Source organism: Vipera berus (assembly GCF_964194415.1).
Source record: "Vipera berus genome assembly, chromosome: 2".
NCBI lineage: Eukaryota > Metazoa > Chordata > Lepidosauria > Squamata > Viperidae > Vipera > Vipera berus.
In genome coordinates this window covers 113595750-113870018 of record NC_138203.1, presented here as the reverse complement: position 1 = coordinate 113870018, position 274269 = coordinate 113595750, and the positions used below count along the sequence as shown (strand labels likewise).

Here is a 274269-nt window from a genome sequence, read left to right as displayed (position 1 = left end):
TCCTTGTAAAATGTGATACTTTCATAGTATGCACAGCTTAGTTTAGAAATTAAAAGCTGACTTACTTCATAACTGCACTCACATCCTGAGCTTGAAAATTGAGAGGTAAAGGCTATGGATGTTGGGGATAATTTAGAATACATGTTCTGGTATAATATATGACTTGTATTGCTTTTACTGTTCATATAAATAATCTAGTTTGTTTGAATTCAAGAACAAAAAGGATTCTTATTAAATAATGTTTTGGATAACTTTTGATTGAAAAGCTACTAACAATTTTGTATATATACATATAGATGTGTGTGTATCTTCTTCCAAACATTTTCCCATAGGTGCATGGTTAGTTTTTCAGAACATTGAACATCATTTCAGTATTCTGTCACGACGCAGAACATGACTATTGCTAACCAGTTTCTTGCTCAAGCCTGATGTTGATTAGTTCATGTTCAGCTCAACACCAACCTTGCAGGAGAAGTTTCCTGGGCCATAAATTAGGAGAAGCAGAACATCACTGCACTCTCTTTAACATTGTAATACATTATAAATATATAAATTATATTCATACCCTAGCACAGAAATTAACAGAATAACAGAATTGGAAGGGACTTTGGAGGTCTACTAGTCCAACCCCCTATACTATTCCAGACAAATGTCTGTCCAATCTCTTCTTAAAAACCTCCAGTGATGGAGCACTCAGAAATTTTGAATGCAAGCTGTTCTCCGTATCAGGGAATTTCCCTTAAAGCTAGGTTGGATTTCTCCTTGATTTGTTTCCATCTGTCCTACCTTCAGGTGCTATGGGTTGATTCCCTCTACTCTGTGCCAACCCCTGAAATATTGGAAGACTGCTGTCATCTCACCCCTAGTCATTCTCTCCATTAGATTAAAAAAGAACCAGTTCCTGCAATCATTCATCATATGTCTTAGCCTCCAGCCCCCACTAATCATCTTGTTGCTCTTCTCTGCAATCTTTCTAGAATCGCAACATTTTTTTTTTGTATTATGGTGACCAAAACTGGATGCAGTATTCCAAGTGTGGTCTTACCAATGCAGTACAGTATAAAGCAGTATTAATATTTCACATGATCTTGATTCTATCCCTCTGTTGATACAGCTAGGTATTGCATTGGATTTTTTGGTAGCTGCACACAGCTGGCTCATATTTAACTCCTAGATCCCTCTAACAGTTACTGCTGTTGAACCAGCAACCTCCTATTCTATACCTGTACATTTGTAAAGTGTAAAGCCTTACTTTTCTCACCACTGAATTGCATTTTGTTGGATAGGGCCCATTCTTCAAGTTTGTCAAGATCCTTTTGAGTTGGATATTCCTTCCAACTTGGTGTTATCTGCAAATTTGAGTTCACCTTGTATCCCCTCTTCTAGATCATTTATGAAGATTCTAAAGAGTATTCAGCCTAAGACAAAACCTTGGGCTGCATACTTCCCTCCATGTACTCTAGAATGATGTAGTTCCATTGGGAAGCACACATTGAGTGCAGTTGGTTAGCTAAGTTATGAATCTATCTGGTGGTAATGCTGTCTAGCCCACATTTTTTCTGTCTTTCCAAGAAGTAGGTTGTGATCTTCACCTATTGTCAGAACCCACTTCAACCCACATGTTAAGAAAGCAGGACTCTTGGAGACAAGATTTTCCAAACAGGAACTTTTACTAAGAAATAGGAGATAGCAGGCATAATAGACAGGATCTGAGGAATCCCCTCACAGATCAATATTTTTAAAGTGCCTCCAAGCAAACCCCACCCCACGGTTTATTCGGTCAGTTCCAGATCAGCCAAGCTCCAGGTGGTAAGCCCATCATGGGAGAGGAGAGATAAGAATCCGTTCGCAGCAGAATCATTTCCACCTCCTCATACTTCATCCGGAGAAGCAGACCAGATTTCGGAGAGTTTCATTCCTCCCTTTTCCACCCCCTTTCCTAGCTGCCCGTAAGATAAGAGGGAAGAGTTTCATTCCTCCCTTTTCCACCCCCTTTCCTAGCTGCCCGTAAGATAAGAGGGAATGTCTAGTGAGAAAGCAACTGGTTATATTGTGATGGATACCAGGCAGGCTGGTATGTATATATATATATATATATATATATATATATATATATATATATATATATATATATATATATATATATATATATATATATATATATATATACACACATACACACACACACACACACACACACACACACACACACACATATATATATATATATATATATATATATATATATATATATATATATATATATATATATATATATATATATATATATATGTTTTCTGAGGTTTTCGCGGGTGTTCGTATGTGGATCTTTGGTTATTCGGGTTTTCCCCCGCGTAGAACTAAAGGTGTAGGGGCGACGTTTCGACGGAATCGGAATCCCATCCGTCATCATCAGGCTGGTGGCTTCTGCTTCCTTCTTCTGGAAGAAGCATGTGGCTGTTTGTTCCTCTTTTTTAAACTGCCAGAGGGGGTGTGTTCTGTGGGTGGAGGTGTGCTCTGATTGGGTGGGGGAGTAAGTGTGTTTTGATTAGGTGGGAGTGTGTTTTGAATGGTGGGTGTGTTCTGATTGGGTGGGGGTGTGTTTTGAATGGATGGGCTGGTCTCAGCTGCCAGCCTTAGACCTGAGCTGGTGAGTTGTGCTGCTTTTGTTCGGCTTCGTGTTTGTGGTGGTGCCATGTTTTTATAGTGGGTGTCAGTTTGCTTATTGTGTGGTTTGGAGGGGTTTAAAGTGGCTGATGTTGCAGCTGTAGTTAGGTTTCTGTTTTGTGGTTGTGCCTCGTTATCATTGTGGGTTCGGATTTGCTTTTTGAATGGTTGTGTGGTGGTGATGTCATGTGGTGTTGTCATGACTTTGGGTCTATCATTCTTGGTGGTTGGGACTCGTCTGTCAATCAAGGCGGGTTTCCAAATGGTTGGTAGGCGAGAGGTATCATCTCGTTTGTTTATGCTGTGGGGGCGTTTTTCTATCTCAATGGCTTCTCTGATTATTCTGCTGTTAAAATGTTCAATTTTGGCGATAGTTTTGGTTTTTTTTAAAATCAATTTCATGTCCCGTGGCTTCAAAGTGTTGGACCAGGGATGAAGTTTTTTCTCCTTTTCTGAGTGAGTTTTTGTGCTCTTCAATGCGTGCACTTATTCTTCTGTTGGTCTGTCCGATGTATGTGGTGGGGCAGGTGGTGCATGGGATTTCGTATACTCCTTGGTTTTCTAAGCTAATTATGTCCTTGGGGTTTCTTAGGATGGTGGATATTTTTCTGTCTGTGTAGAATGCTGTTTTGATGTTGTGTTTTTGGAGGACCTTGCTGATTCTGTCTGTGGTCTCTTTTAAGTATGGGAGGAGGGCTTTGCCATTTTCTTGTTCTCTGTCTTGGGTTTTTGTGGGTGTCTCTCTTCGGATTAAGTTGGTAATCGTGTTTCTTTGGAATCCATTGGCTGTTAGTACATTAGTGAGAGTGTGTAGTTCGGTTTTTTGGTGTTGTTCGTCAGCTAGGTGTTTTGTTCTGGAGATGAGTGTCTTGGCTATGGAGTTGATCTGTGCTGGGTGGTGGTGTGAGAGTGCGTTCAGATAGCGGTTTGTGTGTGTTTTTTTATGGTAGATAGTGTGTCCTAGGGAGCCGTTGGATTTCTTGTAGACTAAGACATCAAGGAAGGGAAGTTGATTGTTAGCTTCTGTTTCCATGGTGAATTGTATTTTGGGGTGTAGGCTGTTGAGGTGTGTGAGGAAGTCATCCAGTTTTTCTTTGCCGTGTGGCCAGATTACGAAGGTGTCATCTACGTATCTGAGCCAGAGTTTGGGTTTGTGGTTGGATTTTTCTAGAGTGAGGGTTTCAAAGTGTTCCATGTAGAGGTTTGCGATGACAGGTGAAAGGGGTGATCCCATGGGTGCTCCTTCCATTTGTTTGTATCTTTGTCCATTGTAGATGAAGTATGTGTTAGATAGGCAGTGGTTGGTCAGATCTAGGATGTGTTTTGGGGGGTTGTATTTATTTAGGATAGCTGTCAAGGCTTCTTTGATTGGCACTTGGGTGAAGAGGGATACGACATCGAAGCTCACAAGTAGGTCACAGGGCTGTAAGTTTAGTTTATTTATGATCTCTATGAATTGGAATGAATCTTGTACGTGTGAGGAGATGGAATTTGCGTAAGGCTGTAGTTGTTTGGCAAGAAATTTGGCTAGATTTTGTAGAGGTGAGCCTATGGAGCTGACTATGGGTCTGAGTGGGGTTCCTTCTTTGTGTATCTTGGGCAGACCATAGAGCTTAGGACATCTGGATGATTTTTCTCTGGGAATGATTGTTTTCTGGATCTCTTCACTGATGGGGGTGGCTTTTATTTTGGATTTTGTGGTTTTTTCCAGGTAGGTGGTGGGATCTGTCTTGAGGAGTTTGTATGTGGAGTCTCGGAGTAGGTTGGATAATTTGGTATGGTAGTCAGATGAGTTCATTACCACCGTGGCGTTGCCTTTGTCTGCTGGCAGAATGATTATGCTGGTGTCATTTTTTAGGTTAAGTAGTGCTGTCTGTTCCTCTTTGGGTAAGTTGCTTTTGGGTGGTTTGCTGGTGCAGAGGATGTTGGTCACTTCGAGTCTGATTTTGTTGGCGTCATCAGGGTTAATTTTGGTCAGGCTGGATTCGACTCCGCATATAATGGTTTCCGTGGGAATGTGTTTGGGAGCGACTGCAAAATTAAATCCTTTAGACAGGACGTTGGTTTCGGCTTTGGTGAGAATCCTATCTGAGATGTTGTGCACAGTTTGTTTCATGTGTTGCTGTGAGAGAGGAGGGGTTTGTTTCTGGCATTCCTTTAGTCTTCGGAGTTTATTGGTGTGTGTGTCTGTTTTGTAGGCAGTCTCTGTTTCAGCTCTCCAGACAGCGATTTGTTTGAATTTGTCCCAAAGTGTGGGGTGGATCTTGTTGCTGAGTTTGAGGTGAAGTGTGAGGAGGTCTCTGTTGATTCGGTCCAGGAGGAATCTTTTTGTGTGGAGTTCATTTCTGATTAGGGCCAGTTCAGTTCTTATCAGAATGCGTTTGATGGCTGCAGAGTTGGAGTGGAATTTCAATTGGAAGGATGTGGGGATTAAATTTTGATCTCGGCAGTTGCGTAGGAATGTGAGGTCACACAGAATGGAAGCTCTTCGTACTTCGAGTTTTTCATAGGTCCTAGTTAGCTGGTGGATTTCCTCCCCGTAGAGGTAAGATATTTGTTTTCTGAGGTTTTCGCGGGTGTTCGTATGTGGATCTTTGGTTATTCGGGTTTTTCCCCGCGTAGAACTAAAGGTGTAGGGGCGACGTTTCGACGGAATCCCATCCGTCATCATCAGGCTGGTGGCTTCTGCTTCCTTCTTCTAGGAGAAGCATGTGGCTGCTTCCTTCTTCTGGGAGAAGCATGTGAAATTTAGCCCAGAATTGATATATATATATATATACGTAGATGACACCAAGATACAAGTATAATGGTAAATCATAACATGGTTTGTTTTGTTGAGTCTGTTCTGTGCATTTAGCAATTGTGATTCACAATATATGTGAATCTACTTGCTAGCTGTGTGCACATGATTTTTTTAGCTAAACTTTAACTTTTGATTAACTAAATAAAACACTGGTTTTATTTCTTGTTGCACATTATTGTTTATTTATGGCAGGCTTTCATATTCAGTTTGAAAACGGACAATATAGACACTATAAACAGACACACACATTCTGGTGAGAGAGAAGTTTCCTGAGGATGGCCTCCAGCATGAGTCCAAAAATTCAGAAAACAAACCTCTGGTCCTGGTGAATGACCAAGATTGGATCCTGCAACATTATCCTGGAACACTATATTTGCCTCCATTTGTGACAGATACTACAGGCAAACTTAATAATTTAATTTATTCCAACTAATTGATTATAATATAATGTATATTTATCAGAAGTACAACATAGGTAGTTCTCAACTTACAGCTACAATAGGGACTGGTACTTCAGTCACTACGGCAGTTGCTAAGTGAGTCACATCCAATTTTACATTTTTTTTTTTACTCAGGTTAAGCAAATTATCATGATCATTATGGCTAAAACGTATGTAGAACAGTTGCAAGAATTGGGTATGTGTGGTGGCTCAGTGGGTTAGGACGCTGAGCTTGTCGATCGGAAGGTCGGCAGTTTGGCGGGTCGAATCCCGAGTGCCGCATAACAGAGTGAGCGCCTGTTACTCGCCCCAGCTTCTGCCAACCTAGCAGTTCGAAAGCACGTCAAAATGCAAGTAGAAAAATAGGGACCACTACGGTGGGAAGGTAACAGCGTTCCGTGCGCCTTTGGCATCTAGTCATGCCGGCCACATGACCACGGAGACATCCTCGGACAAGCGCTGGCTCTTTGGCTTTGAAACGGAGATGAGCACCGGCCCCTAGAGTCGGAAACGACTAGCACGCATGTGCGGGGGAACCTTTACCTTTTACCTTTTTAGTTTAATGAAAAGAGGGACGCGGTGGCTCAGTGGGTTAGGACGCTGAGCTTGTCGATCGGAAGGTCGGCAGTTTGGCGGTTCAAATCCCGAGTGCCGCGTAACAGAGTGAGCACCTGTTACTCGTCCCAGCTTCTGCCAACCTAGCAGTTCGAAAGCACGTAAAAATGCAAGTAGAAAAATAGGGACCACTACGGTGGGAAGGTAACAGCGTTCCGTGCGCCTTTGGCGTCTAGTCATGCCAGCCACATGACCACGGAGACGTCCTCGGACAAACGCTGGCTCTTCGGCTTTGAAACGGAGATGAGCACCGGCCCCTAGAGTCGGAAACGACTAGCACGCATGTGCGGGGGAACCTTTACCTTTACCTTTTAGTTTAATGAAAAGAAGGACTAGGGGTGACATAATAGCAGTGTTGCAATATTTAACTAGCTACCACAAAGGAGAGGGGGTCAACCTATTTTCCAAAGGACCTGAACAAGAAGCAATAGATGGAAACTAATCAAGGAGAAAATCAACCTAGAATTAAGGGGGAATTTTCTAATAATGATAACAGTTAACCAGTGAAACCAGTGGGTGCTCCAACACTGGAGGTTTTTAAGAAGAATTTCAACAATCATTTGTCTGAAATGATATAGGGTTTCCTGCTTGGGCTAGATGACCTCCAAGGTCCCTTCCAACTCTGTTATTCTTTTATTAAGTGAATTACATGGTTAAGCAAATATGGATTCCTCCATTAATTTTGCTTGTCCAAAACTGGTTGGGAAAGTCACAGATGGTAATCACATGACCCCAGGACTCTGCAATTGTCATTAATACCTCCCATTTGGCAAGCATCTTAATTTTAATCATGTAATTGTGGGGACGCTTCTACAGTTTAAGTATGAGGACTATTGAGGACTTTTTTCTGGACCACTGCAACTTTGAATGGTCAGTAAAAATGTCAAGGATTACCTATAAAACAAAACAATAATTAATACATAAATTTTGATATTCGATGAAATCAAGCTATTATAAGATAAAATTATCTTCCTTTAATGACATCATGGAGGATGTGTTGATTGTCAAACCTACAAAACTACTTTGGTTACAGCCATCTTTCTTCATTTTTTCAGCTTGCCACAGCTATGGAGAAGGGAAGATGCATTCTTCTAGTTCAGTCATAACAATAATTTTCTTGTGGGAACCAAGGTCAAATCACTCAAGTGTTTGGCGGGCCAGGATTACTTTTAGAGAGCCCGCCAAAGATGTTAATTGGAGAATGTGATTTATTACATATTTAGTGAGTGGCGAATTTAACTTTTACTTTGTAATCTTTTTTTTTGGGGGGGGGGAACTACCAGTCTTGGTTTTACCTTTGTTCATGCTGATATTATGTAGCCATTAAAATTGTTCTTTGAGGAAAGCAATTGCCTCAGAGTTCTTATTTCTACTGGTCTCATCTATCAGAATCATGACATTAAACCAAGACTGCAAAATTCAATTATCCAAAGGGTCCTGAGCCCTGGTCACCTACCCAAACCTCGGGAGGATGACAAAGACTCAGGGGAGATGCAGAGATGGAAAAAAAGAGAGGAATCACTCCCGAGCCTGGGAGCAGCTGCAGTTAGGCTGCTACTTTCGTGGAAAGTATAATTGTAATCACTGGAGTGGGGAACCATGAAGTCCCAGGGGAGAAGCTGACTCAGAAGGAGGAAGCCATCATCCTAGGGGAAAACCTGTGGTCTGATGCTGCACTACTGCTTAAGAGCACCCTGAGCTTGAATTCCTATTGATTTCATCACAGAGTCTCCTTTCACCTGTACTGATGAAGACTAAGTGGCCCGCAGCCTGGGATGAATCGGGTGAGTGAAAGTACCTGACGGCTGTCCACAGGCACTCGGATGCCTGAGGGAGCAGTTTGATCGATTGGACATGGGTGAAGGGAGACATGCCACCCGCTAGATATTCGCTGGCAGGAGAGAAGACAAATAAGTGCAGGATCCACAGCCACTCCAGTGAAGTCCTAGCTCTGTGGTGATCAAGCAGGCCCCCTCCCCACTCCCAAAGCCTGACCTGATGTCGAGCCCAGTGCACTGGCAAAGCCCCAACTACCACTGATGCCAGGCCAGTCTGGATTGGCCCCAATGACAGGTTAGTCCTGAATATTAAAGACGATCTGTAAGTCCCATGTGATGCAGGCATCCCCTTACCCCAGGTTGGTGCCGTTGGTCTCCTAGCCCTGATTGTTACTGCCACCCTACAAGCCCAGATCAGCACTGTAGGTCTCCTAGCTCCAATTGTTACCAACGCCCAGCAAGCCCAGAGCGTTATCAGTGCTATGTTCGCCCCGATTGCCATAGGCATCCTACCAATCCAGATCATCACCAGCACCCAGCAGGTCCCAATCCCTATCGACATTGTGCCAACCCTGACTGGCATTGGCAACCTGCCAGCCTAAGACCACCACTACCTGGGTTCCAGAGAGGGAGATTTCAGCTGCCTCAACCACAATTCCCTGGGTTCATGCAAGCCCTGTGGGATTGCTGCCCAGCTGAACTGCCTCCTCTTAAGCCCACCTTCAATGGAGACCCCGAGAAAGTGACTATCTTCCTAAATCAGATGTGGTCTCATGTTAATCGTTATGAACCGGCTTATTTGGATGAAGCAGAGATGATTAATGCAGTGGCTACCAACTTGGAGGGGGAGACTGTAGAGTGGGTAGCTGGCTTATGGGAGGAGCAAGCGCCCGAGCTATGGGACCTTGACCTGTTCACACATAGACTGAGGGCCATATTCAAGGATGAATCCCAAGTGGTACAAGTGGAAAAATACCTACACGATGTAAAGCAACAAAGGGGCTGGCCAGCCAGAGAATATGTGAGAGAATTTTGCAGGTTGCCAGAGAAGATCAGTTAATGGCCCGAGCAATCATTGATCCACTATTTCAAAGCAGGGTTGGATCGCAACCTATTCCAGACGTGCATCTGCAGAGGCAATCCTTATCAACTTGATGATTGGTACTGCTTAGCTACAAACGTGGGTATTGAGCTGACACGGTACCACAAGCCTGCTGCTTCAGGGTCTCAACCAAAGCAAGACCCTGTGAAGTGTCAACCATTGCAATGACCACCACCTGCCACAAAACATGGGTCTGTCCGAGCATCCACTGGATCCCAGATCAAGTGCTACAGATGTGGACAACCTGGGCATCGAGCTGCAGAGTGCCCAGTTCCTCTCCCTGCACCAAAAAGTGCAAACGCTGCTCCGGTGAAGCCAAAGAGACAACCTCAGCTGACACGTGAGAAGTTGAATTGGGGCAGGTTGTACAAGTCAAAAGGAGCCAGCTGAAAGCCTACCTGTGCCAGATCCCTATGACAGCGATGACGGAGGAGAAGACAACCCGATGGTGAATCAGCCTGTCCAGTCTTTTGCCTTTTCTGCTAGAATAGTGGTGTTTAAATCAGGGATTCAGATGGACTTGAACATTTTAGTCAATTCATGATGCACCCAATGCCTAATCAACCTCCCTACTGTACTAAAATTGCACATTAGAGCCTAAGATATTCCAAAAGAGCCAAGATTATGATGATCAAGCAAAATAACTTTATGGTAGGGTGCTTGCGGTATCTCAAATGGAGCGAGCGCTGCCAACAATGTTCTATTCTAAAATACTGAGCCGGCTCTTCCTGCTTGTCCCTGACACAACCACTCATGCTCCTCCACAGCAGCCTCTGGAGGAGGAGGAGAAGGCACTAGGGATGCCAGCCTCCCCAGATCCCCTACCCGAGCTGAGAGGAGGCACTGGCCTCTCAGGGAAAGCCATCAGAGCCCTGGGGATTCTTTAAAGATTCACCGTCCCAGGCACCAACCAACTGCAAAACTGGACGGAACCGAACGAGGAAAGGCTCTTTCCAGTAAGAGAAAGTGGCCCCGAATCTCCAGAAGATGCCCAGGGTTTGAAAAAGAGCAAGGGCAAACATGTGAACTGATTTCATAGGAGGAGAGTTGGAAACACTAGCGCACATGTTGCTGAAGTACCTCGTAAAGAGACGCAGCAGCTTGTTCACCTTCTCAAAGAGAAGCCGCATCTCCGCTTCTGCCCCCTGAGCAGTGAATTACATGTTAACATAATTGCAAACTGGCTCAAACCTTTTAAATTGCTAGACCTCAAGGGGCATGCACCTTGTTGCCTTGGGAGTGACGTTGACTTGCCCAAATCTGGATCCGAAGGAGCGCTCCTTGTCTGGAGATGGGGCGAAGTGACTTTCTCTTCTGCTCCCGCCTAAGTTCCAGCCTTTGGGAATTACTTGATTACAGTATTGCAAAAAGCAGTCCTTCACCCCCCCCCATCCCAAATTATGTGATTGTCTAAAATTATGGCCAAAGGGTTAATGACTCCCTCAGACAGTTGAGGTAAATGATGTTCTTTGCGAATAAAATACCAACACAGAAATATACAACATGCTTAAAAATAAAAATGCAAAAAGTACATGTTAATTTAGGAGCCTGCTTTAAATAATTAAGTACAAAATATAACAAAAACAATATAGTTATGATCAAGCTGGAATTTGAAACCAATACTGTATCATTAAAATAATTTAACAATGGGGCACTCCATATCAAAGCAGAAATCTTCCTTTTTGAAGCATTAATATCAAACCTGAACTTTTTACTTTTCCATATTATTATAAACTAGCCATTTCTATAACAGAAATCAATCTAGTCAGTAAAACCCAAAATTCCCTCCCCCTTTTTTAATACGTAGATTTTATTATAGGCATCCAAATAAGCCTAAGGGTTAATTACTGACTCTAAATTCTCTTTATCTGCAGGATTTCTCCCTTCTTTAGGGGATCTGACTGTCAAGCCTACAAAACTACTTTGGTTACAGCCATCTTTCTTCATTTTTTGGCTTGCCACAGCTATGGGGGGGAGGGAAGATGCATTCTTCTAGTTCAATCATAACAATAACTTTCTTGTGGGAACCAAGGTCAAATTGCTCAAGTGTTTGGCAGGCTAGAATTACTGTTAGAGAGCCCGCCAAAGGTGTTAATTGGTGTTAATCTCATCTATTGGAATCATGACATTGATCTTGTTCTCTAGTGATTTGAGTAAAAACCAGCCAGTCTCCACAGGATAAATCTTTGATTGTCATTTCAGATTATAAAGCTGGAGTTTGTTTTTTATTATTATTAAAGTTCTGCAAAAGATAAAATATAAAGGAAAAAGGGAATTAAAAAGGAAAAACAGGCAATAGTAAGGTGCAAAAAAAGGAAAAAATAGAAAAAAGGTAACTTCCAACTTTCTTAAAAACAGTTACTCGTATAACATACATTAACTTTTGATATAAAATTCAATATTGCATAGTATTTCTATAAACATAAGCAATACTAATCATCAAGTCCCCAAATTAATGTAGCATTTCTTTCAGGTCTAGCAAAAACTCCAAACGATTTCCACATAGAAATAAAGTTTAGACAAAGTTTTTTCTTTAATCAAGGTGACATCTCACCATTTTGGCCAGTTCTAAGACTTACTGTTCCTAATAACTCTTAACCTAAAATATGGAAGTTGTTATGCAGCTGCTAGCAGAAGGGGTTAAAGTGGGGAAATTCTCAAACTTTTTAACTATATTTTTATCTCAGCATGTTGTGCAAACTCAGCCCACATTTTGCCAAAGGAAATGCCAGGAAATGTGGGAGAAACATTATTTTCTGGCATTTTATAGTCGGCTGTTTAGCACATACCTTCCACCCTGCATTGGTGATGGCACTGACTGCATGAGGATGTCTTTCTATTGCTTATGCACAGTGCCAGGCTTTCTTAGGCCAGGAGGGATGTGTCTGTTGGGAGTTAACATTAGCCCCATTCAGAAAGTACAAACTCCTCTGCTTCAGGCAATGCCAGCTATGCTGAGCCTGAGTCACAAAAGGCCTCCTTGAGATCAGGCAAGCAGAATAGAGGACTTTGGAATCCTGGTGGGAGGAGGAGTGCTAGAACAGCCCCTTGCCCCTTTTCAAACTGGAAAAATGAATGAAAAGCAGCCCCCTCTCAAGGAACTTGTCTGGCCACCAGCCATGTGCTCAGCTGAGTCTTCTGCCATTGGGCCCATCAACAGAAGAGACCTACTGGTCAGATTAAAGCTTGCTTCAGCCAAATATCTTCACCCTACAGATGTACAGCCTGTGATGTTGGATTGATTGAAAAAAACCTCAAGCAAGCTGGCCATGAAACCAACAGCTTTTCCTGCCTCCAATAGCTGATACTCAAAGAGCATAAACCAGTTCTATTTAGTTACCTTGTATTTATTTCAAATTCATTAGGTCATATTTTTAATTTTCAAAGCTGCCTAGAACAGGGGTCCCCAACCTCTGGTCCGTGGACCAGTACCGAGCCACAGCATGCCAGCAACTAGTCTGCACAAACAAGCAAAGCCCCATGGGATGCAGGCAACACACAAAATCACACACTCTCCGGTCCATGGAAAACCTTTTTTCCATGTAACCGGTCCCTGGTGCCCAAAAGGTTGGGGACCTCTGGCCTAGAACGTATTTTTAAAAGGCCACAAGATAAAATTGTAGTGGGATGTAATACATTTTTATTATAACAGTTCTCAATTAGCATCAATACATGGATGCAAACCAGTGTCTTTCCCTCAATCTAGTAGCTACACAAGGATTGTTAAACTACCTGGTGTTACTTTATTCTTGGAATATATTACCAGAGAAATAGTGGAGTTGAGATCATTCATGAGAAATATTGTTTTTGCTCTGTTCAGAATTAGGGCCTGCAGTTCAAAGTATGGGAAGAAAGGCTATTTTTGAACAAAATGTAAAAACATTGGTTAACCCCTCTGGAAGTGTACCTTGTTGGATAATTTTCTCTTTCATGAGAGCACCGCACTGTTGTGGTTAGTTGTTGTGGTTTCCTGCTTTGAGCAGGAGTTGCACTACCATGTTTCCCCAAAAATAAGACCTATCCCGAAAATAAGCCCTAGCTTGATTTTTACATGTATGCCCAATATATGCCCTACTCCAGATATAAGCCCTAATTTTTGGGTGAGGTGCATATGTAAAAATTAAACTATGGTGCGGGTGGAGGGGTGGAGCTGCCCATGTGCCCTGCACCCATTTACCTTAGGACTGCTGCAGCCAGGCCTCCCAAGCCCCGATGTCAAGTTTCCGACAGATAAGCTCTTCAAAGGACTCTGAGGCATTGTTTACCTTAAAAGTCTTTTATTAGAACCCTATAACTTCGGCAATGCTTGCTGGAAGCTGAATTCCCCTCCCCTTAGCACAATAATATTAAACACAATTCTCCTCCTTTCATTGGTGTCATTAATCACATTCTACAATTAGGGACGCAGTGGCTCAGTGGGTTAGGACGCGGAGCCTGTCGATCGGAAGGTCGGCAGTTTGGCGGGTCGAATCCCGAGTGCCGCGTAACAGAGTGAGCGCCTGTTACTCGTCCCAGCTTCTGCCAACCTAGCAGTTCGAAAGCACGTAAAAATGCAAGTAGAAAAATAGGGACCACTATGGTAGGAAGGTAACAGTGTTCCGTGCGCCTTTGGCGTCTAGTCATGCCGGCCACATGACCACGGAGGTGTCCTTGGACAAGCGCTGGCTCTTCGGCTTTGAAACAGAGATGAAAATGACTAGCACGCACGTGCGGGGGAACCTTTACCTTTACCTTTACAATTAGTTTGAATGGTCAGTTTTCCCTTCTGTTAGACAACCCACCAAATTCTTATCTTCTCTTATTTCAAAACAGCCTTGAGAGACATTCTTCCTCCTCCCCCCAGCATCAACTGATTCTAGCTCTAAAAGTAACACACAAGTATAAATATGAAATAGCTGCTTCTTCATCTTTTGTCAAAGCAAGAACATCTGATGTTAGCAGCGTTGACATCCGCCCCCCCCTTACAAAAAGGACAGATTCTGTAATGTAAACAAAAACACAAATTAGGACCTGGCTTTTGGTTTGCTGGGGTGTTTCTCATAAAACTTTTTGATAAGTCTGTCACCTTTCACATCGCTAGATTTCACCCAAATGGCTTCAGACAATGGGTATCCCTTCCATTGTACTAGATACTGCAATTTTCCCTTAAAAATTCTAGAGTCAAGAATACGTTTCACTTCATAATGGGTCTGACCTGCTACTACGAGGGGTCTGGGTGCCTTCTTAGGGTGAGGTCTTAAAGTGGAGGCCCAAAAAGTTTTCAGTAAGCTACAATGGAAAACCAGGTGAATTTTTCCCAAAAGTCTGGGGATTTTTAATTCTACTGTGACTGGGTTGATGATTGTCACAACTGGGAAAGGCCCCAAGAATTTTGGTCCTAATTTCTTGTTGGGTAGTTTATTTGGTTGACAAATAAACCTTTTCCACAACTTGGAATGTCCTTTGGGGAGCTCTTTTTTATCAGCCTGCTTTTTGTAGGTCTCAAAAGTCCTTTTTAAGGCCATCTTTGTGTTTTTCCAAACTTCTTCCCAACCCCTCACCCATTGATCAAGTGTCTAGGAAGCAGAGGGAAACTGAGGGTATTGCGGTATGGGGTTTAATTCTTTTCCTGTGGCTACCTGGAAAGGAGTGTAGCCAGTGCTGCTGTGTCATTGTAAGCCACCTCTGCGAAAGGGAGGAGGTTGGTCCAGTTTGTTTGTTGGTAAGAAATGTAGTGTCAATGCTGCAAACATTGACATATTTTTGCACTGACAATATAAGAGACAGCCTGTTACTTTAATTGCTTCTCTTTGGGGGAAAAATTCAGCCAGATGTTTTGAGAATATAACAAAAGCCCGCATACAGAATGGGAAGTGAAACTTCATATGTAAAACTAACTGGATAATGTGATTTGATGTGTAGATAAGGGTTGGGATTGTGTGTGTTACGATGGGTTTGGGGGGAGGAGATTTCAGATTCTGGCATCCCTCCATGAGTGCTGATCTTTCATTTCATTATTAAGACTTTTTAGATAAACAATGCCTGCCTTTTGTTTGAACTGTCTCATTTATCGGAACCATGACACGTAGCATCTAAGATATTATTCCACCATTGTGTTGGCGGATTCTACAGCTCTATTAATAGCCAGGTGAAAAGCAATTGATAGGCCTTGAGATGATCCAATTAATTTAAGAAAATTCCTCCAAAATTTTGCTGTGAACTACACCCCCCTGTCTGAAATTATTCACTTAGGGGTGCCATGAAGCCGGTAGATATCTTTTAGGAACAACTTAGTCAGGTGTTGTGCCAATGGGAGTCCTTTGCAGGTGATAAAATGAGACTGTTTTTAAAAGATGACAGTATTTCCTCTACTGTCAGGTAGGTCTACTATAAAGTCCATAGCTATTTCTTCCCATGGTTGAGAAGGGTTGGCCACCGTTTGCAGTAACCCAGTGGTTTTCCCTGGGATTCTTTTCATGGTGGCACATACAGTACAGCTCTTGACATAGTTTTCCACATCTTGTTTTAGTCCCGGCCACTAAAATTGCCAGCAAATGAGATGTAGAGTTTTTAGATATCCAAAGTGTACAGCCTGTTTGACATCATGGCTGTGTTTGAGAGCATTAAGATGGAGAGCTTCAGGCAAGTACAATTTACCCCCCTTGTAAGCCAGACCATCCCTGCATGTTAGGGACGTCTGATTGTCTTTGAACCATTGATTGGTGAGGAGTTCTCGTTTTATTTTCTTTACCCTAGGATCATCAGGATTAGGGGTTCTGTGAGGTGTGAGTTGGGGAGCAGTTTGTGGACTGGAGATAATTGCCTCATTAACTTCTTCGCATTCGCTTTTGTACTGGGGTAATCTCGATAGTGCATCAGCTAGGAAGTTTTTTCTTCCTGGTATGTACTTTAGAGTAAAATTAAAAGGGTTAAAGTACTGTGCCCATCGCACTTGCTTTGGGAACAATTTGCGGGGAGTTTTTAGTGCCTCTAAATTTTTGTGATCTGTCCATACTTCAAAAGGCACCTTGCTCCCTTCTAGATAGTGTTGCCAGTTTAATAGCCCCCACCTAATTGCGAAGGCCTTCTCCCAGACTGTCCATCTTCTCTTGCTTTCAGTGAATTTCTTAGACGTATAGGCACAAGGTTGCAGGACCCCTCTTTTATTCTTTTGCAGTAATACAGCTCCGACTGCCATGTCGCTGACGTCAGCTTGAATTACTAAGAGCTCCCCTGGGCAGGGGTGCAATGGTTCAAGCCATTCAATTATAGCTTTTACTTTGGCTGGGTCCATTTCAATGCCCTCATTGGAAATTCTATAGCCAAGATATCGGGTTTGATGAAATTCACATTTTGACAATTTAACATAAACTTGGCATTTAATAGTTTCTTTAACACTTCTCTGACCAGTCTTATGTGGTCAGTTATGTTCGTACTGTATATTAGGATGTCATCAAGATACACCAGAACCCCTTTGTATAAATGTTCATGTAGGACCTCATTAATCAACTGCATAAATATGTCTGGGGGCCCCTGCAGTCCAAATGGGATGACTTTGAACTGGTAGCTTCCCAAGGGGCAGTTGAAGGCCGTTTTCCACTCATCCCCTTCCTCCTTTATTTTCATCCGGTAATATGCTTCTCTCAGGTCTAATTTAGTGAAGACACTCCCCTTCACCAGGTGGGTTAGTAGGTTTTTCAGGAGGGGGAGAGGGTATTTATTTTCCACCATCACAGCGTTAACACCCTTATAGTCCACACAGAGACAAAGAGACTTTTTTTCTTTGAACAACGCAGGGGCTCCCATGATAGATTTGGCCCATTTGATGAATCCCCTCACTAGGTTTGTATCCCACATATCGCTGCATCTCCTCCATTTCAAGAGGGGACATAGCATACATTCTTGGTTGTGGAAGTTTGGCCCCTGGCAACAGTTCAATGGAACAATCATTGGGCCAGTGATGAGGCAAGGTATCGCATTCTTTCTCACTAAATGCCTCCGCTAGGTCCCGGTACTCACTGGGGATGAGTGGCTCCCCTGGTGGCCGTGAGGCAGCCATGTGAGCTTGCTCATTGGGTGGTCTAAAATCCCCTGTAACATCTGTGGAATTAATGGGGGATCAGGCCCTATGTCACATAGTTCTCATTCCTTTCTCCCACCAGATAAATGCCTTCCATTTGTCTAGCCAGGCTAATCCTAGGATCACAGTCTCAGTCATTTTTGGAGGCACCAGGAAGCGAATAAACTCCCAGTGCTCACCTATTTCTAGGTGTAAGGGCTCCATTAATTGTGTGAGTAAAGTCCCTCCCATTAGGAAACCATCAGCTTGCTCAAACCTCACAGGTTTGGAGAGTAAAAATTTGAAATAAATTAAAATAAATTAAAGAATAGAGTTAGAGTTGTAAACATAATTAAAATCCCTGTCAGTCTAGGTCAGCCAGGTGGAAAAGGAGTGTTTTGAGGCCGCGGCGAAAGGACTGGAGATCTTGGGTCATCCCAAGCTCAGGGGGGAGCTGGTTCCACAGGGCTGGCGCTCCCACAGAGAAGGCTCTTCCCCTGGGGGTCGCAAGCCGACATTGTCTAGCCGACGGTACCCTGAGGAGGCCTTCTCTGTGTGAGCGTACTGGGCGATGGGAATTCGTTCCTGGTAGCAGATGGTCCTGCAAATATCCCGGGCCTAAGCCATGTAGGGCTTTAAAGGTAAGAACCAGCACCTTAAATCTCACCCGGAGGGCAACCAGTAGCCAATGCAGCTCACGTAGGAGGGGTGTAATATGGGAGTATCGGGGTGCTCTCATCACTACCCGTGCAGCTGCACTCTGCACCAGTTGAAGCCTCCGGGTGGTCTTCAAGGGCAGCCCCATTTAGAGAGCATTACAGTAGTCTATACGGGAGGTAACGAGTGTGTGGGTGACTGTACGTAGGGCATCTCGGTCCAGAAAGGGGCGCAACTGGTGTACCAGGCAAATTTGGGCAAATGCCCCCCCTAGCCACAACTCCAATATGATCTTCAAAACTGAGTCGTGAATCCAGGAGGACGCCCAGGTTGCGTGCTCTATCAACGGGAGGTAATATCTCTCCTCCTATAATCAAAGATGGAACCTCTTGGACTAAACGAGATGCCGGTACGTAAAGCCACTCAGTTTTGGCCGGTTTGAGTTGGAGCCTGCTCTTTCCCATCCAAATCTGTACCGCTTCCAGGCAACGGGACATCACATCAAGGGCATCACTGGGTTGGTTTGGGGTGGAGATGAACAACTGGGTATCATCCGCATATTGGTGATACCTCACCCCAAAACCACGAATGATTTCACCCAGCGGCTTCATATAGATGTTGAACAGGAGGGGCGAGAGCACCGATCCCTGAGGCACCCCACAACTAAGGGCCCTTGGGGTTGATCTCTGCCCCCCTGCCAACACCGTCTGCAAACGGCCCGAGAGGTAGGATGAGAACCATCGTAGAACGGTGCCTCCTACTCCCAACCCCTCAAGACGACGCAGTAAGATACCATGGTCGATGGTATCAAAAGCCGCTGAGAGATCTAATAAGACCAGGATAGAGGAGTAACCCCAATCTCGGGCCCGCCAGAGATCATTCACCAGTGCGACCAATGTCGTCTCCGTGCTATATCCGGGCCTGAAACCCGATTGGTACGGATCCAGATACTCAGTTTCCTCCAGGACCAAAGGGAGCTGCCGTGCCACCACGCTCTCAACGACTTTCGCAAGAATGCGAAGGTTGGAGACAGGACGAAAGTTGTTTAAAATAGCTGGATCCAATGCAGGTTTCTTAAGGAGGTGCCTTACTACCGCCTCTTTCTACCCCCTGGGCCCGTTATGCCCAGTCTCAGGGCACATGATAGGCTAATGATGCATTGGGAGCAGCCAGTATCAACTAGTACTTTCAAGTGTACTTGTGCCTCTCATTTAGGGATTATGAGTTTAGCAGGCAATGAAAAAGGTGGGACGTGTTGACTCACCATCGGGTCATTCTCCCCTTCATCATGGCTGTCAAAGTCGGGTAGAGTGGGGCGGGTCCCTCAGTGGTTGCTTGGCACTCGGGGGTGGTGACCAGCCTCCATGGAGTTGTCATCCTCCAACTAACTGTTGCTCTCCAGGCTTCTGCATCACCCCAAGCTGTTGCAAGGCCTCTATTAGCTGATTTAGGCCCAGAGGTTGTCGCCCCTCCTTCTGCATGGGTTGCCATACTCGCCATTGCTGTGGGGGTCCTAGGTTCTCTTCCTCTGTGGGACTGGAGGCCCTAGCAGGGAATTCCAGGTGTTGGAGGGCTGTTAGCTCTGCGAAAGGGGGGTTGGGGACCTCTCTCAGCAGGAGCTGTTCTGCGCTCCTCACTTCTAGCTCTTCAAACCTTTCTGCTAGATAGCCAATTGATTGGCTATGGGCTGCAGACAGATATTTCCACTTACCTGAGATGGCCTGGCAGCTCCCCATCGGTCTGGGGAATGCGATGTGCAGGAGTCGTCTCTTTGTTGTTGCTCCACCTCCTCTGCCTTTGAAGCCCTTGAGGATGGCAAGGCCACTTCAGGGCATCTGGAGTCTCTGCTGGGCTTAATCCACTCTGACGACCAGACTAATTCTCCTGGTTGTTTGGGTCTAGCTCCCAGCTGGGAGGATTGCTGAATCTCTTTTCCTACTGGCTTCTTTGCTGGCCCTCCCCCTCCCTGGGGTGGCTGCTGGTGCCGGGGCAATTTACCCTCCTCCATGATGGGATCTTCCCCAACTCTTTGTCAGCCTGTCTCCCAAACCTGTAGACAGTGACGGGAGGTCGGGATCTCCTAGTTAGTTTGTAAAGTTGGTGGATTCCAGCTTGATGTCAAGTTTTCCAACAGATAAGCTCTTCAAAGGACTCTGAGGCATTGTTTACCTTAAAAGTCTTTTATTAGAACCCTATAACTTCGGCAATGCTTGCTGGAAGCTGGAAGCTGAATTCCCCTCCCCTTAGCACAATAATATTAAACACTCTTGGTTTCAATATACCCAATTGAAAGCTAGGTGGAAGCTGGATCAGAAGGTTGGCATCACAACTACAGATGAAAACTTAGTAAAACAAATTAGAGATTTAAATTGTGCGCATATAAAGAGGATATATAATGTTTTAATTGAATTGGATTCAGAATTGGATAAGGAAAGAGAAGAATTGAGCAGTTAGAGGATAAGAGGGGGACACTGATAGGGGATAAAGAAGGGATAGAAAAGATAGCGATTGAGTTTTTTACAGAATTATATCAGGAAGAAAAGGTTCCTGAGGAGAGGATTAGACAATACCTGACAGAGTCAGACCTTCCTAAGTTATTTCCTAATGAGAAAGAGGCCTTAGATCAGGAGATAACAATAGCAGAAATTGAAAAAGCGGTCAGACAACAGAAATGTCAAAAAAAACCAGGCACTGATGGAATTCCTGCAGAATTGTATAAGGTATTAGTGGAAGCGTTGGGAAAACATATGAAAGATCTATTTAATGAAATTTTGGATGAGGCTATAGTCCTGCAAACTTGGTTGGAGGCAAATATTAGTTTGATTCCTAAGGATGACTTCCCTTCGAAGCATATTAAAAATTATAGGCCAATATCCCTTCTTAATTCAGACTATAAAATATTTGCAACAATAATTGCAGATAGATTAAAAATTTACTTAAACCAATTCATACATACAGACCAGAATGGGTTCCTTCCCACTAGACAAATAAAAGATAATCTCAGAATTATATTAAATGCTCTGGAGTATTATGAAAGCCGACCAGATAAACAATTAGCTTTAATATTTATCGATGCTCTAAAAGCATTTGATAGGGTTAATTGGGATTTCCTGATGTGTCAGTTGGAACATATGGAGTTTGGGGCTAAATTCTGTAATATGATTAAAGCAATCTATACTAAGCAGGAAGCGAGATTGTTGATAAATGGGAATTTAACTGACAAATTTGATATCTGTAAGGGCACTAGGCAGGGTTGTCCACTCTCCCCACTTTTATTTATCCTAACCTTAGAACCCCTATTGAGAATAATAAGGAAAGATGAAGAGATTACTGGGCTTCAGATAAGAGACCAAATTTATAAACTGCAGGTGTTTACAGATGATAGGGTTTTGGAAAACCCTCTGGAATCCAGCACGGCATTACTAAAAAGGATTGAGGAATTTGGAAATGTGGCTGGTCTACAAGTAAATAAAGATAAGACAAATATATTTATGAAAAATCTTTCAAATAGAAGTAAACAGATGTTAGAGGACACTACAGGGTTTAAAATCGTGAAGAAGGTGAAATATTTAGGAATCTGGTTGATGGGAAGATGTTCAGGTATTAGGGAGGATAATTATTCTAAATTACTGATACAAACAAAAATGGACCTGGGAAAATGGGGTAGGATACAGTTGTCATTATTAGGAAGGGTAGCCACGGTGAAATCTTATGTTTTGCTGAAATGGAATTTTCTTTTTCAGACAGCACCAGTTAAACTTTCGCTGAAATTTTTAAAAGAGTTAGCGGGGGTAGTTTCTAGATTCGTATGGCAGGGGAAACGGCCCAGGATTGGGAAAAAAATGATGCAAGAAATTAAGGAAAGAGGGGGTCTTGGCCTACCGAACTGGGAACTTTACTATCAGGCTGCCCTCTTAGTTTGGGGCAAGGAATGGATAAGTTTAAGGAATAATCGATTGTTGAGTTTGGAAGGATTTGATTTGCTGCAGGGATGGCATGCAGCTCTTTGGCGGGAAGGTACTCCTCCAAGCAAACAGTTTACTCGCCACTACATAAGGGATATACTGATTCAGAATTGGGATAAGACAAGGGCTAAGTACTATGCGCAAATTCCGTGTTGGTTATCAACTTTGGAAGCCTTGACCCATCCGACCCTACTCAAGAAGGGAAGAAGACCAACTTACAAAGAACTTTTAGATAGCAGGGGAGAACTCAAAACACGACAAGATCTGGCTCAGCAAGGGTTTCAATTGGAGTGGTGGGCCTACCTGCAGATCCAGTCAAGGTATAAGAAGGATAAGGAAGGAAGGGGTATTTATCTGAATCTGCAGGAATTAGATAAGATTCTGCTGGGTCCGGAGAAAGGGATGATATCTAAGTGCTATAAATTGTTGCTAACTAGGGTAGTAGGGGAGGAGGTGGTAAAAGATGCGATGATTGCCTGGGGGAAGAATTTTGGTTATGCACTTCCACTTGAGAAATGGGAAGAGATATGAGGCTGGTGGTTTCCACGTCACTTATGGTGGACATGCCCGGAAGTGGTTAGATATTGGATGAGGATCCAAAAATGGATAGAGGAAATCACAGGGTGTTTAGTTGATCTTAAACCAGAGACGTATCTGCTTGGCTCCAGGCCTGGAAATATTAAGAAGGAAATATGGTATTTGGTTTTACATATCTTAACGGCGGCAAGGATGGGGTATGCTCAATTTTGGAAGGCAAATCATACCCTGCCGGATGAAGTTATAATTAGGAGAATACTTGATTGTGCAGAAGCAGACACATTGACCAAGAAGTTGAAGGATAAAGAAGAGACACCAGCATTTCTATCATGGAATAAATGGTATATTTGGATGGATAAAAGATTAAAGAAATGAGGGTGGCTTGGAGGTTGGTCAAAAATGAAGTGATATAGTCTTTGTTAATGAATAAGCTTTGGAGTTGAATAGTTATAAGAGACTTAATGAGTGGAATATAATTGTTAGTTTAGAAGTAGATATAATGTGAAATTTTTGAAATGGTTTTCAATTTTTTCAATTTCTTCATTTTTTGTATATTGTAAATGTTTTTTTTGGTCTTTGTTGGTGTATGGTGTGTTTTTAACACAAAATGTAAATAAAGATTCATTTTTTAAAAAAACAATTCCTCACAAACTCTAGTGTTTAGGATACACATCTTATATATGGATTCTTACCATATTATTATTATTATTAATAACACAATATAATGTTCTTATTTTAGTATTTATACTTCTAAATTTTGCATGACCAAAATTTTCTTTATCTCAAGTCATTACAGTGTCTTATGTTCAGAATATATGTCTTATCTATTTGAGTATATTCTATTTTAAATCCCATGTGTAAATTACAACCCATTCCTTTTCAGTCTTATTCTAGCTTTCTTTCTTTGCCAAATCATCTTCCGTGTCTTTGCTTTTAAATCTTCAAACAGATCTCCTTGTATTGTTGTGGCTATTGTTTGGCGTTGAAAAGGCTATCCAACTGCCATTTTTTCCCCAATTTTGTTTATTTGTGTTTCAAGCAAACATTAGGTCAATAGCGGTTTACATCACATTACGAGGAGGAAATAAGGTTGTCCCATTACATATAAGAAAGCAACCACAAAGAAAGGAAAAATCATTGCATATAACAAGTAATAAGATTCAATTAATAACTCTTTTTGACATCCAATTGTACCATTGACTCCAAGACAAATAGTAATCTGTGTCCCCTTAACATCATAGTAAGCTGATCTTACTATGTACAAAGTCGGATAGATCACAGCTTCCATGGGTGAAGTCCAAGGTGGCACTTTATTATAATATTTCCTAATTCTGGCCCAGGTCTCAATCAAAACTCCACATAAATAGTGTTTAGTAAAGTATTCTGGGGGTCTACCTCTTTCCCACCATAGGTGGGCATGCCACCCCTGCTGGAAATCGTGGCCTTCAATTACCAACAAACGTTTACGTGCCAATATGACCCATTCACGAATCCATACCAGGATCACTGAATTATAATAGTTTTGCCAATTTGGAACCCCAAATCCACCTTGTTCTTTTGGTTTCTGCAGCATTTTTAATCTAATTCGGGGTTTCTTGCCCTGCCAAATAAATCTACTGGTACTCCTATCCAAATTCCTAAAAAATGTTTTATCTAATCTAACCGGGGCCGTCTCAAAAAGGAATACCAATCTAGGCAAGACCTGGGTTTTGATCAAAGCTATCCGACCCATTAGCGAAAGTTGTAGCTTACCCCATTTCTCTAAGTCTTTCTCCAATTGTCTGACCAATTTTAAATGATTATCCACCTTTATTGAGGAACATCTGTCGGACAGCCATATACCCAAATATTTAATTTTGCCATCTTTTTGATCGGACTAGTAAATCTAGCAGGTTGTCTCCTTGATTTTCCCTCTCGACATGGTTGTCCCAAGGTGTTTATCTTCTCTTTCATCTGTTTTTCTTTCTGATCCTCAGGTTGCTTCAGATTTATAGAGAAAGTCCTTTCTTTTTTCTCTTTTATCAATTTCTGTATCTTCCATTATCTGTATTTGTTGAGTAGTTAAATCTTCTGTCATAATATTTGATTGTTCAACTTTTTCTGTAGAATTCTGTATAGATAATTCTATAGTTGTAGTCATAATTTCAGTTTGCAGACTGCTTTCTTGTTTTTTCCTGCCGTTTCTTATTTCATCACCAGCTGTGAGAAGAGTTTGAACAATCGCTTTTAACATGCAAAGAGTTTGCTCCTGATCTTCCTCTATAGAAAAAGTCCGTTCCTGTTCTTCTTCCATTGTGGTATAAACTAAAAGCTTACAGTCAGAAAATCCACTAAGTGAGAAGCAGAGCTGAATTTCTTGAAGCTGGTGTTTCAAGGTTGTTTGTATCTTATCTATTTTCTAAGCTGTCAAGAAGTCTCTCTTAAACAATAACAGGATGCAGTTTCAGGTTATACCACATGATGTCACCCCATAGTTGTTTTGATCTTTTCAGTTTTTTCTTCTATTTTAAAAGAAAAAAAACCCAGATCTTCAATAAAAATAAAGTATAAAAATCAGGAAAAAAATAAAGAGTAGAAAATTAAAAATCTTATAATCCACCAGTTTTAGGAAGTAAAGTTCCAATTAGGATCACAGTATTTTTCCAATGTTTTAAACTCCCCTTGGTAGTCAGTCACCACTGTTTATGGAGGGAGGGCTAAAATCTCCCTTCCCTCACTACTGGGGGGAAAGTACTTTAGCAGCTTATGCAGGTAAGTAAGTAATTAGGATGTAAGAGAGATAGATCTCACCCAGTCTCTTCCATGCTGCTTTACAGTTGCCAGATGGTAGGTTTGACTTCGGCTGTCTGCAGCCTTGTGACGGACCATAGAGCCTTGGTGGAGCAGTGGGCTAATGCCTCCTTAAGTAACACCAGCTGCCTGCAATTAGTGCAGGTTCGCATCCCACCAGGCTCAAGGTTGACTCAGCCTTCCATCCTTCCGAGGTAGGTAAAATGAGGACCCAGATTGTTGGGGGCAATTAAGCTGACTTTGTAATAATGCCGCTTAGGGGGTGTGTGAAAGCTCTAATAAGCAGGCATATACATAGAATGAAGGCTACTGCTAAGCTTGTAAGCCGCCCTGAGTCTTCGGAGAAGGGCGGGATATAAATGGAATTAAAATAAAATAAATAAATAAATATCTCTATGCTCGGCCTTTTGTCCGCCGGTTTGGAGGGAATTGCCAGCTCTAGTGGGAGAGTTGCTGCTCTCCCGCAATCCAGCGAGAGCCCCTCCTTGCTGGTCATCTCCACGGGGCAACCTTTGACCCTTTTTAGGGTCTCCCAGCAATGTGAAACTGGATGGGGAAGACGAGATTCATCTTCTGCATGTCCATGGCAGCCACATGACAAACCAGAAGTCTAGTCTTCTTCTTCCTAGAATATATTCAACATTTGATATCACATTCCTTTCTCTCTTACTCGTTTTTCTAACCATTGATAAAAACTATACCATGTTCTAAAACAGGGCTTTTCAACCAATGGCACGGGTACCACCTGTGGTACATTGGCACCTGGGAGGTGGTACACGATCATCCTAGAAAAGTGATAGCGGGAGAGGGGAATGAGCTGAACTGGTGGCAGCACCGTACAAGCCTGAGCGAGAGATGGCTTGAGCTGCAGGGCTGTCAGGGCTCAGCGGAAGTGCCAGGATCAGCACCAGGCTCCAGCTGGAGCTCAGCACTGATCCTGGCCCTTCTGATCCCAGAAGAATCACCAATCAGCTGGAATGTTGCAGCATCTCAAGGGTCTTGTGATTTACATTAAGATGCTTGCCAACTGATTCATATTTATGACAGTCACAGTGAATTGTTGAGAGCAATGATCACGAGAGACAGCAGGCTCGGTTCGTGAAGCGTTTATTCGAGAAAATACCAGACAGCTGACAGCGGGAAGGAATCCCCCTTTTATACAGAACCTGTCAAACTTTCACCCAATCCTGCTGGAGTGTTCTCCCACCGCCGTTGCAGCGACCAATCGGCTGCCAGTAGGTTTTGACAGCTCGGAGCCGTCGGTCGCCGTGCATACGTGATTCGGCCGGTAGCTTTGACAGCTGTCAGCTGTCAGCTGGCCGCCGCGCATGCGTGATTGGCTGGCGGCGGCCTTTGACAGCTGTCAGCTGTCAACTGGCTGCTGCGGGTGCCTGAGTCTGTCAGTATTTACCTCACAAGTTATAATACACTTGAACTTTAACTTGTGATAACATAACACAACAAAATTTGCTAACCAATAACAATATATATAACACCTCTTTCTCCCCCCCCCTTTTTGACAGGAAAGTTTATAGTATATGTGGGCTAGATGGAGTTTTTTCCTTTTGGTTTGTTCCCGGCCCATTTGTAGTCTGCAAGGTAGGCGGGGCCCCTCCTGGTCCTACTGGAGTGGTGGGGGGGTGCCCCCAGACCTGTTCCCCCTTTGCCCCAACAGAGGAGGGTGGTGGCAGTGGTGAATCTGTAGCCCCCCGTTCCCCAAATGTTGGGGAGCTTGGTGGGGAAACAATAGGGTTGTGGTCGTTTGATCCTTGTGTTGAAGTGGGGGGCATTTCGTGCCTTAGTGGTCCGTTGGAATCTGGAATGGGAGATGGGTCATGGGGGTGGTGGTTTTGGATGCCCCTGTTTTGGAGCTGGTCCACATGTCTTCTGATGTGGTTTCCTCCCCCTAAGTTCACGATATAAGATATACGTCTGGTTTGCTCCAGGATGACTCCCTGGACCCATTTGTTCCCTCCCCCATAGTTCTTTGCCCAGACGAGCTGACCGGTGACAAATGTTCTTGGGGGGATGGGTTCCTCCGCTTCGGCGGCTGCCCTGTCCAGGTGCAGTCTATCCAATTTGGTCACTAGCTGGCGGCCCCAATGCAGTTCGGCAGGAGACTTCCCTGTGGTTGTGCAGGGTGTGGAATGATGGGCCAGGAGAAACTGGGCCAGATGGCGGTGCCAGTCCCCTGTGATGATCTTGCGGAGCATGTCTTTAGTGGCCTTTACCATGACCTCTGCAAGTCCGTTTGAAGATGGATGGAAGAGGGCCGACGTGATGTGTCTAATAGAGTTGTCCCTGGTGAAAATCTGGAAATCATGAGAGATAAATTGTGGGCCGTTGTTGGAGACCAGGACATCCGGGAGACCATGCGTTGCAAAAATTCCTCTTAACCCCTATATGGTGGCAGCTGAAGTCATGCTGGTGACTGGGATGACCTCTAGCCATTTAGAGAAACTGTCTACAACTATGAGGAATACCTGTCCCTGAAAGGGCCCAGCATAATCTATGTGAACCCTGGACCAGGGGTTCTGAGTCACCTCCCACTTGTGTACCACGGCCTGAGGTTGGGAGGGTCTGGTTTGTTGGCATAAGTAGCACCCAGCCACGTGTGCTTCTATGTCTTTGTCTAGGCCGGGCCACCAGACGTAGCTCCGGGCCAACGCCTTCATTTTAACAATGCCTGGGTGACCATCGTGTAATGTGTGTAAGGCCCTTGTTCTGTGTTTGGCTTGGACTATTACCCTGCTGCCCCATAATATGCAGCCTAAGTGGGAGGATAATTCGTGTCGCCTTGCGAAGTAAGCTTGGAATTCTGTGCCTGGGCTGATGGCCTGCCACCCTGATGTGACCCATGCTAATACTCTACTGAGGGTTTTGTCATTGCTTGTTGCTGCAGCAATATCTTTTGCTGACAGGGGCACTCTGGTAGTTCCTGGATAGCTAGGATATGACCTGCTGGGGATGGGTCCGAATCAGTGCTGGGCATGGGCAGTCTGCTTAGCCCATCTGCGTGGCACATTTGTTTCCCTGGTTTATAAGACCAGCTTAAATGAGTAGGCTGATAAGAATGTGGTCCACCTCAGTATCCTGGGAGACAGAATTCAAGGTGTCTGCTTGTCCCAAGTGAAAAGACCTAGCAGGGGCTTGTGGTCGGTAAAAATTGTGAATGGGCGGCCGTACAGGTAATCATGGAATTTTTTCACGCTGGCTACGATTGCTAGTGCTTCTTTATCGATTTGTGCATAGTTGCGTTCTGCCTTTGAGAAAGTTCTGGAATAATAAGCGACAGGTGATTGTGCCCCGTCCTTTTGCAGGTGGCTCAGCTCCAATCCCGTATGGGGAGGCATCACAAGCTACGCACATGGGCTTGTTTTCTTTATAATGGGTGATTGTGGAGTTGTTGGAGAGTAATTGTTTAAGTTGCCTGAAGCTATTCTCGTGGACTGTAGTCCACTGCCATGGGGCTCCTTTGTCCAGCAATCTGTGTAGTGGCTCAGTGATGGTTGCTTTTTGGGGGAGGAAGGCATGATAAAAATTTAGGAGCCCTAGGAAGGCTTGAAGTTCTGTTTTGTTTTTGGGTGCTGGAGCAGCTTTGATGGCCAGAATTTTTGAATCGGTGGGGTGGATTCCCCGAGCGTCTATTCTGTATCCTAAGAATTCGGTGGAAGACACTATGGAGCATTTTTCCTGTTTCAGCTTAAGACCTGCAGTGCGGAATCTGCCTAGCACCTCCTGCAGTCTTTCAGCTAAAACATCCTCGGTTTCCCCTGCGATCAATACGTCGTCGAAATAGGAGCAAACCCCAGGAATTCCCTTAAGTGTTTTCTCCATGACTTCCTGGAATATGCCAGGAGCCACCGAAATGCCAAATTGCAGGCGGGTTACTTTGAAAGCCCCATGGTGAGTTACAATTGTTTGGGCATCCACCATTTCCTTGGTGACCGGGAGCTGTAAGAACGCATGCGCCAAATCAAGCTTGGCAAAGATAGTGCCTGACCTGATTTCGGAGATGACGTCCTTAACAGCGGGGACCGGGTAAGCATGGGGGTTCAATGCGCAGTTAAGGGTTGCCTTGTAGTCAGCGTAGACCCTCACCTGTCCGTTAGGCTTAATTGGGGTGACTATGGGGGTTTCCCAGGTTCCCCTGTCCGCGGGTTCCAACACCCCCAGTTTTACCAGCCAGTCCAGTTCGTTCTCAATTTTACCCTTGAGGGTGAAGGGGACTCTTCTGGCTTTGATCCTGACTGGTAAGACCTCAGGTTTTAGTTTTAGTTCTATTGGGGGGCCAGTGTATTTGCCTAAAGAACCGTCAAACACATCTGCAAATTGCTTGCAGACAGCTTCGAGGGCTCGGGGTTGTGTAAGGTTTGTGCCTTCTAATCGAATTCCTAGGGCTTCAAACCAATCGAGGCCAATGAGACTGGCCCGTCTTCCTTCGGTGACCTGGGCAGTGAGTTCCGCTCGGAACTTTTTAAATTCTACCCTAAGATTAGTTTGTCCCCTTAGTTTTATAGGTGCCCCTTGAAAATCGGCGAGCAGGATTCGGGAGGGTTGTAGGGGAATTTGTCGTTTGCTGTGGCTACAAATTCCCTGGAGGGTGTCCCATGAGACAATGGAGACTGAAGACCCCGAGTCCACCTCCATTTCGCAGGGGACCCCTTACAACCTGACCCAAATTTTCACCTTTGGCCTTAGGTGGTGGATGGCTTTGGAACCCTGGTCCAAGTGGACTGTTAGGACTGAGGGCTGGGGGAACCCCTTGGGCTGGGGGGCGGGTTTGTCCTACCTGGCGGGGATACCTCTAACTCATGGAGGTTCTCCCTGTACTGGCTGCGACAAAGGGCGTGGATGTGCCCGGTCTTTCCGCACCCATGGCACTTGGCATTTCTGAATCGGCAGGTGGCTCTGGCATGGGTTCCGCTGCAGCTGGCACACCTTGACCTTGCGCTGGGGGGATTGAGGTTTTTGTTGGCGGCCCCTGGTTTATCTGGTCTTCTGTCTCCGTCGCAGCGTGTTTGGGGCTTGCTGAAGCTTTGGAGGATGGTGTCAACTCCAGTCTCGTCCTCAGGTTCCCCATTGTCATGTTCTTTTATGCTGTCTTGGTGGACCGATCCGTTGGGGCCGTGGCCAGGTGAAGACGAGTCTTCCCAGTGACTGTCCTCATATGCCATGATCTCTAGGGTGACTTCGGCGAGGTCCATTGTCGGCTTTGCAACTATCTTCCGCTGCAAATGTTCATTCCGCAGCCCCGCTATTATTTGGTCGCAGATCCGGTCCTCGAGGTCGGGGAACTGACATTGACAGTTGGCGTGGCATACCCCCGCGATGAAAGCAGTAGCCATCTCTCCCGGCTGCTGACATTGGCGGGCGAAGTTTAAACGCCAGTATAGCTCTGACCGCCTGGGCATGAAATGTTTGCTGAGGCGCTCGGTCAGTTCTGCGTATGGTACGGTGGCGACCGGGTCCGGGCTGCAGAGTCCAACAGCGATGTCGTAGACCGCTGGCCCACTGAGACACAGCAATGCCGCAGCCTTAAGGCGGTCTTCGGTGATTTTATTCACTAGGAGGTAGCCTTCAACCTGCCCCCAGTGTGACTCCCAGCCTTCCAGGTGCCTGATATCGAATTCCCGAATGTGACCGAAATTAGGCATGCTGTCTGGGTCCGCGGTTCTGCTTCGAGAGAAGTCCGGTGAAGGATTCCTTTTCCCCAGCCAGTGACTTCAGCGAGTGACTACCAGCGGCTGGTGGAATCGGTTCTCCTTTCTCGGCTCGTGACTTCAGCTCAGTGACTTAGCTCCAAAGCAGTCGGATCCCACCTTCATTGCCAGATGAATTGTTGAGAGAGCAATGATCACAAGAGACAGCAGGCTCGGTTCGTGAAGCGTTTATTCGGGAAAATACCGGACAGCTGACAGCGGGAAGGAATCCCCCTTTTATACAGAACCTGTCAAACTTTCGCCCAATCCTGGTGGTGTGTTCTCCCACCGCCGTTGCAGCGACCAATCGGCTGCCGGCAGGTTTTGACAGCTTGGAGCCGTCGGTCGCCGTGCATGCGTGATTCGGCCAGTAGCTTTGACAGCTGTCAGCTGTCAGCCAGCCGCCGCGCATGCGCGATTGGCTGGCGGCGGCCTTTGACAGCTGTCAGCTGTCAACCAGCCACCGCGGGTGCCTGAGTCTGTCAGTATTTACCTCACGAGTTATAATACACTTGAACTTTAACTTGTGATAACATAACACAACAAAATGTGCTAACCAATAACAATATATATAACACACAGTGTCCCAGGGTCATGTGAAGTGACCAAAACCTGCTGCAGCCACCCAGCAGAAGGGGGAAAAATAAAAACCAAACACCCCCCACCCCACCCCCACTGCCAATCCTGAACAGAAATGCTCACAACAATGAAAACCTTGGACAGGAGGAAGAGCGCCACCGGGCAGGCAGGCAAGCGTCTTGCTCGGCTGTGGCTTGGGGGGCACTTTTTTCAATGCCATTGTAACTTCAAACAGTCACTAAGCAAACTGTTGTAAGTTGAAGACTACCTGTACTTCATCACTTTTCCCCCTTTTTTTGTCATCAAGTTTTTGACACCTTGCTAGGCGACTAAAAGTGGTACAATGGGTGAAAAGGTTGAAAAGCCCTGTTCTAAAATACACTGAGTCTTCTTTCTCTTTTATCTTTAAAGTCAGTCTATCCATCTCTGCACACACTAAAATTTTCTTAATTTTTTCTTCTTCAGTTGGTAAATTTTCATTTTTACAATATTGGACAAATACAATTCTTGCTGCAGTTATGTGTATGTGTTTGTATATATATATATATATATATATATATATATATATATATATATATATATATATGTCAAATGTTAACTATTTAGATTACCTTGCTAGGCCCCAAACATGGGGCAAATCTTTATTTCCTGTTTTCAGCCTTATCTCAAAGGCCATCGAACAGGCTGTAGTCACACCGGACAGTTCATATATTTGTGTAAATTACTAACAAAGAATTACGGGAGACTAAGATGCATTTCTGACTGACTGATGAAGACTAAAGAGTCAGAAATGCATCTTAGTCTCCCTTAATTCTTTGTTAGTAATTTACACAAATTATATATATATATATATATATATATATATATATATATATATATATGTGTGTGTGTGTGTGTGTGTGTGTGTGTGTGTGTGTGTGTAGATCTTTGGTCATTCGGGTTTTTCCCCATGTAGAATTGAAGGCATAAGAGCAACGTTTCGACGAAATCTCATCCGTCATCCTCAGGCTAGTGGCTTCAGCTTCGTTCTTCCCAGAAGGATGACGGATGAGATTTCGTAGAAACGTTGCTCTTCATCATCTTCAGGCTGGTGTCTTCGGCTTTGTGCTTGTGCAAGCAAAGCGTGATCGGAGCTGCTGTCTCTCTATAAATATTGGTGTGGTGTGGTGTGGTGCTGGCTTTGTTGCTTTAAGGGGGTTGGTTGGCTGTGTTGTTACATCCTGATTGGATGATGGAGTTGTTGTTTGCAGCTTAGTCGGCTGTTTTGTAACATCCTGTGTGGCTGAGGTGTCTTAGTCTTTTGTGTTGTAACGACTTGGGTAATGGGCTGTGTGATGACATCCTGAGCTTTAGTGTAGTGATATCCTGAGTTCTGTGCTGCAACATCCTGGGTGGTTGGCTGTGTTGTGACATCCCAAGCTTTAGTATTGTAACCTCCTGAGTTCTGTGATGTAATGTCCTGAGCAGAAGGCTGTGGTGTAACATCTCAGGCTCTGGTTTGGCTCCAAGTTTGTGGTCTGGCTTTGTGTTCATGGTGTGTGTCAGTTTGCTTTGTGTGGGGGTTGGGAGGGTGTGCAGCAGCTGGAGATGCCGCCATGGTTTGGCTTCTGGATGGTGGTTGCATTTCGTCTATGGGGTGGGTTTGGGTTTGAGTCTGGTGAGGATGTTTGGTGGTGGCGTCCTGTGTTGTTGTGGGTCTGGTGTCGGTTTTTGTGGCTGGGACTCATTTGTTGACTAGGGCTAGTTTCCAGATGTCTGGTAGGCGGGAGGTATCGTCATGTTTATTCATGTTGTGGGGATGTTTCTCTATTTCAATGGCTTCCATAATTATTCTCTTATTGAGAGACAGATACAAAAGGCTGCTTAATGAAAATGTAAGCTGATACAATAAATTAAAAATGAACAGAAATCAGCCAAGAAATAAAATAAGAGCTAAGCCTTCCAACTTGCAAATATGTACTAAGATCTGCCACTTTTTTTGTTTCACTGAGTTCTCCCCACCTTGTGTCACCTCCCTTTTTTCTTTCACAGGATGTGCTGCCTTTTTCCATGACCCCATCCCCACCATGACAGCTCTCTTAGACCATGACAGTTCTAAGAGAGTGTCTTCATTCCTCACTTGCTTTTTCTCGAGTGAATTGTCTTGAAGTGGTTGAAACTGGCCTCACCAGCAAAAAATGGTGGCATTTGAAATGGGGCTTCAAGCTCCAAGCAGAGCTCTTTTTTCTGATTGCTAAGTGAGAATATCTGTTGCAATACTGGAGAATATAAGTAACACAGGGTTAAATTGTTGGGTTCTTGATACTTTCTGAGCTGGAGGTTTTGTTTGCTGATATTTCATTAACGGATATGGTATTGCCCAGCACAGCAGCGCCTGCATTTTCTGTGTTGCATGAGAAAAGAAATGAAGAGGTGATGTAAAGAAATCATGAAGAGATAGAAAAAAAAACCCACGAAGAGACACAAAGTAAACTTGAGAAAGTAAGTCAAGAAATCCTGGATATAAAGGCAAAATTTGAAGCTCAAAATCAAATAATAATTAAAAATGAACAAAGAATTTAGAAAGTGGAAGAAAAATCAGAGGACATTGATAAATTGATAAATGAAAAATTAGAACAAGTAAACCAAGACTTAGAGGGGGCAGTTAAGATCCTAGAAATGGAAAAAGTGGAACACTATTTGAGATTTCAAAATATACCTGAGGATAGAGAAGAGAAGATAGCAGTGGTGATTATTGATATCCTGGTAGAGGCTTTAAAGGCAAATATTTTCCAGTAAATATAAATGGCCTAAACTCCCCATCAAAAAGAAATAAAGTTTTCAGGAAATTACAGAAATTGAATATAGATATAATTTTTAATAAACTTTATTAAATTTATTATTTAAAACATTGGACACGGTACAAACGGACTGACATACCTTCTTGTCTACAATATTCATATATATATATGTACACATAAAATACACTTAAGATACAAATCAATTAAATATAATACAATACTTAGAACAATCAACCAATCTATAAGTTCTAATAGAGACCTTCCTTTTGTTCCCGCCAAAGATAAAATTTATTCCAAATTTTGTAGTAACCTGATTGGTCTTTATTTTTAATTTCCAAAGTTAATTTATCCATTTCTGCGCATTCCCAAATTTTCCTTATTACCTCGTTTTCTACTGGGATTTCACTCCTTTTCCAATTCTGGGCAAATGACATTCTTGCTGCTGTAATAATGTGAATCATCAAATACAACTCGTCTTTAGGGTATTTCTCTTTTGTTATGCCCAATAGGAAAAATTCTGGACTGAACTCAACTTCTTGTCTTAATATTTCTTTTAGCCATGCCCAAATCATTTGCCAAAATCTTTGTGACTTGCTACAGGACCACCACATATGAAAGTATGTACCTAATTCTTCGGAGCATTTCCAACATTTGGGAGATACTGTCTTATACATTTTGGCTAAACGTACTGGAGGAAGATGCCATCGGTAGAACATTTTGAATAGGTTTTCTTTGTAAGATGAAGCCAATGTTATTCTTTTATTTCTGTCCCAGAGCGTTTGCCATGTATCAAGGTCAATGCCATGTCCCAGATTTTTAGCCCAAGTCAACATAGGGTCCTTCACTTGTTCCTCGAACAACTTGTATCCCAGAAGCAGATTATATAATTTCTTTATCTGTTTATTATCTGGGCCCAATAATATTTTGTCCAAGGCCGTTTCCTGGGTATTTATCCCCCATTCTTTTTTATCCTTCCCGAATCTTGATTGAATCTGTAAATAGGCCCACCAATCTAGTTTTATTCCTTGTAAATCTAATTCATTTCTAGATTTCAATTCCCCCTCATCATTCATGATATCCTTATATGACATTATGTTGCCCAAATCAAATAGATTTGGATAAACAATCGCTTCGAGAGTGGATAGCCAGACTGGTACTTTAGTATAATTGTGAGTTCTAATTTTGTTCCAAATGTTAAATAGTGCTTGCCTAATCCTATGTTTTTGAAAGTGTGAAAATAATCCTTGTTTCTCAGTCCATAAAAAGGCGTGGCAACCAAATTGTAAATCATGACCTTCTAAAGTCAGTAATCTTCTATTTTTCAAAATTATCCATTCTCTAATCCAATTTAACACCGCGGCATGGTAATATAACTCCCAGTCTGGCAATCCGAAACCCCCGTTTTCCTTTGTATCCTGCAAGTATTTCATTTTGATTCTTGGTTTTTTCCCTTGCCAAACAAAATTTAGTGATAGTTTGTTCAGATTTTGGAAGAATTTGGAGTCAAGTTGTATTGGAATATTTTGGAACAAGATTTTGGGCAGGACATTCATCTTGATAACCGCAATCCTCCCCAATATTGAAAGGTTCAGCTTTCCCCATCTTTCCAAATCACCTTTTATTTGTTTCACTATTTTATCATAGTTATCTTCTTTAAGTGAGGTGCATCTAGCCGTGATATTGATTCCTAGGTATTTTATTTTTTTGACTATTTCTATGTCCATAATTCCAGCCAATTTTTCTTTTTGCTTATTAGTCATATTTTTAACAATCATCTTAGTCTTATGTCTATTTATTCTCAATCCAGCAGCTTCACCATATTTAATTAATTCTTCCAGTAATTTTGGTCCCGTGTGGTATGGGTCCTCCATGATAAAGACCAGGTCATCCGCAAATGCTTGGAGTTTAAAGGTTTCCTTTTTAATAGCTAATCCTTTTATCTGTGAATCATTTCTAATTGTTCTCGTTAGGACTTCTAGTGTCCACATGAACAGCAGTGGAGATAAAGGGCAACCTTGCCGTGTTCCCTTTTTTATTTGAAATTTCCTAGATGTTTCCCCATTAATAATTACTTTTGCTTCCTGGTTAGTATAGATTGCCCTAATTATGTTTATAAATTTTTCACCCATATCCATAAAATTAAGTTGTTGATATAAAAATGACCATTTTACATTATCAAAAGCCTTCTGGGCATCTAGAAATAGTAACGCCATCTGTTGTCCGCTATGTAGTTCGTAATACTCTAACGTATCCAGTATTACTCTAATATTATGTTTAGTTTGCCTCTTAGCAAGGAAGCCATTCTGGTCTACATGTATAAAGTCATTCAGGAATCTTTTAAGTCGTTCAGCTATGATTGTTGTGAATATCTTATAATCCGAATTGAGTAGCGATATAGGTCTATAATTTTGAATTGATGTATGATCAGTATTGTCTTTTGGGATAAGAACTATATTTGCCTCAGACCAAGATTTAGGCATTCTTGCATCTTCTAATACCGCATTGAACACCTCCAGTAGGGGTTGTGCTAAAATATTTTGTTGTTCCTTATAAATTTCTATCGGGAGACCGTCAGGACCCGGTGCTTTATTGTTTTTTTGTTCATTAATGGCCTTTATCACCTTGGACAACCTAATTTCTTCGTTCAGCATGTTTCTGATTTCCTCTGTTACCTTAGGTAATTTAGCTTTTTGGAAACATTCCTCCACTTTCTCCACATTTACCTGACTATCTTCTTTGTATAGTTGCTCATAAAATTCCTGGGCTATAGTTTTTTTCCTCCTCTTCCTGATAGTGTATTCTCCCTTTGTCATCACATAGTTTACTAATCCAACTTTTCTCCTTTTGTTTTTTCAATTTATATGCGAGCCATCGGCCCGGTTTGTTTGCATTTTCAAAAATGTTTTGTTTTATGCCTCTCATTTGTTGTGCTAGTTTCTCTTTATCTAGAATATTAAGCTTATGTTTAATCAAATCCATTGATTGTCTGATATTCCTTTTTTGTGGATCTTGTTGGAGTATTGTTTCTAAACTTTTATATTCCCCTTCTAACCTTTCCCGTTGTTGTTTTTTCCCCTTGTTCTTATTTATCATATATGCCATTGCTACCCCTCTCATTATTGCCTTGGCTGTGTCCCAGTTATTTTGTACAGAGGTGTCTTCAACTTTATTTTCCTTGAAGAAGAGATCTAATTCTCTCTCCATCTTTGATTTGAAATCATCTTCTTTTAAGATTGATCTTTGTAAGGTCCATTTAGATATTTTTTTTGAACCTTTCCAGCTAAATTTCATGGGGTTATGGTCTGCCCAAGTACCTGTCTCAATACACACCTCTTCAACTTCGGAGTTGATTTCTTTTGTCATCCATATCATATCAATTCTAGACCATGAATTATGCCGATTAGAGTAATATGTATATTGTCTTGCCTTGTGGTTTCTCTCCCTCCAAACATCCTGAATATTTAAGTCTCTAGCCAAATTAAAAAAAGATCTCGGTAATGTTCTTCTTTTCTTTTTCCTAATCATCTTGCCCATATAGTCCAAATTCATATCTAAAATAGCATTAAAGTCTCCTAGCAAGCAGATCTCATCATGATCTATGCTACATATCTTATTATGTAGTGTTTTGAAGAACTGTTCTTGATTGCGATTTGGGGCAACCTCAACTATCAATATTCTACCCTCTTTGTCATTATAAATTTGTTTGGCTGCCAATTTCTGATTTACATATAGTGCCACCCCTCTCTTTTTCTTTTGTCGGTCTAATGAAACGAATAAGTTCCCTAATTTTGGTTGGGCTAGCAAATGTTTTTGTTGTTCTTTTATATGGACTTCCTGGATTGCAACGATATCTAGTTGTTGGCTAATGAGCTTATTAAAAAAATTCCGCCTTTTCACTGGCGAGTTTAATCCGTTGATGTTTAAAGACAAAATTCTACACTCATCTCCCTTTGTTTTACTTATTTCTAGGTTTTGTAGATCTCGTAATCCGGGGCACTCTCGCATCCTTATCTCTGGCTCCATGTGACTCTGTGGACTCTCCAGGTTTATTCCTTCTATCCTCTACTCCTAAAGCTTTCCCTTCCATAACTATCCATCTTGTGTCTCTTTCTCTTACCTCCCTTCCGTCTTGATCTTCTACTTCTACTTCATCCTGGTTATTAAAGTGGAGTTTATAAAAATCTTCTGCCTTCTCTATCGAATCCAATCTGTACCTTCTATCCTGCCATGTAACTAAAATACCTTCTGGAGTTAGCCATCTAAAGTTCACATTGTCACTAATCAATTTCGATGTTAAAAATTGATAGCCGCGTCTCAAATCCCTCATCCTTCTAGGTATCTGTTTAAGAATAGTTATTTGTTGTCCTCGAAATTCTAATGGCTCCTCTCTTGATCTATGCAGAAGTTCATCCCGGATCGATTTTTTAACCAGTCTGCAAGAAACACATATAAAAGAATAGCATCATAAATTATTGGAATACCGCAAAATTGGGAAACTCTATCACACATCAGCATATCAGAAAAAAGAGGGGTCACTGTATATATTAAAGAGACAATAGATTCTAAAGTGGTATATTCAGATAAAGAAGGAAGAATTTTAACGGTAGAAATATATTTGCACCAAAAGCAAACACTGCTAGTGGCAATTTATGCACCAAACAACAATCAAGAAGAATTTTATAAAAACCTACACAGAAAAATAATAGAAATGGAGTACTAAAATATTTGCTTAGTAAGAGATTTTAAAAAGGGACATGGTGGCTCAGTGGGTTAGGATGCTGAGCTTGTCGATCAGATGGTCAGCAGTTTGGCGGGTCGAATCCCGAGTGCTGCGTAACAGAGTGAGTGCCTGTTACTTGTCCCAGCTTCTGCCAACATAGAAGTTCGAAAGCACATAAAAATGCAAGTAGAAAAATAGGGACCACTATGGTGGGAAGGTAATAGCGTTCCGTCCGCCTTTGGCATCTAGTCATGCCAGCCACATGACCACGGAGACGTCCTCGGACAAGCAGTGGCTCTTCGGCTTTGAAACGGAGATGAGCACTGGCCCCTAGAGTTGGAAACGACTAGCACACATGTGCAGGGAAACCTTTACCTTTACCTTTTTAAGAGATTTTAACGCAATAGTAGATGGAAAAATTGACTATAAAAGCAATAAAACAGGAAAAACTGGAAGAAGATTGCCCAGGTCATTTTTTGATATGGTAGAGGAAATTGGAATCCAAGATGTCTGGAGGGAGATCAACTCAGAAAAACTACAATACAGCAGATATGAGAATGAACATACAGGATATTGAGATAGAAATAGGTACATAGGCAGACCATAACCCGCTGAAAGTGACTTGGAAAGGAATACCAAAAAAATCAAGATAGACTTTAAATCAATCTATATTAAAAGAAAGAGAATTCATAGAGCTAGCGAAAAAAGAAATGGATTTTTTTCCCAAGAAAAAAGCAGATACAACATTACAAAATGTATGGGATACAGCTAAAGCATACTTTAGAGGCATAGCTATAACCTATATGGCAAAGAAAAACAAACAGAGAAGACAGCAATATGTATTACTAAAAGAAAAAATTGCAAAGTTAGAATCAGAACTGCAAAAAAAATCCACAAAAAAGACTTTGAAAAGAGAAATGGACACATAAAACATAAATTAAAAGTGGCAGAACAGATAAAAAGAGCAAAACAGAACTTTTTTTAAAAAATGCCAATAAATCAGGAAGATGGTTAGCTTATAAACTTAAAAAACAGAAAAAGAAAACGATACATAACTTACTAGATGGGAAAGGCCATTTACAATTTTAAAATGAAGAAATAAAAAAGATAATCAAAAAATACTACAAGGAACTGTACGATAAAGAGGAAACCTCAAGAGAGAGAATTTTTAAATATCTGGAAGAAAATAATTTTTTAAAAATCGCAGAGACGTTTAAAACTATGTGAGAAGAAAGGGTTACAATGATGGAAATATCAGAGGCCATAAAAAGACAAAAAAATGGGAAAACACTGGGTCCAGACGAGCTTCCAGCAGAGTTATATAAAAATCTTCACTAAGTGAACCACTGAAAGATGTTTGTAATGGACTTTTATTAGAAGCTAAACTCCCATCTACATGGATAGAAGCAAATATTACTCTAATAACAAAAGAAGACTTTGATTTGACCCAGATTAAGAACTACAGACCGATTTCACTGCTCAATGTGGATTATAAAATTTTTACATCAATAATGGCTGAGAGACTGAAAAAATACTTAGTCAAATTTATACATCCAGATCAAAATGACTTTTTACCAAAGAGACAAATTAAAAACAACTTAAGAGTGATAATAGACGTATTAGAATATTATGAGCTACACCCAGGGAAACAATTGGCACTAATATTCTTAGACACCCAAAAGGCATTTGACAATGTTTCCTGGCAATTTATGGCTCAGCAACTACAAGTAATGGACTTTGGACAGAACTTTATAAATATGATAAAAACAATATATAATAAACAGACAGCCAAAATGATTGTGAATGGAGATTGTATTGAGAGCTTTGAGATAAGAAAAGGCACAAGGCAAGGATGCCCACTATCCCCTCTGTTATTCATCTTCACCTTGGAAGTTTTAAGTAGAAATATTAGACAAGATACAGAAATTAAAGGGCGGGAGTTGAAGTATATAAACTACAAGCATTTGCTGACGATCTAATATTTATTTTGGAAGAACCTCTGGAGATGATCCCTAAACTGTGGGGGAAAATAGAACAGCATGGAGAAATGGTGGGATTAAAAATAAATAGAGAAAAAACTAAGGTAATAGTTAAGAAACTTAAAAGGTAAAGGTTCCCCCACATATGCGTGCTAGTCGTTTTCAACTCTAGGGGCCAGTGCTCATCTCTGTTTCAAAGCCGAAGAGCCAGCGCTTGTCCGAGGATGTCTCTGTGTTCATGTGGCCAGCATGACTAGACGCCAAAGGTGCATGGAACGCTGTTATCTTCCCACCGTAGTGATCCCTATTTTCTACTTGCATTTTTACATGCTTTCGAACTGCTAGGTTGGCAGAAGCTGGGACAAGTAGCACGTAACAAGCTGTTACGTATTTGACCCGCCAAACTGCCAACCTTCTGATCGACAACCTCAGCGTCTTAACCCAATGAGCCACCGCGTCCCTTAAGAAACTTACAGATAAGAAAAAAAAAAGAATATCAGAAACAATAGAGGTACAGATAGTGAAAAGGTCAAATACCTGGATATATACTTATCGGCCAAATGGTCAACAATAAAAAAGACAACTATATGAGGTCATTGAAACAAATAAAATTAGACTTGGAAAAGTGGAAGAATTTGCAATTGTCAATACTAGGAAGAATTGCTACAGTCAAAATGAATATATTGCCAAAGATTTTATTCCAATAAAACTTGAGAAAAAATTCTTCCAAGATTTAAATTCATTAATTTTGAAGTTTGTTTGGCAAGGAAAGAAAGCTAGAATTAAGATGAAAATGTTACAAGATGCTAAGGAAAATGGAGGTTTGGGGCTACCTGAGTGGGCTTTGTATTATCAACCATCCGTATTAACATGGGTGAAAAAATGGATAACTCTTAGAAATAAAAGTTTGTTATATTTGGAGGGATATGACTTAGTTTCTTGTGGTATGGGAAAAATAAAATTCATAAGTATTCCCAAAATCACTATATAAGAAATGCTTTATTAACAGTATGGGAAAAAATTAAAACTAAAATATATGTAAAAATTCCAGGGTGGTTATCAACGATGGAAGCTGTTCTACATCCAAATTTGGTAGACTAAAAATTTGGACATATAGAGATATTCTAAATACTGATGGGAATTTAAAATTGAAACAAGAATTGGAAAATCAGGGTATCAACCTGTCATGGTGGGCACATTTAAAGATGCAAAATAGATATGAAAAAGACGTGAAACTGTATGGGTTTTATAAAGAACAAACTGTGATTCCTCTGAGATACTGTACAAGATAACCTTTATTGTCACTTTTTTCTGTGAACACATTGGCACACATATTTGAAAAATGCTATCATGTTCTCACTGAGACTTCTCTTTCAAGGTTAAATTTTCTTAATTTGTTTAATTTCTCTGCATAGGACTTGGTTTCTAGCTTCTGATCATTCTTGTTCCCTTTCTTTGCACCCTTTCAGTTTGAATCCTTAAAATGCAGGACTCAAAACTGGGCAGTCCGATCAGAGAAAAGCAGAAATTGAAATTATCCTTTTGTTGATGCCACCAAAAATTGTGAAGGGAATTTATTATGCTTAATGTGGATGTTAGTAATATTGATATTAGTAGTGATACTTTGTAATCAACTTTGTTCATGTGAAGCAGCTTTGTAGGTGCTTTATATTGGGAAATTAGTTATAGAAAAGCAAATGTTTCATGCTTCAGGTACAAATGATTGCTTACATGAAAAGAGCATGGTAAGGGGAGGGGGGGAAAGGAGTTATGGTGGAACCTGGGTTGTTGTGTATGAGTCATCATCTAGGAATTATTTTTCTGTACCTTTTGGTTCCTAGCACCAAAACCAGATCTCTTTGTTCTGGAAAGGTATAAAAGGTGGAAGACATCTTTCCTGGTTGTTGCCTTCACCTCTCTACCAGCCACAAAGAGAGATGTGGCCACCCAACTCTATTTTGATAAAAATAAAAATTGTTTGCTTGCTGAAACCTGTGGAAAATAACTGGAAGTAGTGAGGAAGTTTAAAAATAAAAATATATATGCTTTTAGTATTATCATGTAATCATATTTTATATTTTATAATAATCATTTTATAATCAATTGCTTGAGTAGATGCTTTGAGAATATGGGGAAAAATACAGGCCTCAAGTGGAGGGAGGGGGAGAACAAGAGTTACTATGGGGCCCAAATGTGAGTCACTATCTAGGAATTGTTTTTAAGTACATTCTGGTGCCTGGTACCCCTGGCAGGTGTAGAAGATGGAAACAGGATAGTAGGGGAGGCATCTTATTAGTATAATGTAAGCAAACAGGGGCAGAGATAATGTATTCTGTTTAGGCGCTTCTGATAGATTGTAACCTCCAAAGCCTAAGCCAATGGGGCCATAGGGGAGGGAATGGGGTGTCATGATAGGATGTATAATAATATGTGTGTTATGTATCCAGTGCAGGCATCTGCATAGCAACAGCCACTAGGGGGCGTTGACCTGGACGGTTTTGGTGGGAACCTTAGTTTTGGCAGGAAACCTAGGGCCAACCCCATTGGCTGGTCACCCACCTGGCTAGGTATTTAAGGAGGCCAGGTAACCCTCGTTCCTCAGTACGCTACCACCCCAATAAAGAGCTGAACATGTACTCCGGCTGGCGTCTCTTCCTTGCGTCAGACCCACTACATTACAGTGGCGACGAGGATGGGATACTGCCGACAGAAGAGCTGAAGTCACTGGGGGAACGCACCGCACGCTGAAGGAAAGAGGAATCTTTTCCTTTTCCCCCAACACGACTGCCAGCCACCACAACCGGCCACCGCGAGACACCGGCTCAGGCCGCTGTGCAAGCAATGGAACCACATGCCACAAGACCGACGGGATGATGGCATGAGCCAGGCAATCCCGCGAGATCAACATCCGCCACCTGGAGAAATGGGCCCAGTACCTGTCGCACGCCGAGCTGTACATGAGATTTAACCAAATCTCGGAAAACGGCTCAAAAGCGGCAGCTCTGCTCTGCATAAGCAGACCCGCACTCCTCGAGGTCGCCGCCAACCTGTTCGCCCCGGAGGCCATTGATACCATCTCGTACTGGGACCTCGTCGCAAAGCTGAACGCCAATTTCCGGCCCCGCAGGTCCAAACTGGCTGCAAGATCCCAGTTCGAGAAGAGGGACCAGTGTCCCGACGAGTCCGGGGCCGAGTTCATCACTGCTTTGCGAGAAGCCGCCGTCGCCTGCAAGTTTTCAAACTTGGAGGAGCGGCTACGAGACAGGCTGGTTTGCGGCCTACGGGACACGAGGCTGCAGGAGCGCCTATTCAAAAAGGAGGAGATTTCACTCCAAGAAGCCCAGGATGCCATCCTGGCCCACGAAGCAGCATGTGGGGCCATCCAGGCGGTCCAGGAGTCCAAATCCAGCAGCCAGGTGGCCAGCATCCACCAGCAGGTCGCCTCAGCCGAGGAGGACGGACAGAGCATCGACCTCCGGCGGAAATCGACCCCCAACCATCGAGGCGGACGCCCGGACAAGCCCAGGCCAATTAGCAACAACAATCTGCAGAAATGTACAGGCTGTGGCGGAAACCACGTGCACAGCCTCTGCAAGTTCCAGGTGGCCACGTGTCGGGCCTGCAAAAAAACAGGCCACATAGCCGCAGTCTGTTGTAGCTGCTGCCCCCGAGAAGAGATCCACGAGCTGCGCCCGGAGGAATCGCCATTCGAAGGTACTGGGGCCCTGACCAAATTAAGAATTGGCTATGTTGAGAGCCGGCAGGCCATCCACCACACGGGTAGCCACCGGCTGCTCAAACCAAAAATTAGACTAACAATCCGCTTGCAAGGCATTCCTTGCAGCATGGAGCTTGACTCCAGATCAGCGGTCTCCGTCATTTCGGACGAGACCCTTAACTATATCAACGGCCAGAGCAAGTAGTGGATTAAATTACGGCCTTCAAATTTAGCCCTGACCGATTTCCAAAACTCGCCGGTCAAGGTAAAGGGGGAGGCCACCCTTTCTGTGGGGTTTAAGAGTCGCGAAGAGCACCTGGAGGTTGTAGTGGTAGAAGGCTGGAGAGCCAGCCTAGTTGGCCTAGACTGGTTTGAGGCCCTGGGAATCACTGTCTCCTGGATCCACCAGATCCAGGGAGAATCCATCGAGGCCGTCTGCAAAGAGTTCGCAGACATCTTCGATGGGATGCTGGGTAGGTACACAGGGCCCATCTCCTTCAAGCTAAACCTGAACGTTCACCCTGTTAGGGTCAGGCCGCGGTGAGTGCCCTTCGCGCTCAAGCACAAGATTGAGTGCGAACTGGACAAGCTGGTGGGCCAGGGAATCTTAGAACCCATAGATGGGGGGGAGTGGGAGACCCCGATAGTCACCCCGCTCAAATCCAATGGGGAGGTAAGGATCTGCGCCGACTACAAGTGTTCAGTGAACCACGCCCTAAACCCGCACGCTTACCCGGTCCCCACAGTCAGCCACGTTCTCGCTTCTCTCCAAGGCGGCGCCATCTTTGCAAGGCTCGATCTTGCGCAGGCGTACCAGCAACTCACGGTCACCCGGGCAACGGCGGACGCTCAGACGATAGTGACGCACAGGGGAGCGTTCAGGGTAAACAGGCTGCAGTTTGGAATCAGCGTAGCTCCTGGCATTTTTCAGGAGATCATGGAAAAGACGCTCAGGGGCATTCCAGGGGTTTGCCCTTATTTTGATGACGTCCTGATCGCAGGAGCATCAGCTGAAGAACTGGCAGGTAGGCTGAGGGAGGTACTAACCAGGCTGCGCACTGCTGGACTCAAACTGAAGAGGGAGAAGTGCAGCATTGGTGTCCAATCCACTGAATTTCTGGGATTCAGGGTAGATGCCAAGGGAATCCACCCCACAGAGTCCAAGGTGAGGGCAATCAAACTGGCACCTACACCCAAGAACAAGGCAGAGTTACAGGCATTCCTGGGCCTGCTTAACTTCTATCATACATTCCTTCCTCACAAGGCAGCCATTGCAGAACCACTTCACAGGTTACTGGACAAGAAGGCAGCATGGGTCTGGACTTCCGTCCACGACCAAAGTTTCAGAGCCTTAAAGGCACTACTGTCGGATAAGTCCACAGTAACCCATTTCATTGAAACCAAGCCCATATGAATCACGTGCGATGTATCCCCTTATGGTGTGGGCGCAGTACTAAGTCACCTCGAGCCCAATGGGGCTCAAATCCCTATAGCCTACTATTCCAGGACGCTGTCTGGAGCAGAGAGGAACTACGCCCAAATAGATAGGGAAGCCCTGGCAATCGTGGCAGGAATCAAGAAGTTCCACGATTATCTGTATGGCAGGGAGTTCACTGTCTACACAGACCACAAACCCCTGCTAGGCCTGTTCACAACAGACAAGCAGACCCCCCAAATACTGTCCCCCAGAATGCTCCGGTGGTCCATCTGCCTTGCAGCTTACAATTGCAAGCTGGTGCACAAGCCAGGGAAGGAGATGGGCCACGCAGACAGCCTAAGTAGGCTACCCATTGACACCACTGAACCAGACCTGGCACCAGCAACACAGATCCTAGTTCTGCAGGAACTACCAGAATGCCCAGTACATGCCAAGGACATTGCAAGCAGCACAGCCACCGACAACATCATTTATTTATTTATTTATTTATTTATTTATTTATTTATTTATTTATTTATTTATTTATGGGACTTATATCCCGCCCTATCTCCCAAAGGACTCAGGGCGGCTAACAACAATAACATATAATAAGTACAGAAATTAAGATAAAATTAAAATTAAAGTCCTCTGTGCAATAAATTAAAATTAAAAATTAAAAATAAATTAAAAATTGTAAACATAATTAAAATGCCTGTCAGTCCAGGTCAGCCAGGTGGAAAAGGAGTGTTTTGAGGCCGCGACGAAAGGACTGGAGATCTTGGGCCATCCGAAGCTCAGGGGGGAGCTGATTCCATAGGACTGGCGCTCCCACAGAGAAGGCCCTTCCCCTGGGGTTCACCAGCCGACATTGTCTAGCCGATGGTACCCTGAGGAGGCCTTCTCTGTGTGAGCGTACTGGGCGATGGGAATTTGTTCCCAGTAGCAGATGGTCCTGCAAGTATCCCGGACCTAAGCCATGTAGGGCTTTAAAGGTAAGTACCAGCACCTTAAATCTCACCTGGAGGGCAACCGGTAACCAATGCAGCTCATGGAGCAGAGGTGTTATATGGGAGTATCGGGGAGCTCCCATCACTACCCGTGCAGCCGCATTCTGCACCAACTGAAGCCTCCGGGTGGTTTTCAAGGGCAGCCCCATGTAGAGCGCATTGCAGTAGTCTATACGGGAGGTAACGAGTGCGTGGGTGACTGTACGTAGGGCATCTCGGTCCAGAAAGGGGCGCAATTGGTGTACCAGGCGAATCTGGGCAAATGCCCCCCTAGCTACGACTCCAATATGATCTTCAAAACTGAGTCGTGAATCTAGGAGGACGCCCAGATTGCGTGCTCTATCAACGGGAGGTAACATCTCTCCTCCTATAATCAAAGATGGAACCTCTTGGACTAAACGAGATGTCGGTACGTAAAGCCACTCAGTCTTGGCCGGGTTGAGCCGAAGCCTGTTCTTTCCCATCCAAATCTGTACAGCTTCCAGGCAACGGGACATCACATCGAGGGCATCACTGGGTTGGTTCAGGGTGGAGATGAAAAGCTGGGTATCATCAGCATATTGATGATACTTCACCCAGAAGCCACGGATGATCTCTCCCAGCGGCTTCATATAGATGTTGAACAGGAGGGGCGAGAGCACCAACCCCTGAGGCCCTCCACAACTAAGGGGCCTAGGGCTTGACCTCTGCCCCCCTGCTAACACCGTCTGCGAACGGCCCGAGAGGTAGGAGGAGAACCACCGCAGAACGGTGCCTCCCACTTCCAACCCCTCAAGACGACGCAGTAAGATACCGTGGTCGATGGTATCAAAAGCCGCTGAGAGATCTAATAGGACCAGGACAGAGGAATAACCTCTATCTCGGGCCCGCCAGAGATCATTCACCAGCGCAACCAATGCCGTCTCCGTGCTATACCCGGGTCTGAAACCCGATTGGTATGGATCCAGATACTCAGCTTCCTCCAGAATCAAAGGGAGCTGCCGTGCCACCACGCTCTCAATGACCTTCGCAAGAAAGGAGACAGGACGAAAGTTGTTTAAAATAGCTGGATCCAATGCAGGTTTCTTAAGGAGGGGCCTTACCACCGCCTCTTTCAAGGCGGCAGGGAAGTACCCTTCACTCAGTGAGGCATTGATAACTGCTAGGAGCCAGCCTCGTGTAACCTCCCGAGATGCATAGACCAGCCAGGAGGGACACGGGTCCAACAAACACATGGCGGCACTTAATTTCCCCATGATCTTGTCCACTTCATCCGGAGTCACAGGATCAAACTCTTCCCAAATGTTCTCGGCCAAATTCATCATTTTCCTCTCATCAGATACTGCCCAGTCAGAGTCCAGACCAGCCCGAATCTGAGCAATTTTGTCCACCAGATATTTACTAAATTCCTCGGCCCGTCCTCGTAAGGGGTCCTCTCCTGTCCCTTGATTTAAAAGGGAGCAGACCACTCTAAATAGGGCGGCCAGGCGGTTATCTGCGGACGCAATGAGGGTGGTGAAGTAAGCGCGCTTTGCCACCTCCATTGCCACAAGATAAGATCTAGAAAAGGATCTTAACTGTGTTCGGTCAGACTCGGACCGACTGGTTCTCCAAAGGCTCTCTAGGCCCCTTCTCCGGCGTTTCATCTCCTGCAGGTCCTTGGAGAACCAAGGAGTGAGTCGGGACCTGCGCCGGGTCAGAGGCCGCAAAGGGACAACGCGGTCGAGAGCCTCCGAAGTAGCCTGTTGCCAGGCATTAACTAAGGACTCGACCGGGTTGTGGGAAAGCATGAGCATGAGCAGGGTACACTCATGGGTTTGCACGGGGTGGCAGGACAAGTCTCTGGGGCCTGAGTTCCAGGCCTATTTCACCAGGCGACACGAGCTCTCCACGCACCAGGGTTGTCTCCTTTGGGGAAGCAGGGTCATCATCCCCACCGCAGTCAGGGGCAGGGTATTGGAATCCTTACATGAGGGACATCCGGGGTGGTTAGGATGAAGGCACTGGCCAGAAGCTACCTCTGGTGGCCAGGGCTAGACAAGGATATTGAGGAACGGGTCAAGGCCTGTTACACATGCCAGAGATCTAGGCCAGAAATGCCTCACGCCCCAGTACACAGGTGGGAAGCCACACACACACACCCTGGTCCCGCATTCACATCGACTATGCAGGGCCGTTCCAGGGCCAACTGTTCTTAGTCATAGTGGACAGCCACTCTAAGTGGCTGGAGGTAGTCCCTGTCCCCAACATGACCTCAGCAAGGACAATCCAGGTGCTCAGAGCCCTCTTTGCCACACACGGCCTCCCCGACGTAATTGTGTCTGATAATGGGCCTCAGTTTACCGCTAATGATTTCCAGGCGTTCTTGAAGGCGAACTGGATTAGACACGCCACCTCCGTGCCCTTCCACCCATCGACTAACGGGCAAGCTGAACGGATGGTAAGGACGACCAAGGACGCACTCCGGCGCATCATCAGCGGGGACTGGCACCACAGACTGGCGAAATTTCTGCTTGCCCAACACACTACACCATGCGTTGCCACCGGAAAGAGCCCAGCAGAACTACGATGGGGACGGCGCCTAATCACCAAGCTTGACCGTTTGCACCCCGACCGAGTGGCAGCAGAGACGGATAGGCCCTCATCATCAGCATCATCACACAGGGTTCTCAATGTGGGGGACCTGGTTTGGGCTAGGAACTACGGGGCAGGGCATCCATGGATTCTGGGGACTGTGGTTGAAAAAACTGGGCCTCTCTCTTACATCGTGGGGGTGGAGGGGGATTGACACATAAGGCGACACATCGACCAGCTCAGAGGAAGGGTCCCTGAGTACACCACCCACGGCCAACAGGATAGCCACATTCAAAGGCAGGTCAGTCCAACCGGAAAGGACTCAGAACCAGAACTAGAGGAGGATGGCCTCCTGCAACCAACACTGCTCAACCCAGCACAAAGGTATCACGAGCCCGCTGAACAAGTCCAGGGCCAAGCCACACCCAGACGGTCCACCAGGCCCCACAGGGCACTGGCATACTTAGCGGACTATGTGTGCAAGTGACCACCCAACAGCTGCATATGTATTAGCACACTTTGTATATAGTTATGTATATAGTTGTCATGTGGTTCTTCTCTAAGGGGGGAGGGGTGTTATGTATCCAGTGCAGGCATCTGCATAGCAACAGCCACTAGGGGACGTTGACCTGGACAGTTTTGGCGGGAACCTTAGTTTTGGCGGGAAACCTAGGGCCAACCCCATTGGCTGGTCACCCACCTGGCTAGGTATTTAAGGAGGCCAGGTAACCCTCGTTCCTCAGTACGCTACCCCCCCAATAAAGAGCTGAACACGTACTCCGGCTGGCGTCTCTTCCTTGCGTCGGACCCACTACATTACAATGTGATTTTGGAATTTGGGGTGTAGTTCAGTGTTTGGCTACATTGTTTGCCTTCCTGAATCCACCACGCTTTGCAAACCGTTACTTTTTAGACTTTGTTGTGAAGTCTAATAAACTTCTTTTCTATTTGTAACACAAACAGAGTGAATTTCAATTTGTGACTATTTTTGTGTCTAATAATTTTTGGTGCCGAAACCCGGGACTCAACAGGAGTTCATTCAGGACTCCCTAACTTGGTGGACGATGTGGAAGGCATGCCCTGTCGAGTTCGACAGTCCAGCTTCGAACTCCGGGAGTGGTGAGTGCTGAGTGAACCCTAGAGCCCCAAGAACCTGTGGAACTTACAAATAGAACAGAAGTGTGAAGGGGAACAGGAACAGAGATTGCCGGCCTCAGGCCTCAGGCAATACCGGGTAACTTCGTGCACGGACCTAGGTGAGTAAGATCTGGGGTGGCCAGATGAAAACCATCTAGGCGGTTGGGAGAGGGCTGGGTAGGACTGCTTGAATCTGAGATCTGTGAGAGGAGTGCATTAGATGTCCCGAGTACCACTGGGGGTAGCAAGACGGAGTGGGAGCTGACCCTTCTGTAAGAGGGGAAGCAGGAGCTTGGTGAAGCGAATGTTGGTCTCATTAGATTGGTAAGGATAAGATAACAGTACGGTAAACCAGTATAGGCAATTCTCGGAGTGTTCCCAGAAAAGAAATGTGTGAAGAAAATTAGGAAAAAATCCCAAACTAAATGTAGATAAAGAGAATCCTTTGGGACTCTTATTAATGGGTTGACTGTGTGTGTTGGGGGCCTCACAGGCAGGGAAAGATCAGTCATGGGCAATAAGGCCAGTAAGGGGATAAGGTGTCCCCTGGAAAGTCCCTTAGGGCAAGGTTAGCAAAGGTACCATGATTCAATATTGTTATTTTGAGTGGCCAAGAAATCCTATTGCTCAAAATATGGAAATATGGAAGTTTTAAAAATTGGCTATGTCAAGCATCAAACATATATATTAATAAAAGAAGTTTTTATGCCTGTTAGATTCCAGGCAATGAATAGTTCATTTTTGTTAGAGGAGTGTGGAGGTTGTGTATGTGTGTCTATCTGTGTTGTGTCTAATAAAAATAAACAAAAAGGCCTTATTTAAAAATGTATGGTTTGCCTGGAGAAAGTATGAAATGAAATTTTTGTATGTGAAATTGTTTATGCAGGCAGTTGGAATGGAAGTGAATGAGTTAATTTGCTGATATGTAAATGTGAGTGTGTTAGCCCTCAAACCCACCTACCACCCCCACCCTGTCCCAGGCTGTGAAAGGAACAGTAAACTGCAGATTTTATGGTTGTAAAAGCCATGGACGATGTGTGAGAGAATTTATGGAAAATGCATGTAAAGGAGAGCAAACTATTTTTTTTAGTGGTGAGATTTTTGTAAAGTTTCTTTTACTCCCCCCCCACCCCTGCTGTGTTACTTTAAGAGTGAGAAAGAGACAGCCAGAAGAGGGGGGGGCTGGTCGTTTTAACCATTTTTTTTCTCTGCTTAGAATTCCAGTCTGAGGAAGGGGGTTGGATGTGAAATTTAATGCCCACTCTTGCAGTTTCAGCTTGCAATTCTTTTACTCGAAAGAGGAGAGATTAATTTTTGGACAATCTTTTTTGGAAATTGAATTTTAGACAGACATATATATTCATCAAGCAAAAGAAATTACTTTGAATTGTTTTGCTTAGATTTGTAAGTTTTAACCTACTTGATGGAAATTTGTTTCCATCTGATTGGAATAGGATTAAATTGGAATTTGACTATCTTTATATTAAAAGCAATATTAAAGTTTGATATAGGACTATTTCAGTAACTCAGAAAATCTTATTAAGCTTATTTATTTATTTATTTATTTTTGTAGAGTTGCTTTTTGTTGTTTTTATTTTTATGTTTTTATGTCTGTGTGCAGGACACACTGATAGAAAATAATACCTAAGAGAAATTGAACAGTGTAAAAAGGACATTGAAAATTTTCCCTTTGATAAACATCCAAATATAGGGAGGTGCCAAATGGGGTAGATGGGAACAATGCCCCAAGGATAAGCTTTGTCCAAGAGCCGTTAAAGGCATCTGAAGTAAGGACATTAAAAAAAAAGAAATGAAAAATCTAATTGAGAACCCGCTGGGGGCTGCTGAACAGTTGGATAATTTATTAGGACCAAACATTTATACCTGGGATGAACTGATGGCTATTTTAAATTCTTTATTTTCGGCTGAAGAAAGACAATTAATTAGAACTGCAGCAGCAGCAATTTGGACTAGGGAACACCCAAATGGGGGGGGGGGGGGTAGTGGCAGATGTAAAGCTTCCTCTTGCCAGACCAAACTGGGATAACAATGATTTGGCTGGAAGACAAAATATGGAAGATATGAGAAATCTTATAATTAGAGGAATGAAAGAAGCAATACCAAAGGCTCAAAATATGACCAAGGCATTGCAGATACAACAAGAGAAGGACGAATCCCCAGCTGCCTTTTTGCAAAGACTAAAAGATGGTATCGTAAATATACAGGGATGGATCCAGATGATGCTGCCAATGCACCACTGGTCAGAGTTCAATTTGTTACTAAATCCTGGCCTGATATAAATAAGAAGCTACAGAAATTGGATGATTGGACAGCCAAACCAATCAATGATTTATTGAAAGAGGCTCAGAAAGTGTATGTTCAGAGGGATACAGAGAAAGTAAGGCAGAAAAGTAAGATGATGGTAGCAACAGGTACAGCAAGTGATGAAGCAGGAAAAACCTCCTAGAAGAGAGTTTGGGAACAAGCAGAGTTCCTTTGAGACAAGATATAGGAGGGGTGAAAGGAACCAGTATGTTAATGGGAGTAGAGGAAGGGGATTTGGAGGATTTCAGGGTGGATACCAGAATAGGGAGATTGTGCTTTGGATGTGGAATGAAGGGCCACTTTAAAAAGGATTGCCCTAAACGTGAAAGAGAGCAGCAAATTTACTCAGTGTGGGAAGGAGAGGATAGTTTTTACTAGGGGTGTCAGGGGCAGTTTATTTTTAGGTCCCACAACGAGCCCTTGATAAATTTAGAAGTGGGACCCGAGAAGGAAGAGGTAGTGTTTTTTAATTGATACTGGGGCAGCACGCACTTCAGTGTCAACTTTAATACCTACCATGAAGATTAGTCAGAATCAAATTAGAGTGTCCGGAGTGAAAGGAGAAGGATTTTATGTAAAAGAATTGGAGGAAATTCAAATTGGGCAAGAAAAAGGAGAAAATATAAGGGCAAAATTATTGCATATACAGGTGTGAATTTGCTAGGTAGAGATGTGTTAGGAAAATTGGAACTTACAATTACATTTAAGGAAGAAACGAAACCTCTTTTTGTACTAACAGAAGAAGATGAAAAGAGGATAAACCCAAAGGTGTGGGTTGGGGAAGGAAACAGGGGAGGTTTGCAAATTGAACCCCTAAAAATAGAATTAACAAGTCCAGATGAAGTAGTAAGACAGAAACAATATGCTTTGTTAATGGAGGGTCGGAAAGGTCTTCAGTCTGTAATTGATGGTTTAGTGAAAGATGGGTTATTAGAACCTACCATGTCACCTTTTAATACACCTATACTTCCTGTAAAGAAATCAGATGGAACATACAGGATGGTACAAGATCTTAGGCTTTTGAACAGAATTGTGAGGACTAGACACCCTGTAGTCCCAAACCCATACACTTTGATGGGACACATTCCACCTGAACATCAGTGGTTCAGTGTGGTAGATTTAAAAGATGCATTCTGGGCTTGCCCCTTAGCAGAGGAATCACGTCCATTATTTGCTTTTGAATGGGAGAATCCCTTTACAGGAAGGAAACAACAATACCAATGGACTGTGCTTCCTCGGGGATTTACGGAATCTCCAAACCTGTTTGGACAAGTGTTGGAACAGGTATTGGAACAATTCCAGGTCCCTGGAGAAACATACATGATACAGTATGTAGATGATTTATTAATCTCAGGAAAGAAACAACATCAAGTAAAAGAGGCAACTGATAAATTGCTAGAATTTTTAGGAGAAAAGGGGTTGAGAGTTTCTAAGAAGAAACTACAATATGTTGAAAGAGAGGTGAAGTATTTGGGACATTTGATAAGTGAAGGCAGTAGAAAAATAACACTGGTTAGAATTGAAGGGGTGGTTAAACAGCTTCTTCCTAAAGATAAAAAGGAGAAAATTCCTAGGTTTGGTAGGCTATTGTAGGTTATGGATTGACAACTATGCTAGTCTGACTAAACCTTTATATTTATTTTTATTGCTAAATTGTTTGAATCTGAACCATGGGATTTGGAGTGAGAGACTCAGGAAAAAGAAGATTTTAAGCAAATTAAAGAAGCTTTGACCCAAGCTCCTGTGCTGAGCCTTCCCAATTTAGACAAATCTTTTCATTTGTTTGTAAATGCAGAAGAAGGAATAGCTTATGGGGTTTTGACTCAAACCTGGGTGGGTCAACGCAAACCTGTAACATTTCTGTCAAAAATTATGGATCCTGTAGTAAGAGGATGGCCAGTCTGTGTACAGGCTATAGCAGCAATGGCCCTCTTAGTACAGGAAAGCAGAAAATGAACTTTGGGGGGGCTCTCATTGTAAGCACACCTCACCAAGTAAGAACAATTCTCCAGCAAAAAGCAGGTCGCTGGTTGACTGATTCGAGAATTTTAAAATATGAGGCAATTTTAATGGGAAAAAAATGATTTGGTTTTAATAACGGATCATAATGTGAATCCGGCTCAATTTTTAGTGAATAAATCACAAACAAATGAAGAGAATTTGGAGCATTTTTGTTCTGAAGTAATTGAGATGCAAACAAAAATAAGACCTGACCTGGAGGAATGTCCCTTGGAAAAAGGGAATCCCTGTTTATAGATGGGTCGTCCCGAGTAGAGGCATGGATTAGGAAAAATGGCTATGATATTGTGAATGGACACACCAAGGAATTATTGGAGGCTGGTGGCCTACCTACTAATTGGTCAGCACAAATGTGCGAATTATATGCCCTAAACCAGGCATTGAAATTGTTGCAAGGTAAAATAGGAAATGTATATACAGACTCTAGATATGCCTTTGGTGTAGTCCATACTTTTGGAAAAATATGGAGAGATCGGGGAATGATCAATAGTAAAGGGAAAGAGTTGGCTTATGTAAAGTTGATAGTGGAAGTAGAAAAGACAGAAGTTAGGCCAGAGTGGCAGAAGAAAAGGATAAAGGAATGGATAATAGAAGGAAGAAACAAGAAAGTTGTTTTTAAGTTCAGTTACGGGCCAGGTGGAAAGAAGATCAGAAAACTGGTTTTACAATGACTGATGAAAATCTGATAAAGCAAATTAGAAATCAGGGTCCAGCACATATTAAACGGATATATCTTGCATTGATAGAAATTGACTCAGAAACAGAACTTGTTAAAGATTGTATGATTAAATGGGCCCAAAATATCCAAGAAGTTATTACAATGGACACGTGGGAAAGGATTTGGGTGAGGAACGTAAAATTTACACAAGCTCAAAATTTAAGAGAGAACTTTTATAAAATGTTTTATAGATGGCATTTAGATCCTAAAAAGCTTGCAAGTATGTATCCGAATTATCAGCCTAAATGCTGGAGGTGCGGTGACGAAGATGCAACATATTTTCACACATGGTGGACTTGTAAAAAGGTCAAGGCTTTCTGGATAAAAATTTGGTGGAATATGCAGAAGATTTTTAAGCAAAGGATAAAGTTTTGTCCGCAACTTTTTTTGTTGGGAATAGTTACAGATGCTACAGTTGTGGACACTAAGTTGATACTGAATTTAATTACGGCAGCAAGACTCTTAATAGGTCAGTATTGGAAGAAGGAGGAACTGCCGACTATAGAAGAATGGACTTTAAAGGTTTCTGACCTGGCAGAGATGGCAAAGATATCGGCTTATTTGAAAGATCACTCGCAAGAACGTTATATTATGGAGTGGAGAAAATGGATTGAGTATATCCAGAACAAATATGGGACTAAAAAGTTTCATGTAGCATTTGAATAAGTCTTCCTTTTTTTTCTCTTTTTTTCTCTTTTTTTTATATTTTATATTAATAGTGTTTGTAGTTATCCTATATGAGCTAGAGAGTGATAGATTTTAGAGTTTATGGTTGTTAGCATATGGATGTTTATGATTGTTCTTTTTGTTTTTTATACCTTGTACTTTGCTCTGGGAAGTGGGGGGGGAGGGGGAGGGGAGGGGGGGAGGGGTAGGGAGGGAGGGATAGGGGAGGGGTAGGGGGGACTGTTAAAGATAAAATGTATGATAAAACTTTTCAATAAAAAAAAAGAAAGAAAGTTGTTTTTAAGTTGGTTTGAACAGACTTGTGAATTGCATGCATTACATGTGAATTGTATGCCTTAACACAAGCCTTAGAATGTTGAAGGAACAAGAATGTAATATGGAAAGGGAGAAACATGGGTAGTAGAAGAAAGTGAGAGGTGGATGTTGCAAGATGGAAGATGGATGTTGAAAAGAAAGAAAAAGAAAGGGGAAAAAAACAATAGTTAGGGCACAGAAGCAGCCACTGAAAGGGGGTTGCAAGGGATGAGTGATACTTTTTAAAAAAACAGGATGGTTGTATTTATACTCTAGTTAAATAAATCTGTGATAAATGTATGATATGTAAACAAGTAAATAAAAAACTCTATAATATCTAGTGGTGAGGCTATTTCAATGCGTTCAAGTTGAATTTAAATTATCTCAAGTGGGGAAAATTCCACAATTTGAAACTAATGACATGTTTATAAAGGATTAGATACTGGGGCTGTTTTCTGCTTTGTCTTTTCTCAGGAAACAAGGATTGCTAGCCCAGACACCTCCATTGGAGTTTGCTGTCCACAAGTTTCAGCCTAGTGATTGGGTCCTGATAAAAAGCTGGCATGAAGAAAAACTTACTCCAGCCTGGGATGGTCCCTACCAAGTGCTCCTAACAACTGAAACAGCAGTTTGAAAGAAAAAAAAGGGTGGAGCCAAAAGAGTGGAAAATAATTCCTGGAGAAGATCCGCTGTGAATAAAAATTACCAAAACCTGATGTGATCATTGTGGGATGAATAGCTTGGATTTTGTTTGTGGTTTTTCTCATTGCAGGAGCAGCAGCTTTCTGGCTTTTTCGATCTGAGTGGTGGCCTATGCTGTACCATCCAAAGGATTCCAGAGGAAGCTGTGGACCTCTGCATTCTACAAACCCTTACATAATATGTCGGTTCTGTGATTGCAACTGTATCACTGAATGCTGTTGTTGTTATCAGTACTGTGATTGTGGACCAGTCTGTCCCTATGAAGAACCTTGTGACATAGTAATAGTGGAAGATTTGTTACAAATGTGTAAAGGTCCGACACCAAAAGAGCCTTTTTATCCCACATACCCAATTGAAATTTAGACAGCGGAAACACAACCTGACCTAAATTCAGTTATTTTGGGAGATAGTGATATTCAAATTCCACTGGAGGATATAGAATGGATAGATTTAAGGTGTATACAGGCTAATCAAACATATATTGGGACAATTAAGGTAAGCGATGAGGTTTTGTACCAAGTTACATTGAATACTACTGATATCACATTTCAAGTTGATGCTAATGCTGCTAAACATATTAGCATGTTGACAATAAATAAATAAATATCAAGACCTTTGGGGTTTCAAAAATGGAAACATGTGCCCAGGATGGACGACAAATAGTTGGTACTCTCCCTGGACCCAAGATGAAAGGGAGAGTGACTAATAAAACTTTACATGGAAGGAAAGAATCAATTGCTATAAAACATCAAGTAGATAAAGAACATTGGGAGGATTTTTGGAGTCCCTTTAATTTTTTTTAATAATCTATTTCTAGATCTTAAGAGATCAGGGTAACACCGGGATTGCATTTTTATTACTAATTATAGTTACAGGAGTAATTTGTTGTTGCTGTTTGCAGTGTTTTAGTGGATTATTTCAGTATGCAAAGAATATGTTCTTTTAAGAGGACAGCAATATATCAAAATAGGTTAGCATTAGATTATATGCTGGCAAAAGAAGGAGGTGTGTGTGGAAAATTTAACCTAACTGTTGTTTGCAAATAAATGATAACGGAAACGTTATAGAAGAAATTACTAATAAAATGTGAAAATTAGCACATGTCCCTGTACAAACCTGGACTGGAATATTGGATGATAATGGCTTTTTAGGGGAAATTTTTAGAAATTGGAAGCAAGCTTTGTTTATGCTTGTAATAATCATTATGGGATTAATGTTTTTACCTTGTCTTATCCCTCTCATTAAGAATATTGTTCAGAGTACTGTGGAAGGAATAATACAAATTAATCAGAAGGAATCATTAGGGAGAAAAATGTACAACCTTACACAAATCAATGAAGAAACTAATTTTGTAAAATATGAAAGGAAATTAGAAATACAAAGAAATTTGGAAAGATTTTAATGTTTTATTTTTAAAGAATAGGTAAAAAGAAAAAGGGTGGATTTGTGGAAAATAACTGGAAGTAGTGAGGAAGTTTAAAAATAAAAATATATATGCTTTTAGTATTATCATGTAATCATATTTTATATTTTATAATAATCATTTTATAATCAATTGCTTGAGTAGATGCTTTGAGAATATGGGGAAAAATACAGGCCTCAAGTGGAGGGAGGGGGAGAACAAGAGTTACTATGGGGCCCAAATGTGAGTCACTATCTAGGAATTGTTTTTAAGTACCTTCTGGTGCCTGGTACCCCTGGCAGGTGTAGAAGATGGAAACAGGATAGTAGGGGAGGCATCTTATTAGTATAATGTAAGCAAACAGGGGCAGAGATAATGTATTCTGTTTAGGCACTTCTGATAGATTGTAACCTCCAAAGCCTAAGCCAATGGGGCCATGGTGGAGGGAATGGGGTGTCGCGATAGGATGTATAATAATATGTGATTTTGGAATTTGGGGTGTGGTTCAATGCTTGGCTACATTGTTTGCCTTCCTGAATCCACCACGCTTTGCAAACCGTTACTTTTTAGACTTTGTTGTGAAGTCTAATAAACTTTTCTATTTGTAACACAAAAAGAGTGAATTTCAATTTGTGACTATTTTTGTGTCTAACAAACCTCCGCTCAGGAGTTTCTTTTGGCTCTTTTAAATTCCTGAGAGTTTCTTTTGGCTCTTTTAAATTCCTGAGTAATGCTGGGGCAAGTGATACTAAGTGTAAAACCTTACAATTGCATTTGCTTTTTTGGCAACTTACATTATGCTGGTGATTCATAATCCAAGTTGACCCTTAGCAACTCAAACATTGTTTTTAAGGTGCTTACTGATAAATCACTTTATGTTTTCTTTTAGAACTTTGTGTAATTCCTTGGATCTCTACTCCCCCCCTTTTAAAAAAAATAGGAGCAAAAGTTGTGTTCCATCTGATACTTCATACGTCTCTTGAATTTCTGAATTTCTTTAATATCTGGGATCTTTCCCCTTTTTTGCTGCTAAGGAATCTAGCCTAATATTGCCCTGAGTTGATTGATATTTAAGATGACTTCATTAAGTTTTAATTTCTCTTAAAATTAAGACCATCATTACATACAGTCAAGATCCTGCTATTTCTACATCCTTGTAGATGTAGAATGAATGTTGCCTACTCATTAGTATCAAATCAAAGGGAGCTGATTGTTTTGTATATTCTTTCACCCTTAAAAACAAAATTATAAGCAGGACAAATTTGGAATTTCCAAAGGGACTGTAGTGGTAGAGTTTGTCTTCTAATGATGGTCATGATTGTAAATTACATAGTAAAATTCCATTCCTATGCTTATAGCATCATTCTGACTGGACTTTGGACTATATATGCTGCATGACCTTGATTTACCAGGTTTGGTTAGACAGTGTTTGCTTTTGTGCTTCATGTTAAATCATAATGTTTAATACATAAGACTTCTGCAATTTGGGGATTATATGAGGCATGGAAAAGAGACATTGATACATTCTAGGAATCTGTTTATAGGACCTTAAATTTTTTTGGAAAAATTAAAGGCTATAAATGTCAAGATGGGGTAGGGATAGCGATCCCCACGGTGATTGGGAATGGCAGCAGATGGATGAGCAGAGGGCCATATCGTAATCTGGGATCACGCCCCCGCTATTTTCGAGCTGTGGCACACTCCGACCCTCTGGCTCGCACCTGCTCTCCCGGGGAAGGGGGAGGGCAGACACCTGAGCTCAGGCTGATCTATTTAAATGCCAGGTCTGTTGTGAATAAAGCTCCCCTCATCCATGATTTGATCGAGGAGGAAGATGCAGACCTGGTGTGCATCACGGAAACTTGGTTGGGCCCGGAGGGGTCCCTCTGATTGATTTATGCCCTCCAGGTTTCCGTGTGCTGCATCAACCTCAGACTCAGGATAGGGGAGGTGGCGTGGCAGTCGTTATTAGAGAGACCCTCCGTCCACGTGAGGCCACTGCCCCTCAGATAGACAGATGTGAGTCCCTCCTCTTAAGGTGGGGTCCTGGTGGTCAGTTGGGCCTGCTGCTTGCATACCTCTCTCCAAGCTGCGTAGCAATGGCTCTGCCCAGGCTACTTGACGCCCTCTTGGGATTGGTGGTTGAATTTCCCAGACCTATGGTTCTGGGAGATTTTAATCTGCCTTCCCTGGGCGGTGCTTTGGAAGTGGCCCAAGAGTTCATGGCTTCCATGATGGCCATGGACCTGACCCAAATTATTCAGGACCCGACTCACGAGGGGGGAAACATGCCTGATCTTATTTTTATCTCTGGGCAGTGGCTTAATGGTCTGGGGGGGTTACTCCAACATCTCAACCCCTTTCATGGACAGACCATTATCTCCTGCGGTTGGGCCTCCGTCACATCACCCCCCGCTGTCAGGAGGCGGAACCGACCAGATGGTTCCACCCCAGACGCCTGATGGACCCAGATAAGTTCCAGATGGTGCTTGGATTGATTCCTACCTCCCGGTCGAGTGCTTCGTTAATGCCTGGCAACAGGCTGCTTCGGAGGCTCTCGACCGCGTTGTGTCTTTGCGGCCTCTGACCCGGCGCAGGTCCCGGCTCGCTCCTTGGTTCTCCAAGGACCTGCGGGAGATGAAACGCCGGAGAAGGGGCCTAGAGAGCATTTGGAGAACCAGTTAGTCCGAGTCTGACCGAACACAGTTAAGATCCTTTTCTAGATCTTATCTTGTGGCAATGGAGGTGGCAAAGCGCACTTACTTCACCACACTCATTGCGTCCGCAGATAACCGCCTGGCCGCTCTAATTAGAGTGGTCCGCTCCCTTTTAAATCAAGGGACAGGAGAGGACCCCTTACGAGGACGGGCCGAGGAATTTAGTAAATATCTGGTGGACAAAATTGCTCAGATTCGGACTGGTCTGGACTCTGACTGGGCAGTATCTGACGAGAGGAAAACGATGAGTTTGGCCGAGAACATTTGGGAAGAGTTTGATCCTGTGACTCTGGATGAAGTGGACAGGATCATGGGGAAATTAAGTGCCGCCACGTGTTTGTTGGACCCGTGTCCCTCCTGGCTAGTCTATGCCTCCCGAGGTTACACGAGGCTGGCTCCTAGCAGTTATCAATGCCTCACTGAGTGAAGGGTACTTCCCTGCTGCCTTGAAAGAGGCGGTGGTAAGGCCCCTCCTTAAGAAACCTGCATTGGATCCAGCTATTTTAAATAACTTTCGTCCTGTCTCCAACCTTCGCTTTCTTGCGAAGGTCGTTGAGAGCGTGGTGGCACGGCAGCTCCCTTTGATTCTGGAGGAAACTGAGTATCTGGATCCGTACCAATCGGGTTTCAGGCCCGGGTATAGCACAGAGACGGCATTGGTCGCGCTGGTGAATGATCTCTGGCGGGCCCGAGATAGAGGTTATTCCTCTGTCCTGGTCCTATTAGATCTCTCAGCGGCTTTTGATACCATCGACCACGGTATCTTACTGCGTCGTCTTGAGGGGTTGGGAGTGGGAGGCACCGTTCTGCGGTGGTTCTCCTCCTACCTCTCGGGCCGTTCGCAGACGGTGTTAGCAGGGGGGCAGAGGTCAAGCCCTAGGCCCCTTAGTTGTGGAGTGCCTCAGGGGTCGGTGCTCTCGCCCCTCCTGTTCAACATCTATATGAAGCCACTGGGAGAGATCATCCGTGGCTTCGGGGTGAAGTATCATCAATATGCTGATGATACCCAGTGATCTCCACCCCGAACCAACCCAGTGATGCCCTCGATGTGATGTCCCGTTGCCTGGAAGCGGTACAGATTTGGATGGGAAAGAACAGGCTCCGGCTCAACCCGGCCAAGACTGAGTGGCTTTACGTACCGGCATCTCGTTTAGTCCAAGAGGTTCCATCTTTGGTTATAGGAGGAGAGATGTTACCTCCCGTTGATAGAGCACGCAATCTAGACGTCCTCCTGGATTCACAACTCAGTTTTGAAGATCATATTGGAGTCGTGGCTAGGGGGGCATTTGCCCAGATTCGCCTGGTACGCTAGTTGCGCCCCTTTCTGGACCAAGATGCCCTACGTACAGTCACCCACGCACTCGTTACCTCCCATATAGATTACTGCAATGCTCTCTACATGGGGCTGCCCTTAAAGACCACCCGGAGGCTTCAGCTGGAGCAGAGTGCGGCTACACGGGTAGTGATGGGAGCACCCCGATACTCCTATATTACACCCCTCCTACGTGAGCTGCATTGGCTACCGGTTGCCCTCCGGGTGAGATTTAAGGTGCTGGTTCTTACCTTTAAAGCCCTACATGGCTTAGGCCCGGGATACTTGCAGGACCATCTGCTGCCGGGAACGAATTCCCATCGCCCAGTACGCTCACACAGAGAAGGCCTCCTCAGGGTACCGTCGGCTAGACAATGTCGGCTGGCGACCCCCAGGGGGCGGGCCTTCTCTGTGGGAGCGCCAGCCCTGTGGAACCAGCTCCCTCATGAGCTTCGGATGGCCCCAGATCTCCAGTCCTTTCGCCACGGCCTCAAAACACTCCTTTTCCAACTGGCTGACCTGGACTGACAGGGATTTTAATTATGTTTTTAATTTTTAACTATTTTTTAATTTATTTTAATTTTAATTTATTGTACAGAGGCCTAATTTTAATTTTATCTTAACTTCTGTATTTATTGTATGTTATTGTTGTTAGCCGCCCTGAGTCCTTCGGGAGATAGGGCGGCATATAAGTCCCAAAAATAAATAAATAAATAAATAAATAAATAAATAAATAAATAAATAATAAATAAATAAATAAAAAATAAATAAATAATCAGATGCTGTTTATTTAGCTGAACAAAGATCTTGTTGAGACTTACTTGAATGCAGCCTTAATAGTAATGTTAGATGCTGGAAATGAAAAATTACCAGGCATTGATTTCATATATCTTCTCTGCCGATGCAGTTATATCTCAAGTCTCGAGAGAAGACAAAATAAGATTATTTTGTTTAATTATTGTGCACATAAGCACGTTTCATTTGGGAGCTCAGGGAACCTTATTTTCCCCCACAACAACAGTTCTATGAGGTAGACCTAGTCATCCAATTAACTTTTGTGGTTGATGGTGGACTGGATTTCAAACTGAAATGCGGCTGAGCGTTTGTGACTCAGGCTGTTGTGCAAACACAAAGTTCCAACGGAGGTAGGAGCCCAGAAATACAGATGGAAATCCAAGTCCACTTCACCACAGCTGCAGCTCTCTTGTTTTGAAAGCTAGGAGAGGTGGGGTACTTTCTATCCGTGACGGAGATTTTTGGGGTTGCATTTGGTTGAGGAAATCGAGCGTGCAAGGCAAGGCTCTCTTTGGTTAAAAAAAAAAACTGGCGTGGAAGACTAGACCAGGACTCTCACGAAGCCCTAAGGCTGTTTCCGTAGGCGGCTGTTCGAGCGCAGGCAAGCGCCAGTCAAAGAGCATTGGTCGAACCGGCCCTTGGAAAGACAACGAACTGCCGCCGCCGCCACTTCCTCCTCCTCTTGTTTCCCCACTTTCTGCAGGTTTGGCTAGCGCTAGTTCGTCCCCCGAAGGAGAAACGATCCAAGACGCCTCATTGGGGGGTTGTTTAGCAGCTGACTGGGAAGGAGGGTGGGGAGAAAACGAGAGAACCCGGGAAAGGAAGCCCAGAAGGCGGATAGGATGGCGCAGGAAGAGGAGACTTACTATGGCAAGCACGGTAAGCCCTAATTGAGCGCCGCCTTTTGTTCCCTGCCCTCTTCTACTATGAAGGAGGGACAGCAGCAGGTGGTCTTGGCCGGGTACGGATCGGGGAAGCGGCTTCCGCGCGTTTGCGGGGTGGGGAGACGCGGCGCTGCTCCCCGGTGGGCCAGATCCCTGGCTTAGCCACCAGTCGCCTCCGATCGTGACGATTGCTTGGACTGACGCAGTCACTGGTTTTGCTTCGCAGCCATGGCGCAGCATTTCCTCAGATCTGTCTTGGCTCCCAAGGCGGGTTCGGAAGATACTGCAAAGAATATCTGTGGTGGAAAAACACGTCTGCTTTTTGCTTGACTTTAACCACTAGGAAGAGCAATAGAATTGAACAACCAAGCAGGGTTATGATCAACGCCAGTTCGCATTCAATTCCGGGTTTAATGTCCGAGTTTACAATGCCTGAGACTGCTAAAATTGGAGTGGATCGTTTGTGGTTCAGCAAGTTGTAAGAATCCAGGCAATCTGTTGGTATATTACACAAACAAACTTACAATAACTGCCCAGAGTCACTGTGGAGTTTGGGCTTTATAAATTTAAGTTATTGGTTATTAAAGCTAAAGTAGTTCTCTTATTTGGGCATATGCAGCATTTTGTGTTCTGCCTACTTCAAAGGCTCTGGGTGATTTGTAACAATCCTGATACATCAACATATAATGCCACAGTCAGTATAATACGTAGTCAAATTCCCAATGCAATAAAACCAACTTTCACAAAATGGTCCAGTAAAAAAACTCATCCCCACCAAGTGCTCCCTGGAATAGGATGTCTTCTGCCTCATGAATGCCTACCTTGAGAAAAACTCCATAAGGATGTGTGATTATAGTTGTTAGATTTTAACTACGAATGATTTTTTTCTGATTGTTGTGATAATCAAGTCTGTCTCAGAAGGGGGAGAAAAAAAAAGATAAATCAGGATTATGTGGTCATCCCTGGTGATCTGTTGTGTACTTGTGGGATCTTAAATATGATTGAAAGATGAGAAAAATGAGCAGAGATTTGAAATATGTTGTGTGTATGTGTGTGTGTGTATATATATATATATATATATATATATATATATATATATATATATATATATATATATATATATATATAATAACGAGGCACAACCACAAAACAGAAACCTAACTACAGCTGCAACATCAGCCACTTTAAACCCCTCCAAACCACACAATAAGCAAACTGACACCCACTATAAAAACATGGCACCACCACAAACACGAAGCCGAACAAAAGCAGCACAACTCACCAGCTCAGGTCTAAGGCTGGCAGCTGAGACCAGCCCATCCACTCAAAACACACCCCCACCCAATCAGAACACACCCACCATTCAAAACACACTCCCACCCAATCAGAACACACTTACTCCCCCACCCAATCAGAGCACACTCCCACCCACAGAACACACCCCCTCTGGCAGTTTAAAAAAGAGGAACAAACAGCCACATGCTTCTCCCAGAAGAAGGAAGCAGAAGCCACCAGCCTGATGATGACGGATGGGATTCCATCGAAACGTCGCCCCTACACCTTTAGTTCTACGCGGGGAAAAACCCGAATAACCAAAGATCCACATATAAACACCCGTGAAAACCTCAGAAAACATACACACACATAAAATCTTCTCAAAAGTCAGGGGTTGTCTTATACGCCCAGGTGCTGAAACTTTAGGGACAGGGCTGGCTGGAAAACCTGGAGCGGATCTTCCATTTAGTCTGCGCAGGGAAAGCGGGACCAATTGGAGTAGAAGCTGCAGTCTGTGATTTTTTACAGGCTGGGGTCTGGGCTTCTTTCCTTCTAAAGTTGAAGAGCAGCTGTAGGCAGGTGGGGAATGCAAGAGCAACTTGAAAGGAAGGTGGGGAATGTGTAGCCAGAGCAGCAGCTTAGCTCTAAGGACACATTTGACTCAGGAACTGGGCGGGCTGGCTGGAAAACCTGAAGCGGATCAATCATTTGGTCTTTTTTTTAAAATCCCATTTATATCCCGCCCTTCTCCGAAGACTCAGGGCGGCTTACAATTTAAAGCACAAATCAATGTGCTTAGCAATAGCCTTCATTCTATGTATATGCCTGCTTATTAGAGCTTTCACCCCCCCCCCACAAGCAGCATTATTACAAAGTCAGCTTATTGCTCCCAACAATCTGAGTCCTCATTTTACCTACCTCGGAAGGATGGAAGGCTGACTCAACCTTGAGCCTGGTGGGATGAGAACCTGCACTAATTGCAGGCAGCTGGTGTTACTTAAGGCTCTGCGCAGGGAAAGCTTTAGAGTGAAGTAGGAAAAGTGAAAAAGTGAATTAGGAAAATAGGAAACGGTTGCTGGAATTGGGTATGTGTAGTTTAACGAAGAGAAGGGTGAGGGGTGACATGATAGCAGTGATCCAATATCTCAGGGGCTGCCACAAAGAAGAGGGAGCCAAGCTATTCTCCAAAGCACCTGAAAGCAGGACAAGAAGCAATGGATGGAAACTAGTCAAGGAGAGAAGCAACCTAGAACTAAGGAGAAACTTCCTGACAGTTAGAACAATTAACCAGTGGAACAACCTACCTCCAGAAGTGGTGAATGCTCCAACACTGGAAGCTTTTAAGAAGAGACTGGACAGCCATTTGTCTGAAATGGTATAGGGTTTCCTGCCTTAGCAGGGGGTTGGACTAGATGACCTCCAAGGTCCCTTCCAACTTCTTCTTCTTCTTCTTCTTCTTCTTCTTCTTCTTCTTCTTCTTCTTCTTCTTCTTCTTCTTCTTCTTCTTCTTCTTCTTCTTCTTCTTATTCTTGTTATTCTTGTTATTATTATTATTATTATTATTATTATTATTATTATTATTATTATTATTATTAAGTTTAATCCACTTGCACTGTTTTATGTTTACATGTTTCATGACAAACAGCCTTATGTTTATAAGTGACAGTTTTCCTACTAAGTACCTGCATGTCATAAGCATTTGAATTAAAATTACCATATTAAAATCAAATCTGATGTTTTTTAATTTTTATTTGGTGTGTGTTGGAAGAGGGGTAGTCTTATACGGCGAGTATAGCCCAAACCCTATAATTTAACAGGAAATGTAGGGGGTCGTCTTATACGCCCAGTCATCTTATACGCCGGAAAATATGGTACTTTAACTACCTTGACATCAACTGGTAGAAAAATTCTGCATGAAGTGGGAGATCGAACAAGTTCCTGACCAACCTAGCTGACAACTTTTCATCCAAAGGTAGAGCAGGGAACTAGAGAGACAGCTATACTGGACCATCAGATCGATTCATAAATGACTGACAAACTGCACTCGTGTAGTCCTTAATAGAACTACATCTACATGGAGGCAAGGAAGCAGTGGGGTACCCCAAGGTTCTGTCTTAGGCCTTGTAGTCTTCAATATCTTCATAAACAATTTAGATAAGGGAATAGAAGGAGAATTCATCAAATTTGCACACAATACTAAACTGGCAGGAATAGCCAACATCCCAAAAGATAGGCTCAAGATGCAAAAGAGCTCAACAGACCTGAATTCTACCCTATCTAACAAAATGAAATTCAATAGTGAGAAAAGTAAGGTTTACATTTAGGCAAGAAAAACCAAATATACAGGAACAGATTATGTGAAATATGGCTCAATAGCAGTAAGTGTGAGAGGGCTCTTGGAGTCCTTAAATATGAGCCAGCAGTGTGCTGCAGATGCCAAAAAAACCAATGCAATCCCAGGCTCCATTAACAGAGGGATAGAATCAAGATCACAAAGCATTAGTGATGTTTTATATGGCCTTGGTAAGACCACACTTGGAGTACTGCATCCAGTTTTGTTCACCACAATATAAAAAAGAGGTTGAAACTCCAGAGTGCAGAGAAGAGCAACAAAAATGGTTAGGGCAGGGCTTTTCAACCTTTTCACCCATTGTACCACTTTTAGGATATGGCAACATCCGAGTACCACCAGTCACCTAGCAAGGTGTCAAAAACTTGATGACCCCCCAAAAAAGGAAAAAAGTGATGAAGTACAGGTAGTCCTCGACTTACAACAGTTCGCTTAGAGACTGTTCGAAGTTACAATGGCACTGAAAAAAGTGCCCTCCAAGCTACAGCCGAGCAAGACACCTGCCTGCCCACCCTAGGTTTTCATTCTTGTGAGCATTTTTGTTGAGGATTGGCAGCGGGTGTGGGGTGGGAGGGCGTTTGATTTTTATTCCCCCCATCTGTTGGGTGGTTGCAGCAGGTTTTGGTCTCTTCCCTTGATACCATCTGGTAGCAGTAGAAAACAGAGGTGCCATTTTGCTGTTCTTCCCCTCCCCCCCAAAATAAACTTACATTATAGCCTCTTCGGAGAAGATACCAATTTCACTCCCCCACAGCCCCCTGAATCAGATCCCCACACGGTCGCTTTCCCTTGCAACCCCCCCCTTCGCTAAAGATCCCATTTTCAGCTATTAGCCCAAGACAGCTTATTATAAGCCCCTCTGGATTCCTTCAGCAACGTAACGGGCACTTTGGATTTGGTGTTCCTGGAAAAGAGGTCAGTTGTGTTTGTGGGGGGGGGGAGAAGCCCAGCCGATTCAGGCAGAATTTTTAGTGGATTTAAGAACAACCCATTGGGGAGCTTCCGGTGGCTGCGCGGCGCCGGAGACAGCCTTCCCGGGCTGCCCGCGGCTCAGCTGAGTAATTTTCACCCGAAACAGCGTCGATCAGCTGTTCGGGTGAATTTGAAGCCCCCTCCTCGGGAGAAGAGGAGGGGGTGAGGCCCCAGGTAGGGGTTGAGTTCTCCGGGGCCGCCTGAGCTTGTAGCTTGGGCGGCTGAAGGATCGAACTCCCCCGTAGCCTGGGTCGCTCCCAGCTGGCCAGCGTCTCTGCTCCGGATTTCTTGGAGCAGAGCCAGGCGTTTGCGACCACCCCTGCCTGAAGGAAGGACTATGGAATAAAAGGAGCAGGCAGAGCGGTACAAGAGGAAAGGATGAAGAGGATTATTATATTTTACTCTCGAGCTTGATGGACTTTTTTAAACTTAAAGTGAAAGTGCGTCACAAGTGGAAGTAAAAGATGGCGGCTAAACCTCCCTCAAAAACTCTTCGGAGTGCTGGAACTTCTCCGACACAACAATCATCATTGCAGGCGTTGCATCCTCCTGATGTATTGACACCGAAGGATCTACAAGATGCTCTTGAAAAACATGCCCAGGTAATTCTGGAATCAATGGGTGATAAATTTGCACGGATGGAGGAGAAATTGGAGAAATTGGAGGAGAGAATGGAAGAGAGGATGGAACAGAAGTTCAGTGTGATGAAGGCAGACATTTTGTCTTCAGTGTATAAAGTGGCTGAATGTGTGGAAGACTTGGATGAAAAAGTGGAAGATTTGACTCAAAAGAATGCCATATTAGAAGCAAAAGTATTGGAGAATGAAGATTTAAGAGACAAAATGGACAGAGAATTGAGTCTTGCTCAATATTATCAGATGCAGTTTGCTGTTAGAATCAGAGGCTTAAAAGAGAATATTAAGGAAGATCTAAAGCAGCTGATTTCTGAGGCTCTGGAAGTGGTATTGAACCAGCCAGCATCTGAAATAAAGGGAGGCATGGATAAAGTGTTTCGTGTGAATTCATGGATTGCTAGACAGAGAAAGCTGCCTAGAGATGTGGTGGTTTATTTTGTAAAGAGGGAAATTAGAGATGAAGTTATACAAGCTGCCTATGATTCTAAAGTTGTGATTGCTGATCAAGAAGTTTTGGTTCTAAAAGAAATTCCTCCAAAGATTTTAAGGAGAAGGAAGGATTTTACATTTCTTGTGCAAGAGCTCAAACAACGAGATATAAGGTTCAGATGGGAGATCCCAGTTGGGTTGATGGTGATGCACGAAGGTAAAAGGTACCGTTTGGTTACTGTGATGCAGGCGCGTGATTTTTACAATAACGTTTTAAAAGCAACCCCATTATTACTTTTGGAAGCTGCAAAGAGATCTGGAGAAGGAGAACATCAAGAGGCTGAAGATGGACAGACAGAGGAGAACGGTGCTGGAGGAGATCAAGCTACAACTTCTTTGGATGATCTTAGAGAGCAGAGGGTGACGCGTGCTGCTTTAAAACGATTAAAAAATAAAAAATAAAAGAACAAGATCAGCAGAAGTCTATGGAACTTTCACAACGTACTTATAGCCAAGCAGTGGGAGGAGCACGGCCTAAAAAAGATAGTCATATCAGAGCAGCGCTTTAAGAGCTTTGGGATGATATGCATGACAACTAAATTTTTAACTTGGAACGTTAATGGACTAAATTCACCACAGAAGAGGCAGAAAGTTTTTCAATATTTAAAACAATTCAAGATAGATGTTATATGTTTGTAAGAAACGTATATTAGGGTTGTGGATCAAAAGTATTTACTGAACTCAAGGTTGGGTACGCGATCTGTTGCTTCTGCAATGAATAAGAAAAATGGAGTGGTTGTTTATGTTAAAAGTGCTTTAACAGCAGACTTAATTGAAGCAGATAAGCATGGAAGATACGTTATGATAGAGCTGCTGCTAGAAGGCAAAAAGACGCTTTTAGTTGGATTATATGCTCCTAATTAACAACAAGCTGACTTTTTTAGTTTACTTTATACAAAGCTTACCCAGTTGGATTATAAATCTGTTATTTTTATGGGGGATTGGAATGGTGTTTTGGATGTACAGATGGACAAGGCTGGAGCTTTTAAGCGCGTCCCAAGTCATGCTAGATTGCCTAAATCCTTTTTTTGAAATGAAGATTTTATATTAATAGTGTTTGTAGTTATTCTATATGAGCTAGAGAGTGATAGATTTTAGAGTTTACGGTTGTTAGCATGTGGTTGTTTATGATTCTTTTTTTTGTTTTTTATACCTTGTACTTAGCTCTGGGAAGTCGGGGGGGGAGGGGGGGAGGGGTAAGGAGGGAGGGATAGGGGAGGGGTAGGGGGGTTTGTTAAAGATAAAATGTATGATAAAACTTTTTAATAAAAAAAAAAGAAAGAACAACCCATTGGAACCGCGGGACCTCTTGCCGCAGATTGCATGGCTTAGGCACGTGGCTTGCAGGGCGAAAACAGCACAACTACGGTATGCGGCGGGGGGGAGAGAGGAAAAACTCCCAAAAATAGGCCGCCGGAGGATTAGGGCAGTGGTGGCGAACCTTTTTGAGACCGAGTGCCTAAATTGCAACCCAAACCCCACTTATTTATCGTTGGGTGACGAATGGGCATGGCCCACTGGGTGGGCATGGCTGGCATGGGTGTGGCCTATTGGGTGGGCATGGCCAGTTCAACATCACTTGTGTCAGGGGCACTTGTTCGGAGCTGGGCAGGACTGGGGCAGATCTGAGGGTCTTGGGCGGATGGGACCGGGGCAAGCACTGGGTCATGGTCCACTGGAGGAGCCTCACTGATGTTAAAGGCAGTGGGGGTAGAGATGATATTAAAGGGGGTGGGGGAAGACATGATATTAAAGGGGGTGGAGAGATTCCCCTTTTTGTAAGTTTGCTTACTTTGTAATGCTTTCCTTTCCCCACACTTTTGCTTCCCTGCTGGCTCAATCTCTCTTTCTGTCTGCCACTTCTGTCACCCAGATCTATGGCTGCAGAGCAATTTCGCTCCCCCCACCATGGCCAATCTCGGCAGAAGCATTTTTGAATCCTCTGGAACTCGCATCCATGGCCGTGGGGAGATTTTACAAATCGGTTGGGGGGGGGAGAGGAAAATTGCTCTGCAGCCCTAGATCTGGGAAGCAGAAGCATTTTGCAGGCCTCCAACGCCTGGATCGGGCCGCTGGAGCATCGTAAAATCTCCCCACAGCCATGGGTGTGAGCTCCAGAGGCTTCAAAAATGCTTCTGCTGTCCAGATCTAGGGCTGCAGAGCGATTTCACTCCCCCTCCCCACAGGCGATTTGGAGGGAGGCGAGCGGCTGCTACACACCAGAAATCGGCCCTCTGCCACGACGCACCAGGCAGCTATTCTCAGGATGGAGGCAAGCAGCTACTGTGCACCCAAAACTGGCCCTCTTCTGCAATGCACCAGGCAGCTGTTCTCCAGAGGGAGGCGAGCAGCCTCTGTGCGCCCAAAACGCCCTCTTCCGCGATGCAGGCAGGAGAACGGCTGCCTGGCTTACCTGGACTCATGCTGCAGCTCCCTCCAACATCCAGCCCGGATCCACCCAGCTCTTGCAGCTGTTCCCTTACTCTCAGTGCAGAGAGAAAGAGAGCAAGAGCTCCTGGCCCCGCCTCCCTCTTGGTGATGGCATGCATGCCCACAGGGAGGGCTTCGCGTGCTGCCTGTGGCATGCGTGCCATAGGTTTGCCACCCCTGGATTAGGGTGTGGAAAAGCCATAATACAGACCTAGAAAGAATCGAAGCATTAAACTTTGGGCAAAAGCGCTAAACTGAGCAAAAGCAGAGCGGGCAGGAGGAAAGTTCACCCTATCCTGCTCAGGATGACGGGGGAAAGGAACTGGCTGCAACACCTCCCCCCGAAAATACTTACAATCCTCCCCCAGACACAGCAGGGGCATTGGGAAATCGCAGTAGGCTGAGTGAAGAGAACAGCTGGTTGGCAGATGGGAGTTCCAGCCTCCGGAGCACCCAGCTGATCTGGGGAGACGTGCGGGGCTGCTGGCGCTCCCAGCTGATGCTCTTGGCTGTTCAGCAGCACTGGGGCCAGGCCACCAAGACCCTCAGCTGGTCGGCAGCACCAGGGAGAACATACTGGTGCTCCCAGCTGTCTGGCAGCCTCCCAGCTGTTCAGCAGTGCTGGGGCCTTGCTCTGTGCCTGCTCTCTTCGCACGCCCTCAGTAGGGAGAGGGGGAGAGGAAGGCGATGCCGCATACCACCAGCCAGGTGCTTGCGTACCACCAGTGGTACATGTACCACTGGTTAAAAAGCCCTGGATTAGGGGACTGGAGGCTAAATCATGAATGTTTGCAGAGCCTTGGTGGAGCAGTGGGCTAATGCCTCCTTAGGTAACACCAGCTGCCTGCAATTAGTGCAGGTTCGAGTCCCACCAGGGTCAAGGTTGACTCAGCCTTCCCCCCGAAAGCCCTAATAAGCAGGCATATACATAGAATGAAGGCTATTGCTAAGCACATTGATTTGTGCTTCTTAGATTGTAAGCCGCCCTGAGTCTTCGGAGAAGGGTGGGATATAAATGGGATTAAAAAAAATGGGTATGTGGGCTAGTGAAAAGAAGGATTAGGGGTGACAAGATAGCAGTATTCCAACATTTGATGGGCTGCCACAAAGCAGAGGGGTTGAACCTATTTTCCAAAGCACCAGAAGGCAAGATGAAGGAATGGTTGGAAAGGAGAGGAGGGAGAGGACAGAAGCAATATAGATCTAAGAAGAAATTTCCTAACAGAACAATAAATGGAATGGCCTGCCTTCAGAAGTTGTGCGTGCTCCATCACTGGAGGTTTTTTTATAACGAGACTGGACAGCTATTTGTCCAAAATGGTATATGGTCTCCTGCTTGAACATAGGGTTGGACTAGAAGGTGTTGAATGTCCCTTCCAACTTTGCTGTTCTGACTAATTTGTAAGTTATTGTATTGGAATTCATGTTAAAATTGTCTAGCATGACTGGATCAGTAGATGACCTCAAAAGCAGGTACATCCTCATTTCCTTCAAGATAAATATCCATGGACATTTATCCACTAAATACTACTAATTGCCTTCTGGTTTGTTAATATTAATTTTATTAAAGATTACAATTATAACAGTGAAAACTAATATTGTCAGGACCTACTTCAAGCCCACATCTTAAGAAAGCAGAATTCTTGGAGACAGTTTCTTCCAAGCAGGAACTTTTACTAAGAATAGGAGATAGCAGGCATAATAGACAGGATCTGAGGGATTCCCTTACAGATCAATATTTTTAAAGTGTCCCTAAGCAAACTCCACCCCACAGTTCATCTGGGCAGTTCAGACTAGCCAATCCCCAGATGGTAAGTCCATCATGGGAAAGGGAAGATAACATCAATCCGGTTCACACCTCCTTTGGAGAAATAAACCAGATCCCGGAGGTTTGTATCTCTTCTCCCCCACCTTTTCTTAGTTGCCCAGAAAGGAAGAATTATGTTCAGAGAGATGCATAGTATAGAAAGCAATTTGTTACACTGTAGTTAATAGAGGAAGTGAAAACAATAAAACCTGCATCTCTCCCTCTTGGGAGTATGGCAGGATCCAGGGGAAGGTGAGATTTGGTTTTAGATCAGAGGAGATAGTTATAAATGAAATATAAATGGATTCTGACATCCTGCCCCCTTAAAAATAGGAGAGATCTACCACTCTCTTTTTGTCTGCTTGTGCTTTGTATGCTTGCCTAGCTTCATCTAAGGCTTTCCTAACTATTGGCCAGGTGTTTTGTAATTGTGCAATCCATTCTTTCAGTGATGGGATTTCCGGTTCGTTTGGGATTAGTTCTGGCATAGGATTGAAACTTTGACCGGTGGCTATTTGAAAAGGAGTGTAGCCTGTGCTGGAGTGGACTGCATTATTGTAAGCAACTTCTGCAAAAGGGAGTAGGTCCATCCAATTTGTTTGCTGGAAATTAATAAAACATCTTAAGTACTGCTCAAGTATTGAGTTAGGATGTTCTGATTGGCCGTTACATTGAGGATGATGACTAGATGACAGTCTCTGAGTGGTTCCTAAGAGGGATAAAAATTCCTTCCAAAGGTTTGACACAAATTGCATTCCCCTATCAGATATGATGCATTGGGGTGCCCCATGCAGTCTGTAGATGTGCTGCACGAATAGTTTCGCTAAGGATTTTGCGGTGGGAATCGTTTGGCAAGGGATAAAGTGCACTTGTTTGGAAAACAAGTCCGTAACTCCCCAGATGACAGTATTCCTATTGCTTTCTGGTAATGCTACTATAAAATCCATGGATATTTCTTTCCAGGGGGCTGAGGGGTTTGCTACTGGTTGTAACATTCCAGGCGACTATCCTTACAACCTCTTGGCAGCTGCGCAAGTTGGGCAGCTGGCCATGTAGTTTTCTATGTCCCTTTTTATGGATGGCCATCAAAATTGCCTTTTAATTAAATGTGAAGTTTTTACAAATCCAAAATGCCCTGCTGATTTTGTATCATGGCACAGCTGCATGAAATTGACCCTCTGGGTGGTTGGTACATATAACTTCTCCCCCACCCAGGGCGGCCTGTCTTTGATCGTGCACATGTGTTTATTTTTCTGGAATCATTCATCTGTTTCCAAAGTCTTTCGGAATTTTGATTCTGGTTTGGCTACCCATCTGCGGCTTTATTTTAGCTTGGGCCCTGGTGGTTACTGGCGCTGCCAGTTGTGGTTCGGGCATGAGTGGTTTAGAGTCGATGGCTCGTGTGCTGTTGTATTGGGGCATGTGAGACAGTATATCTGCCAGGAAATTCTCCCCCCCCCGGCAATTGTTTACGTGTGAAATGGAATTGGTGAAAGTGCTGAGACCAGCGGGCTTGCTTAGGAGCGAATTGTCTGGGTGTTTTTAGCGCTTCCAAGTTTTTGTGGTCCATCCAGACCTGGATGGGGATTTTATTTCCTTCAAGGAAATGATGCCACATAAGTAATGACCACCTGACAGAGTAAGCCTTTTCCCACACAGCCCAGTGTTGTTCTGTCTCAGTGAGTTTCCTGGATGTATATGCACATGGTTGCAGTGCCTCATCATCATTTTCCTGTAATAATACAGCTCCTACCACCACATCGTTTGCATCTGCCTGTATCTGGGTCTGGATGCCCAGTACAGATTTGGCAGAAAAAAGTCTCTTTAGCCTATTGAATGCCATTTGGCATTCCATTATCCATTTCAGTGGCTGGCTGGGTTTCACTGCCCCTCCTCCCTCGTTTTTAACAAATTCGTGAGGGGCAGTGCTATTTGGGTGAATGAAGGGATGCACTGGCGGTAGAAGTTTGCAAAACCCAGGAAACTTTGTAAATGATTCCTTGTGCGGGGTGGTGCACATTTTAATACTGCCCTGACTTTCTCAGGATCCATTTCGATGCCCTGTGGGGATATGCGATACACCAGATAGTCTATTCTTTCCTGGTGGAATTTGCATTTTGATAACTTGGCATATAACTGGGCAGCCTGTAATTTTTAAAAAACAGCTCTGACTAGATTAATATGTTCCTCTTTGGACTCGGTGAAGATAAGGATGTCATCTAAATAAACCAGGACCCCCTTAAATAGGTGCTCCCTTAGCACTTCATTGATTAGTTGTATAAATACTGCGGGGGCCCTTGTAGCCCGAATGGCAAAACTTTGAATTGGTAGCATCCCATTGGAAAATTAAATGTGGTCTTCCATTTGTCCTCTTCCTTGATCCTAACACGGTGGTACGCTTCTCTTAGGTCTAATTTGGTAAAAATCCTTTCTTTCAATAGATGGGATAATATGTCCTTCATGAGGGTTAGGGGATACAGGTTAGATTCACTAATTGCATTCAGGGTATGGTAATCCACGCACAAACACAAAATGTCATCCTTCTCCCTAAAGAGGACCGGGGCGGCCACTTTGGGTTTGGCAGGTTCAATAAATCCCCTTTCTAGATGTTTATTTATGAATCTTTCCATCTCCTCTGTCTCTTTAGGGCTCATGGAGTACAGTCTGGGCTTCAGAGGTTTTGCCCCGGGTTTGATTTCTATAGCACAGTCCATGGGCCATTGAGGAGGGAGCTCATTTGCCCATTCCTTGCTAAAAACCTCAGCAAGGTCCCGGTATTCTTTCGGTATTTCTGGTAACCCCTTCTCTTCTCCCACTGATGCTTTCTCCACTCCTAGGGTTGGTGGTGGCCTTTGGGGTTTTAAAAGTTTGCACGATCCCCCTCTGGGAAATTGAGTTCTGCTATCCTCCAATTCACCCAGGGGTTCCATTTCTTCAGCCATTCCAGCCATTTCCATTTCTTCAACCATTCCAGCCATTTCTTCAACCATTCCAGATCATTGGGCATTCCATACCTGGGGTCACTAGAAACGTTATATTTTCCTCATGGGACAGGCGGACTGGTAAAGTGGTACCCCCCCCCCCCGCTATGGACCCATCTAACTGGCCAGATGAGATTGGTTGTTTTAGTCTCCTCACCACTAGTGTCGGGTTAATGAGGCAGCGGGTGCAGCCAGAGTCTATTAAGGCTTACACTTTGACAGCGGTCTAGGCCGGAGTTCCCGCCCCTTGCTTGGCAGGGGTTGGGGACTCTACAGCCTCTATCACCCTCATGGCGGGTTCTTTTGGTTTGGCTGGGGACTTTCCTGATCTCCTGGGTCTGGTTTGCATTGAAGAGCTGGATGCATCATAGCGAAACTGTGCCCATCCCATTGCCGGCAATGGCAAAAAAGTCACGATAAGTCGTAACATGTCATGTGACATTGCGAGTTTGACACCCCTGCTTTATACCATTTAGACTGCCAATACTAAGCCCTTGGCTCTTTATAGAATAGCACCTCTCCTCTCTGCCACTCATCCACACCTCCATACATTTGTTTTTTCTTGCCTAAGTGTAAAATCTTACTTTTTTCTCAATTGAATTTCATTTTGTTAGATAGGACCCAGGGTTCAAGTCTGTCAAAATCCATCTGGATCTTGAGCCTATCTTCTGGGGGTGTTAGCTATTCCTGTCAGATTGTTGTCACTGCAAATTTGATGAGTTCCTCTTCTATTCCCTCATGTAAATCATTTATGAAGATATTGAAGAATACAAGGCCTAAAACAGAACCTTGGGGTACTCTACTCCTTGCTTTCCTCCACAGTTGCAGGAATTGCGTATGTAGTTCTATTAAGAACTGTTTGTCAGCCAGTTACAAATTCATCTGTTGGTGTTACTTTCTACCCCACATTTTTCTATTTCACGAAGAAGTAGATTGTGGTCTACTTTATCAAATGCCTTACTAAAATCCAAGTATACTATGTCTACAGCATTTCTCTCGTCCATTAATTTATTCACTTTGTTAAATAATGCAATAAGATTTGTTTGGCAGGGTCTGTTTTTAACAAACCCATATTGGCTTTTGGTTATAAATTTGCTTGCTTCACAGATCTGTACAATTTGAAGTTGTGATGTCCCCTCTGTGGTCACGTGATCACATTTTGGGTGCTTGGCAACTGGCCTGCATTTACAGCCCTTTGCATTGTCCGGGAATCACATGACTACAATTTCCAACATTATTTTTTTTGCCAGAAGGGGATACGTGGTTTCTACACAAAAGACTTTGTGGTCTGAAACAGTCTGGTTTAATGTGGTACTTATGTTGATCATACAAATATTAAAATGCATGTATCACCAAGCCTTGAGAGATTAATTTTCTTCTATTTCAAAGGGTTAATTAGAGAACCAATTCACAATCTAGTATCAGCCTTTATATAATTTTATTGCCAAGTTATAAAACTAAGACTAATACATACACAAAAGTTTTTCTACTGAAATGACAAAAGAATAATACAACTGTATTCTCTTAATTTTAGTTTTTATTCTTTCTGTAGTTCCACAACATGAAATAGTTTTTAGAATTAGCAGTTTTTTAATGTTTTCACTGAAAGATGAAACATTTCAATTTCTTAAGCTTTTAAGCTGTTGAAACTACAAAGTACATGATTCATCCCACAATTTTCATTACAAGAGACTGGAATCTGAGTTCCATCCTGACTCACATGTTTCCCTAGTATTGGGGTTCTTGGAGATGAGGAATTATTTTCTTTTTTATGATTTTAAAACTTTATTTAATTTTAAAAAAATATAACATACAGAAAAAGCAAGGCTCAAAAAGAATGGGAAGGGGATAACAAAAAATAAAGTGACTTCAAGCAAAAACAAAAAAAAACTTATCTTGTGTGATGTTATTCTGGAGGACCCTACAGTATATTTTTGTATACAACTTCCCAGCTCTTACCTTCTCCCTAGCTGGGTCTAGGACAATTCGCGATGGCCAACTTGCTGTGGCCAACTTGCAGTGGGACATCCCATGAGAGATAACACGATAAATGTTATCCGCCAGTGCTTCTTCTACATGATTTCCGTTTTTGTCAATGGAAATAATGTTGAAGAAACACTGGCGGAAAATATTTATCATGTTGAATTATTCTACTTGGAATTGTCCTGCAGGAAGTTGTCCCATTGCAAGTTGGCCAAGGTCCCTTCCTACTGTCGAGCAGTGTGCCTCTGGGGACCGCCTGCCCCTCCTCTTTTTGGGGACCTGACAGCCAGCATTGGAAGTGCCAGCATGGCCAGTCCTACAGAGAGCAACGGCGGCGGCTGCAGTAGCCACCCCAGGAGCTGACGAGAGTTTGCCCTTCATCACCCATTCGCCATCGGCCGCTTAACCACGGGTTGCCATCGCCTACCTCCATTCACCCAGTGATCCCGCCGTCCAGCAGAAAAGATTAAAGATCAGAGAGGTGAATAGTATTTTCCAGTGTATAAGACGACTGAGCGTATAAGATGACCCCCAACTTTTGAGAAGATTTTCATGGGTTAAAAAGTCGTCTTATACGCCGGAAAATATGGTACAGCTTACAGTTTGTCTCTACTGCTTATGGTGAGAGGAATGAGGGATAGATGTTTCCATCTCTTCTTCCTTCATGCTGCTTCTACCACTTTCTGATGACATACCATTTACACTGCCTTCACTCTCAGACAGGGTTTTCCTTCCCTACATGGCCTCTGGATGTATTGTTCCCTTTCCCACTCTAGTCATATCTACTTGCTATTCCCAAATAGCTGCCTGCCCAAAACAGCAGCCTGCTACTCCACACTACAATCACTCATTCACTCAGATCCAATCTCACTGCCCACCAAAACCAAAAATTAACTCTTGTTGGATATAACAATAGATCTAATTGGGCACCATATTATAAAAAAAGATGGACTTTATTTGTTTTAAATGAACCATGTTGAGTAATGGAACAGAATGTGATGTCAGAGGGAATAAATAAGTAGCTTGGAAAGTGTCCTTCTCTATTTGTAGATAAATAGTTGGGTCCCTACTTTGCAAAGGGAGAGCAGTAGTGAAAGACAAGACCTATTTCTTTATGGGTTTCTTTCAAATATAATTGTAAAACAACAAAAAAATTCTAGGCTTTCCATTTTAGCACTTGTTTGGTTTGTTTCTCCTAGAAGATCAAATGACTATTTCCATTATGGAGATTCTGTTTATATGAGATTTTGATTTCTTAGTTGTCCCATAGGTACTGGACTTGCGTAAAAGAAAAATATTTTGCTTCCAGTGGCTGAGGCCCAACTAGTAAAGAATGTGTATATAGTATATGAGAAGAGTTGATTAATTAGTAATTGTAGAATTTGAGAAAAGGGTACTGTTGTAATTTCTAAAAAGAGAGGTATTTAATTTTGTATCAGAAGGACAACATGCCAGTGCATCTTCCAACACTCTTGGCAATGTTACTTAAAAAACGAATATCTGGGGAGCCACTTGCTGTTCCCCGTCTTGGGAGGACTGTTGCCTTTACTCCCAAGACAGGTGATGGCATATATGTGTTTACATGAAAGGAAAAGGAATCCTTCACATTAAGGCAATATTTCTATTACTTCCTTTGTTATTTGCTTTCTAGATACAGTTCCAGAGTATATAGGCTAAGAGTACAGTAGGTTGCAATGCACTTACTGTACACTTTCCAGATTATATATCTGGGGATCTCTTGGTATGCATGATTGTCCTCCAAAAGTTTCTATTAATGAGAGGCTGAGCCAGCTGTCGAACAGAATGGCTGTGTTGAGACGCCACTCCGAATGAGCGTGCCGATCTCACAGCTTTTTCTCTGTTCCCGGTGGTTTTTTTAAAAGTCCCAGATCTCTTGGAGGGAGATTAGAAGCAGAGGCACCCAGCTGAGCAGCTCAGAATGGCGGTTCGGGCTGCAGAAAGCAGGAAAGCCTAGGAGAGAGCCAGGTGAAGGAGACGGCCCATTATGGTGGCCATGAAGAAATGACAGCTGTCAAAAATAGCGGTGAGCCAGCGGGACACCGATTCAACTAACCTGGCAGAGGAAACACTCAGCGAACTCTTGTAAGTGTTCCGGATGGTGAAATCTTTCCGGAGAATTTCACAGAAGAGAAGTTAAGAGGAGAGGCCCCAGAGCAAAAGGGGAATTCACCTCCCCTGTCAGATAATGGCGAGAAGGAGACAGGGAGAAAAAGAGATCTGACCTTAAAGCAACAGGCTCACAGGCTGTAAGGACTGGAGATCAAGGGTGGTTTCTCTTTCTGGCTCTTGCAGTAAAGCCAAGAAGGAGCTTAACAAAAAACAAACTTGAAGAGTGACAGTGCAGACTGAGCTGAGAGAGCCGACATCTTGAAGAAGAACTAACGACCAATTAGCATCAAAGGAGGAAAGAGTGATACTCATAACTTAAAAAGTGAACTATTTGTTTCAAAAAGTTTCTAAAACAAAAGGGATAAATGGTAATTGTTTTGAGAATTTAGACCAATAAGAATTAACTGAATATAACCTATGGTATGATTGATTTGGAGGAGACTAATTAGGACCAAAAAGTTGAATGTTTAAGGAGCGAGAGAAAATCTATTTGTCCCCTTGTTGTATATAATAATATTCATAACTGAACTTACTGAAATCTGATTTTTATTGCTAAAGAATTGAATAATATTGGTTATATTATTGAGGTAATTTAATGGTTATATTATTGTTACATGTTTCTATATAGAAAAGTTAGGACTGTTTGGAATATAGACATTTGAAATTGATTAATATTGATTATTATGTTTTAGAAGCGTTAGTGTAATAGGTGTAATAGATTGGATATTGTGTTAGCAACAAAATCTAGCATTGTTAAGATATAAGGCACTAATGATTATAACCTTGGAAGAACGATAAATTCCCCAGGTGTGGTGGAGGGAAAGACAAAGATTGTGTATAAGTGGGAGGGTTGGCTGATGTCATTTAGAAAGATGACAAGCATCCCAAATCTCACAAGAGTTGGGACTGGAAGAAGGCAGATGACCAAAGCCTCATCAGCAGAATTAAGCCCAGCAGGGTAAAGATCTATAGAGGAGATGATGCCGCGGGAGAGAGAGAGCTCACTTAAAGACATACAAGCAATATTACAATCCATGCAAGAGGTTATGTTGAGAAATCATGAGGATTTAAAAAGAGAAATAAGTGAAATAAGAAATGATACTGGAGAACTTAAAGAGAGGATGGGAGCAATGGACGGAAAATTTGAATGTTTCCAACAGCAAATATTGAAAAATGAACAGAAATTATTAGAAATGGAGGATAGAATGAATAAAGAGGAAAGAAGAGTAGATGAAATGAATGAAAAACTTTTGCAAGCAAATAAAGAGTTAGAAAAAACCATTATACTGCTTGAAACTGAGAAAGCAGACCACTATTTACGTTTCCAAAACGTGAAGGAAGAGAAGGGGGAGGACCTCCCAGAAATGATGACAGGGAAAGATGAGATGGCAAATGAGATTGATGAGATATATATAGAATTCACACAAATTACGCGAGAAGAAATAACTTACCCAAGGAGGTACATATCAGATTTGTGAAGAAGTCAATTAGGGATGAGATTTTGCACAGAACAAGGGATGACCCAACTAATTGTCCTCAAACAAGTCCCTAGGAGGGTAAGAGATCTGAGAAGGCCCTACCAACATATTACATCAAAATTAATAAGACAAAATATTAATATTAGGTGGCTGATGTCGGAAGAGATTGTGGTGACCTGGCAAGAAAAAAAGATATAGGTTAGATTTGATTGATAAAGCAGAAGATTTTTTCCAGCAGCATCTAGGCAATGAAGATGAAAGAGAGTTAAGAGAAGGGAACAATGCAGAGAGATATAATAGAAAGACACGGGAATCACAAGACAAAGAACAGGAAACAGAGAGAAGAGAAAAAATGAGAATGCACCATGACAACAATGATGAGAGTAGTTAAGGAACATAGACGGACAAGGGCAACAAGATCAAAACAGAGGCAGTAATATAGAAATGTTAACAGTATTATCATTAAATGTGAATGGACTAAACTCCCCAGCTAAGAGAAATATAATTTTGAATAAGCTCAGTAAGAAAAATTTAGATATAACAATTCTACAAGAAACACATATAAAGACTCAAGATCAGGATCTATTAAACTACCCTAAGTTAGGAATTAAATTTGTATCACTTTCACAGCAGAAGAAAGGAGGAATTGTGATATACGTTAAAGAAAGAATCCCAGTAAGACAATTTATCGAGATGAGGAAGGTAGAATATTGATTATTGAAATTTCCTTGAATAAAAAAAAGGTCACCCTGGTAGGAATTTATGCCCCCAATTTTATAAGAAATTGCATATGGTTATTGCTGATATTGAATATGAGAACATTTGTATAATTGGCAATTTTAATGCAATTATAGACAGAGAATTAGATTATAAGAGTGAGGAAGTTAGGAAACCAACCAGGAGAATATTACCCGGTACTTTTTAAAAAAATGGTGGAGGAATTAAATATTCAAGATAGTTGGAGGGAGAGAAATTTGAATGAAAAGCAATTTACATACTATTCAGGGTGGCATCAATCATGGTCTAGAATTGATATGGTCTGGACAACAAAAGAACTAAATTCAGATATTGATGATATAATAATAGATATGAATACTTGGGCAGATCATAATCCCATTGTAATTAAATGGAAAGAACAGAAGATGACAACAAGGAGGTGGTCTCTTAAAAAGGCAATCCTAAACCAAACAGAATTTAAGCATAAGATGGAGGAACAAATGCGGACATTCTTCCAGATAAATAAGAAAGAGGGGACTAGCACTCAAAATTTATGGGATATGGCTAAAGCAGTTATGAGGGGAACTGCAATTGCGTATATGGCCAATGAATATAAAAAGAAAAGGCAATATCAAAAAGGTTTAGAGGATGAACATAAAAAATTAGAATTAGAACTACAACAAAACCCACAATGTAGAGATTTAAAACAACAGTTGGATTTAAATAAGCATAAATTGAATATTACAGAAAAGGGAGAAATAGCACAAAAAATAAAAAGCATTAGACAAAAAATTTTTCAGCAGGCAAACCTGGGAGATGGCTGGCCTATAGATTGAAAAAGCAAAAAGATAATAGATGGATTAGTAAATTACGTAATCAAGCAGGGGAGATAGTATATCAAAATAATGGGAAAAATGGGTGACGTATGAATTCTATAAAAAATCTTTATAAAGAGGAGGAAATGATCACTGAGGAAAGAATATCACAATATCTTATGAAAGCAGACCTACTGAAGGTTTCAGAAGAATTTCAAAATATAAAGATGTAACAGTCCAGGAAATTATGGAAGCTATTAAAAAACAAAAAGTAATAAAACACCTGCCACTGATGGATTACCGTCTGAAATATATAAAAACCTCCAAGAACTTTTGGTCCCAACCCTATTGGATTTATTTAATGAGGTACTAAACACAGCAAAAATTCCAAACTCATGGAAAGAAGCAATCATCTCACTAATCCCTAAAGAAAACACTGATTTGACCTGTATTAAAAATTATAGACCCATTTCTTTACTGAACACGGATTACAAGATTTTCACGACTATAATGGCAGAAAGATTAAAAAAAATATTTAGCTGAATTTATCCATACTGACCAAAACGGCTTCTTGCCTAAAAGACAAATTAAGCATAATGTCAGGATCATACTAGACATCTTAGAATACTATGAATTTCATAGCGAAAAACAAGTGGCATTAATTTTTGTTGATGCTCGGAAAGCGTTTGATAATGTCAAATGGAATGTTATGTTGACTCAACTCAAACAGATGGAATTTGGAGAAAAATTTATAAATATGTTTAAAGCAATCTATTCCAAGTAAGAGGCAAAAGTAATCATAAACGGAGAATTAACAAATAGCATTCAAATACAAAAAGGTATGAGACAAGGCTGTCCACTATCTCCTTTATTATTCATTCTTTCTTTAGAAGCACTCACAAGAATAATCCGAAAAGATAAGATGATTAAAGGATTAGAAATGAGAAAAGAGATATTTAAATTACAGGCTTATGTGGATGATTTAGTTTTTATTCTGGAAGACCCTTTAGAATCTGGAACAAGATTATTACAGGTGCTGGAAAATTATGGAGATGTTTATTTTTATTTATTTATTTATTTAAATTTATATACCGCCATATTCCCTTAGGACTCAGGGCGGTTTACAGGGAAAATTAAAAGTTAAAATACATCACATACGATTAAAATCAATTAAAACTAAGATTAAATTAATCCCTGAACTTAACTAAAACCCCATTAATTAAATAATTAAAACCCCTCAGTCTGGGCCAGACAGCTCAAAAAACCAAGTTTTCAAGTCCCTACGAAATGAGCGAAGGTCGGGGGTGGTCCTAAGCTCCGTGGGAAGCTGGTTCCAAAGGGCCGGCGTGCCCACAGAGAATGCCCTTCCCCTGGGAATAACCCGCCGGCATTCCTTAACCGGCGGTACCCTAAGAAGGCCCTCCCTGTGGGAGCGCACAGGACGATGGGAAGTTGATGCTGGCAGCAGGTGTTCCCTTAGATAATCCGGACCCAAGCCATTTAGAGCTTTATAGGTCATTACCAGCACCTTGAATCTCACCCGGAGGGCAACCGGAAGCCAATGCAGCTCACGGAGAAGAGGTGTTACACGGGAGTATCGGGAAACTCCCATAACAACTCACGCAGCTGCATTCTGCACCAGCTGAAGCCTCCGAGTGGTCCTTAAGGGCAGCCCCATGTAGAGAGCATTGCAGTAGTCTAGCCGGGAGGTCACAAGTGCATGGGTGACTGTGCGTAGGGCATCTTGGTCCAGATAGGGCCGCAACTGGCGCACCAGACGAAGCTGGGCAAAAGCCCCCCTGGTCACGGCTCCTATATGATCTTCAAAATTGAGCCATGAATCCAAGAGGATGCCCAAGTTGCGAGCCCTATCGACGGGGGGTAATACCTCACCCCCCATCATTAGTGGTGGAACAACCTGGTTTATCCGAGATGCCGATATGCACAGCCACTCAATCTTGGCAGGATTGAGTCGAAGCCTGTTTCTCCCCATCCAATCCCGGACCGCTTCCAGGCAACGGGACATCACGTTGAGTGCATCACTGGGTTGGTTCGGGGTGGAAAGAAAAAGTTGGGCATCATCAGCGTACTGATGATACCCCACCCCGAAACCACGAATGAGCTTGCCCAGCGGTTTCATGTAGATGTTGAACAGGAGGGGAGAGAGGACCAACCCCTGAGGGACTCCACAAACGAGAGACCTCGGGGCGGACCTCTGCCCTCCCGTCAACACCGACTGCGAGTGGCCCAGGAGGTAGGAGAACCACCGTAAAATGGTGCCTCCCACTCCCAACCCACTGAGATGCCGATACCATGGTCGATGGTATCAAAAGCTGCTGAGAGATCTAAAAGGACTAGGACAGAGGAACATCCCCTGTCCCGAGCCTGCCAGAGATCATTCACCAATGCGACCAATGTACCCGGGCCTGAAACCCGATTGGTAAGGGTCCAGATAATCAGTTTCCTCCAGGAACAGAGGAAGCTGATGCGCCACCACACTCTCAACAACCTTCGCCAAAAAGCGAAGGTTGGAGACCGGACGATAGTTATTTAAAACAGCCGGGTCCAGGGCAGGCTTCTTGAGGAGGGGCCTCACCACCGCCTCCTTCAAGGCAGCGGGGAAGATACCCTCCTTCAAGGAAGCAGTTATTACTGCCTGGAACCAGCCTCGTGTCTCTTCCCGAGCCGCATAGACCAGCCAGGAGGGGCACGGGTCCAGTAAACAAGTGGTGGAGCTCAGTATCCTCATAATCCTGTCCATGTCATTGGGAGAAACAAGGTCGAACTCAGTCCAGATAACATGCTCAAGACCGCTTGATTCCTCCATGCCAGACTCTGCCCAGTCAGAGTCCAAACCGGTCCGGATCTGAGCGATTTTGTCCACCAGATGATGACTAAACTCTTCAGCCCGACCCTGTAAGGGTTCCTCCCTCTCCTCCCAATTAAGGAGAGAGTGAGTCACCCTAAACAGGGCGGCTGGGCGATTATCTGCGTACGCAATGAGGGCAGTGAAGTAATTAGACTTCACCATTCTCATCGCAGCGAGGTAAGACCTTGTAAAGGCTCTTAGTCGCAATCGGTCAGATTCAGACCGGGTGGACCTCCAACCGCTCTCTAGACCCCGTCTCTGACACTTCATCTCCCGGAGCTCCACAGTAAACCATGGAGCCCAACGGGATCTGTGCCGAGTCTGGGGTCGCAAGGGTACAACACGGTCGAGTGCCTTGGTAGCCGCCCTTTCCCAGGCATCAACCAAGGCATCGACCGGGTTGTGAGTGAGGGAGATAGGTAAGGACCCAAGTGCCATCTGGAACCGTTCTGGGTCCATTAGGTGCCTGGGACGGAACCATCTGGTCAGTTCCACAGCCCGGCAGCGGGGTGTGGCACAATGAAAGACCAGCCGCAGGAGATAATGATCGGACCATGACAGGGGGACAACAGATGGCGAGCCCCCTCCCAAATCATCCAACCATTGTCCAGATAGAAAAATCAGGTCAAGGGTGTAACCCGCCCCATGAGTCAGGCCCTGAATTACTTGGGTCAGGTCCATGGCCGTCATGGAAGCCATGAACTCCTGAGCTAACTCTGACGACTCTCCCAGGGAAGGCAGGTTGAAGTCGCCCAGAACTATAAGTCTGGGAAACTCCACCGTCAACCCTGAGAGGGTGTCGAGCAGCTCGGGCAGGGCCGTTGCCACACAGCTGGGCGCCAGGTATGTTAGCAACAGACCCAACTGAGCCCGAGGGCCACATCTCATGAGAAGGGACTCACTCCTGCCTATCTGGACAATGGTGGTCTCCTGCGGACATAAGGTCTCCCGTATAACCACCGCCACCCCACCGCCCCTGCCCTGAGCCCGAGACTGGTGTAGCACACAGAAACCCGGAGGGCAAAGTTCAACCAGAGGGACACCGCCCTCTGGGCCCAACCAGGTTTCCGTAATGCATGCCAGATCTGCGTGTTCCTCCTCGATCAATTCCTGGATGAGGAGAGCCTTGTTCACCACAGATCTGGCATTGAAATACACCAGTCTGAGCTCAGGGTCCTGATCCCCCTCGCCCCCGGATACAAGGGTACTAACCGGAGGGTCGGAACACGCCACCGCTCGAAGATAGCGGGGGTGCGGTCCCGGATATGTTAAAAATCAACAAAGAAAAAACTAAAATGCTAGTTAAAAATATGTCCAACTTACAAGAAACTGAGCTAGTAGTAAAAATTAACACCCAGACATCTAAAAGAATAAAGTACTTGGGGATCCAACTATCAGCAAGGTGTACTACACTTAAAAGAGAAAATTATGATAAGTTAATGGACCAAATTATAGTAGACCTAGATAGATGGAAAAACATGCACCTCTCTTTTATGGGAAGAATAGCGACAATCAGATTACTCTTTTTATTCCAATGTGTACCAATTACCGTAAATTAGGTAAGGTTTTTTTTGAAAATTTAAATAGAATTACATCTGAATTTATCTGGCAAGGTAGAAAACTGAGAATCAAGTTAAAATTATTACAGGATGCAAAGGAAAGAGGAGGGCTTGGCCTCCCAGATTGGGAAAAATATTATCAAGCAGCAATAGCGGTATGGATAAAGGATTGGATACATTTAAGGAACAGAAGACTACTAGCATTAGAAGGTCATGACATGCAAATTGGGTGGCATGCTATAATGTGGGATGGAAAATATAGGGCTCATCAGTACTTTCAGAATCATCATATTAGATGTGTGGATAAAAATTAAAAAAAATTTAACTATATAGAAATTCCCAATTGGCTATCTATATTAAAGATTTTTATGCAACCCATATTTATAAATCTAGGAAATGTAATTACATATAAAGATCTCTTAGACGAAAATGGAGACCTGAAAACAAGAAAAAGATTATCAGAAGATGGTGTAGAGTTGGAATGGTGGGCATACTTACAAATGCAGTCATGATACAGAAAAGATAAAAAAAGAACCAGAGATAAAATTAGAGCATACACAATTAGATAAAATTCTTCTAGGAACAGAACATCGAATGATGAAAAAGATATATCAATATTTATTAGAACATGATTTGTTAGAAGAACAGGTAAAAGAAACAATGTTAACCTGGAGTAAAAAGTTTGGTTATAATATTGACTTAGATAATTGGCAATTACTATGGGATAGAAATAGGAGGTTAACGCTAGCCACCTCCTATAAAGAGAATTTGTACAAGATGTTTTATAGATGGCATCTTCCCCCTACAAAGTTAGCAAAAATTTGGTCACCATGAATTACTTGTTGCAATACCCTCATTAATCTGTTAGCTAAAACCTTAGCAAATATCTTGTAGTCCGTATTCAAAAGTGATATTGGCCTATAATTTTTTGCTTGGGTGACATCCTGGTCTTCCTTCGGAATCAAAGAAATGAAAGCAGTTTTCCAAGAAGGAGGCACCGCTCCTCCCATTTGAATTGTCTGAAACAATTCCCTTAATGGCTTTATCATCTCAGACTGTAAATTTTTATAATACACAGCAGTTAATCCATCCGTGCCTGGTGCTTTACCCACTTTCAATTGTTTAATTGCTAAAAAAGTTTCTTCCTCAGTTATCAATTGATTCATCTCTTCCTTTTGTTCTTGTGTAAGAACTGGAATACTAGCATTCCTCAAATATACATCAATATCTGCTTCATTAATCTTATCTCTAGCATATAATTTAGAATAAAAATCAACAAAGGTTTCCTTAATAAGGTTCTGTTGATACACAACCTTACTCTTATGTTCTATTTTATCTATATTAGAAGCCCTTTGCTTCTTCCTTAACATATAAGCTAACCATCTACCTGGTTTGTTGGCATTACAAAAAGTATTATGTCTAGCAAACCGTAAATTAGTTGCCACCTGATCAGCCATTAACTTATCAAACTGTCCCCTTAATAAATTAATAACCTCTTTAATCTTCGCATCCGATGGATTCAAAATTAAGGCCTTTTCTTTTTCCCTAATTTCATTCTCTAATTCTTTCCTCCTAAATTCCAAATTACGTCTGTATTTATTATTCATATATATTAACACACCTCTCATATAAGCCTTACTAGCATCCCAAACCATTTACATAGAAGTACCCTTATTCATATTAATTTCAAAAAAACCCTTCATCTGTTTTTTACATTCTTCCACATTTTCCTGATTTCTAAACAGGTTCTCATTTAGACGCCAGGAGCGCCTATCTCTATTATCCTTACCAATCTCTAGCCAGACTGGACTATGGTCAGACATAATTCTTGGACAAATCTTTATCTTCTTAATCCTAGAAAAAAAATCGTTAGTAATTAATATAAAGTCAATCCTAGAAAAAGATTGATGTCTATCAGAAAAAAAGTATAATCCTTTTCTTGTAAATTTCTTTCTCTCCAGATATCTCGCAGCTCCAAATCATCCTTCATCTCAAAAAAAGATTTAGGCAATTTAGCATGACTTGGAGTACTTTTAAAAGAACCACTCTTGTCCATTTGTACATCCAAGACACCATTCCAGTCTCCCATAAAAATAAAAGATTTGTAATCCAGCTGAGTGATCTTGCTGTGTAATAAACTATAAAAGTCTGCTTGTTGTTGATTAGGAGCATATAATCCAACCAAAAGCGTTTTTGCCTTCTATTAACAAATCTATTATAACATATCTTCCTTGTTTATCTGCTTCAATTAACTCCGCTGTCATAGTATTCTTGACATAAATAACCACTCCATTCTTCTTGTTCATTGCAGAAGCAATAAATTGTGTGGCCAGTCTTGAATTTAATAAGTACTTTTGGTCCATAACTCTAATATGTGTTTCTTGTAAGCAAATAACATCAGTCTTAAATTGTTTTAAATATTGAAAGATTTTCTTTCTCTTCTGTGGTGAATTTAAACCATTGACATTCCAAGTTAGAAGCTTAGTCGCCATCCTTAGCAACCCGAAGCTTTTGGAGCGCGTCTTCCAGAATCCCCTTGACATTCTTAGGCTGCGCCCCTCCCACAGCTTCGCTATAGGTACGCTTTGGAGGTTCCATAACTTTCTGCTGGTTTTGTTCTTGCTCTCGTCTCATTCGTCTCACAGCAGCACGCGTCATCCTCTGGTCTCTAGCTTCTTCCGATGATACTGAAATTTGATCCACTCCTGTAGCTTTCTCATCTGTCTGCGTTGTTCCTTCAGCACCTTGAGGCTTTCCCTCGCCATTCTTCTTTGTAGATTCCAAAAGTGGTATGGGGGTTGCTTTTAAAACATTACTATAAAAATCACGTGCCTGCATCACTGTGATAAGACGATGTCTCGTGCCTTCATACATCACCACCATACCCACTGGTATCTCTCATCTAAACTTGATATCACGTCGCCTGAGCTCTTGTGCTAAAAAAGCAAACTCCTTTCTTCTCCTTAAAATTCTTGGAGGGATCTCTTTTAAAACCAGGACTTCTTGCTCAGCAATTACAAGCTTAGTATTATAAGAAGCTTGGATAACTTCATTCCTGATTGCTCTCTTTGTAAAATAAACAACCACATCTCTGGGTAATTTCCTTTGTCTTGCAATCCACGAATTAACACGAAAGATTTTGTCTATGTCTCCCACAATTCCATCTGCTGGCCATCCCAGCACCCCTTCCAGAGCCTCAGAGACTATTTCCTTCAGTTTTTCTTTAAGATTCTCTTTTAAGCATCTGATTCTAATAGCAAACTCCATCTTGTGGTACTGCACCAAGGTCAAGTCACTGTCAATTTTATCCACCACATTCTCAGTCTCTAACATTTTTGCATCTAATTTAATATTATTTTGGCTGAGATCTTCCACTCTTTCATCCAAGCGCTCGATACATATAGCCATGCCTTGAAATGCAAGCAAGATGTCCGCCCTTATTTCTGTTAACTTCTCATCCAGCTTTTCATCCATAACTTCAGTTAATTTTTCTGTTAATTTCTCATCCAGCTTTTCATCTATAATCTCAGCTATTTGCTGTGAGTGTTTTTCCAAAGCATCTTGCAAATCTTTAACTGTCAGGGCTGGCGTAGGTGCAGGGGGCAACAAGGCTTGCAACAAACACTGCTGCACCGGGGAAGCCCCTGCGCTTCTAAGAACTTTGAAAGATTTAGCCGCCATTTTCCCCCACTATTACTTGCTACGCACTTTCACTTTCAAAGTCTGCAAAGTCCATTGAGCTAAAGATCCAAAGTCCACTTTCACCTTAATCTCCTGTATCGCTCTGCCTGCATCCTCGTTCTCCGAAATCCTTTCCTGCTGGCAGGGATGGTTGCGAACGCCTTGTTCTACTCCTAAAAGCACGGAGCAGAAACGCCACGCAGCCCGGAGCAAACCCAGGCTTCGGGGGGGCTCAATCCTTCAGCCGCCAAAACTTTAAGTTCTGGCGGCCCCGGAGAGCTCAACCCCTACCTGGGTACTCACCCCCTCCTCTTCTCCCGAGGAGGGGGCTTCCGAACCGCCGAAACAGCTGATCGGCGCTGTTTTTGGCGGTTCTACAAAGCCGCGGAGCGGACAGCCTGGAAATGGCTGTCTTCGGCGGCGCCTTGCCACCCGGAAGTCAAAACAGTTTTTTAAAACGTTACATAATAAAATATGTGATGTAGATTACAACAAGATCTGTGTACTAGGAGACTTTAATGCTATTACCGATAATAATTTGTATTACAAGGGTAACAAGACCAGGAAAAGGAAAAGAACACTACCAAGATCCTTTTTCAAATTGGCCAAAGATCTAAACATTCAGGACATATGGAGAGAAAGGAACCGTGAGCCAAGACAGTACACATATTACTCAAATCGACACAGCTTGTGGTCTAGGATCAACATGGTGTGGATGTCAAGGGAAATTAACTCTGAAGTTGAAGATGTGTGTATAGAGACAAGCACCTGGGCAGACCACAATCCTGTGAAATTTAGCTGGGAAGGGTCCAAAAAAAATCTAGATGGAGTATACAAAGGTCAATATTAAAAGAAGATGACTTCAGATTAAAGATGGAGAGGGAATTGGACTTCAAAGAAAATAAAGCTGAAGACACCTCTGTCCAAAATCTTTGGGACACAGCTAAGGCAATTATGAGAGGAGTAGCTATAGCATACAGTATATGGTGAAAAATAATAAGGAGAAAAAAACAACAGAAAATGTTAGAAGGGGAATATAAAAGATTAGAAACAATACTCCAACATGAACCACAAAAAAAGAATGTAAAATAACAAATGGACTTAATTAAACATAAACTTAACATCTTAGAAAAAGAAAAATTAGCACAACAGATAAGATGTATAAAACAGAACTTTTTTCGAAAATGCAAACAAACCTGGTCGATGGCTTGCACATAAACTGAAAAAACAAAAGGAGAAAAGTTGGATTAGTAAATTACGAGACGACAAAGGGAGAATACATTATCAAGAAGAGGAGAAAAAAATTATATCCCAGGAATTCTATGAGAAACTATAAAAGGAAGATAACCAGGAAATTGAGGAGAAAGCGGAGGAATGTTTCAAAAAAGCGACACTACCAAAAGTTACAGATGAAATTAAAAATATGTTGAATGAAGAAATTAGGATGACAGAGGTGATTACGGCCATTAATAAACAAAAAATAATAAAGCATCGGGTCCTGATGGCCTTCCGACATAAATCTATAAGGAACAACAAAACATCTTAGGACAACCATTACTGGATGTGTTTAACGCGGTCCTGGATGAAGCAAAAATCCCAAAGTCATGGTCACAGGTGAATATTGCTCTGATCCCAAAAGACAATATGGACCATACATCAATTCAAAACTATAGACCAATATCTTTACTTAACTCTGATTATAAGATATTTACAACAATTATAGCTGAGCAATTAAAAGGTTTTAAAATGATTTTATACAAGTGGATCAGAATGGATTTCTAGCCAAAAGACAAACTAAACACAACATTAGGATAATATTGGATACGCTAGAATACTATGAAATACATAAAAGGTAAAGGTAAAGGTTCCCCCGCACATGCGTGCTAGTCGTTTCCAACTCTAGGGGCCGGTGCTCATCTCCGTTTCAAAGCCGAAGAGCCAGCGCTTGTCCGAGGACGTCTCCGTGGTCATGTGGCCGGCATGACTAGACGCCAAAGGCGCACGGAACGCTGTTACCTTCCCACCGTAGTGGTCCCTATTTTTCTACTTGCATTTTTATGTGCTTTCGAACTGCTAGGTTGGCAGAAGCTGGGACGAGTAACAGGCGCTCACTCTGCTACACGGCACTCGAATCCCGAGTGCCGCGTAGCAGAGTGAGCGCCTGTTACTCGTCCCAAACATAGTGGACAACAAATGGCATTATTCTTAGATGCTCAGAAGGCTTTTGATAACATTAAATGGTCATTTATACGTCAACAACTTAGGTATATGGATATGGGTGAAAAATTTATAAACATAATTAGGACAATATATTCTAATCAGGAAGCTAAAATAATAATAAATGGGGAAGTAACCAGGAAATTTCAAATACAAAAAGGAACACGACAAGGATGCCCTTTATCCCCATTATTATTTATACTGACACTAGAGGTCCTAACGAGGATAATTAGAAATGAACCACATATAAAAGGATTAGAAATTAAAAAAGAAATTTTTAAACTGCAAGCATTCGTGGGTGATTTGGTCTTTGTTTTTTTTTAATTGAAAAGTTTTAACATACATTTTATCTTTAACAATCCCCCCTCCCCTCCCCCTCCCTCCCTCCCCCTCTCCCCCTCCCCCCCGACTTCCCAGAGCTAAGTACAAGGTATAAAAACAAAAAAAAACAATCCTAAACATCCATATGCTAACAACCATAAACTCTAAAATCTATCACTCTCTGGCTCATATAGGATAACTACAAACACTATTAATATTAAGTATATATAGAAAAAAAAAGAAAAAGAAAAAAGAAAGGAAGACTTATTCAAATGCTACATGAAACCTTTTAGTCCTATATTTGTTCTGGATATACTCAATCCATTTTCTCCACTCCATAATATAACGTTCTTGCGAGTGATCTTTCAAATAAGCCGAAATCTTTGCCATCTCTGCCAGGTCAGAAACCTTTAAAGTCCATTCTTCTATAGTCGGCAGTTCCTCCTTCTTCCAATATTGACCTATTAAGAGCCTTGCTGCCGTAATTAAATTCAACATCAACTTAGTGTCCACAACCGTAGCATCTGTAATTATTCCCAACAAAAAAAGTTGCGGACAAAACTTTATCCTTTGCTTGAAAATCTTCTGCATATTCCACCAAATTTTTATCCAAAAGGCCTTAACCTTTTTGCAAGTCCACCATATGTGAAAATATGTTGCATCTTCATCGCCACACCTCCAGCATTTTGGCTGATAATTCGGGTACATACTTGCAAGCTTTTTAGGATCTAGATGCCATCTATAAAACATTTTATAAAAGTTCTCTCTTAAATTTTGAGCTTGTGTAAATTTTACATTCCTCACCCAAATCTTTTCCCACGTGTCCATTGTAATAACTTCTTGGATGTTTTGGGCCCATTTTATCATACAATCCTTAACAAGTTCTGTTTCTGAGTCAATCTCTATCAATGCAAGATATATCCGTTTAATATGTGCTGGACCCTGATTCCTAATTTGCTTTATCAGGTTTTCATCAGTCATTGTAAAACCAGTTTTCTGATCTTCTTTCCACCTGGCCCGTAGCTGAATATATTGAAACCAAGTTTGAACAATCTTGTCAACTCGCAAGAGACTGTATGGTTTCAGACACCAGACATTTCTTTCCAAACTTAAAATCTCCTTATACGTAGTCACATCATGTTTAAAACCAACATTTATATTTTCTATTGCGTGTTTTGGAATTGCCCACAATGGTATCTTACAGTCTAACTTATGTCTATACTTCTTCCAAACTCTCAGCAATGCCTGTCTTAAAATATGCACTCTAAACACATTATCTACCTTCTTATCATACAACAAATATGCATGCCAGCCAAACAACAAGTCGTGGCCCTCAAGATTTAATAATCTCTCTTGTGTCAAATTAATCCAATCACTTATTCCTGCTAACGCAGCAGCTTCATAATATAGTTTGAGATTGGGCATTTTAAGACCACCTCTTTCACGAGTATCCTGCATAATCTTAAGTTTAACTCGTGGCCTTTTCCCTGCCCAAACGAATTTATTGATACCTCTCTGCCATTCCTCCAGATTAGAATCTTTCTTAAGAATAAGAATAAAATTAAGAATAAGAATAAAATAAGAATAAAAATTTAGGCAGGACATTCATTTTCACTGCTGCGATTCGCCCCAACAAAGACAATTGCAATTATTCCCAACTCTCCATTTCTTTTTGAATTTTTCCCCATAATTTTTCATAGTTATTTTTATATAACTTTGTATTAGAGGGCGACAAAAGCACCCCCAAATATTTGACCCTTTTAACAATCTCAAATCCAGTTAACCCTTCTAAAAGAGCCTTTTGCGATACTGTCATATTTTTAGCCAGAATTTTAGTTTTTTGTGCATTAACTTTAAATCCAGAAACCTTCCCATATTGCATTATTATCTCCATCAGGTCCACAACAGAGTTCTCCGGCTGGGTCACTGTAACAACCAGATCGTCTGCGAACGCTCTCAGTCTATAATCCTGATCTCTAATTTGTATACCCTTAATTCTTTCCGAGTTCCGTATTTTTACCAATAATATCTCCAATGTTAACACAAATAACAAAGGCGATAACGGGCACCCTTGCCTTGTACCCTTCTCAATATTACATGCTTCTGTCAAGCTATTATTAACTATTATTCGGGCTGTTTGTTTTTGATATAATGCCCTGATTGGTTGCAAAAATTTATCCCCAAAATTCATTTTATCTAAAACTTTCATCAAAAATTGCCAATTCAATTGATCAAAAGCTTTTTCAGCATCTAAGAAAATTAGCGCCGTGATTTGGTCTTTGTTATGGAGGATCCACAACAATTGGGACCGAAACTGTTGGAAGAACTAGATAAATATGGAGAAGCCACTGGGCTGAAAATAAACAAGAGTAAAACTAAAATGATTGCTAAAATATGACGTATAAACAGAAAGAAAACTTGACTAGGATTATGGACATACAAATAGTTAAGAAGATAAAATACCTAGGAATTGCTATTATGGCCAGATGAACCTCAATCAAAATAGTGAAATAAATAAAAGAAGACCTGGAAAGATGGGGAAACTTGAGCCTTTCATTGTTAGGGAGAATCGCTGTCATAAGAATGAATGTACTACCTAAAATTCTATTCCTGTTCCAAAATATTCCTATACAACTAGATCAAATTTTTTGAGGAACTTGAACAAACTAACACTACATTTTATATGGCAAGGGAAAAAACCGAGGATTAAAATGAAAGTCTTGCAAGATGTTAAAGAAAATGGGGTTTTTGGACTACTGGACTGGGAAACATATTACCATGCAGCAGCGCTAACCTGGATTAGACAGTGGATAATTTTAAAGAATAAAAGATTATTAATCTTAGAAGGCCATGATTTGCAACTAGGCTGGCAGGCATTCCTATGGAATGAGAAACAAGGGCTATATCAACATTTTCAAAACCATCGAATTAGACAAGCGCTACTCAAAATTTGGAATAAAATTAAAAAACAAAATTACATTAAAGTACCAGTCTGGTTGTCTACCCTGGAGGCGATAGTTTGATAGTTTGTTCAATTTGGAGAACAGCACTACGTATAAAGATATTATAAATGATGTGGGAGAATTGAAATCCAGACAGGAACTAGAGCAACAAGGGATAAAATTAGAATGGTGAGCTTACTTACAGATACAAACACGATATGGGAAAGATAAGAAGGAGTGGGGGGATAAATATTCAAGAAACCGCATTGGATAAAATCTTATTGGGGCCAGATGAGAAGCAAATAAGGAAATTGTATAGATTGTTAATGGGCTATAAAATGATCAAAGAACAAGTAAAAAATACGATGTTGATATGGGCTAAGAATGTGGGACATGGTATCGATCTTGATGTATGGCAAACACTTTGGGACACAAATAAAAAGATAACACTGGCCACAGCTTACAAAGAAAATTTATATAAGATGTTTTACCGGTGGCATCTCCCTCCAGCACGGTTAGCCAAAATGTACAAAACAATATCCCCTAGTTGCTGGAAGTGTTCCCAAGAACTAGGCACTTATTTTCATGTTTGGTCCTGTAATAAGATGCTAAGATTTTGGCTAAGGATATGGACATGGCTAGGAAGAAATATCAGGACGGAGAGTAGAATACAGGCCAGAATTTTTCCTGCTTGGCATAACAACAGAGAAACATAGCAAAGAACAGTTATATATACTGATACATATCATCACAGCAGCGAGAATGACGTTTGCCCAGAAATGGAAAGATAGTGAAATACCTGATGAGAGTGAAGTGATAAATAAAATATGGGCGTGCGCAGAAATGGACAAGTTAACTTTGGAAATAAAAAATAAAGATCAGTCAGATTATTACAAAATTTGGAATAAGTTTTACCTATGGTGGGAACAGAAAGGAAAGTCTTAATAGAGATATATAAGATGCTGAATTCACATATTACTAGAATAAGGTGGACGATAAGATTGAATATTGTATAATTGTATATAAATGATATGTATATAAAATGTATATAAAACACAAAAATGATGTAAAACAAGAAGGAATGTCAGACCGTTAACACCTTGTCCAAAGTTTTTAAATATTTTAAATAATAAAATTCGTAATAAATTAGAAAAAAAGAAGAAGAGGGTAGTTCTGCTTGAATCCAGTCCACTATTCCAGCTGTGTATCTAATGACTGGAATTGCCTAATCTTTTTCTTGACTTCAGTGTGCTTGATGTTGTCAGCTTGAAGGATACCCAGTATTTGTAGTAATCTTCCTCATCTAGAGTCTTAATGTTATTTTTGTGGGGCATCTTGATTCCTTCAGTTTTCACTATTTTTCCTTGTTTGATAGTAAGCATGGCACATTTGTCCAACCCAAACTCCATTGCAATATCTTGGTGATATATATGGACAGTGTTGAGCAGCGATTCTATTTCAGATGATGTTTTTCCATATAGCTTCAGATCATCCATGTAAAGGAGGTAGGATAGTCTGGGAGATGTTTTTGATGTTTGATAGCCATGTCCTGAGTTATTCAGTATTGTTGACAGAGGAAACAGTGCAATAATAAATAGTAGTGGTGATAAGGAATCTCCTTGAAATATTCCTCTCTTGATACTACTCTCTCCCATTCTTTCACCATTGACCTGCAGCTGTGTTCCATTGTGCCATCGATCTTTGCACAAATTTTCTGATGTTTCTACTGATTCCTGTTATTTCTAGGTATTTTTTGTAGTCAATCCATGCCACATTCAGATTGGTTTTCCTTTTCTTGCAGTTTTCCAAGATCATTTTTTCTATTAGGAGTTGATCTTTTGTTCCTCTGCTATTGGGGCGGTTTCCTTTCTGCTTGGGTGGAAAGAGATTGTTTTCAACTAGATGCTGTTGTACTGCATCAGCTACCGCACCAGTTAGCAATTTGAAAGTTGTTGGTAAGCAGGTAATTGGCCTGTAGTTGCCTGGTGTTGGGACGCAGTGGCTCAGTGGGTTAGGACGCTGAGCTTGTCGAACAGAAGGTTGGCAGTTTGGTGGGTTGAATCCCGAGTGCCGCGTAACAGAGTGAGCGCCTGTTACTCGTCCCAGCTTCTGCCAACCTAGCAGTTCGAAAGCATGTTTCTCCTGGCAATCTTAATTCCAGCTTCTGATTTATCCAGCTCTGCATTTTGAATGATGTATTCTGTATAGAAGATAAATAAGCAGGGTGACAATATACAACTTTGTTGTACTCCTTTCTATACTCCTTTCTGTATTTTGAACCATTCAGTTGTTTGATGTCCAGTTATAATTGTTGCTCCTTAACCTGCATACAGCTTCACGGAAGACAAGTAAAGTGCTCTAGTACTCCCATCTCTTTAAGAACTTCGCACAGTTTGTGGTAATCTATACAATTAAAAGCTTTAGGATAGTCAATGAAGCAGAAGTAGATGTTTTCTAGAACTCCCCAGTTTTCTCCATAATCCCACAAATGTTGACAATTTGATCTCTAGTTCTTCTGCCTCTTTAAAACCGGCAGTTCTTGGTTCACATATTGTTGAAGCCTAGCTTGTAGGGATTTTGAGAATGACCTTGCTAGTGTGAAATGAATGCAGTTGTATGGTAATTTGAACATTCTTTGGCATTGCCTTTCTTTCTGTGACCATTGTTGAGTTGTCCAAATTTACTGGCATTTTGAGTGCAGCACTTTAACAGCATCATCTTTTAGCATTCTAAATAGCTCAGCTGGAATACCGTCACCTCTGCTTTGCTTTGTTGTTGTTCAGCACTTTTGAAAGGCATCAAGTTGGTGAAGAGTGGCAAAGTGCTTTTTGTGGAGGCAAAGAAAGCAGCATGACAGAAGGAAAAGTTTATAATGGACATAATAATAAAACACAAGCAGACATTTTGGCAACAGCAGTAATTCTCATCTTTAGTATTATGATTTACTGAAATGTGCAGAAAAATCATAGATATAGAAACTCACACTTTTCCATTTCCAGGCAATTTGTCAAAGTACTGCTGGAGACTAGAATTGATCAGAGCTCTGTTTATATCCTTGAGCTTTAATGTTATGCAATGATAGAAACTCTCCAAGTGTAGGTTCCTCAGTTATTTGTCAATCATGGGACTGGGGAAAAATAATAATCCTGTGCTCAAATAGCACAATGATGCTTCTGTGTTTGCAAAAAAAGCAGGCATTTTGAGAAAAAATAATTCTATTGTAAACTTGAAATAATGTGAACATAACTTTGCCCTTCACTCAAATTCCTCTTAGTATATCTCGAAGGAGCAAAATAGAAGACACAATCTATCAAGATTGCCCCTCCTCCAAGAACAGTGCAAAGTTAGTAGAAACTCTCCAGAGATTTGGATAAACATGTTAAGAACTGGGACCTTTTTTATATTAGAATCAATGCCAGTCATAACAAGTAGATCACATCCTATGAACAAATAGAAAAATGGTATAAACTTATATACAGTGATACTTCAAATCCTGATTTTCTTTTACAGCACCCCACTACCACCATCCTTTTTCCATACTCTGTCATCCCACACCTCCTGCTTGTTTATATTTTCTGCATTCCTGTGCTTCTGTCTTGAGAATTTCCAGAAATTAAGCTGAGAATTGTCATGCCACTATTGAACTCCAAAAAGAATTTGCCCAGTGATCTTTATCTTACTGGAATAGTGGAAATAAAATACCCAGTTTACATATTCTTGAATTCTATAAGTTGTCTAACTCGACAATCTCATTTTTAGGGACACCACATAAATATGACTCAACTTTCAAAGGCCCCATTTATGACAGGTAAGATTACCCTGTTGGTGAATGGTTTGAGAGTAGTATTGCATGGTCATTTGTGCTGTTATTTTTCAGTGCACTATGTCTAGAGTGACCGTTTATTGCCATCTGTTGATTTCCTTTGGGAAGTAACGCAAGGATGATTCTATTGAAAATCCAGGAGCCTAGAAGTCTGGATCATTTCTTTGGAATGCATGGGTTGGGCTTAGTAGTTAAAGCTGTTTTTCTACTTTCACTCCTTGCTTTGTGCATGGACATAGTTTGTTTTATAGCTATAGTATTATTTAATTATAATACAAGGATAATAATATAATTTTACCGACATTATTGACATATGATCAGAGGTTCACATTTCAATTTGTATCTTATATTCAACAATTCATAAATAAATTTATCAGCCAATATTTTAATTTTATAGGGCCACATTAGTTACCTTATTTTGATGATCAGACAAATATTTGTTTTGTAGTATCTTAACCAATTATTATCATGCTCCCTCATAACTTGATATTGAATGGAGATTGCTCTTATTCTCTGATAATACGTATTTATCAGTTAGTTTAAATGTTAAATGTTGCCAGCATTGTTCAGATTTATGGTAGCTTACAAACAAAAATTAAAATAATCATCCAACACCACTCTAAGTGATTGTTGTTTTTTCTGGCTGAAATTCAAACATTACTAACAGGAAAAGACTTCAGCAAATACCATGCAGGAAAAACATACTAGAATACCTTAGATTAGCTTTTCTTTAGCCTGCCCCAACAGTAGGAAGCCTACAGGATGGAAGCTTTGTTTTTAAAGGTATCTCAGTAAATGATAAGTTGTGTGTCATGGAAAGCAGAGTAAGTAGATGAATATATTTCATACTGAAATAGTTCTTTTTAAATTAAGGAATCACAAGATTCATAACGTTATGTATCATGATAGTAGTCTTCCAATATATGAGGGCCTGTCATAAATAGGAAGGGGTCAGTCAATTTTCCAAAGCACCTGAAGATGAGACAAGGAGCAAAGGATGGAAGACTATTAAAGAGAGATCCACCTAGAATTAAGGAGAAATTTCCTGACAATGAGAAGTTAATCAGTAGAATGGCTTGCCTCCAGAAATTGTGAGTACTCCATCAACTGGAGCTTTTAAAGAAGAGATTGGACATCCATTTGTCCAGAATGGTATAGGGTCTCCTGCTTGAGCAGGGGATTGGACTAGAAGACCTCCAAGGTTTCTTCCCATTCTGTTATTCTTTAATTCTGTTATTCTGCAAGCCCAATAAGGTTATTTGATATTAGATCTGGATTACTTTGTTTCCTATTTTCTTCTTTGTGTGTAGGATTAGCAGGTTTGAGAACATACCATTTTCTCTGAATCATTATAATAGTTATCAACATCATAATATGCCTGTGTACATTTCTAAAAATTAGAGGTGGTGGTTTCTGCTTCTGAGGAGTTAATGTCCACTCCCCATCTTCACTACAGGGCAAAGGAGGAATGGGTTGGTTATATTTGCCTGTCCCTTATTCTTGAGATGGGCTATAGTTTATTTGTCATTTGATTAGAGAGTTTTCAAGGGTTTTTTTTTAATTGCAAGTCTGAATTTGAATGATGACATGTTGATTCAAATAGCCAACTAATAACTACCATGTTACCAAAGATAAATATATTGTTACTTACTCTCACTTAGCTTGTTTCTTCTTCCAGGAGCTGCACAGATATCATCTGCTGTATCTTGCTACTGGTTGCAATTGGGGGCTATGTTGCAGTGGGTATTGTGGGTATGTATTCTAGTGTTTATTATTTTTCTGCCTTGAGATAATATTTTTGTTGCTGAAAGTTGGATATCAAATTAGATGGAGAAGGAGAATTATGACAGCCAAGAAGGTATATCGTCATAGAAGAAAATAAGTTGGATTCAACTAAAGGTATCAAATCTTAAATAATCGTTTGCTCTTTAATCCTATTGCTAATGTCTGCTGCACCAAAGTTTTGACCTTTTTGTAACAAATTTTATACTTGGTCTTTGAGAAGAATATTGGGGGCCACATTCTAAACCATACTGGCTGGCATTGGGACACAGAAACATTTGATTTCATTTCAATAATATTTAAATGAATTAAGACAGGGGTCCACAATCCTGTTAGGAACCTGGCCGCACAGCTGGAAGTGAGCAGTGGGCAAGAAAGCAAAGCTTCTTCTGTATTTGCAGCCACTCCCCAGTGGCAGTATCACCACCTCAGCTCCACCTCAGATTATCAGGCATTAGATTCTCATAGGAATGTGAGCCCTATTCTAAACTGTGCATGCAAGGGATCTAAGTTGCACCCTCTTCCTCCTCCTCTCTCTGTCCATGGAAAAAATGTCTTCCACAAAAGTGGACCCTGGTGACAAAAAGTTTAGGGACTTCTGAATTAAAACATATATAGCTGCAATTATTACTTCTAAAAATATATTTAATAATTTTCCCTTTCTGTTGCATTAAATACTGCTACTTCCTTGGTAATATATAAATTGATGGCCTTGATGTCTAAATTTATTATATGCAGGACTATTTCTCAGCAGGAGTATAGTCATTTGAGAAGATTCCTGTTACTACTCTGGATTTTGTGAGCTTTGGTGCATGATTCAGTGCATGTGCCTGATTCTTTAAAAGAATTAGTATAACAAAGAGAGAGCTAGCTTAATGCATATTAATCTGCACATTCATATTAAATTATCTCACATACTCTAAACATAAAACCACAATGCCTTTATCCTAATTTCCCAGAAAAACATGAAATATATACATGAATGAAAGGTTATGTTAAAAGCTTACAGTAATTGCTTATGGTGCTTCAAAATCTGGAGAAAAGTTATTTTGGAATTGGGCAATGCCTAAAATAAATGACTTAAATTAGTTGAATATAGTTAAATGTTCTTTTCAGCATGGACACAAGGAGACCCTCGTAAGGTGATTTATCCAACAGATAATCGTGGTCAGTTCTGTGGCCAAAAGGGCACACCCAATGAGTAAGTATCAAGGAGAAATTCTCTATTTTTCTGCATGAAGTCTGTGCCAAGAGATTGGTGAATCTGAAAGGATTCCAGTAGGTTTTGAGCAGGGGTTCCCGAACCAGGGGTGCTTGCACCCCCTGGGGTGCGAGACAATATTCTCCCCTCTTCATCCGTGTAGATTTGTTTGGGGTTAATTATTTCTTTAATGTATAACACTATTCCTCTTTTCTTTTGAAGTGCTAATACAAAGTGAAGTTTACCAATTTTCGGTTGTTCTAACAACTTACAATGTTGTCTCTTAATGTGTGTTTCTTGAAGACATATCCATTTTTAATTTTTGTAATCATGTAAAGATTTTTCTCCTTTTTGAAGGAGAATTTAGTCCATTTATATTCATTGACAAAATCCCACTCTCCTCCATCTCTTTCAATTATATCTAGGTCTTAATCTTCTATTCAATCTTATCTGTCTGTGATCTCTTGGTCTTGCTTCTTCTTCTATATATGTGTTTTTAATTTCTTCCTCCTCTCTTGGTTTGGCTGCTCCTTCTACTGCCATTTCTTCCTGGTTTTTTGTTTCTCTCTTTGTACCGGATTCAGGTTCACCTCTTTCCAAAAATGCTCTATGGTTGTTGAAGAATTCCATTACTTTAAGTGGTGTGTCCAGTTTATATCTTTTTGTATCCCAGTAAATTAAAATCCCTTCTGGAATCAACCATCTAAAGTTCACTCCTTTTTCAATTAATTTTTTAGTTAAAAACTGGTATTCTCTTCAAGATTCTCTTATTTTCCTAAGAATTTGTTTGAGGACTACAGTTTCTTTTTCTTTATATTTCAAAGGTTCATCTCTTACTCTTCTCAAAATCTTGTCTCTTGTAGATGTTTTAAGAAATCTGACATGTACTTCCCTGGGGACTTTATTTCTTCTAGCATAGTTTGAGTTGACTTGATAGATCTAGTCTAATTCTCCTTCCATTTCCTGTTTCCCAGTTCCTAATGCATCTGCTAATAAATCAGTTATCAAGCCTAAGAAATCTTCTTTCAATGCTGCAAACATTGACATATTTTTGCACTGACAATGTAAGAGACAGCCTTTTGTTTAAACTGCTTCACTTTGAATCTTGCAGGAGGGAATTTTCTAACGTCTATTTTGAGAAGATAAGCCCGCATACAGGATGGGAGGAGAGACCTCATATGTGAAACTAATTGGATAATGTGATTTATGACATGTAGATAAGGGCAGGGATTGTGTGTGTGTTATGATGGGTTTGGAGGGAGGAGATTTCAGATTCTGGCATCCCTCCATGAGTGTCGATGTTTTGTTTCATTACTAAGACTTTTTAGATAAATAATATGCTTGCAACTTGTTTGATTTGTCTCATTCATCGGAACCATGAAATCATGCCAGAATCTCCTTTCTTTCAAAAGGGGGTCCTGAACCCCCACCGCTGTCTCTGGTAAGAGAGATAAGCTGGCAAAGATTCAGGGAAGAATCCTCAAGATGGAAAGAGAAGGCCTGATTGCCTGCGAAACATCTGAAGAGGAAATAATAAATAGTTTTCTGTGGGAAGATGAATTTGAGCTGATCTCCAAACTTCAGCAGATAACTGAGCTTATCTCATTGTCAAGCTGGAACCACTCCAGTAGAGAATATGGGCGGCAAGAGGCCCCAGAAGCAGAATGGGGAGGAGATGTCAGCCCTTCAGCCACTGAGAATCTGGGTGAGTGGAAAATCCTGTCTGCAGATCAGACTGACTGCCAGACCCAGGAGTCCCCTGCCAAGCCCACCAGACCCATAGAGACAGAAGACCCCAGCCTGGGGCCTCTGCAGCAATGGGAGGTTGGAAAGCCCCCACAAGTGAAAGGCCAACAACCTGTGAGCTTGCCCCAGCTAATGGAAACCTTGCAACAGCTGGGGGTGGTGCAGAAGCCTGGAGATCAGGAGCTGGTGAACAACAGCAAGGGTGGCAGCAGCAGGACCCAAACGTGCAACCCTTGAACGTACAGCAGGACCAGTGGGGCCAGCAGCAGTGGGGGCCCTGGCAGCCATTAAATCAGCAACCAGAGTGGGGCCAACAGCAATGGGGCCCCCGGCAACCAATAATGAGCCCACCCTTCAGAGCATCCTTTGATGGGGACCCAGAGAAACTGATTTTCTTCCTCAACCATGTACACCCTCATTTGAATAGCTGGGCCCATCTCTACCCGGACCCAGGTGCTATAATCGATGTGATTGCATCCAGCCTAGAGGGAGAAGCATCTGAATGGTTGAACAATTTATATAACGAGCAGGCTCCTGAATTGGAGGACCCCCACCTTTTCCTCCTGGGGCTAAGGGAAATATTTGAGGACCCATCCATCGCCCTCAGAGCAGAAGAGCAAATCCATAAGATAAAGCAAGCTGGCCAGCCTGCCCAGGCGTACGTATGGGAGTTTCGAAAGCTGGCCGGTTGGATAGAGAGATGGCCTGAGCAATCCATAATTCATCTTTTTAGAAAAAGGTTAGATGACTACCTTTCTCTGGCATGTATCTACCGAGCTGTACCTGACCAACTGCATGAATGGTACCAGGCAGTGGTGAAATTAGATGTTCAACTCACCTGCTATAAGAAGCCTCTCTTACCTGAACCCGAGCCAATGTCAGAACAACCTGAATGGCAATCACCCCCACGAAGATCTCCAACTACTGTGATGGCTGAAAGACCCAAGCCACCTGTAGACCCGGCAGTTAAGTGTTTCCAATGGGGACAGCAGGGACATCGAGCAGTGAAATGCCCCGTCCCCTTCCCCCAATTGCAGAACAGACCAGGACCAGCAGTGAGAAAGAGACCTGCACAGTGGCTAAAGGGAGAGAAATCCAACTGGATGACACAGGAACCTGTTGTCCAGGTCATCCCGCACACAGGAGGACGCCGGAACTCAGAATGGATCCACCCCAATCTACCCTCTTTCTACAGTGACAATGAAAGGGAGAATTACCCAATGGTGAGTCGATGCATCCTACCCTTTTTATTCCCTGCTAAAGTCATAATCCCTAAGTCAGGGGCACAAGTATACCTGAAAGTGCTAGTCGATACTGGCTGCTCCTGATGCATCATTAGCCTGTCATGTGCCTTAAGACTGGGCATATGGGCTAGGCCACTCTCCAAACCTGTGAGATTTGACTTTAGTCATGCAATTAACTGAGTCCTTACGCCTGGAAATAGGTGAGCACTGAGAGTTTATTCGCTTCCTAGTAGCTCCAAAGATGTCTGAGACTGTGATCCTAGGACTAGCCTGGCTAGACAAATGGAAGCCATTTATCTGGTGGGAAAAAGGAATGAGAACTGTGACATTACCCATAGGGCCCGATCCCCCCATTGATTCAACAGATGTTACAGAGGATTTTAGCCCACCCAATGAGCAAGCGCACATGGCTCCCTTACGGCCACCTGGCAAGCCGCTCATCCCCAGCTAGTACCAGGACCTAGTGGAGGTGTTTAGTGAGAAAGAATGTGATACCTTACTTCCTCACTGCCACAATGATTGTTCCATTGAACTGTTACCAGGGGCCAAACTCCCCCAACCAAGAATGTATGCTATGCCCCCCCTTGAAATAGAGGAGATGCAGTGATATGTGGATACAAACCTAGCGATGGGATTCATCGAACGGGCCAAGTCTACTGTGGGAGCCCCCGTGTTGTTCAAAGACAAAAAAGATCAGTCTCTACATGTCTGTGTGGACTATAAAGGCCTAAACGCTGTGAGTGTGGAAAATAAATACCCTCTCCCCCTCCTGAAAGACTTACTAACCCATTTGGCAAAGGGGAGTGTCTTCACCAAGTTAGACCTGAAAGAAGCATATTACCAGGTAAGAATAAAGGAGGGGGATGAGTGGAAAACAGCTTTCAACTGCCCCTTGGGAAGCTACCAATTCAAAGTCATGCCATTTGGACTGCAGGGGGCCCTAGCCGTATTTATGTAGTTGATTAATGAGGTCCTACATGAACATTTATACAAAGGGGTTCTGGTGTATCTTGATGACATTCTGATATACAGTACGAATATGACTGATCACGTAAGACTGGTCAGAGAAGTGTTAAAGAAACTATTGAATGCTAACTTTATGTCAAATTGTCGAAATGTGAATTTCACCAAACCCTATTAGATTACCTTGGCTATAGAATTTCCGACAAGGGCATCGAAATGGACCCACACAAATAAAAATGATAATTGAATGGCAGCCCCCAAAGACTCACAAACAGCTCCAAAGCTTCCTATGGTTTGCCAATTTTTACCATCAATTCATTCCCTCTTTTGCTGAGATTACCCCAGGGGTGTCAAACTCAATTTCATTGTGGGCCGCATCAGCATTGCGGTTGCCCTCAGGGGGCCGGGTGGGTATGGCCAGGGTGGGCGTGGCCTACTGGGTGGGCATGGCTAGAGTGTGTATTGGGTGGGCATGGCCAGCTCTACATCATCTGCATCAAGGGTGCCTATGGAGGCCTGGGCAGGAGTGGGACAGATCTGAGGGTCTCTGGGCCAGGGCCAAGGCAGTGGGGGCTGTTCCCTCCGTTTCCAGGATGGCTTCGCGGGCCACATGAAACCACAGGCCGGATCTGGCCCCCGGGCCTTGTGTTTGACATGTCTGCTCTACCCCTTACAGAACTACTCAAAACAGGTAAGGGAGGGGGGAAACGATGAACTGGCCAACCACTAACTTGTACTATGTGTTTTTTGGGAATTTAAAAAGACTATTTGTGGCTGAACCGGTCCTAAAGCGGAAGGCAAGAGGAGATGGACAGTCTGGGAGAAGGAGGCCTTCGCAATTAGGTGGGGGCTATTAACCTGGCGGTGGCTCAGTGGGTTAGGACGCTGAGCCTGTCGATCAGAAGATCGGCAGTTTGGCAGGTCGAATCCCGAGTGCCGCGTAGCAGAGTGAGCGCCTGTTACTCGTCCCAGCTTCTGCCAACCTAGCAGTTCGAAAGCACGTAAAAATGCAAGTAGAAAAATAGGGACCACTACGGTGGGAAGGTAACAGCGTTCCGTGCGCCTTTGGCATCTAGTCATGCCGGCCACATGACCACGGAGACGTCCTCGGACAAGCGCTGGCTCTTCGGCTTTGAAACGGAGATGAGCACCGGCCCCTAGAGTCGGAAATGACTAGCATGCATGTGCGGGGGAACCTTTACCTTTACCTTTATTAACCTGGCAACACTATTTAGAAGGGAGCAAGGTACCTTTTGAAGTATGGACAGATCACAAAAATTTAGAGGCACTAAAAACTCCCCGCAAATTGTCCCCAAAGCAAGTGCGATGGGCACAGTACTTTAACTTTACTTTAAAGTTTTAACTTTACTTTAAAGTACATACTGGGAAGGAAAAACTTCCTAGCTGATGCATTATCCCAACTGCCACACTACAAAAGTGAACATGAAGAGTTCTATGCGGCAATTATCCCCAGTTCACAACCTGCACCACAACTCACAACTCGCAGAACCCCTAATCCTGATGACCCAGGAGTGAAAAAGCTAAAATGAGAGCTCCTTATTGATCAAAGATAATCAAACCTCCCTAACATGCAGAGATGGTTTGGCATACATGGGGGGAAATTGTATCTACCTGAAACCCTCCATCTCAATGCTCTCAGACACAGCCATGATGTCAAACAGGCTGGACACTTCAGATATTTAAAAACTCTACACCTCATCCGCTGGCAATTTTGGTGGCCAGGACTAAAACGAGATGTGGAAAACTATGTCAAGAGTTGTACCGTATGTGGATACAATCTTAAAAGCAAAAGATTTCTACACTAAAGTCTTGAAAGCGGGTTTACCACCATCTCCCAGAATTAAAAGAACAGAAGTAAGACAAGATGATAAACAATTGAGTGAAGGGGCAATGTCACTGCCCCTTGAGGAGATGCAGAAGGCGGAGGCCATGGAGCAGAGTTTGGCATCAAAAGAAGACCCAAAAGAACAGAGGATGACAAGAGCTGCATATAAGCGTATGGAAAAAGAGCAAAAACAAACGCCTGTAAATGGTCCAGCTACGCAAGATGCGGCCATTTCAGAGCCTGTGGGAGGAGCACGTCCTAAGAGAGCAACAGCTGATCTTCAGGCCATGTTCCAAAGGCTCATGGTCACCAGAGATGGTGAAGTTCCTGACATGGAATGTTAATGGCTTAAATTCACCACAGAAAAGAAAGAAAGGTTTTTTTTATCTGAAACAACATAAAAATGACATTGTTTGCTTACAAGAGACACATATTGCATTAAAAGATCAAAAATATTTGATTAATTCCCGATTGGGAACACATTTTGCATCTTTTGCTTCGGACAAGAAGGCTGGAGTGGTTATTTACTTAAGAAAAGACTTTTCGGCAAGATTGATTGAATCAGATAAACAAGGGAGATATGTTAGTATTGAATTAACACTACAAGGAAAGAAAGTTCTTCTTATTGGATTATATACTCCAAATCAACAACAGCAAAAAAATTTAAAATTTTTACATCAGAGACTAATTGAACTGGATTACAAATCTGTTATGATGGGGGACTGGAATGGGGTTTTGGTGCCATCTGAAGATAAGAAGGGATCTTCTAAAAACTTTTTAATTCAAAATTGCCTAAAGCTTTTTTTGATTTGAAGGAAGATCTGGAATTAAGAGATGTATGGCGGGAAAGGAATATGAGAGACAGAGATTTTACTTTTTTTCCGGATAGACATAAATCTTTCTCCAGGATTGACTTCATTTTGATTACTACTGATCTTTCACCTTCGGTTAAGAACATTAAGATTTTTCCTAGGACAATGTCTGATCATAGTCCTGTTTGGTTGGAGTTCTTTGCTGAAGACGCTAGTAGGAGATCCTGGAGGCTGAATGAGAATTTATTTATAAATGACTTGTTCTTGCAGAAATGTAGAGAACATATGAAAGAATTTTTTGTTACAAATATGCATAAAGGTACCTCAATGGAAATGGTTTGGGATGCTAGTAAAGCCTATATGAGAGGGGTTTTGATTTATATGAATAATGCTTATAGGCGTAAGCAAGTGCAAAAACGTTTAGATATTGAGGAAGAGATTAAAACTAAGGAGAAAAAGTTCATTTTGAATCCATTGGATAATAATTTAAAGATCTCAATACATTTATTGAAAGAACAATTTAATATGCTATTGGCTGATCAAGTAGCAACTAATTTGCGTTATGCTAAACACAATACTTTTTGTAACGCCAATAAGCCTGGTAGATGGTTGGCTTATCAATTAAGGAAAAAACAGAAATCACGTACTATAGACAAAATAGAATATAAAGGAAAAGAAGTCTACCAACAAAATTTGATTAAGAGGAGTTTTTTAGATTTTTACTCGAAATTATATTCTAAAGAAAATATACAAGCTTTAGATATAGACAAGTACTTACAGGGAGTTCATTTTCCAAGACTTTCACAAGAACAACAACTTGAGATGAACTGTCCAATTACATCAGAAGAAATTTCTTTAGTTATTAAACAGTTGAAATTGGGCAAGGCTCCGGGAACAGATGGATTAACAGCAATTTACTATAAAAAGTTGTTGCCTGAAATGATTGAACCCTTAAAGATTTTGTTTAATGAAATTCAGACTGGAGGTGTAGTTCCTCCATCATGGAGGACAGCTTTTGTATCGTTGATTCCAAAGGAGGATCAAGACCTTACTCAACCTAAAAATTATAGACCTATATCGCTTTTAAATACAGATTATAAGATTTTTGCTAAAGTATTGGCTAATAGATTAATGCAAGTTTTGAAACAAATGATTCATAGTGATCAATCAGGATTTATATCTGGGAGGTATATGAAATATAATGTAAGACAAATTGTTAACTTGCTTGAATATTTGGATAAGAACAACCAAGTCCCTGCAGCATTGATATTCTTGGATGCAGAGAAAGCTTTTGACCAATTGAATTGGCAATTTTTATTAAGAGTTGTTGAGGAGATGAATTTTGGAGAAGGTTTTCTACATGCTATTAAAGCTATATATCAACAACAAACGGCACAAATTATAGTTAATGGGGGATTAACAGAGATTTTCAAAATTGAAAAAGGTACAAGACAGGGTTGCCCCCTATCACCATTATTGTTTGTTTTAACACTAGAGATTTTATTAATTAAAATTCGAGAGTCCTCTATGATAAAGGGAATTAAAATAAAACAGAATGATTATAGACTGAGAGCTTTTGCTGATGACTTGGTTGTGACAGTATCCCAACCGTTACAGTCGGTTATAGACTTGATGGAAATTATAACTCAGTATGGTAAGGTTTCTGGGTTCAAGGTGAATAGTAATAAGACTAAGATATTATCCAAGAACTTATCTATGAGTGAAAGGGATATGTTATCTAAATTAACAGGTTTTGAAATAGTGAAGAAGGTTAAATATTTAGGAGTATATATTGCAGCCTCAAATGTAAAATTGTATAAGAATAATTATGAAACACTATGGTTGAAGGTACAAAGGGACTTAAATAATTGGAAAAAATTACAATTATCATTACTGGGAAGACTTGCAGTTGTTAAAATGAATGTTCTACCAAAGTTTCTCTTTTTGTTTCAAATGATACCTATATTGAAAAAGGATGCCAACCTTGATCAATGGCAGAAGGGTATTAACAAATTTATCTGGGCGGGGAAAAAACCAAGAGTTAAATTTAAGATTCTACAAGATGCCAGGGAAAGAGGGGGACTCAAGGCGCCGAATTTGAAATTGTACTATGATGCGGTTGCCTTGACCAGGATTAGTGATTGGCTTAATTTAACTAACAAGAGAATACTTCATCTTGAGGGATGGGATTTGGTATATGGATGGCATGCATATTTGCTTTACGATAAGAAGGTGGACAGGGCTTTTAAATCCCATATTCTTAGAAGTGCTTTATTGCGTGTCTGGAAAAAGTATTATTATAAGTTAAATTATAAAATACCGATTTGGGGAATTCCTGGATACGCGATAGAGGGCGTATCTATGGGAGTGAGTATGGATATGGTTTCTTATAAGGAATTACTTAGATTGCAAGGGAATGATTGGCAACTTAAACCATTAGAGGAGTTAAGACAAGAAAACATAAGTTACTCTTGGTTTCAATATACCCAATTGAAAGCTAGGTGGAAGTCAGATCAAAAGGTTGGCATCACAATTATAGATCAAAATTTAGTAAAGCAAATTAGAGATTTAAATTGTGCACATATAAAGAGGATATATAATGCTTTAATTGAATTGGATTCGGAAATGGAACTGGTTAAAGACTGCATGATAAAGTGGGCACAAAATATTCAGGAACCAATTTTGTTGGACACCTGGGAAATAATTTGGGTCAGAAATGTTAAATATACTCAGGCTCAAAATTTAAGAGAAAATTTTTATAAAATGTTTTATAGATGGCATCTGGATCCCAAGAAGTTGTCCAACATGTATCCTAATTTACAGTCTAAATGTTGTAGGTGTGGTAGTTTAGAAGCTACCTATTTTCACATGTGGTGGACTTGTAGAAATATAAAAGCTTTTTGGATTAAAATTTGGTGGAACATTCAAAAGATTTTTAAGAGAAAGATAAAGTTTTCTCCACAATTGTTTCTATTGGGTATTGTTGTAGATTGTGATGTTAAGGAAACTAACTTGATGTTGAACATGATAACAGCAGCACGGTTACTGGTGGGACAATATTGGAAGAAGGATAGTTTGCCCACTATAGAAGAATGGGTGTTTAAAGTTTCGAATCTTGCAGAAATGTCTAAGATTTCTGCTTATTTGAAAGATCATTCACAGGAAAGATATATTTCAGTTTGGAGGAGATGGATAAATTATATTCAGAACAAATATGGCACTAAAAGGTTCCATTTAGCTTATGAGTAGATTTTAGTAGGATATTGTTATTGGCACGTTGTTTGTAGTTATATTAAAGGGGAGTTAAAGCACATTATGAATTTGGTTAATTGTATATTATGCATAATTTTTATTTAGAATATGATTATTGTAACTATAATCCTGTATTTAGCTCTGGGAAGTGGGGGGGGGAAGTGGGCGGGTTTGGGGTGGGAGGGATTTGGGGATGTATTGTAAAATTTTGTTTTTGTAAAACTCTTTAATAAAAAAAAAGAGTTGTACCGTATGTGTCACCATGAAAAGAATTCCAAGGAAAACCCCTGGGCTACTGCAGTCGATAGCAGACCCTTCTCAACCATGGAAGCTATGGACTTTATTGTAGACCTACCCAACAGTAGAGGAAATACTGTCATCTGGACTGTGATAGATCTGTTTTTGAAGCAGGCTCACTTTATCACCTGTAAAGGACTCCCATCTGCACAATGACTAAATCAGACATGTCAAACACAAGATCTGGCCCGCGAAGTGCTTTCATGTGGTCCCTGAAGCCATCCTGGAAACAGTGAGGGAATGGTCCCCGCTGCCTTGGCCCTGGCCCAGAGACCCTCCTTCTGCCAGAGACCCCCAGATCTGTCCCACTTCTGCCCAGGCCCCCATAGGCACCCTTGATGCCAATGATGTAGAGCTGGCCATGCCCACCCAGTAGGCCATACGCACTCCAGCTGCGCCCACCCAGTAGGCTGCGCCCACCCTGGCCATACCCACCCGGCCCTCCGAGGGCAACCACGGTGCTGATGTGGCCCTCAGTGAAATTGAGTTTGACACCCTTGGACTAAATTGTTCCTGAAACATATCTACTGACTGCATGGTGCCCCTAAGTGAATAATTTCAGATAGCGGAGTGCAGTTCATAGTGAAATTTTGGAGGAATTTCCTTAAATTAATTGGATCATCTCAAGGCTTATCATCTGCTTTTCATCCAGCTACCACTGGGGCTGCACAATACGCTAACAAAATGGTGGAGCAATACCTCAGATGCTATGTTTCTTACCAACAGTCAAACTGGACTGACCTTCTCCCTTTCGCCGAGGTGGCCTACAATAATTCTGTTCACAGCAGCACTGGCTACGTGCCTTTCAGAGTAGCCACAGGAAAAGCGTTCAGCCCGATGCCTGACTATCCTCAGGTGCCCTCCGCTTCCCAGACACTTGATCAATGGGTAGGGGGGTGGGAAGAGGTTTGGAGAAACACAAAAATGGTGTTAAAAAAGAGTTCTGTGACTTATAAGAAACAGGCTGATAAAATGAGGGCTCCCCAAAGAACATTCTACGTGGGGGAAAAGGTTTATCTGTCAACTAAATATTTACGTCTCAAATTACCCAGCAAGAAATTGAACTGAAATTCTTGGGGCCTTTCCCCATTGTGAAAAACATCAACCCAGTCACAGTAAAATTGAACCTCCCCAGACTCTTGGAAAAAAATCACCCAGTGTTCTATTGCTTCTTACTGAAACCTTTTTAAGCTTCCACTTTAAGACCTCCCCCTAAGAAAACTCCTGGACCCCTCATAGTAGTGAGTCAGACCCATTATGAAGTGAAACGTATGCTTGACTCTAGAATCTTTAAGGGAAAATTGCAGTACCTAGTACAATGGAAGGGATACCCATTGTCTGAAGCCATTTGGGTGAAATCTAGCGATGTGAAAGCTGACAGACTTATCAAAAGGTGTTATGAGAAACACCCCAACAAACAAAAAGTCAGCTCCTAACTTGTGTTTGTTTACATTATGGGATCTGTTCTTTTTGTAAGGGGGGGGGCGGATGTCAATGCTTGAAACATTGACATGTTTTTTCACTGACAATGTAAGAGACAGCCTTTTGTTTAAACTGCTTCACTTTGAATCTTGAAGGGAGGGAATTTTCTAAAGACTATTTTGAGAAGATAAGAAAAGCCCGCATACCGAATGGGAGGAGAGACCTCATATGTGAAACTAATTGGATAATGTGATTTATGACATGTAGTTAAGGGCAGGGATTGTCTGTGTGTTATGATGGGTTTGGAGGGAGGAGATTTCAGATTCTGGCATCCCTCCATGAGTGTCGATGTTTCGTTTCATTACTAAGACTTTTTAGATAAATAATATGCTTGCAACTTGTTCGATTTGTCTCATTCTTCGGAACCATGACATCCTCTTCCTTATCTTCCATTATATTTTGAAATCTTAAAAAGTATGAGCTTTTTTCCATCTCTATCCCCGCTATCAATTCTTCTAGATCTTTATTTATTTGGATCAACTTCTGATTTTCATCTTTTAAAGCTTCTAGTTTCTGGTCAATCTCGGTTGATTTATCTTCTATTTTTTGAATTCTTTGTGGATTATCTGTGATCATCTATTTAAAATTTTCAAATTGAGAATCTATATTGTTATTTTTTTATTCATTTTATCAAAATCACTTTTCAACTCCTCATGGTTTCTCGATGTGACTGCCATTTGAGTAGCAATTGCCTTTTGAATTGCTTGTAGGGTCATTTGAGTGTCCTTTAGCCGAAGAGGGAAAGGAAGTTCCTTTTTTTCCAAGTTTGGATAAGTTAGGAGCTCTCATCTTTATCTTTAAATCATATGTTGTAATCAACCAAGTAAGTCAAAATTTATAATCCCATAGGCTCCTAACAAATAGGAGAGGTAAACTAATAAAACTAGTAAATAGTAAAAAAGAGCAAAAGGGAAAAAAGAAAAAAATTACCAAAATTTGTAATCCATAGTATTCTGTTCAGAGGGATTTTTGTTATTTACTCTTTCAAAATAGCTTGTAAGAATTCTAGGTCAAGCTGTATTTGTAATCCAGGGAAGTCCGATGACTTCAAACACATTTTTTATTTATAATTGTAATCCATCCTGTAAGACAGGGCAATCCAAAAGAGACCAAAAAGAGTCTTTTCCAGCCACAATCTTCAGGACTTTAAATTCCAAGTGCACCATAATGTTTAAACTATAAGCAATGTCTGGGCATACAAGCCAAGTTTTGCTCCAACTCAACTCAATAAGATAAAGACAAAAAGAAAGAAAGAAAGCAAAAAAAAAACTGCATGTAGTTTTCAGTTCTGCCATTAGAAGTCATTAGATATCCATTCACACCATACTTTGAAAAAGTTTAAGAAGTTAAAAACCTGATGGTTTCCAAACAAGAAATGAACAACAACAAAAAAAGATTTATAAAACCAAAGGTTTTCCAAGTTATCCTTCTTTTATGATGCAAATTGGAGCAGCCAGACAAGCCCTGGGAGCAGAAGAATGGCAAAGGAATAGAGACCCTAGCCACATGGTCAAGAATTGCCCTACTAAAACCTCCCAGAAGAAGAAACAGGCAGCCCATCAATGTCTCCATTACTCATCACCTGGACAATAAATCCAAGGCCATGGAAATGAGAAATGCCCCCCTCCCTCCAAGCTCACAAGTGCTTGGGCCACCCAAGCACTGAACAGAGTTCAATTACTTCCATGTTCAGGTACATTAATGAAATTTGATTCTATCTTCACATTTCCCAGTAGTAAGGAAACCACCATCCCTGTTTTGATAGATTCTGGGGCAACCTCTGATTTCATAAATCCAGAAACTTAAGATCTCCACAGTTTCCTTGAAGTCTCCAGTTATAATTATTGATGGTTGAATTTTAACAGCAGGACCCATTACTCACCACCACAGTGCTTTTGAAAGCATCCCGAAGAGTTCTTTCCTTAGCTGATCACACTGATCTTCCTCTAGTGCTGGGAATTATTTGGTTATAACACCACAATCTCATTAAGTGGAAAAACTGGTCTACTGCCTTTGATAGTCCTGAATGCCTATCTCACTGTGATTGGCCTTCCAAACCCTTCCAGCACCCCTTGAAGATTAACAGAGACTTTCAATCTGCCAAGTAAATATGCAGACTTCACTGATGTTTTTGGAGAGGAGGAAGCTTCAGCCCTGCTCCCCCACATAGAGACTGTGATTGCACCATAAATCTGATCCCTGCCAAGATTTCTACCAAGAGACAATACCAAATGTCTACTAAAGAATTAGAAACTAAAACAATATTTGGACTCTAATTTGCAAAAGGGATTCATTAGATTCTCCTAGTCCCCTGCCTCAGCTCCCACTTTCTTTGTGCACAAGTAACCAGACCCAAGTGGGCCTAACAACAGTGGGAACCTCCCAGTGAGAGTGGTCTATAAATACAAGGGCTTGAATTCAGTCCCAGTAAGAGACCACTATCCATTGCTGTTAATTCCAGACCTATTAGATAGACTATAGAAAGCAAGCATTTTTATAAGACTGGATCTCCACAATGCTTACAACCTCATTAGGATCAAAAAAGGCCATGACTACTTAACTGCTTTTGACACCAGATATGGCAAATTTGACAGTCCTACTACTCAGCCTCTGTAAAGCCAGGCCCGTAGTTTCCAGATTCATAAATCAAATCTTTGCAGATTTAATTGATAAATTTGTAGTTATTTGGCATTTTAGTCTAGTCTGAGAACAGGGATCAGCACACAGACAATGTGGGCACAGTACTCCATAGACTAAGAGATAACAATCTCTTTGCCAAGCCAGAAAAATGTGCAATAACTAGACTTCCTGGGTTACTGTATTTCCACAAAAGGCATCTAGATGGACACCCAGAAGGTCCAAGCTGTCCTAGACTGGCAAGTCCTTCACACAGCCAAAGACACCCTATGCTTCCTAGACTTTGCTAACTTCTACAGAAAATTTATACCAGTCTTTGCTCATAAAACCAAGCCACTGACCCAACTGTCTAAGAAAGGAGATAAATTTGCACCTTGTATTCTGTTCTCCCTCTACTATAACTCACCTTGCTACTGAAAGAGATGGTAGAGATCAATGAAGAGACTGCAGCAGGAAAAATAATACTTCCCCCTTGCAGCTTAAATTTCATAAAATAGTTGGGTTTTGGGCTTTGCTCTTTTTGTGGGATAATTGCATTAGAATAGAATAGAACAGAACAGAACAGAACAGAACAGAGCTGGAATGGAACATGGAGGTCTAGTCCAAACCCCTGCTCAAGCAGGAGAACCTATACCATTTCAGACAAGTGGCTGTCTAGTCTCTTCTTAAAAATCTCCAGTGATGGAGCATCCATGATTTCTGAAGGCAAGCTGTTCCATTGGTTAATTGTCCTCACTGTTAGGAAGTTTCTCCTTAATTACAGGTGGTTTCTCTCTTTGATTAGTTTCTAATAATTGTTTCTTGTCCTGCCTTCTGGTGCGTAGAGAATAATTTGACCCCTTGTTCTTTGTGGCAGCCCCTCAAATACTGGAACACCGCTATCATGTCACCCCTGTTTCTTCTTTTATTTAGACTAGCCAAACCCAAGTCCTGCAGCCGTTCTTCATATGTTTTAGTCTCCAGGCCTTTGATCAATCTTAGTTACTCTTCTCTGAATTTTTTCCAAAGTCTCAACATCTTTTTGTAGTATCGTGACCAAAATTGTTTGCATTAAGCCTCTACATCAAAGTTCATACAGAATCGTATGAAGATAGGTCTGCGCCTCTCATTTTGAAGATATACTTCATTTATAGCTTGCTTTTTCATTCATGCAAGCAGACAAGGAGGTTTATGAGAAGAACATAAACAACAACATTGGTAATAATCATACAATTAAAATAAATACATTATCATTCAAATCCATTAGCAGGATTAGCCCTGGTAAAAGCAAGGAAAATGCTTGATACCAACTTGATTGTAATTCATTTAGAAGTGATATCCAGCCTTTCCCAAAAGATTAGAAGAGATACCTTCCATATTTTTTGAAGCTTTGTGTATCATATGGCATCACCTATTGATAGGAACAAATAGAAGAATAGTCGTTTGTAATATTTTGTTCTGTTTCCAGGCAGAAGCCTTACTTGTTCTACTTCAACATCATGAAATGTGCTAGCCCTTTCGTGTTGCTGGAATTTCAGTGTCCTACTACACAGGTGAGGTTTTCTCTGGATTTCATCCTTAAAGTTTTCTCCAGGAATATCAAACTAGAAGAGTGTTGTGCCCCTTTGTTTGGACTGGAATCATGAACAAACAAATACATAGAATTCGATATTGCTCTTTGATTTTTGGAATATGTCTTGGAGGTGTCGCATCAATCTTGCCTGGGCTGAGAAGGTAAGCTGAATTGGGCCTGATTAATACTTAGATGGAAGATCACCAGAGAACATCAGAGTTGTAGGCTATTCTGGTGTGAGGAAACATAGTAGTTGCAATATCCTCCAGGCTGTAAGAATAACTGGTGCTTATTGGTGAGAAAAGCGTGTTTGGCTTTTGCTTCAAGTAGTTTCATAAAAATCCAGAAATTGGGATTTGCTGTCACAGAGCTTCTTCACCAATAGCTTATCAGGGTTTCAGTTTATTAAAATTTTGTTTGTTGTTTTGTTAGATTTCCTCCAAAAACAAAAATATTATTTCCCTCAATTGTACTCCATACCAACAACTGACGGAGTCAGATCAATTATCAAGGTAATGATCAGACAAATGTGGCTTGAGCCCATTCCAAGAAACAGACTTAAGAAAAAGCCTCAGGCAGGCCTCTCCCTAATTCACACAGAAATAAAGTGAAGAAGGAGGAAAGCATATTCAGACTACAGTATTTTTAAATCTACATGGCATCTGTTTCTTAATTTGATCTACCTTATAAGGCTGACAGACAGACTGGTTCAAATCCATGCCATAAACTTTCATTGATGAGTGTATACTTGAATTTTGCAATCTTAGTCAAATATTTTAATCTATATACCACACATCAAAGCAGGATACTTTTGCATGTATTTGAAGAAGTAACGTTATTTTGATTTTTTTGCAGTTGAATTTTGGTCAGTAAATCTTTACTATTAAATTCCAAAATTAGTTAGACTGGACTGGATATTCGAGACTAAACTCTACATGAAAAACTTATTTATAGCAAGTATTTCTAAGTATATAAAGTAATAAATTTACAATTAGAATTTTCTCTTGCTCCACCTTCTTTACTAGCTCTCTGTATGGTAAATTAAATTCCAGGTAGCTGGCATGAAGAAAAAGCTAAGACCTTGACATCAGGATTTCAGTGGAGATTTTCAGTCATCCAGGTCATGGTTGTCCCAAAGGTGCTTTTTTAGGAGACAATTGGACTTTCTTATCCAAGAAGCCTCTTCAGCTCTAAATAGATGCTATGGAATGGAAGGATTTATATTCCTTGCAGACAGCTGGTCATTTGCATTCTTTTAGAGAGTTGTTGAGGCCATTTGACATGATAGCAGTGTTCCAATATCTCAGAGGTTGCCACAAAGAAGAGTCAAACTATTCTCCAAAGCGCCTGAAGGCAGGACAAGAAGAAAATGGATGGAAACTAATCAAAGAGAGAAGCAACCTAGAACTAAGGAGAAATTTCCTGACTGTTAGAACAATTAATGAGTGGAACAACCTGCCTCCAGAAGTTGTGAATGCTCCAACACTGGAAGTTTTTAAGAAGAGACTGAACAACCATTTGTCTGAAATGGTATAGGATTTCCTGCCTGAGCAAGGGGTTGGACTAGAAGACCTCCAAGGTCCCTTCCAACTCTACTACTACTACTACTACTACTACTTCTATTAAGATGATGATTATCTGTGTCTTAAAGGTCACCTGAGTAGTGCAAATGTGTGTGGAGCCTTCTTGGCTGCAGGATATTTTCTGCCCTTTACTGTTGAAGACAGGTGTAGGCTGTTGGGGATGAGTCTGTGCTATCTGCATCTTGGATGAGAAAGCTCCACACACATGGCCTCAACAACTCTCTAGAACAATGCAAATGACCAGTTGTCTGCAAGGAATATAAATCCTTCCATTTCCCAACATCCAATCAGAGCTGAATAAGCTTTTTGGATGAGAAGCGCAATGTCTTCAAAGAAAAAAAAAAGTCCAATTGCCTCCTGAAAAAGCACCTTTGGGATTGACATCAGGATAATATATTGAAGCTTGTGTTCTACACAGGTAGTCTTTGACTTATCAACAGTTCATTTAGTGACCGTTCAAAGTTACAGTGGCACTGAAAAAGTGACTTATGGTTATTTTTCACACTTATGACTGTTGCAGCCTCCCCATGATCAAAATTCAGATGCTTGACAACTGACTCATATTTATGATGGTTGCAGTGTCCTGGAGTCATATGATTACTTTTTAAGACCTTCTGACAAGCAAAGGCAATGGGGAAGACAGATTCACTTAACTGTGTTACTAATTTAACAATTGCAGTGATTGAACAACTGTGGCAAGAAAGGTCATAAAATAGGGGCAAAATTCATTTAACAACTGTCTCAGCAACAGAAATTTTGGGGTTGATTATGGTTGTCAGTTAAGGATGTAAATTTTTTAGATGTCGAAGATACTAAGAAGTACCTGCTAGAACTACAATTGCATTTCATTTTCTCTCTCTTCTCTTTCCCCCTTTTTGCTTTTTGCTTAAATACATGAGGAAAAATTAATAAACAAAACAAGAAAAAGATATTGAATTTAAGAATTTTTAAAATATCAAATCATATAGTTCAGGAAAATGGTAACTACAATTGTATATAAATTGAAATTTTTCAAAAAGAGCAAAAATATTTGAACATCACAAATGAAGGCAAATTAGATCAATCTCACCTATTTGAACATGTCTATCATAAAAGTGAACTATGATTTGAATGCTTGGAAGTCCCCTTCCTGTTCTTCCATTCAGTAATAATTCTAGGTATCTAAAATTCACAAGCCAGTGATCCATTGCAGCTGAACCCTTCTTTTCTTTTCATCATATATTGTGCATGAATACCTGCAAATTTCCAATAATAGCCAAGGAAAGCATTTTTTATTGAACAGTCATATTGACAATTCCCTGAATATTACATTAAAATATGATTATGATAGAAAAACTTCCAGTATGTTAATGTCACTGTTCCTGCTAACAGAGACCTGTAATCTTTCTTAAGCATTTCCTGGTGTTCAATAAATGCCATTTTATTATTAATCATATTTCAGACTCAAAATATATAGTGGTACCTCAGTTCTCATTCTTAGTTGGCTCCAGAAGGCGTGATGAGTACTAAAAAAGATGAGTACAAAACAAACCTTGTGACTAGGAAAGACTTTATAACTGTCCCTTTAACTATGTCAGCAACCTTCCTAGCATGGTCGACTTCCTGTCCACTCTCTATAACACTCCCCCATTTCCTTTTATAGTGTGTCAAGTACAAAACAAATGATGAGTACCTGGGCAACATTTCTGCATCAAAATGTGTTGAGTACCATTTTCGACAAATTTTGAAGTACTGAGGTACTACTGTATTTCATAGCAAAAATATTGTGTGTGAGTGCATATGACCATAATTGGGTGTCAGCTCTACAACGAACCTGACTGCAGCCATTTTGCTCATTCTAGGTTGCCACAAGAATGGGAGGGGATGCAGAGGATTTCTACTAGTCTAATGATTTTACTGTCCTATGGGAACCAAGGCCATTTATTTCTGTTAGATGGGGGCATGAGCATTTGGTTAGAAAGCCCACCAAACTCTTCTATTAGGGACCCTAGCTGATTGCATAGTTTGGGGGTAGGATGTTCAACTTTGTATTATTGTCTTTCTTTGAAGGGAATTTTAGACTTGGTTTCACTTTTGACCATGTTCTTTGAGGAAATTTCAAGCCTCAGAGTTCTGATTTGTTTGGTCTTATGTCAATGCTGCAAACATTGACATGTTTTTGCACTGACAATATAAGAGACAGCCTGCTAGTTTAATTGCTTCATTGGGGGGGGGAGGACATCTACCCGGATGTTGTGAAAAGATTGGAAAAGCCTGTGTACAGAATGGGAGGTGAAACCTCATAGGTAAAACTAATTGGATAATGTGATTTATGACATGTAGATAAGGGCAGGGGTTTTTTTACTAAGACTTTTTATATAAATAATATGCCTGCAATTTGTTTGAATTGTCTCATTTATCGGAACCATGACATCATGCCAGAATCTCCTTTCTTTCAAAGGGGGGTCCTGAACCATCACCACACACACACACACACACACACACACACACACACACACACACACACACACACACACTGTCTCTGGTAAGAGAGAAAAGCTGGCAAAGATTCAGGGAAGAATCCTCAGGATGAAAAGGGAAAGCCTGGTTGCTGGCGAAACTTCTGAAGAGGAAATCAATAGTTTTCTGTGGGAAGATGAATTTGGGCTGATCTTCAAACCTCAGCAGATAATTGAGCTTATCTCGTCATCAAGCTGGAACCAGACTGTGCTGCAAGAGGCCCCAGAAGCAGAATGGGGGAGAGATGCCAGATCATCAGCCACTGAGAATCTGAGTGAGTGGAAAATCCTGTCTGCAGATCAGACTGCCTGCCAGACCTAGAGGTCCCCTGCCAAGCTCTCCAGACCCATAGAGACAGAGGACCCCAGCCCGGGGCCTCTGCAGTAATGGGAGGTTGGGAAACCCCCACAAGTGAAAGGCCAACAACCTGTGAGCTTGCCCCAGCTAATAGAAGCCTTGCAACAACTGGGGGTGGTGCAGAAGCCTGGAGACTAGGAGCTGGTGGGAGGACAACAGCAAGGGTGACAGCAGCAGGACCCAAACGTGCAACCCTTGAACGTACAGCAGGACCAGTGGGGCCAGCAGCAGTGGGGGCCCTGGCAGCCATTAAATCAGCTACCAGAGTGGGGCCAGCAGCAACTGGAGACACAACAACAGCAGTGGGGGCCCCAGGAACCATTTAACCAACAACCAGGGTGGGGCCAGCAGCAATGGGGGCCCCAGCAATCAGTGATGAGCCCACCCTTCAGAGCAACCTTCGATGGAGACCCAGAGAAACTGATTTTTTTTCCTCAACCAAGTTTGCTCTCACTTGAATCGCTGGGGTCCCCTTTACCCAGACCAAGGTGCGATGGTCGATGTGATTGCGTACAACCTAGAGGGAGAAGCATCTGAATGGTTGAACAATTTATATAATGAGCAGGCCCCTGAATTGGAAGACCCCCACCTTTTCCTCCTGGGGCTGAGGGAAAGATTTGAGGACCCATCAATTGCCCTCAAAGCAGAAGAGCAAATTCATAAGCTGGCCGGGTTGACCTAGAGTACATGCAGGAGTTTTGGAAAATGGCAGGTCAGATAGAGAGATGGCCTGAGCAATCCATAATACATCTTTTCAGAGAAAGGTTAGACCACCTTCCTCTGGCATGTATCTACCGAGCTGTACCTGACCAACTGCATGAATGGTACCAGGCAGCGGTGAAATTGGATGTTCAGCTTGCCTGCTATAAGAAGCCTCTCCTACCTAAACCCGAGCCAAGGTCAGAACAACCTGAATGGCAATCACCCCCACGAAGATCTCTTACTACTGTGATGGCTGAAAGACTCAAGCCACACATAGACCCGGCAATTAAGTGTTTACGATGTGGACAGCAGGGACATCAAGCAGTGAAATGCCCCGTCCCCTTCCCCCAATGGTGGAACAGACCAGGACCAGCAGTGGGAAAGAGACTTGCACAGCGGCTAAAGGGAGAGAAATCCAACTGGATGACACAGGAACCTGTTGTCCAGGTCACGTCCCCCACATGGGAGGACGCCGGAACTCAGAATGGATCCACCCCGTTCTACCCTCTTTCAACAGCGACAACGAAGGGGAGAATGGCCTGATGGTGAGTCGATGCATCCTACCCTTTTTATTGCCTGCTAAACTCATAATCCCTAAGTCAGGGGCACAAGTATACCTGAAAGAACTACTCGATACTGGCTGCATCTTTAGCCTGTCATATACCTTGAGACTGGGCATATGGGCTAAGCCACTCTCCAAACTTGTGAGGTTCGAGCAAGCCGATGGCACCCTAATGGGAGGGACTTCAGTCACGCAATTAACGGAGCCCTTATGCCTGGAAATAGGCAAGCACTGGGAGTTTATTCGCTTCCTGGTAGCTCCAAAGATGTCTGAGACTGTGATCCTAGGACTAGCCTGGCTAGACAAATGGAAGCCATTTATCTGGTGGTAAAAAGGAATGAGAACTGTGACATTACCCATAGGGCCCAATACTCCCATTGATTCAACAGATGTTACAGAGGATTTTAGCCCACCCAATGAGCAAGCGCACATGGCTCCCTTACGGCCACCTGGCAAGCCGCTCATCCCCAGCTAGTACCAGGACCTAGTGGAGGTGTTTAGTGAGAAAGAATGTGATATCTTGCTTCCTCACTACCACAATGATTGTTCCATTGAACTGTTACCAGGGGCCAAAGTCCCCCAACCAAGAATGTACGCTATGACCCCCCTTGAAATGGAGGAGATGCAGTGGTATGTGGATACAAACCTAACAAGGGGATTCATCAAACTGTCCAAGTCTACAGTGGGAGCCCCTGTGTTGTTCATGGACTATAAAGAATAAAGGAGGGGGATGAGTTGAAAATGGCCTTCAACTGCCTCTTGGGAAGCTACCAATTCAAAGTCATGCCATTTGGACTGCAGGGCCCCCCAGCCGTATATGCAATTGATTAATGAGGTCCTACATGAACATTTATACAAAGGGGTTCTGGTGTATCTTGATGACATTCTGATATTTCATTTATTTCATTTCATTTATTATATTTGTATACCGCCCTTCTCCCGATGGACTCAGATATACAGTACGAATATGACTGATCACGTAAGACTGGTCAGAGAAGTGTTAAAGAAACTATTGAATGCCAACTTTATGTCTAATTGTCGAAATGTGAATTTCACCAAACCTGATTAGATTATCTCGGCTATAGAATTTCCGAAGAGGGCATCGAAATGGACCCAGCCAAAGTAAAAAGTATAATTGAATGGCAGCCCCCAAAGACTCGCAAACACCTCCAAGACTTCCTAGGATTTGCCAATTTCTACCATCAATTCATTCCCTCTTTTGCCGAGATTACTCTACCCCTTGCCCCTACTCAAAACGGGTAAGGGAGGGGGAAAACCGCGAACTGGCCAACCACTAGCATGTACTATGTGTTGTCAGAAAGCTTTTAAGAATTTAAAAAGACTATTTGCAGCTGAACTGGTTGTAAAGCACCCCTGTCCAGGGGAGCCCTTTGTAATTCAAGCAGATGCCAGCGATGTGGCAGTTGGAGCTGTGTTACCAGAAAAGAATAAAAGTGGAGTCCTACACCTCTAAGAAATTCATGGAAGGCGAAATGAGATGGACAGTCTGGGAGAACGAGGCCTTCACAATTGGGTGGAGGCTATTAAATTTGTAAGGGACACGGTGGCTCAGTGGGTTTGGATGCTGAACCTCTTGATCAGAAGGTCGGCAGTTTGGCGGGTCGAATCCCCAGTGCCGCGTAACAGAGTGAGAGCCTGTTACTCGTCCCAGCTTATGCCAACCTAGCAGTTCGAAAGCACTTAAAAATGCAAGTAGAAAAATAGGGACCACTACGGATGTGGAGGTAGCAGCGTTCCGTGCGCCTTTGGCGTCTAGTCATGCCGGCCACATGACCATGGAGACGTCCTTGGACAAGCGCTGGCTCTTCGGCTTTGAAACGTAGATGAGCACCAGCCCCTAGAGTTGGAAACGACTAGCACGCATGTGCGGGGGAACCTTTATCTTTACCTTTACCTATTAAACTTGTGACACTATTTAGAAGGGAGCAAGGTGCCTTTTGGAGTATGGACAGATCACAAAAATTTAGAGGCACTAAAAACTCCCTCCAAATTATCCCCAAAGCAAGTGCAATGGGCACAGTACTTTAACTGTTTTAACTTTATTTTAAAGTACATACCGGAAAGAAAAAACTTCCTACCTGATGTGCTATCCCGACTGCCACAGTACAAAAGTGAACATGAAGAGGTCTACAAGGCAATTATCTCAAGTTCACAACCTGCTGCACCTAAATGGCATGGGTCCGGGTTATTTACGGGAGTACCTTTTGCCGGCGTTAACTTCCCATCATCCTGTGCGCTCCCACAGAGAGGGCCTCCTCAGGGTGCCGTCGATCAGGGCGCGCCTGCCCTCTGGAATCAGCTCCCTGTTGAGCTCCGGATGGCTCCTGACCTTCGCTCTTTCCGCCGCGACCTGAAGACTTGGCTATTCGAACTTGCCGGCCTGGACTGAGGGACTGGGATTTTAGATTTAAAATTTTTAATTTAAATTTTAGAATGTGTTTTATTGTTCAGGGCTACTTGTTTAATTTGTTTTAATTTTTACATATTATGTGTTGTATATAGTGTTTTAATTGCCCTGTACACCGCCCCGAGTCCTTCGGGAGAGGAGCAGTATACAAATCCAAAAAATAAATTAAATAATAAACTCATGCCTCGCAGAACCCCTAATCCTGATGACCCAGGAGTGAAGAAGCTAAAACGAGAGCTCCTTATTGGTCAAAGATAATCAAACCTCCCTAACATGCAGAGATGGTTTGGCATACATGGGGGAAAAATTGTATCTACCTGAAACCCTCCATCTCAATGCTCTCAGACACAGCCATGATGTCAAACAGGCTGGACACTTCGGATATTTAAAAACTCTACACCTCATTCGCCGGCAATTTTGGTGGCCGGGGCTAAAACGAGATGTGGAAAACTATGTCAAGAGTTGTACCGTATGTGTCACCATGAAAAGAATTCCAGGGAAAACCCCTGGGCTACTACAGTCGGTAGCAGACCCTTCCCAACCATGGGAAGAAATAGCTATGGACTTTATTGTAGACCTACCCAACAGTAGAGGAAATACTGTCATCTGGACTATGATAGATCTGTTTTTGAAGCAGGCTCACTTTATCACCTGTAAAGGTCTCCCATCTGCACAACGACTGAGTAAATTGTTCCTGAAACATATCTGTTGACTACATGGCGCCCCTAAGCGAATAATTTCAGATAGAGGAGTACAGTTCACAGCGAAATTTTGGAGGAATTTCCTTAAATTAATTGGATCATCTCAAGGCTTATCATCTGCTTTTCATCCAGCTACCAATGGTTCTGCAGAATTCGCTAACAAAATGGCGGAGCAATACCTCAGATGCTATATTTCCTACCAACAGACAAACCTCCTCCCCTTCACTGAGGTGGCCTACAATAATTCTGTTCACAGCAGCACTGGCTACATGCCTTTCAGATTAGCCACAGGAAAAGACACTTGATCAGTAGGTGAGGGGTGGGAAGAGGTTTGGAGAAACACAAAAACGGCATTAAAAAGGCTTCTGAAACTTATAAAAAAGAGGGTGATAAAAAGAGGGTTCCCCCAGAAAAATTCCAAGTGGGGGAAAAGGTTTATCTGTCAACTAAATATTTACGCCTCAAATTACCCAGTAAGAAATTGGGACTGAAATTCTTGGGGCCTTTCCCCATTGTGAAAATCATCAACCCAGTGACAGTAAAATTGAAACTCCCCAGACTTTTGGGGGAAATTCACCTGGTGTTCCATTGTAGCTTACTGAAACCTTTTTGAGCCTCCACTTTAAGACCTCCCCCTAAGAAAGCACCTGGACCCCTCATAGTAGTGGGTGAGACCCATTATGAAGTGAAACGTATTCTTGACTCTAGAATCTTTAAGGGAAAATTGCAGTACCTAGTACAATGGAAGGGATACCCATTGTCTGAAGCCATTTGGGTGAAATCTAGCGATGTGAAAGCTGACAGACTTATTAAAAGGTTTTATGAGAAACACCCCAACAAACCAAAAGCCAGCTCCTAACTTGTGTTTGTTGACATTACAGGATCTGTTCTTTTGTGAGGGGAGCCGGATGTCAATGCTGCAAACATTGACATGTTTTTCCACTGACAATATAAGAGAGAACCTGTTACTTTAATTGCTTCATTTGGGGGGGGGCATCTACCCGGATGTTGTGAGAAGATTGGAAAAGCCCGTGTACAGAAAGGGAGGGTGAAACCTCATAGGTAAAACTAATTGGATAATGTGATTTATGACATGTAGATAAGGGTGGGATTGTGTGCGTGTTATGATGGGTTTTGAGGGAAGAGATTTCAGATTCTGGCATCCCTCCATGAGTGCCGATGTTTGTTTCATTACTAAGACTTTTTATATAAATAATATGCCTGCAATTTGTTTCAATTGTCTCATTTATCGGAACCATGACCCTTGTCTATTGGAACCTTGGCATTAAAGCAAATCTCATTCAAAATGCTCTCTTTCTTGGTGTGCTGAGCTCTGGCTGCCTACCCATCACTTTGGGAGGACAGTGAAGACTCAGTGAAGATCTATGGAGGAAAAAGAGGAATACACTGCTGGTTGCCATGGAGATTCGGTCATCAGAGAGCAAGCATCTGCCACTGAAGAAGGTCTGATGACGGAGGCCTGGCCAAAAAGCAAGATAATCCAGTCAGGGAAGTTGATGCCTCAAGAAGGAACCACCATCCTGGTGGACCTCTACCAGTCGGAACTGATTCCTCAGCATAGAAGTACCCTTAAGCCTGCTGAAGAGGAGCTGTTGTTCATGCCGCTCCAGGGACCATCTTCTGCAGCATCTACTGAGGGATTCTGAACCAGCTGTGAGAGTAGTATAACATGACAGTAACCTTGGACATCGAATTGGATCGTGTCAAGAGACCAACTGTCACTGAGCTGAAGCTGAGCTGAGGTCCAGAGAAGTGTCTGTTTGGACGGTGACCCCAAGCCACTTCAACTGCCGATGCTGCTCAAGTGGCCGCCGGGGCTTCCATCAAATGCTTCCAGTGTGGGCAATGGCCATCATGCTGCTGAATGCTTAGCCTCTTCCCTCCAAGCAAAAGCCACACTACTAAGCCAAGAAAACCACTGCCATGAGAAGTCTAATTGGACCAAGTAGGAGCAAGCTGCCCAAATCTCCCCCCCCCAGCCTGGGGAAAAGCAGGAGCCCCACCTGAACACCTGCCCCTACCGGCGCCTTACTGTAGGATGAGGATGGTGAAGACGACCTGATGGTAAGTCGACCCATCCCACCTTTCACTATTCCCACCAAGATTATAGTGCCAAAGATGGACCCAAAGCAATTTAGACGTTTTAGTAGACTTAGGCTGCACCAGATGCTTAATTAACTTTGCCGTTCTTAAATTGGGGATTTTCACCAAACTGTTGCCCCTAGCCATGACGTTTGAACAGATAGATGGGTTGCTTATTGGAGGTTACCCAGCAACACACCTAACACACCATTGCATCTAGAATTGGGACAGCACTGGGAGATCATTCCCTTCATGCTGGTCGCTAAGATGAAAGAGACTGTGATTCTAGGCTTGGCTTGGCTTGAAAAGTGGTGCCCCAATATTTGGTGGGAGAATGGCATGCAAACTCTGAGGTTAGCCACAGGACCTCTCCCATCAACCGATCTCAGAAAGTTGGACTTAAGGGAAGCCTATTACCAAGCGCGAATTAGGGAGGGGGACGAATGGAAGACAGCTTTCAATTGCCCCTTAGGGAGTTTTTAATTCAGAGTGATGCCTTTCGGACTCTAAGGAGCTCGTACTGTATTTATGCAACTGATAAATCAAGTGCTGCATGATCACCTATACAAGTGGATTTTGATTTACCTCGATGATATCCTCATCTATACTGAAACCATGGAGGAGCACATCAAGTTAATTCAAGAGGTGCTTAAGAAACTGTTAAAAGCTAGCCTCTATGCTAAACTTTCTAAATGCGATTTTCATCAGACGCACCTTGACTACTTGGGCTACTCAATCTTTAGTGAGGGAGTGGAGATGGACCCTGCCAAAGGAAAAGCTGTACTGGATTGGCAGCCTCCATGGACCCACAAGCAACCAAAGCTTTTTGGGGGTTGCAAATTTTTATTGGCGATTCATCTACTCCTTTGCAAAAATCATCATGCCTATTACTGAACTATTAAAAACTGGAAAAGGGAGAGGGAAAGCCTCGACCTTGTCATCCTTTACAATGAATTATAGAATGGCAGGTGGCATTTGAGCAGTTAAAGAGACTATTTGCAGCAGAACCAGTTTTTAAACACCCTAACTTTTCAACATCCAAGCTGATGCTGTGGGTGCAGTCCTCCTAGAGAAAAACCTTAAGGAAGATCTGCAACCCTGTGCCTATACTTCGTGAAAACTTTCAGAAACAGAGAGACTATGGGCTGTTTGGAAGAAGGAGGCTTTTGTGGTCAGATGGGCTTTACTAACTAAGCATCATTTTTTTGGAAGGTAGCAAAGTGCCTTTTGAGGTATGGACTGATCATAAAAATTTAGAGGCACTGAAAACCCCTCGAAAGTTATTTCCTAAGCAAGTTAGGTGGGCACAATACTTCAACCGTTTTAATTTCACTCTCAAATACCTTCCTGAGGTAAAGAACCTTCTGACAAATGCTCTGTCTAGAATGCCCAAATATAGGGGACTTCTGGTTTTGCACTGTAGCGCATGGCCGAGGGACTGCAAAGCTCCACACCCCACAGCTGGTTTCGCCCTGCCAGGGGACCCTAAATGGGCCTAAAGTCACCCCGGAGAGGTGATGAAGAAGGAGGGGCCCCTGTGGATCACGGAAAGATGGCGGTTGATCCATTTGATCCTGGGGAAGCTGTCCAACCCGACAGGAGAAAGGCTAGCTGCACACCAGTGAATAGCCCAAGCTACCAGCAGCCAAAGTCCAAAAGTACTAACTAGAACAACTATGAACAACATGCTTGGAACTGGGTGAGAATATTGATCTCTCTTCTATTTTGTAACTGATTTCCTGGAAAAGATCCTCAAAGGAAAAAATCCTCCAAAAGTGAGAAGGGAGGGGACCACTCCCCCACCCTTCCATAGATGGAAGTGGTGATTTAATTTTAATGGGGGACAGAAATATATTGAAATGAACAATGAACTTACAGTCTGGATAAATTTGAAAATTATGAAAACTGTTGAAGAGTTTACATCTGAAAGAGTATTGATGAAATTACAAGAAAATAACTCTTTGCTTTAAAAGTTGGAAAATGAATAGCTACTGACATCTAGTGAAGGATTAGAACATAGAACAACAGCTGCATCAACTCAGAAATTGGCAAGACATCCAGAAATAAAGAACAACTTGTTCCTTTGAACCACAGTGGCTTCTCACCAATAGAGAACAGCTGGGAACAGAGGAAAGAAAACACACTGGGCTACCTACTACAGAGTGAGAACTATATTTGTTTTAAAAACTGCTGACCTGGGATTATAAATACTTACTGAGCTTCTAAACTCAAGAATTGTTTGCAGAGAAAGAAAAACCTTGACATTTGGCTAATCTTCTAGGGGGGAGTTTGCTGAAAAGCTGGTGGTTAAACATTCTGGACTGTAAATTTGATTGGCTGATAATTGTAAGACCCTTTAATAGAAGAACTATTATAAAATATTGCTTTTAGTGGTGCTTTGAGAATTGGAAACACATTGGATTATAAAAACCATATATAAAGATAAGAACTATATATGATTGGGTTGTCTGGACTTTAAGATTGGCTGGTTTGACAAGGCTAATTACAGAGAGTATGGTACTGGTGAAAGACTATCTGGAGGAAATAAAATGGATGTTACATACCTATCTAAAAGTGTCAGGAAACCACACCTAATAATTCTGAAGGCCCTAGCCTGGAACATCAGAGATCTACAGGAGCAATACTTCAAGACAAGGCAAATGGAGGAAATGTATGCAGTGCTGCGACAGATTCAAATGACAATGGTTTCAAATCATGATGAGATTAAAAACAACTTTGACAACATAAACGAGCACATATTTAACTTAAACCTACAATTAAAAAATTCTCAGAAAACGATGGCAAAGAATGAATAAACAAACCAGATAACAGAATACAAACTAGAGGACAACAACCCAAAGAGGGAAGCTACAAATGAAGAGAACCACAGTCTAATACAAACAAAAGAAAACTTGCAAGATTTCGCCACAACAATGGAAATGGAAAAGATACCTTGTTTTTCAGGACTTCAAAATAAAATTTGACGATAGGAAAGAAGATCTAACAAAATGGATTATAGAGCAGCCAGGAGAATTATTAGAGTTTGGGAGAAAAGAAACACACATCCTACCTAACTTGTCTTTTCTATTCTCAACAAGTTTCACAAAAATACAGGAAGAATCCCCTGGCAAGCTGAACACACTGATTTGGAAAGCTACTTCTCAAAAGAAGAAGGATAGAATTAGATTCAAGAGATTTGGTTTGACTTACATGATGGAGTACTATATGATTAACCACTTGTTTGAATATGGTTAAAGGGCTAGATAAATTATGTATAAAATGGGGCCTTACAATAAGAGGGATAAGATATATAAGTAGTATAGTATTCTTTATAATATATGAAATATAAAAATATTGGGATGGTGTATGTGAATGAAGAGTTTGGATATTTAGAGTAATTAACATTGGAAAAATGTTAATTACTCTAAACTGATAAAAATAGTTTGAATTCAGAGGGGAAATTAAGCTTAAATGAGAACCTTGAAAACAGGATGTATAGTGACTTAATAAGATGACTTTTATAAATACAATTGAAACATAAGCAGACCAGAAAAAGATATCATATGCTGTTGTTACTGTTATTTGTACAAACATAAGAAAAATGTTTATATCCAACTTTCTATGTATTGAAAGTATTAAGAACTATATTTGCTTAATGTTGATAAAAGGAGAATAGTACTGGAAGAAGAGAAGATCAATGAAATATATCATTAATTGATTGATTGATTAGTGTTTTTTAAAAAATTTACAAACCAGACAACATGCTGTTTACTAAGCACTAAAGATTGTTATTGTAAAAAATCAATAAAATATATTAAAAATAAAATAAAATACAGGATGTGTACAGTAACTCTAACCTGAATAAAATAAAATAAAATGCCCAAATATAAAAGCTGCCAAGATGAGATCATTAATTCCATCATTTCCCTGTTTATTTTGGGAGGTGGGGCATGGAAGAGGCTGGTTAACATAATTTCAGACAAAGCATGAGGTGCTAAGAATGTAGAATCCAAGAAAAGAATTTCATGGACATTTTTCAGGATACCATCTGTGAGACCCGTTCAAATGTATTTGCCTTCACACCCCTCATTTCTTCCTTTCTTGCTTTTCCTATGTATTTTTGGGGCTTGCCATACTGTTGGGGGCGGGTGCTTGCATGGGGTACATTATTTACTTTGCTCTGCTCTGTACAAGGTGCCCTCCCTCTGGGCAAGAGGAATGCAACCTGAAAACATCTGCCTTATCACCTGACAGTGGAGCCTGGGACCGTTGGGAAATGAAACCAAGAGAGACCTTGAGAAGGGCGCTAAATCTCCAGGCTCTCATAACACTCTGGCACCTGTGGATTGGCTGGATTTCAACTGGACGGTTGGACATTGGGGGGAGGAGTTTTGAATTGTTTTTTGATGTACTCTTTCATGTGCGAAATCTTCAGACCTTGCTTTGCTCTCTTGCCATCACTAAGTCAATAAAAGTTCCTTTTGAAAAGATGCCGGTTTCAAAAGTTCTGCTTTCTTGGGAGATCTAGTTGAGGCAGGTCCTTATAGCACCTTATTTTAAGATGACATTCTTTAAATTTTACTTAGAATAATTTTAAAATGAATAATGATGGGATCTTGCAGGCACCAAGGATGGCATCCATAAGCAGATTGACACCCATGAATGCTTTTTTGGGGAAGATTCTTCACATAAGCCTTGGATTGCAAACCAGTGAAGTTGTATTATGTTACACTGCAGTTCTTAAATTCAATCAATAATCAAATTTAATAATTCTTTGGAATTTTTTCAGATCTGTGTGAGCAAGTGTCCAGATAGGTATCTCACTTTTCTAAAGGCCTCCAGTATCGATCACACAGCAACCCAGGAACTAAAATATTATCAACAGTTTTGTGTCCCAGAGTTTACGAATCTGAAGAAGGTAAGTGGGCTGGATTGTTGGATTGTTGCTCTGTTCTTTCTGAAAGTACAGGTAAAAAATCTGCTTTTCTGGTCAGAAATTAATTTTGATGCACCCTGTCTCTCTCAATCTCTGTTCCAGAGTGCACCTGAAGTGTTGAAAGATGGTGAATGCCCAGCCATGCTTACACCAAGCAAGCCCTGTAAGTCCTTCTAGAAAAGAAGGCTAGTAGAAGAAACTCTGGGGATTTAATTCTAGTTTCAAGAACAGCTGAACCACTTTAGCACAAGCAAGCAAGGGCTGTGACTGCCAACTTCCATAGTCATTCCATATACAGTACATACTCTAGATTTGATGCTGATATTGCTTGTTACTCACAGGATAGTTTTCCCTATCTTTAAGATTTAAAAACATCCAAAGAATTAATTACCTAAACTCTGTAGCTGCTTGGATTTGGTGAGTAATTCTTATTCACTTAAACTTTATGACACTATTACTATGTAGCTTGCGTGATTCAAGGTGGGAGCAGAAAGTAAAACTTGTGATAGTTTCCAGATTCTTAAGATTTTTTTTTATTTCCCAAAATCGGCAACGTGGTTGGGTTGTGCACAGCAGAGCTTGGTCTCTGCTTATTGTTTTAAAGACCAATATATTAGTTCGAAAGCATGTAAAAATGCAAGTAGAAAAATAGGGACCACTACGGTGGGAAGGTAACAGCGTTCCGTGCGTTTTTGGCGTCTAGTCATGCCGGCCACATGACCACGGAGATGTCCTCGGATAAATGCTGGCTCTTCAGCTTTGAAACGTAGATGAGCACCGGCCCCTAGAGTTGGAAACGACTAGCACGCATGTGCGGGGGAACCTTTACCTTACTATGTTAGGTAGAAAGATCAAGGATGTTGCTTTTAGCCATTCTCACAACTTATATTGAATAGATGACTATGATTCTTGTAACTTAAAATGAGTATTTTTGTGTGCCAAGGGATCCCTCTTTTTTAATTTTTTGTTTTGCTTTTGAGCCAAGTTGGTTTTGAACATTCAGTAGTGGATGAGCTTCTTTCAGCCAGATGTTTATAACGCATATAAATTTACCATTGAAGTTAGGTTATGATTGAATACAGCCTGCACTGGTAGTCACAATTGGGAGTTGAATTTAGATTATGTTAAATAAATATTTACGCTAATAGGAACCAAACCTTGCAATCATATGTATTAATAATTGTACTATAATAAACATTTGATTAACAATACAACTAACTGAAAATACATCTAAGTAAAACAGGAGCTAACATGGAAATGCCAATTTTAATGAGAGCAGGATGGGGCAAACCCTACCCTTAACTGCAAGTTAAATAAAAGTATTTTTAAATACCTCTTAAAACCTTCAGACTCTGAAGGGTAAAGAGGGAGCTAATTCTAGAGTTCTTGAAAGCTTAGAACCTGGAGATCACAATTCTGGATGGGGAACAGAAAGGAGACTCTTTCCAGAGAATATAAAATATGAATAAGATTGTCAGAGGAAAAACATATACTGGGGGAGGAGAGATGAGGTACTGGGAGGCTACTGGGAAGAACCAGTAGATCAGGGGTGTCAAACTCAATTTCATTGAGGGCCGCATCAGCATTGTGGTTGCCCTCAAGGGGCCGGGTGGGTATGGCCAGGGTGGGCGTGGCCTATTGGGTAGGCGTGGCTAGAGTGCGTATGGCCTACTGGGTGGGCGTGACCAGCTCTACATCGTTCACATCAGGAGTGGGTCAGATCTGAGGGTCTCTGGCAGAAGGAGGGTCTCTGGGCCAGGGCCAAGGCAGTGGGGGCTGTTCCCTCACTGTTTCCAGGATGGCTTCGCGGGCCACATGAAACCACTTCGCGGGCCGGATCCGGCCCCCAGGCCTTGTGTTTGACATGTCTGCAGTAGATTAAAGTGTGTTGGTGCAAATGGGAAACTTGTGAAGGCCCTGCAGTGTTTGTGAAACATGAGAATATGTTGCTCTAATGAGGCAGAGGAAATCACTGTGGTTAAATATTTAAATCTCTCTGACGTTTAAACAGTGGCTCATAGATGTTTACCTGCAATCAGCAGCAAGAAAGGTGTTATCATGGTTGGAAATGCAACAACTTTTGATGATGGAAGTGGAAGTGGGAAGAAAAGGAATGTGACAGAACTTCTGGAAGGGGCCAAGTGAGTTTTATTTGCCTGTTACGGTAAATTTATTTATTTGGTTTACATGGACAACTAGCAAAAAATGACTCTGGGTAGGAACATAAAAACCAAGAATTAGAAACTCAATAATAATCTGGAATTGAAAAAAGAATAAAATAATAAAAAATAGCAAAACTAACCTAATTAAACCAAGGCCAAAGAACACTTATCATGTTTAAGATCTTTCATTCTGGCCTAATACTTGAGTTAAAAAATAAAACATCCAAACTTTGTGGGGAAAGTTATTTCACAGGGCAGGCACTGTTAACATCTATGTTACAGGCATCTAGAGCCCACTAGGTGATACTCTTTCACCAAAGATGAGTAGAGCTTCTCAGTCCAGGAACAGGCACAATTGTTGTTCAAGGTGGAGTTGTCCAAAGTATTGTCCTCCTTGACCACAGCTGCCATTTGTTCTTCCAGCAGAAACTGAGTCCAAGAAGAGACTCAAAGCTTATACTAGGTCTAACTAAATCCCATCACATTCCTCCTCCTCCCCCAGTATCATGTAATTCTAAGAATAAAGCAGAGGAAAGAAAAAGGCTGCATCTCCATATGTTGTCAAAGCAACAACATCCGATGTTAGCAGTGTTGACATTAGATCTGTTTGGAAGAATGTATCCTCATTTAGGACCAAAACTAGAGAATCCTCAGAGTCATGGGACCCAAAATCCCAAAGATACTCAGTTTGCTCTGTTTAAACTGAATACTGTTTTTTTTCTGTCCAAACTCCCACAACAAAATAGGACTTTGATAGCAACACATGGTCAGTCTTGGTGGAGAATGTATAACTGGGTATAGTTGACTTATTGAAGATACTTGTGTCAAAGAAATCTAATTCTGCTTCAGCCATTGTTATTTCTTAGCTTCCCAACAGATGCAGGGGGAACAGGGGATGAATGGAATGTGCATTTGCAGCTGTGAAATCTGAGAAGCAAGGTCATTCGAGATTGTTATTAAGAGACAAAGGATTTTTCTCATAACAATTATCTGATGCTTAATTGGGGAATGTGACTTGCACTATCGGGGTGAAGGAAGTTTCTATTCCTTTTTTTATAAGTTTTATTAATTTTATACTATTTACATTTAAATATTTGTGAAGCAATACGGTGGTTGGGTAATCAAAAGTGAACAATATCAAATAACAGGTTATTTGTACATAGCTCAGCTTACATCAACAAAAATTCCCTCTCCGCTTCCCTTAGTTATAACATAATCAAATTAATCAAATTAATACGTTTCTAATTGTGACTGTCAATTAAAAGAAATTTCAATATATTTTCATAATACATATCAATATCCTGTTTTTAGGTTTTACCTAAATGCAATGAAGTAATCTAAAGTAGCCTATGCTAAATGAAAGAAAGCTTACTTTTGGGTGACCCACATTTCCCTCTTTCAATAAAAAGTAATTATCCTGACTACAAAACTTACATTATTCATTTCAAAACATTCTTATTTTTACCAATATCATCTATTTATTATCTTAACAATTCACCACTTATATCAAAATATCTTATATCTTTCCAAATTCTATGATATATATCGATTCTAATAACTTTCTTTTAAAAATTAAATATAAGATGAGTTTATATCTATATCATTACAACTAATATATTCTATGTCATCTTAACCATACATCAATTATTAAAATACTATCTTTTTATATATCATTCCAAATTCTATAAAATAGTTCAAAATTATATTCTAAAAGCTTAATTTTGTTTTCCCTTACAGTTATATTTTTAAGAGATTCCCCTTAATCCATTAAAAGGTATTTTTATACTCTATCTTTAGGAATCCCCCCTCCCAAAAAGTTCAGATTTTTAAATCTAACTCTTGACTTCCTTTTGTGCCAATCAGGCTTCCCTTTTAGCATCCTTAAATTCTCAAATGTATCTCCCTTTCTTCCTATACCCCTTATTTGAATTCAGGGAGAGTATGCAAATGCCAGTTTTGCAAAAAAAATGTCCCCTTTGTAACCATTGAAGTTTTGCTTTAATAATTCAGTTTTTGATGATCGATGTAATATAGTTGTAATTAGAACAGTCGATGTAATATAGTTGTAATTAGAACAGTCAAGTTTTTGTCTTCTTCCAATTCCATCTGGATTAGGTAGAAAGTAGTAGCTGGTGTTATGTCTGTCATTTGATTAGTTGAATTCTCAATATAGTATATTTGAAGGCCTTTAGTCTCTTCACTCTTAATATTGCTTTCTTCAGGTGCTATTGCTTTTTGAGTTGTAAGTTTTGTAGTTGACATTGAAATTTGGACTTTAAGGTTCTCTGAAGGTTGCATTTGTTGTTCTTTGAAATCTCCTATTTTAGTGTTAGTTTCCACTTCTTCTGTTTGCTTTTGGATTGACATTTCCTCATTTAAGGTCAGAATTTGATTTGGTGGCTTTAAGTTGTCAGATTTTTCTTGCAATTTGGCTTTAATTTGCTCTGTCATTGCCAAAATTGTGTCCAATATCAGTTTATAATCAACTGGTGGGATATATTCATCCATTTCATTGCTGTTTGCAGCTAAATCTTCCATGGTGGCTATTTTAATAAGAGTCAAAGATTATCCACCTCCAAAAGAGTTGTTTTCATTGCCAGGTGTTCCCACACTTATCTTTAAAAGTAATGTCAAGGACAGCTTTGTTATTCAGTCAGTTCTCACAACAAGAAAAAGATTTACTTGCTGTACCAAGTTTCGCCACAAAATGTTATCAATAGCATATAGAATGCAATGTAAAAATTTTCTTTTTCCCCCAAATTAATATAAAACTTTTGTAGCATTAGTCCATTTCCCCTCCCCTTAATTCACAGCTTAGAGAGAAAATAGGGTAGTAGTTCCCCACCAAAAAAATAGGAGCTTTTTAGTAAATACAGATAAAATTGCTTAATTTCTTTGCTGAATTACTTGATTTTCTTTTAAGGCTTTAAGGCTTTAAAATTTGTTCCCAAAGTAAATATTTGCAATTTTTTCAAAAAATGGGGAAGGCAATTTTCAGGAAAGTCCCACAGGAAAATGGTTAAGGGAATAAGAAAGGTAAAGTCTCACCCAGGTCCTCCAGATTGCTTCTTAGTGCTAGGTAGTGCTTTTGGCTTTTGGCAGGGAGCGGCTTAATGATCGGCCATCTTTATGGCCAGTCTCTTCTTCTTTGAGCCAAAGGAGTTGTCCTGGATCCAAGCAGAGGGCTGCCACCCTTCCACAATCACAGGGAAGGAGAGAACGGAGTCATTGGAGATGCTGGGATGGATTGGGGCAATGGCAGCTTTCAGCCAGCTGAGCTTGGAGCAATGGCAAGAGGGGCCGCAGAAAGCTGCCAAAGCTGAATTCCTCTTGGTCCACCCTGGAGCTGAATTTGTATGAGAGCCGAGATTTAGCAGCCTGGAAGTGCACGGAGGAGAACTGATCTGGAGGTAAAGACCTACCCCTCCAGTTGGGATCCAGTCAGCTCTGGGCACCAGTGCTGACCTTGTTGCTCTGGCCCCAACTAGGAACAGTGACAGCTGCGACGGGGAATGGTTGGCCCCCACCAGTTGTTTTTCCACAGCTTGGCCCCACTCTTGAACCTAGAGCTCCCAGTCCTCAACCAGCTGCCACCCCACTGTCTGGGGCAGCTGGCCAACAGCCGCCACTGTGGCAGATGTATGGTGCCTAGCTGTGGCTGTTCCATCCACGGGATGGGATGGCTACTGGGGTACTGGGGCACCCCAAGGCCTCCGCTTGGATGCCATTGTGGCCAACCTTGAAGGGGAAGCATCAGGATGGGTGGCAGATCTCCATGACAAAGGACCCCACAAGCTGGGTGTCCTGATGCATTTTAGAAGAGCTCAGAGCCCGATTTGATGATATCATGCAGACCGAACGTGCAGAAGCTGAGGTGCGCAACATAAGGCAAGGAAGCAGGCCCATGGTAGAGTACATCAGAGAATTCAGGAGACTTGCAGGGAGATTGAGACATTGGCCAGAGCAACTCCTGACCCACTACTTCAGAGATGGTTTGAACTGTGAGTTGTACCACATATGCTTACCTAGAGGAATACCGGACTGACTCAGTGCCTGGAGCCAACTGGTGATGAATCTGGAGTTGGACCTGTTGGAGTACAAGGGATGCAGGAGAATTGAGACCTATCTGAAGAGGGGCCAAGAGAAGCACAAGCTGGGTAGAAAGCAACTGGCTTCGCCATCTCCTGCCTTGCCAAACCCCCAAGATGCACTCCCAGCTTGTGCTTCTGTTGCAGTCAGGAAGGTCTCCAAGCTGCCATTTGTCCTGCTGTGGTACCCAGGGCAGTGCTGATGGTCCTGCCTCCTCATCTTTAGCTTTTCAAATCTTTCCATTGACTCACCTGAATCTTCAGTGGCAGACGTCCTGGTGGCTCTCCCCAGCTGGGAGGCTTGAAAAAGCTCCTTCTCCCCTGGCTTGCTCACTGTCTCTCCCTCCCTGGGGTAGCAACTGCTGCGGAGGTGCTGGCTTCAAGCCATTTGTCTCTGTCCATGATGAAATCTTCTCCTGAATTTTTGCCAGCTTCCCTTAGTCTCGGGAAAGCAACTGGGGTTCAGGACTCCTAAATAGTTTTAAAAGTTTTTAGATTTTGGCTTAATGTCATGGTTCCGACAGATGCAATTTTTCAAAGAACCTCGAGGCATTGTTTACCTTAAGGAGTCTTTAATCAAAAGAGCATAGCTTCAGCACGTACATGGTCAAGCCGAAATCTGGTTTCCCCTCCCCTAAGCACACAGTATCAAAGCACAGTTCCTCCCTCTAATTAACCATCATAAATCACATTCTCCAATTAGTTTGAATTGTAAGCTTTCCCTCCTGTTTAACAACCCGCCAAATTCTTATCTTCTCGTATTTCAAAACAGCCTTGAGAGACATTCTTCCTCACCCCCCAGCATAAACTAATTCTAACTCTGAAAGTAACACACAAGTTAAAGAAGCAAAGCTGCCACTCCACATGTTGTCAAAGCAAGTTTCCATACTTTTAGTTTGCTGTTCAGGTGCCAAATTGCCAGTGCTGGTTTTCTATTCATCAGTGCCGATATGCTGTACTCAATAAAGTTTTGCATTAGAGATTGGAATGTCTCAGATGTGCTTACTTTGTTGGAATCATCAGTCGGAACCTTGACAACTTGATTGTACCAACAGGTGTTTTACCCACTGGTTTCATGCAGATATTAAATAAGAGCTCTAAGGGTCCTTCAAAACAGGAGCTTTGGGCTAGCTTCCACCATGAAATAACCTGAAATGGTCCTGAAGGAAGGACAACTAGTGCAGTTCCATACTTCTATCTCCTAAACCTTGAAACCAGTCCAGGATACCCAGTTATACCTTCTCCACCTAGACTGACCAAATGTTGCTATCAGTAGTGATTAATAATACCAAAAGCTACTGGGTAATCAAAAAGAGCTAAGGTGGAATACTACCTTTATCACAATCCCTTCAGAGATCATCTGTAAGAGTGATCAGTGCTGTCTAAGTATTATATCCTGGTCTGAGAGCCAAATGAAAGAGGTCTAGACAATTCACTTAATCTGTAACTATAAACTGACCACCTTCTTAGCAGATTTCTCTCAAAATTGTTGGATCCCATAAAAATTCTTGAGGAGGGCCACAGCCTCTTTAAGACCACTGTGATCCAATTTCATGTCATCTCTTGAGAGGCCATTCTGTGGCTTACAGCATTGAGGACCCCACTTTTTCAAGATCAACAGGTTTAAACTCTTCCCATATCACCATGCTATAGAGTGTGCCCTAGTTATCTCAAAAGACCTGTAAACCCAGAATTTAACTCTGTGAATTTGAGGAATTGTGTCTAACAATGCTTAGAGTATGTGATCACTATTTTGTGATCACTATTTGTGTGATCACTATTCTGGCCACTGAAACACTGGCGTCATTGGCATGGTGGCCTAAATCTCCTAGTTTGCTCAAACCCTTTCCCTGAGAATGTTCTCCAGCACTATACTAGTGCCAACAGTTTCTAGTAATTTGGGCAGGGAAGCTAGTATAGTAGCTGTAATCCCATCTAATGTTTCATCATAACTATGCTCCCCTCCTCTGTGCCCAATCAGGTCTTAGTAATATATGTTATTCAGGTTTACAACAAGCTGATTTGGTATGTAGAAGCCAATACCTGGGACCCAGAGGTAGCATTGATTGGGTGTTGGGATTGAATGCAGGTATTGGAAAATAGAATTGGGATTCTGGACATTGAGACCATGCTCCTTGAAAATGGCATACCATATCTACTCCTGTCCATCATCACAAAAATGGAAGCTAATTAATATATAGATGAAGAGTTTGTAGTTTTCAATGCAGAGTTGCTATTTTCCAAATATGCTATAATTATGGGGTTGTTCATCTTTAACTGTCCTCTCCATGTAAACAGAAATGTGCTCATATTACTAAGATGATGATGATGATGATGTTGTTATCCATTTAGTAGTGCCTGATTCTTGGTGATTCTATGGAACAGGTCTCTCCACATCTTCTAATCTTGCACTGCTTTGAGTTTTCTGTGCTGTGGTTGGTGTCAGCTTTGATGGTGTCCAGCCACAGAGTTCTTTGACGGCCTAATTTCCTTTTACCACTAACTCTTCCAAACATAATTTCTTCAGTGAATTTCCCTGCATGACATGGCCAAATTGAGACACAGTTTTGTGACTTCGAATTCTGGGATTTGTGCAATGTGGGCTTTGAGTTCTTAAGGTGTGTTTGGCAATTTCTATTGCTGATGTCCCGTGTTGGATTTTGGGTTCTAAATCTATTGCTCTGCTATTGTTAGCTGTAAGTTTTGCTGCAAGGGATTTTGAAGTATTTTTGTCCTGAATGGATTTTCCCTGTAGCATTTGTTTAAGTTATGAATGGAGCCATTTGGGGAGGCTGCTTTAGCCAGCAGCCAGTACTTGCTACATTTGTGGGTTTTTTTCTTTTTTTTTTCTTAAGTGCCAGCTGCCAGCTTCTTAACTTTCCTTTCTAGCCAGTAGCTAATTCTTAAAGGGGAATGTGCCTTTTTAATCTAGTTCCCTCAGCGGCTTGTCTTTTCTGTCTCTGGAGGCTTTTCCTTGTTTGATATATATATATAAGGAAGAGGGAAAATATGGGGGGGGGGTTCTAATTTTTCCTTCAGAAGGAAGGAGATGGGAATGAGAAAGAGGGAGGCAGGGTAGGAGGGAGGGAGGGAAACAGGAAGGAAAGAGAGGAGGGAGGGAGGGTCTGAAGGAAGTCCCGCCTTAGCACTTGGTCACCAGCAGCCCTGCCATTGACTTTGTTTGTCAAAAGGTTGCAAAAGGGGATCACACGACCCTGGGACACTGTGACCATCATAAATATGAATCAGTTGCCAAGCATCCAAATATAAATCACATGACCATGGGGATGCTGCTATGGTCATAAGTGCGAAAAATGGTCATAAGTCACTTCAGTGCCATTGTAATTTTGAACAATCACTAAGTGAATTGTTGTAAGTTGAGGACTACCTGTACTTTATCACTTTTTTCCTTTTTTTTGGTCATCAAGTTTTTGACACCTTGCTAGGTGGTACTTGAATATTGCCATATCTTAAAAGTGGTACAATTGGTGAAAAGGTTGAAAAGCCTTGGTCTAGAACAGGGGTCCCCAGCCCCTGGTCCGTGGACTGGTACCAGGCCACAGCATGCCTGCAGCTGGTCCCCACAAACAAGCAAAGTCCCATATGCGAGATGGCAGGCAGCACACAAAACCACGCACCCTCCAGTCTGTGGAAAAAACTCCATGGAACCAGTCCCTGGTGCCCAAAAGGTTGGGGACCTCTGGTCTAGAAGACCTTGAAGGTCCCTTCTAGCTCTATTCTGATCGATCTTTCACAAACACAGGGAACACAATAGAGTGAACTAATTTACATTTGGTTGCTGCTTTTCCATATTCGGCTCATATTGAACATTACTATGCAACCCAGTGCAATCTGATTTTTCATTTCTGTGTGCATTTACCACTTTGAGCTATCTGCAATCCTAAGAAAGTGAATTTTTCCATGCATTCTATCTCTTCACTGTCAATTTCTATTTTGTTGTTTCCATTTCTTGCAGTGATCATGAGTTGGTCTTTTTGATGTTCAGAAAGAGACCAAAATTCTCACTTTCATTTTTGATTTTCTTGATCAGATGTTCCAGGCCTTCTTTGATTTCTGAGTGAAGAGTTATATTGTCTAGCATACTGAAGATAGCTGATGTTTCTTCCACCAATCTTTATCCCAATTTTTTATTCTTCAAGATCTAGCTTCCTCATGATCATTACAGCATACAGGTTGAATAAGAAAGGGGAGATAATGCAACCAAAATCAAACTCCTTTCTCTGTCTTAAACAATTGGTGTCTCCATATGGTGTTTGCACATTTCTGATTTATGGACAGTGATTTCACCAACTTGACCAGATGTGTTGGTACCCCTAGGTATTGTAGGGCTCTTCAAAGCTTCTCATGATCAACACAATTGAAGGCTTTCTTATAGTTGAAGCACATGTAAATTATCTTTTTATATTCATGATATTTTTCCATGATCCAGCATAGATTCACGGGTGCCACGACCTCTTTCAAAAGCTGGCTTGGACATCTGGTAATTTCGTTTCAATGGTTGGTGCTAGACGTTGTATAATTTTAAGATGAATCTTACTGATGTGAGGAATGAGAGCAATTATGCAATGACTGGAGCAATCTTTAGAGCAGGGGTGCCTGGCTGAGGAATTTTGGGAGTTGAAGTCCACAAGTCATAAAAGGGCCAAGTTTGAAGACCACTGCTTTAGAGTCTCCCTTTTTCAGCAGTGGAAGGAACACTAAGCATTTCCAATCCTGTGGCTATGTGTTGGTTTCCCAAATTTTCTGGCACAGGTATGTTAATGATGCTGGGTGGTACAGGTCTCAGTAATTCGACAGGGAAAGTGTCAGCACCTGGAGTCTTGTTGATTGGCAGTTGGCTCATTGCCCATATGATCTCTTCCTCAAGGATGGCCGGTTCTGATTCTACTTTTTTTTCATATCATACTGAGGCTGAGCCCCTTTGCTACCTGTGTACAGCTCCTCTGTATATTCTCAACATCTGTTCTTGATGCCTTGTTGATCAGACAGTTCTTTCCCTTGTTTGTTTTTAATGATATATTTATGAGCAATAAATGATGCTGGGATCTGTTTGCACTCCTACATTTTTGTAGTCCGCTTCAAGCTGTTTCCATCTCTTTTCCCAGTAAACTTCATTGTCCTTCCTTGCTGCCCTCTGGAAAGCTGCATTCAGCCTTCTTCCCGTTTGTCTGCTGCTTTGATTGGTTTTCTTTACTCAGCTATTTTGATAGTTTCATCTAAGAGCCATTTGCACTTTTTTCTCTGGCTTCTTTTGTATGTTCTTCTGCAATTCCAGTAAATGGTTGATTGAATTTCTTGGCACAATTCATCAGGCATCTTCTCAGCGGTGTCCAGTAGTTCAGACCTGTTTTTCACTTCAGTTGTATATGTAATAGGAAGTTTAGTAACATCAAACTTCTTTGGAGGCATTTCCTTTTTGAAGATGCATAGTTTGACTTTAATATTTACCAATAACAATTCATGATCTGAACTGCAATCAGCACTTGGACATGTCTTAACAGCAAGAACTGAATTGGTCCATCAATTGACTGTATAGGACACAGTCAGTCTGATTATAGTAGAGCCTATTTGGTGAGGTCCAAGTGCATAAGCAACACTGTGAACCATGTATTCATGATCCTAAAACTTTTTTCTTGGCAAAATTTTGCCAAACGATCACCTGCATCATTCCTTTAACCTAGTCCAAAATAACCAGTGGTGCCTGTCTCTGCTTATTTTCCAACTTATTTTCTGTGAAGCCTCACAGAATGTAAACAATGTCTTTTTGGGGCACTTGTTTCACAGTTTCTTGAGCAGGGCATAAAAGCCCTCTATTTCAAGCTCTGTTGCAGCCGTCGCTGGGACATAGACTTGGATAATTGTGATGTTGAGGGGATTAACATGAATTCTGATAGTTTGGTCACTTACAGTTGAGAAACTTCCCATTGCTCTAGCAAGTTTCTTCTTACAATAAACACCACTCCATTTATTTTCCTGGTATCATGTCCTGAATAATAAACAATGAAGACTTGAAGACAGTGAAGACTTGAAAAAGCCATTGTCTGACCAATGTAGCTCACTGACATCAAGAGATCATTTTCCACCCTGATCATCATTTGACAATATCTAATTTACTCTGACTCATACCTCTGATGTTTCATGTGGCTGATGTATCTTTGCACAATGCAGACATTTGTTTCCGCCACTGGTTTTGTACAGCATCTCTGAATTCCTGTTGTCTTGTCATTGGGGTCCTATCTGACACATTTGAGATCTTTTCCATAGAATTTTCTTGTTGAGTTTTTTTGCAGAGTAGGTCATCAGGTCTTTCTCCAAACCAGTAAACTTGCCCACAGACAGCAACTGCTACAGTCCTTATTAATCGAGGCAACGATCAATCTAGTATTGGGTTCTTTTTCTGTTGTCTTATTCTGGTTAATGGGTTTGTGGATATTCTTAATCTGGTTCCTTAGTTGAGACCTGTCTGGCTTGGTATACTTTCTGGTGGCATAACTGCAGCATAGCTCTCCACGTTAAAAGAACACGCAAGTCCCTCTCCCCAACAAGAGAATATCTACACGGAGGGGAAGATGCTCATTAGCCTTTGCCATGAGTGGGTGAAGATCCTGCAGTGCTGATAAACAGATACAGTAAGAGCAGGTGGAAGAGGACATGTTGGTATAGATTGGACAGCATTTTTTTTATTAAAAAGTTTTAGAATACATTTTAGCTTAACAAACAACAAAAACAAAACAAAAAAAGAAACCCCCCCAGCCCCCCTTCCCTCCCACCCTCCCCAACCCTCCCCAACCCCACCCTCCTTTTCCCCTCCCCCCCCCACTTCCCAGAGCAGAATACAGGGTATAAAAATACAAACAATCATAATCTAGCTTACGCAAACAATCCTGAACTATATAGACTATCGAACTTTAACTCATATAGATAAACTCCAAACATATATATATATCATATCAATAATTATTCTAAAACAATATAATACTTTTCAATCTACCCAATAAAAACAATCACAAATAAAACAATTTATATCAATTGTCTAACACTGTTCTTCTTCCCAACTAAGCTTTAAATTCATATTATCCTGATATATTATACAAATTAAAATACCATAGATTACTTCCAAACTTAAAAATTTTTTATATAATCACATCATTCTTATATTCTATTACCTACTCCAATATTGCCCATAAAAGTATTACAAATTAATTTCAATCACACATAAAACAATTTATATCAGTTTTATAAAACTATTCTTCTATCCAACTAAACTTTAAACATACTAAAACCAAATTAATACAACCTTTCCTTCTCCTAATATATTATACAACTTAAAATACCATACACTACCTTCCAGGCTTAAAACTTTCCATCCAAATAACAAAGCATAACCTACAGAATATCAATAAACACTACTAAAAATCTTCCCAATTAAATTTTCATAATCATCTTAAAACTAAAGCAACACAAAATATTATATAATTATTTTATAAGGGTGAAAAATGAATCCCCACATACTTAATCCTTCTAGCATCCTTATTACATTATTATCTCTTGCAATTATGCAACTAAATCCTCAGGTTTGCTTCATTCTTCCAGAAGCAGCACACCTCTTCCAATTTCTGGCCTTCTCCCGTGGTGATAAAATTTGACCCACTCCTGTAACTTTCACATCTGTCTGCGTTAACCCTTCAACATCTTGTGGATTCTCTCTGGAACGTTGAGGCTCTCTGTCACCTTTTTTCTGTGTAGACTCCAAAGACGATATGGGGACTGCTTTTAAAACATTACTGTAAAAGTCACGTGCCTGAACCACCGTGGTAAGACAATGCCTCGTACCTTCATAGGTCACCACCATACCCTCTGGTATTTGCCATCTAAACTTAATATCACGTCGTCTCAATTCTTGTGTCAAAAAAGCAAATTCCTTCCTTTTTCTTAAAATTCTTGCAGGAATCTCTTTTAAAATCAAAACTTTTTGCTCATCCATTACAAAATCAATATTATAGGAGGCCTGGATAACTTCATTTCTAATCTTTCTCTTTGTAAAATAAACCACCACATCTCTGGGTAATTTCCTTTGTCTTGCAATCCACGAATTAACACGGAAGGTTTTATCTATATCTTCCATTATTTCATCTGCTGGTCGCTCCAACACCCCTTCCAAAACCTCAGAAACCATTTTCATCAAATTTTCCTTAGGATTTTCTTTTAGGCCTCTGATTCTCAAAGCAAGCTCCATCTGAAAATACTGTGTCGAAATCAAATCATAATCCATTTTCGCTAGCATATTTTAAGTTTCTGTCATTTTGGCTTCCATTCTAGTATCATTTTGAACAAGATCTTCCACTTTTTCATCCAAAATCTCAATGCTTTTAGCCATATTTAACATTGCAGATGTGATGTCTGCTCTCATTTCTGCTAATTTCTCTGTAAACTTCTCCTCCAACTTTTTCTCCATTATCTCAACAAATTGTTGCATTTGCTTTTCCATAGTTTCTTGGAGCAAACTCTGCAAATCTTTTACTGTAAAAGCTGATACAGATTCAGATGCAGAGGACAATAAAGTTTTCGCCGAAGACTGCTGCCTCAGGGCAGGAACTTTAGAAGATATAGTCGCCATTTTCACCCTCTATTGTTAACTACTCACTTTCACATGCAGATTCAGCAAAGTCCATTGAGTTAAAGATCAAAACATCATCTTCACCAAAATCTCCTGCATCGCTCTGCCTGCGTCCTCGTTCTCATAAGCTCTTCCTTGCTAGCAGGGATGGTTGCGAACACCTTGTTCTGCTCCAAAAAACCCGGAGCAGAGACGCCTCGCAGTCCGGAGCATGCCCAGGCTTCGGGGGGGCTCAATCCTTCCGCCACCAAAACTCTAGGTTCTGGCGGCCCCGGAGAGCTCTACCCCTACCTGGACGCTCACCCCCTCCTCTTCTCCCGAGGTGGGGGCTTCCAAGCCGCCGAACAGCTGATCGGCGCTGTTTTCGGCGGCTCTACGGAGCCGCGAGGCTGACAGCCATGAAATGGCTGCCTCCGGCGTCACCTTGCCATCCGGAAGCATTTTTCCATTTTCAGCAATTATATTAAACCAATACTTGTTTAGTAACAGCTTTGCCTATGTCACATAGCTTCTAGGGATCAGCAGTGCTCTTCATTTGATAACCAAAAGGTGCTTTGGAGCATATAGGAGCATGAATCTAATGCCTGTTTGTAAAGCCTTGATTGCAGTTCTGTTTCCTGTGAATGCAGAGACAGTTGGGAGCAACTTTCAAACCCTCGCAAGCCTTAGGTAAAAGTGTGTGCTTTATCAATATAAAAATTAGGTGCTCACAGGTGCTCCTGTGCATTCCAAAACATTCCTTTAGATCAGCGGGTCCCAACCTTTTCTATACCCCACATCCCTAGAACATTTCTGATATATCCTTTCACCCCTTACAAAAGTTTGAAATAATGGCAACAGTTATGCATATACACTATAATTTTGAAAACCCAAGTTTTGGCACCCCTTGGAATATTGTCTCGCACCCCTAGGGGGTGTGAGCACTCCTGGTTGGGTACCCCTGCTTTAGATAGATGTACACCTCCATAGAAATTGCATTTTCTTTCCTCCTGTTAGTTTCACATTGTGCTGCTTTTAATTACAGAAAAGCAAATGTCCTTCTGGAGACAAGACAAGTAGCTATGAAAATCTTTGAAGATTACACTGTTTCCTGGTACTGGATAATAATGTAAGCATAGGACTGAATAGCCCCTCTAAACTATAGAATGAAATTGCAGCTTAATTATCCCAAAACCAGAACATTGGAGAAATTAGAAAATGTATAAACTTGAGATGGTTTATATGGGGATCTCCCTTAATTTAATCCATATCAGCCGTACAAAGGAGGATTGGCCTGAATTAACCACTGTCCCAAAGTCACTCAGTAAGCACCATGATCAAGCAAGATTTTGGGTTTGCAAGAACTATTTCAAGACTTTCTGTCTTCCATCTGCAGAGGTCTCGTGATTTCCATGGTAGTCAGCCTTGTATTTATTGTTCTGCTCCGGTTCCTGGCAGGGATCATGATTTGGGTGATGATTGTACTGGTGATCCTGGTGCTTGGATATGGTGAGTTAAATCAAGTCTGGAATCTTATGGGCAAAAGTCTACTGGAAATTTTCATTCTTCAGTTTAGAGGTGGATAGAGTATAGACTTCTAAAATATTCCAAATCCTCACAGTTGTGAACTAACCATGATCAGCTGTTGGAGACTGGAGTTAACCGTATCTGGAAGACTATACATTAATGAGGTACCCATGGCTGACTTGGGTACCTCTGAGAGTTGGGTACCACTGAATTCTGAAAGTTGTAATGCAACATATCTGGAAATGTCAGATTGGGGAAGTTTCTGCTAAGCCTTTATATAATATGTCTGTATGAATTGCTTTGCTTTCTGTATTTTTTAATCACCACTCCCCATTTAGGCTGCAATATTGTGGATATACAGTAATGAGAATGTTAAACCAAAGCTTTTGACAGCCATTTTCTCTGCCTTTTCCAACTCTTGTTTTTGTCTTCCAGGAATCTTTCATTGTTATATGGAATATGCTCATCTGAAAGGACAGGTTGGTTCTGATGTCTCCTTGATGGAGCTTGGATTCCAAACAGATTTTCGTGTCTATCTCCACCTGAAGCAAACCTGGTTAGCTTTCAGTGAGTTCCTGTTTGAGTATACTAGCTAGTGGCCTTTTGACTAAGCAGACCTAGAAGCTATTTAAAAGTTGGAAAAGATCTCTTCAAACCTCCATACAGATGAAAGTGTATTCTGAATAGTTCTAAGAATTTTTCTAGTTTCTGTTTTTATCTTGCTTAGTAAATGCCGTATAGAGCAGGAATCAAGTCATTTCCTCTTCTTTTTTTGATTCAGTGATCATCCTGTGCATTATAGAAGTTATCATTGTCCTACTGCTTATCTTCTTGCGCAAGAGAATCCTCATTGCTATTGCACTAATCAAGGAAGCTAGCAGGTGAGGCTGACGTGGACTCTTCTATTTTTGGAAGTGTCATCCACAACCATCCCCTCATTAATCAGTTTTATAGTTCTCCAGAATTGGCTTGCTATTCTTGTCTAAATCTATTGCTGCTGGAAAATCAATCTGTATTGCATCAACAAACAAAAGAGAAAATGCTAAATTGAGATTAATACTCTCTTTTTGCCAGAGAATAAACTGGTTGTCCATCTCAAATATAAAACATTCTTTTTATTCATTTCTTTCAAAACTGTTGGAGTGGGAGGAGTTAAATTTTAAAGTTAAAAGTTCCAGCTCTATTCTATTGTGAAGTGTACAATATGTACTCCTTGAATAGAAACTGTTAACTATCCTGGATATACTGTAGGTGAACCCAGTCCCAGTGTGACCAAAGAACAAACAAGGCTTTATTGTGGCTGGCTGTACTAAGGCACTGGAACTGAATCATGTGCTTTTTCTTTCTCCCCATTCCCCATCCCTCTTGCAGGGCTATCGGACACATCATGACATCACTTCTGTTTCCACTTTGTACTTTCTTTCTGGTGTGTCTTTGCATTGCTTATTGGGCTAGTACTGCTGTGTATCCTTCCTCAATTTTTATTTCTATCCTAGATAAATGGGTGAAGGGGATGGGTAACCTAGTTTTCAGATATTCATCTCAGGCAAGCAAAAGTGGCATTTTTATTACTATAATAAAGAGTTCCTTAACTGCTTCTAGTTTCTTGTCTACCTCTAACGAAGCTGTCTACAAGGTGTTTAATGATACAGAATGCCAATATGCTGGAACAATTTGCAACCCAGAGGTAAGGAACTTAAAATAATTAACTAGTGAAAATATTTTGAGTTAAGCTGTTTGGAAACCACAAGAATATAGCAGTCCATTCCTGCTGAATGTGTGACAGATCCTCTTGCAAGGGCCATGGATGAGGCTCACTCCTTCCAGTCCTTGTCTGAAGAGTCTGAGTCAAGCAGATTTCCCTCCTATTCCAGAAAATGGGATGTTCAGAGACTAGGTTTGTACTTTCTCCCAGAGAAATACGCCCAAGTGTGCACTGTTTTATTTTAGCAAGTATAAGCATAGCTTTATTGGAGAATTAGCTCTACGCCTTGTTCATTATTTTAAATTACTTTTTGAAAAGCAAAAGAAAAGGAACAGTTATATCATGAATTAATAATTGGCACATTCTGGACATTCTAGAAGCCAAATTCTGGAAATTCACAAAGCAAAATTTCTTTTCTGCCCAGATTTTTGGAAACTTGCGTATATATTTAGGGGAAATAAAATAAAAAAGCAACATTATTTTCAAGTAAGATGTTTAAATGGAACTTTAACAAATAACAATTTTCTTCCTTCTTTTAGACCTTCAGTAATTCCAATGTCACAAAGCTGTGCCCAGGAGCACATTGCCTCTTTGCCTTCTATGGTGGTGAGACTGCCTACCACAAGTACCTCATCATCTTTCAGATTTTCAATATTTTCATGTTCTTTTGGCTGGCCAACTTTGTCATTGCTTTGGGCCAAGTTACACTTGCTGGGGCCTTTGCATCATACTACTGGGCTTTTAAAAAACCTGATGATATGCCAGCATTTCCCCTCTTCTCCTCCTTTGGCCGAGCACTCAGGTAAAGGGAATGGGGTGCAAAGGAAAAATGTCCATTTGCCTTGATATCAGCAATGTTTACCTTTTGGAGGAATAGGAAATTATTATTAGGGACCTGTCAGGGCCCACTTCAAAACCTCATCCCAAGAAAGCAGCACTCCTGGAACAGTTTCTTTCCAAAAGGAACTTTTATTAGGAGAAGCTGATAGCAGGCATGATAGGCAGGATCTGAGGGTTTCCCACTCAGATCAATAGGTTAAAAGAGTCTCAAGCAAAACCCCACCCCAAATAGTTCATCCGGTTAGTTTGAATGGGCAACTCCCCAGGCGTTGTTCACTGTGGGAAAAGAGCTGATAACGGGGTCCTTTCCTATGCTTGTGAAGATATTGTTGGGTTTTCACACCTTCCATTCCGCAGTGAGAGATAAACTAGATGGCCGGAGACACATTCTTTTCTCACCCCAAGGTAACATCAAGGGAAAGCCAGTTCAGCATGCAGGAACAGCGGAAAGGATACATTGTAGCAAAGCAGAATAACATAACACAGAACCTTCCCCCCTCCCCCTTGGGAATGGCAGAAGCCTCAGAAAGAAAGAAACAGGAAAGACATGAGATGGATCGCCCCCCCACAGGGAAAAATGGGTTCTGACAGGACCACTAAATTCACAGAAAAGATAGGTGCAAGCTTAGTATAAAATTCTTTGCGATTTGGATAAGATGAGATTGCAAATTGTTGTTTGCTTTGTGGTTTGGAAAAGAAAGCTGATTTCTGAGAAGCCAGTATTACAACTGAAGTAGATATTAGGCTTATTCAAGGCCCACTTAGATTCCCTTGGATGAAAAGTGCTGCAGTTTTCTTTGTGAGAGGAGAGTCAACATGATGTACATCACAGGTAGTTTCAAAAACTTGTGAAAGTCTGAAGAGGCTTTTGCAAAAGCATAGACCCACAAAGAAGTCTCTCTTGGGCCTGGCAAGTGCTGCTTGAGAAGACACAGTTCTTCAGCATAGTAGCATTTCCTACAGCCAGAAGAGACTCCAGTCAAGAACTATGTCATCCTCCCTCTTTAAGAAAATGTGTACTGGTGTGTTGCAGCCTTTCTCTGCTGCTGTTTTCTCCCTATAGGTATCACACAGGTTCACTGGCCTTTGGATCGCTGATTCTTGCCATTGTTCAGGTCATTCGAGTCATTCTGGAATACTTAGATCATAAACTAAAAGGTATTGATCCTTTTTACTGGCTAAAACTTTCAGGCATTTCTTTCGTAAACCTACCTCCAAGGGATGGTGCTATTGTGGTTTGTAGGGTGCTAAGATTTTTTTAAATTTTTATTTTGATCTTTGTTGTCACATTCTGTAGCAGTTTAAGACCTGTAGGGATTTTGTGCTGTAAAAGCCCAAGTAAGTAAGTAAGTAAGTAAGTAAGTAAGTAAGTAAGTAAGTAAGTAAATAATCAGAGGGATACATGACTCTAATGTGATAGAGAAAATAATAAGAACTTTCTCCTGTTCTGTTTTGCAATCCATTAGCTTCTGAGAATATGTTTGCCAAGTTCCTTTTGACCTGTTTCAAATGCTGCTTCTGGTGTCTGGAGAAGTTCATCAAGTTTTTGAATAGAAATGCATACATTATGGTGAGGAATTCAAACACCTGTGACTTATTTAGGGCATTAATGCAGATTTCTAGATGCTCTGCACAGTAAGGGAACTATTCTAAAGAGTTTATACCTTTGGCAGAAGTTGCAAGTTTTCCTTTAGATTCTTCATTATTCGTTAAAACATTTAAAGCAGACTTGGCTGCCAAATGCATTCATCTTGGTCATTTGTATAGTGCATTTACTTGTCCTGATGATGCTGTGCCAATGCTGCAGCAGTTACTGTATTCTTCATTCTTAGTACCGTATTTTCCGGCGTATAAGACGACTGGGCGTATAAGACGACCCCCTTCATTTCCTGTTAAATTATAGGGTTTGGGCTATACTCGCCGTATAAGACTACCCCTCTTCCAACGCACACCAAATAAAAATTAAATAACATCAGATTTGATTTTAATATGGTAATTTTAATTCAAATGCTTATGACATGCAGGTACTTAGTAGGAAAACTGTCACTTATAAACATAAGGCTGTTTGTCATCAAACATGTAAACATAAAACAGTGCAAGTGGATTAAACTTAATAATAATAATAATAATAATAATAATAATAATAATAATAATAATAATAATAAGAAGAAGAAGAAGAAGAAGAAGAAGAAGAAGAAGAAGAAGTTGGAAGGGACCTTGGAGGTCATCTAGTCCAACCCCCTGCTAAGGCAGGAAACCCTATACCATTTCAGACAAATGGCTGTCCAGTCTCTTCTTAAAAACTTCCAGTGTTGGAGCATTCACCACTTCTGGTGGCAGGTTGTTCCACTGGTTAATTGTTCTAACTGTCAGGAATTTTCTCCTTAGTTCTAGGTTGCTTCTCTCCTTGACTAGTTTCCATCCATTGCTTCTTGTCCTGCTTTCAGGTGCTTTGGAGAATAGCTTGGCTCCCTCTTCTTTGTGGCAGCCCCTGAGATATTGGATCACTGCTATCATGTCACCCCTCACCCTTCTCTTCGTTAAACTACACATACCCAATTCCAGCAACCGTTTCCTATTTTCCTAATTCACTTTTTCACTTTTCCTAATTCACTCTAAAGCTTTCCCTGCACAGAGCCTTAAGTAACACCAGCTGCCTGCAATTAGTGCAGGTTCTCATCCCACCAGGCTCAAGGTTGAGTCAGCCTTCCATCCTTCCGAGGTAGGTAAAATAAGGACTCAGATTGTTGGGAGCAATAAGCTGACTTTGTAATAATGCTGCTTGTGGGGGGGGGGTGAAAGCTCTAATAAGCAGGCATATACATAGAATGAAGACTATTGCTAAGCACATTGATTTGTGCTTTAAATTGTAAGCCAGGTTTTCCAGCCAGCCCGCCCAGTTCCTGAGTCAAATGTGTCCTTAGAGCTAAGCAGCTGCTCTGGCTGCGGCATTCCCCACCTGCCTTTCAAGTTGGGATAGACTACAGCTGCTCTTCAACTTTAGAAGGAAAGATGCCCAGACCCCAGCCTGTAAAAAATCACAGACTGCAGCTTCTACTCGAATTGGTCCCGCTTTTCCTGCGCAGACTAAGTGGGAGATCCGCTCCAGGTATTCCAGCCAGCCCTGTCCCTAAAGTTTCAGCACCCCTGACTTTTGAGAAGATTTTCATGGGTTAAAAAGTCATCTTATATGCCGGAAAATACGGTACATGTTTTCAGATGAAAATGCTAATTACCCATTCATGTTAATTCTGTATTGATTTTTATTGTGAAGTTGGTTATGAAATAAACTGGGGGCCTGATAGAATAGTTATTGATTAATAAATAAATAACTTTTTTAAAGCTAGCTGAGCTTGGGGGACATGATGGGAAAACATAACAAACAAAATAAGAGAGATCCAGGCAAGTACAGTATATTTTCCTTCTTATTCCCTTCCCTTCATATTCTCAAAAGTCATGTAAAAATGTGTTTGCTTGTTTGTTTGTTATGTTTTATCATGGCATTAATATTTCCTAATATTATATATTTGTCTTTTTCTGGCTCTAAGTAATCATGTCTTTGTAAAAAAAATAATGTTCTTCAATAAATTTTCTCTCCCCCCTTTGACAATTTCCCCAGATTGCTATTTACGGTACCAATTTCTGCACTTCTGCCAGGAATGCCTTTTCCTTGCTCATGAGGAACATAATCAGGTGAGGGCCTGAAAGCTGCTTTTGGATTTATTATTCTAATTGGAGGAGCTCAGCAAAGTTCTTTATTGTAGATTTAGTAGCTGAAAATTCCATGATAAAGTGGTACAATCATTATCATTTAAATGTCCAGTGGCAGTAGGCATTCTTTATGATAGCACTTACATTGTGGAACAAACTGGATTCTCAACTGGAGAATAGTACAGAAATATGAATACCTGTGTGTATGAATGCATCCAAGTTCTCTTGACTAACACTTTGCAGAATGAGATGGGTAGCATAGAAATATAAATAAATTGTATCACCTGCCCTAATTATGAAATTATTTATATATTTTATTAGTTATATTCTATACCTTATAGCAATTCTTATAAACCTAAACTTACTTCATAATTTTAAAATGGAAAGTGGCATGAAAATGCTGTAAACATTTATTCATTCATGCAAACAGTAATTTATTATTGAAAAATTACAAGATGTGCTCAGTTTGAATATTTGACCACTTTAAAATATTTGTTTTTAAATGGAAATGTAGCAAGAGAAGATATTGTAATATATCAGTAAGACTGTAAGTAAGATAAGTAAGCCCCAGCTGATTCTGCTTACTTATGATCTAAAAGAAAAGGGGAAGTCTTCTTTCAACTGAGCTTGATTTCATGGTCCTTTTCTATTTCTGGTGGTATGGAAGTGTTTGCCACTTCTTTCTTTCAGGATGTTTTTTCCATTGCCCACTAGCAATGGAAAATTTTCAGGTAGTCTTCCATCATCTGCTAACCAGGTCCAGCTCTGCTTAGTTCCAAAGTTCTAAACTAACTTAGTCCCAAAGAAAATTGCCTGGGTTCTACGAATGCATGATAAAAATTAGGTATTGCTGTAACATTCTCAGTTATATTTGTATAACAATTCTATTTGGGTAGTCCTTGACTTACAAACATTCATTAAGTAACCATTTGAAGTTACAAGAACATTGGAAAAAGTGACTTGTGACCATTTTTCACATTTAACAACCATTGAAGTATTCTCAGTCACATGATCAAAATTTGGACACTTGGCAACTGGCATATATTTATGACGGTTGCAGTGTCCAGAGCCATGTGATCACTTTTTGTGACCTTCTGATAGATAAAGTCAATGGAGAAGCCAGATTTACTTAACAAACAATAGAAGGAAAGCTAGCTCTAAAAATATGGAAGGAAACAGATAATTAAAAGAGTAAAACTTTCCCTCCCCTCTCTGACAGTTCAGGTCACATTGTCCAATTAATGTAACTAACTTAACAGCCACAGTGTCAAGGTATGAAATTTACTGTCTTTAGGACCACTGTAGTGCTTCTAGCTTGTCTACAGTTACTGGGGGGGGGTGGAGTTTGAGATCTACAGGTGCTCCCTATCAGCAGGAGAGCCGAAGCCGCTGAAGAGATGTTTTGGCAAACCAAAGTTTCTTCTCATTACTGGAAGATTAATCGGACAATGTGACCTGAACTGTCAGAGAGGGGAGGGAAAGTTTTACTCTTTTAATTATCTTTCCTTCCATATTCTCAGAGCTAGCTTTCCTTCTATCGTACCGGTTTGCTAATACCTAATATAGTTTACATTAGATATCACTATCAAATCTGAAGATTTCTGAAGCCATCTTTGTCATTCTGAGTTGCCACAGGTTGGGGGGGGGAGAAGGAGGGAAGAAAATGACAGTTTTGCTCTTTGCCAATTGCTTTTATTGGGTAGCATGATCTATAGCATAGTAGAGGGGAGGGAATTGTTACATTTGGTTACATTGAATCCCTCGGGAATTTTAGAGTTGGTTTCACTTTTGACCATGACAAAAATATGTATCCAATAAACATGTGCTTTGAGGAAACTTCAAGCCTCTGAGTTCTGCTTTATTTGGTTTCATTAGTCGGAACCTTGACATTCACAATGTCTCTGGTGTTTTTCTTCACTGGGCTTCTTAGCTAGAACTTGACACTATGCTAGCTCTCTTCAACTTCAATTCCTATTGAGAGGTCCTGAGCTCCTATGCTCTTCCTGGTAGCCCCCACAGGGGTAGTGAAGACTCAAGAGAAGATGCCTGAAACAGAGCAGCCAGCTGGAGCCGGGGCAGGGTTGATCAACAAGACCCCAAGTGGGGTCTAAAGCAGCTTTGAAACCCCACCAGCCTCAATGCGTCCCAGGGAGCGGGCTGAATAAAAGGAGCCAATCCCAGTCCTAGGGAGGATGGGTGGAGCAGCTGTGTTCAACTGGCCTGAATTGGAGAAGTGGTGAGAAGTTTGCCAAAAGCCGCCAAAGCCGAATTCCTACTATGCTACCCTTGCCCTGAGCTGGGCAGAGAATGGTAGAAGCAAGGAACCTTGGAATGGCTATCACTGAGAGAACGCTACTTACCAATGTGCGGCAGCCAGTCGGTGGAGCAACTGAAGCAGAAGCTCAGCAGCTTGGAAGTCTGAGCCAGCCCCACAACTGGATCCCAGACCTCAGGGAGGTTTGGCACAGCTCCCAGCAACAGTGGGAGCAACAGCTGTGGTGGTCAGAGGAGTAACTAGTGTGCAACCAGGGATGTCTCTGTAACTCGGCCCTTGTCCGGGATCGAGGGCTTGCAGTCTGCCAATGGCACCTCCCCCCAGCCTGGGAGAGTAGACTGGTAGGCCCTGCTGGCTCCTGGGTATGGAGCCCACCCATGGATGAATCCATATGATGGGACCCTGGCCAGCACCAAGACCACCTCCATCCCCGCAACTGAGAGCAACATTTAACTGAAACCTTAATAAGCTGGTGTTCTTCCTCAAGCAAGCCTTGTTACTCCCACAGAGTCGGCCTCCAGGAGGGTGCCGTCAGCCAGGCAATGCCGGCTGGAGACCCCCAGGGGGAGAGCCTTCTCTGTGGGTGCGCCGACCCTCTGGAATGAATTACCCCCGGAGCGGCAGATGACTCCTGACCTTCAGGTCCTTCTGCCGTGACCTGAAGACTTGGTTGTTGCAACAAGTGGGTCTGGACTGACTACGGTTTTTAATTAGGTTTTTATCAGGTTTTTAAATTGCCACGTAATTATTGTATTTATTGTTTAATTCTTTTTAAAAACTTTTCATCCTATGTTTTTTTAATTTTTATTGTTGTGAGCCACCCTAAGTCCTCAGGGAGAAGGGCGGCATATAAATTTAAATAAATAAATAAATAAAATCTGTCCCAAGGGAGTACTGCAACCCTCATGGAGACATTCAGCGAGAGAGAATGTGATGTCCTGCTCCCTCACCGCTCCACAGACTGTGCTATCAAGATCCTGCCTGGGGGGAAACTCCCAAAACTGAAAATGTATTCCATGACTCCGAAGGAGATTAAGGAGATGAGGGATTATATCAATAAGAACTTAGCAAGGGGTTTTATCCAGGCGGCAAATCTTGAGTGGTGGCAACAGTGCTATTCAAGGAGAAGAAAGATGGGTCGCTGAGATTATGCATGGATTTCTGTGGGATTGATGGGGTGTGCATGGAAAACATGTATCCCCTCCCTCTGATGAAGGACATGTTGGGATATTTGGCCAAACAGAAGATATTCACAAAATTAGACCTGAGGGAGGCGTACTATTGAATAAGAATCAAGGTGACAAGCGGAAGACTGCCTTCAAGTGCCCCCTCGGAAGCTAGCAATTTAAAGTGATGCCTTTTGGACTACAGGGAGCCCCTGCAGTATTCATGCAATTCATAAATGAGGTGCTACATGAGCACTTAAAGGGGTTTTGGTGTACCTGGATGACATCCTTATTTACACTGAAACCATGGACTAACATGTGAAACTAGTGCAACAGGTGCAGTGGAAGCTATTGGATGCTAAGCTGTATGACAAATTGTCAAAATGCAAGATTCACAAGTCTAGTCTAGACTACTTAGGCACGGCCTTTTCAACCAGTGGTACATGTACCACCTGTGGTACATTGGCAGGTGGTATGCAGCCCTGTTCAGCCCAGCCAAGGGTAGCAGGGGAGGAAATGAGCCAAAGGGGCGCAGTGCAGGATTTGCCATGAGTGAGACTTCAGGAGCTGCAGGGCAGTTTGAGGCGAGGCAAGGCCCCAGGATTAGTACTTCCGGCACACCCAGAAGTGAAAGGAGGAGGAGAGGGCAGAGACAGGAAGAGATATAAAAGGGGGCAGTTTGAGCGGGAGAAAGAGAGAAAAAAAGATGCAGCCTTGGGAGGAGGAGGAAGAGTCGGCTGGAGCTGCACTGAAGTTGAGGAGGAGGAGGAGGAGGAGGGGCGAGAGACGAGAGGACAAAAAAAAGGCCAAGTGTGCACATGGGTAGCAGTGACAAACAAGTAAGAAGCAGCTAGGGAAGGGTTGTGGCATGAGAATCCATGTTCCCTGTGCCACGCCACCCAGACCCCACTCAGCCTGCCCAATTTCAGCAGGCAGCAGAGAGCTCTCCTCATTGTGTGGAGAGGCTGGGCCAGCTGGCTGAGATGATCCGGCAACAAGCTGAGCCTGCCTGGGCATGCGCAGAGGTGGCGGTGAGCTAGCGGCTGTGCTGCCGGTGGCCATGGCTTGAAAGGCCACTGTAAATTGCTAGACAAGAGTCACACAGCGTTAAGAGCAGAATGGCGGGAAGATATTGTAATGGGAGAAAAATGCATCCCCTGAAGGAGATCAGCAAATGGCCTGTTATGTATTGAGCTTTTGGGAAGACCTTATCACATGTACGCTGGAAAGCTAACGGTTCTCCAGCAGGACAGATGGGACTTTCCAGTCCAGGCTGCAGTCGACTTGGTGGGAATGATGGGTTCAATCTGATTGGTTGTTCAGATTATGAGAGACTATATAAAGACTGCATGGATACCCCTAACCCTCAGTACAGTTAAAGTTATGAATAAAGCAACTATTCTTCTGTACTCATCTGCCTGGCATCTTTCCTGCTTGTCCGAACCCGAAACATAACAGTGGCGATGAAGGTGGGATCCTGCTTCGCAAAGAGCTGAAGTCACGAGGGGTTGGCTTTACATGCTGGTGGAAAGAGGCATCTTTCCCCCCCCCTCTTTCGGCCGGCTAGTATTAATACTCTAGCGACCACAGGCTCAGTCTGAGCTCGTGAAGCAGGATCCAGAATGCAGGAGGAGAAGATGTCAAAGGTCAGCAAGCTCCGAGAGTTCGACGTTCGCCACCCCGACTATTGGTCGTTGTACCTCGGGCAGATCGAAATTACCTACGGGCAAATCAAATTGCTGAAGCCCTCAAGGCAGCAACACTGCTTGCATATGCGGACCTGCAACGTTTGATCTAGTGGAGAGCCTATTTGCCCCCACGCCAATAGAGTCAGTATCGTTTGCCGACCTCAAGCAAAAGTTGAACAGACATTTTAAGCCGAGAATGTCCGAAATGGCATGGAGATTCAAATTTGATCAGAGAGTGCAACGCCCAGGAGAAATAGCGTCAGAGTTCATCGCAGGCCTGCGCCAGGCCGTGCATCTTTGCAAATTCTGCAATCTGGAAGAATGCCTGAGGGATCGGTTAGTATGTGGCCTTTGCGATAAAGCCCTCCAACAGAAACTATTCGCAAAACCAAATTTAACACTGTTGGAGGCACAAGATGAAATAATGGCTGACGAAGCAGCCAGAGGCTCAGTACAAGTAGTGCAAACCACCAAACTTCTCAAAACAGAAGAATCAATCCACCACGAGGTCACAAAATATGGCGGTGAAACCACAGTAGAGGAAGAGACAGAGATAGACAAGCTACAGAAGCAAGCAGTGAAGTGGGCCTTAGAAAAGCTGAGCAACAACAAAGCTAGTGGAGGTGACAGTATTCCAGCTGAGCTATTCAAAATCTTAAAAGACGATGCAGTAAAAGTGCTACACTCAATTTGCCAGCAAATTTGGAAAACTCAACAGTGGCCACAGGATTGGAAAAGATCAGTTTACATTCCAATTCCAAAGAAAGGCAGTGCCAAAGAATGTTCAAACTATCGCACCATTGCACTCATTTCTCATGCTAGTAAAGTTATGCTTAAAATCCTACAAGCTAGACTCCAGCAGTATGTGGATCGAGAACTACCAGAAGTACAGGCAGGATTTCGAAGAGGCAGAGGAACTAGAGATCAAATCGCCAACATACGCTGGATCATGGAAAAAGCTAGAGAGTTCCAGAAAAACATCTACTTCTGCTTCATTGACTATGCTAAAGCCTTTGATTGTGTGGATCATAACAAACTGTGGCAAGTTCTTAAAGAGATGGGAGTACCAGAACATCTTATTTGTCTCTTGAGAAACCTATATGCGGGCCAAGAAGCAACAGTGAGAACTGGACACGGAACCACTGATTGGTTCAAAATTGGGAAAGGAGTCCGGCAAGGCTGTATACTGTCGCCTTGCCTATTTAACTTATATGCAGAGCACATCATGAGAAAGGCAGGGCTAGATGAATCAAAAGTTGGAATTAAGATTGCTGGAAGAAATATCAACAACCTAAGATATGCAGATGATACCACTCTAATGGCAGAAAGTGAAGAGGAACTGAAGAGTCTCTTGTTGCGAGTGAAGAAGGAGAGTGCAAAAGTTGGGTTGAAACTAAACATTAAGAAAACTAAGATCATGGCATCCGGCCCTCTTAATTCCTGGCAAATAGATGGGGAAGAAATGGAGGTAGTGACAGATTTTATTTTCCTGGGCTCCAAGATCACTGCAGATGGGGACTGTAGTCAAGAAATTAAAAGACGCTTGCTCCTAGGGAGGAAAGCCATGGCAAATCTAGACAGCACACTAAAAAGCAGAGACATCACCCTGTCAACAAAAGTGCGTATAGTCAAGGCTATGGTCTTCCCAGTTGCAATGTATGGCAGTGAAAGTTGGACCATAAGAAAGGCTGAGCGCAAAAGAATTGAGGCCTTTGAACTATGGTGCTGGAGAAGACTCCTGCGAGTCCCTTGGACTGCAAGGCGATCAAACCGGTCAGTCCTAGAGGAGATCAACCCTGACTGCTCTTTAGAAGGCCAGATCCTGAAGCTAAAACTCAAATACTTTGGCCACCTAATGAGGAGGAAGGACTCACTGGAGAAGAGCCTAATGCTGGGAAAGATTGAGGGCAATAGAAGAAGGGGACGACAGAGAATGAGGTGGCTGGATGGAGTCACTGAAGCAGTAGGCATGAGCTTAACTGGACTCCAGAAGATGGTAGAGGACAGGAAGGCCTGGAGGAACATTGTCCATAGGGTCGCGATGGGTCAGACACGACTTCGCAACTAACAACAACAACAACAACAAGGTCATCACCAGCACCTTGAATCTCACCCGGAGGGCAACTGGAAGCCAATGCAGCTCACGGAGAAGAGGTGATACACAGGAGTATCGGGAGACTCCCATCACAACTCGTGCGGCTGCATTCTGCACCAGCTGAAGCCTCCAAGTGGTCCTCAAGGGCAGCCCGATGTAGAAAGCATTGCAGTAGTCTAACCAGGAGGTCACGAGCGTATGAGTGACTGTGCGTAGAGCATCTCGGTCCAGATAGGGCCGCAACTGGTGCACCAAGCGAACCTAGGCAAAAGCCCCCCTGGTCACGGCTCCTATATGATCTTCCAAACTGAGCCGTGAATCCAGGAGGACGCCCAAGTTGCGAGCCCTATCAACGGGGGGTAATACCTCATCCCCCCCATAGTTAGCGATGGACAAAGCTGGTTCTCTTGAGATGCCGGTATGCACAGCCACTCAATCTTGGCGGAATTGAGTCGAAGCCTGTTTCTCCCCATCCAAACCCAGACTGCCTCTATGCAATGGGACATCACGTTGAGGGCATCACTGGGTTGGTTCGGGGTGGAAAGAAAGAGCTGGGTATCATCAGCATACTGATGATACCCTACCCCAAAACCATGAATGAGCTCACCCAGCGGCTTCATGTAGTTGTTGAACAAAAGGGGAGAGAGGACCGACCCCTGAGGAACTCCACAAACGAGAGGCCTTGGGGCGGATCTCTGCCCTCCCGTCAACACCAACTGCGAGTGGCCCAGAAGGTAGGAGGAGAACCACTGTAAAACAATGCCCCCCACTCCCAACCCCCTGAGACACCGCAGTAGGATACCATGGTCGATGGTATCAAAAGCCGCTGAGAGATCTAACAGGACTAGGACAGAGGAACAACCCCTGTCCCGAGCCCGCCAGAGATCATTCACCAGTGTGACCAATGCCATCTCCGTGCTGTACCCGGGCCTAAAGCCCGATTGGTACGGGTCTAGATTATCAGTTTCCTCCAGGAAGAAAGGAAGATGATGCGCCACCACGCTCTCGACAACCTTCACTAAAAAGCGAAGGTTGGAGACCCGACGATAGTTGTTCAAAATAGCCAGGTCCAGAGCAGGCTTCTTGAGGGGCCTCACCACCGCCTCCTTCAAGGCGGTAGGGAAGGTACCCTCTCTCAAAGAAGCAGTTATTACTGCCTGGAACCAGCCTCGTGTCTCTTCCCGAGCTGAATACACCAGCCAGGAGGGGCACGGGTCTAATAAACACGTGGTGGAACTCAGTCTCCTCATGATCCTGTCCACCTCATCCAGGGTCACAGGATCGAATTCACTCCAAATGACATTCTCAAGACCGCTTGATTCCTCCCTGTCAGTCTCTGCCCAGTCAGAGTCCAAACAGGCCCAAATCTGAGCGATTTTGTCCGCAAGATGATGACTAAACTCCCCGCCCCACCCCTGCAAGGGCTCCTCCCTCACCTCCTGATTAAGGAGGGAGCGGGTCACCCTAAACAGGGTGGCCGGGCGGTTATCTGCGGACGCGATGAGGGCAGCAAAGTAATTAGACTTCGCTGTCCTCATCACCACGAGGTAAGTCCTGATAGCGGCTTTCAACCGCAATCGGTCAGATTCAGATCGGCTGAATCTCCAACAGCTCTCCAGACCCTGTCTCCGATGCTTCATCTCCCGGAGCTCCACAAAAAACCATGGGGCCCATCGGGATCTGCGCCGGATCGGGTCGCAAGGGTACAACACGGTTGAGCGCCTCGGTGGCAGCCCTTTCCCAGGCCTCCACCAAGGCGTCGGCCAGGCTGTGAGTGAGGGAAGTAGGTATAGACCCAAGCGCCGTCTGGAACCGTTTCGGATCCATTAGGCGCCTGGGGTGGAACCACCTGGTCGGTTCCGCAGCCCAGCAGCGAGGGGTGGCAAAACGGAAGACCAACCGCAGGAGATGATGATCAGACCATGACAGGGGGACAATAGTTGGCGAGCCCCCTCCCAGATCATCAAGCCACTGTCCAGATAGAAAAACTAGGTCGAGAGTGTGACCCCCCTCATGAGTTGGACCCTGAATTATTTGGGTCAGGTCCATGGCCGTCATGGAGGCCATGAACTCCCGAGCTAACTCTGACAATCCCCCTAGGGAAGGAAGGTTATAGTTGCCTAGAACTATAAGTGTGGGAAACTCAACCACCAACCCTGAAAGGGCGTCAAGAAGCCCGGGCAGGGCCATTGCTACACTGCTGGGCACCAGGTATGTCAGCAACAAGCCCAACTGAGCCCCAGGGCCGCACCTCAGGAGGAGTGACTCACTCCCGCCCATCTGTACAACAGTGGTTTCCCGCAGACATAAGGTTTCCCGTATAACCACCGCCACACCCCCACCCCTACCCTGAGCCCGCGGCTGGTGAAGCACACAGAAACCTGGAGGGCAAAGCTCAGTCAGAGGGACACCTCCCTCTGAGCCCAACCAGGTTTCCGTAATGCATGCCAGATCTGCGCGTTCCTCCTTGATCAAATCACAGACGAGGAGAGCTTTGTTCACAATGGATCTGGCGTTAAAATATACCAGCCTGAGCTCAGGGGCCTGATCCCCCCCACCCCCGGATAAGCGGGTACCAACCAGAGGGTCGGAGCGTGCCACCGCTTGAAGACAGTGGGGGCGTGATCCCAGATGTTGATATGGCCCTCTGTGTAACCACCTGCTGCCATTCCCAATTGTCATGGGGATTTCAAACCCCACCCCACTGCTGGGAAAACTGAGGTCCCCAACCCGATCTTGCCGGGAACCATCTCAGGCCCGGACTGACAACCGGTTGATAAAATACATCCTATATCCCTCCCAATCCTACCATTCCCCCCTCCCTAACCCCTTAAAACAACCGGCTAAAAAACATACCAGGGGCCTCTTAATACGTTTCCACCATTGGCCCCTGTCTATGCCCAACCACCTCTTGGGGTCCCAACAATTGGGCCCGTCCTTAAGGGAAGTAAAAGAAAGAGCAACAGGTCGTACCCAGGAGGGAGGAACCCTCCTGAGAGCATACAACCGAATAACACAACCGAACCATATACTAACAATGTCCACTTAGGGCAGTTATGAGCAGGTATTTTTTTATTATTTTAATTCCATTTATATCCCGCCCTTCTCTGAAGACTCAGGGTGGCTTACAAGCTTAGCAGTAGCCTTCATCCTATGTATATGCCTGCTTATTAGGGCTTTCACACACACCCCAAGCGGCATTATTACAAAGTCAGCTTAATTGCCCCCAACAATCTGGGTCCTCTAACACTGGTCAACTAACACTGAAATGATGTTAAAGTAATATTAAGTCCGGAGAGTGTCTCAGATCCACCGAGCCGGCCCCACTCTCAGCCGAGCTGGCAACCAGACAAAGGAGCCACAACTGTCCTCTTACAACAGTTGAGGTGTCGAATCTGGGGTAGACTGATCACGGACTACTGGGATAGACCCACCCCAACTGATCTCTCACATCAGTGGGGTGGGTTGATGGTCAATTCAACCGCCCTCTCATCACGGTCGATTCCTGGGTCCATTTCAGGCTATTTAAAGGAAAGTCACAGAAGCAAGAACATATAAACCATGTCCATGTCCAGCCAAGCTGACCCAATGGGTGGCAAGATGGTAATTGGCGGAGGTGTTCCAGGGACATGCTTCCGGAGGGGGGGCCACCGCATCATAAAGCAGTGCCCATAAACATTTCCAAGGCGCAAAATTGCGGCCACAGTCAATCTTGAAGCCGCCATGATATCCCGGCCATTGTCACCGTTTCAAAAGGAAGGAAAACAAAACAGTGTCTACCAACTGTTCCAAGGTGCTAGATCAATCCTCGGCCGTCACAATCTGCCAGGCCACAGCTGCCACTCCGAGGAGGGAGAGAGGGGGCCTCCTAGCCACTATTGTCACTCTGGAAGAGGGAAGAGTCTTCGTGCCGCAAAAACGGCGCCTGTCAGCTGATTCCAAAGCGGCAAAATCAATCTTCAGCCACCATAATCTCCCAGCTGTCATTGCCACTCCGGGGGGGGGGGGAGGCCACAGCACTGTAAAAACGACGTCCAGCAGTTGTTCTAAGGCGGCAAGATCAGTCTGCAGCTGCCAGAGCCTCTCAAACCTCACCACCATTCCAGAGGGAGGGAGAAACCTCCGCGCCGCCAAAAATGGTGTCCACAGCTGATCCGTGGCATCCACAGCTGATCCGCAGTGGTGAGGCTGATCCTCGATCTTTAATCAACGCAGCCACTCCAGGGGGAAAAGACGGCCTCCGCACCACAGAAAATGGCGCCCGGCAACTGTTCCCCACTCCAAACCTTGATGGAGATATCAAGCCCCCATGGGACTTCCTAAACTGCCCAAATCATTGAGGCCCATCGTGGAGCTTACAGAGCTCAGCTCGCGACCGCCGCCATCTTGGGCAAAAAAAACAACTATGTTTGCAGCCGCAGCAATCACTGGGTGAAATTGAGGCCCTGAAGCATTATTCTGACCGGCTTTCAGAACACCCATGTTAAAATCAAGGGGGAGGCCACCCTGTCAGTAAAATTTAAAAAGTTTCTAGGGCACCTGGATGTCGTAGTGGTAGAGGGCCAACGAACAAGTCTGATAGGACTTGACTGGTTTGAGGCATTGGGAATCCAGATAACAGGCATAAATCGAACATTGACCTCAGAACTGTATGTGAGGAATTTGCAGATGTGTTTGATTCTAAGTTGGGAACTTACACAGGGCCGCCTATTTCATTTAAATTAGACCCTAATGTAATGCCAATCAGAATAAAACCAAGAAGAGTTCCATTTGCGTTAAAACACAAAATCGAAGCAGAAATAGACAAATTAGTGGAACAAGGAGTGTTGCAGCCTGTTGAAGGGGGGGAATGGGAAACCCCTATCATTACCCCACTTAAGCCAAATGGAGAAGTTCGTATTTGCACGGACTATAAGTGCACCCTAAACAAAGCTTTAAACCAGCATGCTTACCCGGTTCCGATAGTCAGCCATATTCTCGCCTCTTTACAGGGAGGCGCCATTTTCGCTAAGCTCGATTTGGTGCAGGCGTATCAGCAGCTGCCAGTAGACAAGGCCACAGCAGCGGCTCACACACAAAGGAGCTTTCAAGGTCAAATGGTTGCAGTTTGGCGTAAGCATTGCACCAGGCATATTTCAAGAAATTATGGAATGCACACTTAAGGGCATTCAGGGTGTTTGCCCATATTTTGATGATGTTCTCATCACAGGAGAATCTGAAGAGGTTTTGGCCAGTAGGCTCAGGGCTGTATTGCACAGGCTATGCAACGCGGGCCTTAAATTGAAAAGAAACAAGTGCAGTATGGGGTCACTTCAACAGAGTTTTTGGGATTCCATATAGATGCCAGTGGAATCCACCCTGCAGAATCAAAGGTAAAGGCCATCAAAATGGCTCCTAGTCCCAAGAATAAAGCAGAATTACAAGCATTTTTGGGTTTATTGAATTTTTATCATACATTTCTGCCTCATAAGGCAGCTATAGCAGAGCCCCTCCACAGGCTGCTTGATAAGAAGGCTGTCTGGAATTGGACTAATGTACATGAGAGGAGTTTTCAGGACCTTAAGGGCCTGTTGTCAGACAAATCTACTGTCACACATTATATAGAATCTAAACTTGTTTGCATTGCTTGTGATGCATCTCCCTATGGAGTGGGAGCTGTTCTAAGCCACTTAGAAATAAAATGGGAAGCAAGTCCCCATAGCATATTATTCTAGAACCTTATCCGTTGCTGAAACAAATTATGCACAAATTGATAAGGAAGCCTTAGCCATAGTGGCTGGGGTCAAAAAATTCCATGATTATTTATATGGAAGATAATTCACTGTATTTACTGATCACAAACTTCTTTTGGGCTTATTCACAACAGATAAGCAAACCCCCCACATATTATCACCTAGAATGCTCAGGTGGTCCATATTTTTGTCTGCTTATAATTTCAAGATGATTCACAAACCTGAAAAGGAAATGGGCCATGCTAACGGCCTCAGTAGGCTACCCTTAGCTCTTATGGATCCTGATCCAGCCCCTGCTGCACAAATACTGTCCATACAGGAGTTACCTGAATTCCCCCTCCATGCTGGGGACATTGCTGCTGAAACTGCTACAGATAGAATTCTAAGCAGAGTATTGTCATGGGTATTCACAGGATGGCAAGACAGAAGTCCAGGCCCTGAATTCCAGAGTTATTTTATCAGAGGGCATGAGTTATCTGCACACAAAGGATGTTTGTTATGGGGTAATAGAGTCATTATCCCCTCAGTCTTGAGGGATAGAGTACTACAGTCCTTGTATGAGGGTCACCCTGGTATAGTGGACATGAAAGCATTAGCTAGAAGCTACCTGTGGTGGCCTGGTTTAGATAAGGCTGTTGAGGAGCAGGTACATGGTTGCTATATTTGCCAAAGGTCAAGATCTGAAATGCCTCAGGCACCTGTCCATAAATGGGAGGCAACTCACATGCCCTGGTCCAGGATTCATATTGATTACGCTGGGCCTTTTCAAGGACAGCTATTCTTAGTTGTAGTGGATAGCCACTCAAAATGGCTGGAAGTAGTTCCAGTCCCCAATATGACTACTGCTAGGGCCATCCAGGTGCTGAGGAAACTTTTTGCTACACATGGGCTACCTGATGTTGTGGTTTCAGACAATCGGGCTCAATGTACTGCTGCTGAGTTTCAGGCTTTCCTCAAAGCAAACATGATCAGACATGCCACATCTGCACCATTCCACCCATCGTCGAATGGACAAGCTGAACGAATGGTGAGAATGAACAAAGAAACACTCAAGCACATCATCACAGGTGACTGAAACCACAGACTAGCAGACTTTCTACTTTGTCAACACTCCACACCTTGTACAGCCACAGGAAAAAGTCCTGTGGAGCTTCGCTTGGGCAGACGCCTCATCACTAAGCTGGACAGACTCCATCCAGACAGAATGCTGCTCAACCCAAACCCCCGAGGGGGCTACAACCTGGTGACTTGGTCTGGGCCAGAAATTATGGGCCGGGACATTTGTGGGTTCCGGGGAAGGTGGTTGACAAATCAGGGCCCCTATCATACACAGTAGGGGTGGAGGGAGGGCGTCTGGTAAGACGGCATGTGGACCAACTAAGGAAGAGATTTCAAGAACGGTCACTGAGTATGGGGGTACTAGTCCCTCTCATAGTTATCAAGCTGGCACACAGGCTAGCTCTTATCCTCCCTATCAGCATTTTCAGCACACAGCAGGTTTCGAGTCTGAAGAGGACCAAGACAGCATGGAGGTGCAACATGGAGCCCCTGATCAGTCGGATCAGCCAAACTCCAGTGACTGCTGTGCTCACTCTGCTTCAAGTTTTGACTCTGGGATGGGCCTACCGGGCGAGGCCAGCCAGAGCAATCCTCCATCCTCAGATTCTCCAGCACAGGAGAGCATGAACTCACCTGGCGTGCCAGATAAGTTGGTACACCACAAAGTGGGTGGAACTCAAAGACATTCCTCACGGCCTCACAGGCCACCTGCATACCTTGCTGACTATGTAGTCAAATAAGACAAAGCATTGTGTAAAATTGATTACCAGCTTGTGGGCATGCCCATTGTTTTCTGGGGATCAACATGTATTAGGTTGCATTGCATACTGAAAAGGGATTAACAGAGAGTAAATATCTCAGAAAATCATTCTTTAATTTCATTGTTGTCCACTTGTACTTTTAGGTGGTGTAATACTACTGGCAGAACAGCAAAGCTGTCTTTAGTCTCATTGCATGCAACCTATACACTGCACATCCGAGAAGGTCGTGTTATGATTATTCTACCTTGAATGGGGTGAAACATTCAATTAAACATTGAAGGTTGGGAGTAAATCATAATCCTTAAATGTCAAGGGTTATAAGGTCTGTTCCTTAAAAGGGGAAGGGGTGTTATGTATTGAGCTTTGGGAAGACCTTATCACATGTACGCTGGAAAGCTAACGGTTCTCCAGCAACCAAGATGGGACTTTCCAGTCCAGGCTGCAGTCGACTTGGCAGGAATGATGGGTTCAATCTGATTGGTTGTTCAGATTATGGGAGACTATATAAAGACTGCATGGATACCCCTAACCCTCAGTACAGTTAAAATTATGAATAAAGCAACTATTCTTCTGTACTCATCTGCCTGGCGTCTTTCCTGCTCGTCCGAACCTGAAACATAACATGGCCCTCGCCCTCTTCCCACACCTGTGGACTCCTGAGAAAGGGTTGCCACGAGTGGCATGAGAGTCCACGTTACCTATGCTATGCTGCCCAGACCCCAGCCTGGTTTCGGCAGGCAGCTATGCAGTTTTCTCACTGTGCAGAGTGGCCGGACAAGGCAAACTGGCAACAAGCTGAACCTGCCTGTGCATGTGCAGAGGCAGAGGTGAGCACATGTGCCTGGTGCCTGTTGTCCTGGGTGAAAGGGTAGCACTGAGAATGCAGTCAGCCTGTGTGGCAAAACAGTCACCCGGGATGCCAGGTGCCAGGTGCATGCACTCGCCTTTACCTATGCGTGCACACAGGCAGGTTCGGCATGTGAGAAGACCATGCTGCTGCCTGTGATGCAATTATTTTTAGGAATATTGGGGAAAATTATATATTTAATTGTTATCTACCAAAACAATAAGAATTGTATTAACTCAATGTTTGCAAAAGAGGATATTTTGGGAAAAGAGGAAATCAACTTAAACCATTATGTGGATTATGGATTATAGAAATCATTTGTTAATGATTGTTTTACAAATATAACTCAGACAACACACTGTTCACCAATTATTAAGTGATTTATGTTTTTTTAAAAAAATCAATAAAAATATATTGCAAAAAAATGTTTGGGACACAGCCAAAGCATACTTTAGAGGATTAGCTATAACTTATATGGCAAAAAAGAACAAGAAAAAAAACAACAAACAAAACTAAAGGAAGAATTTATGAAATTAGAATCAGAACTACAAAGAGACCCACAAAAGAAAACTCTTAAAAAACAAATGAAGATAATAAAATACAAATTAAATTTAATAGAAGCTGAAGAAATAGCCCAACAAATTAAAAGAGCAAAACAAAACTTTTTTGAAAATGCTAACAAGCTGGGTAGATGGTTAGCTTATAAACTGAAAAAAGAAAGAGAAAACTGATAAATTGCAAGATGTGAGAGGCGATTTACAAAATGATACAATAAAAAAAACAAAGAATGTTATGAAACACTCTATGATATAGAAGAAATTACCCAGGAAAAAATAAGGTGATATATATAGAAAATGCCAAGCTACCAAAAATTTTAGAGAACTTTAAAAATATGCTAAATGGGAAAATAACAATGATGAAGCTGACAGAAGTGATAAAAAAGCAAAAAAATGACAAGACACTAGGCCAAGATGAGCTACCCACAGAATTTTACAAATGTCTACAAGATGTACTAACCCCATTAATGCAAGAAGTGTGTAATGAGGTACTAAAAAAGGTAAAGGTTCCCCCGCACATGCGTGCTAGTCGTTTCCGACTCTAGGGGCCGGTGCTCATCTCTGTTTCAAAGCCGAAGAGCCAGCGCTTGTCCGAAGACATCTCCATGCTCATGTGGCCGGCATGACTAGACACCAAAGGCGCACGGAACACTGTTACCTTCCCACCATAGTGGTCCCTATTTTTCTACTTGCATTTTTATGTGCTTTCGAACTGCTAGGTTAGCAGAAGCTGGGACAAGTAACAGGCGCTCACTCTGTTATGCGGCACTCGGGATTCAACCCGCCAAACTGCCGACCTTCTGATCGACAAGTTCAGCGTCCTAACCCACTGAGCCACCACGTCCCTTAATGAGGTACTATTAGAGGCCAAATCACCAAATACGTGGACAGAAGCCAATATTACCTTAATACCAAAAGAAGACTCAGACTTGACCCAGATAAAGAACTGTAGACCAATATCTCTATTAAATGTGGATTATAAAATTTTTGCTTCAATAATAGCAAGAAAGATTGAAGAGATTTTTGATTGAATTTATACATCCAGACCAAAAAATGGATTCTTACCAAAGAGACAATAAAGAACAATTTAAGAATTATTTTAGATACACTGGAATATTATGAAATGCATCCAAGGAAGCAAATGGTACTAATTTTTTTTAGATGTGCAAAAAGCCTTTGATAACGTTAATTGGTAACTTATGGTACAACAACTAAACTGTATGGATTTTGGAGAAAATTTCATAAATACAATTAGACAAGTGGCTAAAATAATTGTAAATGGAGATTTCACAGAGACCTTTAATGTTAAAATAAGGCACTAGACAAGGGTGTCCACTAGCTCCATTTTTATTTATTTCAACTTTGGAACTGTTGAATAGAAATGTTAGACAGGACCCAGAAATTAAAGGAATGGAGATAAAAGATGAAAAATATAAACTACAAGCATTTGTGGATAATTTGGTATTTATATTAGAAGATCCGTTGGAGACAAGCCCTGAATTATTGATGAGTGAAGAATTTGGAGATGTAGCAGGACTGATAATAAAACAGAGAAAAGAGTAAAATGATAAACAAAAACCTTATAGACAAACAAAAAAACCCACTGTCAGAAAAAACAGACATCCAGGTAGTCAAGAAAGTTAAATACCTGGGAATATATTTAACAGCAAGGTGTGCAACAATAAAAGAAGATAAATTATATTAAAACAAAACTAGACCTGGTAAAATGAAAAAACTTACAACTATCAATATTACGAAGAATAGTGACAGTAAAAATAAACATTTTGGTAAATTCTTTTTATTCCAAACAATACCTACAAAAATAGAGAATTTTTGTTTTTGATGAGTTAAATGAATCAATTTTGAAATTTACCTGGCAAGGAGAAAAAAAGCCAGAATTAGACTGAAAATGTTACAAAAAAATGAAAGAAAATGGAGGATTTGGGTTACCAGACTGGGCTCTATACTATCAAGCAGCTGCATTAATATGGTTAAAAGAATGGATAACCCTTAAACACAAAAGATTACTATACTTAGAAGGACATGACTTACAACTCTGATGGCACATCTTTCTATGGTTTGGGAAGAAAAAAAATCCATAAATACTTTCAAAATCACTGTAAGAAATCCTTTGCTTCTAACATGGGAAAAGAAAAAGAAAAAGAAAAAAAAATATGAAAATACCAAGATGGATCTCGACAATGGAAGCGTTTGGTCACCCAAATCTAATTAGTATGAGAAACTTGTGATTTATAGAGACATTTTGAACACTGAAGAGAAACTATAAACTAAACAAGAACTGGAAGAACAGGGCATTGAAGCTATAATGTTGGCCACACCTGGAAATGCAAATGAGATATGAAAAAGATGCCAAAACATATGGTTTTTATAGTATCAATCTGTTTATTACAGCCTTAAGGCCAGACACAATCAAAATATATAACAGCAGTAACAATCTTACATCCATATTTACAACATATAGAACCACCAAACCAATAAATACAATCCAAAATTCTCAAAATAAAACATATTAATTTTTTTTCAGACCTTAATAATGGTGCGACATATTGTGCAGATGGTGGCACAAAATTGGGCAACCTGAATCGATATTTTTGGATCCTTATCCATCATCGTCAATTTTATCCACCACATTTTCAGTCTCTGTCATTTTTGCATCTAATCTGATATTATTTTGGCTGAGATCTTCCACTCTCTCGTCCAAGCGCTCTTTGCATACAGCCATGCCTTGAAATGCAAGTAAGATGTCTGCCCTCATTTCTGTTAACTTCTCATCCATAGGTTCTGTAAGCTTCTCATCCTCAACTAATTGTTGAGATTGCTTTTTCATAGCCTCTTGCAAAACATCCTGCAAGTCTTTAACTGTAAAAGTTGGTGCAGGTGCGGGGGGGGGGGGCATTAAGGCTTGTAAGGAAGATTGCTGCACTGGAGAAGCCCCCGCACTTCTAGGAACTTTTGAAGATTTGGCAGCCATTTTCACCCACTATTGCCTGCTACGCACTTTCACTTTCATCAAACTCCACAAAATCCACCGAGTTAAAGATCAGAAATTCACTTTCATCTGATACAGCTCTGCCTGCATCCAAGTTCTCTAAAGTTCTCTCTTGCTGGCAGGGATGGTTGCTGATGCCCTGCTCTGTTCCAAAAGCCCGGAGCAGAGGCGCCCCACAGTCCGGAGCAAACTCAGGCTTCGGGGGGGGCTCAATCCTTCAGCCGCCAGAATTTTAGCTCTGGCGGCCCCGGAGAGCTCTACCCCTACCTGGGCGCTCACCCCCTCCTCTTTTCCTGAGGAGCGGGCTTCCAAGCCGTCAAAACAGCTGATCGGCGCTGTTTTCGGCGGCTCTACGGAGACGACGGGGCTGACAGCCAGAATGGCTGCCTGCGACAAAGCCTTGCCACCCGGAAGTCACTCCCGACACATATTCTATTAAAAACCTTTAATCACAAAAGAAAAATATATATAAACAAAGAAAGCTAACCGACTACATCCTATCCCATCAGACAGTAAAAGAAAAGTGAAGACAAAAACTAGAAAAAAAATTTACGCTTGCGCACACAGCAAAGCTAACTCATAACATAGCTAGACCACATGACATTCACTATGGTTACCAGATAGGTTATCAACACAGGTGCAGAACAGAAAGAAATGTACAGTTAAAATTGAGCTTTTCGGACGAACTAAAAAAAACGTGCAGTGACACCCTCCTTGAGCACCCTAAGCTGGGTTCATTCCAACAGGTCTGGAGCGATGCAAAATGGGCTTTAACTAAAGCAGCCAAAAGTCGGAAAAAGCAAGCAGACAAAAAAATGAGCTCCCCAGGAAACGTTCCATATAGGAGATAAAGTGTATCTGTCCACCAAGTATCTTAAGGTGAGACAAACTTACAAGAAGTTAGGGACGAAGTATATAGATCCTTTCCTCATCATAAAAGTCAACCCAGTGATAGTAATGCTAAGACTACCAAGGTTATTGGGTAAAGTGCACCCAGTATTCCATTTCATCTTACTGAAACCATATAGGGGATCCACAATGAGACTAGTAGGGGAGGCAGCCCCAGTCCCAATAGTGGTAGAAGGGGAAACACATTATGAATTTAAGCAAATCCTTGATTCTAGAATCCACAAATGGAAATCGCAATACTTAATCCAGTGGGAAGGGTATCTGATATCAGAAGCTATATGGGTGAAAGTCCAGCACATAAAAGGGGATCGTTTAGTAAAACATTTCCACACTAAGTACCCCTCAAAACCAGGACCAGTACAAGGGAAGAATAAGCAATGATGTGTATTCCTTTTTGTTTTCCAGGTTACCTTTTCCTTCTAGAGGCCAGCCTGCCAAGCTATGAAATTTACTGTCTTTAGGGCCGCTGTAGTGCTTCTAGCTTGTCTACAGTTAAGGGGGGAGAAGGGAGAGTTAGGATCCACAGGTGCTCCCTATCAGCACGAGAGCTAAAGCCGCTGAAGAGATGTTTTGGTGAATTGAAGTTTTTTTCTCTTAACAATTGCTGAAAGATTAATTAGACAATGTGACCTGAACTGTCATAGAAGGGAGGGAAAGTTTTACTCTTTTAATTAATTAATTAATTAATTAATTAATTAATTAATTAATTTCCTGCCATAAAGAGCTAGCTTTCCTTCTATTGTACTGGTTTGCTAATGCCTAATAAAGTTTACATTACAGATCACAATGTCTCTGGTGTTTTTCTTCCTTGGGCTTCTTAGCTGGAACTTGACACACAGTGATTCACTTAACAACTGTGGCAAGAAAGGTTGCAAAATGGAACAAAACTCACAACAGTCTTGCTGAGCAATTGAAATTTTGGGCTCAATTATGTTCATGGACTATCTGTAACTGTAACTGTTTCCTCTCTGTATTCAGGGTGGCTGTTTTGGACAAAGTTACTGATTTCCTGTTTTTCCTTGGAAAAATCCTAATTGTGGGAAGCGTTGGTAAGATATTTGATATTTTGGCTTTGCTCTCAAGGTTGGTCACTCATTTGGTCGTCTTTTTGGTGTTTCCATGCAGATTTCACTTATTGAATTTGCATTTGAATGTAATTGGTATAGGCAATAAAGAATATATTTAAAGCAGGGGTCAAAACCTTTTTTTTGTATAACAGGAATGGGACCCTAATATAGCTGGAGGTAAAGCTGTTTCTTTTCCCAAGTATGATTTCTGTACCTTTCCACATTTTGCTGTATTTCAATCCTACTTTTGCTCTTCTAAAAATTTCTAGTTGCAAGTGCCTTGCCTCAAATTTTAAGATATCAAGAGTTCTAATCCAGTATATGTAGAGGACATAAAGCTAGGGAAGACCTTTTCTACCTCTCTTGCATGTTATTACAGCTCATTTTCATAATATGTAGAAACAAGTAGAAGATTTAAACCCCATTTGGGAGGGGGAAAGAAATTTGTTGAAATATGTATGGGTCAAGGTCAAACCCGTTTGTAAAAATTATGGGATTTCCAAATTGGCACTAAAGATATTGAGAAAAATGTGAAATTTAATTATTTTTGTTTCTTTTTAGGTATCCTTGCTTTCTTTTTTTTCACCCAAAGAATAAAGCTGATTCAAGACACAGCACCAACTCTCAATTATTACTGGGTCCCCATTCTGGTTAGTATTTCTAAAAATATGGATTTTTTTCCCTCCAATTCCAGCTGTATTGCTTGGCAGCTGTTTTCATGTTCATTTAATCTACTTTTACAGCATTGAAGTCTTCCTTGATAGTTGTGCTGCTTGGTACTATAAAAATACCAATTATTAGCTATAATTAGAATATGGGGAAGGAAGGAGTAGGATGGGGGGAGGGGGGATCTGTTGTTGAATCTATCAGCCACATACAACATGAACCTCCCCCACTGGAACCCCAGTTCAACTGTTAGAGCCAAGTCTTCAAACTCTTGTGGAAGGTCAGAAGTGTGGGATATCCTGGGGCAAGATATTCCAAAGGGCAGGAATGACAGCAGAGAAAGCTCTTCTCAATCCTGCCAGCTGGAGTTCCCTGGCTGGTGGGGTCTGCAACATGTGGGGTCTACAACATGTCTCCTCTGTCTGGAAAGGTGGGGTGAGCCAATCCCATTGGGATAAGATGTTCCTCAAGTAATCTGGATCTATGCCATGAAGGGCTTTAAAGGTGATAACCAACACTTTGAATTGCACCTGCAAGCAAACTGGTAGCCAGTGCAACTTACGGAATAACGGTGGTGGCCCCAAAAGCTGCCCACGCTTCCTCACTCTGCATCAGGTGTAGCTTCCAAATGCTCTTCAAGGGAAACCCGATGTAGAGTGTTTTGCAATAGTCCAAATACAAGAATAACTGAGTGCAGGTATTCCTCTCCCAGGAAAAGCCACAACCCAAAGTTGTGCAAAGGCTCTCCTAGCCGCAACTGCCACCTGCTATTTGAATAGGAATCATGAGTCCAGGTGAACCACCAAATTGCTAACCAGATCTGTCTGGAGTAGTGCCACCTCATCCAGAACTAAGGATTCAAAGTCCTGGATCTTGGGGGTCTATATACTCAAAGCCATTTGGTCTTGCCAGGGTTCAGCCAAATCCTGTTGTCCCCCATCCAGGCCCTAATAGCCTACAGACGCTGTGAGAGGACAGCAACTTGGGTTACCAGGGGTGGACATAAAGAGTTAAATATAATCAATTTAAACATTATTGTTATTGTCATTGCCTAGATATGATACCACTCTCTTTTTTGTAGACAGTGATTGTGGGTTCCTACCTCATTGCACATGGATTTTTCAGTGTATATGCCATGTGCGTGGACACACTTTTCCTTTGCTTCTGTAAGTATCTTGTTTAAATGTTAAATGGTGCCAACCACTGCTGCTATATTATGCTTTATCCAAAAGTAAACAGTTCTTTATTGACTCCAAAGCTGCTCCCTAGTTACTCTTAACATAAAGCCTGGAATTCATTCCTGATGGGGCTCCAAGTTGACTCAGCCTTCCATAGCACTAGTAGCATAACATTTAGACTTTGTAGTACTTTACAGCACTCTCTAAGCGGTTTACAGAGTCAGCATATTGCCTCTAAAAATCTGGGTCCTTATCTTACTGACCTCGGAAGACAGAAGGCTGAGTCAACCTTGAGCTGGTCAGAATTGAACTCCTGGCAGTCGGCAAAATTAGCCTGCAATACTGCATTCTAACCACTGTGCCACCATGCCATCCTTCTGAGGTCTGTAAAATAAGGACCCAGATTGTTGGGGCAATATGCAAATAATGCTTTTTACCTTGTAAATCCTGCACAGAGTGCTGTAAAACACTATGGAGCAGTATTATAAGCCTAAATGCCAGTGCTACTGCATTAAACTAGGAGATTCTTTGATATACATTGCAAAGGCCTTCTCCTATATCTTCTTCATCCACAAAAGAATGAATTCTCAAAGTATGCTGATGCTGATAGGCAACTTGGAGATCAGAAAAGTATGGTCCTAACTAAATTGATCCCCCCTATGCCAGGAAACTGCAGTCTAGTACTATTCCAGAGGTAGCACATTAGTCTGATGGAGTATAAGCAAAAGGCAATATTACAAGAGAGGTTGTCTTTGTTCAGCAGCCACTCATTCCACAACTGTTTGATGTTGTGATGCACAGAAGACTTATAATGGGTCATTGCAACATCCCTGTAGTAAATGTAATTCAGGTGCTTGGCTATCAGCTTGCAATTAATGGTTGCAGCATCCTGTGGTCACATTATCACAATTTGTGCCTTTCACTGCCAGTTTATCAATAAGCAAAATCAAAGGGGGAATTCAACAGGAGGCCATAAGTGGGGTTCATGTAATGTCACATTTAAAAACAACCACTGCGATTGCCATAATTGTCCTTCTACGTCAGTGTAATCACATGACATTGCATCTTATAACTACATCACTTAGTATTCAAATTCTCAGTTACAATGACCATAGTTAACTAAGAATGCTTGTACTTCAAAGTAAGATTTACTGTGTTTCCATGTCATGGTTCCTATCAGATAGGAATTTTTCTGGCTCAGAAATATTAGAACGGCCAGATGCAAAAGATACAGAATATGTATATACTGTTAATCATTTTATATACATAAAAAGCAGATTTAGTGTCACTAAAGGGAAGCAGCATAGCAATAAAAATGGATTCTTAGCTTCTGCTCATAATTCAGTTTTGTGTTTCTCATCTGTTATTTAAAAGATGAAAAAATTCATAGCTATATTCATCAGCAAATGTGGGATGGCAAATTTTTATCTGTGAAGCTGACAAGAGTTTCTTTATATGAGCTTTATATGAGCTCCCCTCATCCGTGACCTGATCGAGGAGGAATGTGCGGATCTAGCGTGCATCACGGAAACTTGGCTGGGCTCGGAGGGAGGGGTGCCTCTCACCGAGTTATGCCCGCCGGGTTTCCGGGTGCTGCACCAGCCGCGGGCTCAGGGCAGGGGTGGTGGAGTGGCAGTGGTTATTCGGGAGACTTTGTGTCCCCGGGAGGCCACCATTGTCCAGATGGCCGGGAGTGAATCCCTCCTCTTGAGATGTGGTCCTCGGGTTCAGTTGGGCTTGTTGCTTACATACCTGGCGCCCAGCTGTGTGGCAACAGCCCTGCCTGAGCTGCTCGACGCCCTCTCAGGGTTGGCAGTGGAGTTCCCCAGGCTTATAGTCCTGGGTGACTTCAACCTGCCGTCACTGGGAGGGTCGTCGGAGTTGGCTCGGGAGTTCATGGCTTCCATGACAGCCATGGGCCTGACCCAGGTTATTGAGGGCCCGACCCATGAGGGGGATCATACTCTCGACCTGGTGTTCCTGTCTGGACAGTGGTTGGATGATCTGGGAGGGGGTTCCCCGTCCATCACCCCTCTGTCATGGTCAGATCACCACCTCCTGAGGCTGGTTTTCCGTCATGCCACCCCCCGCCGCTGGGCGGCGGAACCGTCCAGGTGGTTCCGCCCCAGGCGCCTAATGGACCCGGATCGGTTCCAGAGGGCGCTTGGGCCTATACCTATCACCCTTACCCACAGCCCAGTCGATGCTCTGGTGGAGGCCTGGGAAACGGCTGCCACCAGGGCACTTGACTGCGTTGTACCCATGCGACCTCTGACCCGGCGCAGATCCCGTTGGGCCCCATGGTTCTCTGTGGAGCTCCGGGAGATGAAGCGTCGGAGACGAGGTCTAGAGAGCGGTTGGAGATCCAGCCGATCCGAATCCGACCGATTGCAATTAAGAACCTTTATAAGGTCTTATCTTGCGGCGATAAGGACGGCGAAGTCTAACTACTTTGCCGCCCTTATCGCGTCCGCAGATAATCGCCCGGCCGCCCTGTTTAGGGTGACTCGCTCCCTCCTTAACCAGGAGGTGAGAGAGGATCCCTTGCAGGGACGAGCCGAGGAGTTTAGTCATCATCTGGCGGACAAAATCGCTCGGATCCGGACCGGTCTGGACTCTGACTGGGCAGAGTCTGACGTGGAGGAATCAGGCGGTCTTGAGCATGTTATCTGGACTGAGTTCGACCCTGTTTCCCCTGATGATGTGGACAGGATCATGGGGAGACTGAGCACCACCACCTGTTTGTTGGATCCGTGCCCCTCCTGGCTAGCTTATGCGGCTCGGGAGGGAACACAAGGCTGGTTCCATGCAGTAATAACTGCTTCTTTGAAGGAGGGTGTCTTCCCTGCCGCCTTGAAGGAGGTGGTGGTGAGGCCCCTTCTCAAGAAGCCTGCTTTGGACCCGGCTGTTTTAAACAACTATCGTCCAGTCTCCAACCTTCGCTTTCTGGCGAAGGTTGTTGAGAGTGTGGTGGCGCATCAGCTCCCTCTGTTCCTGGAGGAAACTGATTATCTGGACCCGTACCAATCGGGCTTCAGGCCCGGACACAGCACGGAGACGGCATTGGTCGCGCTGGTGAATGATCTCTGGAGGGCTAGGGACAGGGGTTGCTCCTCTGTCCTGGTCCTATTAGATCTCTCAGCGGCTTTCGATACCATCGACCATGGTATCCTGCTGCGGCGTCTCAGGGGGTTGGGAGTGGGAGGCACCGTTCTACGGTGGTTCTCCTCCTACCTCCAGGGCCGCTCGCAGTCGGTGTTGACAGGAGGGCAGAGATCCGCCCCGAGGTCTCTCATTTGTGGAGTTCCTCAGGGGTCGGTCCTCTCGCCTCTCCTGTTCAACATCTATATGAAGCCGCTGGGCGAGATCATTCGTGGTTTCGGGGTGGGGTATCACCAGTACGCTGATGATACCCAACTTTTTCTTTCCACCCCGAACCAACCCAGCGATGCCCTCTCCGTGATGTCCCGGTGCCTGGAGGCGGTTCAGGTCTGGATGGGGAGAAACAGGCTTCGTCTCAATCCCGCCAAGACTGAGTGGCTGTGCATATCGGCATCTCGGGTTAACCAACTTATTCCACCTCTAACGATGGGGGGTGAGGTGTTACCCCCCGTTGATAGGGCTCGCAACTTGGGCATCCTCCTGGACTCACGGCTCAATTTTGAAGACCACATAGGAGCCGTGACCAGGGGGGCTTTTGCACAGGTTCGCCTGGTGCGCCAGTTGCGTCCCTATCTGGACCGAGACGCCCTACGCACAGTTACTCATGCGCTTGTTACCTCCCGTCTGGACTACTGTAACGCTCTCTACATGGGGCTGCCCTTGAAGACCACTCGGAGGCTTCAACTGGTGCAGAATGCGGCCGCGCGAGTTGTAATGGGGGTCTCCCGATACTCCCATGTAACACCTCTACTCCGCGAGCTGCATTGGCTTCCGGTTGCCCTCCGGGTGAAATTCAAGGTGCTGGTTATTACCTATAAAGCCCTACATGGCCTGGGTCCGGGCTATTTGAGGGAACACCTGCTGCCGGCATCAAACGCCCTTCGCCCAGTGCACTCCCACAGGGAGGGTCTGCTCAGGGTGCTGCCGGTGAGAGATTGCCGGCGGGTGACACCCAGGGATAGGGCCTTCTCAGTGGGAGCGCCTGCCCTCTGGAACCAGCTGCCGGTGGAGCTGAGGACTGCCCCCGACCTCCGATCATTCCGCCGGGGCCTGAAGACCTGGCTGTTTGAGCTCTCGGGCCCAGGCTGAGGAGAAATTTTAATTGGGGTTTTAAGTATACAGGGTCAATTTAATATTTTTTAATTTGGTTTTTTAACTTTTGTATGGTGGATTTTTTAATTTCCTGTAAACCGCCCTGAGTCCTCAGGGAATAGGGCGGTATATAAATGTAACTAAATAAAATAAATAAATAAAATATTGGAGACTGTTCTGTATTTTGTTGAAATGGCAGGTACAGAAGATAACAAAATAAATTAGTAATTTATAGTGTAGGGTGAATTATATTGAGCATTAGTCATACTAACACTCTGTCATGGTTCCGATTAATGAGACAGATCAAAGAACACTGCATGATTGTTTATTCCAAAAAAGTCTATAATAATGAGAACAGAGCATCGGCACTCATGGATGGATGCCAGAATCTGAATTCTCCTCCCCTTAACACCTCATATCATACAGAATCTCCCTCCCTTAATTACACGCCATAAATCACATTCACCAATTAGTTTAACACACGAAGTTTCACTTCCCTTCTGAAGCGCACTCTTATCTTCTCAAAACATACGGGTTGAATTCCTCCCACGCTTTAGTGATTCAAAACCAAACAGTTAAAGCAAAAGGCTGCCTCTTATATTGTCAGTGCAAAAACATGTCAATGTTTGCAGCATTGACATCTGGCCCCGCCTTACAAAAAGGACAGATCCTGTAATGTAAACAAAACACAAGTTAGGAGCTGGCTTTTGGTTTCTTAGGGTAAAACTTTTTGATAAGTCTATCACCTTTCACATCGCTAGAGTTAACCCAAATGGCTTCAGACAATGGGTATCCCTTCCATTGTACTAGGTACTGCAATTTTCCCTTAAAGATTCTAGAGTCAAAAATATGTTTCACTTCATAATGGGTCTGACCCGCTACTACGAGAGGTTCGGGGGCCTTCTTAGGGGAAGGTCTTAAAGTGGAGGCCCAAAAAGGTAAGTAAGCTCCAATGGAAAACCAAAAGTCCCAAAAGTCTAGGGAATTTCACTTCTACTATGACCGGGTTGATGATTCTCACAATGGGGAAAGGCCCCAAGAATTTTGGTCCCAATTTCTTGCTGGGTAATTTGAGACATAAATATTTAGTTGACAGATAAACCTTTTCCCTAACTTGGAATGTTCTTTGGGGAGCCCTCTTTTTATCAGCCTGTTTTTTATAAGTCTCAGAAGTCTTTTTTAACACCATTTTCATGTTTCTCCAAGCCTCTTCCCACCCCCTCACCCATTGATCAAGTGTCTGGGAAGTGGAGGGCACCTGAGGATAGTCAGGCATTGGGCTGAACTCTTTTCCTGTGACTACTCTGAAAGATGTGTAGCCAGTGCTGCTGTGAACAAAATTATTGTAGGCCACCTTGGCAAAAGGGAGGAGGTCAGTCCAGTTGTCTGTTGTTAGGAAACATAGCATCTGAGATATTGCTCCACCATTTTATTAGCAGATTCTGCAGTCCTATTGGTAGCTGGATGAAAAGCAGATGATAAGCCTTGAGATGATCCAATTAATTTAAGGAAATTCCTCCAAAGTTTCGCTGTGAACTGCACTCCTCTATCTGAAATTATTCACTTAGCGGCACCATGCAATCAGTAGATACATTTCAGGATCAATTTAGTCAGTCGTTGTACAGATGGGAGTCCTTTACAGGCGATAAAATGAGCCTGCTTCGAAAACAGATCTATCACAGTCCATATGACAGTATTTCCTCTACTGTTGGGTAGGTCTACAATAAAGTTGATAGCTATTTCTTCCCATGGTTGAGAAAGGTCTGCCACTGACTGCAGTAACCCAGGGGTTTTCCCTGGAATTCTTTTCATGGTGACACATACGGTACAACTCCTGACATAGTTTTCTACATCTCGTTTTAGCCCCGGCCACCAAAATTGCCAGCGGATGAGGTGTAGAGTTTTTAAATATCTGAAGTGTCCAGCCTGTTTTACATCATGGCTTATGGCTGTGTTTCAGAGCACTGAGACAGAGGGCTTCAGGTAGATACAATTTCCCCCCTTGTATGCCAAACCATCCCTGCATGTTAGCGAGGTTTGATTATCTTTGAAACATTGATCGGTGAGGAGCTCTCATTTTATCTTCTTCGCTCCCGAGTCATTAGGATTAGGGGTTCTGTGAGGTGTAAATTGTGCCGCAGGTTGTGAACTGGGGATAATTGCCTCATAGACCTCTTCGCGTTCGCTTTTGTACTGTGGCAATTAGGATAGCGCATCGGCTAGGAAGTTTTTTTCTTAAGATTAAATTACTGTGCCCATCGCATTTGCTTTGGGGAGTTTTTGAGGGGGAGCTTTTAGTGCCTCTAAATTTTTGTGATCTTTCCATACTTCAAAAGGCACCTTGCTCCCTTCTAAATAGTGTCGCCAATTTAATAGCCCCCACCTAATTGCGAAGGCCTCCTTCTCCCAGACTGTCCATCTCCTCTCACCTTCCATGAATTTCTTAGAGGCACAAGGTTACAGGACTCCACTTTTATTCTTTTGCAGTAACACAGCTCCGACTGCCACATCGTTGACATCTGCTTGAATTACAAAGGGCTCCCCTGTTAAGACCCTTATAGTCCACACAAAGATGAAGAGACCCATCTTTTTTTTCTTTGAACAACACGGGGGCTCCCACAGTACCCTTGACCTGTTCGATGAATCCCCTTGCTGGGTTTGTATCCACAGATCACTGCATCTCCTCCATTTCAAGGGGGGACATAGTGTACATTCTTGGTCGTGGAAGTTTGGCCCCCAGCAACAGTCCCAGTCATTTGTGGGGTCACCAGGAAGTGAATAAATTCCCAGTGCTCACCTATTTCTAAGTGTAGGGGCTCCGTTAATTGCGTGACTGAAGTCCCTCCCATCAAGGAGCCATTGGCTTGCTTGAACCTCACAGGTTTGGAGAGCAGTTTTGCTCATATGCCCAGTTTCATGGCAAATGGCAAGCTAATGATGCATCGGGAGCATCCAGAATCAACTAGCACCTTTAAATCTACCTGTATACCCAACTTAGGGATTATGAGCTTGGCAGGTAGTAAAAAAGGTGGGACGTGTCGGCTCACCATCGGGTCATTCTCTCCGTCATCGCTGTCAAAAGAGGGTAGAACAGGGGTGGATCCAGCCTGAGTTCCGGCATTTTCCCGTGTGGGGGATGTGACCTGGGCAACAGCTTCCTGCATCATCTAGTTGGATTTCTCTCCTGTTAGCCACTGTGCAGGTTTGTTTCTCATTGCTGGCCCTGGTCTGTTCTGCTGTTGGGGGTAGGGGACTGGCCACTTAGCTGTTCGATGTCCCTGCTGTCCACACTGGAAACACTTAATTGCCGGGCCTACAGGTGGCCTGGGTCTTTCAGCCATCACAGTAGCTGGAGATTTCCGTGGGGGTGATTGCCATTCGGGTTGTTCTGACCTCGGCTTGGCTTCAGGTAGGAGAGGCTTCTTATAGCGGGCGAACTGAACATCTAATCTTACCGCTGCCTGGTACCATTCTTGCAACTGGTCAGGTACAGCTCAGTATATGCATGCCTGAGAAAGGTGGTTGTCCAACCCTTCCCTGAATGATGAATTATGGATTGCTCAGGCCCTCTCCCTATCCGACTGGCTATTTTACGAAACTCCTGCACATACTCCAGGGCAGGCCGGCCAGCTTGTTTTATCATGTGGATTTGTTCTTCTGCTTTAAGGGCAATGGATGGGTCCTCAAATCTCTCTCTCAGCCCTAGGAGGAAGAGGTGGGGGTCCTCCAATTCAGGGACTTGCTCATTATATAAATTGTTCAACCATTTGGATGCTTCTTCCTCACATCGACCATAGCACCTGGGTCCGGATAGAGATAGGCCAGCGATTCAAATGAGATTTAGGAAAAAAATCAGTTTCTCTGAGTCCCCATTGAAGGTTGGTCTGAAGGGTGGGGCCATCATTGATTGCTGGGGCCCCCACTACTGCTGGTCCCACTGGTCCTGCTGTATGTTCAGGGGTTGCACGTTCGGGCCCTGCTGCTGCCACCCTTTCTCTTGTCCTCCCACTAGCTTCTGATGTCTAGGCTTCTCCATCACCCCCAGCTGTTGCAAGACCTCTATTAGCTGTGGCAAGCTCAGAGGTTGTTGGCTTTTCACTTGTGGGGTTTCCCCAACCTCTCATTGCTGCAGAGGCCCCAGGTTGGGGTCCTCTGTCTCTCTGGGTCTGGAGGGCCTGGCAGGGGACTCCTGGGGCTGGCAGCTGTCTGGTCTGCAGACAGGATTTTCCACTCACCCAAATTCTCAGTGGCCGATGGTCTGGTAGCTCTCCACCATTCTGCTTTTGAAGACTCTGGCAGTGCAGTCTCTAGGCATCTGTAGTCTCCGCTGGAGTGGTTCCAGCCTGATGACCAGATAGGCTCACTTAGCTGCTGAGGGTTGGAGATCTGCCAAAACTCATCTTCCCACAGCAAGCTGTCTATTACTCCCTCCTTTGAGGTTTCATCAGCAGCCAGGCTTCCTCTTCCCATGATGAAGATTCTTCCCTGAATCTTTGCCAGCTTCTCTCCCTCACTAGAGACAGCGGTGGGGGCTCAGGGCTCCCCAGGATGTTTGAAAGGAAGAAGATTCTGGCATGATGTCATGGTTCTGATTATTGAGACAGATCAAAGAACACTGCATGATTGTTTATTCCAAAAAAGTCTATAATAATGAGAACGGAGCATCGGCACTCATGGATGTATGCCAGAATCTGAATTCTCCTCCCCTTAACACCTCATATCATACAGAATCTCCCTCCCTTAATTACACGCCATAAATCACATTCACCAATTAGTTTAACACATGAAGTTTCACTTCCCTTCTGAAGCGCGCTCTTATCTTCTTGAAAACATCCGAGTTGAATTCCTCCCATGCTTTAGTGATTCAAAGCCAAACAGTTAAAGCAAAAGGCTGCTTTATTGTCAGTGCAAAAACATGTCAATGTTTGCAGCATTGACACACTGCTTCTTTCCTTTAGTATTATTCTGCTAGGAGGTGTTTGGTTACAAAGCAGATTTGCTAATCCAGTATTTTTCTAGATGACCATTCGTCCAGTGAGGCAGGATATGACACTTAGTTCAGACACCAGACTAGAAAGATGAGAGATTTATGCTCTCTGTTTTTAATTAGAAATGCAATCAATCAATCAGAATAGCCGATGAATCAATAACCAGGAGGGGGCGAGCAGCAACTGGGGGCACAACAGCAGTGGGGGCCCCAGCAACCATTGATCCAACAACCAAGGGGGGGACAGCAGCAATGGGGGCCCCAGCTAGCAATGATGAGCCCACCCTTCAGAGCAACCTTCGATGGGGATCCAGAGAAACTTATTTTTTTTCCTCAACCAAGTATGCTCTCACTTGAATCACTGGGGTCAATCTTACCCGGACCTGGGTGCGATGGTCAATGTGATTGCATCCAACCTAGAGGGAGAAACATCTGAATGGTTGAACAATTTATATAACGAGCAGGCCCCTGAATTGGAGAACCCACACCTTTTCCTCCTGGGGGTGAGTGAAACATTTGAGGACCCATCCATTGCCCTCAAAGCGGAAGAACAAATCCATAAGATAAAGCAAGCTGGCCAGCCTGCCCTAGAATACGTGCAGGAGTTTCGAAAGATGGCAGGTCAGATAGAGAGATGGCCTGAGCAATCAATAATTCATCTTTTTAGAGAAGGGTTAAATGACCACCTTTCTCAAGCATGTATATACTGAGCTGTACCCGACCAGCTGCATGAATGGTAATAGGAAGCAATGAAATTAGATGTCCAGCTCACCCGCTATAAAAAGCCTCCCCCACCTGAAGCTGCACCAAAACCAGGATCCAGATGGCTACCACCACCCTGAAAACCCCCAACAACTGCTACTGCCAAAAGACCTAGACCACCTACAGGTCCGCCAATCAAGTGCTTTTGGTGTGGACAGCAGGGACATCGAGCAGCGAACTGCCCAGTTCCTTACCCGCAACAGCAGAGAAGACCAGATCCAACAACAAGGAAGAAACCCGCACAGCAGCCATTAACAGAAAAGTCCAACTGGGCCACCCAGGAGCCCATTATCCAGGTTACGTCTCCCACCCAGGAGGACGCTGGCCCACTGACTAGACCCACCCCCACTTTACCCAGTTTTGACAGCAACGATGAAGGGGAGAACTACCCGATGGTGAGTCGACGCATCCTACCTTTTTTATTGCCTGCTAAACTCATAATCCCTAAGTCAGGGGCACAAGTATACCTGAAAGAACTACTCGATACTGGCTGCATCTTTAGCCTGTCATGTGCCTTGAGAGTGGGCATACGGGCTAAGCCGTTATCCAAACCTGTGAGGTTCGAGCAAGCCGATGGCTCCCTAATGGAAGGGACTTTAGTCACGCAATTAATGGAGCCCTTACGCCTGGAAATAGGTGAGCACTGGGAGTTTATTTGCTTCCTGGTAGCTCCAAAGATATCTGAGACTGTGATCCTAGGACTAGCCTGGCTAGACAAATGGAAGCCATTTATCTGGTGTGAAAAAGGAATGAGAACTGTGAGATTACCCGTCGGGCCTGATCCCCCCATTGATTCAACAGATGTTACAGGGGATTTTAGCCCACCCAATGAGGAAGCACACATGGCTGCCTTACGGCCATCTGGCAAGCCGCTCATCCCCAGCTAGTACCAGGACCTGGAGGAGGCATTTAGTGAGAAAGAATGCGATACCTTGCCTCCTCACCATCCCAATGATTGTTCCATTGAACTGTTACCAGGGGCCAAACTCCCCCGACCAAAAATGTACGCTATGTCCCCCCTTGAAATGGAGGAGATGCAGCGATATGTGGATGCAAACCTAGTGAGGGGATTCATCAAACAGGCCAAGTCTACTGTGGGAGCCCTGTGTTCTTCAAAGAGAAAAAAGATGTGTCTCTACATGTCTGCATAGACTATAAAGGCCTAAACGCTGTAAGTGTGGAAAATAAGTACCCTCTCCCCCTCCTGAAAAACTTACTAACCCACCTGGTGAAGGGGAGTGTCTTCACTAAGTTAGACTTGAGAGAAGCATATTACCAGGTGAGAATAAAGGAGAGGGATGAGTGGAAAACGGCCTTCAACTGCCCCTTTGGGAGCTACCAATTCAAAGTCATGCCATTTGGACTGCAGGGAGCCCCAGACATATTCATGCAGTTGATTAATGAGGTCCTACATGAACACCTATACAAAGGGGTCTTAGCATACCTTGATGACATTCTGATATACAGCACGTATATGACCGACCACATAAAACTGGTCAGAGAAGTGTTAAAGAAAGTATTGAATGCCAAACTTTATGTCAAATTGTTGAAATGTGAATTTCACCAAACGCTATTAGATTATCTTGGCTGTAGAATCTCCAATGAGGGTATCGAAATGGACTTAGCCAACATAAAAACCATAATTGAATGGCAGCCCCCCAAAACCCGCAAACAGCTCCAGAGCTTCCTAGGGTTGGCCAACTTCTACCGTCAATTCCCTCTTTTGCCGAGATTGCTCTACCTCTTACAGAACTACTCAAAACAGGTAAGGGAGCGGGAAAACCGCAACCTGACCAACCGCTAGCATGGGCTATGAGTTGTCAGAAAGCTTTTGAGAATTTAAATAGACTATTTGCGGCTGAACCTCTCCTAAAGCACCCCTGCCCAGGGCAGCTCTTCGTAATTCAGGCAGATGTCAGTGACGTGGCAGTCGGAGCGGTGTTATTGCAAAAGAATAAAAGTGGGGTCCTGCAACCTTGTGCTTACACCTCTAAGAAATTCATGGAAGGTGAGAGGAGATGGACAGTCTGGGAGAAGGAGGCCTTCGCAATTAGGTGGGGGCTATTAAACTGGTGGCACTACTTAGAAGGGAGCAAGGTGTCTTGAAGTATGGACAGATCAGAAAAATTTAGAGGCAATTTGAACTCCCTGCAAATTGTCCCCAAAACAAGTACGATGGGCACAATACTTCAACTGTTTTAACTTTACTCCAAAGTACATACCAGGAAGAAAAAACTTCTGAGTTGATGCATTCTCCCGATTCACACAGTACAAAAGCGAACACGAAGAAGTTCACGAGGCAATTATCCACAAACTGCGGCCCAACTCACACCTCGCAGGACCCCTAATCCTGATGACCCTGGGGTAAAGAAAATAAAGCGAGAACTCCTCACTGATCAATGGTTTAAAGACAATCAGACATCCCTAACATTCAGGGATGGTCTGGCTTACAAGGGGGGAAAATTATACTTGCCTGAAGCTCTTTGTCTTAATGCCCTCAAACACAGCCATGATGTCAAACAGCCTGGACATTTTGGATATCTAAAAGCTCTACATCTCACTTGCTGGCAATTTTGGTGGCCGGGACTAAAACGAGATGTAGAAAACTATGTCAAGAGCTGTACTGTATGTGCCACCATGAAAAGAATCCCAGGAAAGACCCCTGGGTTACTGCAACTGGTAGCCAAACCTTCTCAAGCATGGGAAGAAATAGCTATGGACTTTATAGTAGACCTACCCAACAGTAGAGGAAATACTGTCATTTGGACTGTGATAGACCTATTTTCAAAACAGGCTCACTTTATCGCCTGCAAAGGATTTCCATCAGCTCAACGCCTGACTAAGTTGTTCCTAAACCATATCTATCGACTATATGGTGCCCCTAAGCAAATAATTTTGGACAGAGGGGTGCAGTTCACAGTGAAAATTGGGGAAACTTTCTTAAATTAATTGGATCATCTCAAGGCCTATCAACTGCTTTTTACCCGGCTACTAATGGAGCTGCAGAATCTGCCAACAAAATGGTGGAACAACAAACAAACAAACAAACTGGACCGACCTCCTCCCTTTTGCACAGGTGGCTTACAATAATTCAGTACGTAGCAGCACTGGCTACACTCCTTTCCGTGTAGCCACAGGGAAAGAATTCAACCCCATACTGGAATACCCTCAGTTACCCTCCGCTTCCCAGACTCTTGATCATTGGGTGAGGGGTTGGGAAGAAGTTTGGAAAAATACAAAGGTGGCCTTAAAAAAGACTTTTGAGACCTACAAGCTGACAAAAAGAGAGCTCCCCAAAGAACATTCCAAGTTGGGGAAAAGGTCTATTTGTCGACCAAATACTTATGCCTTAAACTACCCAATAAGAAACTGGGACTGAAATTCTTGGGGCCTTTCCCCATTGTGAAAATCATCAACCCATTCACAGTAAAATTGAAACTACCCAGACTTTGGGGGAAAATTCACCCGGTGTTCCATTGTAGCTTGCTGAAACATTTTCAAACCTCCACTTTAAGACCTCCCCCTAAGAAAGCACCTGCACCCCTCATGGTAGCAGGTCAGACCCATTATGAAGTGAAATGTATTCTTGACTCTAGAATCTTTAAGGGGAAATTGCAATACCTAGTACAATGGAAGGGATACCCATTGTCTGAAGCCATTTGGGTGAAATCTACTGATGTGAAAACTGACAGACTTATCAAAAGGTTTTATGAGAAACACCCCAACAAACCAAAAACTAGTTCCTAACTTGTGTTTTGTTTACATTACAGGATATGTCCTTTTTGTAAGGGGGGCCGGATGTCAACGCTGCTAACATCAAATGTTATTGCTTGACGAGAGATGAAGAAGTAGCCATTTCATATGTTAAACTTGTGTATTGCTTTAAGAGATTGAATTTAAAGTTGGGAGGGGGGACGAGTAAGATTGTACCTTCAAGGCCATCTCTCTCTAAAGAAGTTAAGACCTTGGTGGGTTTTCTAACGGAAGGGAAACTGATTCTTTAAATTAATTGGAGAATATGATTAATGACAAAATTAGAAAGGTGGAGAATTGTGTTTTAATATATTTGGTTTGGGATGCTAGTAAAGCATACATGAGAGGGGTCTTGATTTATATGAATAATGCTTATAGGCATAAGCAAATGCAAAAACGTAAAGATCTTAAGGAAGAGATTAAATCTAAGGAGAAAGATTTTATTTTGAATCCATTGGATAATAATTTAAGGACCTCGATACATTTATTGAAAGAACAATTTAGTATGTTAATGGCTGACCAAGTAGCAACTAATTTGCGTTATGCTAAGCATAATGCCTTTTGTAACGCTAATAAGCCTGGTAGGTGGTTGGCTTATCAATTAAGGAAGAAACAGAAATTACGTACTATAGATAAAATAGTATATAAAGGAAAAGAAGTCTATCAACAAAAATTGATTAAGAGGAGTTTCTTAGATTTTTACTCGAAATTATATTCTAGAGAAAACATACAAGCTTTAGATATAGATAAATATCTACAGGAAGCACATTTTCCTAGGCTTTCAAAAGAACAACAACTTGAGATGAACCGCTTAATAACATCAGAGGAAATCTCTTTAGCTATTAAACAGTTGAAAGTGGGCAAGGCCCTGGGAACAGATGGATTAACAGCAATTTATTATAAAACATTGTTGGTTGAAATGATTGAACCTTTAAAGATGTTGTTTAATGAAATTCAGACTGGAGGAGCAGTTCCTCCATCTTGGAGGACAGCCTTTGTATCATTGATTCCAAAGGAGGATCAAGACCTTACTCAACCTAAAAATTATAGACCTATATCGCTTTTGAATATAGATTATAAGATCTTTGCTAAAGTATTGGCTAATAGATTAATGCAAGTTTTAAAGCAAATGATTCATAGTGATCAATTGGGATTTATATCTGGAAGGTATATGAAATATAATGTAAGACAAATTGTAAATTTGCTTGAATATTTGGATAAGAACAACCAAGTCCCTGCAGCATTGATATTTTTGGATGCAGAAAAAGCTTTTGATCAATTGAATTGGCAATTTTTATTTAGAGTTGTTGAGGAAATGAATTTTGGAGAAGGATTTTTACATTCTATTAAAGCTATATATCAACAACAAACTGCACAAATTATAATTAATTATAATTAATTAATTAAACAAAATTAATTAATTATAATTAATTAATTAAACAGAGATGTTTAAAATTGAAAAAGGTACAAGACAGGGATGCCCCCTATCACCATTGTTGTTTGTATTAACGTTAGAGATTTTATTAATTAAAATTCGAGAGTCTTCTATGATAAAGGGAATTAAAATAAAACAGAATGATTATAGATTGAGAGCTTTTGCTGATGACTTGGTTGTGACATTATCTCAACCGATACAATCGTTTATAGATTTGATGGAAATTATAACTCAGTATGGCAAGGTTTCAGGGTTTAAGGTAAATAGTAATAAGACTAAGATATTGTCTAAGAATATGTCTATGAGTGAAAAGGAAATGTTAATTAAATTAACAGGTTTTGAAATAGTAAAAAAGGTTAAGTATTTAGGAGTGTATATTGCAGCTTCAAATGCAAAATTATATAAGAATAACTATGAAACACTATGGTTGAAGATACAAAAGGATTTAAATAATTGGAAAAAATTACAATTATCTCTATTGGGAAGAATCGCAGCTGTTAAAATGAATGTTCTGTCGAAGTTTCTTTTTTTGTTTCAAATGATACCTATATTGAAAAAAGATGCCAACCTTGAATGGCAGAAGGGTATTAATAAATTTATTTGGGTGGTGAAGAAACCAAGAGTTAAATTTAAGATTCTGCAAGATGCTAGGGAAAGAGGGGGACTCAAGGTGCCTAACTTGAAATTGTATTATGATGCGGTGGTCATGACATGGGTTAGCGATTGGCTTAATTTAACTAATAAAAGAATACTCCACCTTGAGGGTTGGGATTTGGGATTTGGTGGCCACAGGATTGGAAAAGATCAGTTTACATTCCAATTCCAAAGAAAGGCAGTGCCAAAGAATGTTCAAACTATTGCACCATTGCCCTCATTTCTCATGCTAGTAAAGTTATGCTTAAAATTCTACAAGCTAGACTCCAGCAGTATGTGGATCGAGAACTACCAGAAGTACAGGCAGGATTTTGAAGAGGCAGAGGAACATACGCTGGATCATGGAGAAAGCTAGAGAGTTCCAGAAAAACATCTATTTCTGCTTCATTGACTATGCTAAAGCCTTTGATTGTGTGGATCATAACAAACTGTGGCAAGTCCTTAAAGAGATGGGCATACCAGACCATCTTATTTGTCTCTTGAGAAACCTATATGCGGGCCAAGAAGCAACAGTGAGAACTGGACACGGAACCACTGATTGGTTCAAATTTGGGAAAGGAGTCCGGCAAGACTGTATACTGTCGCCTTGCCTATTTAACTTATATGCAGAGCACATCATGAGAAAGGCAGGGCTAGATGAATCAAAAGTTGGAATTAAGATTGCCGGAAGAAACATCAACAACCTAAGATATGCAGATGATACCACTCTAATGGCAGAAAGTGAAGAGGAACTAAAGAGCCTCTTGTTGCGAGTGAAGAAGGAGAGTGCAAAACTTGGGTTGAAACTAAACATTAAGAAAACCAAGATCATCACATCCGGCCCTCTCAATTCCTGGCAAATAGATGGAGAAGAAATGGAGGTAGTGACAGATTTTATTTTCCTGGGCTCCAAGATCACTGCAGATGGGGACTGTAGCCAAGATATTAAAAGATGCTTGCTCCTTGGGAGGAAAGCCATGGCAAATCTAGACAGCACACTAAAAAGCAGAGACATCACCCTGTCAACAAAAGTGCGTATAGTCAAGGCGATGGTCTTCCCAGTTGCAATGTATGGCAGGGAAAGCTGGACCATAAGAAAGACTGAGCGCAAAAGAATTGAAGCCTTTGAACTATGGTGCTGGAGAAGACTCCTGCGAGTCCCTTGGACTGCAAGGCGATCAAACCGGTCAGTCCTAGAGGAGATCAAACCTGACTGCTCTTTAGAAGGCCAGATCCTGAAGCTAAAACTCAAATACTTTGGCCACCTAATGAGAATTCACTGGAGAATAGCCTAATGCTGGGAAAGATTGAGGGCAATAGAAGAAGGGGACGACAGAGAATGAGGTGGCTGGATGGAGTCACTGAAGCAGTAGGTGTGAGCTTAAATGGACTCCAGAAGATGGTAGAGGACAGGAAGGCCTGGAGGAACATTGTCCATAGGGTCGCGATGGGTCGGACACGACTTTGCAACTAACAACAACAACAACAACAACAACAATATGGATGGCATGCATATTTGCTTTATGATGAAAAGGTAGACAGGGATTTTAAATCTCATATTCTTAGAAGTGCTTTGCTGCGTGTCTGGAAAAAGTATTATTATAAGTTAAATTATAAAATACCGATTTGGGGAATTCCCGGACACGCGATAGAAGGTGTATCTATGGGAGTGAGTTTGGATATGTTTTCCTATAAGGAATTACTTAGATTTGAAGGGAATAATTGGCAATTTAAATCATTAGATGAGTTAAAACAAGAAAATATAAGTTACTCTTGGTTCCAATACACCCAACTGAAAGCTAGGTGGAAGCTGGATCAGAAGGTTGGCATTACAATTACAGATGAAAACTTAGTAAAACAAATTAGAGATTTAAATCGTGCACATATAAAGAGGATATATAAGGTTTTAATTAAATTGGACTTGGAAATGGAATTAGTTAAAGATTGTATGATAAAGTGGGCACAAAACATACAGGAACCAATTCCGTTGGATACTTGGGAGGTAATCTGGGTTAGAAATGTTAAATTTACTCAGGCTCAAAATTTAAGAGAAAATTTTTATAAAATGTTTTATAGATGGCATTTGGATCCCAAAAAGTTGTCTAACATGTATCCTAACCTACAGTCTAAATGCTGGAGGTGCGGTGGTTTAGATGCTACTTATTTTCATATGTGGTGGACTTGCAGAAATATAAAAGCTTTTTGGATTAAAATTTGGTGGAACATTCAAAAAATTTTTAAGAGAAAGATAAAGTTTTCTCCACAATTGTTTTTATTGGGTATTGTTGTAGATTGTGATACTAAAGAAATTAATCTGATGTTGAACTTGATAACAGCAGCACGGTTACTGGTGGGACAATGTTGGAACAAGGATAGTTTGCCTTCTATAGAAGAATGGGTACTTAAGGTATTGAATCTTGCAGAAATGTCTAAGATTTCTGCTTATTTGAAGGATCATTCGCAAGAAAGATATATTTCAGTTTGGAGGAGATGGATAGATTATATTCAGAATAAATATGGGACTAAAAAGTTCCATTTAGCTTATGAGTAGATTTTAGATTTTTATTAACTTTAGTATTAGTATTGGTTATATTTTTGTTTAAGTTATTATTATTATGTTTTTATTAATTTGAATGTATCAGTGTTAAAGGGGAGTTAAAGCAAATTATGAATTTGGTTAATTTTATAATGGATAATTTTAGTTAGAATATGATTATTATATTTATGACCCTGTATTCAGCTCTGGGGAGGGGGGGTTTGGGGTGGGTGGGTTTTGGGGATGTTTTGTAAAAACAATTTTTCTAAAACTCTTTAATAAAAAATATATATATTGTGCAAGGGGCGGAGATTTCAGATTCCAGCTTCCTTTGAGCAAGCATTTGCCGGTGTATTAGGCTAATAAAGGACTTTTAAGGTAAACGATGCCTTGGAGTCACTTGAAAAGCCCATACGGCGGAAACTTGACATCAGGCTTGTCTTCTAGTGACTTCCTGAACGATATTCATAACCAAGATTGATCCTATAATCCCTTTGACATTGCACATTGTCTTCTTCTACACCCATCAAGCACAGTTTTCCCATTGTTATCTTTTTGTATGTCCAAAGTAAGGGAGTTTCTGCTTGTTCTTTATCACCTCAGTCTTATTTGATTCTTCTTCAAATTCTTCACCAAATCCATAATTCAAAAGTGGCAATCTTTTTCTCAGTGATCCTCTTTTACATTTGCACTAAAGAAAATTGCTGTACTTATTCAGATCTTTCTTACCTTAGAAGAATATTTCATGATTTTGTCTTGTTTGTTATTGCCTTCTTCCTAAGGATTCATCTCCTCACTTTTTCTGCAGTGTAGTATCTATTATTTTAAGCACAAGAAAATAAAACTATTAACTTTGTTCTCAATCATCAGTTTGCAGTTCAGTAGATTTACATTACTCTTACCTTTTTAAGTCTTAGTATTAATATGGTTTTTACTTTCTGTTTTTATTTTCATAATGAGCTCTTTTAAGTCTTCTTTATTTACAGCTAACAAAATGGTGTTGTCCACATATCTCAGATTGTTAGTATAAGTAGATTATAATGGCAATTGGGACCAGAATTTCCATCAATAAGCAATGCAGTCATCGAATGTAACATCACATGACCACATAACTTAGTCATAGCAATCTTCACAGTCCCAGTTGCTATTATAACCCCAGAACTGCAGTGATCATTAATGAGGATGATCATGAGGAGGGAGTTCCAGGCAAGCAGGTCAGCAGGTGAGAGCTATGGTTGGGTGGGTGTTGCAGGCAGGTGTTACAGAACACAGACAAGTGTGCATATGACACAGGTGTAGGGGAGTATGGGTGTCACATAATGCAAGCAGGTGCTATGTACAGGTGCTATGGAGTGTGGGTGGTCAATTGAAAAAGTGGGAGAAATCTGTGACTTCCTGCTGGCTTCTGCAATGATTTTGCTTGTGAGAAAATGGTAGGAAAGGTCACAAATGTTGAATATGTGACCATGGGATGCTGCAACTGTCTTGATTGCAAACTGGTTAGCAAGTGCCTGAATCACAGTCATATGATTGAGGGGATGCTGCAGTGGCCGCAACTTCATGGACTGGTTGTAAGTCCCCCTTGTTCAGTGCCACTCTAACTTTGAATGGTCACTGAACGAGTGGTAATAAAGGACTATCTATATTTCAGTATGACAGGATTCCAGCTGTCCTTTCTTTTAGTGTTGCCATTCTACTAGTATACCTGCTGTATAACTGAGTACAATATGCATCTTTCTCGAGCCTTTCTTTATTTTCACCTCGCTGTTTCTGAAATTGGTCTTAAAACAAAAACCAAATTTGGTCTCCTTCATTGTAAAAGTTCCTCAGCTGCCTTAGAACAATAATTACTGTTCCTGAACACTCATTAGATTTAGCATATACTCTACACCTCAGCTCTTGGGCAGCAGACCAGAACGCTGCTTTGGCCCATTGGGAACCAGGTCGCACAAGCGGCGAATGCGCAAATCTTCATTTGTGCATCCGTGAGATTAGATTGAGTATGCAAACCCATCCCCTCCCACTGCTGTCACGTGCCACCACTTTGTCTGTGCAACCAAAAAGGTTGGGGACTCCTGTTCTACACAATTAAAGCCCTTTTTTAATAAAGGGAAAAAATAACTCCTATATTCTTTTATTGTCTCAATTATTCATTTTATATCCATTCACTTTTGTAGGTTTACATTTTTGTTTGATGGTACATCTACCACTTTTTGCAATTTTGCCATGGAAATCCTCAGTTTTTTCCATTATTTCATATGTAGTAGGTGCATATAGCTGTACATTGTTGTTGTTGTTAGTTGCGAAGTCATGTCTGACCCATTGCAACCCCATGGACAATGTTCCTCCAGGCCTTCCTGTCCTCTACCATCTTCTGGAGTCCATTTAAGCTCACACTTACTGCTTCAGTGACTCCATCCAGCCACTTCATTCTCTGTCGTCCCCTTCTTCTATTGCCCTCAATCTTTCCCAGCATTAGGCTCTTCTCCAGTGAGTCCTTCTTTCTTATTAGGTGGTCAAAGTACTTCAGGATCTGGCCTTCTACAGAGCAGTCAGGGTTGATCTTCTCTAGGACTGACCGGTTTGAACGCCTTGCAGTCCAAGAGACTCACAGGAGTCTTCTCCAGCACCATAGTTCAAAGGCCTCAATTCTTTGGCACTCAGCATTTCTTATGGTCCAACTTTCACAGCCATACATTGCAACTGGGAAATCATGGCCTTGACTATACGCACTTTTAACTGTACAGATTCACTTGCTATTCATTAATTCTGAAAGTATGAGTTAGTCTTTTGCTTTGTACATACTTAGCCATGGGATTTTTTTGAATCTCATTGTCAATCCATTATTTTGTATCATCTCATTGTCAGAACAGTGTATTAGGCAAATGAGTTATTTAAATTGGCTCATTCCGATCATCTAATTTCTTAATTCTCATTTTAACCTTTTTTTTTTGCCTAACATCTTCCCTGTTCAATATGCTTCGATGAATCAAAGAATTTTCTCATAATCTTATAAATGTTGTTGCAGGTACAAAAGGCAAAACAGGTAAGATGTTTTTATAGGAAGGTTTCGCCCCTTCGTATTCATTGAAAATCTTTTCCTTTTTTCCTTTCTTGATTTTGTTTATTATTTTTTGTCTCTCAAGTACTCATAATTCTTCTGGCAAAGTCCATTTTGCCAAATCTTTTTTCTGATCCTCAAACTTATTTTTTAATCTTAAGGTGTAGTTTGTCTTTTCCATGTCCAGAATTTCCTGTTAATTTTTTTCCATCTGGGTTAAGTCTTACTTCCTTGTATTGTTAAATTCCATCTTAAAATCTCTCTCCTCTGTCTCATATGCAGTTGTCTGTTTTTTCTGCTCACTCTCTATTTTTATTTTCTGAGATTTTTTATGTTGTAAACTTAAATTGGAGATGTGTTCATTTATATTTTCAAGGTTATTTTTAATTTCCTAGTGGTTTAAAATTATTGTTGTTTAGATTAGTTGCAACCTAGCATAGATCTCCTTCTGGAAAGTATTTGTTTTTTCTTGGTATATTATTTCTGCAGATCTCTGGTTTTCCCTGATAGCCAAAAATCAGGGTTTTCCTTTCTCTGCAGACAGCTTTAGGGTCACAGTTGAATTAGTATTTGTAATCCAGAAAGGTCAATTCTATTTTTTTAGAGTATATAATTCTCACTTTGTAGAAAGCCCAAGATGTTTTCTTTTTTCTTTTTCTTTTTGTCACAGCTGTTCTCTGTTATTAAGACATTGAAGATCACCAGAATCAAATTTATCTTTTCCTGGGCCTTGCCAGTCCCTGTAATAGGGCAGTTGTTGTATATTTTCATCCACCACTAGATGTCAGCACCAGTTCTTTCAGTTCTTTTCAGTAATAGACAATTATTTACTTCTATTTTCATGATATGAAAGGAAAATCTTAACAGATTCCAGCCATTTCAAACTTACCCAACTTAAGTCTTATATTCCTTTCATTTCAGTGTATTTCTGTTCCCGCTGAAAAGCTTAATTCACCACTTCTGTCTGCAGGAGGGTGGGGCAAAGGTCCCCCTCCTTCTCACTTTTGGAGGCTTTTTGCTTCTTGGTGTTTTTCTCTTTTTTTCCACAGGAAATCAATTTTCAAGTAGAAGAGAGAAAATCACAGATCTTACCCAGTTCCAAACATGTTGTTTACAGTCAGCTTGAAGTAGTACTGTCGGACTTCGGTTACTTGTAGCTTGGGCTAGTTTCTTCCAGTTTCTGGAGGGCTTTTCCCAAACCGATTGGATCGACTGCCATCTCTCCGCAATCAGCGGGATTTCCCCCCTTCTATTGTTGCCTCTATGGGGCAACTACAGGCCCATTTAGGGCCCCCTGGCAGGCAGAAATCAGCTGTAGGGTGCAGAGGCCCACAATCCCTCGGTTGCTGTGCTACTGTGCAAAATTCAAATTTTCTTTAGTTTATGCTTTTCCTGTTCCATTTTCCAATTCTATGCGTGAAACAAGGAACTCTACTTTCAGTGACAGCATAATTAGTGACTTGCTTGTTGTTTAATCTTGCTATGTTATCACTTTCAGATCCATTCACAAAAGTTCAGTGTTTTTCTTCAGTAATTTCAGTAACTAAAGAAGTGCCTTGTTAAACCCAACATCCAGATTTGTTATAATATTTCGGCCATTTACATACAGCCATTTACATACATTGACCTCCAAGGTCCCTTCCAAGTTTAGTATTATGATTATGATAGTTTTCTTGGCCATAATACCAAAGTGTTTTGCAATAGCCTTCTTCTAGGTTTGATTTTTGGAATTTCTCCTGAGTAGGTTATCTTCCCTCACATCTGTAGAATTCCCCCCTACCCCACTTGTACATTTGTAAGTTAGAAAATTTTGTAGTATTCCCATTTTGGTTACTTTTAAGACACAACTGCAACCACTTAATGAATAGCATTAATCTAAAAGCATTTGAAAAGTGAATTACAGTATAAAAAGTTAGTTGTGGCTGGATCTTTTCTGCTTTAACAAACTATGAATACATGTTTCACTCTGAGTAAAAAGAGCTATAGAATAACATGGATAATAAACATAAATATTCCAGCTTGAGAGAAGATGAAAAACATTCTCTGCAGTGAAGAAAAACATCTCTCACTGCAAAGAATCATGCACAATGTTACAAGATCAGTCTTTGTTCAGAAAAATATATGAATAAGACTGAATAGCTAAATCATGGGCTTGGAGGAGCAGGATCAACACAAGATAGAAGCTTTACATGGTACAAAATGAATATGGAAATGACAGTGCTGATAATAACTGACAGCTTTCTTTATAAATATGTGTCTTGTCAGCTATTTGCCCTTATAGCTAAATGAATGTTGTTGCGCAGCTATTACTGAATACCTGATTCTGGAGACAGAAGAATTTTGTTGCTGGGCTCTGTATTTTGGCTTCCAAAAGACATCTATCTTGCTGCTGTTAGAACTGATCAGAATGGTATCTTGATTTAACACAGCAGGGCTGCTCTTCTCATGGAGGCAAAAAAAAAAATAAGGAGAGCAAGAGTGATACATTAGCTGCATTTGCACAACATGATAGGTTACATTTGGGAGGGGTTGTTTTAGTTTTATGGAAAACCAGTTGTCACCTTCATATACTGAGAAAGCAGTCTACTTTAAGCCATAATGTAATTTTTTTTCTGCCTGAGCATAATATATTATGTAAACCCAACCATTTTCTTTCATTAACTGAGTTAACACACTATGTGAGTCCAGGCCCAATATAGACGGTTACATAATTAAAGACTAAGTTGGGAAAAATAATTAAAACTTGCATTTAAGAATCCCACCTTTTATTGTTTCTATCCAAAAATAACTGCTTAAAGCAGCAATTTTAACTCTGGCAAAAAAAGAACATAACCTTTCTCCTTTTTTTGCTCAACTTTTAATTTTTATTCACAAAATTAAAATATAAACTCTTTTTTTTTTCAAAAACAAAAATATAAACAGAACATTCAATTCAATGGTGAAAAAGTAAGGTTCTACATTTAGGCAAGAAAAAACAAATGCACAGGTATAGTATAGGTGGTACCTTGCTCAATAGTAGTAACTGTGAGAGGGATCTTGGAGTGCTAGTAGACAATCACTTAAATATATGAGCCAGCAGTGTGTTGCAGCTGCCAAAAAAGCCAACACAGTGCTAGGCTGTGTTAACAAAGGGATAGAATCAAGATCATGTGAAGTGTTAATACCACTTTACTTAAGGCCACACTTGGAATACTGCATCCAGTTTTGGTCACCACAATGTAAAAAAGATGTTGAGACTCTAGAAAGAGTGCAGAGAAGAGCAACAAAGATGATTAAGGGACTGGAGAATAAAACATAAGGAATGGTTGCTGGAATTGGGTATGAAGAGAAGGACAAGGGGTGACATGATAGCCATGTTCCAATATCTCAGGGGTTGACACAAAGAAGAGGGAGTTAAGCTATTCTCTAAAACACTTGAAGGCAAGATAAGAAGCAATGGATGGAAACTAACCAAAGAGAGAAGCAACCTAGAACTAAGGAGAAATTTCCTGACAGTTAGAACAATTAATCAGTGGAACAACCTACCTCCAGAAGCTGTGAATGCTCCAACACTGAAACTTTTTCCATTAACCCAAAAGAAAATTTTCTGGTTTCATCTTTATCTTTACTTTAAGGATTTTCTGCATTAAAATATGAATCCTTCTCCAATATTTCTTTGATTTATCACATGTCTACCATAAGTGGTAAAAGGTCCCTTCTTTACATTTACATTTCCAGCATACATTTGAAATATCTTTGTACATTCTAGATAGCTTATCTGGTGTAAATACCAGCGATACATCATCTTAAAAGTTTTTTTATATTGTAATTCAGTGTAAATTTTAAGCTTTTTGTCCACATATTCTCCCATTGTTCCAGCATCATATTATATCCAAAGTTCTTTGGCCACTGTATCATACAATGTTTTACATGCTCATTTTCCAAATTCAATTTAAATAGCATTTTATAAACCTTAGCAATAATATGTTCCTCACTACTACACAATAATGTTTCAAATTCATTTTTAACAAAATCAAACCAATAACTCTTTTTATCTAATTTAAATCTTACTTTCAGTTGATATGTAAACCAATGACAAGTATAACCTTCTGAGTCTAACTCTTCCCTTGATTTAAGAGTAGAGTCACCCAAATTGAAGAGTATTATTTTACTATGAGTCCACCAGTGTGGCTTTGCAACCATTTCTTTTCTTTAAAAAGCTTCCTGTGGGGACACCCAAAGAAGCAACTTTGTGGAGAATCTTGTTTTATATTTATTCCATACTCCTATTATGGCACTTCTGACAAAGTGATTATTAAAACCAACATTAATTTTAACTTTATCATACCATAAATAACTATGCCATCCAATCCCTAATTCATGACCTTCCAAATCAAGTAACCTCTTATTCTGGAGGTTTGCCCACTGTTTTAACCAAGGCAGGCAATATGCATCAAAATACAATTTTACATCTGGTAAACCAAAACCGCCTCTTTCCTTAACATCTTGCAATAACTTATTTCTAATTCTTGGTTTCTTCCCTTGCCATATGAATTTGGAAATATCCCCTTGCCATTCCGTCCCTTAGGGCCAGGTTCAAGAATGAGATATGGGCCAGGCTGCTCCCAATCTAACTTAACAGAAGCTCTCAGACACACTACTTCCCCTGGTTGTATTATCCTCTTTTCCCTATCCAGTTTCCAAAACTGCCCCACCCCTTCTGCAGGGGCCTGATGCTCCTGAACCAAAGTCTGACATACTGTCTGCAGTGCAGGGGACCATCCCTCACTATAGGGTCATTCCCCAAGGGAATAACGGGAATAACACAAACTGGTGTTCGTCCCCACAATCAATGAATCATGACTAACTCCATGGGGGCGAGTGCACACAATAGCCATAGTATCAAAGGTCTCCGTATACCCAGCAATAGAAGGCCCAAACATTAGCTGTATGGGTAAATATCCATCATAGGGAAATTTTTCAGTCTGAATACCACAGATCTTCAAATCACCCAGTTCCTGTATGGGGATAATACGTCAAATATTTGTCATAAAAATCCCTATATGATAACGTGACTTGAGCACCCAAATCCAGAAGGGCCTTAGTGTAAATACTTCCACCTACACTGACACCATTGGAGAAGGGCTCACCAGCTGCTGAGAAGCCCCAGTATTGGGAAACCCAGTGTTTGGTTCAACGACCTGCACCTGATTCTCCAAAGACTGTCACTGGGGCCCCATGGCTCTAGCTTCTGTCAGTTCAAGGGGACGGAGATTTTTCACTAAAGGGGATACTGCTGTCACTCCCATTTTTGATGGGGGTTTTCAAGGGAACCCTCTCTTGTCAGGGCTGACTGATATCACCGAACATCCAGCTAGCTCCCTCACTGGGGCCCTTGACAGTTTCCTGACTGCACTGGGTTCCCTGATCTTCTGTACAGTTTTGTACATGCACGCTTATAATGCCCCACACCACCACAATTGTAACAGATCACTGGTGTTATTGGATTATTAACCAGGGCAGATGGGCCCATCCCCCCATCAGTTGGCCCAACCCAGCCTCCATGGGTGGGCCACCCATTGCTGTCCAGGCATTATCTTAGTTAAATCCAATATCTGGGCTTGCATTGTTGTTAACTGATCATCATCATTGATGTAAGGGGGAACAAGAAAGATGGCGGCATCGGTTGGGAGCTGAGTTTGTGAGCTCCGCAATGGGTCCGTTTGAGCAGCTGAGCAGCTGACGAAGCCTGGCATGGGGCTTCCCTGGACAAGAGTGTGGTTGCCGGGCACCGTTTCGCAGTGCGAAGGTTCTTCTTGCCTCCCCGAGCTGGCCATGGTCGTGAGAGTGTTATGAACGGCGGCTGAGGATTGTTTGCTGCTCGCCGCGCACCGCACGCTCCAGCTGGTGGCATTTTGGCTGGCGGGTGCTGCAGCGGGGAGATTTCTTTCTTCCTCCCTCCCCAGACTGAGATGGCGGGTTTTGAGGTCTTGGATCATCTGCGGGGCGCTGTTTTTGCACCATGGAGACCTCTTCCCTCCTCTCGGAGTCCTAGGATGGTGTGGCAATATGGCGGCTGGAAATTAAATCTGCCGCCTTGGAAGCAGGTGATTGGCGCTGACGGGAGTTTCCTGAGAAGCGGCTGTGGATTTGCCTGCTGCTTCGTCGTGCGTCTCAGCTGGCAGTGCTTTAGTTGGTGTATGCCACAGTGAGGAGATTTTTCTCTCCCTCCCTCCTCCGATTGAGATGGTTGGGTTTTGTGAGGTCTTGACTATCTGTGGTGCTGTTTTTGCACCGTGGAGGCCTCCCCCCCCTCTTGGAGTTGCAGGACAGTGTGGAGATATGGTGGCTAACAACCACCTTCGCCGCCTCAGAACAGCTGACCTGCGCCATTTGTATGGCGCAGTGACTTTTTTCTCCTCGAGATTAATATCTGTGCTGATAAGCCCCCATCTCTCTGGTCTACGGAGAGTCAGCTGCAATTGTAAGAACATTGATGGCCAAGGACTTGACAGACCCGGGATCTGGCTGCGGTGAGAGGGCAGGACAATTAACCATCAATCCACCCCCTGATGTGAGAGATCAGTTGAGGTGGATCTATCCCGGTTAATCTGTGACCAAGTTTAGCCCGGACTTAAGTACCATTGGTTGTGAGAGAACTGTTATGGCTCTTGTGTCTGTAACTGGCTCGGGTGAGAGTCGAGCCAGCTTGGCTTGGCTTGGTTTAATGGATTTGTTTTGCCATCCTGATTTGTTAACATAAATAATCTTTTCAACATCTTCTGCTCTGCTCATCTAGCTGCTGTAAACGACCCAATGCGAACATCCTTGGCATATGGTTCGCTTACATTACTCTACTGCGGATTTATATGCCCTCAGGAGAGTTCCTGCCTCCTGGGCACGACCTACCGCCTTGTGTTCCATCTCCCTTGAGGACGGGCCCAATTGTTGGGACCCTGAGAGGTGGTTGGGCATAGATAGGGGCTGTTGGCTGAACCTAATTAAAAAGCCCCTACTATGTTTTTTAGCCGGTTGGTTTAGGGGGTTAGGGAGGGGGGTGAATGATAGAGGTGGGAGGGATAAGGGTATTTTATCAACCGGCTGTCAGTCCAGGCCGGAGACGGTTCCCGGTGAGACGGGCTTGGGGTTGGGGACCTCGAGTTCTTCCGGCTATGGGGTCGGGTTTCCTATCCCCACGACAATTGGGAATGGCAGCAGGAGGTTGCATGGAGGGCCATACCAACGTCTGGGATCACGCCCCCACTGTTTCCAAGCGGTAGCGTGCTCCGACCCTCCGGTTGCTACCCGTTTATCCGGGGGTGAGGGAGATCGGGTCCCTGAGCTTAAAGGTAAAGGTAAAGGTTCCCCCGCACATGCGTGCTAGTCGTTTCCGACTCTAGAGGCCGGTGCTCATCTCCGTTTCAAAGCCGAAGAGCCAGCGCTTGTCTGAGGACGTCTCCGTGGTCATGTGGCCGGCATGACTAGACGCCAAAAGCGCACGGAATGCTGTTACCTTCCCACCGTAGTGGTCCCTATTTTTCTACTTGCATTTTGATGTGCTTTCGAACTGCTAGGTTGGCAGAAGCTGGGACGAGTAACAGGCACTCACCCTGCTACGCAGCATTCGGGATTCGACCTGCCAAACTGCCGATCTTCTGATCGACGAGCTCAGCGTCCTAACCCACTGAGCCACCGCGCCCCTGAGCTTAGACTGGTGTATTTCAATGCCAGATTCAAAGCTCCCCTCGTCCGAGATTTGATCGAGGAGGAACGTGCGGATCTGGCATGCATTACGAAAACCTGGTTGGGCCCAGAGGGAGGTGTCCCTCTGACTGATCTTTGCCCTCCAGGTTTCTGTGTGCTACACCGGCCGCGGGCTCAGGGTAGGAGCGGGGGTGTGGCGGTGGTTATACGGGAGACCTTATATCCGCGGGAGACCACTGTTGTACAGATTGGTGGGAGTGAGTCGCTCCTCCTGAGGTTTGGCTCTGGGGTTCAGTTGGGCTTGTTGCTGACATACCTGGCACCCAGCTGTGTTGCAACGGCCCTGCCCGGGCTTCTCGACACCCTTTCAGGGCTGGTGGTTGAATTCCCCAGACTTATGGTTCTGGGTGATTTCAACCTTCCATCCCTGGGTGGGTCATCAGAGTTAGCTCGCGAGTTCATCGCCTCCATGATGGCCATGGACCTGACCCAGATAATTCAGAGTCCGACCCATGGAGGGGGTCACACTCTCAACCTGGTTTTCCTATCTGGGCAGTGGTTTGATGATCTGGGAGGGGGCTTGCCAAATATTGTCCCCCTGTCATGGTCCGATCATCACCTCCTGCGGCTGATCTTCCAATACGCTACCCCTCGCTGCTGGGCTGCGGAGCCGACCAGGCGGTTCCGCCCCAGGCGCCTGATGGATCCAGAACGGTTCCAGACGGCGCTTGGGTCTATACCTATCTCCCTCACTCACAGCCCGGCCGATGCCTTGGTGGAGGCTTGGGAGAGGGCCGCCACCGAGGCCCTTGACCGTGTTGTACCCTTGTGGCCCCTGACCCGGCGCAGATCTCGTTGGGCTCCATGGTTTTCTGTGGAGCTACGGGAGATGAAGCGTTGGAGACGGAGTCTGGAGAGCTGTTGGAGATCCAGCTGGTCTGAGTCTGACCGGTTGCGACTAAGATCTTTTATTAGGTCTTGCGGCGATGAGGACGGCAAAGTCTAATCACTTCGCGGCCCTCATCGCGTCCGCAGATAATCGCCTGGCCACCCTGTTTAGGGTAAATCGTTCCCTCCTTAATCAGGAGGTGAGGGATGAGCCCTTACAGGGGCGGGCCGAGGAGTTCAGCCAGCATCTGGCAGACAAAATTGCTCAGATTCAGACCGGGTTGGACGCTGACTGGGCAGAGTCGGATGGGGAGGAATCGAGCGGTCTTGAGAGTAGTATTATCTGGACTGAGTTTGATCCTGTGACTCCTGAGGAGGTGGACAGGATTATGGGGATGCTGAGCTCTACCACCTGTTTATTGGACCCGTGCCCCTCCTGGCTGGTTTATTCAGCTCGGGAGGAGACACGAGGCTGGTTCCAGGCAGTGATATCTGCCTCTTTGAGTGAGGGTGTCTTTCCTGCCGCCTTGAAGGAGGCGGTGGTGAGACCCCTTCTCAAGAAGCCTGCCCTGGACCCGGCTGTTTTAAATAACTACCGTCCGGTCTCCAACCTTCGCTTTTTGGCGAAGGTTGTTGAGAGTGTGGTGGCGCATCAGCTCCCTCTGTTCCTGGAGGAAACTGATTATCTGGACCCGTACCAATCAGGTTTCAGGTCCGGGTACAGCACGGAGATGGCATTGGTCATGCTGATGAATGATCTCTGGCAGGCTCAGGACAGGAGCTGCTCCTCTGTACTAGTCCTTTTAGATCTCTCAGCGGCTTTTGATACCATCGACCATGGTATCCTGCTGCGACGTCTCGGGGGGTTGGGAGTGGGGGGCACTGTTTTACGATGGTTCTCCTACCTCCTGGGCCGTTCGCAGTCGGTGTTGACGGGAGGGCAGAGGTCCGCCCCGAGGCCTCTCGTTTGTGGAGTTCCTTAGGGGTCGGTCCTCTCTCCCCTCCTGTTCAACATCTATATGAAGCCGCTGGGTGAGATCATTCGTGGCTTCGGGGTGGGGTATCATCAGTACGCTGATAATACCCAACTTTTTCTTTCCACCCCGAACCAACTCAGTGATGCCCTCGATGTGATGTCCCATTGCCTGGAGGCGGTTCAGGTCTGGATGGGGAGAAACAGGCTCCAACTCAATCCTGCCAAGACTGAGTGGCTGTGCATACCGGCATCTCAGGAAAACCAGTTTTGTCCATCGTTAACTATGGGGGGTGAGGTGTTACCCCCTGTTGATAGGGCTCACAACTTGGGCGTCCTCCTGGATTCACGGCTCAGTTTAGAAGATCATATAGGAGCTTTTGTCCAGGTTCGCCTGGTGCGCCAGTTGCGACCCTATCTGGACTGAGATGCCCTACGCACAGTCACTCATGCGCTCGTGACCTCCCGTTTAGACTACTGCAACGCTCTCTACATGGGGCTTCCCTTGAGGACCACTCGGAGGCTTCAACTGGTGCAGAATGCGGCCGCGCAAGTTGTGATGGGGGCTTCCCGATACTCCCATGTAACACCTCTACTCCGCGAGCTGCATTGGCTTCCGGTTGCCCTTCGGGTGAGATTCAAGGTGCTGGTGATGACCTATAAAGCCCTTAATGGCTTGGGTCCGGGTTATCTGAGGGAACACCTGCTGCCAGCATCAAGCTCCCTTCGTCCCGTGCGCTCCCACAGGGAGGGTCTTCTCAGAATACCGCCGGTTAAGGAATGCCGGCGGGTTATTCCTAGGGGAAGAGCATTCTCTGTGGGCGCGCCTGCCCTCTGGAATGATTTACCCGTGGAACTTAGGACCGCCCCCGATCTGCGTTCATTTCGCCGGGACCTGAAAACCTGGTTTTTCGATCTATCAGGCCTGGACTGAAGGGGTTTTAGCTTTTTAAATATTGTTTTAATTGGGCTTAATTAATTTAATGTATTTTAATTCTATATTATTTTTATATTGTATTTTATGCTGCCCTGTAAACCGCCCTGAGTCCTTCGGGAATAGGGCGGTATAGAAATTTAATTAAATAAATAAAATAAATAAATCTTCCCTGGCCTTTCTCACTCCTGGGCCTAAGGGCCATCCTACCAGCAATTTGGCTGTTGCCTTCTTAGCCTCCTCCACTACCTCAGTTGCCTGCACTCTCCTTATAAGCTCCTGATACCCCCAAACATTTCCTCTAGCTTCCACCTTTATTTGGCTCCAGACAGGGTCTGAAGCCAAAGCACCCTGGGAGAGTTGTTCTATCCTAGCCTGTTCCACCTCAGTTGGGTCTAATCCCCCCTTCTCCACAACCTGATATAATAATCCATTCAGGTGCCTTATATATTCAGACAGCTTCTCACCGCTCTTCTGATACATGTGTTCCAAACGGAACAGTAAGCTAGAGGCCATCTCGGCAGATCCAAATTCATCATGCAACAAAGAGAGATAGTCATGCACAGTAAAATGTCCCCGACTCAATGTTAGGCTTTTAATAGCTTCTGCAGCAGGGCCTTTAAACTCACTCTAACTCATTGCCTTTTCTGGGTGTCTGGTATATCCCATTACTCAACTGCTTGTATTGCCTGTTCCACCCATGTTTCATACTCCTCTTCCCCTTCTGGCACCAGTTGCATCCCTGAAAAAGTACATAATTTCCTATATCCAGCCCCTTGTGCAATAACCCCCCATCAGGTTTTGGTGTGAACTCTACTTCTGCTATTCCTGCGGGTAGGGAAGCGCACCTCTCTTTCTTCTGGCCTAGTGGTTTGGGCAAAGGTGTGTTCCATGCAGTTGGAAAAATCACCCCTACTCTGACATCTTCTGTCAGTTGCAAACTTTCAGCCTGAAAGCACTCCGGAATACTCTTTTTCCATTCCAGCAGTACATAAAAATGTGTGTGTGTGTGTGTGTGTGTGTGTGTGTGTGTGTGTAATCCCAATCCACCCTCATATCTATCGCATATACCCTCTGATCCAGGACAAAACCCCTCAATGTCTGTAAAATTCGCTCCTTGGACCAAATATCACCAGGAACATCAATTACTACGCTTGTCCTTACTTCACTATTCTGCTCTTTGCACCACCTGATAGCTGTGTTAGAGTCCATTTTGTTCCCCTGGCTCATATCCCTACACAAGACCAACCCTCCCTTACTAAGAGGGGGGGAGCAGGCAGGGAATCCCAGATGAGCACCTCACGTGTAACATTACCCCCTCAGAGGCCACCAAAGCCCATGCCCTCCCAGCCCCGTTCCTCTCCATTGCGCTCTGCAGCTGCACTCTCAAGGTGTTAGTAAAGTGTCTCTTCTAGCAGAAGCTCACGCAAAGTGAGGATGTGGCAGACACTTGTCATCAAAAGGGGGGCTTTCAGGAACAAAGATGACCAGCCCCTAGCCCCGATAGTCAATACATAGTGGTGTTTAAGAGCCCCAGGCAGTCATAGCAGCAATAAACAATGATTTCCCAGTGACCATTTGGAAACAAATGGGGTGGGGAAAGCCCTGGCTCCAGGCAGTGATAGGAACACGAACAAAGGTAGTCAGCGTTCTGCAGTAACAGCTCATCCCTCAGGGCAACTTCCCACAATGTCTAAAATTGCAGAAGTAACAATAATCAAAGTTCGGATGGCCGCTAGTCTCCAAAGCAACAACAACCAGCCTCTCCTTCTCTTCTGTTGCTCGCAGTATCAGATCTCATCGGTGCCAAACCCTTCCCCCCTGTCAGATCATGCCAGACAAATCTTATTACATTCTTTGACCAAGTGACAAAACTAGTGGACCAGAGGAATGCTGTAGATATAATTTACTTGGACTTCAGTAAGGCATTTGATAAAGTAGATCACAACCTACTACTTGATAAGATAGAAAAATGTGGGTTAGATAGCATTACCACCAGATGGATTCGTAGCTGGCTGACAGGCCGTACTCAGCGTGTGGTCCTCAATGGAACTGCATCTACATGGAAGGAAGTGTGTAGTGGGGTGCCCCAGGGCTCTGTTCTGGGCCCAGTGCTCTTCAATATCTTCATTAATGATTTGGATGAGGGGATAGATGGGGAACTCATCAAATTTGCAGACGACACCAAGCTGGCAGGAATAGCCAATACTCCAGAAGATAGGCTTAAGATACAGAAGGATCTGGACAGACTCAAACACTGGGCACTATCTAACAAAATGAAATTCAATGGTGAAAAAAGTAAGGTTCTACATTTAGGCAGGTTCTACATTTAGGTCAGGGGTCGGCAACCGGAAAAAGGAAAAGAGCCACTCAGAACCGGTTCCGTCACACAAACAAAAAGGTGGGAGCCGCAAAAAGTGCGCGTGCGTGTGTCCACTCGCGCATGCGCAAAAAACATTTTGCGCATGCGCAAAATGGGAGGCACCTGCGCGGCGACGGGTCTCCCCTTTGGAGAGGTGCGCGCCATCCTGTCCGGAGACCTGCCGCGTTCGTCAAACGGGGCCAGGCTGGCGTGCGCAGGGGGAGGGGGCGACGGGGGCTTTTGTCCTAAGAACAGCGGCTTTTAAAAGTGGGAGGGTCGGAGCGCTGTGGGCAGGTCCGGAGAGGCGGGGGACGAAGCCCCGCTTGCCTGGAGGGGGGGCAGAGAAGCGAGTTGCTGCAGCCCACCTAGGGCGGCTCCTGCCCTTTGTTCAGGCGCCAGCATCCCAAAGAAGCCCGGCCAGGAAGCCCGCCCCCCACCCGCTTTTCCGGAGGGGGGCAGAAGGAGGGAGCACGTCCCTCCCTTCTTTGTCTGCTCCGCGGCTACCCTGCAGGAGGGGAACAACGCCTCGCGTGCCCAGCCTGGCCCCTGGCCCCGGCGCAGGGGGCAAGCGAGGCGGCGTTTGGGCCGGTCCAGAGGACGAAGCCGGACCGTGCGAGCTGCACTCCCCCCTCCCTCCAAGCAGAAACCCGGTCCTTGCTGCTCCCGAGGATCTGCGAGGCTGGGGGAGCCGCCCTTCCCCTCGTTTGCCTCGGCGGACACTCCTGGCGCTGCTGCTAACGGGTGCGATTCCAGCCGGAGGCGTCAGAAAGCCGCCGCTGTCCTTGGGAGAGGTGCGCACGCACTCTCCAAACCGCCGCCATCCCGTTTGCACAGCTGCCGTGTTCGTCAATGTTTGACGAACGCGGCAGGTCTCCGGGCTTCCTTCGGGGGGCCTTTCATTCCTGTACAAGGGGGAAGGGGAACTCTCTGTGCTTTTGTGTGTCCGTGTGTGTGTGTGTGCATGTAAAGCACGAGAGAGGGAGGAAGAGGGGGGGAAAGTGAGATCTCAAGCCCCGATGTTTCCTGCCTTCCACTGCCGGTGGCCGCCCCGCATTCTTAGCATTCCTAGGCTGTGACTCCGAGGTCGTCGTCGCCGTCTCCGCTGAGCAGCGCTGCTTGGAAGAGAAAGGGAGCAGGACAGACACGCTCGCCCCAGCGGAGTAGCCGGCCCTCGTTTTAGTAGCGAGACAGTAATCACTCCCCTCCGCTCCCCCCCAATGCTCCCGGTTCTCCCGTTCGCCCGCCGCCCCGCTTTCCTTCCTGAATTTTGCGCTTCCTTACCCAACTCCAAACTTTCTCTAGTGCCCCTGTGCTTTAGGAGGGGGAACCAAAGGCGGAGCCGTTTCTCTCTCTCCCCCCCCTGCTTTTGCCGCTCCCCCACCCAACCAGTATCCCTCTTCTCCTTCCTCGGCAGCTTTGCAGATGGGCCACAGACACACACACACACAGAAAAGCACAGAGAGTTCCCCTTCCCCCTTGTACAGGAATGAAAGGCCCCCCGAAGGAAGCCCGGCCTCTTCACCGCACCGATCCGCTGAGGAGGTTCTTTCAAGCGGGAGACGGGCAGAGCAAGATAGCCGAAGAAGAGACTCCTCAGACGGCGCCGTCTTTTTCTTCCCCTCCAGCTGCTGGCTCTGAGCCCCAGCTCGCGGGTCTGCCTGGCAGCTTTGCGCGAAGCTTGCCGGGGTCGTTTTGAGATTTACACGTGTCGTTCTTGGGGGGGGAAGGGGTACCCGACCTATTCCCCCCCGTTGAACGAGCCAGGGGAGGGCAAGAGCCTCTGCGGACAGGGAGGGAGGAGCGGTGAGAAAGGGACGTTTGGGGTCTCTCGCCAAGGGGTGTAAGCCGAGGAACCCCGAAAATCGGTTTGAGTAGAAAAGGAGGAGCTTTGGCAGGGAGGGAAGTGAGGTTGGAAAAGCAGGCCGGGCGAAGGAAGGGAGCGGAGGCAGCAGCTTTGCAGACGGGCCGCGGCAGCTTTCCCAAGAAGCAGCGCCACTGCCCGTTCGCGCGGAGGTACGTGCGCACCTCTCCAAAGGTTTGGGGAGGTGCGCGCGCACCTACGGTCGTTCGGAGAGGTGCGCGCGCACCTCTCGGAATGGGCAGCGGCGCCGCTTCTTGGGAAAGCTGCCGCGGCCCATCTGCAAAGCTGCCGCTTTCAGCAGCTTTGCAGACGGGCCACGGCAGCTTTCTCAAAGAGCGGCGCCGCTGCCCATTCGCGCGGAGGTACGCGCGCACCTCTCCAAAGGTTTGGGGAGGTGCGCGCACACCTCCGCCCGTTCGGAGAGGTGCGTGCGCACCTCTCCGAACGGGCGATGCCACTCTCCATTTGGAGAGGTGCGCGCGCACCACTGCCCGTTCGAAGAGGTGCGCGCGCACCGGGTGGCTGGGAGCCGCAGGAGATGGCTCAAAGAGCTGCATGCGGCTCCGGAGCCGCGGGTTGCCGACCCATGGTATAGGTGGTACCTTGCTCAATAGTAGTTACTGTGAGAGGGATCTCGGAGTCTTAGTAGACAATCACTTCAATATGAGCCAGCAGTGTGCTGCAGCTGCCAAAAAAGCCAACACAGTGCTAGGCTGCGTTAACAGAGGGATAGAATCAAGATCAAGTGAAGTACTAATACCACTTTACAATGCTGTGGTAAGGCCACACCTGGAATACTGCATCCAGTTTTGGTCACCATGATGTAAAAAAGATGTCGAGACTCTAGAAAGGGTACAGAGAAGAGCAACAAAGATTATTAGGGGGCTGGAGGCTAAAACATATAGGGAACGGTTGCTGGAATTGGGTATGTGTAGTTTAATGAAGAGAAGAGTGAGGGGTGACATGATAGCAGTGTTCCAATATCTCAGGGGCTGCCACAAAGAAGAGGGAGTCAAGCTATTCTCCAAAGCACCTGAAAGCAGGACAAGAAGCAACGGATGGAAACTAGTCAAGGAGAGAAGCAACCTAGAACTAAGGCGAAACTTCCTGACAGTTAGAACAATTAACCAGTGGAACAACCTGCCTCCAGAGGTGGTGAATGCTCCAACACTGGAGGTTTTTAAGAAGAGACTGGACAGCCATTTGCCTGAAATGGTATAAGGCTTCCTGCCTGAGCAGGGCGTTGGACTAGATGACCTCCAAGGTCCCTTCCAACTTTATTATTATTATTATTATTATTATTATTATTATTATTATTATTATTATTATTATTATTATTGTTATTGTTGTTGTTGTTGTTGTTGTTGTTGTTGTTGTTGTTAAAATCTGAATTTAGCAACCCCAGCAACTTTCTCTCTCCTTACTCTCTCTCATGTCTTTGCTTGGGATATCCCCCCTGCGAAAGAAAGCAGTAAAATTCTACCTAAAGCATTTTCAAAAATGATAGAAGAATTCAGTATTCTAGAAATATGGTGAGAGAAAAACTCAGAGAAACTACAATATACATTTTACTCAAATAGACACAAATCATGGTCAAGAATTGACAGGATATGGATTTTGCTGGACTTGAAACTGATGGTTCAAGAGGCGGAAATTGAAACCAATGACTGGGCAGACCATCCAATAAAAATGATTTGGAAAGGAATTAAGAAGAAACCTAGATGATCTCTAAACAAATCGATATTGAAGGACAAAGAATTCCTACAATAAAGGAAATGGAATTTTTCTTTAAAATAAGAAGGAAGAAACATCACTCCAAAATATTTGGGACACTACCAAAGCATATTTTAAAGGCCTGGCCATAACTTATACTGCTAAGAAGAACAAAGAAAAGAAACAACTATAATTAAAGTTGAGGCAGGATCTAAGAAAACTAGAATTAGAATTACAAATAGATCCATATAAAGCAATACTCAAGAAACAAATGGAAATAATAGAGCACAAATTAAACTTAGTTGAGATGGAATTAATGGCTCAACAGATTAAACGGGTTAAACAGAATTTCTTTGAAAATGCTAACAAGCCAGGAAGATGGCTAGCATATAGATTGCGAAAGGAAAAAGAAAAGAAAATAATAAAGAAACTCCAGGATACAAAAGGAGAAATACAGTTTCAAAACGATGCAATGAAAAAAATTGTGAAAGAAATTATGAGACACTTTATAAGGCAAAGGAAATCTCTAAGGAAGGAGGCCAGGATCTCCTGAGAAGATGGCGCTGCCTTGGGAGGGGAGGCGATAGACGGCCGAGCCTCTTGTTGTTTTTCAGGCCTCCTGCAGCGATATTCTGCCATTTCCAGCCCCACAGAGGCTGGGAGAAGCGGAGGGGGCATCTTCGGAGGCGAGGTGTGGTGCGACCACCTCGCTGGAAAAAAGAAAGCACCCTGAGGATCTGGAGGCTTGAAAGAGGGCCACAGTTTAGCAGCCCCGAAGCCAATGACTCAGCAGTTTGAGAAGAAGCAGGGAAGCGAGAAAGAGCAGAAGTGAGTTTAAAGACTTTCCGAGCAAGCGCGCCGGCAGGGCGCTAAGCAGAAGTGAAAGGAGCGGCAGCCAGTTATCGGGGGTGGTTTTGGCAACAATTTTTTTTTGTTTCCCCTTTGTCTTCTGCTGCCATGGATCCGAATGCTGACTAGAGGCTTAAATGGACTTGTTTACGAATATGACATGATTGGTGGAAGCTTCTTCTCCCCTGAAAAAGCTAGCGTACTGATTTACGGACTTATAGAAATCCTGCTTTAAACTGATGGATATTGATGTGAGTTTGTCTTTCTTTTTTTTTCTACCTAAAGAGCGGAAGTGAAATTTATTTACAGAATGGGTTTAGATAAGTTCTGGCAGAAGACTTATTAGAAGCAAGTACGGGGTTATTGGTAGTTTAGGTGCTGGCCCTGACAAGTTTGTGATAAAGTATCTGGGAAGAAGTTAACCTGTGGTGTACAGTAGTATGGAGAAACCTCCTGGGACAAACTGAAATGTCTTTAATGACAACGTCAACTAAAACCTTAAAGAAGCCCCCCGCCTTGACAGCAGTGGCCTCTCCGGTTACAATGCCACCAGGGGTTAGGAAGTCGATGGAGAGCCTATTGGCGACAGAAAAATCTGCTACAATTCAAGGGATTTATACAATGCTACAAAATATGCAGGACATAATGGAGAGGAATTTCGACAGCCTGAGGGCTGAGTTGGGGGACATGAGAGAGGAGATGAAGGAAATTAAAGGAAAATTGGGTGTAGTCCAGGTGACCCTGAATACGCATGAAGAGCGAACAAAAACAGTAGAAAAGTACTCTGAGAATATGGAGAAGCGGATGGAGAAATGGGAGCACAGGTGCACGCAAACATCCAAGAAGCTGGAAGATGATATGGTATACCTGGAGATGGAGAAAGCGGCCTTTTTTTTGCGTTTCCAAAATGTGATGGAAGACAGAGAAGAACAGTTGGAAGAAGTGGTAGGAGAAATGATCGCAGACCTGGTGGGGAAAGAGAAAAAAGAGGTTCGGTGTGATATTGATGAGGCCTTTCGAGTTTATACTAATTATGCCAGGTGATACAGCCTCCCTAGGGAAGTGCACGTTAGGTTTACCAAAAAGGCACTTAGAGATGAAGTGCTCTATAGAGCTAGAGACCACCCAATTCAGTATAAAGGCCGTCCGGTTACAATTCTTAAGCAACTACCAAGAAGGGTCCGAAAGCATCGTCAACACTATCAATTTGTTACTTCGCAATTGAGGAAAAAAGGTGTGGCATATAAATGGCTGCTTCCAGAGGGGCTCCTGGTGATGTGGGAAGACCGAAAGATAAAGATTGAGAGTCTACAAAATGCACAAGATTTCTATAAATTTTTTGTGGGCCTAGCGATCAGGAGAGTGATGGAGAAGTGGAGAGTAGAAGTCAGAGGGAGGAGATGAATCCAGGGAGAGCAGAGGGGAGGGGGCAGAGAGGGAAAGGGAGAAGAATACAAGAGGGTAACTAGACAGACTACCAAATCTAAGGCCCCATGTAAGTAAGGATGTGTCAAGGGGTGAATTTTCTGACGCTCAATGTTAATGGTCTTAATGCTCCTGTTAAGAGAAAAAATATCTTAACTAGATTAAGGAAATGTGGAGCCGATGTATTATGGCTTCAGGAAACTCATATTAATAAATGCCAAACTAATCTGTTGAATTATCTTAAACTAGGGAAATTATTTGTAGCGTCTGCTGAGGAGAAAAAGAAAGGTGTAGCAATGTATGTTAAGGAGTACTTGTGTCCTAAAGACTTATGGGCGGACCTGGAGGGGAGAAGCCTGATGTTGGAGATAGAAATGGTAGGAAGCAAAGTGTTACTGGTAGGCATATATGCACCTAATAATAACCAGGGAGACTTTTTTCCAGAAAATATATCAGAGGGATATATGGCGTGAGATTAACCCGGCCTCTCAATGTTATACCTACTATTCCCCCATGCATAACTCGTGGTCTAGGTTGGATATGGTATGGTTGTCGGATGGGCTGATATCTTATGCGAAAGATGCCATGATTTTGACGAACGAATGGGCGGATCACAACCCGGTGGCTATTACGTTGATAAGGGGGAGTAGAGTGAGGAGTAGATGGATGATGAGCCTGGAGGCTCTAAAGGATACGGTTTTTGTACAAAAAATTAAACAAGAGATGAGCCTGTGTTTTTTTTAGAAAATAGGATGGAAGGGATGCCCCTACGAATAGTTTGGGACACGGCTAAAGCTTATCTGAGAGGCTTGATAATAAAACAGATGGCAGTTAAATGTAGGAAGGAGGAGGAAAGTAGGAGGGAAATTGCTGAGCAACTTACTAAGGCGGAGAAGGCTCTTCAGGTTAACCCACAGAAAGTGTATGGGAAGGAGCAGGTGGATTTTTGGAGGCATAAACTTAACCTTGTGGATCAAGAGAAAATAGCACGTCAAATTAGGGTGGTGAGGCAAAACTATTTTGAATATGCCAATAAGCCAGGGAGATGGCTTAGCTATAGAATAAGGAAAGAGAAGGAAAGTAGAAGAATTGATCAGTTAGAGGATAAGAGGGGGACACTGATAGGGAATAAAGAAGGGAAAGAAAAGATAGCGACTGAGTTTTTTACAGAATTATATCAGAAAGAAAAGGTTGCTGAGGAGAGGATTAAACAATACCTGACAGAGTCAGACCTTCCTAAGTTACTTCCTAATGAGAAAGAGGCCTTAGATCAGGAAATAACAATAGCAGAAATTGAAAAAGCGATAAGACAACAGAAATGTCAAAAAACCCCAGGCACTGACGGAATTCCTGCAGAATTGTATAAGGTATTAGTGGAAGCGCTTGGAAAACATGTGAAAGATCTATTTAATGAAATTTTGGATAAGGCTATAGTCCCGCAAACTTGGTTGGAGGCACATATTAGTTTGATCTCTAAGGATGATTCCCCCTCGAAGCATATTAAAAATTATAGGCCAATATCCCTTCTTAATTCAGATTATAAAATATTTGCGACAATAATTGCTGATAAATTTAAATTTTATTTAAACCAATTCATACATACAGACCAGAATGGGTTCCTCCCCACTAGACAAATAAAGGATAATCTCAGAATTATATTAAATGTTCTGGAGTATTATGAAAGCCGACCAGATAAACAATTAGCTTTAATATTTATCGATGCTCAGAAAGCATTCAATAGGGTAAATTGGGATTTCCTAATGTGTCAGTTGGAACACATGGAGTTTGGGGCTAAATTCTGTAATATGATTAAAGCAATCTATACTAAGCAGGAAGCAAGATTGTTGATAAATGGGAATTTAACTGACAAATTTTATATCTGTAAGGGCACTAGGCAGGGTTGTCCACTCTCCCCACTTTTATTTATTTTAACCTTAGAACCCCCATTGAGAATAATAAGGAAAGATGAGGAGATTACCAGGCTTCAGATAAGAGACCAAATTTACAAACTGCAGGCGTTTGCAGATTATATGGTTTTTGTTTTGGAAAACCCTCTGGAATCCAGCATGGAATTACTAAAAAGGATTGAGGAATTTAGAAATGTGGCCGGTCTACAAGTAAATAAAGATAAGACGGTTTAAAATTGTGAAGAAGGTGAAATATTTAGGAATTTGGTTGATGGGAAGATGTTCAAGTATTAGGGAGGATAATTATTCTAAATTACTGATACAAACAAAAATGGACTTGGGAAAATGGGGTAGGATACAGTTGTCATTATTAGGAAGGGTAGCCATGGTGAAATCTTATATTTTGCCGAAATGGAATTTTCTTTTCCAGACAGCACCAGTTAAACTTTCGATGAAATTTTTAAGAGTTAGAGGGTGTAGTTTCTAGATTCATATGGCAGGGGAAATGGCCCAGGATTGGGGGAAAAATGATGCAAGAAATTAAGGAAAGAGGGGGCCTTGCCCTGCCAAATTGGGAACTTTATTATCAGGCTGCCCTTTTAGTTTGGGGCAAAGAATGGATAAGTTTAAGGAATAATCGATTGTTGAGTTTGGAAGGATTCGATTTGTTGCAGGGATGGCATGCTGCTCTTTGGCGGGAAGGTACTCCTCCAAGCAAACAGTTTACTCGTCATTACATAAGGGATATACTGATTTGGAATTGGGATAAGACAAGGGCTAAGTACTATGTGCAAATTCCATGTTGGTTATCAACCTTGGAAGCCTTGACCCATCCGACCCTACTCAAGAAGGGAAGAAGACCAACTTACAAAGAAGTTTTACATAGCGGGGGAGAACTCAAAATGTGACAAGATCTGGCTCAGCAAGGGCTTCAACTGGAGTGGTGGGCCTACCTGCAGATTCAGTCAAGGTATAAGAAGGAAGGGGTATTTATCTGAATCTGCTGGAATTAGATAAGATTCTGCTGGGTCCGGAGAAAGGGATGATGTCTAAGTGCTATAAATTGTTGCTAAGTAGGGGAGGAGTTGGTAAAAGATGCAATGATTGCCTGGGGGAAGAATTTTGGTTATGCACTTCCACTTGAGAAATGGGAAGAGATTTGGTGGATTAATATGAGGCGGGTGGTTTCCATGTCATATAAGGAGAACATATACAAAATGCTTTATAGATGGCATCTCCCTCCAGCTAGACTTTCCAAAATGTTCCCTGGATTGTCTGCTGATTGTTGGAAGTGTGGTAAAGGGATTGGCACGTATTATCACTTATGGTGGACATGTCCTGAAGTGGTTAGATATTGAACGAGGATCCAAAAATGGATAGAGGAAATTACAGGGTGTTTAGTTGATCTTAAACCAGAGATGTATCTCCTTGGCTTCAGGCCTGGAAATATTAAGAGGGGAATATGGTATTTGGTTTGACGTATCTTAACAGTGGCGAGGATGGGGTATGCTCAATTTTGGAAGGCAAATCATACCCCGCCGGATGAAGCTATAATTAGGAGAATATTTGATTGTGCTGAAGCAGACACATTGACCAAGAAGTTGAAGGGTAAAGAAGAGACACCAGCATTTCTATCATGGAATAAATGGTATATTTGGATGGATAAATGATTAAAGAAATGAGGGTGGCTTGGAAGTTGGTCAAAAATGAAGTGATATAGTTTTTGTTAATGAATAAGCTTTGGAGTTGGATAGTTATAAGAGATTTAGTGAGTGGAATATAATTGTCAGTTTAGAAGTAGATATAATTTGTTTTTTTTTTAAAAAAATGGTTTCCAATTTTTTGATTTTTTCGTTTTCTGTATATTGTACATGTTTTTTTGTCTTTGTTGGTGTATGGTGTGTTTTTAACATGAAATGTAAAAAAAGACTTATTTTTTTTTAAAAAAAATCTCTAAGGAAAAAATAGAGCAGTACACCCTCTAAATATAAATGTAAAATCAGTGATATTTTTTTAGAGATTCCACTTAATCCATAGAGAGATATTTTTATAGTCTATCTTTAGGAATCCCAAAAGAGAAACAAGTTCAGTCTTTTAAGTCTAACTCTTGCCTTCCTTTTGTGCCAATCATGCTTTGGTCTTGGTATCTTTAAATTCTAAAATGTATCTTCCTTTCTTCTTATACCCCTTATTTGAATCCAGGGAGTGTATCCAAATGTCAGTTTTGCAATAAACATGTCCCCTTTGTAACCATTATATTTTTGCTTTATTAGTTCAATTTTTGGTGGTTGATATAATATAATTGTCATTAAATCAGTCAAATCTTTTGGTTCTTCCAGTTCTATCTGGGTTAGGTAGAAAGTAGTAACTGACATTGTGTTTGTCATTTGATTAATTGAATTCTCAGTATAGTGTATTTGAAGGCCTTTAGTGTCTTCACTCTTGGTGTTGCTTTGTTCAGGTGCTGCTGCTTTTTGGCTTGTAAGTTTTGTAGTTGCTATTAAGGTTTGGACTTTAAGGTTTTCTGTAGGTTGCTTTTGTTCTTTGAAATTTCCTGTTTTAGTGTTAGTTTCCACTTCTATTTGGTTTTGGGTTATCTTTTCCTCATTTAAGGTTAGAGTTTGATTTGGTGGCTTTAAATTGTCAGATTTTTCTTGCAGCTTGGCTTTAATTTGCTCTGTCATTGCCAAGATCATGTCCAGAATCAGTTTATAATCAAGTGGCAGAATATAATCATCCATTTCATTGTTATTTACAGTTAAATCTTCCATGGAGGCTGTTTTTAATAATAGTCAAGGATTTTCCACCTCCTGAAGGGTTGTATTCAGTGCCAGGTGTTCCCACTCTTATCTTCAAGGACAGCTCTGTTATTCAGACAGCTTTCACAACAAAGAGGAAATTTACTTGCTGTACCAGGTTTCGCCACAAGATGTCATCAATAACATATAACATGCAATGTAAGAGGTTTTTTTTCTTTTTCTTTTTCCAAATTATTATAGAACTTTTGTAGAATTAGTCCAAATTTTTCTTTAATTTCCAGTTTCAAGAGAGAATAGGATAGTGAGTCCCCAGCAACAAATAGAAGCTTTTTAGTAAAAACAGCTGCAATTGCTTAGATTTTTTGCTGCATTAATTGGATTTCTTTAGTAACTTTGAGGCTATAAGCTTTGTTCCCAAAGTTTTCTCACCGTTTTCTCAAAAAGTGGGGAAGGAAATTTTCAGGAAAGTCCCACAGGAAGATTATTAAGGGAATAGGAAAGGTAAAAGCTCACCCAGGTCCTCCAGATTGCTTCATAGTGCTAGGTGGTATTTTTGGCTTTCGGTAGGGAGCGGCTTAGTGATTGGCCATCTTTATGGCCGGTCTCTTCTTCTTTGGGCCAAAAGGAGATGATCCCGGATTCCAGCAGAGGGCTGGGAAGTCCTCCTCATGGTGATCGCCCCTCCAGGGTGATTTTTGACCCTTTTCAGGGTCCTCAGAACAAGAAAGAAATGGACAGCAGGAGACAGACTGCACCACACGCGCGCGAACCGGAAACCATCTTTGATATTTCTTGATGCACAAAAGGCGTTTGATAACTTAAATTGGCAATTTATGTTTCACCAACTTGTGGAAATGGATTTTAGAGAAAACTTTATGAATGCAAATTCATGAAATTTATGATAAACAGATTGCTAGAATAATTGTAAATGGAGACTACACTGAAAACTTTAATATTAAAAAAGGTGCAAGACAAGGATGTCCTTTATCCCCATTGCTATTTATATTAACTTTGGAAGTATTGAACAGAAATATTAGAAAAGACTGAGATTAAAGGACTGGAGATAAAGGGTGTAAAATATAAATTGCAGGCATTCACGGATGACTTGGTCTTTATATTAGAAGAACCTCTGGAAACAAGCACAAAACTGTTGGCCACAATAGAACAATATGGTGAGGTCACAGGCCTGATAATAGAGAAAAGACTACAGTTTTGACAAAGAACTTAACAGAAAAACAGAAAATGCAACTTGCAAGAAAAACAAATCTTCAAATAGTTAAAAAAGTTAAGTATTTGGGAATTTACTTAACAGCAAGATGTATAACAGTAAAAGAAGACAACTATACAAAATTATTAAAACAAATAAAACTGGACTTAGAAAAGTGGGAAAATCTCCAACTGTCAATACTGGGGAGAATAGCTACAATTAAAATGAATATCTTACTGAAAATACTTTTTTATTTCAAACTATTCTGGTAAAATTAGAAAAAGCCTTCTTTGATGAACTGAATACTATAATATTGAAATTTATTTGGCAAGGGAAAAAAGCACGAATTAAAGTGAAATTTCTACAGGACGTTAGAGAAAGGGGAGGATTTGGACTTCCAGACTGGAAGTTATATTACCAAGCAGCTATTTCAATGTGGATTAAACAATGGATAACACTTATAGACAAAAGACTACTATACCTAGGGTGGCATGACCTGCAGATTGGCTGGCATGCCTTTCTGTGGTATAGGAAGAATATAGCGCATGGATATTTCCAGAACCATGCTATAAGAAATGCACTTCTCTTAGAATGGGGAAAAATAAAAGAAAAAATTTATATTAAGATATCTGAATGGTTTTCAACAATGGAAGCCTTTGCTTACCCAAACTTAATTAACTATGATAAACTTGTAACATATAAAGACTTACTGCACAATGAAGGGAGATTGAAATCTAGACAAGACTTACAACAACAAGGTATTGACCTGTCATGGTGACCATACCTACAAATCCAGTCAAGATATGAAAAAAGAGGTGAAAACAATGGGGCTCTATAAGGAACAGACAGAACTTGATCTTACATTGCTAAAAACAGATGAAAAGCTGATTAAAAAACTTTATAGATTTCTGCTTAACTTAAAGATGGAGGAGGAACAAGTTAAAGAAACAATAATATGGGCAAAAAACATTGGACATACTATAGAGCTTGAAGAATGGGAAAAGTTATGGGATAGAAATATTAGATTAACCAAAGCTTTACCATATAAAGAAAATTTATATAAAATGTTTTATAGATGGCACATGACACCAGTGGGACTAGCCAAAATGTTTAAAAATACTTCAAATGTGTGTTGGAAGTGTAACCAAAGACAGGGTACTTATTACCATATCTGGTGGTCATGTCCTAAAGCAGAAAGGTTTTGGCTTAAGATACATTTGTGGTTGGAGAAGATGATTAAAAAACAAATAGAATTTAAACCAGAATTGTTTCTCTTAGGAATGATAGGCCCCAACTATGACAAGGAGAGCGGATACTTAATGTTACATGTATTTACAGCAGCGAAAATTATGTATGCCCAATATTGAAAAAATGAAAAGTTACCGACTGAAGAAGTATTAATCAAAAAATATTGGATTGTGCAGAAATGAATAGATTAACTTTAGAGATTGAAGAGAAAGAGCATTCAGTTTACTATAGAACTTGGAATAAATTCTATCAATGGCTAGATAAGCGAGTTAGAGAGAAAGGAATTATGATAATTTATTATACCTATCATTGTTATCCATTATTAGATTTATTACTTTTATTTATATATATTTACCCAGACAATATGCTGTTTGCCAGATATTGAATGTTATTGGGGGAAACCCCAACCCTCAGCCCCAACCTTTCCTGTACCCTAACCCAAATTCCCATCCCCTTACCCCCCTCCTTAACCCTATAAACACTAATAAAAAATTGTTCAAAAAAGTGTACTCTCTAGCAAAGTCATTTTTATGTCTCCATAAGTCTGTTAGTACTAAGTTGCCCATCATCTCAAAAATAAGAGCCTTGGTGGAGCAGTGGGCTAATGCCTCCTTAAGTAACACCAGCTGCCTGCAATTAGTGCAGGTTCGCATCCCACCAGGCTCAAGGTTGACTCAGCCTTCCATCCTTCCGAGGTAGGTAAAATGAGGACCCAGATTGTTGGGGGCAATAAGCTGACTTTGTAATAATGCCGCTTGGGGGGGGCGAAAGCCCTAATAAGCAGGCATATACATAGAATGAAGGCTATTGCTAAGCACATTGGTTTGTGCTTAAATTGTAAGCCGCCCTGAGTCTTCGGAGAAGGACGGGATATAAATGGGATTAAAATAAAAAAAATTTTTTAAAAAGGCCTTTGGTAGTTTACCCTGGGAGAGTTTAATCCCCTAAGTAGATGTTCTGTCCATAGCTGGTATATAGTCAGTTCATTCCAGTCCCCCAACATAACCCAATTTTCATACAAAAAGGGTAGCAGTTGATTCATTAGATATTCACGCCAACCACTATTGATTTTATTCCATTAAGTTCAATTTCCACTACCACAAATGGGTTTAAGTTGAGGTTTTATATATAAAACAACTCCATTAGTCTTTTTTGAACCAGCAGATAAATTCTTCCCCTAATCATTTATTTATTAGGTATTTCTTATTTTGTTTCTTGATGTGTGTTTCTTAAAGGCAAATTGTGTCAACATTTAGTTTCGTCAGATAATGAAATATTTTTTTACACTTGGATGGGGAATTTGGCAGAAAAATCAGCTGATCATCAGCAGATTCAGTATGTCATCCTGTGGGAAGTTTCCGAACATAAGCTTTCTCTTGACCTCTTGTTAAGGAAAACTTTTGGGTATTTGTGGCATAGTTTTCATCTCCATATTTTAACTCTGGCAGTTCTGGAGTAAGGAGTAACTTACAAATTGACTAATAGTATAAAAATAATATTAAGCTTTTAATATAAGTGGATCAAGTTTAGCTTTTTCAAGCCTAGAAAAATGTAAGTTTTTTCTTCCATGGTTTCTTTTTAATAGAAAGGAGGATGATAAATGTAATATTTTCATTTCAAACAACATAAAATGATTAAGATGTGGGGAAAAATCAGTCTGTTTGGAAATACATTAAAGAAATAAAGTAAACTAGTATGTAAAAGGGTAGAGATGTTTGCCTCAATATAGTTAAATTTTAAGATTCAAAATGGTCATAAATAAAGAACTAGAAATTGCTGATAGTGATTCAGATTTGGAAAATGAGAATGATTCGCAGTTTCCTGTAGCCAAATCTGTATCCTGAGCCTTGACTCTCCTCTTTTCATTTCCTCCCTGTTCCCCCATGAAAATTAGGACTTTCTCTGATCGAGTAAAAAAAAAGAACAGAATACATGATTTGCTTAATTACAGTATTGATGGTATGCTGTTATTGAAAATGTAGTCAATCACACAAAAGACTAACTCTGCCTCTTCAGTAAGGGCTTAAGACTTCTTCCTATTTTAATAGAAGAACCCCCTTTTTTTCCAGGTGACTTCTGAAGATACCTATCTCATGCTTTGTCTTCTAAGACATAATTTTAGAGCAGTAACATCTTGGAAGAGGCAGGGGCTTTTTCTGTTGACCTAATTTTGAAAGCTAAGGAGGAAAAAGAAAAAAAAATCAAGGAGTGCATCAAAGCAAACATGGCTGCCAGCAATCAACTGATTGGTGTGCCAATACCAGGCTATAGCTCACCAGGATGGTTGAAAGACAGAGGGGGAAAGTAATAGGAATCTAGCCTGATTAATAATTCACAAAGATGATATGGTTCTTTGCCCTGTTGGAGATGAGTGAGCAACCATTATATATTGTTTTTTCCAGTGTCATGTTTTGCTAGTGGTAGTTCTTGTTTTACAGTGAAGTATTCAGTAAAGAAATTGAACTACACTTAGCTGAAGTCAGTGTGTACAGTTGAAGGGAGGGGGTTTCCTGAAAGATACTGGAAGAATCTTAAGTCCCACTGTCAACTTAGAAGTAATGGACTTAATCCTTTCCTGTAGAATTTTTTCAGTCACTAGCAATTACTGTACAGTAAATCCAAGTACCAATCATTATATTTCAGCAAATATAACAAAATTTAAAAACATTTAATTCAATACAATAAATAATTTACAAATATTGTCTGCATAAACCATATTTTTCAATTTAGTTTGTTGTACAAGCAAACCAAGTTATACAAGTTTTGTAAAATAACAGCAATTTTGTATCTGTAAGTTTTAAAAATTAAAACACTGCATATACTTTTGCTGTTCCAGAAATGTTCTTTTCTTTTTGAGCAAACCCTAGGGAGAAAAAACTTTCATTTAAATTAACTCAAAAATTCTGAAAATATTCCATGTTGAATTAATTTGTTATCAAAGTCCAAGAATAGATCAGAAACACAGTACTTAAGCCTACTTGCCCTCTGCTTAGCTTGCCAGTGAATGAATTATAAGCTTTTAGAAGATCACAAGAATTTGCTGGATGGTTTTGGTCTGAAAACCACTAGCAACAGAAAATACCAAATTAATGTGAAGTGGATACATCTTCATTGGCTAGAATGTATATTCAATTTTAAAGCAGACTTTTTTCCTATTGCAGTGTAGTCTTAGTTTCATTGTAGCATGATGAAAAGTTAATTTCTTTTGTGATTTTGCAACCAGTAACTTTTCGTCCTTTCTACATCCATTAATTCATAGCAATTCCTTTCTGCTATACCTGCAAGATTGTGCTATAAAATAGCATTGAAATAGGCTACTGTCTAAGCTATTTTGTTCTTTCCTTAGTGGAGGAATCTTAATTGCAACTAACTTCAACATTTCCTTTTTTTTCTCTCCCCTTTTGCTTTGTATCTCTTTGCCTTGTTTATTTTTTGCTTTGCTTTGCTTCTCTTGTACATTCTTTTATGGATGCTTTCTCTGTCTTGTTTGGGATTCCAAAAGGCGAAGATCTGGAAAGGAACGATGGAACTCCTGAGCGGCCTTATTACATGTCCTGTGCCTTGAGTGAAATCCTCCTGAAGGGAAGCCTAAAATCTTCCAAAAGTGCTGAAAGTCAAGAATAGGGGCAATGCACCAAATGGGAAACATGGATGCAGGTGTCCCACTGCAAATCTTCTGTGTGTAGATGCTGTAACTTCATGGGCAATTCTTGATATTCTGAGAAATGATGGTGCTCTTGACTTGCATCAAGCAAGTAGTTATTGGTGGCATATACTGTAATCTGTTTCTGTCCAGCAGATTTTCCAATACCAAAGAAGGACTTGAAATTGAAGGGTGAATGTATTTAAAGTTGAAAAAAATGCCTCAGTATGATTCTGCTATTGCTGTCTTAACTATGGTTGCTTTTGGCACAGATATCCTATCAAGTGCACAAAGAATAACACCACAACAATTCAAAATGAAGTAAAATTAATATCAACAGCAATACATTAACAATTTCAATTACAATAAAAATGTTTTCAAATATTGGACCTTTCCAGATTACAAATATCCCTATATTCCATGTGCAGCCATCTATAAGAAAGATAGCCCAATATAGCAATATGTTGATGCTTAAGAAAGCAGCTGCTTGAATATAAATAAAATACTTTGACAAAGGTTTGCTTACTTAATAGTATACTTTCCTTTGGTTGGAACAGATTTTGAATTAGTATATAACTGCAAGTGTAGCTGTATGCCAGGGGTCTTCAAACATGGCCCTTTTATGACTTGTGGACTTCAGCATGCCTGGCTGAGGAATTCTGGAAGTTGAAGTCCACAAGTCATAAAAGGGCCATGTTTGAAGACCCCTGTTGTATGCAAACAGAAGTAAATAGTGGGATGAAGATAACCAAAATGAGCATCATTTCTCTTTCAGATTAGTTTCAGCTCTTTAGAAATCTCTTGCTTCTGTACAAGTGCTTTGTTGCTGGCTTAAACTATTAGCAAACCTCTCCAGGGTAGGAAGTCCTTGGAGAGGCTTCTTCTGTCTTTCTGTTTCTGTATATTATATAGAGATGCAGTCAACAAAAGGCATCAAAGGAGGAATGCTGAAACAAAAAGGCCAAATTCTTATCTGCTATTTGCATAGTGCACTTGTTTTCCTACTTATGAGTAGGAATTTTTTAACTAGTGAAGTTTAATTTCGGAAAAGAGGTAAAGAATAATTTTCAAATGTGAATAATGAATATGAAAACTTCACATAACTCCACTTTTGCTTTGCTAATAACAGTTTCTGAACAAGGAAGCTATTATTCAGTTTCTTTGTATTCCTTGGGAGAGAAAAAAAAGACCTCAGATTTCATAGATGTGCCTGGAATCTTTGAAAATGGCAAGATTTATCCCTTACTTTAAAATAGGGTTTTAAAAAGTCCCTAACCAGATCTTTTTGGATAGAAAATTCTAACATCCTTTCTGTTGAATAGCAGAACAGGAAAATTCTCAAATCAGAATCATTTTCATTCTAATTATGAATGTCTGTCATATGTACAGTACTTTTCTGCTCGTAGTGAGATCTAATCTCTACTGCAAGAAGTGGTCAGGTTTCCCTTAATTTCCATAAGCCAGGATTACTCCTATGTGTATTTGCATGTTTAGTCTATCTTCCTTGTCCTAGTTCTGAAATGATCTTTTCACAACCCTTTGCTTGGGGGGATTTGTGTTTCTTTGCAGTGGAAGACCTGGAGCGTAATGATGGCTCTACTGAGAAGCCTTACTTCATGTCATCTAACCTGAGAAAACTCCTGAAGAAGACTAATAAACAGACAGATGCATGATTTGGCAAGCCTGTCATTCAATAAGACAGAATGTAATGTACCAACTTGACTTTTGTCAAGGTAGAGCAGCATCTGCAAGTTTAGAATATCTGCTACCCCTAGCTGTGCCATATACTGTAACTATAGCTTAGGCAAAATTAGACACCTCTCTTGTATCTTCTGGTTTTCGAGTGTTTCTTTTGCCATTTAAAGTGATAAATTAGCCACAGGTTATAATAAATATAGTTTAGGAATATAGCATAATAAATCAGAGTGAGATCTGTTAAGACTGAGACCAGTTAAGAAAACCATCAATCCTATTGGACCCAGGACTATTTAAACATTCGATTAGCAATTCTTGCTTGCTAATACAGACCAAGTAAATTGTATAGACAGTGGTTAATGTAATTGATCTAATGAAGCTACATTTGATCCAGTTTAGTTATTAACCATGTGCTCCAAAAGTTTTTATTTTTCTTGTAATGACATTTTTAATGCAATTATTGACCACTTAAAAAGGTCACCTTAAAGGTCTCAATGATCCCAGGAAGGGTTTTCATATTATATACTAATGTTTATGGGAAAATCTATTTATTTTCTAAAATATACTTCACTGCCACTCCACATCCCCAAGACAATTTAATAATGACACCAAGCACAATTAGTAAATAGTAAATCCAGGTAAGAAAAGTGTATTCTAGGAAAAGATTGTTATAACTGGGAAGGAAAATTTGACAATAGCTTTGTTTTTGTAATGAAAATGGTCAAAATCATGCAAAACAATAAAATTAGCATGAAATATAAAATAAATCAATACATGACAAGAAAGGAGCCGTAATAATCAAAAGTTCAAAATTATGTACTATATAATGAGCAATTTACTTTGAAATTTGTTCTAAGAAGCCATGTATTTTTAAACTGCCCAAGTACATTTAGCTTAATTTTTGCTTTCTTATATTTTATTTCATATATTGCTGTACTTTTCACAGAAAATATAACTGAAATATTAAACATTTTGTTTTGTAAATTTGTTTAGCATCTTTTTTATTACATACAGTACTATAATGAATATAGATGCCTGCAAATTGCCATTAAAATAGTTTATTTCTTCTTCCTATCCCTAAATCTAGTCTTCTAACTTTAAGCTTGTAGAAGATGTAAAGATTTTCTTTCAACATTATTTCTTTTAATTAAAACCTATTATATATTTCTTGCAAAATAGGCAAGGTATATCAGATAGGTTGCATAATTGTCATTACAGGTATTCAAACAAACAATATTTGTGTAAAATAAACACATTGTCAAACTTCATAAAAACTCTCAAAAAACTCTGCTTATTTTTAGCCAGTTCTAGATGCATTGATTATTTCATCATGGTGACTTGTGCAGACACAAGTTGTTTCTTCCCAGAATTATTATTTGCATGGTAATATAATTTATCACAATCAGCTATTGGTACACCAGGAACTAGCTTTTAAGGAATTGTTAGGGAATATTGTATACCATTGTTGGATTTATTAAAGCTATTTATTAAAGCTAAACATCTCTGCGCAGAGATGTTCAAGAACTAAGTGGTTTTCTTGTAATACCGTTCTTCTGACTGCATACTCCCTGTAACTCCACTACAAGCATTTCATAATATAATAGAAGATGAGATTGGCACAGACTAGTTTTTGGATTAAATACCTGGTAGGTTTAATCAAATCCCAATAACACAAATCACATTAAAGCCCGTTAATGCACTTGAACACAGACAGCAGATGGTGATACTATATATTTGGAGCTAAGTGGAGCTAAGAATGTGTACTAAGGTGATGCTTGTAAAGTCTGGGTATCTATCCAGTTTTATTTCTCCCAGTCTCCCCTGAGAGAACAGTGTACATATCAATGAAGTAGCATCTAGATATGATTTTCCAAATTTTTGACTTGCCTTGAGTAAAAAGGAATTGTTTTGGGTAGCATATAAAATATATAATATAGTCAATAGTATATAAATAACAAACTTCCTTTATTTTTTATATTTTTTATTATATTGTAGGGCCACGTTATTAACTATCCAAGGTCACATGTGGCCTATGGACTGCAAATTGGACACGCCTGCTCTAGATAATACTGAATTTACGCTTGACTGTAACATAGTAAACTGGATTTATGCAGCCTAGTTGCAGCCACTGCATGAACCTGGAGTTCAAGAATGATTTAGTATGAAAAATGTTAATAGAAATGTCAAAACATCAGCGTTTTTGGAGTTGGGTAGCCTTTTTTATTAGTTTTATTCATTTATAACATAAATGTGAAAATACAAAAGCAAATAGTAGGGGACAACAGTAGAAAAAGGGAGAACAAAAAAGGTGTGAAGAAAAGGAAGGGAAGAAACAAAAAGCATTGACTTCCAACTTTGTTATAGTAAAATCAGACATTAAAATCAAATCTCAACTTTTTACATTTTTATAGTAGTATGCACTAGCCATTTCTGTATTGGCACATCAGTCTAATCAGTAAAACCCAAAATCATATCATTTTTTTCCACCTCAAGCATGAAGTCCAGAAGCGGTTTTCAAGTAGAAACAAAAGTACTTATGTTCTTTTCTTTTATCAGCACAGTCAATTTGGCCATCTCTGCTAATTCTTTTTGAAGGTGGTTATCCCTAACAATTCTTCAAAATATAGAAACATAGGGTTGAATGGACTTAGGAGGTCTTCTTGTCCAACCCCCTGCCCCAGACAGGAGACCTTATAACAACAGAGATCGAAAAATGGTGTTTTGTTGGCAGGGGAAAAAGAGAGAATGATGCACATCAGCCTTGCCCTACATTCTCTCTAAAATCATTACAAAATCCCTCTAGGTTGTTTTGTTTGAGACTTGGCTGAAACAAAAAATGATGATTGATCACAATATCTAGGGCACAATATATTTGTTTCACGTTTGGGGCAAAAGACACTTTCCATTTTGTACATGTCCCTAAATCCCACTATTCACAATGATTAAATTTCTAGTAACATATCTAGTAACATATCCAACATTGGCATATTTTGGCATATTGGCATAAAAAGAGCCTTGGTGGAGCAGTGGGCTAATGCCTCCTTAAGTAACACCAGCTGCCTGCAATTAGTGCAGGTTCGCATCCCACCAGGCTCAAGGTTGACTCAGCCTTCCATCCTTCCGAGGTAGGTAAAATGAGGACCCAGATTGTTGGGGGCAATTAAGCTGACTTTGTAATAATGCCGCTTGGGGGGGGTGTATGAAAGCCCTAATAAGCAGGCATATACATAGAATGAAGGCTACTGCTAAGCTTGTAAGCCGCCCTGAGTCTTCGGAGAAGGGCGGGGTATAAATGGAATTAAAATAAAATTAAAATAAAAATATTTTGAGAAAAGTTCAGGAAAAACAGAACAAGCCCAAAGAATGATATTCAGGATAAGTAAGCAGGAAAAGTTTTAGGAAGAACAATTGAAGAAACTGCATACATTTTGTCTTGAGAAGACAAAATTGAAAAGCGGTATGATAGCTCCTTTAAAATACCTAATGAAGATCACATAGAAGATGGTTGAGATATTTTATCATCCAGAGTTCAAGGAAGGCAAAATTCCAATTGAACATTGGAACAAATTTCCTAATAGTAAAACCGATGCAACAATGGGACCAATTGCCACAAATACTGGTAATTTCCTTTTCAATTGATTATGTGCCATCAAGCTATTTTTGACACCTAATGACCGTATAGATTTTCTCTATGAGATCTATCTTAACCTGTTCTTTCCACTCTCCCAATGGTACATTCATCACAACTGTAACAAAGTCCAACTTAACCATAACCCTCTTTTCTTCCTTCAAACATTCCCAGCATTAGAGTGTTCTTCAGGAAATTAATTCTTAATATTTCTGGTAAGATAAATTTGAATCTGATCATTTGTGCCTTGAATGAGAGCTTAGGGTTGATTTGTTCAATATCCATCAGTACGTTTTCTTGGCTGTCCACAGTATTTTCAGGAATCTTCTCCAACACCAATGTTCAAAGGCATCAATAATCCTCCTATCTTGCTTCTTCAAAGTCCATTCCCTTTCAATGGAGGAATTAAATACAAACATGGACAGTAACATTTAGGGAGTCTTTTAGTTCACACACTGAAAAGGGAATTGTCATGGTTCCAACAGACAGAGACAAAGCAGAACTCTGAGGTTTGCAAATTCCTCAAAGAACATGTTTATTAGTTACAAAGTATCAGCATGGTCAAGAGTGAAACCAAGTCTGGATACATAAGTAACTTTTTCCCAATATAAAGTTAAATATCCCACCCATAAATCAATGAAATCAACGACGTTCCCCAATATGATTATTTGCCAGTCTAGTCTCGGGAGCCACCAATGACCTTGGTTCCCATGGGACAAAAGATTATTTTGACTAACAAAGCATCTGGGCAACCGCTCTCCCTCTGTTCTATGCGGCAACCTAGAATGAGAAGGAAAATGGCTGCAGCCATGCTCATATGTAGAGTTGACAGTCGCCCCTGTTAAAAGAAACAAGTCTCCTGTAGGGGAAACAAAAAGCAGATTAAGTATTCCCTTGAGGCTTGTGAGGATATTTATTGTAGAACTTTTTAATTAATCTGTCTGCTTTCACATTGGTATATTTCACCCCATGTAGCTTCTGATGGGGTAGCCTTTCCACTGAACGAGGTACTGTAACTTTCCTTTGTACAACCTAGAATCAACAATTCATTTTATTTCATAATGTGTCTCCCCCTCTACCACTACTGGACCCAGCAGCTTCTTTGGAATAGGTCTTAAAGAGGATTCTGACACAGGTTTCAGTAGACTACAATGAAACACAGGGTGAATTTTCCCCAACAATCATGGAAGTTTCAATTCCACTGTAACAGGGTTTATGATCTTGGTGATGGGAAAAGGACCAAGGAACTTTGGCCCCAATTTTCTGCTGGGTAATTTAAACTTATATATTTTGTTGAAAGATAAACCAATTGCCCAACATGAAAAAGTTTTTGAGGGGAGCGTTGTTTATCTGCTAGCTCCTTGTAAACCTTGGTAGCCTTGGTCAATGCTTTCTTCACATTCACCATAGTTCAAAGGCTTCAATTCTTTGGCGCTCAGCCTTTCTTATGGTCCAACTTTCACTGCCATACATTGCAACTGGGAAGACCATAGCCTTGACCAGGGGTCAGCAACCTGAAAAAGGAAAAGAGCCACTGGGAACCGGTTCCATCACACATAAAAAAAGTGGGAGCCGCGTGCGTGCGTCCATGCACGCGCATGCGCAAAAAAGTTTTGCGCATGCGCGAAACGGGTTTTTCTTGCGCATGCGCAGACACGCGCGGTTGCCTTTTTTTTCATGTGTGATGGAACCGGTTCCCGGTTGCGCGACGGCGACAGCCCGTCTGCAAAGCTGCCACTTTCGGCAGCCTGCAAACATGCCGCGGCAGCTTTCTCAAAGAGTGGCGCCGCTGGCCATTTCGAGAGGTGCGCGCGCACCTCTCCGAACGACCGTAGGTGCGCGTGCACCTCCCCAAACCTCCCCAAACGGCGGCAGGTCTCCAGACGGCGGCGGCTTGGGAGAGGTGCGCGCGCACTCTCCAAACCGCCGCCATCCCATTTGCACAGCTGCCGTGTTCATCAATGTTTGACGAACGCGGCAGGTCTCCAGACGGGACGGCGGCGGTTTGGCGAGTGCGCGCGCACTCGCCAAACCGCCGACATCCCGTTTGCACAGCTGCCGTGTTCATCAATGTTTGACGAACGCGGCAGGTCTCCGGACGGGACGGCGGCAGTTTGGCGAGTGCACGCGCACCTCCGCCCTTCGGAAAGGTGCGCACGGACCTCTCGGAACGGGCGGTGCCACTCTCCATTTGGAGAGGTGCGCGCGCACCACTGCCCGTTCGAAGAGGTGCGCGCGCACCGGGCGGCTGGGAGCCGCAGAAGACAGCTCAAAGAGCCGCACCTTTGTTGACAGGGTGATGTCTCTGCTTTTTAGTGTACTGTCTAGATTTGCCATGGCTTTCCTCCCAAGGAGCAAGCGTCTTTTAATTTCTTGGCTACAGTCCCCATCTGCAGTGATCCTGGAGCCCAGGAAAATAAAATCTGTCACTACTTCCATTTCTTCCCCATCTATTTGCCAGGAATTGAGAGGGCCAGATGCCATGATCTTGGTTTTCTTAATGTTAAGTTTCAACCCAAGTTTTGCACTCTCCTTCTTCACCCGCAACAAGAGGCTCTTTAGTTCTTCTTCACTTTCTGCCATTAGAGTGGTATCATCTGCGTATCTTAGGTTGTTGATATTTCTTCCGGCAATCTTAATTCCAACTTTTGATTCATCTAGCCCTGCCTTTCTCATGATGTGCTCTGCATATAAGTTAAATAGGCAGGGCGACAGTATACAGCCTTGCTGGACTCCTTTCCCAATTTTGAACCAATCAGTGGTTCCGTGTCCAGTTCTCACTGTTGCTTCTTGACCCGCATATAGGTTTCTCAAGAGACAAATAAGATGGTCTGGTACTCCCATCTCTTTAAGAACTTGCCACAGTTTGTTATGATCCACACAATCAAAGGCTTTAGCATAGTCAATGAAGCAGAAGTAGATGTTTTTCTGGAACTCCCTAGCTTTCTCTATGATCCAGCGTATGTTGGCAATTTGATCTCTAGTTCCTCTGCCTCTTCGAAATCCTGCCTGTACTTCTGGTAGTTCTCGATCCACATACTGCTGAAGTCTAGCTTGTAGGATTTTAAGCATGACTTTACTAGCATGAGAAATGAGTGCAATGGTGCAATAGTTTGAACATTCTTTGGCACTGCCTTTCTTTGGAATTGGAATGTAAACTGATCTTTTCCAATCCTGTGGCCACTGTTGAGTTTTCCAAATTTGCTGGCAAATTGAGTGTAGCACTTTTACTGCACTGTCTTTTAAGATTTTGAATAGCTCAGCTGGAATACTGTCACCTCCACTAGCCTTGTTGTTGCTCAGCTTTTCTAAGGCCCACTTCACTTCACATTCTAGGATGTCTGGCTCGAGGTCAGTGACCACCTCATTGTGATTATCAGGGACGTTAAGCTCATTCTTGTATAGTTCTTCTGTGTAATTTTGCCACCTCTTCTTAATCTCTTCTGCCTCTGTTAGGTCCCTGCCATTTTGGTCCTTTATCATGCCCATTTTTGCATTAAACGTTCCCTTCATCTCTCCAATTTTCTTGAAAAGATCTCTGGTCCTCCCTATTCTATTGTTTTCTTCTATTTCTTTGCACTGTTCATTTAAGAAGGCATTCTTATCTCTTCTAGCTATTCTCTGGAATTCTGCATTCAATTGGGTGTATCTATGTTTTTCTCCCTTGCCTTTCGCTTCCCTCCTTTCCTCAGCTATTTGCAAAGCTTCCTCAGACAGCCATTTTGCTTTCTTGCATTTCTTTTTCTTTGGGATGGTTTTGGTTGCTACCTCTTGTACAATGTTGCGAACCTCTGTCCATAGTTCTTCAGGCACTCTGTCTATCAGATCTAATTCCTTAAATCTATTTGTCACCTCTACTGTATATTCAACAGGGATATGATTTAATTCATACCTGAGTGGCCTAGTGCTTTTCCCTACTTTCTTCAGTTTAAGCCTAAACTTTGCAAGGAGAAGCTCATGGTCTGAGCCACAGTCAGCTCCTGGTCTTGTTTTTACTGACTGTATAGAGCTTCTCCATCTTTGGCTGCAGAGCATATAGTCAATCTGATTTCTGTGTTGACCGTCTGGTGATGTCCATGTGTAGAGCCGTCTCTTGGGTTGTTGGAAAAGAGTGTTTGCTATGACCATCGTATTCTCTTGACAAAATTCTATCAGCCTGTGCCCTGCTTCATTTTGTACTCCAAGGCCAAACTTGCCTGTTATTCCAGTTATCTTTTGGCTTCCTACTTTAGCATTCCAATCCCCCATGATGATAAGGACATCGTTTTTTGGTGTTAGTTCTATAAGGTGCTGTAGGGCTTTGTAGAACCGGTCAATTTCATCCTCTTCAGCACTGGTGGTTGGGGCATAGACTTGGACTACTGTGATATTGAATGGTTTGCCTTGGATTCGAACTGAGATCATTCTGTCATTTTGAGGATTGTATCCCAGTATTGCTTTTCCTACTCTTTTATTGACTATGAAGGCTACTCCATTTCTTCTGAGGGATTCTTGTCCGCAGTAGTATACCTGATGGTCATCTGAATTAAATTCACCCATTCCTGTCCATTTTAGTTCGCTGATACCTAAAATGTCGATGTTCAGTCTTGTCATCTCTTGTTTGACCACGTCCAGCTTTCCTTGATTCATGGATCTTACATTCCAGGTTCCTATGGAGAAAAAATCTTTACAGCATCGGACTTTCCTTTCACCACCAGACACATCCACAGCTGAGCGTCCTTTCGGCTTTGGCCCAGTCGCTTCATTCTTTCTGGCGCTACTAGTACTAGCCCTCTGCTCTTCCCCAGTAGCATATTGGACGCCTTCCGACCTGAGGGGCTCATCTTCCAGCGTCATATCGTTTTGCCTTTTGGTACTGTCCATAGGGTTTTCATGGCAAAGATACTGGAGTGGGTTGCCATTTCCTTCTCCAGTGGATCACGTTTTGTCAGAACTCTCGGCTATGACCTGTCCGTCTTGGGTGGCCCTGCACGGCATAGCTCATAGCTTCATTGAATTACGCAAGCCCCTTCGCCACGACAAGGCAGTAATCCATGAAGGGGTGAGCCTGTATGGGTTTCTGTAATTTATTTCTTACCATATTTTTTATGGGAGAGACACTCTTTGTCTGACTCCTCTGATGAATCCTATCCAATATGGTTGAACCTCTGTCATAGCTCTCATCTTCCTCAGAGCACACAAGCCCCACAACCATGTTAAGGTAGTGCCTCACTGTTATGTTATTATTGTTATTATTTTTTGTTATTGTTATTAAAGATGTAATCTTCAATTCGACTGAAAGTCTGGGGTTGGTAAAAACTTAGCAATGCAAGTCCTAACCAAGGACCTAAGAGCTATTAAGGCAGTGGCAGTTCTGAGTACGGTGGATTTTTGCAAAGTCAGAATATTCAGGTTGCATAAGTTTAAAATTTCCATGTATCTAGGCAGCCTTTTGGGTATTGCTCCAAGGGCTCCTATTACTAGTGGTACAACCATTGATTTCTTCCTACATAGTTGCTCAACTTTAATTTGTAAATCATGATATTTTGATATTTTTGTTACCTGTTTCTCTTCAATTCATGCATCACCTGGTATTGCAATATCAATGAATCCAATTTTTTTTCTTTTCTGCAATAGTGATGTCAGGTGTGTTGTGGGCCAGACATCTGTCTGTTTGGATCCAAAAGACCCACAGGATCTTGGCTTGCTTATTTTCAAGAACTTCTTCAATTTGGTGTTCCCAGTAATTTTTGCTGCTTTCTGTCACTGCAAGTTTTTTTTTAGTTCGTCAGAAAAGTTCATTTCTAACTGTACATTTTCCCTGCTTTCTGCACCTGTGGTGATAGCTTATCTGGTAACCATAGTGAATCCCATATTTTTATGGTTTAAGACTGTTTTGTGCTCATGCCTAGAAAAAGTTTCTCACAGTTATTCTTTATTGTCTTTCACTTTGCTGTTACTGTCTGTTACGTTAGGATGTAGTCAGCTAGCTCTCATATATATATATAGTAATTAAAAGGTATTTAGTAAGATTATGCATCGTGTTTTATTTCCTTCCTTCATGCACCATGCATCCTTGAAGCACGGTCCTTCGCCCTCTACTAAGGTGATTTATACCTTGACATTTGGTATCGAGGATGGTTTGATTTATGTTTTTAGAGATGCATGTTTCTGCGGCTGTTATCAGTTAGTTAGTTCTAGCAAGGCAGCGGTGATTAACTGCTGAAACATGTCAGGAAGGAAGCCACGGATGGAAAGGGAGGCTAGGAGCCTGTCTGTGGGGCATCTCCCTTCAACTTTACAAACTCCGATCGCTTCAGCCACACACCTTGGAGAAGACGCACCTGCTCCTGTCAACGATGCAAGGTCAGTCACTCCTTTTTCTACTTTTCCAAGCTCCCTGGCAGCTGCTCTTGAAAATGTTCACACTCCAGGGGCTCAAGATGAATTTCAAGGGCTTGGAGCGAAACCTAAAGTTAAGCCGAAGAAAATTCCTTCTGCTCCTTCAAGTCCCAAGCGAACTATGTGAGATAGGGCTATGCAAGGCTAATGTGAACAAATTGGGGTTTTTGAAAAGCATTTGCAGCAGGCAAAGGAATATGTATCAATGGTTCAGCAATATGAAAGGAGTTATGAGCAAGAACCGGCCATATTGCCACACCCACAAGAAGAAGCCATATTGCCTCCTTCTTCCCCAAAGCCAAAGTCACGCCCATCATTGATTGTCATGCCAGACGAATGGGAACTGGAGGCTCCTATGTCACATGATTATGGGCTGTCCCAAAGGACATACAGAGCCACAGTGATGCCTGAAGCAAATGTTATGGCACCATCTACTGGTGAAGCTGAATTAAGACATGAATTGGAGCTCTCACTCTCGCAATTGTCCATGCAGGAATCTTTGCTCAGAGATGCAAGGTTTCTGCCATTATCTGAAGCTCCAGCCCCTGATGGTGCTAGGATTCCTGTTACTATTGCTACTCCTGTTAATATTGCTTCTATGCAAGTCCCTCTACCTGGCAGAGCACAGCCATATTTAGCCCACACGCAATTGCCACCGGGTTCTTATATGCGAAGGCTAGTGTCATCTCCAGGTTATGCTAATGCACCAGCCCCAGCGCCAGCGCCTCCTGCTGGCCAGGGTGGAATAGCAGCTCAAAGACTGTCACAGCCAGCACCAATACTACCGACAGCTTCAATGCAACTACCACATGTCCAGGCACAGGCACAAACGCCACTGATGCCCCCTGCAGGTTATAGTCGGATAGCACAACCTGCACAGCTAGTACCTCAATTGTATATTCCTCATCAAACACCTTCTATTGTACCACTGGCTGGTGACTCAAAATTAAAGAAGTCAGAACAGAATTACAGGGCATGGGTCAGTGAGGTTGGACTTTTGCTACGCAGAGAAGGTACTCACATGATGGTGTTTAATCCTCCTGCCCAGCCATGGACTCCTGACATATGGGACTTGGATAATAGAGCATGCACAACATTATTGATGTCAATGGACACTGAATTGCAGCTCACGTTTTCACAAGATGCAACTGCCCAACAAATTTGGACTCAGTTAGAGACATGTTATCGGCCTACATCAATTAAGTCTACATGTTTACTTGTCCTGTGCCATCCTGAGATCTTGGCAAGTAGAATCGATCAACATCACTTTTTTGGTGCAGAGCATGGTGAATTGTTATTAGTTTTCTTGTCTTTCGATCCAAGTTATCAAGTTTTAGCCGAGTCCAATCAATTATTCCAGCTATCATATTACAGGCATTGCCCAGGTGTTAATTGCCTTTATGATATTTCCTCCACTCAGCTTTGATCTTTGATCCTCCACTCAGCTTTGATGATAATGATGATAATTGATATTTGTTACAAATCTTTAGTTCATTCTCAGCCTTAGATTTCCTGACTTCATCTTTGCAGATTTGGGCTATGTGCTGATATTCTGTTTATTTGTTCATCTTTCCATATTTTGTCTTTCAGTTTATAACATTTCATACAAATACATAAATAAAAATACAATATCACAAATTACTGTAGACTAGTGAACAAAATGTTTTATAGGAAAATGTACTGCATTAAGTTTATGCATATAATTTGACTAAGGAGTTACATACTTTGGCAATGCCTGTAACTAAGATATTGACTAATATACAATTATACAAACATACAAAAAATATGTTTTCCATACTATATTGAAATGGAGATACTGAATGGCTCATTTAACTTTTTCTCAAAAATAAAATGAGCACTGTAATAAGAAAATTAGAAGTAGCTCAATTAAAAGAATCTCTAAGTTCATTTCAGTTTTTCACCCCATGTGAATCAACTAAGATAATTAAAGGCCTGGAGACTAAAACGTATGAAGAATGGTTGCAGGATTTGGGAATGGCCAGTCTAGAGAAAAGGACTAAGGGAGACATGATAGCAATATTCCAGTATATGAGAGGCTGCCACAAGGACAAGGGGGTCAATTTATTTTCCAAACCACCAGAAAGTAACTTTAGTAGTAACTTTTTTGGATGAAAACTAATCAAGGAGAGAAGCAACCTGGAATTAAGGAGAAGCTTCCTAACAGTGAGGACAATTAACCAGTGGAACAACTTGCCTTCAGGCATTGTGGGTGTTTATCACTCAAACTTTTTAAGAAGAGACTGAACAGCCACTTGTCTGCTTGAGCAGGGGGCTAGATAAGAAGACCTCCAAGGTCCCTTCCAGCTCTATTCTGATTGATTAATGTACATCCTTTAAGTTTTCCTGCTGCAAACCAGTTTTTAGTCTGGAATTTCCATTATTTTTCTCTAATACTGCTAGAAACAGGAGTTATCCGATAAAGGTGACTGGTTGGAGAGTTTACTTCCAAGCTGGAATTTGCTGTCACAATAAACAATCATGGGTAAATATCTTTAAAAAGATTTTCAGAATGGAAGTTTATCAATGGCTGCTTATTATGGATACACTCAAGGATTTTGGTCTGCATTCCTCACTTCTAGGCTATACTAAAAATAGGAATCAAATTTGGTCAGCAAACCCAGAGGTCAATGGGTTTGGAAATTGGCTTCTGTGAGAACTTAATGCTGGACTTCACAGTTGTTGAAAGAAAAGTCTTCATCAGGGTCCAGTCCAAGCCGGGAATAAACAAAATGGAGACTGCTTTAGAAAGAAAGTTGTAGTTTATTGAAGAAGAGAGCCAGACAGAAATATGGCTCTGGAGCAGCTGACCACATGTTGCTGGGAGTGGTAGGTTTTTATACCTTCTTGGGCTTTTGTATTTATTTATTTATTTATTTATTTATTTATTTATTTATTTATTTATTTATTTATTTATTTATTTATTCGGTTTATATACCGCCCTATTCCCAAAGGACTCAGGGCGGTTTACAAGGCAAAATTTAAAAACAATCCAATATAAAATTAAATTAAAATTAAATTAAATTAAGTCTAGCCACAAAAATTAAATCACAATTTAAAAACATTAAACCCCTCAGTCCAGACCAGATAGCTCAAAGAGCCAGGTTTTTAGGTCCCGGCGAAAAGAACAAAGGTCGGGGGCAGTCCGGAGTTCCGTTGGCAGTTGATTCCATAGGGCAGGCGCACCCACAGAGAACGCCCTCCCCCTGGGGATCGCCCATCAGCAATCCTTGACCGGCGGTACCCTGAGGTGGCCCTCCCTGTGGGAGCGTACAGGATGATGGGAAATTGATGCTGGCAGCAGGTGTTCCCTTAGATAATCCGGGCCCATGCCATTTAGGGCTTTATAGGTCATCACCAGCACCTTGAATCTCACCCGGAGGGCAACCGGAAGCCAATGCAGCTCGCGGAGAAGAGGTGTTACATGGGAGTATCGGGAGACTCTCATCACCTCGCGTGGCTGCATTCTGCACCAGCTGAAGCCTCCGAGTGGTCCTCAGGGGCAGCTCCATGTAGAGAGCATTGCAGTAGTCTAGCCGGGAGGTCACGAGCACATGGGTGACTGTGCATAGCGCACCTCGGTCCAGATAGGGCCGTAACTGGCGCACCAGGCGAACCTGGGCAAAAGCCCCCCTGGCCACGGCTCCTATATGATCTTCCAAACTGAGCTGTGAATCCAGGAGGACACCCAAGTTGCGGGCCCTATCAACAGGGGGTAACACCTCACCCCCCATAGTTAACGATGGAAAAGATTGGTTAGTCTGAGATGCCGGTATGCACAGCCACTCAGTCTTGGCAGGATTGAGTCGAAGCCTGTTTCTCCCCATCCAAACCCGGACCGCTTCCAGGCAACGGGACATCACGTCGAGTGCATCACTGGGTTGGTTCGGGGTGGAAAGAAAAAGCTGGGTATCATCAGCATACTGATGATACCCCACCCCGAAACCACAAATAAGCTCACCCAGCGGCTTCATATAGATGTTGAACAAGAGGGGAGAGAGGACCGACCCCTGAGGAACTCCACAAACGAGAGGCCTCGAGGCAGACCTCTGCCCTCCCGTCAACACCGACTGCGAGTGGCCCAGGAGGTAGGAGGAGAACCACTGCAAAACAGTGCCTCCCACTCCCAACCCCCTGAGACGTCGCAGTAGGATACCATGGTCGATGGTATCAAAAACCGCTGACAGGTCTAATAGGACTAGGACAGAGGAACAACCCCTATCCCGAGCCCGGCAGGGATCATTCACCAGTGCAACCAATGCCGTCTCCATGCTGTACCCGGTCCTGAAGCCCGATTGGTATGGGTCCAGATAATCAGTTTCCTCCAGGAACAGAGGGAGCTGAAGTGCCACCACGCTCTCAACCACCTTCGCAAGAAAGCGAAGGTTGGAGACTGGACGGTAGTTGTTCAAAATAGCTGGGTCCATGGTAGGCTTCTTGAGGAGGGGCCTCACCACCGCCTCCTTCAAGGCGGCAGGGAAGGTACCCTCCTTCAAAGAAGCAGTTATTACTGCCTGGAACCAGCTTCCTGTTTCCTCCCGGGCTGCATATACCAGCCAGGAGGGGCATGGGTCTAATAAACACGTGGCAGAACTCAGTCTCCTCATGATCTTGTCCACCTCATCTGGGGTCACAGGATCGAATTCACTCCAGGTAACATTCTCTAGACTGCTCGATTCCTCCCCGTCAGTCTCTGCCCAGCCAGAATCCTAACCAGCTCGAATCTGAGCGATTTTGTCCGTCAGATGATAGCTAAACTCCTCGGCTCGCCCCTGTAAGGGCTCCTCCTTCACCTCCTGATTAAGGAGGGAGCGAGTCACCCTAAACAGGGCGGCCGGGCGATTATCTGCGGATGCGATGAGGGCAGCGAAGTAATTAGACTTCGCTGTCCTCATCACCGCAAGATAAGACCTTGTAAAGGTTCTTAACCGCAACCGGTCAGACTCAGACCAGCTGGATCTCCAACATCTCTCTAGACCTCGTCTCCGATGCTTCATCTCCCGGAGCTCCACAGAGAACCATGGAGCCCACTGGGATCTGCGCCGGGTCAGGGGTCGCAAGGGTACAACACGGTCGAGCGCCCTGGTGGCAGCCCTTTCCCAGGCATCCACCAAGGTGTCGGCCGGGCTGTGAGCGAGGGGGATAGGTATAGACCCAAGCGCCATCTGGAACCGTTCCAGATCCATTAGGCGCCTGGGGCAGAACCACCTGGTCGGTTCCGCAGCCCAACAGCGGGGGGTGGCATAGTGGAAGACCAACCGCAGGAGGTGATGATCGGACCATGACAGGGGGACAATAGATGGCGAGCCCCCTCCCAGATCATCAAACCACTGCCCAGATAAGAAAACTAGGTCGAGAGTGTGTCCTCCCCCATGAGGAGGGGTTGTTCCTGTGGCATGAACTTTGATCTGAGGTTCAGTGTGCCTTTCTGGTATTCTGATGGTGATGGGTTAATCCTATTATTTCATAAAGGTCTTATCCTGTTTCCCTGGAGCTGGCTGATGACTATGCCCTCTGTTGGATTTTTTGGGTGAGGGGTTGTTGATTCTAGGAATCTTTGTCTTTCTAATTCCATCAGCTTCCTATCTTTCTGTCTTTCTGAAACGATTATCAGATCTACATTTCTACAGACCTGGTTCCTCCTTGGGGCACAGAGACTTGTGGGGGGGGGGCTCTGCCTAAGATTTTCTATTATTCCTTTGGGGAAATATATTCTGCTTTTTTAATATTCCTGAAAATATTTTCTTCTCTAGGAGGGTGAGTGGGTGCTGACTTCCAACACAGCCTTCAGCTTATCCAGCATATTTTCTTACCCTTTTAAAGTTTCTTAGTTTTTATATTATTTAGTCTAAACTCTAACGTTTGTTTTGATTACTGAAACATTGTTAATACAGGGTGACCCTGCAACATAAATTTTTCTAATTTATCAGTGGTAGAGAATGCTGCTGATTGTTAATCGAGCAGCATACAAATTGGGAGTTGGAATAGAATAGAATAGAATAGAATAGAATAGAATAGAATAGAATAGAATAGAATAGAATAGAATGGAATGGAATGGAATGGAATGGAATGGAATGGAATGGAATGGAATGGAATGGAATGGAATGGAATGGAATGGAACAGAACAGAACAGAACAGAACAGAACAGAACAGAACAGAACAGAACAGAATAGAATAGAATAGAATAGAATAGAATAGAATAGACAGTGCTTTTTTTCTAAAAAAAAAATATGTGCCGGAACTCAGAAGTGTTGTCACTGGGAGCGATGCCAGTGTCTTGCTACGGCATCACCGCCCATCCTTTGCACCCCTGCCCCTGCAGCTCAGAGCCACATGCCATGGGGATTCCCCTCCCCACAGCAGCAATGGGGATTCCCCTCCCCGCAGTTGCCATGCCGTGGCCCGTGCTGAGCCTCCACCCGGAGCTGCTCTGAACCTCAACCCAGAGCTGTGTTCCTCATCACAGCAGTCTCCAGCACCAAACAGCTGATGGCCTCCGGCACCAGCACTCGTTCACTTACTGCCCCGTAGCTTCCAAATGCAGTAAGTGACTGAGCGAGCAAGTGGCGTTTGGAGGCGTTTGGAAGCGTTTGGAAGCGATGGGGCAGTAAGTGAGTGAGTGAATGAGCAAATGGCGTTTGTAAGCATCGGGGCAGTAAGTGAGTGTGTGAACAAGCAAATGGCGTTTGGAAGCGACAGGGCAGTAAGTGAATGAGTGAAAGAGCAAATGGCATTTGGAAACGATGGGGCAGTAAGTGAGCGAGCAAGCAAGAGGCCTTTGAAAGAGATGTAGTGAGTGGGGGAGAGACTGAATGAGGTGCCTTTGAAAGAGATGGAGGAGTGAGTGAGAGCAACTGGAGGCTTTTGTGAGCAAAGTGTGAGTGAGTGGGGGGCTTTTGTGAGCTAAGGGTAAGAGAAAAAGGGAAAAGTGAGGGGGAGAAGGGAAAAAGAAAAGGCACTGACTTCTGACTTCCTCTGTTGCAGGAGTAGAAGGAAGTATTAACACTGAACCTCAACCTTTTGCTTTTCTATAATATTATAACTAGCCATTTCTATAACAATAAATGAATCTAACCAATGAAACCCAAAATAGCCCCCATTTTTTTAGTCATCACTTTTTTGACACCTTGTTAAGCACCAGTGGTGCTTGAATATTGTCATGTCCTAAAAGTGGTACAATTTCTCAAAAGGTTGAAAAGCCCTGATGTAAATGCAGCCTAAATTGTTTATTGCCATTCTATTTGCAAATAATATCTTACTTACCTAGTTAAGACGGTGTAGTTGGGCAGCAGTTGTTGTTGTTAGCTGCGAAGTTATGACTGACCCATTGCGACCCTATGGACAATGTTCCTCCAGGCCATCCTGTCCTCTACCATCTTCTGGAGTCCATTTAAGCTCACACCTACTGCTTCAGTGACTCCATCCATTCTCTGTCGTCCCCTTCTTCTCTTGCCCTCAATCTTTCCCAGCATTAGGCTCTTCTCCAGTGAGTCCTTCCTTCTCATTAGGTGGCCAAAGTATTTGAGTTTTAGCTTCAGGATCTGGCCTTCTAAAGAGCAGTCAGGGTTGATCTCCTCTAGGACTGACCGGTTTGATCGCCTTGCAGTCCAAGGAACTCGCAGGAGTCTTCTCCAGCACCATAGCGCAAAGGCCTCAATTCTTTGGCGCTCGGCCTTTCTTATGGTCCAGCTTTCACTGCCATACATTGCAACTGGGAAAACCATAGCCTTGACTATACGCACTTTTGTTGACAGGGTGATATCTCTGCTTTTTAGTGTGCTGTTTAGATTTGTCCTGGCTTTCCTCCAGAGGAGCAAGTGTCTTTTAATTTCTTGGCTACAGTCTCCATCTGCAGTGATCTTGGAGCCCAGGAAAATAAAATCTGTCACTACCTCCATTTCTTCTCCATCTATTTGCCAGGAATTGAGAGGGCCAGATGCCATGATCTTGGTTTTCTTAATGTTAAGTTTCAACCCAAGTTTTGCACTCTCCTTCTTCACCCGCAACAAGAGGCTCTTTAGTTCTTCTTCACTTTCTGCCATTAGAGTGGTATCATCTGCATATCTTAGGTTGTTGATATTTCTTCCGGCAATCTTAATTCCAACTTTTGATTCATCTAGCCCTGCCTTTCTCATGATGTGCTCTGCATATAAGTTTAATAGGCAGGGTGACAGTATACAGCCTTTCCGGACTCCTTTCCCAATTTTGAACCAATCAGTTCTTCTGTGTCCAGTTCTCACTGTTGCTTCTTGGCCCACATATAGGTTTCTCAAGAGACAAATAAGATGGTCTGGTACTCCCATCTCTTTAAGGACTTGCCACAGTTTGTTATGATCCACACAATCAAAGGCTTTAGCATAGTCAATGAAGCAGAAGTAGATGTTTTTCAGGAACTCTCTAGCTTTCTCCATGATCCAGCGTATGTTGGCAATTTGATCTCTAGTGACTCTGCCTCTTCGAAATCCTGCCTGTACTTCTGGTAGTTCTCGATCCACATACTGCTGGAATCTAGCTTGTAGGATTTTAAGCATAACTTTACTAGCATGAGAAATGAGTGCAATGGTGTGACAGTTTGAACATTCTTTTGGCACTGCCTTTCTTTGAATTGGAATGTAAACTGATCTTTTCCAATCCTGTGGCCACTGTTGAGTTTTCCAAATTTGCTGGCAAATTGAATGTAGCACTTTTACTGCATCATCTTTTAAGATTTTGAATAGCTCAGCTGGAATACTGTCACCTCCACTAGGTTTGTTGTTGCTCAGTTTATCTAAGGCCCACTTCACTTCACATTCTAGGTTGTCTGGCTTGAGGTCAGTGACCACCTCATTGTGATTATCAGGGACATTAAGTTCATTCTTGTATAGTTCTTCTGTGTAATTTTGCCACCTCTTCTTAATCTCTTCTGCGTCTGTTAGGTCCCTGCCATTTTGGTCCTTTATCATGCCCATTTTTGCATTTTTGCAGCAGGGAGGGGTGCAAAGTTCCTGCCTTTGCTGCAGACAACTTGCCTGTGCAACGTTTGTCGGCTGGGTCTTATGGCGCACTCAGCAGCAATTCCTATTGGCTTTCAAAAGCCAATAGGCCAGGCTTAGGCAACCTTGGCTCTTTTATGATTTGTGGACTTCAACTCCCAGAAGATTTATTTATTTATTTATTTATTTATGGGATTTATATCCCGCCCTATCTCCCGAGGGACTCAGGGCGGCTAACAACAACAGAACTTAAAGGTCTCTGTACAGTAAATTAAAAATAAAAATTTGAAATAAATTAAAATAAATTAAAGAATAGAGTTAGAGTTGTAAACATAATTAAAATCCCTGTCAGTCTAGGTCAGCCAGGTGGAAAAGGAGTGTTTTGAGGCCACAGCGAAAGGAATGGAGATCTTGGGCCATCCGAAGCTCAGGGGGGAGCTGGTTCCACAGGGCTGGCGCTCCCACAGAGAAGGCTCTTCCCCTGGGGGTCGCAAGCCGACATTGTCTAGCCGACGGTACCCTGAGGAGGCCTTCTCTGTGTGAGCGTACTGGGCGATGGGAATTCGTTCCCGGCAGCAGATGGTCCTGCAAGTATCCTGGGCCTAAGCCATGTAGGGCTTTAAAGGTAAGAACCAGCACCTTAAATCTCACCCGGAAGGCAACCGGTAGCCAATGCAGCTCACATAAGAGGGTTGTAATATGGGAGTATCGGGGTGCTCCCATCATTACCCGTGCAGCTGCACTCTGCACCAGTTGAAGCCTCCGGGTGGTCTTCAAGGGCAGCCCCATATAGAGAGCATTACAGTAGTCTATACGGGAGGTAACGAGTGCGTGGGTGACTGTACGTAGGGCATCTCGGTCCAGAAAGGGGCGCAACTGGCGTACCAGGCGAATCTGGGCAAATGCCCCCCTAGCCACGACTCCAATATGATCTTCAAAACTGAGTCGTGAATCCAGGAGGACGCCCAGGTTGCGTGCTCTATCAACGGGAGGTAATATCTCTCCTCCTATAATCAAAGATGGAACCTCTTGGACTAAACGAGATGTCGGTATGTAAAGCCACTCAGTTTTGGCCGGGTTGAGTCAGAGCCTGTTCTTTCCCATCCAAATCTCTACCGCTTCCAGGCAACGGGACATCACATCGAGGGCATCACTGGGTTGGTTTGGGGTGGAGAGGAACAACTGGGTATCATCCGCATATTGGTGATACCTCACCCCAAAACCACGAATGATTTCACCCAGCAGCTTCATATAGATGTTGGAGGGGCGAGAGCACCGATCCCTGAGGCACCCCACAACTAAGGGGCCTTGGGGTTGATCTCTGCCCCCCTGCCAACACCATCTGCGAACGGCCCGAGAGGTAGGATGAGAACCATCGTAGAACGGTGCCTCCTACTCCCAACCCCTCAAGACGACGCAGCAAGATACCATGGTCGATGGTATCAAAAGCCGCTGAGAGATCCAATAAGACCAGGATAGAGGAGTAACCCCTATCTCGGGCCCGCCAGAGATCATTCACCAGCGCGACCAATGCCATCTCCGTGCTATATCCGGGCCTGAAACCCGATTGGTACGGATCCAGATACTCAGTTTCCTCCAGGGCCAAAGGGAGTTGCCGTGTCACCACGCTCTCAACGACTTTCGCAAGAAAGCGAAGGTTGGAGACAGGACGAAAGTTGTTTAAAATAGCTGGATCCAATGCAGGTTTCTTAAGGAGGGGCCTTACTACTGCCTATTTCAAGGCGGCAGGGAAGTACCCTTCACTCAGTGAGGCATTGATAACTGCTAGGATCCAGCCTCGTGTAACCTCTCGAGATGCATACACCAGCCACGAGGGACACGGGTCCAATAAACACGTGGCGGCACTTAATTTCCCCATGATCCTGTCCACTTCATCTGGAGTCACAGGGTCAAACTCTTCCCAAATGTTCTCGGCCAAAGTCATCGTTTTCCTCTCGTCAGATACTGCCCAGTCAGAGTCCAGACCAGCCCGAATCTGAGCAATTTTGTCCACCAGATATTTACTAAATTCCTCGGCCCGTCCTCGTAAGGGGTCCTCTCCTGTCCCTTGATTTAAAAGGGAGCGGACCACTCTGAACAGGGCGGCCGGGCGGTTGTCTGTGGACGCAATGAGGGTGGTGAAGTAAGTGCACTTTGCCACCTCCATTGTCACAAGATAAGATCTAGAAAAGGATCTTAACTGTGTTCGGTCAGACTCGGACCGACTGGTTCTCCAAATGCTCTCTAGGCTCCTTCTCTGGCGTTTCATCTCTCGCAGGTCGGGATCTGCGTCGGGTCAGAGGACGCAAAGGCACAACGCGGTCAAGAGCCTCCGAAGCAGCCTGTTGCCAGGCATTAACTAAGGACTCGACCGGGCTGTGGGAGAGGGAGGTAGGGATCAGTCCAAGTGCCATCTGGAACTTCTCTGGGTCCATCAGGCGCCTGGGGCGGAACCATCTGGTCGGTTCCGCCTCCTGACAGCGGGGGGTGACATGACGGAGACCCAACCGCAGGAGATAATGGTCTGTCCATGAGATGTTGGAGTAACCCCACCCAGTCCATTAAGCCATTGCCCAGAAATAAAAATAAGATCAGGCGTGTTTCCCCCTTCGTGAGTCGGGTCCTGAATAATTTCGGTCAGGTCCATGGCTGTCATGGAAGCCGTGAACTCTCGGGCCACCTCCGATGTACTGCCCAGGGAAGGCAGATTAAAGTCTCCCAGAACCATAAGTCTGGGAAATTCAACCGCCAGTCCTGAGAGGGCGTCAAGTAGCCTGGGTAGAGCTGTTGCTACGTAGCTTGGAGAGAGGTATACCAGCAGTAGGCCCAATTGACCATCAGGACCCCACCTTAAGAGGAGGGATTCACATCCGTCTATCTGGGGGGCAGTGGTCTCCCGTGGATGGAGGGTCTCTTTGATAACGACCGCCTTGCCACCTCCCCTACCTTGAACCCGAGGTTGATGCAGCACACGGAAACATGGAGGGCATAAATCAATCAGAGGGACCCCTCCTTCTGGGCCCAACCAAGTTTCTGTGATGCATGCCAGGTCTGCATCTTCCTCCTCGATAAAATCATGGATGAGGGGAGCTTTATTCGCAACAGACCTGGCATTAAAATAGATCAGCCTGAGCTCAGGTGTCTGCCCTCCCTCTTCCCCAGGACAGCAGGTGAGAGCCAGAGGGTCAGATTGTGCCACAGCTCGAAAATAGCAGGGGCGTGATCTCAAATTACGATATGGCCCTCTGCTCATCCATCTGCCCCCATTCCCAATCACTGTGGGGATCGGTATCCCTACCCCATCCCCCTGGATCCAAAGATTCTCCCCGGCCCCCATATTGCCACGGCCATCGGCCAACCTAGACTGAGAAAAGTCCGGTAGAATCTTCCTCTTATTCTGCTGGGCCTGACCCTCCCCCCTCCCTAACCCTTCAAAAAATTTTAAAAGAAAAGCCAAAAGCCTCTTTTTAGCGCCATGCCACCTCTCGGGGTCCCAAGACCCGTCATTAAGGAAACGGCGGCACAGGTTGGAAGGCCACATCTGAGAGAGGGAGGAAGCTCTCAGGGCAAGCAGCTCACTTCTGGTGTAAGCCATTAAAAGGTAGAGATAAGAGCAAAGGATGAGTTGGCTGGAACTGCATATTAAATCCACAGAACTGAAATAGTGGTTCCTGAAAACATGGTCATCCTCTCACAGTGACCAGGATCTCAGGAAACCACTATGCAGCCCTGGGTAGGTCGCAGGAGGAGGGAAAGTCCGATGGCTGGTAGAATAGTCTATTGGTGGTGAAATTTGCAGCTTCGGTGATGAACGGTGTTAATTCATCCACCTCCATGTCCTAGATATTATCACGACCAAGGGGCTGTAATATGTCTCCGGATAAAGAAAATGGAGGAGGGTTATCTCAGATTTTAAGTATGATCTTCGAGGAGATAACCACTATTCCGGGTGCCATCCGGCAGGTCCCACCTCCATTTTTAGCTTCAAGTGGTCCAGATGTTCCCACCCTCCAGATTAGTCCAGGAGGGTTCTAAATGGCGCTCAAACCATTGGACGGCGGCCTTTACCATCCTAAAAACCTCTGTCTGGGGGGAAGCTCGTTGATCTAACAGATGGGCAGATGAGGTCAGCAGCCACAAGTCCAGGAGCCTCGCCATCCGGACCGCCTTTCTAGGCTGCCCCAGGTCGTTACAGCTCCACCGCAGGTGGCTGCAGGACCGGACCGCTTCTTCAGGCCGTTGTTAGGTCCGTTGCAGGCCTCTGCACGCCGCGCACCATAGCAGGTCGATTACCGGCTGATTTGCAGGGCGCCGTAAGATGCCACCGGCTCCCATCGGCCATTGTATGTCCTTTGCCGGCCCGAACGAGCCAGCAAAAGCCGTACGCCGCACGTTGTAGCCGGCTCATCGTTGGCTGCTTTACAGGCTGCTGTGGGGTGCCGCCGGCCGTTGCCAGCCGTTGTAAGTCGTCCGCCTGCCCGGCCAAGCCGTCCCATTCGGTTATTTGATGTTTGGGAGCCTTGCCACCCGGCCGTCTCGCCCCCCCTTTAGCGCTGCCCCGTCATCGTTTTTAGCGCTCATATGGGCTCCACTGAAGCCTCGGAGGGTCCTGTCACCCACCCGGGCTAGGGAACAACAGCCCTATGCAGGGTCCCATGCCAAACTCGCTCCCCTCGATCTCCGCGATCAGCTGCGAGAGGCCATCTTTCAGGAGGCATGGCAAAAAAAAGTTACATAACATAACATCAACTGGAAGATGTTAAACTGTCCTTTTGTTTCTTTCCTTCCCAAAAAATTGTGTTAATGAGACCTCTCTAAGCTCTGCTGATCAGCTTGTCCTGGATTGTTTTGCCACAAAATGGAATGGTTTGCAAGTTGCAGTTGAGACAGCCCATCTCATTTTAGATATATCACATATAATTGAAGATTGCAATTGGTTGCATATGCACGTTCAGCAAATGTGATGTATTTGTGCTGGCATTTCTAGGCCTCTTTCCAATCACATCAAGAAAAATTTGTAACAAACATTGAAATTCTCAAGGCCATGTTTGGTATTTCCCAGTAATCTGTTACTGGAAGGAAAAAGCAATCACTGCTGCGTTACTGATCCCAGAGAAGCATTTGCATGTACGCAGGTATCCTTAGGGTGCCATAGTTATGGATGAGAAATATTGGTTGCAAAGTTGGCATTTCTGGATGTAATACAGATATTTTGGACTTATTTTTGTTTCTTTGCATGTTTGATATTTTTAAAAAGGCATATGCTACTGACTACGCTTATGCACATATGTAATGTCTTTTGCTAGGATACATGACCACTGCTTGTCCAGAATGTGAAAAGTGAAAGATTGTGACTAAACAAAATTTTAATGTACAGATAATACCACCAGAAATTATTTTAGCCTTTTTAATAAATGTTGTTATTGATGTTAAGCTCACCATGGAAAACATCATATATTGTTATGTATATACTAGGTTAATTATTTAAAGACTGAAGTGCAACATAACTAGATTCTAAATAATCTATTTTTCAAAACACACAACAGTCCAAACAGTAAAAGTAAAGTCCAAATTAAGAATATTTCATTCTTAAGAATTGTTTAATTTAAAGTGGTTTAGTTGTAATAGATGGTTATTGTTCTGCTACAGACACGTTGTGTTGCGAAATTAATTCCTTGTTAAGACACTTATTGGTCTGTTTAAGCGAATTTAGTCACATTTAACGGCCCTTTGCAGACAGTGAACTCATAAAGCCCCTGGTTCATCTGAAATACCTTTATTTTGCATGTAGAAGATGGTTACAGCAGAGAAGGTGTGGTCAGTTGAACGTGGTCGGAATTTTAAGGTCAAAAGACAGTAACAGGATTACTGTCCGCATGGCTTGTGTTCAGATGTTGCAATGGAGGATGGAACACAAGGGAGCAAGGAGAAGGAGGAAGTCCAACCCAGAAGGGGTGGATCCTAGTACAGCATCATGAGCAGGATAGGAAATACATCACAAAGGGGGAAGGTACTGGCAGACCCAATAGCATATTGGTAATTTCCCAAGAACAGCGACGTGGTGGCAGCACAGTTATAGATTCGAAATAGTTTTCAAGAGTATGTACAAAAGTTACTATTTTTTTTTCTAGCATCAGCTAAATTAGACATATTACATTGAGAAAAATGTTTCTCATTTCTTTCCTGTTACCTTTATGGATTTCATTCCAGAGATGTTAACATAGGAAATAGATTATTTTGTTATCTAATTTTATCTTCCAAAAGACAGAAGCAGATGAAAAATGTGAGGTTCTTTCCTGTTGGCTTTCTTGAATTAGCTGTTTTAGATTCTAAAAGTTTAGTTCCTAAAGTAGTAATCTTGTAAATAATTTTAATATCCTCCTCTAGTGCAGGGTAGGGATGCGGTGGCTCAGTGGGTTAGGATGCTGAGCTTGTTGATCAGAAGATCAGCAGTTTGGCAGGTCGAATCCCGAGTGCCGTGTAGCAGAGAGAGCGCCTGTTACTTGTCCCAGCTTCTGCCAACCTAGCAGTTTGAAAGCACGTAAAAATGCAAGTAGAAAAGACCACTATGGTGGGAAGGTAACAGCGTTCCATGCACCTTTGGTGTCTAGTCATGCCGGCCACATGACCACGGAGATGTCCTCGGACAAATGCTGGCTCTTCGGCTTTGAAACGGAAATGAGCACCAGCCCCTAGAGTTGGAAACGACTAGCACGCATGTGTGGGGGAATCTTTACCTTTTAGTGCAGGGTAGGCAACCTTGGCTCTTTTATGACTCAAGGACTTCAACTCCCAGAATTCCTGAGCCAGCATGGCTCAGCTTGGAAACCTCTCTCTTTCCCCTCAGCGTGGCTTTCGAAAGGCAATAGAGGGAGCTTCTTCTTTTTTGCAAAAAAAAAAAAGGTGCCAGAATGCTGGAAGGGACTTTGGAGATCTTCTAGTCCAGCCCCCTGCTCAAGCAGAACCTATACCATCTCAGACAAGTAACTGTCTAGGGACTCTAGCCTCTTCTTAAAAATCTCCAGTGATGGAGCGCCCACAATTTCTGGAGGCAAGCTGTTCCACTGGTTGATTGTCCTCACTGTCAAGAAGTTTCTCCTTAATTCTAGGTTGCTTCTCTCTTTGATCCATTTCCAACCATTGTTTCTTGTCCTGCCCTCTGGTGCTTTGATGAATAACATGACCCCCTCTTCTTTGTGGCAGCTTCTCAAATACTGGAATACTGCTATCATGTCTCCCCTATTTCTGCTTTTCTTTAGACTACCCAAACCCAAGTCCCACAGCCTTTCTTCATATGTTTTAGTCTCCAAGCCCTTGATCTTCTTAGTTGCTCTTCTCTGAATTTTTTCCAGACTTTCAAAATCTTTTTTGTGACAGGGTGACCAAAATTGGCTGCAGTATTCCAGGTGTGGTCTAACTAGGGTTTTATAAAGCAGTACTAATACTTTGCATAATCTTGATTCTGTCTCTGTTTCTACAACCCAGGATTGTATTAGCTTTTTTGGCTGCTGCTGCACACTGCTGGCTCATAGTCAAGAAATCGTCCACTAGGACCCCAAGGTCCCTCTCACAGTTACTGTTTTTATGCCAGGTTTCACCTAATCTGTACTTGTACCTTTTATTTTTCCTGCCTAAATATAAAACTTTGCTTTTCTCCACATTGGAACTCATGTCAAGCCAACCGGTTGTGTTAAATGGCTTGCTGGAATATACAACCGTTTTACCAGCCGCTTGGTCTGGCTTTTTGGAGCCACGGCTCCTTGGAGAGGAGCCAAGAAGGAAGGATGACCTGGAGTGCAAATCTAGGTGGCGACCGGGGAGCGACAGCAGGGAAGAGCCTGGCAGACCGAGCGGGGAAGAAGACGGTCCTTAATGGCCATCACAGAGGCTTGACAGAAGGACAACGCAGGCAGTGAGGTAGCTGAACAACAGGTGACTGGCCGAGAATTGTTTTTGACGGAGGATCGGGAGGAAATTATAAAGGAAGAGTCTTCTGGAAGGTTTTCCCCGGCCAGCACAGGTTAGGAGGATCCCAGAAAAAAAAGGGTGGGGAGTTTTTCTTCCATTCCCCCCCCCCTGCAAAAGCGGTGAGAAAGGTTGTTTTTTGGGAAAAATATAAGCCCCAAAATTGAGTTTGGAACGAGTTAGAGATGCACTAGCAGGGAAAGAACAACGACAATGTGAAGGGAACCTAGACCGGAGAGCTGTGAGGATTATATGAGATTGAATTGGCAGCAGAAGAGAGGCAGAGAAGGTGATCTGGAAGAATGGGCTGACACTTTGGGAGTGACATTTTAAAAGGGACAGTGCATTTTCTATGTGGAGTTGAAATTAAAAAAAAAGAACAAGAGGGCCATCTAGTGGCTAAAATGTTGTTGTTAGTTGCGAAGTCGTGTCCAACCCATCGCGACCCTATGGACAATGTTCCTCCAGGCCTTCCTGTCCTCTACCATCTTCTGGAGTCCATTTAAGCTCACGCCTACTGCTTCAGTGACTCCATCCAGCCACCTCATTCTCTATCGTCCCCTTCTTCTCTTGCCCTCAATCTTTCCCAGCATTAGGCTCTTCTCCAGTGAGTCCTTCCTTCTCATTAGGTGGCCAAAGTATTTGAGTTTTAGCTTCAGGATCTGGCCTTCTAAAGAGCAGTCAGGGTTGATCTCCTCTAGGACTGACCGGTTTGATCGCCTTGCAGTCCAAGGGACTCGCAGGAGTCTTCTCCAGCACCATAGTTCAAAGGCTTCAATTCTTTGGCGCTCAGCCTTTCTTATGGTCCAGCTTTCACTGCCATACATTGCAACTGGGAAGACCATAGCCTTGACTATACGCACTTTTGTTGACAGGGTGATGTCTCTGCTTTTTAGTGGGCTGTCTAGATTTGCCATGGCTTTCCTCCTGAGGAGCAAGCGTCTTTTAATTTCTTGGCTACAGTCCCCATCTGCAGTGATCTTGGAGCCCAGGAAAATAAAATCTGTCACTACCTCCATTTCTTCCCCATCTATTTGCCAGGAATTGAGAGGGCCGGATGCCATGATCTTGGTTTTCTTAATGTTTAGTTTCAACCCAACTTTTGCACTCTCCTTCTTCACTCGCAAGAAGAGGCTCTTTAGTTCCTCTTCACTTTCTGCCATTAGAGTGGTATCATCTGCATATCTTAGGTTGCTGATGTTTCTTCCAGCAATCTTAATTCCAACTTTTGATTCATCTAGCCCTGCCTTTCTCATGATGTGCTAAATAGGCAAGGCGACAGTATACAGCCTTGCCGGACTCCTTTCCCAATTTTGAACCAATCAGTGGTTCCGTGTCCAGTTCTCACTGTTGCTTCTTGGCCTGCATATAGGTTTCTCAAGAGACAAATAAGATGGTCTGGTATGCCCATCTCTTTAAGGACTTGCCATAGTTTGTTATGATCCACACAATAGTGGCTAAAATAGAAAACAAATTTCTCTCTTTCTTCTTTTCTGGAACTTATTAACATTGGACATATCTCCTGGGAAGTTTTTCTTTTCTTTTCTGTGAGACTATTGATAGACTTTGGATACAAAGGACTGTTTGTGTACATATATATATTATTGCTATTATAATTAAGAATCAGTGAATCTGTGCTCAGAAATTAATACTTAAAACTATAGATACTCTATTTACTGCTATTAATTATTTATCTTATATTGCTATCTGATTGAAGTGTGGAGAGATATAGTAAAGGAATAAAGGGAGGGGTGTATTGGTTTAAAAAACTATTCAAAGTGATGAGTATTCCGAACCTATCTAAGGTAGGGATAGCGAAAAAGGGGGCGCAGATTGCCTCAGCTACCTCCAGTCCATCCAGTCAAAAATCAATAGATGAGCTTCTGCAAAGAGAAAGGTCTAATTCACTTAAAGACATACAGGCTATGTTACAAGCGATGCAGGAGTCCATGACTAGAAACCATGAGAAGCTGAGGAAAGAGATTGGAGAGGTGAGGAATGACACAAGCGATCTTAAAGAACGGATGCAAGCAATGGATGGAAGACTGGAATTGTTTCAACAGCAGATGGCAAAGAATGAACAGAAATTACAAAAGATGGAGGAAAGGATGGAAAAGGAAGAAAAAAGAGTAGAAGAAATTAGTGAGAAGCTAACCAGAGCGAACAAAGAAGTAGAAGCAACAGTCATCGCCCTAGAATCTGGAAAAGCTGACCAATACCTACGGTTTCAGAACATAAGAGAGGAAAGAGGAGAGGACTTTGGCGGATTTACTAGCAAAAGCTCTGGGAATAGGAAAAGAAGAAATGCTGAGCGAAATAGATAAGGTCTATAGGATTCACACAAACTATGCAAAACAACACAACCTGCCTAAAGAGATTCATGTTAGGTTAATCAAAAAGTCGATTAGGGATGAGTTTCTCCACAGAGCGAGAGATGAGCCATTAGAATGTAGGGGGAAACAGCTGATTGTCTTAAAGCAGGTGCCGAAAAGAGTTAGGGATCTACGAAGACCCTACCACTTCTTGACAACCAAATTGACTAGATATAATGTTAACTTTCGATGGTTGGTTCCAGAGGGAATACTGATCTTGTGGCAGGATAAGAAGATTAGAATAGATATTCCAGATAAAGCAGAGGAGTTTTATAAGCAAAACTTTAGCAGCAAAGAAGATCTAGAGAGAGCGGTTGAAGAAATGAGGGAGTCAAGGTTGGCAAGAGCAGAAGAGGAGGGACAACAGGGGAAAACGAGCAGTGAGAAGAGAGAGGGAACAGTAAACTATGAAAGGAAACAACAAGAGTCAAGAGAGGAGCCAAGGGAAACTAGAGTAACGAGGGGTATAAAAACTAGATCTAAGTAGAAACATGATGGGAGAACTCCAAATCCTATCCTTGAATATTAATGGCTTAAACTCTCCTCAAAAAAGGAAAAAAAAACCTTTAATAAATTGATCAGAAGGAATTTAGATGTTATAGTTATCCAAGAGACTCACATTAAGGAACAACATAGACAGGTGTTGGAGTGCCCTAAACTGGGGAAGATGTTTGCATCTTTATCACAGCACAAAAAAAGAGGAGTAGCGATATATATCAGAGAGTCAATCTTAGCCAAGCAAATTTATAAAGATACAGAAGGTAGGATTTTGGTAGTGGAGATGACAATTAACCAAAAACGGATAATATTAGCAGGAATTTACACCCCAAATGGGGGGCAAGAACAGTTTTAAAGGAAATTATACAATACATTACAGGCGATAGATTGTGAGAACATCTGTATTATGGGTGATTTTAACGCAATATTAGACAGGAAGCTAGACTATAAAAGCAAGGAAGAAAGAAAGGGACCTAGAAGAATATTGCCATTTTTTTTAAGATGGTGGATGAATTAGTGATGCGAAGATATTCGGAGAGAAAGGAACCAAGGGGGAAACCAATACACGTATTATTCGAGTAGATATAAGACATGGTCCAGGATAGATATGGTTTGGGTATCGACAGAGCTATCGCAGGAAATGGAGGAAGTGGTAATAGAAACGAATCTTTGGGCGAACCACAATCCGGTGAGAATTAGGTGGAGAGGGGGGAAAAAATAGGCAGATGGACACTAAAAAGAGAGATCATAAAACATAAAGAATTTGAAATAAAACTGGAGGAACAGCTAAAGATGTTCTTCCAGGAAAATAAGAAGATACGAACATACAAAATTTATGGAATACAATGAAGGCGTATCTCAGAGGAGTGGCTATAGCTTACATGGCAAAAGAAAATAAAAAGAAGAAATAAAAGGGAAAAAACTTAGAAGAGGAATTCCAAAGATTAGAAATAGAACTACAGCACAACCTCCAAAATGAAAGCCTGTAACAACAAATGGAAGTGATTAAACATAAGCTGACCATTCTTGAGAAAGAAGAACTAGCACAACAAATTAAACGGAGTGGCCAGAATTTCTTTGAGAATGTGAACAAACCAAAGAGATGGCTATCGTATAAACTAAAGATGCAGAGAGAAAGAAGCAGGATTAATAAATTTCAGGACGAAGAGGGGAACATACAACATCAAAGTGAAGAGAAGAAAAAGGTAATTCTAAATTACTATAAGAAATTATACGATGAGAATAAGCGGGCAACGGATGAAAAAATACTTCAATGTTTTAAAAAAGCTGATCTACCAAAAAGTTCAGATGAAACAAAGTGTATGTTAAATGTGGAGATAACAATGATTGAATTAACTGAGGCGTTGAAAAAACAGAAGAACAATAAAGCATCAGGCCCAGACAGACTGCCAGTAGAAATATACAAAGAATTTCAAGATTCATTTGGACAAATATTACTGGAGATGTTTAATGCTGTCCTAAAAGAAGCAAAAACACCAACATCCTGGATAGAAGCAAACATTGTGCTAATCCCAAAAGAAAATTTGGACTTAACAAAAATTAATAATTATAAGCCAATATCGCTTTTAAATTTGGATTATAAAATATTTATGGCAATTTATGGAGCCTTGGTGGAGCAGTGGGCTAATGCCTCCTTAAGTAACACCAGCTGCCTGCAATTAGTGCAGGTTCGCATCCCACCAGGCTCAAGGTTGACTCAGCCTTCCGTCCTTCCGAGGTAGGTAAAATGAGGACCCAGATTGTTGGGGGCAATTAAGCTGACTTTGTAATAATGCCGCTGGGGGGGTGTATGAAAGCCCTAATAAGCAGGCATATACATACATAGAATGAAGGCTACTGGTAAGCTTGTAAGCCGCCCTGAGTCTTCAGAGAAGGGCGGGATATAAATGGAATTAAAATAAAAAAAATAAAAAAATAATTGCGGGAAGGCTAAAAAGATATCTAAATGAATTTATACATGTAGATCAAAATGGTTGAAGGCAAATTCGAAACAATATGAGGACGATTTTGAATATTTTGGAGTATTACAAGATTCACAGTGAAAAATAAGTAGCTCTGATGTTTTTGGATGCATAAAAAGCCTTTGATAATGTAAATTGGAATTTCATGTTGAGGCAGTTAGGCTATATGGACTTTGGCAGAAACTTTATAAATATATTCAGAGCTATATACAATAAACAAGAGGTGAGAGTTATAATCAATAGAGAAGCGACTCAAAGCTTCCATATTAGGAAAGGTACAAGACAAGGGTGTCTGCTCTCGCCTCTAATGTTTATATTAACTCTTGAAGTACTGACCAGAATGATCCGAAAGAAAAGTCAAATTCTTAAATATTAAGAAAGAAACTTACAAACTGCAAGCATTTGTGGATGATCTCGTATTTATTTTAGAGGACCCGCTACATTCGGGTACAAGACTTGTGGAAATATTAGAAGAATATGGAGAGGCAGCTGGACTGAAAATCAACAAAGACAAAACAAAAATGATAGTTAAAAATATGACTAATACACAGAAAAACAATCTAGTGGAGAAAGTAAATATCCAAATAGTGAAGAAAGTTAAATACTTGGGAGTACAGCTAACAGCAAGGTGTATTACAATTAAAGAAGACAATTATATCAATTTAAACAATCAGATCAAGAAAGATTTAGAAAGATGGAAAAATTTGCAACTCTCCTTTACGGGGAGAATTGCAGCAGTAAAGATGAACATTTTACCCAAATTACTCTTATTTCAGAATGTCCCCATAAAATTAGAGAAAAATTATTTTGTAAATTTGAATAAAATAATATTGAAATTTATTTGGCAGGGGAAGAAACCTAGAATTAAATTAAAACTACTACAAGAAGCCAAAGAGAGAGGGGAATTCAGACTACCTGACTGGGAGCTGTACTACCAAGCTACAATACTCACCTGGGTGCGGGATTGGATAAATTTAAAAGACAGAAGGCTATTAACTCTAGAGGGTCATGATTTACAATCTGGATGGCACACATTCTTGTGGGATGAAAGATATAATGTTCATCAATACTTCCAGAGACACCATATAAGAGCAGCATTACTTAACATGTGGATTAAAGTTAAACAACAGAATTATATAGAAATACCGGTATGGCTTTCAACACTGGAAGCGCTAGTGCATCCAAAATTCATGAACTTGGGGAAAGTAGTTACATATAGAGATATTTTAAATGACTAGGGGGAACTTAAATCTAGACAAGAACTAAAAGAAAACGGGGTACAATTGGAATGGTGGGTGTATCTGCAAATCCAGTCACGTTATAAGAAAGATAAAAAGTAATGGGGTATATGGAGGGATCTGACAACACTAGATAAAATATTATTAGGAACGGAGAAGAAAGCAATCAAAAGAACATATAAATATCTATTGAAATATAAAATGGAAGAGGAGCAGGTAAAAGAAGTGATGATAACTTGGGCCAAAAATTTTGGATACAATATTGTTTTAGATAAATGGCAAATGCTATGGGAAAGAAATAGAAAGTTAACCTTGGCTACCTCATATAAAGAGAATCTGTATAAAATGTTTTACAGGTGGCACTTCTCCCCAACCAGACTAGCAAAGATGAGAAAAAACATATCACCACAATGTTGGAAGTGTAAGAAAGTGTTAGGGACTTATTATCATATGTGGTGGACTTGTTCCAAAGCAAAAGAATTTTGGTGGTTAATAAAGTCATGGTTGGAGGAAATGTTGGGACTAAAGTCATGGTTGGAGGAAATGTTGGGACTAAAAAAAAAGATAGATTTCAGACCAGAATTGTTTTTATTGGGAATGATAGATGGGAAGTTTAATAAAGGAGAAACATATCTAATGTTGCATATTTTAACAGCAGCAAGGTTGGTATATGCCCAGAACTGGAAAAATAGAAATTCCCCAGTGGAGAGTGAATAAATCAAAAAAATCCTTTTTTTTTATTGAAAAGTTTTAAAATACATTTTATCTTTAACAATCCCCTCTCCCCCTCCCCTACCTATCCCTCCCTACCCCTCCCCCCCTTTCCCCCCTCCCCCCCGACTTCCCAGAGCTAAGTACAGGGTATAAAAACAAAGAACAATCATAAACATCCATATGCTACCAACAATAAATTCTTAAATCTATCACTCTCTAGCTCATATAAGATAACTACAAACAATACTAATATTTCATATAAAAAAAAAGAAAATAGAAAGGAAGACTTATTCAAATGCTAAATGAAACTTTTTAGTCCCATATTTCTTCTGGATATATTCAATCCATTTTTTCCACTCCATAATATAGCGTTCTTGCGAATGATCTTTCAAATAAGCCGAGATCTTTGCCATTTCTGCCAGGTCAGAAACCTTTAAAGTCCATTCCTCTATAGTCGGCAGTTCCTCCTTCTTCCAATACTGACCTATTAAAAGTCTTGCTGCTGTAATTAAATTCAACATCAACTTAGTGTCCACAACAGTAGCTTCTGTAATTATACCCAACAAAAAGAATTGCGGACAAAACTTTATCTTTTGCTTGAAGATCTTCTGCATATTCCACCAAATTTTTATCCAAAAAGCCTTAACCTTTTTACAAGTCCACCATATGTGAAAATATGTTGCATCTTCACCACCACACCTCCAGCATTTTGGCTGATAGTTCGGATACATACTTGCAAGCTTTTTAGGATCTAAATGCCATCTATAAAACATTTTATAAAAGTTCTCTCTTAAGTTTTGAGCTTGTGTAAATTTTACGTTCCTCACCCAGATCTTTTCCCACGTGTCCATTGTAATAACTTCTTGGATGTTCTGGGCCCATTTTATCATACAATCTTTAACAAGTTCTGTTTCTGAGTCAATTTCTATCAATGCAAGATATATCCGTTTGATATGTGCTGGACCCTGATTTCTAATTTGCCTTATCAAATTTTCATCAGTCATTGCAAAACCAGTTTTCTGATCTTCTTTCCACCTGGCCCGTAACTGAGTATATTGAAACCAGGTTTGAACAATCTTCTCATCTCGCAAGAGATTATACGATTTTAAACACCATACACTTCTTTCCAAGCTTAAAATCTCCTTATACGTGGTCACGTCATGTTTGAAACCAACATTTATGTTTTCTATTGCGTGTTTTGGAATTGCCCACAATGGCATCTTACAGTCTAACTTGTGTCTACACTTCTTCCAAACTCTCAACAATGCCTGTCTTAAAATATGCACTTTAAACACATTATCTACCTTCTTATCATACAACAAATATGCATGCCAGCCAAATAACAAGTCGTGGCCCTCAAGATTTAATAATCTCTCTTGTGTCAAATTAATCCAATCACTTATCCCTGCTAACGCAGCAGCTTCATAGTATAATTTAAGATTGGGCATTTTAAGACCACCTCTTTCACGAGTATCCTGCATAATCTTAACTCGTGGCCTTTTCCCTGCCCAAACAAATTTATTGATACCCCGTTGCCATTCTTCCAAATTAGAATCTTTCTTAAGAACCGGTATCATTTGAAATAAGAATAAAAATTTAGGCAGGACATTCATTTTCACTGCTGCGATTCTTCCCAACAAAGACAATTGCAATTTTTCCCAACTCTCCATTTCTTTTTGAATTTTTCCCCATCGTTTTTCATAATTATTTTTATATAACTTTGTATTAGAGGGTGACAAAAACACCCCCAAATATTTGACCCTTTTAGCAATCTCAAATCCAGTTAATCCTTCTAAAAGAGCCTTTTGCGATACTGTCATATTTTTGGCCAGAATTTTAGTTTTTTGTACATTAACTTTAAATCCAGAAACCCTCCCATATTGCATTATTATCTCCATCAGGTCCACAACAGAGTTTTCTGGCTGGGTCACTGTAACAACCAGATCGTCTGCAAACGCCCTCAGTCTATAATCCTGATCTCTAATTTGTATACCCTTAATTCTTTCCGAACTCCGTATTTTTACTAGTAATATCTCCAATGTTAACACAAATAGTAAAGGCGATAACGGACACCCTTGCCTTGTGCCCTTCTCAATATTACATGCTTCAGTCAAACTATTGTTAACTATTATTCGGGCAGTTTGTTTTTGATATAATGCCCTAATTGGTTGCAAAAATTTATCCCCAAAATTCATTTTATCTAAAACTTTCATCAAAAATTACCAATTCAATTGATCAAAAGCTTTTTCAGCATCTAAAAAAATTAGCGCTGCAGGGATCTGGTTGTTCCTTTCCAAAAACTCTAACACATCAACTATATGCCTCACATTATTTTTCATTTGCCTACCACTAATAAACCCAGTTTGATCCCCATGAATCACCTGTTGCAGAACCCTCATCAATCTGTTAGCCAACACCTTAGCAAATATCTTATAATCTGTATTTAAAAGTGATATCGGTCTATAGTTTTTAACTTGAGTAGCATCTTGATCTTCCTTCGAAATCAAAGAGATAAAAGCAGTTCTCCAAGACAGAGGCACCTTTCCCCCTCTCTGAATTGTCTGGAACAGTTCCTTTAACGGCTTTATCAACTCCATTTGTAAATTTTTGTAGTAAACTGCAGTCAAACCATCCGTACCTGGCGCTTTATCCAACTTCAATTCCTTAATTGCTATGAGAATTTCTTCTTCTGTTATCAACTGGTTAATCTCCTCTTTTTGTGCTTGCGTAAGAACCGGGATGCTAGCATTCTCCAAGTATACATCAATGTCTTTTTCATTAATCTTCTCCTTAGCATATAATTTAGAATAAAAATCCACAAAGGCTTCCTTAATAAGATCCTGTTGAAACACAACCTTTCCCTTATGTTCAATTTTATCTATATTAGAAGCCCTTTGCTTTTTCCTTAGTCTATAAGCTAGCCATCTACCTGGCTTATTAGCATTGCAAAAAGTATTATGCCTAACAAACCGCAAGTTGGTTGCCATTTGATCAGCCATCAATTTATCAAATTGTCCTCTTAATAGCTTAATAACCTCCTTAGTCTTCACATCCGATGGGTTCAAAATTAAGACCTTTTCTTTTTCCCCAATTTCATTCTCCAATTCTTTCCTTCTGGCTTCCAAAGTACGTCTGTATTTATTATTCATATATATCAACACCCCTCTCATGTAGGCCTTGCTACCATCCCAAACCATGTCCATAGAGGTATCCTTATTCATATTAATTTCAAAAAAATCCTTCATCCGCTGTTTACATTCTTCCACATTTCTCTGATTTCTAAACAAATTCTCATTTACGCGCCACGAGCGCCTATCCCTATTGTCCTTATTGATCTCTAACCAAACTGGACTATGGTCCGAAATAGTTCTTGCACAAATCTTTACCTTCTTAATCCTAGAAAAAAAATCATTAGTCAGCAAAATAAAATCAATCCTAGAAAAAGATTGATGTCTGTCAGAAAAAAAAGTATAATCCTTTTCATGTAGGTGTATGTCACGCCAAATATCTCGCAATTCCAAGTCATCCTTCATTTCAAAAAAAGATTTAGGCAATCTGGCATGACTCGGAGCACGCTTAAAAGAACCAGCCTTGTCCATCTGTACATCCAAAACACCATTCCAATCCCCCATAAAAATAAATGATTTGTAATCCAATTGAGTAAGCTTTGTATGAAGTGAACTAAAAAAATCAGCTTGTTGTTGATTAGGAGCATACAGTCCAACTAAGAGCGTTTTTTTACCTTCTAACAACAAATCTATCATAACATATCTTCCTTACTTATCTGCTTCAATTAATTCCGCTGTTAGAGTACTTTTAACGTAGACAACCACTCCATTTTTCTTATTCATCGCAGAAGCAACAAATTGCGTGCCCAACCTTGAGTTCGATAAATACTTTTGGTCCATAACCCTAATATGCGTTTCTTGCAAACATATAACATCAATCTTAAATTGTTTTAAATATTGAAAAACTTTCTTTCTCTTCTGTGGTGAGTTTAATCCATTAACATTCCAGGTTAGAAACTTAGTCACCATGCGTGGCATCCCGAAGCTTTTGGAGCACATCTTTAATAGCCCCTATATTTTCTTTGGGCCGCGCTCCTCCCACAGCTTCACTATAAGTACGCTTTGAGAGTTCCATAAACCTCTGCTGGTCTTGCTCTTGTACTTGTCTTGCTCGTTTTACAGCGGCACGCGTCAACCTCTGCTCTCCAGCAGTAGCCGATGAAGCTGTAATTAGATCCCCTCCAGCACCATTCTCCTCTGTCTGTCCATCTTCAGCCTCTTGAGGTTTTCCCTCTCCAGATCCCTTTGCAGCTTCCAGGAGTGATAGAGGGGTTGCTTTTAAAACATTATTGTAGAAATCACGCGCCTGAGTCACAGTAACCAGACGATATCTTTTACCTTCGTGCATCACCACCAATCCAACTGGAATCTCCCATCTAAACTTAATATCACGTTGCTTAAGTTCCTGTACGAGAAATGCAAAATCCTTCCTTCTCCTTAAAATCTTTGGAGGAATTTCTTTTAGAACCAGAACTTCTTGCTCAGCAACCACAACTTTAGTATCATAAGCAGCTTGAATAAATTCATCTCTAGTTGCTCTCTTTGTAAAATAGACCACCACATCTCTAGGTAACTTCCTCTGCCTTGCAATCCATGAATTTACATGAAAAACTTTATCCATGCATCCCTCTATTTCAGATGCTGGCTGGCCCAATACTGCTTCCAAAGCCTCAGAAATCAGCTGCTTTAGGTCTTCTTTAGGATTCTCTTTTAAGCCCCTGATTCTAATAGCATACTGCATCTGATGATACTGGACAAGGCTCAATTCTCCGTCCATTTTATCCCTTAAATTTTCATTCTCCAGTACCTTTACTTCTAATATAGTGTTCTTTTGACTAAGATCCTCCATTTTTTCTTCCAAACATTGCACACATTCAGCCACGCTTTCCACTGTAGACAAGATGTCTACCCTCATTGCACTAAACTTCTCGTTAAACTTCTCTTCCATCCTCTCCTCCAATTTCTCCAATTTCTCCTCCAACTTTGCCATCTTATCATCCAGCATTTCTGACATTACCTGGGATTGCTTTGCAAAGGCATCTTGTAAGTCCTTAAGCGTCAATGCCACAGGAGGTGCAGGAGGAAGCAAATCTTGCAACGATGTCTGTTGCACCGTGGAAGTTCCCGCACTCCGAAGAACTTTAGAGGAAGATTTAGCCGCCATCTTTCCTCACTTTCACTTGTTGCGCACTTTCACTTTAAGTTTA

At 42.4% G+C, this 274269-nt stretch overlaps 1 protein-coding gene across 4 annotated transcripts; it reads left to right on the top strand.

Moving 5' to 3' along the window:
• Positions 1-63547: 63547 nt before the first annotated feature.
• On the top strand, positions 63548-236439 carry SLC44A2 (solute carrier family 44 member 2 (CTL2 blood group)). Of its 4 annotated transcripts, none has more exons than XR_014024879.1 (23): positions 63548-64834; positions 102250-102298; positions 103992-104065; positions 105212-105296; positions 121023-121107; positions 136852-136980; positions 137101-137161; positions 139010-139139; positions 152911-152994; positions 153262-153374; positions 153828-153959; positions 154174-154273; positions 154764-154856; positions 154995-155079; positions 155637-155899; positions 157001-157095; positions 157404-157507; positions 159557-159630; positions 180726-180796; positions 181376-181464; positions 182562-182646; positions 233391-233566; positions 235101-236439. XR_014024879.1 is itself a non-coding variant. In XM_081315770.1 (23 exons), the coding sequence occupies exons 1-22, from the start codon at positions 64798-64800 to the stop codon at positions 233510-233512; spliced, it is 2160 nt and encodes a 719-aa protein (XP_081171896.1). In that variant the 5' UTR covers positions 63548-64797; the 3' UTR covers positions 233513-233545; positions 235101-236439. The 4 variants fall into 4 exon arrangements, 2 of the variants coding, with proteins under 2 accessions (XP_081171896.1, XP_081171897.1); XM_081315770.1 differs by having other exon boundaries at positions 233391-233545; XR_014024878.1 differs by lacking the exon at positions 102250-102298.
• Positions 236440-274269: the final 37830 nt, after the last annotated feature.

What these genes read in the sequence shown, in the direction of transcription:
- SLC44A2 (XM_081315770.1), top strand. Translation starts at nt 64,798, where the DNA reads ATGGCGCAGGAAGAGGAGACTTACTATGGCAAGCACG. An exon ending in GCAAACCTGGTTAGCTTTCA is followed by an intron (nt 153,960 to 154,173) that starts GTGAGTTCCTGT and finishes TTTTTGATTCAG; the next exon opens with TGATCATCCTGTGCATTATA. An exon ending in ATTACTGGGTCCCCATTCTG is followed by an intron (nt 181,465 to 182,561) that starts GTTAGTATTTCT and finishes TCTTTTTTGTAG; the next exon opens with ACAGTGATTGTGGGTTCCTA.